This window comes from Nomia melanderi, chromosome 5, assembly GCF_051020985.1.
Source record: "Nomia melanderi isolate GNS246 chromosome 5, iyNomMela1, whole genome shotgun sequence".
NCBI lineage: Eukaryota > Metazoa > Arthropoda > Insecta > Hymenoptera > Halictidae > Nomia > Nomia melanderi.
Window position 1 is genome coordinate 15697183 of NC_135003.1, and position 260989 is coordinate 15958171.

Below are 260989 nucleotides of genomic sequence, written 5' to 3' on the forward strand. Positions count from 1 at the left end.
TGGCCGGTTGTCGCGAGGTAAATGGTGACTGCGTAACGCGTTCGCTGCTGGCAAACGGCTCGACGGGATGCTAATAGGCTATATCTCGCGTGCTAACGCCTGATTCGTTGTTTTGCGGGTAAGTTAGCATTGTTTCTATTCGCAACACTCTGTATATTGTTTTCTGAGGGAACATGGCGTAAAGCGTTGACAATCGACGCTGGAAATAATACGCATAGATTCGCAGTTTCCTTGAAAATACTCACTGAATTTGGAAGTAATCGTGAATTACATGTTCTGGTAATTAGTACTGTTAACAAAATTGGTAGGAAAAGGACTTCTCTGTGATAGAAATATAGTTCTTCCCTTTATTCTTCAGTTCGAGTAGCTCTTCAACGTTTATTTCCTCAAAGTGCCAACGAAATTCGCTCCTTCCTTTGAATATACTGGGCTGAACGCAACTGTTGCGAGGAATTCGCGAAAAAACGTGAATAACGCTGGCGAAAGAGTGCCAGGTGTTACCGAGAGATTATCCACGGGGTTATTTGCGAGGCACTAGCATTCGCGCGCGCTTGGAACGAGTTAACTGACGCCGAGATAAGAATAGTGGAAACGTGAGTGAAAAGGACGATTCTTGCATACCAAGCAGGGAATTATGCGATATTATTGACGGATGATTCCCTGAGCATACGCGGACATAATTGTGCTATTTTGTTGCAACGCGCAAGGCCGTGGTGATTACGTGTTACCCAGCGTGCGTCGGAAGAGTCGCGTTCTCAGTCGGGAACGCCGAAGCTTCTGACAAAGCGATGGAAAAAATGGTGGTATAGCCGCGGAACAGAATGATAGTCGTATCTATGTTCATACGTTTCCTTTGAACATACACGTGTATCGATTTTATCAAAATGACACGCGCGTCATTGTTACCGACCCTCTAATTTCATGTTTTAGAAAACAATAAGGAGCAAAGTGCTCGTATATTCATGAAATTGATTCTGTAACACAATTCTAACACCTTATACATACGTCTTAATTTCATTGCCATTATTCTTTCCAGCATTCTACTTCAAATTTCAAGCCTAACCTAACCCCTTGCCGTACAATGAGTGAGACTCGTGATGAGGATTTCCAAACTAATTTAAAAAGAATCAATGTTGTTCATTACTCACGGATCAAAGCAAACTATTTTGCTATTATCAATGTGTTGTCTTCAAATGAAATTTCCACCTGAAGTAGAATGGAAAATTTTGTCGTATTTCTTACAAATTGTCGATAGTAAAATATTACACGAGCTTAGTAACGAAAGTAAAGGTTAACCCTTTGCACTCGGCAGTTTTCATTAGAAATATTCTAACATTTTCTAATGAGACAAAGGCGATATTTTATGGAACTAACTCGCAGAGAAATTAAACGTACATTCAGGAACTATTTTATTTCCATATTTCTCAAACTGATGCGTTGTATAAGGTATAATATTAACACTAGGTTCACGGAACGCGTCAAATTGACGCATATTGGATTTTAGAAATATTATTTTGTAAATTTTTACGCCGTTTAATTACCTACTATCAAATCCCTAGTTTCCACAGTCTAAATAAACGAGCATCAATTCTTTTAGGAACAATAGAATGAAGTGTACAATAAATGCCCGTAAACCTAGTGTCAAGTATCAAATTTTACAGTGTAAAATCAACTGGTGAGTATCACCTCTCGAGTGCAAAGGGTTAACGATCAAATGAACCTCCACAACCAAGACTTCAAACTTCCATCCAACTCGAACCTGTCCAAGAACTCCCAAGTATCCCTGCACTCCGCATACCACACAAGCAATACCACACACCTCCAATAACAAAAGAATCAACCATCACCTAAACAAATCCAACGCTCACTTCCACTCGACACAATCCCCAATAAAACCGTTCGCGACACACCTCCAGAAAGCTTCCCCGAGCACCGACGAACCCCTTATCCCGAAATTTACCCAACGAGACTAACGGCCACCGATATCTCTGGTTCTTCCAGCGAACGGCTCGTACCAGCCAGGCATGGAGCCGAAGCGGCAGCGGACCGCGTACACGAGGCACCAGATCCTCGAGCTGGAAAAGGAATTCCATTACAATAGGTACCTGACGAGACGGCGACGGATCGAGATCGCTCATACCCTGGTCCTGTCCGAGCGGCAGATCAAGATCTGGTTCCAGAACCGTCGGATGAAGTGGAAGAAGGACAACAAGCTGCCGAACACGAAGAACGTGCGCAGGAAGAACGCGAACGGGCAGACGGCGACCGCGACATCGTCCGGCGCTAAATCATCGAAAGCGTCCGGCGCAGCGTCCAGGACAAAGCTGCCGACCGGGAACAACAACAGCCAGCGCAAGAACAACAACTCGCCGTCGAGCGGGATAGACAGCAGCCTCGACTCGAACGTCGGCCTGGACATGGGGGACGTGCACGCGGTGAACGCGGCCCTTCCGCATACGAACGTGGTGCACCCGAGCTTCCAAGGTCACCCGCATCCCCTGGCCCATCTCCAGGCGCAGCTGAGTCATCACCACGTGAGCGGGATGATGGAGGGCCCGACGGGAGGACCGTTGGGCCACATAGGCTCCGGAAGCATCAGCCCCCTCGCGCCGGCCACCAGCCCGTCAGGACTGGCCCAGGTCGCGGCGGCCATCCCGCCGCCGGCGATAAAGTCTGATTACGGGCTAACAGCGCTGTAACAGTCCCTGGGACCACTGCCGGCGGCGCCGAGTTTCCCCGGGACCCTGGTGACCGTTAGCTCCTAGGAGACCTGGAACCCTCAGATCCCGCGCTGACGAGGACTCGTCGAGTCTGCTGGTTCCCCGAGGAGCAGACTGCCCGGCGAAAGTCACGCCGGACGCTTAAGGGCGGTGATTATGGCACTAAGTCATCCCGGGATCCTTCCCTTAACGCGACTGAATTACTTGATGGATGATACACCGCTGAAAGAGAAATAGAGCACCGGAAGCGGTAATCTATTTTAGAGCTACTGGATGATTGCCGCCATAGGGGTTAGCAATGATGGATCCTCGGCGATCGCCGATGCTCCCTGATTAGGATTATCGTGGCTCCGAGACGGAGTATCGATTACGAACGCCGGTCCCGATCGAAACGGTGACCTGAATGCTGGAGGATCGACGGGCCGGCCGGCTGCGTCTCTATCGCGTGGATGACACGCAAGTCTCGATTATATTGAAACAAATGACTCGCCGCGGTAACCGTCGCCTCCACCGCCAATCGCTGCCAGATATTCCTGCCAGACTTACCAGGCGATGGAATTGCTTCGGTTGTCTCTGGTGCCGGCGACGCCGATCGGGAATTGTTGGGATTGGTTGCCAGCGTGGCTCGCTCGGAGATGCTTCCGGATGTTGTTCGGGCAATTGAAGAGTTAGTGACGAACCGGAGGATTCTCGAGTGCTCGCCAGTGTCAGAAGTTTAGAGGACTCAGAGACGATGGACAATCGAAAGGTGCGGGGTTAGTGAGAGAAAAATGATCGAAGCTTCGTGAAGGACTCGGACAGTGACACGGTGCTCGAGTATGAGTTTGTGAGAGGCTTCCGACCTGGTACGTTCTGATTCTAAGATTTTCCTGTTTCGATCGGATCCTTTGGTCCCTGAGTTTGATATCTGATTAGTGAGCTTCACGATCTTTGTGCATTTCCGGTAAACGGTGTCTTCTGAACGGAGGTTTTAAAAGAAATATTTTCAAACATGTCCGTCATGATACAAACGAAGTTGGAGATAATTCTTGATTTAGCGACAGTATTTACCGAATCTGCATAAAGATCTTCAGTTCACGATTACCTTCGACACTCGCAGATATAGTGAAAAATTGTAGATGTCGCAAAAGCACGCATTACTGAACTTAGACGAGAACATAGAGAATTCTCGAGCACGTTGACTGTCGAACACCCTTAAAATCTCGATTTACTCGAAAGCATTCGTTTCTGCGACAAGACTCTTACGAAAGTTCGAATACAGTTTGATTTTCTGAAACTCTCGTCGAAGAATGATCATGCACGTTTCGTTCTACGGACAGACAACGTGTTAATCTCGTGAAAACACGAACCGCGACCGTTCGTTCGTCGAAAGCTGTGATCCTTTAAATAACCACCCCCGCAGAGAAAAACGAGACGAAGATCGCTGCACCGCGATACCGTGTACTGTAAATAAAGACACTTGATTGTGTATATAGTTGTGTAAAGAAAGTCTTATCGCTATTGTGATTAAAACGCAACGTGTTTCGTATACTATTGCATAAGCGTGCGGTCCTGACGTGGCTGAGTGTTCGATGAAGGGCTATCCGACAGTGAAACTCTCGGCTGTGCTTCGTTCAGCGTATTAAATGTCAAGTCGTTCGAGCCGCGCGGTGTGGATTCGTCGCGAGAATATTGAAATCGTGAGAAATGTGACGTGAGAACGTGTTCCGTGTAAATGAAAACTAGACTCGCGAGCGACGGGATGTTAAACTTAATAAATATTCGGTATTAGCTTAGGGGTAGAGCTCGTACACGGTTTCCTTTCAACGAAGAAAAAAGTTTCTGTTCTGATACTCAGTGTCGGTCGTTTGATGGAAGTTCAGTCATTGAACCAACGCTCAAGTTCAATCGTTGAACAAATGGATTGAAGTTCAATCGTCGGAACAATAGATTGAAGTTCGATCGTTGAAACAATACATCGAAGTTCAATCGTTGAACTGGATAGAAATCGAAACGTTGAACCAACGCGTTCAAGTTCAGTCGTTGAACAAACGGTTTGAAGTTCGATCGTCGGAACAACAGATGAAAGTTCAATCGTCGAAACAATACATCAAAGTTCGATCGTTGAAACAGTACATCAAAGTTCAATCGTTGAACCGGATAGAAATCGAAACGTTGAACCAACGCGTTCAAGTTCAGTCGTTGAACAAACGGTTTGAAGTTCGATCGTCGGAACAACAGACGAAAGTTCAGTCGTTGAGCGAACAGAAGTTAACCGTACAATTTCGACAAAGAAACATCGACGAGGTTCTTTCGTCTACGACGGAGGATCGTTCGGCAAAGTAGACGCTTCCTGTAATCGTCAGACGCGTCGCGACGAACGGACGCCGCCATTTTCCGGGTATTTGACGAGAAACGGAGTAACACGAAGGTTCCGCGGATCGCTCACGTCACGCGCGCGTTGTAAATATCGGGATAATGTCTATTTTTATCGAGAAAGTAAATACGCGGATGAAGGACCAAGTTAGCGTAAAGGGGTTGAACCGGAAGCTGTACTGTCGGAGACGAGTAGCAATCAAACGTTTAAATGCACAGAGCCGCTGTGACGATATACCAAAACGATGTTTATCAGATTATATTATAGGAAACGTAGAGAATCTAAGTATTAAGCGACACGTTCAATACTGAGGAACGAGAGAAAGTGTATGTGTGTATGTATGTGTGTGGAAAGGAACGAATGACGATTCTATATAGTGTAATTAGCGAATTCTAAGCGACGAGGGGCGCACGAGATTTACGAGAACATTCTATTAAGTGTGAACATTATATTCCTTGATATTCTATCGATAATGTATATAGCCTGTACGATAAGAATCGTGTTTGGGCACACTGCGATGCTTATGTTTATATTGATCGTAGACACCGATCAAATTACAATCGTGAAGTAAATAAATCAACAAATAAATGTTTCATAATTTACGATAACGCAGTGTTTCTTCGGCGACGGAACTCCACCCTTCTTCGCGACTTCTCTTCGCGTTCCTTTGTTTTATTTTATCAAGGATTCCCACTAAATAATTTTGTAGAAACATTGTGATAGATTATTTTTGTTTATTCTTTAGAATAGTATAATCGATTCTGGCAATTCTAGATAAACTCAATGAAGAATCGAATGAAAAATAATTGGTAAAGCGATGTTACACTTGTTTTCTTCGAGACTTTTTGTTAAATTTCGAGTTGTTCCGGCTAACAGGGAAACCATTGCTTTTTGAATATATATTAGATTTGCCCGGTCGCGCCATTTTATCAGTTTTTCACGCGACACACCATCCGCGCAGGAAACAAACGATAGCCAGTCGAGGTAAACTTGTTACTTGACAGCGTTGACAGTATCTCATCCTTATTAAGTATGTAAAATTGTGTGCATAAATTTACCGGTTATGGTGTCCTCGCAATAAATCATTTCCCATCGAAAAGGAATACCTGCCCATTGCTGGAAAACGCACCAAACAAAAAGAATAACGAGATAATGCTGTCTGCGGATCGCGAGCCGATACGCGACAGTAGCTCCGATATCGCTGATAAATAACTTCCTACAACTAAACAATTATTCTCACTGTCCCCGCTATCTCGTTCCCTTAACAACATATAAAACCATAAACTAACAAAAGAACTACCACTAAACAAACTCAAAATTCAAACGAAATAATATCTCAAATTGCAACCAAAATCAAAATTTTCTTTAACACGTTGAATGCCATGTGGTCTTCAAAAAGACAAATTACTAAATTCGCTCGATTAACCCCTTGACCTACAATATCATGTCAGACTCGTACGTAAAATTTTCAATTGAATTCGACAAATCCAAGTGTCATTAATTCCTTTAAAATATAAATCAAATATTACTTTTCTATTATCAATTAACCTCTGTAGTACGTAGACATAAATAAGCATTAACATTCGTCTTAATAAATGATTAACAATAAAATAGTTGTATCGATCATCAAGAAATAAATCAGGGTTAAACAACGATTATCTAAAAACATTTCCACATTATAAATTACCCTACCTAACGCAGTGTCATTCAACTAAACCAACATAAAATAACAATAACAATACAATTCAATCGAATGATCTAATATTATATTTCCTATTTTTTCTATTTTTCTCTAAAAATTCGCGCGACGTTCAACGTCTCGAGCACGTGCAGGAAAGGTCAAAATTTCGGCATCAACTGATTTTTCGAACGTTTTAATGAACTGTGAATGCGCGAAGCTGCGCAGTCCAATTATTCCGGTACGAGAATAGTACAGAAGCACCAACGGAGACATTAAATTCGAGCGTCGCCGGGTTAAAGGGGGGTTTCCACGTCCCCTCGCCGCCCACGCGGCCGCATGTATTCGTGTGTATACAGACGCCCATGCGTGCGGCGTTGCCGGGTCGGCGCATGCGTGAGCACGTGCGTGATTGCCGCAGCCCGGGCCGGGGATATGCCGCAGCAGCCTCGAAAAGAAGGGTGGCACCCGGAAAGCGAATGAGGGGCCGTCTGCATGACCCTGCCTCCGCCCATGCAACCAGCAGCCCGGCCAACACACAGTCGGGATAACCTGCTACCACCCAGGATCGAAAGGCCGGCGTGCTGCTTCGCTGCGATCCATGATCGTCGCTGGAACTGGGCTCTCCGTTTCTCGAATAATCGTCAACACTCCCTGGAAATCAAAATGAAATTTTCGTTATTCGATTTCCATGGATTTTCCTTGGTTTTCATTCTTGAATTTCTTTCGAGTAATCCGTGGAGATGATTGAATGGGTTCTGCGTTTCTCGAATAATCGTGAACGCTCGCTGGAAATCAAAATGAAATTTTCGTTACTTGATTTCCATGGATTTCCCTTGGTTTTCATCCTGGAATTTCTTTGGAATAATTCGTGGAAATGATTGAGTGGGCTCTTGGTTTCTCGCTGGAAATCAAAATGAAATTTTCGTTGCTTGATTTCCATGGGTTTTCCTTGGTTTTCGTGCTGGAATTTCTTTGGAGTAATTCTGATTTTAGGAGATTAAGACTAGAATTACTAGATGGGTGAAATGGAGCTGTTCCTTATTTATTCTTTTACAATAATTGAAATATGAATACTTTAAGGAATGAGTAAAATACTTGATTCATTAAGGTACAAATTAAAATATAAGTTGGATATATCAACGCAATTCTAAGCTTCCTATAATAAATGTTTAAGAATTAAGTGGACTGCTCGGTAGTTCTAGTGTTAATGGTGATATTTCAGATAGATTGAGGATAGTATGAATTATTGTTTTATTTGTGAGTTGTTAACGATGAAATGATTACGAGTTACTGTTGAGTAATTATGTTTGCTTTATTTAATACTCGAGTTAATATATCGAAACACTGAGTACACAGTGAAATATCATTGTAGTAATTGCATTGGGAATCAAGGTGAATTTCTTTGCTTCAGTACACGAATGTCATTCCGCTGATGATGGCTACCAAGGAATTATTCAAACGGTTTTTGTTACTCTCGTTCGTTAATGACATAGTATGTTTCCAGTTGAAATTATCGTGATCACCGTGCGGATCCGAGGGCCGCGTTAATTAAAACCGATGACACAAATTGAAATTCAACTACCTATGCACCGACATTTCATTGGAGTGAATTTACAAGCGAGCCGGGCTGCGCTAATGTAAAAACGCAGACTGAACCAGCGAGCGACAAGATTAACAGGGAGGTTCTCGACGGGCAAGGAGGAAGGAACCACACAAGAGCAGCTAATTGCAAGATCTATACACTGCTGCGTTATCCGTACAACCGACCTACGGTGTCTTCCGGTGTTGAATACCCTTACAAGCCACTCTCGGATATAGATTGTGTTAGGCATGAATTAAGGCAAATAGGCTGGCCAGTCGATTGTTCTGGAGCAAAACAGCCTTAACCGAGGACAATGCCCCCGTTATTTCATCAACTTTATCGTCTACAACAATTGATCTTACAGAGATTACAGTTCCTTCGAGATATTTATGAAATTATAATAAATTCTTAGTTGAATATGTATTTAAAGGATTAAAACTGTGGTAGACAACACTGCGAGAAAGCTCGTAGATTTATTTAGCACCTCCGTCTATCCGTTGATAACGCAAGCAGCCCGATAGTCGCATCGTCGATAAACTCGTCAACTTCAATGTCCAGCTGAAGTCACGTCGCATTGAAATATTACTGAGCGTTGCTCCCAGTCGACGCGCGTTGTCTCTCAAAAATATTTATATAATCAGCGGCAATAGTCACGGTGAAAAATGGAGGATAAATGGAAATGCGAGCTACTCGTCACAACTCCACTCCAATTACCTTTAGTATTAACATCGAATATAACATAACTCATGCTTCACATGCGAAAGACACTGAACACAAGAGAATAACTCGAAAAGCTATGATAAAGTTCCCTCATTCAATACCTCTCGTTTTAATCAAACCAATCAAACATTTGACAATTATTTCTTTACATAAAACCACCCCTTTGTTACACCAAATCACGCTTCATTGATGCTTAACACATTGTACTAACATTGTACTAAATTTCAGCTACTAGAAACGCGAGCGTCGCTTTGTATTGACATACCTTTCAATCAAATTTACTCACGAAAAAGAATAAGGAATTCGATTTTGTCATTTTACTTTGAATGTTTGTTGTACGTATCTAAAATGTTACCTTAATGTGCGATTAACGATTAAACGATAGACTAAAAATCGCATTATCTTGAGACCAGAGCGCAATGTGTTAACACCTATTCATCTACAACGTACGTCAGAATGATCAAGTTCACTGTTCATCAAACAAATGAGCATCCTCTTCCACAGATTTTCTGCGAACGCAAAATACTAACGATAAACCAAAAATCGCATTATCTTGAGACCAGAGCGCAATGTGTTAACACCTATTCATCTACAACGTACGTCAGAATGATCAAGTTCACTGTTCATCAAACAAACGAGCATCGCCTCCCAGAGATTTTCTGCGAACGCGAAATACCTTCCGGGAGGCGTTATCAGATGCCACGACACGACTCGTGACCCTATTTTCGGGCTGCGTTGTTCCACCTACACGGCCGCGTTCCACATTCGTTGCACCAAGACAAATGATCCATACGCGCCGGTCATTTCGCCCGCATCCGCCTGGCAATCGCGCGATCTACAAGCTGTACGGTGCAGAGTGTACAGTGGGTGGTCAGTGAATCGCTCGTTTGGCAAACTCCGGGGACAAACAACGTGAAATTCGCGCCTCCCTGCACCTCCACCCCCGCCACCCTCGCCATCACGCCGGCAATCCTCCTCTTTCCGCTGCCGTAGTCAAGATTTAACGGGTTCCTGACCACACACTTCGGTTGCGCAACGCGCCGCGATCCCCTTGATAAATGATTCCCGGGAAACCGTCGGCGTTGCACTACTTAAGGTGATTGCGAGTCCAGGCTCCAGGTCGGATGGATCTGGACCGTTGAGCATTCGATTGATTTTTGTTATAACGCGATTGAAAAATGCTGATGATTTGGAGGCGCTGGTGTTGGCGGTTGAGTCTGAGGTTTGAAGAGTTGTTGGCTCTGGGTAGTGTAAGGGGTGGTTTGTGATTAGTGTTTTGAGAGGTGAAGTATGTTTTCGGATTGGTAGATCGAAGGATTTATGCATTTTTAGGTTTAATTGCTTTTGGGTGTTAGTTGGGCGTTCTGGAGGTGTAGGGTTTGGGACTTTTAGGCTTTTGGGCTTCTAGGATTTGGAGATTTAGAGTTATAGGGTTATAGGGTTATAGGATTGTTTTTGGATGAGGAACTTATGGGATTTTATATTTGTAGAGGTGTAGAATTCTATGTTTTTGAATTTGTAGACTTCTACGTTTCTTGATTTATAGAATTTTGTATTATACTTCTAGACTTCTAGTCTTCTTGACTTCTAGACTTCTATATTTCTAAATCTATAGATTTCTATATTTCTAAATTTATAGACTTCTATATTTCTAAATTTATAGATTTTTATATCTCTAGTCTTATAGAATTCTGTACCAAGCTTCTAGATTTCTAATCTTCTAGACTTCTAGACTTGTAGACTTTTAGACTTCTAGACTTCTACATTTCTAAATTTATAGACTTCTATATTTCTAAATTTATAGATTTCTATATTTCTAGTCTTATAGAATTCTGTACCAACCTTCTAGACTTCTAGTCTTCCAGACTTCTAGAATTCTGCAAACATCAAACATCCAAACATCTAGACTTCTAAATTCAGACTCCTAGCCTCCTACATTCCTCCATTTCCATATTCCCAGACGCCCAACTTCATGCATTTACACAACCACAAATAAAATCCCTATTATTGCCCACATAACATTCAACCACCAAATACCACAGCAACACTCAAACCTAACCCTCAAAGATCATCAACCCCAATCACCACAATTCGACTCAACTCGAAATAAAAAGCATCCGACAAAAAATACAACTCAATGCATCGATTCCCGTGCACAGACGGTTCACCTGATCTTCAATATCCGGTGTTCTTTCCGCTAAAGGCAGCTGCCCGTCGACAGGCACCTGTCCAATCGCTGCGCGATATCAGTCCGCGGTCGGCCGAAAATTGTCGAATAGGAAAAATGAGCGCGCCGCGTAGATTCTCGCGATTCCCATTACTTGTAATTGGAATGGATTAACGAGTCACGACTCCATTTATCAGGCGGCGTAATTACAAAGCATCTCGCTCCCTCTCGCGCCGGCACCTCCTCACCCTTCCGTGTTCGTCGCGTCACTTTACGCTCGCTACGGCGACTGACTGACATCCCCCAGAGGCAGTTTCGCATCTCAAATACACATTAGGCTGTAACTAAAGATAACAGGAGCCCCGTGTCGTCGAGGGGGAGCGCCACGGGCGAAATTAGATTCGAGCCCGCAGACACCGCGGACACCTCATCGCCCCGTGTACCGATCCTGCAGGATGTTAATCGGGGACGATGAGCGTCGCCTGACTTGACGAAGGGAATCGCTGGGAATCCCGTGGATTGATAGGAATCGCGTTAACTATCCGGCATTCTATTAGAATTACAATAAAATTGAAAAGTATCGGTTCATTTCGCCCTAATCTAGAGGAACTCATTAACTGGAACAAGTTCTTCAACCATATTTTTTAAAAATTTCTTTATAAAAATATACGTCTGAATTTATTAGGAAATTGGCTAGTATTTCAGTTAAGTATTACTAAATCTTAGTGTTTGTACCTTTACAGTAATTGTAAAAGAGGTAGTTTTGATCAGCCTGATAGTTCTAGTGTTAAATGATATTTTGAAATTGGTAGGAGTGAACGAAATGAAATCAATGGTACCGAGTCGCGGTAGAATACAGTGCGCTTCGAGCAAACTGACAAATAGATGGTGAATGATTTGGCACATAGATTTTCGCTACTCCACGAATACTAGAATCTCCTCATTTATACTAATCCTCATCCTTTCAATTGCCTAATTATCCACCTTCCAATTCAAACATTAATACATCATCCTCATCAAACCATCATTCAACCACGATATCACCAAACACTCTCAATCTTTCCACAACAAAAATCCTACAAATCTGCAGCAAAATTTCCTTCAAAAACCACACAGAATCACGCCTAACCCTCACCCTTCCAATCGACTAATTATCCACCGTCCCATTCGAACATCTACACATTATCCTCATCCATAAACCATCATTCAACCATGATATCACCAAACACTCTCAATCTTTCCATAAAAATCCTCCAAACCTGCAGCAAAGTTCCCTTCAAAAGCCCCAGAAAACCACCTCTAACCCTGTAAACGACGATTTCTCAAAATATTCCATTTCCTTCGTGCGCTCGACGTATCGGCGCACAGATGTCCGTTCCAGTAACGGAAGTCATGGGGAAACGTTTCGAGCGGCCGGTCGAGCGAGTCCGGCGCGGTTGTGCACAGTAGCGATCGGGGACACGCGCGGCTGATGCAGCGAGGGAGACCCGGAAAGTTAACACGGGCGGTCGCGTCGATCCTCAGAATTAATTAAAACCATCGAGCCGAGGGGGACGTGTATTTTTATCTGGCCCTCCGCTTCGTCCCCGGCCCCGGTGACACGTCTATCTCGAAGTAGCCGGACGCAACGGAAAAAGAAAACGAGTCCCGCTACCGATCGCCGGCTACCGTTGCTTTATCTGCCCTGCCAATCCCAATACGCCGGCTTATAACTTTCGTTCCCGGTGATTATTGACCGGTCGCGGGGAGAGATCGTGGGCCGGGCCGGACCCGGACCGGCGTCGACAAGCGAAATTTTTAAAATATTGCTGTTCGACGTCATTACGATTCTTCTTTGGTTTAAACGCGGCCCGATGATGACCGGCGATACCGACGACAAATGTTGCGGGACTTATCCCGCTGCCGCCGCGGGACGCGAATCGATGCGCCCGGACCGGTGTAATTAATTAACCATCGCGCTCTGTTCGGATAATTGCTGCCTTCGTATTTTTCTCCACGTCGAAATTACCGGCGGATTAATGGAACGCGTTTAGCTGCTGCTACGAACGAATGGGCCGCGATTCCTATCAGATGCGCGGAGGGATCCACTCTGAGGACTGATTCTCAGACTTTGTGTAAATTGTGCGATCGTATGGTTGGATTCATTAATTTTGTGTCATGGTGGCAATTGAAGGTTGTGTTTGTTGAGATCTTAGTTGACTTGTATGTTGATTTGTGTATTTGTGTTACGTTGTTTAGTAGGTTGTATGAGAAGAGTTTGTATCTTCTTAACAATTGCAAAAGAAGTTTTTGATTGTCTTTAATATTCTATTATAATTTTGATTTCCTTAGCTTCAAGTATAGAAGTATCCATCCAATCTCATTATGTTGTTCAGTGATTTCTACAAAAATTTGCATCTTCTCAATAATTGCAAAGAAGTTTTTGATTTTCTTTAATATTCTATTATCATTTTGATTTCCCTAGCTTCACCTCTAGAAGTATCCATCCAACATTACCTTATTCAGTGATTTCTACAAGAAGATCCTACATCTTCCCAACAGCAAAATGAATCAGAAATACCTCACTTCGATTCCCTCAGCTTCAACTCTACAAACCTGCCTCCACTCTCCCTCCGTCACTCCCTCCAACAAGAATCTACATCTTCCAACTGCAAAAGGACTCAGATCATTCCGACAACCCCAACTCTATCAACCTCCATCCAATCAACACCCGGTTACAACCCCCTCCCGCTACAACAAACCATATCAATCCTCAAACAAAACATCAACGCGAGCTCACGTAAGCTCAACATCAACCTGCAACACAGTCCCCACCCTCCAATCCGTATCAACAACCGAGCGAATCCCATCTCCACACCTCGAGCACAATCAGCGTGCAAGTTACATGGCCGCCTCACAAGGCTCGGCTCCCTATTCACCGAACAGAGGCTCTCGGCGAACGGTACACGAGCACCAGCCACCGCGAGCCTCGCTATTACGAGGACACGTCGACGTTACCTGTCGCTAGTCCGCTGCCGTTGCGCCGAATCCCCGTGTCTAGCTCAGAAAAAGAATCAGACTGAAAAAGGGAGCTCGCTCGCCTCGCTTCGCCTCGCGCAACCGAGTGAGACGAACGCGCGCGGCCGGGGGAAGCTGTACGAGGAGAAGGACAGCGGAGAGAGAGGGCGAGCGAGCGGACCCGAAGCGAGAGAGAAGAGGAGCAGCCTGGGCGGCGCAAAGGCTTCGCTTCGACTCGCAAGCCGCACGTTCATTAATCTTGATCGGATCAGTCGAGATAGCGGCGAGCTGTTTCGGAAACCCTCCCCCACCAGCCGTTCTCATCAAGTCCCCTAGTACCATCGCCTCCAACCCCCTCAGCCATCCCCGTTGCCCGCTGTTCGTCTTCTTCTTCGTCTTCTCGTACGGTCCGCCTGGCACCGTCTCGGCTCTCCTTTTTCTCCTGGCTTTCCGAACTCTTTCCTGGACCCCCCTCCCTCCCTCCGCCGCGGGAGGAAGGCACCAGGGCGCAAGAAAACCCCCAAGACGGATCGGCACCGCCGACGACGGCCAGCCGTTTTAATTCCGGCCGGATCGACTGCCAATCCCCCTCGCCCTGCTACCTCTGACCACCTACCCCTACCATCGGCCTTCCCTCGGACCGGGCTAGAGTCTTTATAATTCATTAAATTCCTTTTTCTCCTCTCGGCCCCGGCTGGACCTTTCGACGCGGACCAACTGCGAACGCGGCCCGCCGATTGTTCCAGCGGAGTTCCGCCGGGTGCTACCCTTGAGTAACTCGGTTAATTGGCCCTTCGGTGTTTCGGTGGTCGCGCAGGATTACTGGGAGTTGTTTGGAATTTTTGGATATTTTTGGAGGATTGAAGAGGAATCGATGTGTCGAGGAAGAGGATTGGTTTGTAGAGAATCTAGGTTTGTTGAGAGTTTAACCGGTTAACTGTGTTTGACGAGTATACACGTCATCATACTCTTAATGGGGTTAGCTTTTTCAACGATGGATATTTATTCTTTGAGACAAACGTGTAATTCTTCTTCTTCGTTACTTTTTCATTAGGATATGCTTTAAGTGTATTCGGCGTGCACTTAACAAGTATACTCAAACTAAATTCCATACTTAACTGGTTAACGATAGCTTTGTGGGACACGTCAGTTTGACGCGTATTGAATTTTATAAACATTTGGTACGCTCAGTTTCGATCGATGCAATCGCACGGATACGTACCCTAATTGGTTTTTGATGCTTTGACTTCTGAGATCCAAATAAATAAACGTCGACTTCTCTAGGAATAATAGAATTAATTGCACAATAAACGCTCGTAAACCGAGTGTTCACTGATTCGTGGTTTTGATTGAGTAGATTTGACGAAGTCTAATCTGATGAAGTTTGTTGCACTAGACTCCGAGGGTTCGGCTGTCGAGAGTTTAATTGATTTGTGATTCTGATTGAGTATTGCTAAATTTAACGCAGATAATCTAATGAAGTATGAAGTTCGTTGCGATGAAGATCTTGAGAGTTTGTCTATCGAGGCTTCTGATTTGTGATTCCGCTTGAGTATTGCTAAATTTAATGAAGTATAGTCTAACGAAGTATGAAGTTCGTTGCGATAAAGATCTTGAGAGTTTGTCTATCGATGTTTCATCTCATTTGTGATTTGGCTTGAGTATTGCTAAATTTAACGAAGTATAATCTAACGAAGCATGAAGTTCGTTGCGATAGATCTTGAGAGTTTGTCTATCGAAACTTCTAATTTGTGATTCAGCTTGAGTATTGCTAAATTTGTCCCTTCAGAAATCTCTTACAGAAACATCTGTTACAGTTTTGATAATCGTAAAGGAAGTAGCTCTGGCGTCATTCGAGGAATTTTTGAAAAATGGTTGGCAACGTTTTCGGAGTGACGGTACGAGATTTGACTTGCGTGTCGTTGATAGTCGCCCAAGGGATTCGTTTCCTCGGGAATTGCTTTGTTGTTAATTGCCTTCTATTTCTGGGGTTAATTGGTGCCAGGTCTGAGGACGTTGGGGTTTTTCATGGAGTTACACCGAGTCACGTGTCAGACTCTTTGTTCTTCGCTGGTGACATGCCGTGTGAAATGCTAACGGCAATTCTTCTCTACGATCGGCGCGACGTCGACTATTGTTTAGCGATCAATAGAGACCGTACGATTTCCACTGAAATTGGAAAACATTATCACCGCGGAATATGAAGAAACCATTAACGACTTCCACGGAATCGCGCAATTAACGAAAAGAGATTGATCGTCACGGAAATTGCAATGACGGTTTCACAAAATCGTGTTCCAATCGCGCCGCAACAATTGGCAAACACCTTTCCAGTAATGAGAAACACAGCTGCGCCACTGTCTAACAAGTATCCCAACATGCTACTTCAGTGAGCACCAAGAATGTCACTATACTTAAATCATCAATAATACGTCTTTATTAATCTTCGTCTTTCCTATAAGCGTAGACGTGAAAATCGCGCGGGATGACCATGGCATATAAAAATCAATCATGACCGATGCATTTTTCAATTGCACAATCACCGAGAAACCTCGGGATTTCCTCACTGCCTATTAATACGTTGGGTCTCGATAACTCGAATACTCACCCCGGTAGCTGAAAGTATCAATCGCAACAACTGTCCTCCATACATAATAACAACGAATTAAAATCGTATTCAAATGAATATTCCTCAACGAGGCGCAACGAACGCGAATACAATTTCTCCAGCAAAAATTAGCTCAGCGCCCTCGCAGGGTAAAAAGTCAGCAACGGCACAATGGCGTGCAGCGTCCTCAGTGGGCAGCTCCTTCGATTCCTCCAGGATCGCCTGTCAATCCTCCTTCATACCTGCTCCTTATAATTCATTAAAATTCTTTTTGCTTGCCTGGAAACGTGACGGATCTTGTTTTCAATTTAGTAGAGCCCCGACTGCGACTACCATAATGCCCCGCATGAGTTACACCGCGGAATAGCAATGAGCCTCCGCCACGCACAGCCAGGATTCTCTCGTTGGAACTCGTTTTCGGTTGCCGGGCATCGATTCTGACCAACTGGAACAGTTACGCCCCGCTCGAAGTGTCCCTCTCGGTTCCAGACGTATGCAAATCCATCGTTTCACGCATAAATTTACGGTCGGCGCGTAATAAATTGCTTCGAACCAGCCGGGCGACTTACGCAACGTCCAGTACGAATTTTACAGAAGCGGAGGTTCGATTGGTTTTCCTGTTTTCTGATCGATGAAGGTGTTTAGAATGTAGAGCGAGTTGCGTAACTTCGGAATAATTGCTGTTTTGTGATTTTTCCCGTTGGCTCGGCGAGAGAGAAGCGTGAGATTTACTTGTCGGACATGTTTGCCGAGTCCCGGGTTAGAAAAATGGCTCGAAGTGGCTTGCTTCGCGCCGCTGTGCACACACTCGCGACGTCGTTCGATGACACGCTTTATCGTCGGTTCGAGGCAAAGCCGAGGATTGACCAGTGAACACCCTTAATTCACCAGCATCCCCTTCGCGCTGACCGAATTGGGTATCAACGCCCTTCGTGTAATTAATCCTGTAATTCCGTTGACCCGGTTCTGGGGACAAAGGGGATCAATATTAATCCTGCACGATCACGCGACTTTCAGCGTTTCCACTTTCCTAGCAGCCCTGAACTCCTTTCCTCTTAATGTTTAATCGCTGGATTAAATAGCCTTACATCTTGCATTGGAACTATTATCAACCTAGCATATCTAGGTTTCAGTGCAAATGATTTTTCTGTAATTAATTAATAGAGTGATTTAGACGCTTTTCTGCTTTTCTAGGTACTACTTTAAATCCATTGCAACCTAATATTTAATCACTACATTAATCACTAGATTTTTCATATAAATTTTTATGAAGTGATCTACCAAATCTAGAATAGAATAGAAATTATTTTTCTTTGATTAATTGATCGTTGAAGTGATATGAATATTTACTTAAAACTACAGTTAAATCTTTGAAACTTCTCTATACAGACTCAAGAGTATCGAGACTCCAGATCTACAATTTTGCGTATTGCCAGATCTCTCTAATAATGTCTAGTAGAAACGTCTGTTATCTTCTTAATAATTGCAAAATGAATCAGGAATAGGTCATTTTGAATCGTTCGGTAGTTTTAGTTAACAATGACTAGTTTCCGTTTTCTGTTTCGCAATGCTTAATACCTTAAAAGCGTCGGATATTCGAAATGATTTTGAAAATAAAGTTTCCCTCAAATACTCTAATGAATGTCTGAAGAAATTGAGAAATCTATTGTTGCAAATTTTACAGAGGTTACATATCAGTCGTATTAAATGCTCGGTAGTTCTAGTGTTAACAAGTTAACTGCGTTCAACGAGTACACGCGCCATTTTTTTATTTTATTGCGCGAACGAAAGGTTTTCCAATTAAATTCCACAGTTAACTAGTTAACACAGCTGTACGCGATTTTCACCGAGCAATTAATCGTCCGCCGCAATGGCCGTTCCGATTCTTTGACCGTCCAACAAACCGTGACGTTCGAAACGGTAAAATTGAACCTTCTCCCGAGCACGGACGTACAAAAAGATAATCCACCGGCAATAACGTGAAAATCGTGCGCCGGGAGAGCCGAGCGGGAGGATCATAGCCAGAGCGACTTGTGACGCGCATAGAATCGCCATTTCAAGCTTCTCTTCACAGCTGCTCTCTTTTTTTGATTCCTCCGCTCTCGTCCCATTGTGACAGCCCTCGTCGGGCACAATGCTTCGACACTGTGGACACGAGCTACGATTCTTCACAGTTTGGCGGCAAGTTTGAACGATACGTCTCAATCTTCCTGCGCGTCGACCGTGCCGCGCCTGGGAACCATTTTGGCGCATCCTGACTGCAGACGAAGATGGCAACTGAACCTGCCTGTACCGGTGAACATTTTCTATCATACAAAAGATTAAGCTGTGAATATTTTATTTAGACATTCGAGTAGTTTTCGAAGTGTTCTGCAACAAACTTTCATTAAAAAGTTATTTATTAGATCAAAGATTAGGGGCTGAAACAGAAGTTCTATGAGAATTTCATTCTATTGAGAGTTTGTCTATCGATGTTTCATCTAATTTGTGATTCATCTTGAGTATTGCTAAATTTAACGAAGTATAATCTAATGAAGTATGAAGTAAGTTCGTTGCGATGAAGATCTTGAGAGTTTGTCTAAGTTATAACGAAGTATAATCTAATGAAGCATGAAGTAAGTTCGTCGCGATGAAGATCTTGAGACTTTGTCTAAGTTATCTGTCGAAGGTTTCACACATATCAAAGAATCTTCATCATCAATACGATGTTCAAAACGAACAGTTCGATTCTCGAAACACGAAGACATGAAATCAACCATGTTTCCCATCGCAAAGGATGTTTACATTGTCCATGATAGCAGAATATTAAAGAACCACTCACTGTTTCAGCAATTTGTCCAGGTTTTTCGCAGACGGGCCGGCGCTAAATTAATGATGCCGTTTCCACGGAAAGCCCGAACAGATGAATTGGATTCCGTGCACGCATTCCGTTTCTCACGAGTCTCCGGCCGGGGGTCCACGGATCGACCCTTCGATACAATTAAAAGAAGGGTCCGCCCTGAACTATTTGGTCCGGCCTACAGCAACATCTTGCCGTACACACCAGCCGGGATTGGACGGGGGAAGGTCCTTTGACATTGGTCCACCGTCCGGGACCAAATTCCGGGACCATTATTGTTAACACCCTGCTGCTTTCCGCGGCTCCGGCTCGGCTTTCATGGCTGCCCTCCACAAAGAGGACGCCGTCCTTTTTGGGGAAGGAAATTTCGGGGTTGAAAACTAAGGAACTGTAAAGAATAGGTGAGAAGCAGCCACTTCGTACGCTTTCGGAAATAATAGAGCGGAGATCATTAGAATTTTTCAGTGTATTGTTTCGTTTCGTGGAAAAGAAAGATGTACTCTTTTAATTTGAAGTAATATTATCTTTAAAGAATGTGAAGTATATAAACATTGAATTGTTAATTAATAGAATAGATGAGAAGTATTCACTTTGTATGATTTCGAATAACAGAATGAAGATCATTAAAATTTTTCAGTGTATTGTTTCGTTATGTGGAAAAGAGAGATTTCTGGTGAAAGATATACTCTTTTAATTTGAAGTAATATTATCGTTCAGTAATATGAAGTATGCGAACATTTAAATGTTAATCAGACACGTCCGCAAATCTCGAGGTTGCAATTTGTTTCGAGTAAAATTTCTGAAATGAAGGAAACTGGAATCAAAGAGAAATCATATGAATAATGGAGACGAGTGTTAATCGAACACACGGTGAAATTTAATTAGCTCCAGCTAATTTTACCCAGGTCCCGGACGAATTACGATGAATCGACGGAGGCATTAATTAACCCAGACGGAATTGTCAATCTCATCTTGTTACGTAAATAATGATTCGCCTGTAAACAAGGTTTGATAGATGCTTAAAACAAACCCTTAATTGAATTCACACTTAGTCATTCCGGTTCGTTCAGAAACTGGCGAGTCATCCGCCACTGATTTTTTCCCGCTTCCAGTACCCTCGTGTTTCGACTAATTTACTGTGCTGTCGTTGTCCCCGTCGATGAGCCTATTTTTCGATTTCAAAGGAAAACTTTCGCATTCCTATCGATCAATCGACCTCGATAATCTCTCGATAATTGTTCTCTCACTTCAACAATTCAGTTTTCAGCGACGAACGACACTTCACAACTTCCCTTGATCTAACAACAATTTACTATAAAAAATTCAGTATTGCTTAATTAGAGACAACGTCAAAATTTCGATAATTTACATGATATGAGTATGAATATTCTCATAAAGATACAAACCGCCATTTTCTATTTAGTTGACCTCAATGCGCAGTATATAAACATTGAAATATTAATTAAAAGAATAGAAAAGTATTCACTTCGTACGGTTTCGAAAATAATAGAGTGAAAAATTTCCTCAACTTGATCTAACAACAGTATACCATAAAAAATTGAGAATTTCTGAATCACAGACGTCAAAACTTCAATAATTTACATGAAACGAGTATGAATATTCTCAATAGAATCATAATTTAAAAGAACGTCGTTGTCCTCGGAAGATACGAAACGCCATTTTTTCCTTTAGTTGATCTCCTTTAGGTTTTTACATACTCGACAGATGTTGCGCCGTGATTTTGCGTATGTCGTATCCTAGAAAGCTTTATGGCGGCCGCTGTTCCTCGCCCCAGACCCGTTACATTATTCATGTTTAATATCATCAAGTATTTCATCCCCCGCGCGGAGCCGAGTCGGCCGGCCATCATGGGCGGCGGTGCAAGTGTTACCAACATGGACGTGTGTAAAGTTTACGCGGCTACAAGCTTACAAGGATTCCGTGCCCCTTGTTCCACTTAGAAATTCGCATTCATCTTCTCGAAAATATTAACGACCCAACTGCTTTTCATTCGTTCCTTATATTCTTAACAGTAGACACTTATCGTTCCCTAATTTCTTTTTAATCTACATATAATTGTATTTAACTGTTAGCGATCGACACATTTTTCTAGCGACCAACTCGAAGCAAATATATATTTTTAAAGTTACTTTTCCATAGGTGATTAATCATAAATATATAGATATTAAAAAATATGGATTATTTATATTCTTAACAGCAGACACTTATCGTTCCCTAATTTCTTTTTAATCTATGTAATTGTATTTAACTGTTAGCGATCGACACGTTTTTCTAGCGACCAACTCGAAGCAAATATATATTTTTAAAGATATTTTTCCATAGGTGATTAATAATAAATATATTAGATATTAAAAAGTTCACCATTAAATATCATATTTTATAGTTTCACTGCGTCAAATCAATAGAATAAATAAAGTAGCTAAAATAGCTTTGCTCCTCAATGTACTTGTGATTTCTCTTCGATTTTCAAGAAATCTTCTTCGTCTCGTCAAAAAATCTTGAACATTTCTAATGAGAAACTTCCTGTAAAGGGTTGAAAGCTTACTAGAACTCGAAGAACAACTCTTCTCTTAAATGTATAATTTCATTGCAGGATTGTAACAGAATTAAGCAGCGGAGGAAGTAAGTAAATCTGAAACAAATCACGCATAAAAGACAAAACCGACTGTTATTTAATGATAACTTGTTACGTTTCGTGTGCCCCAGCTTGCAACGAATGATGAATAAGTCATTCCGTAGGTGTAAGGCAGCCACTTTCAATTTTCTAAATTCCCTCGACTGTAATTGCTCATTAGTGCCCTCGCCTCAGCGGCTCGGGCAGCTATAATAATCCACGCAACGTGTTCACCAAACTGTAATTATTGACTTCTTGCGGCAGTCGTTCTGTACTCATTACTCTCAATCTCGCGATTCCCCCGCGCTAAAGATTTTCTCCGACTTAGGCACGCCGCGGTATTATTCCAGAAAACGTACCGGCAATGATGATCTCATCAATCAATTAACTAAACCGTAATTATCAGCTACTTGCCATGGGTATACCGTTCACGTTGCTATTAACCTGCTTTATTTCTCTAGATTCAACCGTCAGTTACTTATTTCCACTTACCATCCATTTTAATGGCACCGAATCTGACGTGTATAACCTTTGTAATCGGCCTCTAAACTGCAGTCTTTAGCTTCTAGGAAATCACTGTCGTAACTGCACTTTATTAGCGGGGTTTCCTTGATGATTTAAGAAATGTAACAATATTATTAACGGCAATTCTACGTTCTAATACAACACACCGCGCTGCAACTTTCCTTCGTTTGATTGAACGGATTTCTTGTAATAACGTGACACATTAATCTTAATAATTAACACGTTCACATCGTTACAGTTTCTATGACAATCATAAACTAGGACTCTCCAATTCTTTATTTAATACTAGAACCACCGAATGACTCAAAATAATGTTCCTGCCTTCTATATTTATCAAACAGACTAAACTTTTCATTAAAAAGATGAAAGACAACTAATTCCTCCGGTAACAGATAAACCTATCAAAATCAATTTTATCCTCTCAATACATTGTATTCTATATAAATTAATCAACAGATCTAGTTTCGATGTTCCATGTGTCGATACATTATATAAAATTTGATATTGAATTCTAAATTTGATTATTCGATTCGAATCAAATGATGAAAGGCGCCACTAGAGTGCAAAGGGTTAATAAAATTTCAGAATTTCTGTATTGTTAACACGTTAAATGCCACATCAGTCTCCGATGCTTCTGAATTACCTAAAAACCATCGTAACAAGAAAATCTATATCGAATCAAAATATAACGTACCTAAATTAATACTGTGATGCAAAGATTATAATGCCAAATAATAATCCTTGCTACGTTTCTTTGCTAATATAACAGTACCCAAAAGTGTTCAAAATTTTCATGGCGTTTATCACTCGCACCTCGACCAAATCCAAATAATCCAAATAATCCAAATGATCTCCGTCGACCGACGGTGATCCCGCGATCAGCGAACTCGAGGATCACTCTGTCCAGTTTCCGCCTTGTGATTCAGTTCGCGATGGCCGCAGAAACAGCCGAAGCTTTTAATCCCGGGTCTGTCAAAGAAAACGCGGAAATAGAGTTCGGTAGGGTGGCAAGGGGGTTGGAGACTGTCAGCGTCGCGGCGTCGCCAGGGACGCGTCGCCATCCCCGTATCCCATCAGGCTCGCCGTTCCCCCGGTTCCCGGCGTCCTCACGCTTCTCCACCTTCACAAAAGGGGTTGATGGTGGCTCCGGATCATCCACGGCCGCCGAACGCCGACAATACGCCGGAAATTTCAGCGAAACGCTCGCACCCCCGTTGATTTCCGCGGGGAGTACTCTCTCCGCTTCGCCTCCGCCCCATCCCCTCGCACCCCTATTTTGGTCCATCTTCCGCGTCGAACCTGGTGGACGGAGGCCACCCTGTCGAAGGGTTTGTCGTTCGATGCTGACGGTGGATTATTTCGGAAACTGGAAGTTTTCGTAGGTTTGTGAAGGAGTTTGGGAATGTTCGGGGTGGTTGTTGAGGAATGAGAATATTGATGAATGAGTTAATTCGTGAATGTTTTATAGGTGGACATTTAGGGGATGGTTATAGTGTAAGTGATAGTAATAGTTGTAGTCATGATTTGGAGTAGTTTAGAATGATTTTGATAAATAAATTATGGAGGATATTAGGGAAATTCGGGGATTGATAAGAGAGACATTAGTGGATTTTGAGAGTTAGTTTGTGAGCGTTTTAGAAATGAGTTCAATGGAATATAGTATGAGTAGTGTAACAATAGTAATAGTTTTATAATCATTTAGTAGCTTATAATGGTTTGAATAAACAAGCTAGAATTTGAGAACCGAGGAGAGTTCTATTAATTCTGTAGATATTAAATAACTGTACTATGATTCCAGTCGATGAAATTATTAGAAATTATATCGATGAAACATTTCTAACAAGTTTGTAGAACAAGTCGACTTGTCCCGGCAGCCATATTCGTCCGCCATGCGCCCCTAAACTCGCGCGAGCCGAATGGCTCCCGAATGTCGGGCTTGAATAATGCGTTCGTTATTATAATCCGAGCGATTCGTTTCTTCCCGGGTTCCAAACGCAAAAATCTGCAGCGGAATCCTTGATGAATTCAGTGAAACGTCCGGGATTATTAAGATCGACGGCATTCGGATATCGAAGGAAACTAGGATTCAAGAAGATATCGATAAGTGATTTAGATAAGCGGCTAACGGCCCGATAAAATCAAAGTCATCGTGCTTGGAACAGGCACTGACTGATTCCTTCCCCGGCCCTCGTGACTTCTTAATTCCCCGCGAGTGCTGCCTCGGACAGATCCGTTTAACGTGCAACCGGAAATTCTACCTGTGCCAATTCTCCGCTCCCACTGAAACTTAAAAAACAGTATTAACCACTTGCGCTAGAAATTAACTCAGAGATTTTCCAATGTCTCGCGCGATGAATTTTGTTTTTACATATTTTGTGATGAAAATTTCTAAACTACTTTAACAAGAATCAATATTGTTTAAACAACTATTTTGTTATTATCAATGTATTATCTTCAAATGAAATTTCCACCTGAAGTAGAATGGAAAATTTTGTTGTATTTCTTATAAATTGTCGATAGTTAAATATTACAAGCTTAGTAACGAAAATAAATAGTACACCAAGGGGTTAATCATTCTGTATAGAGTGATACATTTCGAAACAATCTAATAGGCGTAATGCAACAAGATTGTCAATGTGTGAAACATCATTGAGAACTTTGCAACAGAAACGTCTCGACGTGGCACGTCTTTGCAGCGCGGTTTTAACAATGTTGCACAATATATTACACTCAAAATGCATAGACACATTTCGAACAGCAGAACAAATACAAAATGTCTAAACAAAAGCCTCTTTCATCAAGCACTCGATTAACCCTTTGTACTCTACAAGTATTTCACTAAGAACAATCAACATCTAACTCCAACATTCCGTCAGCCGACTGCACAGAAACCAGCCAGCCCCAAGGAAACTACCTAAAACAGAGCAAAATAATCATCCCGATCCCCCGGCGAGGAAATAGAAAGAAGAAAGTCCGGCGAACAGTCAGATTGCAGGCGGGAATACTAGAGAGCGAAGGACAAGGGAGACAAAGAGTAACACTCGGCTCGAGGAGGACAGGGACGGAGCGGCCGGTGGGGGCCAGTTGCAGCAGCAACGCCGCTGGCGGCAGCGGGAACGTCAGCGGCACCAGCAGGGGTTGCTGAAAGAGAGGACCGACGACGAGGGACGAGAAAACGCGGTGGATGTCCATGGAATAAAGCGAGATCGACTGTGTTCGCGAGCAGGACGGAGAACGGTCGTGGCGGAGGTGTTCAGCGGGGAACGGTGCGCGCGGAGATCGGCGGAGGACGGCCAGAGGAAGGGGTGGACGGGAAAAGAGGAGAGCGGTGTACGGTGCATGGCTCTCCGTCGCGATCATTAATCACATTCTCGTGTCACGGCTAGCACCGCGCCGCCAGGGGTACCACGGTAAGGGTATACGCCAGTGGTATGAGACTACTAAAGGGAGGACCGGGATGCTGCCGCTCTTCCGATCATGAAGACGACCGAGGGCAGAGCCTGCCTCCGCGGCCAGCCGCGCCTGCTGTATACCGTTATCGCCTATGCGATAGAGCACCTATGCAGGCACCTACCCGGAGAGCGCTGCCGATGATACGTTGCCGATCGAAGACGCAGCCGTTCCTTTATCGGTTGGGCTCTCTCCTTTGTCTTGCTGCTGATCGATGATGGCGGAGCTCCCAGAGCTGGGCTAGGTCCGGGTTCGCCGTGCGGATTTAGGTGACCGGTCGGCTCGTTTGGTTTTTGGAATTGTTTCGTGGTTTGGGGATGTTTCGGTGGATATGGTGGTTTTTGGAATTTTTGGTTTGGGGATGTTTTCGGTGGATATGGTGGTTCTTGGAATTGTTCGTGTGGGGATGTCTTGGATGGATGTAGTGGTGTGGTGGTTGTTGGAATTGTTGGTTGGTTTGAGGATGTTTGAGGATGGATATGGTGGTTGTGGTGGTTTTTGGAATTTTTCGTTTCGGAATATTTCGGGTGGACTTGATGGTTGTTGGTGAAGATTGGATAGGATTCGATTGGGAATTTTGTTTGTTTTAACACTTCGGCTACCGGTGGGGTCTAATTATGGCTTTGCTACTAAGAGTCGATGGCAGTTTTATCTACAGATGATTCTTCATTAAGATATTTTCAACATACATTGGTAAGAATCGTTTACAGCGCAATCTACAGAGTAATTATCAATTTTTCATATATATTTCGAATGAAATGTGATAACAGAGTTATCGAAGAAAGGTCAATACTCAAAAGTAAATTACAACTGAAATTTCCATGGCACGGAACGTTAGATTTCGACGATGGTGAGGATTATCTGTTTTAAGGAGTGCGTCAGCTATATCGTTGGCAAGGCTTCTAACAATGCAGGTATAAGGGAATTATGGAAAACGCTACCGTGTAACCTTTCCCGTTAACACGGCGCGACAGAAGTTCTTCCATTAACTTTCTAGTCTCGTCACGGCAATTTGCAAAGTACCTGCACGTGCGAACGAATCCTCCGGTGGCGGGAGCCGCGGCGTCGCATCGTTGACTTATTTATGATCATCCCTCTCTGTGGGCCTAGGGTAAAGGGTTAAAGGCGAAACAATGCCGCGGCGGACATTGTTTTGATGCGGTCAGGGCTCGGGAGATCGGTGAAAGGATCCATCGGAACCCCCGTTCGACGTGTGCCAGTTTCCCGGAGGGAAACGTCCGCCCGGAAAATCTGCAGTGGCACTTTCTCTTCGCAGCAAGCGAATTTTCGCCATTCTGTCCTACTTCGACCGTTCGGAATCGATTGCTCTCTCGCGATTTCTTAGATTCCTTTTATTGTTATTAGATATGGTGGATAGACTTTCTGCACTTTCGGAAACTTTGATAAGTTGATTAACACTAAATCTGCCGAGCACTTCAATTTTTTAAAAATTTTGCTATAGAAGCTCCAAGAGTGCATCTGTTCAGATCAGAATGATAATGATTCGATTTGATTAGCATCCATATTCCATTTCGAAGAATAGATCGACGTGCCTTTAGAAATTTCTTAGGGAAGGATCAAGTCTGCCAGATTTTCGTAAATTAATTACTAGATTCGTTTCAGTTGATCGTAATATGTGAGACATATTTAACGATTCAATTCAAAACATTATTTACTCTGGAATCACATTAAACAACGTCAAATTCTACTTCGACTTTCGATTCGACAACGGAGAAACCGGCAGATCTATACAATAAACCCGAATATCCTTATTCCTCTCGCTTAATTTCCTAAACACACAGAGCGTGCATAAAGCATTCACCAAGTAAAATGGAATACCAAACGAACTCTGACTGAGCTGAAACGAACGCGAGGCACGTCGTCCCATATAAACACGATGCGAAAGCGATTCAAACGTCCCGAGTGACGAATCACTGAACTTTTTCCGAATAATCAGATAAGCGGCTCGGTTCTATAAACGTTAAGTGCCGCGAAAACAATATTTGCCGAGGTTCGCTGCAACATAGAGCGAAAGCGAGAGAGAGAGAGAGATAAGTGGATTGTCGTACTCGGCGGAGCAGCACGCTAACAGCGACAAAAGGTGGAAGTGTATAATTATTATTGGCAACGTTACGGGGTGAAAGTTATCCTGGAAGAACGGGGAAAACGGTATGCGTGATTCCAGCTCGGCTCCTAATTACTTGCAGATAAATATCTGGCCGGGCACCGCAAATGGCGTGCTCCTGCAGCGACGTCTGAGAGCTCGTCAGTCAAACCCGTCAACTGTAGCTCGGATGTTATCGTGCGCCGTAATAACCTTTGTATTACACTTACCGCGAACTATGATGCTCTCGAAACATCAGAACGAAAGAAATATGATCCGGCCTGTCAGTCCGTTCCATGGACAGCGATTTCGACGCGCGCCAGATCGCGGTCTCGATCGGGCCTGTCGAAGTTGCGTGCGACTCCTATGCTGATTGCACGGTTTACTTCAACTGTCTGTCGCTCGGATTAACCGTAGGTGTTTATTGCATTGTGCTCTCTAATATTTTCCAACTGGGAATGGATTGAGCAGAGTTTCTCCCGGTTCCCGGTGTTGGTTTTCAGAGAATTGTTTAACCAGCGATTTGATCGATGGTTAGGTCTTCAATTAATAGATATATTTCGTTCAGTTTTATGGAAACTCATCGATTCTATGTCCCTTTCACATTGCATGATTCATACACCCTTCACGTTCCAATTTCCAAGTCAATCAAGATCGAGGAAATCACTTAACCAGTAACTCAACCAATGATTACAAGATCTGTAACGAACACCTACATTTCGCTCAATTCTTCTAGAAACTCCATTTTCCTATTTCCCTTTAACCTTGCATAATTCATACACCCTTCAAGTTCCAACTTCCAACTCATCCGAGACCGAGGAAGTCACTTATCCAGTACCTCAACCAATAATTACAAAATCTGTAACGAACACCTATATTTCCTTCAATTCTTCTACAAACTCCATTCCCCTATCTCTCATTAACATCGCACAACCCACCCCCAAATTCAAACTCCCAACAAATTCCAAAACCCTCTCAAAGATCCCATCGAACCCACAAAAAACCCTCCACAACTAATTTCCCTCAATCTCCCGATCGCAAGTTAAAAACCCCTTATCAGCAGTCCTCCGCATCTCGGACCTAACCTCCAAACCGGTGAACCAAAAATAAGCGACAGCCCGGTTACGAGTCGCGTTTCCCGTGGCTCGCAGTCAGCCTCGTTCCTCGATACGATCTCTTTTCCGGCTAACCGCGTATTAGATCGTCAGGGGGTTGCGCGGCGCCAGGTACACAAGGGAGCATACGCGCGCGCGAGCGCGAGCGCCCGATACTCCGCCAGCGGCAGCGGGCACGTAAGATATTGTTCTCCCGATGAAATTAATAGTGGGCCCGGTAAGCCCCGCCACGTAACATTAATCCTCGCTGTATTAGTGACACCCTGAAGAGCCCGTGGCCTGGGTACAGACTCGGGGGTGGCGCGGCGGTGGGTGGTGGCTGGCTGGGACGGACTCGTGAGAAGGAGACACGAAGAGATCCGTGTTAGAAGGTTCGAGCCGTCCGGAGAGGCTGGCAGGATATTACGCTCGCGACGCTGCCAGACCGAGCGGAAGAGGGTGGGCTCGGGGGTGGGTTAGGCGGCGGTGGTTCAAGAGACTCTTCAAGTTGTCCACGGAAGGAAGATTTGTGCGGCTCTTCTCTTTCTACCGCCCCCGCGGTCCTCCAGTCGTCTTCCACCCTCGCCCAACCCCTTCGCCACGGTCCTGGATCCGAAATAAATGGTTATCGTGGATTACCCCCGGATGCTGACACGTCATAATGGCGGGGATTCGCCTTAACCCAGTGGCGCGTCATTGGAGAACGATATTTCTTCATCTGTCGGTCATTATCGCGCGATTAATGCCTGCCGATGTTACCGTGTCTCTGGGCCGCGGGAGATTCGGTTCTGGGGGTGGGCGGCTCGCGAATCTGGAAGGAAAAGGTATTTTAGTAGGTGTTCGACGTTTAGGTTGAATTGGAAAGTTCGTTCTTGGAGATTTGTTTGTTGAAGGAGAGAAAAGTTTGGAGTCTGAAGGATTTGGTTTTCTTGGAGCAAATAATTAACCAGTTAACTGTGTTTGACGAGTATACACGTCGTCGTAGAAACGTCTGTTATCTTTTTAATAATTGCAAAATGAATCAGGTCATTTTGAACCGTTCAGTAGTTTTAGTGTTAAATCTGTGTGAGACTTGATCCCTTTAACACTAAATGCTTGCTGGTCCTTGTTAACCAGTTAGAGTTTCAATCTGGTCTTGAGGAAATATTTCAATTTTCCTACCTTACTCCAAAGAACAATAACTTTCAAAATGATGTTTACAAAATTCAATGTGCGTCAAATTGACGCGCTCCGTAAACCTAGTGTTAAGTTTGATCAATTGCTTAACCCTTGGCAGTCCTATGTCTATTTTATTGCAACCTCTACCTGTTTTAACAATTTTTCTATATCTATTTGTAGTATCACAATTGTGCCATTTAAAGGTAACATTTCAATGACTCCCAAATATTCTTGAATAAATAAATGCGTCATATTAAGCTGTAATTGAATGAACCAACGTTGGCGTGAACCTCGAAGTGAGAAACCAAGAGCACTTCGGACCGCAAAGGGTTAAGCAATAGAGGAAAAGGAAATTACGAGCTAATCTCTTGCTTTCGAGCAATTCAATCATCTCGCGACTGTCTTCCACGCAGGAAAATTTCATCTCGTCGACGTTCGTCCGCAAAGGGTTAATCGATGTATATTTTACGTGTAATTGATAAGGAAGGTTATCCAGCAGTTTAACCAAGAGCACTTCGGATCGCGAAGGTCTGAAGGAACGTTGCACGTTGCCGGGAGCAACGCGGCGTAGGCCGAGCGTCGTCCGGCTCGTCGACGAAATAAAAACGCGTTCTCGTAAGGCCGGCCCCGGCCACGGTAGATATGCATCCAGCCTGTAAACGTTTTTTCCCGGCGACAGTACAAAGGTTAACGTGCAACCCGGTAGTACCAGGAGAACGCCAGGGATCACGACAGCTGATGGGGACAGAGCTCGAGGGACGATCAATAATATAATACCTCGTCGCCCCGGGTACCACCATGCTATCGCCACCATCAAACGCTCCGGCTTTCATGCACTCGGATCCGCTTATCGTCCGGCTTTTCGTGAACGTGCCTCGTTGGTTTTTTTGCGGGACGACCGTGAACACGCCTGCCGTCACGTCGGCTCGTGACGTGCCACGGGCGAGAAAGGCCACTGAAAGAAACGTTATCCGGTGAGTCGGTGTGAAAATGTAACGTCGAACTGGGTCAGCCGAGCACAAAGGGTTTTTAACGCCAAGAAAAACAATATGAATATTCAGGATTATTTTTCTTGACGGCTTAACGAGCTCGCGAGAGATCTGCACGGGGTTCACAGCGTTTCGCCGAGGTTTGTTAATTCATTTTGCAGATCGCATTGCATAGGGAAATTAATTATTCCAGGAAACGAGAGCGTGTAACCGTGTAATGAATATGGGAGTGGTTGTAGTAGCGAATAAGGGTTGGACACCGTTCTCGAGGGTTTGCTCTCACTTGTACACGCTGCTGCCATCTAGTGGCTCGTGGGAGGAACTATAAGTATTATCTTCGAAAACTATTGGAAACACTTGTTTCACAGTTTGTACGACGCTATGTAACGTAAAATTGAACACAGTAACGTTCATTCGAAACATCCGATGGGAAATGATGAGATAAATTCGAAAATGTAACTTCGAAGGATCCACTGAGGAACTGAGTAGGTAAAGTCAGCATCTGCATTTCACTAATGAATTACAGGTTCCTTCCATATCGTCGGAGGAAAGTTACGAGGTAGTTGAGCAAACTTCCGGTAGAGCAATGTATACCTCGTTTAAAGCTGATCGTTTAAATTTGAATAATTTGAACTGTAACTTATCTGTCTTACAGTAACTAGTAATTAATATTGAAATTAAAGAAACTGTCGCCGAATCTATTCGTAAAATGCTTCTACATTTATCTATATCCATCTATGATAGAATCTTAGGGGTTAAAATGAATAAATAAAACACTTCTTCGAACACTTCATTGTATTTCTAAGTATCACAGTATACATGTTTTATTACAATCACACTACAAGCTCCATAATTAACACTAGATTCACGAGCGTTTATACACTTTATTCTATTTTTCTTAGAAAACTACGCGTTGATCTATATAAATCGAGAAAATTCTAGCTTCAAGACTAGAGCATCGCAATGCAAACAAACTATTACTAAATATTTAAAAAGTTCAGTATCCGTCGAATTGACGTAAATCTAGTGTCAACATACAATCCTTCCTTACATCATAAAGTACATATTACAATACTCAACGAAACGTCTGCCGGGTACTTTCCTCCAGTACGCCTAGAGTACGACCATGTAGGGGAAACAATGATAAACAACGGATGCGCTCTGTAAATTGTAAAGCTCCCAAACAGCGCAATCTATTCTAAGTTCAAATACGTTTCACGGGGTGACCTATTGCGGCTAGACTATGTGAAACTAAACGCCGGGTGTAAGCGGAGAGACGGGGTTGCTCGTTCCGTCGCGCTATTTATTGCTTGGCGGAACGGAGGACGCAGCCGACGCGATGCTCCTGCTGCTGGCTAAGCTAAACGACTGCTCCCAGCGGGATTGTTTAAAAAGCCCGGCGGTCGACAGGCTGATTTAAACGTAACGCGCGCCGCCATGCATTTGCAATCTAGAGTCGCGTGGCATGTCATCCGTAAGATACCTGTAGAGACGAGCTTCTGATATTTACAATTCTACAAAAGCCCGGATCTACAGGGTAGATCACGAATGTGCCTATTCTTATGCAACCACGCAGGCCTGTCTCTTCGGTAGCGACAATCTGCAACACAGAAGCCCAGGTTTTATTCCAATACAATGCCGCGAGTCGAGTAATCCGAACATCTTCTAAAAAATTCGCTTAGCAATACGCAAACTGAACTGTAAATTGAAGCTTCGATAAAGTTTCTGAAAGAGGTACTTTAACTGCTCGGTAGTTTAAATTTGAAATGAATAGTTTCGCTTGGATACTATGAACATTCGAAGAAACCTAGAATATTGCTGCAATTTTCATTGGGATTCTATTGATCGAATTAGCTTGAATTTCACTATTAATGAGGCTAACTTTAACACGTCGAATGCCGTGGGTCACCGGTGACCCCAAACAATTACTATGGTTCACTAGATTAAACGAATAAAAACATTTCTAGATTCTAAATAATTCTACGTAATGCGACATTCAGACGAACGTGCGATCACAATAATGCAATTCAATCGAATGATTTATTTGATTTCTTCCATGTATTCTGCTCTAAATGTATTCAACGTGTTAAGTGATACGCACAGTAATCGAATTCAGTTTAATATTCATTTCACTGTGATTATAAAATAGACTCGATAGAAGCGAAGAAATGTATAAGAGTGAAATTACACGTAACTTGTGATTTATATATCGTACAAGCGTGTAGCGTGAAAGTAGATGTAACTGATAGTTTGTACAAGCGATTAACACAAAATTGGACATAGTTCGTTCCATTCTACGTGTGTTGTTCCCCGACGTTCCAGCAATAATTACCGTGTCGATCGAACACGTTAGCCGTTTATCCGTCGAACAGGCGAGCGATCCGCGGCGCAACGGCGCGTATGAATAACGAGCATGACTATATAGAGCCGTCGAGGATTAGAAATTTCGTTACGGACGCGCGAGCCGTACGTGACGCCGGGAAAACCTCCGGCGTGCCGGACGTGACCTCGCATGCACATCCGGAATACGGTTAAAGGAAGCCGTGAATTAACACGGTGCGTCCCGCGCACGGTTGCGCTCGTCGAAATCGCACGGCACTGAAACCCTACGGAACATGAACCGACCGATCGCCGAATACAATTGCCGATAATAACGATACACCGTGAGAGGGCCAATGGGTCTTGTCTCCTCTTCAACCGAATCCAGCAACTGGTGTAGAGAAAAAAAGATCAGTGGACTCGTGATTAAACAGAAAACAACCAACTGAAGTGAATGTACTTAGCAACGTGTAATTAATAAGATTCTGCCCGAATGCCACGCGAGGAACATTTGCAAGCGGAACAAAGCAAGATGGCCATTGCTAGCTTACTAACAGTTCCTCCCAATGATTCCGATCGAAAACGAATCGAAGCAACTAATATCGTTCGCTCCACTGTCCAAGCGATCAAGCGTCGTTTAATTACTCGAGCAACAGGCGAGGCAGCTCGCGTGCAACACAACCAGATCCAGGCAAGAAAGTATCTACAGCCGCCAACCGGAAGCGTACTCGATTTCACGAAATTCCACGGCTAGCTGCGACGCGTCTCTCTCTCGCGCGCGCGCGTGCTACGCTCACGGAATCCAGGTCGTAGTATCGACACGCGGAGAATACGATTACACGAGTGAAACGGTATTCTACGGTCTACGAAACAACTGACCAGTCAAGGTCACCTTAGGCTCCGCACATGCGTGATTTATGCCCGCTCGGCGATGCTTCAATGGAACACGCTGAAAGACACTCCGGCCTTTCACCAGTCGAAAGCTGATGTCGACAGGCAATTACTCGCAATCAGGATAGAAGTCGGGTAACCCAGGTGTACGTACGTACTGTCGCGAAGTCGGCGGTTGGCGTCCGGAGAGCGCGGCTCCCATTGGCCGGGATCCCGCCCCTACCACGCAGCTCGCTCGCCAATCGACGAGGGTAGACGTAACACGGACGGATCTGTCAAAACAAGTACTCCCAAAGAGTGTTGCATTAGTACTGTGTTTTTAACCTGCTTGCCTGGCCCAGGTAGAGCTGGCTGACCCGCTGTCCTCGATCCCTCAGACGCCAACCTCGATGCTCCTCGCAGCAGCCGGTCACCTCACTACAAGCGATCTTTGAGCTGTCCGTCGACGACTCGGCAACCCTGAATACACATGTACACGTGCACTATACAATCTTTCCTACTGATCGCAGCTTAAACGATTAAACATACCTCTATCAACCAAGTGCCATCGTCCAAAACAATAGTCCAAGTATCGCTCATCTAAACCAACATGCAAAGACCTAGGTTCACAGACTCATGCGACAAGAAACTCGCACTATCTACCATTAGCGACCTTACTGCCTCCACAGACTCCAGCGGAGATCCGAGCACCGCGGAGCCGCTGGCGGGCGGCCCGCCGGCGGAATCGAAATGATGAGAAATCATGCGTCAACTCACGATCCATAGCGCGATCGGCGTCGGGGGACACCGCGTGGCTGCCCGGTGCGTGTATACATGCGCGAGCTGGCGTCCGCAGCTCCCGTCCGTCACTGGTTGTTGCCACTTGTCGTCGCCGCACGGAATTGAGGTGGAAAACGCCGTGTGCCGTATCCCGCGCGCGGCCCCGCGGAACGGAAACCGGTCACCAGACGCGGAAAGCGCGCGGGCCAACGCCCTTCCGAACGAAACGCGCCGCGGCCGACTGTCCTTTTCGGCCCTGAGCGGAGAAGGCATTCGGCGACAAGCGCGAATCCTCGAGTCGCGGGGCGTCTCTCCCACGGCTGCCCGGCCGAACCCAGGGGCATCCCCCGGATTCTGCGATGATTGGACCGCGCGCACCCCCGTCGCCCCCCACCAGCCAGGCCATGAGGGGATGCCACCGCACAGGGCCGTATCAACCGGGACCGGGGGCCACGGAGCTCGTCAGAGGCGTCCCCCTTCGAAATGAGTATTGATAACACATTATTCCCTGGCCCGGCGACGCACGCGTCCTAATGCGCGCTGCCCGAACCACGGGATTAGACGGTGTCTGGGAACTTGTATCTTTCCGGAGGATTTCTCGGGGACGGGGGCTGATGTTTCTGGGATTCCAGGGAAAGTTGATTGAGATGTGGCCGGCTGTCGGCTGGATTCGATTCTTTTTCAGGTTTCCCAGGGACTGAGGAGTTTCGTATGTTGTTGGGGTAGCTTGGAGCAAGGAATAAGTGGGAATTTTGGTGGATTTTGGGGTTGTTACTTGGTAGTTGGATTTTTTATTGGTTTGAGGAGCAGCTTGTTGGAATTGGTGAACGTTTGTTAGGCTGAGAATAATAAGATAGTTCTTATTAGGGTAGATGTTTCATTGTATCTGTTAAAGATTGAGGATGTAATGAATGTAGGAAGATCTATAGTCTAATTTTGATTGTTTTGAAGAGTAGCTTGTTGGAATTGGAATTGATGAACGTTTGTTAGGGTAGCTGTTTCATTGTATCTATTAAAGATTGAGGATGTAATGAATGTAAGATCTGTAGTCTAATTTTGGATGTATAGGAGTTTTGTATGTTGAAGTTGAGGTAGCTTGCAGTTCGTAGAATATGTGAGAATTTTGATGGGTTTTGGGGTTGTTACTTGGTAATTGGATTTTTGATTGTTTCGAGGAGTAGCTTGTTGGAATTGGAATTGAACGTTTGTTAGACTGGAGGATTCCCGGTAGTTATGAGATAGTTATTAGGGTAGTTGTTTCATTGTATCTATTAAAGATTGAGGATGTAATGAATGTAAGATCTATAATCTAATTTGTAACGAAAACCGATAAGAAGAGAAATTTGAATGCTACGGTTGCGAAAGTTAGCCTGGAAAAATATGTATTTGCATAAGAATTCTCGAGTCACCGATTGCCATCTCCCGGCGCAGTTTAAGCTGACAATGTACCCGCGTTAAGATGGCGGATGCACGGCTGCAGTATACCTAATAGCGGCTTATTTATAATTCGTCGATTGCGATTATCTTTTTTCGGTGTGCAATTAAGAACCGCCTTCCGCTGTTACCTTATGTATTATGTAACGCGATGGGAGCTAGTGATTAGGTATCTGGAATTCTTCTTATGAAATTCTCGCGCGCAAATTCATGCATTATTTACGCCCTCCTCGGCACACGGGGGAGAAACTGGATTCATGTGGGCATGTGTTCAAGAAGTCAACCTCGCGAGCCTTGTCGCTTGCATGTTTAAGCAGAAGGTGGTTAATGCGACTGCGGGGCGGCAGGCAATATTCAAACTCACCCCATACAAGCGATTTCTGCAAAATCTATACAGCCAGGTTCATTTCACCCCTGTAGACATCTCCCTTCTTCACTTATTCCACGATAAAAATACGTATCTATCATCTAGCGATCAGGAAATTAATAAATTAACCTTTTGCACTCCAAAAATTTGTCACTAGAAATATTAAATTAATTTTTATCAGATATAGATGACATTTTTTCATTCCCCAATAATATTGATAAATATCTAATCGCTACATTAACCCTTTGCACTCCAAAAATTTGTCACTAGAAATATTCAATCTATTTTTATGAGACATAGATGACATTTTTTCAACATAACGAGGAATCTATACACAAAATAAGGGGAACAAAGGTATTTCCACATTTCACGTACCAACAGATTATTCAAGACAATGTTAAATACAAAATTTTACAATTCTGATGCACCAATCGAGTGACTGAGAGGCACCTTTGGAATGCAAAGGGTTAATAGAATCTATCTAACTCGAGTCGAACCAATAAATCCTACAAAACGTTACACCATTCCAATCGACTCTCAAACTTTTTCATTTTCGGTCATTTCGGAACGTCAAACCCAAATTCGACATCGAAAAAGCTCGAAGAACCGCGCAACAAGACAAATCCTACGATCCATCGAGGAAAGCCCGACGCAAAGCCACCTCCAGAACTCCCTTAAAGACTTCCCTTTAACGGGGGAAGATCGCCGGGGCAAAAAGAGCCGAAGAAAACAATAAGGTAAGCACGTCTGGCCGGCGGAAAACTCGGCGACAGCTCAGCTGGGACACGATCGCCGGTGGATACAGCCCTGGCATCGTTTCCATTCGGCCAGGCTCGTGCGGCCTCGGCCCGGAATCCCTGTCAACTGGATCACGGGCGAAAGAGAGAGGGTAAAAGCCAGGGGCCACCCGTCGTCTCATCATCTTTTCGCGCTCATAGCCGGGCATATCTGCCGGGAGAGAGCCGGTGCTCTCTCCTCTCCTCGAGGAATCGCCTGGAAAACCTCCGTTTTCCTCCCTCCCGACCCATCCCCTGCGAGCGACCCTCGCGCGAGCGAGCGAGCGGACCCCTCCCTCCGCCCGCCGCGGCCACAGCGAACTCTCCCAATGACGTAGCTTCCGTTCCTTCTCCGTTCTGGAGCGACGTATTGATCGTCTCTCTGCTCCTGAAGCCGCGGAGAGGAGAGCCTGACACACCGCGGAGGGAAAACGAAGAATGGAGAGAAAACGTGTCTACGGGTGAGAGTGATGGGCGGCCGGGGGGTTGCGGGGCGGCCGGAGGGGGTGGGACTGCCGGCGAAACTGGGTGTACCCCGGGTGTCTTTGTTGAAACTGCCCCGACGAGAAAAATAGAGGACCGAACGGAATGGAAACGGTCACGTAGCCCAAGGCAAAAACGCGAACGGCGACACGCGGAGAGGATCGAGAGCCGACCGCTCGCGATTTCGGGGTTGGATTAGAATACCGTTCGCGGCTGCCGCTCTGACGGATTATCGAACGACTTCGGCGGCGATTCAACGAGTCCGGAGATAACTGCTTGGGACTGTTGCGTATTGCGATTGGGTGGAACTGTCGCTGACGAGGGTTTCAACTACTTTGCGCTGTGTCGGGTGTGACGGTTTTATTTGCAGATGCGATTCTTTGTCGAGATATTTTTTAGATATAATATAAGAGAATTGTTTACTGCTTTCTGCAAACTATCATTAGAAAATAATTACTTTCTCAGTTTTCGCCTTCGATAACTCTAATTATTTTCTAATGATAGAGTTGTCGAGGGAGAAAGCTGCGAAAGTCGGAGTACAAAGGGTTGAATTATTTTGGTTTGTATAAGAAGAATTGTTTACTACTTTCTGCAAACTAATTATTTTCTAATGATAGTTAGAGATAGTTTTCTATTCAGAGATAGTTGCAGCGATGCGATAGGGGTTGGGATTTTGTTGCAGTTCTCCATAAGCGTTTCGGAAATTGAGACAAATGACAATTTTCAGCTCTTGGATTTTAAAGATTTTGAATATCTTTCTTTTCAGGGTTTTGGACACTGGGATTGTTTAGAAGAGAATTGAAGGATCTGGAATTGAAAGAGTGGACAGTTGGTATAGTCGATTGATACGTACTGCGTAGATTTTTTAGTGGAAGTTTCATGGGGGAGGGAACGCGGCTGATGCTTCTCGGAGACTTAACCGAGGAAGTATATTCTTCATGCTGTCGTTTTGTCGGAGTGGAATAAATATTTCATATGTATTCAAATTCGGTTTGACGAGTATTGTGCGGAGGCGGCTGCCTGGGAAATCAAGATAGGTGATATATGGGTTGATAGAAAAAACGAGACTGGAGGGACAACTGAGGCGCTTTATAAACATTAACGTGAATATTAAAGACTACCGATGCGATATTTAATCATATCAAATTACTACTCATAAAAGAGAACTTCCTTAGCAGAATATTACTCGAACCATAACCTCAAAATCAAAAGTCTACAATAAAGACTACATAGCATCTAATTACACCAAAACTATTAATCAAACAATTTCCCTATCACAAAGTATCACTAAATCCACAACCAGTTTATCAACCAAAAATTATAAAAACCGATATTGTCTATAGGGTGACTTAATAACTTCTGTACCAATTCTCATATATATATATATACTGATATACTGTACAAAAACTCAGATATCCTATTGTTGTATAATACACTCTAAACACATAATCAATTCGAATGAAACATAATACTTTACTATAGCCACATTTGTACATATAACTAATTGTACTAGCATGCTAAAATAAGTAAGCATTTAATTTATTTAACTATAAGCCTTCGCCCAAAGGCGCTATTGCATACCAACCCTCGTTCGAACATTGTAAGACCGTGACATTTGTTGAAAAATAAATTTCTCTCAACACTACCAATTACCACAATTCCCTCTCCCTACACGAACATTTCTCCTCACCAACCTGTGCCAATATTCCCTAAAAAACTACAAACCCACACCCAAAACCAAACCAAGACTCCTAATCAAACCTCCACACAATCGCGTCCAGAAATTGATTTATCTGCCAGTGTCCGTTGCTGTAATAGAAATGTAATCTCCACGGGGAGCTCGATCCGCGAGCGGGGAAGGGCAGCCCGCGTTAATCGCTACAAATTCTCCCGGCCGCCCCCGGGGGCGGAAAAAAGCTCGTGGCGTCGCGCGAAAAACTGCGGAAAGCCGGAGCGGCGCGCGATTGGCGGCAGCCGCGTCTGATAAGGGCCGAAGTTAACCGGATAAATCGCCGGCCCGTCGTCCCCGTCGGCGTGTAACATCATCCTCGCGTCATACGCCACTCAACCGACATTCTGGCTGTCGCCCACTACTCACGTGCGATGCGTCTTCCCCCGAGTTCGCCCGCGGATCGTCCGTCGACGCCGGCGAACCACACGCTTCCCTTCCATCGGTCGTTCGTGAAAATTCCAAGACGCGTTCGCCGGTTTCACCCCTTCCGCCCCGTGCTCTCCGCGGTGTTCGCCGCTTTTATGACGAGCGTCCCGACCCGGAACAACCCGCCGAATGGACGATAAATTGTGTCGTCGCTCGGCTTCCTGCGTTCACGGCTTCCTGTTGCGTGCACCGCTGCCGAGTCGAGCGGAATTCTTCGCGTCAGGTGCGCGGCACGCCGATGCGCTGTGAAATTTTAGTGGATCAGAGGCGAATGGCTGGTTCTACGGTGTTAGGGCTGTTTCGGGATTTTATTCCTCGACGCCGGGGGGCTTCGCTGTTCGATCTGCTGGCTTTCGGAGAGCAGTTTCCGGTTGCGGGTATTGGGAAATTTGGAGTGTGACGCGAGTTCGGTTGGTTTACTTGTTTTTGGGAATTGGATTTCGGGCTTTGATAAGATGATTGGAAATTTGGGATATGAGGCTGTGATGGGTTTGGTGTCTTTGATTTATTAACCCTTTGCACTCGAGAGGTGACTTACTCACCACTTGATTTCATACAGTGAAACTGTAAAATTTGATATTTAATATTATATTTCCTATGATGCATCATTTTGAGAAATAAAATAGCTTTGTTCAATGTACGCGTGATTTCTCATTGACTTAGTTTCACAAAGTATTGATTTTATCTGGTTAGAGAATGTTAAAATATTTCTAGTGAAAAACTTCCGAGTGCAAAGGGTTAACACTAGAGCAACCGTATTAGTCAAAATGACTGGTTTCGATTTTTTTAGCAATTACTGATATCTTCGAAGCATTGAATATTCGAAATGATTTTGAAAATAGTTTCATTTCAGTACTATAATGAATATCTGAAGAAACTGAAAATCTATTGTTACAATTTTTATAGGAATTGCATATTAATCGTATTAAAAGCTCGGTAGTTCTAGTGTTGAGTTTCGGGGAGGTTCGGAGTTTCGATAATTAGACATTTGGAAATTTGGGATGAACTATTTCGATCAGTATCTCTAATTTTCGAGAACCTTTCAAACCCAACAACTCAAAATTAAACTTACAACAACTGATTTAATATCCAAGAAAACCCTTACAATTCCACTAATTACGAACTTCGAAAAACCCATTTCGTTAAGTTCAATATTTCAACGTCAACATCTTCCGTCATCAGTAAGAATCATTCCCACAGCTCTCTACAAACATACTTCAAATGCACCTCAAATAAAATATCGCAATAACGCAGTTATTAAAAACACGCGAAAGACGCACACAACCGACGAAAGAGGTCGGCAAACAATTTTCCACACGCACGTTTCGATCGAGAAAGAAACGTTAACGACGAACCCGGCGGATGCATTATACATTAACCCGGCTCGCCAGAAATTATGATCAGTTTATGGGGAACGGGAGTACCGGGAACGAACACATACAGGCACACAAGGTATAATATGCCGGGCTCGGCTCGCGCTGGCAGACACCGTTTACGGGCAAGCTCGGCCCCATAGTTAACGGACTGGCCACGTATTTATTGATTAATTCACGGTAGGTCATCACCGTGGAGCGCAATTTGCTCGCGGACTGACAAATAAGAGACCGTGTTTCGTTAAATGAAAAGCCGGGATACGAGCGGGCTGAACGCGAGATCGCCTCCGGGGTCGAGGCGGAATATACCAGTCGCCTTGTGTACTGTTGCCGGCGAATTGTCTGGCTTTCATTGAATACCGGATAAAGAATGCGAAACGCTGCTCGAAGATACCTATAGGAGCTGCTAACTCGTTGCGTCAGAGTGGAGATGGTTCTGTATGGGAAAACGAATAGAATGTTTAGAGAGGCTGGAGAATGTTCGGAGAGAACGCGTGCACTCGGTTGACCCGAGAGTTTTGAGGGTTGTATCGACGTACGGTTCTGGATTTAACGATGGAACTACCGAGAGTTTAATACGATTAATACGCAATTCCTATAAAAATTGGAACGATAGATTATTTTCAGTTTCTTTAGACATTCGTTATAGTACTCAGGTGGAACTATTTTCAAAATCATTTCGAATATTCAATGCTTCGAAGATATCAGTAATTGCTAAAAAAAATCGAAACCAGTCATTTTGACTGGTTAAATGAAAAAATGTTATAAAAATTATACCTTGGTTCAGGTTTTGTTCTCAAAAATCACATCTTTGATGGAAAATTGTGTTCTCAATAATTACGTCTTAACCAGTTAACTGTATTCGAGTATACGCGTCATCTTAAAATCAAAATGATATTGCCTCTTTCAATGCTAAATTATTTATTTTTTCAGATAAACATATAAATAGTTTTTCGTTAGAATATATTATAGATGCATTTGGCCTGCATTATCAGAAATTTTTGAAATTAAATTCCACAGTTAACAGATTAAAAAGCTTTTATTCTTAATAGTGAAGTATTAACTTAAAAATCTTTATTCTCCTTTGCCTCTCTTTTCGCGTAGAACAACCTTCCATCGGCCATACTATTCTTATCACACAGAGTCAGCCGACAGCACGCACTCCCCACAAATTCTTTTAATTCCCCGAGAAACTGGGTCTCCAAGACAACAGTGTTCCATATTTTCGACTTACTTTTCCACGTAGAATCGCACCCTCGGCGGCCGCGCTGCCGCCGAAACTTTCCCAACAAGATTCCCTTCTTGCCGCTTGAAAAGAATACACGAATGAAAATAAAATTTACCTGCGACAGAGCTGCACGCCGGCTCTCGCTCGCCGATGGAACAACTTCCGCGCAACTCTGAAGAAATCCTCCGAAGATCTCGAAGAAACTTCCCTCCGGATGGCACTCTGGACTCCGAAGATTTCTTTTCTCGCCCAGAAACTCTTCTCTTCCTTGCTGGATATGGTCGTTGATTAAATAAAAGCGGGGACAGTGGGAATATTTACTCTTCGTTGGACTAGAGATGATCTCTGAGACAGCACAGCATCAGAGGACACTTCACGTGTTTCGTTTCAAATTTTATTGTATCGAATCTGATAGCAACCGAGAAATTAGTTACTCGAAAATAAATTACCATCGAAACAGACAATAAATGGAAACGAACTGCGAAGGGTTAATATCAAATTCTAAGTTTCAAGTGAAGTCTTTAATGCAAACCTTGCTTTGTCACTTTACAAAATAAAAATAGAAATTAGGCTTACACAATGATGCTCAATACGTCGACTAAAAACAGAAGTATTTTACACCAAAAATGACCATAAAACCCTTATAAACATTAACATTTCTCAAGTATATAGAGTCACTATCAAATGCATCAAAAATTAGTATCAAAAACCAAAATCCAACCAAACTGCACAAGGTTAATAATTCCAAGCTCATGAACCGTTCAATTAACACGTTCAGTGCCACATGTGCCACATACACAATTTCTCTAAGAAAATATTTTCAAACCCATGGTCACATGGTCTACCTTACAAATCATCGAAAATCATCTAAAAGAGAAAACATCTAAAGAAGCAATATCAGAATATACAAAAATGACCAGAATCTTCAATACAACTGACTATTTTATTTAAAAAAAATCAATACAGTCAACATCTCCGTGACACTGAACGTGTTATAAACCGAGCTCGCTTCGAAAATAATTGTCTAAAAGCGGAAAACTGACCAGTCGGAGGTATTTCTTCCAGAGATCGCCTCCTGTCCCACGAAGAGTGGCTCGGGTCTCGCGACTTCCGGCGACTTCCCGCTGCGAAGAGGCGCTGTCTTCGACTGGCCGCATCGAGCAACCGTATCGTGGAATGCCTCTGAAGGAAGGAACGTCCGGGCACCGTGTCTTGAATAATAAAACCGATCGCCAGCCGATTTCCTTTTCCATGGCACGGCACCGATTCGCATTCGTCGCTCGACGGGCTTTCGAATCTTGGATCGGCCACGGCCATAAAAGAATCGGAGCCCCGACTTCCTCCCGGCGACGATTATTCGCGATCGCCGGGCCTGCCGACGGATTATGTCATCGGAGGATTCGCTCGACGTCGACGCGTACGGAGAGGCTAATATCGGGACGGATCATTACGGAATTCTTTCGTGGAATTTTATTTTCGCGCCGCGCGGAGATTGCACACGGTTGCGAGTTGTCGGAGATTTTTCTTATGAATTTCAACCCTTTGCGGACGAATGTCGACGTTTCGGCGAGATGAGATTTTTGTGTTTGGAAGACTGAGTTGTAGACAAATGATTTAGTTACTCGAATAGCAAGAGATCACCAGGTACTTTAATTTTTTTATATTAATTAAGTATTTGATGTATAATTTAGCTTCATCTGCTGAAGGTCTTGTATGTTTCAAAGAATCTTCGTCCGCGAAGGGTTAATAGTTTTTTTACTGAGGATTTTAACCCTTTGCGGACGAATGTCGACGTTTCGGCGAGATGAGATTTTTGTGTTTGGAAGACTGAGTTGTAGACAAATGATTTAATTACACGAACAGCAAGATTAAGCATTTGATGTATAATTCAGCTTCATCTGCTGAAGGTCTTGTACATTTCAGAGAATCTTCATCCGCAAGGGGTTAAGTGGTCATAGAATATTAACCCTTTGCACTCGAGAATATTTTTCTCAACAGATATTCATTATTTTCTGATGAAATATCAATGATTCGTTTTACAACTAACATAAAGAATCATATAAAATTATAGAAAATAACATTTTAGGGTTAAATAGTACATGTTCCCATGAATCCTGGGTAAATTTGGTACGTTAGATCGACAGAGAAGCTTTGCAAAGATTAATCACGCGAATATGTAGACGGGATTTGGAAAATAATGGAGAATTGCGGGTTACAGTAGACGTATAATATGGAGAAATGTTAATTCCGTGAAATGGAGGTAGTTGATGTGTTCCGCGACCCACTTCGCGGAAACAAAGGAAGAGATAAAAATCGTACAGGGAAGATTTGTTAAGGCGAATAGATTATTTAGAGCGAGGACCGGAACGAAACAAATTGCCCTCGGCCAGCTCAGAATAAATACAAGTCTGCGCAATAAAAGCTTAAGCGACTAAGCTAATGTTATTGAGATGAAGCCGAAAGCCAGGTGGGCGTGCTGCAATCCTCGACAAGGAATTGCAATGCCGCCCACTACGGCGAAATTTACCTTTGTTCGTTTCCTTCCCTTTGAAAAATACACCCTCCGAGATTTCAATTGCCGCGCGTCGCGCTCGGATTGTACTAACCGCGTCCTGACAAACTGTCATCCATTCCATTTTTAACCCTTTCGATACCGCGACACTCTACATCTCGTGTAATCCCGAAATATTTCCCTTACCACCGTGACCCTTAACCCTTTGAACTCTGTAGGCTCCAATATTGCACCAGGAATAATATTTTAATGAATCAAAGAAACTATCCTACAATTATTAGATGTTTCACGCATCAAAATTTTGCACTAAGGAAAATAAGAGATCTAAGAAATGTTATAGCATTTTCCATTTTCGCTATGGATACTATAAAAACTAGTTGCAGTTGCTGATAGATTACAAAACCATCTGGAGTGTTGAAGGTTAAACGTCTTACTATCAACCCTTAAATTCTATAGTTCAATGAACAATATGTTAACCCTTCGAACTTCCGAAATTTCTCACTGGAAATGCTCAATATTTTCTAGTGACATCATTTTCTAAAATGATTTTCCAATATCTCACATATTGATCGTACAAAATTCAATAATAAACATCAAACTTTATAACTCTGCTGTGTCCAATTAATTTCTCAACACCTCTGGAAAGGGTTAAATCTACCCGCAATGAAAGTGATCCATATAAATCTTTTTATATCAATGCAGTTGAAAAAAATCTAATACAGAATAACCGATACTCATTCGTTCTAACGTTCCCTTACGCGACTTTCATAATTACAGACACAAATTTCAAACTGCAACATTCCAGCGGGAACGTTAACGTTTAACCTACAGTCGTCCGGGAGACTAAAGTTCCAATCTCAATTTCAATTCTGCGACCGTATTTCGCGGACCAAACCCGGGACGATTTAACGGGGAAGAATTAAATCGGTTGGAAGAGGGGAAATTCGTTCGAATCAAGTTTCATAAATAGCTCGCGGAAGGAGAACGAGTTCCGCGGAGCAGAAACGGCCCCGCCGAAATACCTGAATCCGCGGTTCAACTCGCGCCGCCGCCGCCGCCGCCGCCGCAGCGACTTCCGCGTATCAGAAACACACGCGACGGTGCACCGGGCAATTTATTTACAAGCTGCGCACTCGCGGAAAAAGAATTCGTCTGGGTTTTTCGTTACTTCCGCGTGGCCGCATGGTAATTTATACGCGGCGCGAGCTTTCGCCGCGGGCTTTATTCGTTAAAAGCGAACCGCTCGGCCGCGGGGACGGGACCGGCTAAGCCAAAAAATTTTATGGCCCCTCAAGTAAGCAACTTTTGCACGCGTTCCGTTCCACGCTTGGTTTCCGGCTCGTTACAGCCGGAAATACATTAACACTAGAATTACCGTAATAGTAGGAATGACTGGTATCAGTTCCCTCGTTTCGCAACTATTGATACCTTAACCTTTGCACTCGAGGGGCGCCTTACAGTCGCCACCTGATTCGACGCAGCAAACTTGTAAAATTTTCAATTCAATATTAAACCTTGTGTAATGTATCGACGCATAAAACATTGAAGTAAAATAGTTCTGTCTCTTAATTTATAGAAGATAATCAATTGTGTTAGTTGAGAAAAATGTCGTTAATATTTAGTCAGAAAGTATTTTTTCGTTATTCGTATTCGAATTGAATTTTTCCATTCAAATGTAAGAATGCCAGAGGAATCCTTCAATCTTCGTCGCATAAATTCTACGCGTGAATCGATGCACGAAAAATAACCGAATCAACCGTTTTCCAACTTCGAAGGAGCACCGTGGTGGGTTGGAAAGGGTGGCGATAAGTGGAATCCAGGATCGATCGGTTTTTAAACTATCCCGTTGCCTAGAAGGTTGTGATACTTTGCCGAAAAACGCCATTGCCTTGAACGTTACATATAGCAATTATTATTTATTATGTGTTATTATTGTCAGCATTATTGAGTATGTATTACTGATTATGTATTATTATTGCTATCGTCATTATTGAGTATGTATTATTGATTACGTATTATTATTGTTGTCATCAATATTGAGAATGTATTATTGATTACGTATTATTATTGTTATCATCAATATTGAGTATGTATTATTGATTATGTACTATTATTCTTATTATCATTATTGATTACGTATTATTATGATTATCATCAATATTGAATAAGTATTATTGATTACGTATTACTATTGCTATCATCAATATTGAGTACATATTATTGATTATGAATTATTATTATTATTCTTGTTGTCATCATTAATGCATCTCATTACACATCAAAGCATACATACAATAGTCCAATCAATTCCCTCTCCACTTAAAAACTCGCCATTCACCGACGCAATCACACCTATCCAAAATTCCAAACGAAACACTCGTCTCAACGAGCCCTCATACATCGTCCGCTCGCGAACTCCTCGGGAAACCACGGTACGTGCAACTTATTTACTTACCGCGTAACATCGATTCTTTCGTAACTCGCGAAAGTTGACCGGTTAATCCGCGCGTCCCCGCGCGACGTCCGACTCCGGGATTCTTGCGGTAGGTTGCATTAACGGGACCATAAATCATGGCCCCGGGACCAGAAGAATGGAGGGAAGTTGGAATCTGAGTGACGTCTAGTCAGGGAGCTCCTTGTCGTCGTTCGGCCTGTCCGAGTGTTAGCGACGAGAGGGCACACGGGGGCTGGGGCCAGAGGAGGGTGGAGGAGGTGGAGGAGGTGGAGGGCTCGATGGCGACGGACGGGGGAAGGTTTCTCTCTCTCGCAGGACGTTGACGCGGGTCCCGCGGGGCATTTTTGCGGATGAAAGGTCCGCCCTATCTTAAACTCGACGTAACAGGAGATTCCGTTTTCCTTCCTTCAACCCCGGCCGCCCCTTTCATTTCCCACCCCTATCGTCCGCCCTTTCCCTTTTCCTCTCTGCGCTTACAGTCCGCAACGAAAGTATCCCGAACGACGCACCGCCCGCCAAACGAAACGGAAAATTTGACTGTACAAAGTTGAAGGTTGGAAGTTGGCAATGTGTTGGTAAGTAGTCACTGTACGAAATGATTTTTAGTTGGAAGATATTCTATGTGAATCAGTTGGGTTTTTTATGGAATGTTGGAGTAGGAACAAGAGATGTCTATTGTTATTGGAAAATTTGATGATAATGTAATGCAAGAAAAAGGTAATATGTTGGCAATGTGCTGGTAAGTAGTCACTACGAAATGATTTTTAGTTGGAAGATATTCTATGTGAATCAGTTGGGTTTTTTTTATGGAATGTTGGAGTAGGAACAAGAGATGTCTGCTGTTATTGGAAAATTTGATGATAATGTAAGGCAGGAAAAATGTAATATGTTTGGGTGTGTATTTTGGGACTGATGCATTTGTTTGCCACTAGTACTTTTTAAGTTGAGCTTCGTCCGAAAAACGGGCGTTCGGCAGTACCGTGCGACGCGCGGGACAATGAATTATCCTGAAAAAATGGACTATGTTGGAGTTCGGGGGGACGAGTCGCGTTTCTGGTAAATGTACTGTGCGAAAACGCGATCGCGTTTCCTTCGTTTAACTTAGGAAATTGTGGGTACTTCTTTGTAGTTTCGGGGTGAGTAACAGCGAGCGATTGTTGTTTTCCTGTTTCGAAGGAACGGCGAGAGCTAACGAGTGATCCGTTTATTTTTATGGTTTACCACTTTCAGGTTAGAAATGGGAGAGTTGTTTTATTAATCATTTTATTTGACTCTACGAGATGGGTTACTTTTAGTGAATAGAAACGGTTGATCGGAAAGTTAATAAGATATACTTTATATTAGAATAATAATAAATTACCCACACTACTATTACTTCATAACAGTATAAGCTGATTTCAATTGTTGCAATTATGCGAATTCACAATATAATCTATTGTTGACACTAATTTCTATCTATATGAACAAACACAATCTTTCAGGAATAATAGAATAAAGTGTGAAATAATCACCCATAAATCTAGCGTCGACAAGCATACATAATATTTATAAATTTTTATCATTCTACAACCTAATCTATTAGCTACAATTTTACGTAAGGGACAAAGAATAATAATAAATCATCCCAATACAGTAGCAATATTTCATAACAGTACAAGCCGATTTCAATTGATGCAATTTTTTAGGAACAATAGAATAAAGCGTGAAATAATCACCCATAAATCTATCGTCGACAAGCATACATAATATTTATAAATTTTTATCATTCTACAACCTAATCTATTAGCTACAATTTCACGTAAGGGACGAAGAATAATAAATTACGAGATCCAAGCGCGAACAAGGTCCGTATACTTTCGTCGTTGACTGTCTCTGTTCCTCACCCTCGCCCCCATTTCCACCCACGCCGGCTCTCTCCTTTCCGTCCTCTTCCTTTTTTTCCCTCGACCCCTTATTTCGCGGCCGGTCTCTCGAATCGAGAAACTAATATCGCGCGACAGGCATTCGAGGTTCCCGAGATAGCATCCGTGAAGCGGTGGAAATCTCGACGCTTCTTCTTGCACCCCCTGCGAGAAGAGCGAAAGCTGGCGGAGGGTGGAGGAGATTTGAAAGGAGGACGATTTGCAACGATGTTACGGAATGATACCGAAACCTCGACACCGCCGAGCTGTTCTGAATATTCCTTCTGGCTCCTCTCCGCTCTGCTCCGCGACGCGACGCGAGGTCGGCGCGAGAGATAGCGCCGAGGAATTTAGGGAACTGTATCTGTTAGCCCTCAGTTTCGCCGCGCCATTGAATTTGTCGATGGAAATTTTATTTCGCCCGGATCAGCCCTCGGATTGAACTATTTTCTGTTTGTCTAGGGAGTTCGAGGTCGAAATAAATTGGAGACTGCGGAGGGGTGGAGATGATGCGTTTTACCCTTTGCGGACGAACGTCGACATTTCGAGATAAAAGACTGAGTCGCAGATGAATGATTTAGTTACTCGAACAGCAAGAGATTAACACGTTCCCCTTTTTTCTATTAAGCAATTGATATGTAATTCATCTTTTTCTCTTGAAGGTGTTGTATATAAGAATCTTTGTCCGCAGAGGGTTAAAATGCGTGAGAAAATGGATAATCTAGACTAGAAATATTCAATTTATTTTTATGAGATATAGATGACTTTTTTTCAACTAACGAGGAATCTATTCACAAAATAAAGAACAATGGCATTTTATTTCCACATTAATGTTAAATATGAAATTTTACAATCTTTACATCAATCGAGTGGTGACTGAGAGGCACCTTTCGAGTGCAAAGGGTTAACAATTAAGTTAGAAATCGAATTAAAATATTTTCAACGATTCAAACAAGTCGAAACTACTACTAACAGTTTTTATAAAAATGTATCTTCAAACCTTCGTTGAAATGTTTATATTTACCTTCATAACGGTGTATAAGTAACAATAAATTGATCGTTTATTTTCCAATTTATTTTCCCAGAGATTGCCCACGACAATCGATAATTAATAAAGCAAATAATGTGAAAGGGAATTAGAAGGGGATGATTCACCCCAGTTCGTCGAAAGTCTCCATCCGATTCGTGCCGGCTAAAAATACACCCGTCGTCGGAAAGTTTTGCTTAACAGACACAGAAAGAGCAACAATATTGAGCTTCGATGGAGAGGCGGCGACGGCCGCCGGGGGTGGAACGGAAGAAGGCGATCATTTGTCAGGGCGAAGTGGACGCGAACGCGAACACGTTATCGCGGCTTTCCCGGGGCAATCTATCGCGTGTCCTTTAACAGAAAGAGATTTCTGCCGGAAAGAGACAGCCCGCCATCGCGCTCGCCGCGGAATAAGGTTCTCGATGCCGATGAATTTTTGAGTGGGCGTGTCTCTGCGGATCTTTCGTGATTCGTTACGTTGCCGTCGAAATCAATTTTCGACGATTCACTCGTTAGATGGAATAAACAAAATAATTACTATAATTAAACGAATTAAATGTAAACGAGTTTTCGGCGATGAAAATTTATAGAATTGGGTGAAATTTTAGGGAATGGAAATTTATAGATAAATTAGAAATTTTACATGAAAATTGATGGATGCTTGAAGCTTTAGGTAACCAGAGTTCATAGATGGTTGAAATTTTAGATAATGAAAATTTATAGATAAATTACAGGGAACTTCGGAAGACAAAGTTGAAATTACATTGTATTTTTGAACGGATTATTAAGAATGAATGTAAACGTGCTTTTCGTCCCAGTTTTCCATTCAATTAGGAAGCGGAGGCTTCTTAGAAAATTTCCTGAATATATTTAAGTTCATAGTGTCAGAGCAGCGTTAGAAGTATGAACTTGCTGAAACAAGGGAAAAGTTTGAAGAGTATTTATATATTTCATTATATTCTATCGGATGCTGGAATCATCAGAATTTTCGTATACTAAGATTTATAACCAGAAACAGGATAGAAAACTATCAAAACTTTGATCCTCCTTTTTTATTAGATACCATAAATTTTTTAATATCTAGATAAAACTACAATTTAAATTTTTATCCAATAAAATAAACCCCTAAATTTTATTGAATTTTATAATTTAAATATGTAAAAAAAATCGTTTCTTAATAATTAAATTAGATACCATACATTTTTTAATATCTAGATAAAACTACTTTTACTACGAAATTTTCTATGATTTCACAAGAAAATCTGCAAGCATATTTCTTTGTGGCAGAACGAAGAAGAATAATCGGTTGTTACATTGCAAAATTCGAATCGCGCGAGAAAGTCGTCGAATATGCGCGAAACTTCTATCCTTTCCGTCATCATTGTGCCTGTTTATGACGCGATACGATTTACAGCCGATGCAACCTTACGGCTTGTTTATACGGAGTTCGAAACTAATTTAATAAAGCCTATTCACGCGGAAAGTTTGAAGGGTTCGCGGGGATGGCGCGCGATTTTAATTAAAAAAGTGGACGTTCGGCCGGAACGAGGGGGGAGCGGAGTAAACGAAAGTGGAAATGGCTGTTCCACCGCGCCATTGCTGGATAGCCGAAACCCTCTTAGTTTCTGGTCATTAATAAAGAATATTTTATCGTGAATATAAACGAATGAATAGAATAGTTACGACAATCAGTGGTTTCAAGAACTTTTCATTGATATCATATAATAAAGAATTTCTATCGTCAAATATTTCGATTCTTTTTAACTGGTCAATTTGACTCGTGAACATCATATTCTTTAAAAAACAAAACACTAGAACCATCGTACCGGTCAAAATGACTGGTTTCGATTTTTTTGAGCAATTATTGAGATCTTCGAAGCATTGAATATTCGAAATGATTTTGAAAATAGTTTCATTCGACTACTATAATGAATGTCTGAAGAAATTGAAATTAATCTATTGTTACAATTTTTATAGGAATTGAAGAAGGAATTAAAGAAGAATAAATAAGTAATAAATTTAATTAGAGGCTCGATAATGAGATAATACACCTATTGCACAGTTTTGTTATTGAATACCGCGTTACCGCAAATAATCTAGCTCCTGTCGAGATACATTTCATTTTAGTTAAAGCATCGCATCGCAACGCGCAGGATATCCAATATGGTTGCAGTTGGTGGCTGTATACGTTGCAATATACTATGTAAAAGATTGAAGCACTCCAATATTCCAAGCTGGTCTTTTCTGACGTTTTCCACCGATGTAAAATATACTTCGGAGTGAGACGTTCTCCAGCCACATTCGTTCTACTCCCTTCGTCAATATAGAAATGGTTACACTAGCGATTTATGTAATATAAAATAAAAGGGTTCTCTAATGAAACGATTCTAGCTTGATTAATTAATCAATTGACGCTTCAGTCTACAAAACAGACGATGTACATTTCCAAATTGACACTAATTTATTGTTACTTTGCATAATAATCTGCATAATCTCATAATAGGCATAATTGTATTTGTTAAAATATTACGAATTTTGATTATATAATCATCTAGTCATTCACTGTTTCACCGTTCAACTTAAAAAACAAAACATTCGACACACTAACATAATGAATTGAACAAACTAATTAACCCCGTTGGCGAACGAACAAACAGAACGAAAAATCCGTTAGAAAAGAAGGATATTTAATCGCGGCGCATCCTTCATTCCCAGCAAATCGTCGGCCGATCATCGGTCAATTTATTCATTCCGCCGCGCGGGCCGGCGAAGAGAACAAATAAAAGCCGGGACGTACGCGTCGAACACGCGACCACCGTTAAAAATAACTGCATCACACGGTCCCCAACTAGATTCATCCCACGAACAAAGATACAATCAACCCGTACCAACAAAGAAGCAAATTAACCTCTTACCTTGGAATAAACAGCTGAAGACTTTCTACAGAATTTAACCCTTTGCGCTCGGAAGCTTGTCGCTAGAAATATTCGACACTTTCCAATGAGACATAGGCGACGCTATTTGAAACGAACTAATGAGAAAACATACGTAAATTAAGAAACAAAGCTGTTTTATATAAATATTTCACATATTGATGTGAAACTTAGTATTATATACAACACTTTGTGATTTTGTTGTATCAAATCAAACGGTGCAAAGGGTTAACACTAGATTTATGGAATCTGTCAAACTAACGGACGTTGAATATTTTAAACATCTCGTAACAGTTCTGACTTCGATTGATGCAATTATTGGAATTAGTAATTCTACTACATCTATGTGAACAAACATGTCTTCTAGGAACGATAGAGTAAACTATAAAATAAATATCCATTGTTAACAAGCATAAATATTACTCGATTCTTCATTCAAATGAAACATTATCACCAATTACTATACTTTATAGCAAACAAATGCTCAGAATCTATTCTCAATAAATTCCCAACAGCAACCTAGTTACCAACCATAATTGCTAAATAAATCACAGCGATCAATCCAAAGAACGAAAACCCAAGAAACCAAAAGACAAACCCCCGAAAATCCCAAAATTCACACATCATCCCCCGAATCCTCAAAATCCCGAAGGAACCAACAAAGGAAGGCCCCGCTGGAGCGAAACAGAGGTGAAAAAGCATAGATCGGTTCGACCGCGACACGCAGGCATCGCGCAGGTAGGCAGGCAGGCAGGCAGGCAGGCAGGCAGCAGCAGGATCGCGCGCGCCACTACTCTCTGTCACCGACAAATTCATTTATCGCCGGGCCCGTTGAAAAAGATAAGTAAAAACCGCGATATATCTCGTACATACCTAACCACTCCCTGTTATTTACATATTCTTTACATATCCGGGCACACGTATATGCGATCCACGTAGCGCGACCGGCGCGTGTACACAGTGAACACGCTTGCGCGTCCTGTCTCTCTCTCTCTCTCTGTCCTCATCCCTCCGTCACCGTTTTTCACCAATACACGTGTACACGCTGGCTCCGTGCGAACGTCGCACACAGGCGCGCGCGTTATCACGTAGAGAGACGCGGTTGCCTCTCGCGGTGGGTACAGGAGAGAGGTCTGTAAGTAGCCGAGCAGAAAGTGTACATAGGTATAGGCGGAGACGAGGGGTTGGCAGGCAGTCCGAGCCATTGAAGGGGGTTGGAACGCGGTGGCAGTTGGTGGAAAAAGGGGGGAAGGGGAAGTTGCGATTCCATCTGCCAGCCTGTCATTCTGATACTACGTAGAATGTCGGCTGTTGGCGGAGACGATCAATACATTGCAATCTATATAAAATGGCTGCAGTATCTGGAGCGTCGTGAATAAAACGCGCGTCTCTCTCTCTCTCGCTCTCTGTCTCTCTCGTTCTCTCACCCTCTCGACGTTCACCGAGCTTCTATCCCGACGTTCGTCGACGTCGCGAACGAAAACCGATGCCAGACGGGTTACGCAGACCTTTCGCCTTTTTCCTCTCTCTCTCTCTCTCTTTCTCTCTTGCACCCCTAACTCCTCAGGGAACGACCGGGCGCGGGTTTCTTTTATTTAAACCGTTTAGAGGCGGAATTGGGGTGTCCCGATATTCGATTTTGGAAATTGTATTCGACTGCGATCGGGAATGTCCAGGATTTGTCGGTCGGAATTTGGGGATTCTTTGGGAATATTTTGGGATTAGGGTGTGTTTGAGGTTTTGAGTGAATTGGGAATTTCAGCAGGTTTTAATTGCGGGATTGTTTGGTGTAGATGTTTGTGAATGAGGTTTTGGGATGAATTTTTAATGTTTTGGATTGTTTCGTGCTTGGGAAAATTGAAGCGTAACGTTGGGATTAATAGTCGAGAGGAGACGCTGCACGACGGGAAATAATGGCGGTGGGAAGCGCAGTTTGCACGTTAACGCTTGTTACGAAACGATGTAAGAAAAAAGAAATACACGGCCGAGTCGACACTGCGGGGCCATCTTGGAGGCGCCCGGCGAACTAGCGTCGTTCCGAGGTTAACCGGCAGGTGGTGTCAGCCATGTTGCCCGTTTGTCCCACTCGGCAACTTTGAGTAAATAATAAACGACGACGCATTCGTTTAAGCGGAGTTTAATCGCGCCCATTATTTTTGCTGTCGTGAAGAAGAGCGCGGGACGCTTCGTCGCGCAGGAATTCCGTCTTCATCGTGTTTCATCGATCTTACGTTTCTTCGATAGTTTACACTACGTTAATCAACGTTCAAGTCTTTAAACAACTTCGAAACTAATATGCGAGGAATAGATTTCGGAGAATGAAGAACACGAATGAGAAGTATAAAAATCATAGTAATTCTTAAGTTTGCTTACCAATAGCTGCAACGCGCTGACGAATCATCGATACCGAATTCAGATTGCCAACCGAAGGACCCCAGGGAATTGTACGAACACCAGCAACTGTTTGGATCGTCTTTATGCAGACACGTCGAGCGAGAGGAGACGTTACGAGAGGGTGAATCGGGAATGGCCGCGGCATTCGAAGGATACGGTAGCAATTAAGCGAATGTTTCTAGTATCATTAACGCCACAAGCAGTTTCACTGTCCGTAGAAAAGAAGGGAAATCCATGGTCATGAAAGAAACGAGGACCAAGTCTTATGGGCCGACTGCACCGTGGCCGGGTCGAGGCGCAACTAACCCGAGTTTCGTGCAATAAAGGGAATCATTTTGAATCGGTGTGCTGAAATTTATGGTCCCCCACCAGCACGGCCATTACTATAGGGCCGCGCAGTAAAGGACTGCTATTAATTTTACGTTTGCTGAGGATTTCGGAGTCGATCCGACCTCGATGTTGTGGATCAATACATCATCGTACTAACTATTGTTGGTCTATTGTGTTATCTATTGTTGTTCGCCTTTTGCGTATACTATTAGCCTACATGATACACCTATTGTTCATTGCAATTCTATATCAATAGTACAGTGATTTCAATTACTTCACAATAGATAAAAATCCAAACATTTGATCAGATCAATGATACAAAAATCCCAACGATCAATATTCAAAGAAAATTACCTAACATAAAGTCAATATGCAATCGATTCTAAATCAAGGCCATAATGCCTTCCTCCGATCTCAAGATCGATGAACCAACGTACACCGCAGCTCCAAGTCCCTCAAATGATCCACTGGAATTACAATACTCATCCAATAATGATCTTCAAACAAGGTACACACCTTTTAAAACCTCTGGAAATCAATTCAGAGATTCGGTAGTCTTGTGCGAAGAATATTTTGACCTACTCCACGCGGATATGTACGCTAATTGTGTTTATTAACACGGAAATTTCGGTTGTATTCTGCACTCTATTGATTTTTTAAGTAAAATATTAAGGTATATTCAAGTTTGTTCACCATTCGTGACCATCCAGTGAATTATCGTTAAATCAGTTTCAAACAATGTCGTCTATATCTCATCAGACAATGTTCAAATATTTCTACTAAAAGACTTCTTAGTGCAAAGGGTTAATACATTCGAAAACAGTCGAATACCATCGATGTACGCAAGGCACATACAATTCCGGAGGAAAACCATCTCGCCATGCGCGGCACGTGTTCCCAGCGCAAGAGGTTAATCAAAACTAGCTCCGGCGTTCCCGACGTTTCCAACTTCCGAGCAACAAACCGCCTTCCCGCGAAGAATCCCAGAAAGATCCCCATTACGGCGGGCTGTCCTCTTGCAGTCTCCAGCCACAACGTTCGCCGACAACAAATCACCACTAAACTATCTTCTACAACATACTGCCGTCCCGAAGTTTCAACCAAGTAGCACGCGCACGCGTGCGACCCGACTCGCCCGCCAGATCGGAATCGTGTTTCTGCGAGGCGAGGAGGAAACCGGGTCTCCTCGCAGCAGCAGCTTCCAGGTGATGCTGGCCAGTCGCCGATCACCAGGGTTGTGCTGCAGGGACACGCCGAGGGGTAGCACCACGGGGAAATGATTTATGACCCCGGGGTCCAGGTAGGGCGCTATTCACCACCAGATTCGTCCTCTTCTTCCGCTGACTCTCTCGCCTGCTCCCCCCATTTCTCGGCATCCGACGACTTCTACCGTTGTCAATGCGTTTTCAGTTGGCCTATTTGCGCGATACGCGCAAGATCCGTTGTTCCCGTTCCTCACGGATTAACCCTTGGAATTCCAGATGGTTCTGTAATCTATAGGCAACTGCTACTGATTTTTATAGTATTAGCGAAAATGAGAAATGCTAGAACATTCCTTCGATCGTTTTCCTTCTCAGTAGAAAATTTGGATGTGTGAATCGAGTAATTTTAGGGTAGTTTCTTTAAGATTCATTGAAATATTTAATATTCTAACTGGTGCAATGGAGTTACTGGGATTTTCGAGTGAAACGTATTGTGGAAAGTGGTCTAATCGAATTTAACCCTTAGCACTTCAGATGGTTTTGTAATCTATAGGCAACTGCAACTAATTTTTATAGTATTAGCGAAAATGAGAAATGCTAGAATATTCCTTCGATCATTTTCCTTCTCAGTAGAAAATTTGGATGTGTGAAAAATCGAATACGTTTAGGGTAGTTTCATTGATTCGATAAAATATTTGATATTAGAACTGGTGCAGTATTGGAGCCTACAGAGTTCAAAGGGTTAAACGTGTCCGCCAACGCGAGGTCCGACAGGATGTCCGCTCTGCTTCGCGGTTCGTACGCGACTTCCCGCGGAGGATTTCGGTGCAACTGGGGCACGGATGTCAGATGGATACTGGAGTGTCGAGGTTGTATGGTCTTGGGGTATGTTCTTCCTTTCATTTGCGCTTGCGAGTTGATGTGATGTTGAGATGTTGAGAGTTGAGGTCTTTAAGCGTCAGTTCTAAGCGTTATTTCAATATATTAACCCTTTGCACTCGGAAGCGTTTCATTAGAAATATTTTAAGATTTCCTGATGAGATAGAGAGGATACTTTGTAAAACTAACTAGACGAGAAATCATACTTATATTAAAGGACAAAGCTAGTTTGAATATTTATCAAATTGATGTATTATACAAAGTTTATTAAATATCAAATTTTATAGTTTTACTGTATGAAGTCAAATGCTGACTGACCTCTCGAGTGCAAAGGGTTAACTCTTAATAGAGCAATTAAGCCATATAAGCAGCATGAGACTTACTGGCGAAAGTTGTTTCATTATTTTTATCACTGTTGTAATATTTACAATCAACGCATGAAGTATTGTACTCGATCCCTCTATAAATCTTTTCCACTATATTAAAGTATTTTCCGTGTCCAAAACACTTCCAGCTCGTTAAGTGTTAACCGGAAGTAGCTAAGATCGAAAAACGCATTGCTCAGATACAGTAACACATATCTAGAATAATTCTATTACCGTACAGTTACGCTCTCTTTTAATCCACCCATCATTAGATCGCATCAGTATACGCACCCCGAACTCATCAAACTAAACCGGACGTGCCAAAAAACACACATTCATTACACATTCACCACATATTGCCACGCCGAAGATTAAAGGACGTTGGAAATACACGAAAGCAAGACGAGCAAAAGCCACGCGCGCTTCCGAGGCATCAGGTTCGCCAAGGTCTTCGGGTTCTCTTCGCCGGTTCGTTCGAATCAGCAAAAAATCCGATTCCTCCGGCATGAATTATACCCAGTCCTCATCGAATCCGGGCCCGAGCGTGCGGCGAAAGACAAAACGAAGCCTTCGGAGTGGCCGGCCGCTCGGCGCGAGGGAATTAGCCCGCGAGGAATCAGCTGCGGTCGCGATGCCGCGATGCATAATGCAAGGGGCAGGGGCGTGAATTTATGTAACTTAATTTGTAACGCGCGGCGCCCGCCTATCCGCGGTGTCTGAGAACGTCCCGGAGAGGGCCGGGGCCAGCCATCACCGGGAGTTACGGGACAAGGCATAATAATGGTCAACCCGATGAGCAACTTTTTCACTTTGCATGTAATAACCGCGGAGCGGCGCCCTCGGAGCGAGGCGCGCGAGCGGTTTAATAAAATCTCGTTGGCCTAATAACGCGTGTGCCCGGCCGCGGCGATAGGGAAACCGCCGCTGAAAAGGAAGAAGAGAAATTGACGGGTAAAATGAGCGGGAACGGTGACAGGGGCGAGGCCGCGCCGCTTGATGGCGGGGAATAAAAACGCGAGACGGTGCGCTTTGGGAATGTCGCTTTGGACGGAGGTGTGAAAGATGTTTTCGTTTGTTTAGAATATTTTGGATGGTGTGTTTTATGTAAGTGGGATTGGATGTTTGGGAATTGAGTGATGGTTGGTAATTGAAGGGGGAAGGAAGTGGAGTACAGTGAAGTGAGGGAGTGAGAGGAGTGAGACTGTTGAGTAGAGGTAGCAAGGTAGCGAAGTAGCAAAGCGAAGTGGGAAAGCAAAGTGGGAAAACAGCAGAATAGCAAGGTATCAAAGTATCGAAGTATCAAAGTATCAAAGTATCGAGGTATCAAAGTATCGAAGTATCAAAGTATCAAAGTATCGAAGTATCGAAGTATCAAAGTATCGAAGAATCGAAGTATCGAAGCATCGAAGTATCGAAGCATCGAAGTATCAAAGCATCAAAGTATCAAAGTATCAAAGCATCAAAGTATCAAGGCATCAAATTATCAAGGCATCAAAGTATCAAAATAGCAAAGTATCAAAGCAAAGTGGCAAAGCAGCAGAACAGCAAGGCATCAAAGTATCAAAGTATCAAAGTATCAAAGTATCAAAGTATCGAAGTATCAAAGTATCGAAGTATCGAAGTATCGAAGCATCAAAGTATCAAGGCATCAAAGTATCAAAGTAGCAAAGTATCAAGGCATCAAAGTATCAAAGTAGCAAAGTATCAAAGCAAAGTGGCAAAGCAGCAGAACAGCAAGGCATCAAAGTATCAAAATATGAAAGTATCAAAGCAGCAAAACAAGTATTAAAATAGTAAAGCAGTAAAATAGAGAACTGAAAAAGTAGCAAACAAGAAAAACACCAAAATACTAGACTAACAAAAATACCAAAAAATTCCGAAAACCCTAAAACACAAAACTACCAAACCTCAACAATAACTCCCAAACTTCAGCTCCGAATTCCCAACAGGAAAAATTCGAAATAACGTTCTATCCTCTACCAGTTCCATTTTCCGAATCACACATCCACAGTAGCCAGGTATACACGCACATACACGATGACTTAAACATTCTTACGGTGCGATTACGGTAACCAGCGAACGTTCCGCCCGCCGCCCCGCGTTTCCGGCCCACGTTGTAAAATCGTGCCGAGCGAAATTCCGAAGGAAGCTCGGAATTCCGAAGGAAGCTCGGTATTCCGGACTCGTATATCGACCAGGCCGCGTTGCACTGGAATCGCCGAGGAAACGAAAAAAAGCCGGCGGGAAATGAGGGAAAAGACAGACGCGGTGTCAAGGCGGCGGCAACGGCAGCGGCGGCAGCGGCAGCGGCAGTGGCAGCAGCAGCAGCAGCAGCTACCCCGAACGATCATCAATCATCAAGAGCGAGACAATCGAATAGCGCAGCCAACCGGTGAACAGCTGTCGCTTCGTTCGGCTCTAACCGTACACGTTACACGTTGCTACCGTGTTTTCAGAAAACTCCTCCCAAATCGACGAAAAAAAAAACGGATACACCACATGTGTATGTGTGGTTTTCTTCGTCCACGCCGGTGAAATAAATTAATCGCGATCGGGGGCTTCGCGTTCGATCGATCTGACCGTTGTCGAAGATGAATTTCAGATTAATAGGGGACTACTCGATGCTCCGTGTCATTGTTGTACAGGGAAATTCATTTTACGGTGGGAAAATAACGGAAATTCTGGAATCTTGCGATTGGAAGCTTGAGTAGATTGTGTCTAATTGAGTTTGGAATATTTAGGTCGGTTTTTGAGTTCTTGAGAGGTAATTCGAATTATCGAGGATTTAGGATTGCTTTTCTTAGTGAATGTTTGTAATTATTCCAATATATTTGGGCATCTAGAGTGTTCCTTGAATTTTATAAATTTCAATGCATCTTGTTATTGGAAACTTGTAATTTTTAGGAAACTGGAACAATATCGTTCAGCATTTATTGTAGACACTGAATGTTTGTAATTATTCTAATATATTTGGATATCTACACTGTTCCTTGAATTTTCCAAATTTCAATAGATCTTATTACTGGAAACCAGTGATCTCCAAGGAACCGGAACAATATCGTTCAAATTATATTACAAAATCTCGTTACGCTCGTGCAATATAGCTGAGAACACAATTCCATTATATTCGGTATTTCCAAAACGAAAGTGTATTAAGTCGGTCGGTCGAAAATTGCAGGAATATTTCGGCGACGTATGGAGGCTGACACGCGCTGTCTGCATCTCAAGGAGGCTCGATCCTCTTCACATCACATCGTATCATATCGCGACGCCGCCGTCAGATTTCGCCGTCATCCCCCGTCGTCCCACTATATTGCCTGCTACGTTTCATAAATAACTCTCATATTACGAAAGAATACAATTTCAATATTACGTCCGATGGATACGCCAATATCGTACGGACGAGTGATAGATAGAGGAGCGTTATTGTCTTTAGAAAAACATAACCATTTATTTTAGAAATCCGCAATAAGAAGGAGAGGAATTACGGGCTGAAATAAATCACACCGGTCGAATAAAACGCTGCGAATATTCGAATCGTGTAATTGTTCTTTCTTTTCTTTTCCTTCCTGTCTTTCCGCGTGATATTCCTCGGTTGTCCGAAGATCTGAAATTCTCGGCAGATGTAAGACGTACGAAAATCTCTCTTGAAATACGCCGACGGGGCGGGGAGCTCGAATGGGACGAGAAATTTTTATCCCGGGGGACAAATGCGGCGAATATTCGCGGAAATTTCGACGAATAAAAAAGGAAAACTGAAATGAAACGTGAGATGTGTCCTTTGGACAGGACGAAAATATGAACGCGGGAACCGGAATTATATTAATAACGTCGTGCTTCTCACCCTCGAACAGACGAGAGACGACACCCTCGCGGCACTTTAATTAAATTTTCGTGCATTTTAAACCGTTCGTCCCTGTCATTCCTCGTTGGCTTTTAAAAAGAGGTTCGGCCGACTTAAGCGCAAATCCTCGGGAAGTGTTGATATTTTTCGAGGTGATAGGGTTCGATCGGAGAATCGAAGGGAATGAAAGTTCGTTAATGATTAAGTTCATTTTGCGAGCTCATCTAGGGAGGATATGGAAAACTAGAGGAGAACTTGGGTTTTTCTTCGAATCTGATCTGTCGTTGGTAACGTAGGTTCCTTGAGAAGATACTCTTCGCGTGGGGAGGTTTAGTGAAGAGCTGTCACTGGCAGATGGCACCTTAGAAATGTCTGTCGTATTTCGAATGGAACGATTCAATTGTGTTATGTGTGGTAAATGTTTGTAGTGTCAGTATAAACTACACTAGAATTATAGAATATTTATAAATATTCTTAGGTCATAGTTTATTTCTGTATAAAATGCATTAACAATGCAAAGATTAAACGATTCAGTTGCAGTGTTATGTGTGGTAAATGTCAGTGTCAGTGAAAACTACACTAGAATTGTGGCGAAAGAGGCGTCGCTCCACGATTAATACCTTCATAACACGATTATTAAATAGAATAATCGATCAGAATTATCAAATGAAATTAAGAACAAGAATGAAGTTGCTGAATGAAATTCCATTGGTATACACATTCTTAGCGTTAATGCGGTTTACAACGTGGCGAAAGAGGCGTCGCTCCAAGATTAATACCTTCATAACACGATTATCAAATGGAATAATCGATCAGAATTATCAAATGAAATTAACACGTTGCGAACTCGTAACTCGAAATCTCGTTTTTCTATAAAATACACTTAGCTATGCAACTTCTCTAATTACCACAGTATCGAAAATATATAAAATTTAATTCGAACTGATTATCTATTTAAAATATATTACATAACACGATTGTTCCAAAATTGATACCTCCGTAACGCGATTATCAAATATAACAATCGATCAGAATGATCAAACGAAATTAAGAAAAGAAATGATGTTACTGAATGAAATTCCATTGGTATAGACATTCTTAGCGTTAATGCAGTTTACAACGTGCCGAGAGAGAGGCGTCGCTCCAAGATTGATATCTCCGTAACACGATTATCAGCGAAGGCGTAGACGTAGCCAGTCAAAAGTAGCAAGCAGAGACGGGAGGGTTGTCACCCTTGTCTCTCCCCGAGCCGCGTGAGAAGCCAGCCATCTTGAATGATGTATGGCGCCGGTTACGAGGTCGACTGAGCGGCCATCACTCAACGCTGAGCTCCACGGCTTTTGGGGACACACGTCCTCGGGACTCTGGTTCTGTCCGCTCGTCTCTGGCCTTCTGTCTGTCGGCGTTCACGCACGCTGACTGTTACTCCGCGATTCGCTTCACCGTTCCCCATTCGAACTTCACTGCTTCCTCTTCCGAGAGTCAACCTTAACAATTTCCGAATGAATTTCCGAATGAATCGTTTACCGAACAGCTGTTTCGTTGCCTTCGGAAGGCAAGTATTCTTTGACACGCTGAGCGCCACGAAAATCTTAAGCGTTTTCCCATAGAGTTTGTCTTTTGCAAGGAAAAGCAGGAACAATTATGAATTATTTGGAACGTTTGCGTTACACTGTTATCAACTTAGTTGCGTTGTTAACATTTTTATTTCACATCGGTTGTCTTGTATACGATTGGTTTTTAGTCAGTCAGCAGTGACTGACATGGCGCTTAACGTGTTAACCCTTTGATAAGATGAAATATTCACTGTTATTCAATATTCATGAAATATTCTTCATCACGAGTCTCACTCGTCATTGTACGGCGAAGGGTTAATTAAGCAATTGATATGTAATTTAGCTTTATATGTTGAAGTTTCGCATGTTTCGAAGAATCTTCGTCTGCAAAGGCTTACATTCTTACCATTTTTGCTCGATTTTCAATATCTAAATGAAAGTTTAACATTTAATCACACATAGATTATCTAAATACTTAGTACAAATTATTTCTAATCGCTTGTACAGTAATAGAATATTTTACATAGACTTGTTAATTTCTCAATATCGAATAACCGTAATCAAATTCGCAATATCGAATGAAACACACTTCGCTACTTTTTTACTTAACCTCTCGACCTACAATATCGTGTCAGACTAAACGAAAGTTTTCAAACGAAAGTGTTATCCATTTTCTAAAATTAAAATCAAATACTAGTTTTCTAAACGTAGACATAGAATAATCATCAGAACTTTTTCCTAACTAATCATCAACGATAAACTAGCTGAATCTATCACACTTAAGAAATCAATCATAAGTCAAGGGGTTAAGTGCACATGCATCATAAAACCTAGAAAGACTGAAACCTATCGCCATACTTAGCGACGTCTGCGATCGTGCGCCTCGAAGAGTCAGACACTGAGGAAGGCAATTACCAGTGCACAGTATTACTCATAGACACTCGCTTCCAAAAGCGCAGTCCGTTGCCCGCGATTCCCGGAAACCGGAGTCGCGTCGACGCGTCGCCTTTGCGAACGACAAACCGAACGGCCGTACAATAGCCCCTCGTTTGCAAGTAATCGTCATAAACGTCCCCGCATAGATTATTACCCCGTTTAAAAGCATGGGTCGCGATTACCTGATTAGCCCGCGAAACCGATTCTCCGTTTATCGCTCGGCATCGTGGTACCTGACTCGCCCGGAAGCATTGGAATCGCGATGCCGTACTAATCCCCGTCGAGACGCCACTAATAATCCCCTAATATTCTTAGCATTCTGACTTCTTACGTACTTAGACTATTTATCGGTATCCGATCTCGGAATTCAACAAGAGACACTTTCCCGTGTCCGACTGAACTTTTCTGACTTATTCGACGTTTCGAAAGATTCGAGCGAGACGAAAGATATTATGAGGGAGAAATAGATCTCGGAGAAATAAATAATAATCGATGGTGTATCGGTATTTGATCTCGGAATTCTCGAAGAGACACTTTCCCGTGTTCCGTGAACTTGTCTGACTTATTCGACATTCCGAAAGATTCGAGCGAACGGAGACGAAAGATATTAACCCTTTTAGTGCCAGACGACGATATATCGTGCATCCAATAGCGTCTTACTATTCGCATTGCGGAAGAACTCCATTTCAAAATAAATTTATAAAACCTTATAAATGCTCCAATTTCATTGCAAGAATTTTTTTTGAATTATGTAAATATTATTTTTAGGTTTTTATGAGCTTTATCCCAAACCTTAGTAAATTCCGATTATCTTCGCACAGGCACCCGTTTTTCCCCGGCACTAAAAGGGTTAAGAGAGGGAGAAATAGATCTCGGCGAAATAAATAATAACCCACGGTGTATCGGTATCCGATACGAATTTCATGAAATTTCGAGCCAATTTATTTACATATTCGTCGCGGAGTGGCCGCGGCAAAAAAGAGGAGACTATTTACAGGGAAGGCCGTTCGAAAAGAAAAAAGGTGAAAGAAAGTGGCGAATCGAACACGGCCGGGAGTAGAAATTGATGGCTATTCGGTGACTGAATACGGTGGCCGCGTAGCAGCACCATATTCCTGTGTGCGTAACGAAAAACGGTCACCGTTTCCATATGACGGGCCGTCAATGACAGTGGCCTGTAATCAATAACCGCATCAAGCTTACACACATCGCTCCGCGCCGTTCCTCCCGGATCGCAGAGCCATTCTGTCTGCCGCTCCCGCCGCTCCTCGCTCGACGTTCACCCCTTTCTTCTTTCGTTTCAACCCCCTATCAGCGTATTTAATATGCAATACCCCATTTACCCCATTGAATACTCCGCTGAATCCACTCGAGGGAGCCGGCCGACCCACATTTCTCCGGTCTTGCATCCCCCACACGCTACCCCGTCGCTATCTCTCTTCTTATGCAGGAACTTTCGCCGAAGATTCCTAATCCGCGGAGAAATTGCCGCGGCAGCGCGATTGAAACAACCTGTAATGGCCGAGCCATGAATCTTGCTGTCAAATGAAGGTTCGATTCGGTTCATATGGGAGGCGGCGCCTTTGCATCGTTGGAGTTTGCTTTGATCTTGTATTTGGTTGTTTCGTGGTGGTAGGTGATGTGGAGTGGTAACGATTGGATAATAGAAATTAGGAGGTGGAGATTGTTTGGTAGAATTTTTTAAGATTTAATTAGGTAAGATTTTTTTCGAACACAAAAACTCAATTTTCTTATTGTTGGTGAGTATATTTATTTTGTTTTTCTATACTTTAGAGATGCTATTAATTCGAAAAAGTCTTATCTCGACGACTACTTTACTCGGAATAACTGAGAAATGCTCATTATTATTATTGCATTATTATTGGTTAACTAGAATTGACATTGGAACTGATGCTTTCGATCTGAAATTACCTCTTATGAGGGTAGGAGCTCTGTATTATTGTATAAATTCCTAAAATTTGATTCTTTGTTATAGTTAGATAGTTCGTATTGTGATTAATCCCCAGAATCTGGTATTTTTGCAATTATATTTTAATATAATCGAGTTCCTTGAAGATCAAACGGTAGAATGAGAATTTTACGAGACATATCTTTATGCTACGTCGAAACAATGGAAAATCCGTTTCACGGAATCACAGAATTCCAAGCAACCCCGCCGTCCGAAATCGTCTAGATCCACCCCCGCGAAATCCGGCTCGAGGGAAAAGAAACCAACCCGAGGAAACACTCGCCGAACTGAATTATACAAGCCATTGCAATTAATTAGCCTTAATAAAAATTATACGAAGAATCGCAATTATAAGCGGCCGCCGGGGGTGGTAGCAGGTGGTTAGAAAGGGTGCGAAGATAAAAGGAAGAAGCGTCGGGCGGAGATAGGAGGAAGAAGGCGGTTGTGGGAAGCGTTGGCAGGCAGTTTGTGGGTAACCCAGAGAACGCGGAAAACTGCGAGGGGGTGAGTGGCGGTGGTCGGGGGTTGCCGCGAGAAAGGAGTAGGATGAGTCCGGCTGCCGTTGGCGCGGAAGAAAAGAGAGTCACGAGATGCTGGCGCTTCGGACCTATGGAACAGAAAAGGGGATGAGAAATGGAGAACAGACAGAGAGAGAGCTAAAGGAGCAAGGGGTGAGGCACAGCTACGGAAAAGGAAAAGGAGAGCTAACGGAAACTCGACTGAAATACAGAAGGATAGACAGCTAAGACGTTTAAGGGATGAGAAATACAAAAAGAGAGTTAGCATTAGGTTTACGGAAGGCGTCAAATTGAGGCATATTGGATTTTAGAAATATTATTTTAAATGTTCACGCCGATTTTGATTGACGCGATCACACTGACTTGTACTCCAATTACTATCAAATCTCCAGTTTCTACAATATAAATACACGAGCACTCTTTTAGGAATAATAGAATGAAGTGTACAATAAATGCCGTAGATCTAGTGTTAAACCAATCCCGAAATCGTCATCGCGAGTCTCACTCGTCATTGTACGGCAAGGGGTTAATAAAGAAATCGCAATCAGTGGGTGCACGACGGACCAGTTCATTAAGGAACGGGGATGACGCCCAGACGGCAGAACAAGAGGGAAATTTTCCCAATTTACTGCTGATACCCCGAAACGGCGGACAGCCTCCTCCAGGGTCGTTCACAGAATTTACCTCTCCGTCGACAGTACGACGCCTCCTTAATACGTCGAAATCTAAGCAAGCCAACAACACCGTGGCGCGGTTCAACGTCTAGACAGCGAGCTGCCAGCCGTTAGATCTCGGAAGGATCGGACGGCCGTCAGTCGCCGTTATTAACGTCCCGTTTCCAATTCTACCTTTACAATCATCCCGTGATCGGTCGAGATTACAGGATCCCGTCGACGCCATTTTGTCGGCGAATCGGGACGGCGACTTCCGTCTCTCGAACTTCTCGGTCAAAAGGCCAACAGGCTCGACGGAGCAAGAAATGCTCGCTCGCGCAGTAAAACTGCGACAGTCAAGGGGTTAATCCGAGGCTTACAGAGGGTAGTTAATGGTATAACGTCGGGATTATGGGTCTTGGACAAAACATTGCCGGGAAATGATTGAAAAAACGCTGACACTTTCGGGCAGATGGGGAAGTGGATATTTGTATGTTTAATAGAACCTCCGAAGAATACAGTTGAATAATCGTATCATTGCCGTACAATGACGAGCGACGCGATGAAGTTTTCTAGACTAATTTAACAGCAATCAATGTTGTTCATTACCCATGGGTCAAAGCAAACTGTTTCGCTATTATCAATGTATCTCCAAATGAAATTTCCGCTTAAAGTAGAAGGGACAACTTTGCCGCTTTCCTTCTAAATTGTCGATAGTCGAATATTAAAAATTACTATAAAAAATTATTTCACAGACCCATCAGTTGTTATATACATTTCGAAATGATTTTGAAAATAAATAGCTTCATTCGAGTACTAAAATGAATGCCCGAAGAACCTGAAAATAATCTATTGCTACAATTTTTATGGGAATTGCATATTAATCGTATTAAATGCTCGGTAGTTCCAGTGTTAATCTCGTCTCATCAACTTCAGCCTCTTCATCTATTATCGCGTCGACCATTCACTAACGCTGTTCCATCCCTGTATCACGGTCACCTGGGGGATGAGCACGAAGGCCAGTGTGGAAATCCCTTATCAAGCTTTATTACAGGTTACGCTGTACAAACGCCGTCCGTCGCAGGACACGCGGATCTCTCTGTCCCCCGGCGAGGGCAGTGTCGAAACGCGACTGTTCACCGTCCCGTGGAGCCGAAAGACCGCGGCCGGGGGATGGCGGCGGTTGCTTGCGCAACGGATGATATATTATCGGCCGCTGTTTGCACTTTGACAACATCGCGGGGCATAAAAACGCTGACTCATTTAAAGCGGCCCCCGGGATTGCGCCGCGCTGCGAGAGGATCCGCGCGCGGCCGCTGCGCCCCTCTCGCGGTCCCTCCTTGGCACTCCGCTCGGCCACCCCTTTGGCTCTTCGCACGATCGCAACCTCTGCCTAACGTTCTCCTCTTTTTTCTTTGGCTTTGTCTGTTTTCCGTTACCTTTCTCTCCCTCGTATTTCTTGAATTTTTCGTATTTGTAGAATAAGCCGAGATCAATTCAGATTCAACAGCGAGAGCAATAGTTAAGTTAGAATCAATATGGAGGATCGATACTCTCTTGCCTCCCTTAGTTTTCCCTTTGTTTGTTCCTCACTTTCAGCTATTTTTTTCTTTAACACTTTAACTGCCAAGTATACTCTACTATCTTTCTAGTATCTCATATCTAACAGAATCCAGATCGTTTGTTTCATCACCGAGAAAAGTAATGTTCAAGTTTATGTGAATCATGGTGTCACCCGAATTCCGGTGACGGCAGCCAAAGTGTTAATCCTGCACTGTCTATTTCCTCCCTTAGCACTTTACCCCTTTTCTTGCTTATTTCTGATACTCGTGCTCCCTTTGCACTGTTTATTCGCCTACCTCTAATATAGAAAAATAATATAACATTCAATAATGGTACTTTTATTATTTTTCTTTTAACGTTTAAGTATTGAAATTATTAAAAGAAATAAGGTTCTTTTTATAATCTTTTTTTATTATTGACTGAATTACAAGTTGAAGAAAGTGACGTTTTTTAAGGATATAAGTTATTCCCGAGGAAATTAATGAATAGAACTGAAACGAATAATTTGAATAAAAGCAGAAAGTACTTCTAGCGTTCGTTATTTATCATTACGGTCTCGAATCCTCTCGATGCCGGTCCAAAGCGGTTCAGCGAAGAATTTACGCGGAAGAACCGTGGCCGGTGTCTCGTTGACGTCGGGGGACGCGTCGGCACCGAGTCAGTTCCATTAAAATACGATACAAGTTGGCCGTGAAGAGCGACAGCCGACTGATTTTGTATTCAGCCAACTTCCGTTATAAAATTGCGAAGTTTTTTGCGCGGCTCGCTGAGACACGGGACAAGAAGGAGACGAGAGGCGGGAAAGAAAAATGGTATCCGCGAACGCGGACGGACGGCGAAATGCCACGGGCGCAAAAAGGGAAACGTCGCGGGACGCGAAATGCACCAGATACGCGTAACAAATTCCTTAGAATACGTTGAAACTTAAAAGAAAAAAGAGGCGAGTTGACTCGAAACAAAAACGAATCAACGTGTCGGCCATCTTGGTAATCGTTCACGGTGTACGGCAGAAATTTCCTATTAAATGATTTCATGTACTTTCGAGCGAGTTATTTTAAGGAACTGTCTCTAATTTCTTAAACATTCAGATCGTGTAATTTAAAGATTCGAACTATTATGAAAGATTGCGAATTTTTGTAGATATTAGTTTGTTATTGAATATGTCGGACTACTGTAGCGCTTGTCTAATAATGAGCAACGAAATCAGTACATTAGGGAAGGACATTTCTCCGATGGATATCGTTGCTAGGAATATCCTATCTACAGTCGAAGCCACTAATGAAATTCTCTTCGGTGCACTTTGTTTAAGTACTTATGTTACTTACTTTTGGATCCTCGTGAAACTTCGTATACTTTTAGTATTGGTTACTGTCGAAACAGGATACGATATTTTACTCCGATTATTTTGAATGCTGATTAATACTAGAACTACCGTACCAGTCAAAATGACTGGTTTTGATTTGTTTGTTTCGTAGTTACCTTAAAAGCATTGAATATTTGAAATGATTTTGGAAATAAATAGTTTCTTTGTCAGTAACTTAACGATAATTCACAGATAAATTAATCAACACAGTTTCGTTAAATATTTCGCATAGTAACACAAAGTTTAATTTCGAATACTAAATATTCTACTTCACAGTTTCGCTGTATCAAATCTGAGACTGAGAGTCACCTCTCGAAAGGGTTAACGCATAAAATGTCCTCCGCGACAGAACTCGCAGAAAAGACAAGTCGATCGAGCGAACGACAAGAATCTAAGGGCAAAGGGAGGTGGGCAGGGCAGATAGCCGATAGAAAGGGGGGAAGATCGACGGGGGTGAGGGTGACTATGACGCGAGACGTCAACCGAGCTGACGGGGTCGCTTTTCCCGCGCAAAAGGTCCGGGTTCGACGGGTCCCACCCCTGGAAAGTCAAAATAACTTCCTAAACTTTAACCTCCAGAGTATAAAAGTGGGATGCCTTTTCTATCTGCTCGCGGGGATCTCCCGTATCCGGCACGAAGTTGACGGCGGCCGTGGCTCCGATCCTTCGCCTTGGTTCCGCCGATAAAAACACGTCATATCCGCGGCTGCTTCTTGCCTCCCCGAACTGTAAGTCCTTCGCTCGCGAAACGATCGCCGGCGAGGGAGCCGGATAGAGCCGGTTTCTCCTCTCGATCTCTCCTCGAGACTTCTGTTCGAGCTTGAACACGTGAAAAGGATCGATGAATCGGAACTGACTCACTTCTGGATCTTTCTTCTGTCGAGGATGCTGGGACAGGAGGAATTTTCTTTAAGGGATGAGATTTTGAAAGAAGTGATTATTAGTGATTATTAAAATCTATGATTTCTTTCTCAACTCTGATCGATACGGATACTTTGACATTAATAATTTATTGGAAAAATGAGAATGAATCGGAACTGACTCCCTTCTGGATCTCAGTATAGTTCCGTTTTTACTATTGTTTAAGCATTCAATGTGTAATTTAGCTTCGTATACTGCAAGCTTCGTGTACTTCAACACTTTCACGTCCGCACGGTTCACAAAAATTGTCTTCTCTGTCGCCGGAACTTTTTGCAAAGTTGTTCATTAAAATGTACAAATATAAAATTTATTACAACATAATAAACTTAGCTACTTTTTATTAAATGATACGTGTAATTGACAACAACACCACGTTGAGGTCACCGCAAATAATAAACGCGATGCAAATGGCACCACGTTGTTATAACCGGACGTCAAAGTGTAAAGAGTCTTCGTCCGCAAAGGGTTAAGAAAGAAACCATAGACCATAGGGTATCCCCAGCAATTTCGCTTGTCCAAGACACCCATAACTCCATAAAACCCCGAAGTCCATTCATCAGCATTGTTCCGGCAACGCCGTACGCACGACTCCGAGAAATTACAACCCCAATTGCTAACGGTTCCCGGCTCCGCGCGGCCAGATCAAGAGGAAAGCGTCGGTGTGGGGGACGAAGGGATCGGTCGGGATACGGGTAGATAGCGCGGGAAGGCGAGCGTAGGTATAGAGAGACGGTGGGCGTAAGGCAGCGAAGCTTGCAGGCCGAAGGAGGACAGGAAGGAGAGGGTGGCACGATGACAGCGAGCGAAACAGAGGACGAGGGGTGGCACAGCAGCAAAAGAGAGAGAGAGAGAGAGGGAGATAGGTGGAACGGTTGGTCGGTCGGCGAAGGGAGGGTAAACCTTTCCCGACCCTTAGCAACGCTCTCGCGACGCGCTATCCTGCGGATAACATCAGCGGCTTCAGGCCAGGAAATGAAAATCGCGCCGACACTGTTTAATTTAGATAAAAGCATATGTTACACGGCGACTAGCGGTGACTGGGGCGGCTGGCCTGAAGGTGCTCCCCGCTTTGGAGGCGACCGTCGCCGCGCGGCCCTCCCTCGCCGCGCGGGGGATTCCCTTCACGCGACGCTGAGGGACGGTTGATTCGCGGTTTTCTATTACCGCCGCGAACGTTTTACGGCTGCTTTATGGCGCGGCATTTAGATAAAATATGTCTGATGGTTCCTCTTGACGCTTTATGCTTGTGGGATTACTTTCGGTGTGACTCGGCGACGTATGCTTTGGGATTTTTGGTCGGATTTGGTTTGCTGGGGTTTGTGGGGTTGGATGTTTGATCTGTGTATTCGCGATTTGATGCTAGCTTTGTTGGGAAAGGTCTTGGTTAGGAACCTCTTGGTGCTTTATTTTGTAGGATTTCTGCGTGATTCGGTGACGTGTGGTTTGGGATTTTAAATAAATAGTACGTCAAGGGGTTAATGTTAGCTTTGAGAAAGAATTGTTCGTTTGTGAGAAGTATGTAATATTATATGAATATTATCCTCATATTATCCATTGACAAATAATGCAATCTATTGCCCATTTCGCAAATAGATATCCAGCTTATGTAACTGAAAATTAAAGTTAGTTAAAATTAATGTTAGTTTCATTACTTCTCAAAACACAATATATTTCTCAGCAGCGCGCATTGATATCACGTACGAAAAGTGCCACATTACTATAATCTATCTCATAAAAAGTCAACGACTTAAAACCAACTTGCGGCTACCAATTCAATACACCGTTAACAAAACGCGTCGCCGCTTTTTGCCTTTGAATCAACAAAAAGAACGAAGTTGGTACCTGCATAATCTCGTTGTAATTACTATCCCGTACTCAAAATAATCCTCAGCCCATGTGTCGCCCTCGAAGGTTCTCCGGAACTCATTGTGCGCCGTTCCTAACTTTTCCCTCGCGTCTCTCCCTCGCCGCCGTGACCATCGGACCTTCTCCGCCGACTCGACGTCGCCGGAGGCAATTCACCGTCAGACCCTGTCAAACCTCTAGATTATATTAAACAAAAGTGAAGGTGCGGCTCGTCAATTTCCAAATCCGACCTCCTGGAATACTCGCCGATACACTGTGTAGCCGTTTTCTGGACAAAACTCGATCCCTCAATAAGCATGAGTGATAGAAACGAATGCTTCGGACAAAAGTTGCAGGGTATAGATCTAAATATATGATGATTGTGTTTCTACTTACATTATGGGGTATTATGAAGGTTTCTCGTTGATAATGGAGAATTCTGGTTACATGAATAGTCGAATTTCTCAGTTCTGTTCATAAGCTGCGCACTGTGCGCCATTGAGGAACACGGGACACGCGCGACCGCCGTAGAGAACCCTTCTGAATGGTCGACGAGAACGCGAGCACGAAATTAATTCTGTATTTCTCCGATCGGGTCGACCGATGAAAGTTTTCGGAGTTCGTGGACGCTGACGAACGGATGAATCGTTATGGAAATTATTTGAAAATGTAATCTTGTGTGATATAATGAATTGAATAAGAGATTTTGGTGTTATTTCGATTATTTCTTCGAAGTATAATCGTTGCAGGTATTTTAACTACAATAATATATAATTTTTATATATTATTTATTTTATATATTATTAATATAATATAATTAGTATATAATTGTATATAGAAATTAGGAAAGCAGTTTCCTTGAGATTTGAAGGGCTTATTGCTGCACTTGCACAAATGCAGAATTTATTTTCTTATTTTTCACGAAAGCATTTTTATCGTCTATATTAACGAAATAAGAATCTTGAAATCGATCATTTTTATTCGTCTGGTAGTTCCAGTGTTAAACTTGAAATTTTGAATGTTTTCGATAAGCATGTAATTTTTGATCCTTTGAAAATGGACATTTGTATGAAGATTTGTGGTGCAGAGTTTGGATGATTATTATAACAATATAATGTAATAATTATTCAGGCGAGAGAGCATTATCTAGCGAACAACCTTGCCAACTCATCCATCTTAGAAATATTTCTACGCAATCATCCAATGGAAACGAAGTCCGATAAGTTTCGAGCTGATAATTTCCTCGTTCGAACAGCTTTTCCTCTTGCTTATCGATAAACATTAAGGAAATGGAACATGCAGGTATCTGGTACGATATGCTATTGCCAACACGTTCCTCGTATTCCTCCGAAAATCCTTCGAATCTCTCAACCATTAAGATATAATTCAATAGAAATGATTAATTTCCATTTTGATGAAGCTCTCAATATTACATGTTTTTTATCATATGCATTCTACGTTCTTCTAAATTTCCCATAAGTGTAGAAAAATCCGCAATCTAATAATCAGAGAATTTATCCTAAAGGATTCTAGAAACTACACGTGTCCTATACGTTCAACGCAATAAATTCATTTCCCACTTGATCCTCATCGATAAATGAACATTTCAGTACACGAATGAATGTATCAGGTACGTCGTCGAACGGTCACGTAGCAAAAGGAGATTGATCGTTTCGCTGGAGGTGCGCGGGGGAAGTAGAACGAATTAACCCTTTACCCTATGATTTCTTGTTCAATTATAATCGATGTAACTACCTTGTCATTAATAATTTATTTGATGACAGGAGAGTATCTGTGTTTGCTCTGAAGTGTAATAACTGATAACTGAAGAAGGAATATTTAATAATTATAATGTGACGGAAGAATTAATATTTAATCATATTATAACAGAAGAAAAAATCATAATTATAATATGACAGAATAGAAAACCAAATTTAATTCAACCACAAATTAATCGAATTAACATTTCTCTTAAATTTCTTTTGAACCCTTCACAATGACTATAACACAATCCTACAAGAGAAAGGATGAACCGAAAGGGGTTAACGTCCTAGTTGAAACTCACGCAATTTCGGTTAATTCGTGGCAAGTGTTCCCTCCGATTACATCGACTCGTGAGGATCATCTACGGAAAAGAGTCAAAAGGCTTTTCACGAGAACGTAAACCTCGCTCCGCGTAAGACCCCACCGGGACGCAAACGCCGTATCATCCGCTAGCCTAATCCTTCGAGAGGATCACGTTTGCCTGCTCGCAGACGACGTGGAATGTCTTAGTACTTTATGGCGATTTAACTTCCTTCCTATCCGCGGATTAGTATGGGAAACCCTTCGTTGCTGATTGTAACACCGCCGACTTTCGAACCCTGGATATTTACCAATCACCTGACTTCGGTCGACGGTGATCAATATCATTAATGAACACAATACGTAATCCTTGTACCTCCATATAAATTATATTCCTGTAATCATAGTTCAAACACTGTTCCAGTTAAGGTAGAATTAAAATTAGGCCCGTATTCTACTTTGATTTTTGAAATTATATAATTGATTATTATATCCTCAATGATCAACTACCAACTTCAACAGAGTTATTAAAATAGGTAGAGGTTGCAATAAAATAGAATGTTGAATCGACATAGGACTGCTAAGGGTTAATTCATAAACCTTCGCGCGCGTGCGCACAACTCAAACTTTCATCGGAATCGGATGAAACAATCAAAAAAACATTCATGTTTATTTATAAAAATAATTAGCAACGAGCCTCTAATCATTTCAATATCCATGTACAACCGAAATCCTCCATGAAAACCGTCAATTCCGAGAATCCTCCATGAAAATTGTCAATTCCCAAAATCCTCCATGAAAACCGTCAATTCCCAAAATCCTCCATGAAAACCAATTCCCAAAATCCTCAATGAAAACCGTCAATTCCCAAAATCCTCCATGAAAACCAATTCCCAAAATCCCCCAAGAAAACCGTCGATTCCCAAAAGCGATCGCCCAACAGTCGCGACGTCCAGTGAAAATCGTTCCAACTCCTCCGAACCACTGGAAACCCTCGAAACCAGCGCGGAGAGCGCAAAACGCAGCGCGCGTTCTCGCGCGAGGAAAAACCGATCCGTAAGAAGGGAATTAGCGAAAGAAGCAACGGGGGGATAGCTTTTTCCCAGCCACCCCCGCTGTTCGCGCGGCGTTCCTTTCTCCGCCGAACGATCTTTGTCTACGGCACGATCCACCGTTGAAAAAGGGGAACGCTCGAGAAGCAAGGGGGAAATCGACGGCGCGGACCTGCAGACAGCTCTCGGGGCGCGGACGGAGAATGGCTGATTCCGTGAGAAGGGAAAACCACGGAGGAACGAGAAAATAGAGCAACCGGGCGGGGGTGGAGTCGAGAAAAAGGGAATATAGGGATCGAACCGTGACGCGGGGGTGAGAAACAGGGGGCGGGAGGGAGATTCAGGAATGGTAGGACAGAATGACGCTGATCAATTTCTCGGTTCCGCGTCCGCCGATGGCCAGGACCTTCGGAAACCGAACCGATTTGCTACAGATTCTTTTGGGATTTATTTGTTTCGCGGGACACGTATCGAACTTCGATCGAAATCTATTTCTGGGCTTCCCAGAGTGCAGCTTTCGGGATGGATGATATTTTTTGATTCTTTTGGTCGTTTTGATGGGGTTGATATGATTTCGAGGGTGTTTAGTGATTTAGGTGGGAGTGTAGAATTAGGAGGCGATGAAATGAGATATTTGAATGTACGATTGAAGTTGTAATATGAGAATGTTGTAGTACAATGGAATTTTTTGTTTTTATTGCTTAATAATAGCATCTATGAATAGGAATGATTACTGTACCTTTCAGCTAATTGCAATACTGGTCAAGGCTGAACCTTTTAGGCACGGCTGAATTTTGCGCAAAATAATACTCGAATATACAGTGACTTTGAAAACTCTTGCAATGATTTGCTTGTTTGGATTTAAGGAGAAATATTTTAGGTGGGGCTTCTATGTCAACAGAGACTATTGTAAGAGTAGATTGTCAACAGTTAGAAAGTGACCTTAGTACGTAACAACATCTGTAACAAGCGATAATATTTCAGTCACAGTTTATTCGTCGATTGCAACAGTCTCGCTATGGGCTATTCTTCCCATTGTATTTTGAAATTGTCTATCAGATAAGTGTACGTTATATCAAATCAATGTCGCTTGCGTGTGTTATCACTGGAAATAAAGTGTTTTCGCATAGGAAAAAAATTGAGGAAGACCACGATGCCTTCTCGTAATAAAATACACAGTGTCATTCATCTATTTCAACGAAGTATGTATTTTTCAAAAGCGTTTATGCGATATCTTAAAAACTTTTAATCGATAATTCTAATAACATTACTTTAACTTGTCACGGAACATGTTAAGAACACAAGATAAATTATCATTTCATATATTGTTCAAAGTCTAATAACATTACTTTAACTTAGAACGAAGTATCTTTCAAAAGCGTTTATGCAATATCTTAAAAACTTTTAATCAATAATCCTAATCACTGCAACAGCTTCGAGAGTCACTTACAATACAACAAGCTATCTGCGTATTGTCGCAATAAACAAGAAAAGAGATTATTATCGAAGGGTAGCTATGGCGGTCTCGGTTTCACCGATCAGGTGCGCGCGCCACGAGGCCCACAGATTAGGAACGGCACTGGTGGGGGTTTGGGCCAGGAAAAACCGATGTCGCCCGTGGTATCGGTCGCGCATCGCAAATGAAGGCGGCTACTTTGGGCAAATCCGGATGAGAGTAGGGTTTATTCTCCTTCGGCGGAATAACGGCCGCTGATTGGTCGAGACGACTGTCCAGAAACACTACAAATTCGGAAGCAACCGTTGTAAGTTATCATTCGCAACGGAAACTTCGAGAAGTCATCAGTGCTTCCAAAGTCAACGTCAACGTCAACGTTTTTGAAGATCACGACAATGTCTTTCTTCCGCTTCGAAGACAACCAGAACATGGTTAACAGTGGTGTCCTGCCGTTGACACCCGAAAGCAACAAATCGCCGATATCCTCGTGCAGCTGGAACGATTATGGCTACCATCAGCCGATCGGTACCACGCTGACCAATTCATGGAGCAGCGATACGACTCGATGGATCGGAGAACCGATGCCCGGTCAGATGGAGAACAATCTGAAGACCGAGGAGTCGAGCCCGAGTTCCAGTGACAACTGTCAAGTATCCAGGCAAGGTAATGTCTATTACCTTTGATTCATAGATAATTCATAGATAAATTAAGCAACGAAGGATCATTTCAATATTTCACGTAGCAGCGCAGAGAATCATTTGTTCATAGACTACTGCATAACCCTTTGCACTAGAAAGTTTTTTAATAGGAATATTCAACATTTTCTGACGAGACATAGACGATAGTTTGAAACTAATTTAACGATAATTCATAGAGAAATTAAGCAACGAAGAATCATTTCAATATTTCACGTAACAGTGCAAAGTTCCATTTGTTCATAGACTACTACTTTAACCCTTTACACTAGAAAGTTTTCCAATGAAAATACTCAACATTTTCTGACGAGATATAGACGATAGTTTAATTCATAGATAATTCATAGATAAATTAAGCAACGAAGGATCATTTCAATATTTCACGTAGCATTGCAAAATTCCATTTGAATTATTAACCCTTTGCACTCGAGAGGTGACTCTCACCACTTGATTTCCTACAGTGAAGTTTGATATTTAATATTATACTTCATACAATGCATCAATCAGAGAAATATTGACGTAAACTAGCTTTCTCCATCAATCCACGTAAATTTCTCGTCGACTTAGTTCCACAAAATATCGTCTTCATCTCATCAGAAAATGAAATATTTCTAGTGAAAAACTTCGGAGTGCAAAGGGTTAAATATTCAACTTGATAGTTTCACTGTATCGAATCAAGTGACTGAGACCTCTCGAGTGCAAAGGGTTAATATTTCATTTATAATATCATTAGATATTATTGTAACATATTATGCTGTTTAAACAACATTTCCACTCGGAAGAACGCACGCCGGTTTCTTCGGGAATAAAGATTCCGAGCAGTTTATAAACAGCCCGATCGATAAAAAATGCGCCGGGGGACGGATGATAAATGTAAATCACTGCGGGGAAAAACGGGCGCGAGATTTTTAGCCGGCGGGGGTGGCCGGAATTACGCGACAATGTTAAACAAGAACGGCACCGCTGACGTCGTCACGGATTCTAGGTAAATAGACGGGCTCCCGTAGACATCATTGAATCAAGTTTGATTAACGAGCTGCCCATTTAGGAGACTTTAGTCTCGAGGGATTATAAAACGGCGCTCGGCCCGCTTGCTCGTCGATGCTCTACATAGGTTTACATAAAACAGAGTCACCGGATATGATGGACCGCTATCCTCGGGTCACCGTTGACGTGTTTATTGGTTCGCGAAATACGCGCCGATTCCCGTTGCATCGTTCGCGTTTTCGATATCCCGCTTCACCCTCGATAGTCAATTGTTCGCGAATTCTGAACTCTTCGAGATAGTAAATATAAATTTTCGATTCTCTGAATAACGGTTCATTTCAATTGAAATTTTAAACGAACACTTTAACACTGGAACTACCGAGCATTTGGAAAAATTCTAACAAATTATTTTCGGCTTCTTCATACTAGTATAGTATTTCATAGTATGCTATAATATTCAAGTGGAACTATTTATTTTCAAAATCATTTCGAATATTCAATGCTTCGAAGATATCAATAATTGCGAAACAGAAAAAAAAACAATTGTCGAAATATTCGATGGAAGATTAAACATAGTGATTGATAAGATTTAAGTTTTAACACTAGAACTATCGAAACAGTCATTTTGGTGGTTCTAAAACCTAAATCTTATCAATCACAATATACAATCTTTTCCATCGAATATTTCGACAATGGTTTTCGTTTCTTTGTCAACGAGATTTATTCAGAGTTACCCAGAATAGATTGCAATTTATTTCGTTTGTTAGGATTAGAATGGAATATTTCAATGAAACGTGCATTGAATCCAAGAAGAAATTCCTGCCACTTCGGTTCTAGGCTACAGTGTTTAGTCCTTCCGTTCAGATCGCTTAGAGCGTGAAAATCGAGGCTGACTGGTTCTATTTCCAAAGATAAGACGCGCATTGGAGCGGTTCCCTTGCCCTCGGGGCGTCGATACGTCCCGGAATACCACGGGAATCGCGCGGTTCGATCCGCGTGTCACAATATACGCCTTATCGCGCTCGAAATGGAGAAAAAATTGGAAAAGCGGACACGTGTCTGGTTACGTAGCCGAATTCCGATCCGTTGAATCGAGGATTCCTCAGTCGTTACGCTGAGTTTCACCCTCTCCTCCTTTTGTTACCCTGAGAAATTCTCTCCTTATTCTCAGCTTCGAAAGACGGGAGAATCCTTGAACGATTAACCATCAAAATATCGGAATCATCGTTTACCTAAACCTTCTGCAATAATCAATCCTCATTGACACTAGGTTTACGGGCATTTATTGTACACTTCAATTGATGCTCGTTTATTTAGATTGTGGAAACTGGAGGTTTGATAGTAGGTAATTGGGGTACGTGTCAGTGTGATCGCATCAATCAAAATCGGCGCGAACATTTAAAATAATATTTCTAAAATCCAATATGCGTCAATTTGACGCGTTCGGTAAACCTACTGTTAATAGACGCGATGAAACATCTACCCTAATAAGAAATATCTTATTATTCTTAGTCTTCGTTTTCTCCATTTACCTGCAAGTTTGACCTTGAATGACCTTGAGTCATAGGTGCTTGAATTCGTCATCAAACGCACTATTCGACGGTGGATAAGAAAACGTGTCATTGCATTTAGAAAAAGAAAGTTGATCTTCACCTCACCTTGGGGTGTCACCAGAAATAAAAGTTCCACCACGCGATGTCCCTCTTGGTATCGAACAAATTTCGTCTAAATCATTTTCGCGTATAATCAATATTTTCGGAGATATTCGACTGTAACGCTTCACAATTTCCACCCTGTATTTACGGGAACGCGTGAATTTCATTTAGACCTCTTTACCGAACCGTCCTCCGCTTTCGATAAGTGTGAAATGAGAACGTTCGAATCGGTCGTTTTGACATGTATACTTAGTAGTTCAGCCGTTAAAGGACGCGTTCCGCAGATTATTCGATTTCCACGGTTTCCCCTCGTAAAAGTGTCGGCGCGTCGCAACAACATCATCGTAAACCCATTGAAAAGGAAATTTCCGCGCGCGACACCTCCCGGCCCGGCTCCTTAGCGGCCCTCTTTGTCCGATCCACGGCGCCGACGAATCATATTTCGTTGGAAATTCACGCCAAGACCATTTAATCCAATAACACGGCTCCAGTGGCCGGCCTTTGAGCCGCGCAGCGGGAACACAGGCCTCCTCGTGGGCCGACAAGTTTCCCACTGCGCGACCCTTGACACCTCCCTTCGACGCACCGGCGATTCCTCTTTCCAGGTGAAATTCCTCGTGGAAATTGCGATTTCACGTGCCGGATATTAGCTGATCGACGATTCGTCGAATCGGGAATCTTTCTTTTTTCTACTTTTGATTCGTGGAAATCGCTGTTGGAATTCTACGCGTAACCATCTGATCGTTCTCTTGGTGAAAAATAGCAAGAGAAGCGTCTGGTAGAATTATATTGTTGAATTAGGAATCATTTCTCTTTTCGGATCGAATGACTCATCGCAATGACTGCGACAAGGGAATTGAGAATATTTATGTGGATTGGAGTTAATAAATTTGGAACTTTGGTGGAAGCTCAATTAGAGAAGATCTGTTGTTTATTAACAGTTACTGAGAATTTAATACGATTCACATGTAATCTATAAAAATTGTAACAAAGGTTATGTCCAGTTTCTTCAGACATTCATTATAGTATTTAAGGGAAATTATTTATTTTCAAGATCGTTTCGAGTATTCAATACTTCGAAGATATCGCTAATTGACCAAACAGAGACCAGCCATTTTGACACCAGTCACAATAGCTCTAGTGTCAAAGGTTTCATTGGGATTTAACGAAATCGAACTACTAAAATTACAAGTGCTTTAGATGTAACCAATTTCTACATTCTCAAACGCTTCGAAACCAGTTTGTAGCTGTCTGGGTTTATAGACAGAACTCGGAAGTCCCCGTCACCTTCTATCATACAATCGCAGTGTTTACCAGTCGATAACCATTCACATCCATTCGCAGAACCGCAGAGGAAGCAGAACAACAAGAAACGCTGCCGTACTGCGTACACCAGTGCTCAGCTCGCGCAACTGGAAAAGGAATTCCAGAGCGCGCGCTACTTGTGCCGGCCTCGGAGGATCGAGATGGCGTTGACGCTCGGGCTGACCGAGCGCCAAATAAAAATCTGGTTCCAAAATCGTCGCATGAAGTACAAGAAGGAGCAGAATGCGACGAACGGGAATCCATCGAAAAACGGAGCCCGAAGAACGCCAACGAAAACGAACGTAAGAATTGAGCACCATTGTCTTATCATTCACCATAGCTTCACACTTTCACGTCCGGTCACAACGTGGTGCCATTTGCTTCCCGTTTATTATTTGCGGTGACCTCAACATGGTGCAATTGAAAATTACACGTATTACACGTATCATTTAATAAAGCAGCTAAGTTTATTATGTTGTAATGAATTTTATATTTGTATATTTTAATGAACAACTTTGCAAAAAGTTCCGGCGACAGAGAAGAAAATTTCTGTGAACCGTGCGGACGTGAAAGTGTTAATGTTAACACTTTCATTAATTTGACACAGCAAAATTAAAGAATTTGACATTTAATATTAAACTTTGCACAACGCACTGACATACGAAATATTAAAATAAAACAGCCTCTTTAATTTATGTACGATTTCTCGTTAAGTCAGTTTGAAAGAATGTTGGTACTTCATTAAAAAATCTTGAGTATTTCTAATGAGAAACTTCTGGAGTGCAAAGGGTTAATTTTTCAATATTTATCACCCACAGCCGACTCCACCGACTGCAAAGCTCCAGAACGAGGCCTGCCTGGAGCCCGTCATTGGTTCGAGCAACGTGCCAACGGTCCCATCGCTGCAGCACCAGGAACACGAGCAATATGGCGGCCAGGAGTACTCGCAAGCTGCAACGGTGACCAACAACACCGTGCAGCAGCAGAGCTTCGCGCCATGGGCCAACGAAACGTTCTTCGATCACCGAAGCAACGTTTGCCAGGGACCGCTGCAGCAAATTGCAAACCAGTTCCCCCAGCAACAGCAACAGGTTTGCAATTATCTGGGACATTGGGACGAACTGAACCAATATCCGCATCAGACGGACGGGTATGGGCTCCATTCGTACGATGCAGATATGAGCAATTGCGTGACCCTTAACCCAGAGACCTTCGCTGCGAATCTGGACAATAATCTGCTGGAAAATTTCAACGATTTATCCGGCTGCGCCAACTTCAATGCTTGGGCTTTTCAAAATTCCGACACGCAACACACGGTCAACAGGAGTTTCGATGAAATCGTTCGTAGTAGCATCTCGTTAGATTATTTCTGAAGTTGATTTCTTTTGTAAATCTTATGTAGATTCTTGTAATTTATTTTTTCTCGTAATATAGTTTCCCAAGTATCGAGGTTTGTGCATTCCGAGGAAAGCTCTTTTTCACGTGTACGTTTTTTATGGTACTTTTAGCTTTTTGGTTCATCGATATTGACATTCGCTTTTCAAACATTAAGTTTTGATATTGCAATAGATTGTTAGTGGGTCTAGCAGATTGTTGTGTCAGGAATGTTAATGGGTTATGTTCGCGTATCGCTCGGTCGCACAGTGGGAACCGTTAGGGGGTTAGTAATAATTGCACCGCGACGGTCGGTGAGCGCTTACGTCACCGAGGACTCCGTAATAGGTAATTTACAGCGAAACCACCGTAAGTTTGTCGGTTTTATCCTCGACGCGTATCGACGGCGTTGAGTCTTAAGTGACCGAGTCTTAATTGTCGCGTATCTGCATCTACGAATATCGTTAACGTCGCAGGAAATCACTCTGCAATTGCGTTTGCGAGTAATTCGAACCGGAAATGGAATTTTTCGATGTTAGTAGACAGAGTAGGATACTGTTGCGCTAATTATTTACACAATGTTCTTTATACAGTTCTGTTTACAATTATATACAAATGTTGCACAATGTAGTCTATGGTTCGATACGATTACTCGCTTGTCTTCGTTTACTCTGGCCAACTCCTTAGCGACCAGTTTATTTCAACCGCCTTCGGATCCTAAGGGTTGGTTCGGCCGTGCGTGCTGGAGGGACGAGTTCGATACATCGCGACAATACATTGGATTTGTAGTGGAATGCTAGCACATTAACACTTTGACTGCACGTCACCTGAATTCGGGTGACATTTTTTACAGAAACGTGGACATTAATTTTTTTCATGACGTATCGAACGAACCGAATTTTGATGAATATATAAGATATAAGAAAGAGAATGGAGCAATTATTAAGAAGAATCTTGATTTCTCAGTTTCTGGTTAATGGAGAAAACTGTTTCGAGTATATGGGAGTTTTAATAAGTGTTTACGTGGCAATCAAAGTGTTAAATTGATAGTAGAAGAACTGGACGATACAACTGTAATGTTTGCTAATTGCACTTGTCAGAAGAATCGATGAAGAAACATGCGACTAACTTCTATTTTTATAAATTTGAAAGATGTCTATCTCTAACAAGAGACGAAAATATTGTATTTGTGTATGTAATGTATATAGGTAAAATTGTATTATATTTGTATTATATATATTGTATGATATTCTAGTCATTTTCTATTTATATTTCTTATAATAAATACTATTATTATTGTACGTCTGTTTATATTTTACTCGACCAACTGTCCCAAAAACCTTTCACTCTCAGATTACATGGCAAGGCTAAAAAAGATTGATTAACCAACTTTGCAACGCTAATGGTCTATGTTTCACTGAAACTTAGCAAAAGAACAAAATTTTGGAATCTCCTCAACGTTAACGATCGAGGTCTTCCTAAAATTTAAAAAAAACAAAACTCTCCCAACCAGCATTCTCCATGTTACCAGTCTCAATAAAATCCAAATAATAATTCCAAATCCAACTTTCGCGACGCTAACGATCAAGGTCTCCGAAAAACCAAAAAAAAAAGAATCGTCCACGCCAGCTTTCGCGTTAACGGACGAGGTCGAAGGTCTCTCCGCTCCGGTCAGAAAGGAGAAGCAATTTCTTGCTCGCTAATGTCGTCGAAAATGAATTTTTCACGGCGGATACGGAAGTTGGTGCCGGGGCGTTGCGTTGGTACGGCCGCAAACTGTGACTACACTTGCCCCACGCGCTCGTTCGTGCTACGTACACCTACACAGACGTACATAATACTGTACATACACACGCGGCGGGCCAGCATAGTCGTGCAAGACTTGCTACGTCACCGGCACTCGGATCCGCGTCTATCTGTCAGTTTCCAGTCTCAAACAAGATGGATGGCTGGCGAATGGAAATCATGGTTGAAACCCGACCCCACACCCCTGGAACCTTCCGTTCGGTGTGCACGTGTACGCGCGAGGGAGAAAGAGAGACGTATACGATGGGGGAAAAGAGAAAGGGAGGAAGAGAGAGAGAGAGAAGGGGAGAGAGAGCCCCTCCATTCTGTTTGCGACCACCCTTATACCGAGAGACCCACCGCCCCCGCGTTATTCCGCGCTTCGATCTCGTATCATCCCCTTTCGCGTCTTTTGTGCTTTAAAATACAAATACGCCGGGGAAAGTAGATCGCTTCGTCCTCGCTCGAGCGGTTTTTTCTTTAACAGTCGAACGGAACGGTGTTCGCCAATATCCTTTCGCGGTTTCTGGAAGGAACGGTTTTGTTGTGTTCCATTGTTTGTTTTCGTGTGCGATTGTAGTTTAGTTATTTTGGGAATGTAGATTGGTTTTTGTTGGTTTTGAGATTGTTTGATAGGCAGAGTAGTGATTAAGGTTCAGTTGTGTACTTGCTTGAGATTCTTGGTTCTTGGGAGTTGGATGGTCTTTGGAGAAATTGGAAATTTATGGTTGTTCAATATTGTGTAGTTAATAGTACAATATAGTCTCCATTTTACTCGAGGAAAGATGAAACAATAGAACTTTCTTTTAACCATTAGCACCTCAGGTTATTTTGTAATCTATCAGCAGCTGCTAATTTTTATAGTATTCCTAGCGAAAATGAGAAATGCAACATTTCTTCGATCTATTTTCCTTAGCACAAAATTTGGACATGTGGAAAATCGAATAATTTCATGGTAGTTTCCTTAAGATTCATTAAAATATTTAATATCACAACTGTTGCAATATTGGAGCCTACAGAGTTCAAAGGATTCAACCATTCCGAACTATATAACTGAAATATAGCTATAACAAATGAATAGCTAATTCGAAACTCCTTCGTACAGTTTCATCAAGCTTCGACGTTTCAAGGAATAAGGAAATATAGTAAATGACAGAAAGATGTTTCTCCGAGTTCCAAACAAAGAGTAAGTCGTGCCAACCGACAGACACTCGAACAGGAAGCTCTCGAGGAATATCGTTCGCGATTCCATCGGAACAGTCGGGTACAAGCGGCCACGATGTTGGGTAAACTTCCGCAAGACAGCGTTTGATCCTGGGTAGCCTGTCTCTGCCAATAAATACAATGGACTCCGGTATGGCCGCAGGATCTACAGCGGGATCTATGGGCATTTGAATCTGAATCAGACACTTCTCGCCATTCGCGTCTACCGCGAATACGATTCCGAAAGATTCCGGCCCGTGATCCCGGATGAATAATGGATGGATAATATTAAGAGAGGGCCGGCTGTTACTTGTATAAATGGTATATAATACAAGGTTTCCTTCCCGTTAGAGTTTCCTAAGGGGATCGAAAGGTTTCAGTCGATGGATCGAACGAAAGTTGTCTGAATTATTGCAGTCAGCTAACGGTATTTAAAATTGCAACGAATTATCGAAATTAATATTTATAAGCAATAGGAAATTGTAAACGTCTCAATGTTCTAAATATTCTGATAGTAATATCGTTAATGTATTTTTGATGCAATAATTGAATGTCACATTAACTTGATAATAATACTATCATATTTCAATATTAATCATATTAATAACATCCTAATATTTCCCTGAATAATTTAGAAACGGCAAATAAACATTACTCACCTAGAAATTGGGTCGAATCACTTCCTAATTTTTTCCTTATAAAACGAACATTCAGTATTTCAAGAATTTCCTTTGGTAATATCGAAGTTGAGTGTCTATTAATAAGAAATTTATGAGAAACTATGTTATTTCTAAGCTCTACTAATTTTCCACTGTTAACAGAGGAAAATATGCCGAATGGAAAAAATATAATATTAAATCATTTGATCGAATTGCATTATTACTATTCCACGTTCATCCAGCTGAATGTCACTGTATTATGTAGCATTATTTATAATATAGAAATGTCTTCATATAATCGTCGTTTCATTGAGTGAACTATAGTAATTCGATTTGGTTTGGGGTCACCGGTGACCCCCATGGCAGTCAACGTGTTAAAATTATACTTCTCATTCTCAACAAATCTACCTTTCGTAATATACATTCACCAACAATTCTCAAGCAAAAACACCGAAAAATTCCGTTCAGCGTACAATCGAATCCGGCGAAGCCACGCCAGAGAAACGCAAATCGCTGGGAAACCCTCAGCCGCGAGACTCGGTGATAAACCCCGCAGCCCGGGGCGAGCGGAGAGTTTTAAATCGGTGCGCTCACGGCTGCCAGGCCATAAAAGCTAAACATTAGGAGCCGCGAAATTTATCGAGCACGCGCACCTTGCGCAGGCCCTTCCGCAGGCGAGAGGGCCCGACTTTTCTCCGGGCTAAACTGTAGAAAAATTGAAATGGGCGAGGTGAGAGAATGAATAAAGATCAGGAGGAAAGCACGGGGAAGCGGCGGCGGCGGCGGTGCACGCGGCACGTGAACCCGGCCTCGCCATGGGAGAGCGGCGAGGGCCGAGGGCCGTTGTGCACGCGAATGATATTAGGTAGAAACGCATGAACTTTGATATATTCGAAGGGGAACGCGAGGTCGGGGCGGAATTCTGAAGGAGGACGGGCTACGCCATTCCGCGGCAAGTATCCGAACTATACGTGACCCGCAATCCTTCTTCGGCTGCACCTTTTGCTGTGAAATCGATCGAGGAAATCGATGGTGTTCTATTTTCGCGGCCGCCCGGCGATCGGCTGCAATTTTTTCTCGATTTCGGATGCTCCGAGTTGCTACTGTCGTTAAAGATATTCGGGAATTCTTGGGATTCGAACGTTAGCTCCGGATAGATTTAATTTTGTGGAGTTTCGGGGATCAACCCTTTGAACTCGAGAGGTGACTGTCAGTTGCCACTTGATTTGATGCAACGAAACTATGAAGTTGAATATTTAGTATTTTAAATTAACTTTTATAGGCTCGTGTGAGTTTGAAGTCAAATATTCTAACGAATCAAAGAAACTACCCTAAAATTACTCGATTCTCCACACATCCAAATTTTCCACTGAATAAGGAAAATAAAACATCGAAGTAATGCTACAGCATTCTTCATTTTCCCTAGAGACACCATAATTAGCCGCAGTCTCTGATAAATAACAAAACCATCCGCCAAGGGTTAATCGCAGCCCAACGTCGAAATCAAACCCGGCGAACTCCGGAAACAAGAAATCCCGCGGTGACCGAGTTCCCGAGCGAGGCGAACGAAAGAGAGCGAACGTCGCCTCGGCGAGATCTCGCCCGGAATATGAATAAATTTATCGAAAGCCCGAAGACAGTGCAGGGAGAGGGCGGTCGCGTGGGGTGGTCTCTCGATGGTGGGCCAAATGGCGGGCGGAGGGGGGGCCAAAAAGAGTTTGAAACTGCTCGGGCACCCCTATATTATAAATATCACCCATGAAAGATGGCGCAGACAGCAGCAGGGAGGCAATGGGTCTGGGGGACGGCTGGGTAAAGGAGTGGAACAGAACCGGAATTAGCATAATCAGAATAATTTCCACCAGCTGACAGCGCCCTCATTCTTTTTCCAGCGACGCGATTCTTCCGCTGCTTTATTTTCCGTTGTTTTCCGCCTTCCGCTGTTCCTCTCTCTCTCCAGCGCCCCCTCTCTAGTTTTCCTCGCTCTTCCCAGCATCGGGGCGACCATTCCTTTCTTTCTCGTTGGTAACCGCCGAATTCTCGCGGCGTTTCCGCGGCCACTCTTCGATGCATCCCACTTCGACCGGAAGAACTAACGGCCACATTTTCCCTCGGCCGTCCCGCCGCGCCGCTGCGCCGAGTTGGGAACTTCCTCGGGATATTCCAGCCAACCACCGTCGTCGATTCTTCTGCCTCGCCACTTCTGCTTCTAACCGTGTTTAAAGATCATCAGGCTGATTCACTGTCCTCGGGGAACCGCGCCGGCCCGATGAGAAGTTTTCGTGTCGATTCGGCTGGGGCTGGGGGTCGAATGGTTTTCGGGATGATTGGATTGATTGATCGGTGGATTGTTTTTGGTATGATGGTTATTGTTGTTGGTACAGTGAATAGATTATTTTCAGTTTCATCAAACACTCATTATAGTACTCGAATGAAACTATTTTCAAAATCATTTCGAATATTCAATGCTTCGAAGATATGAATAATTGCTGAACAAAAAAATTGAAACTAGTCATTACATAGTTCTAGTGTTAAAACTACTTCTGATCAATCTAATAATGCGTGAATTTTGTTCTCCATCCATGCATTGTTTAAATTTGTGTGAAAGAGCGACGCTTTCCACGATTTCTTCCAGCAGCACTACGAAGCGATATTTTCTTTCGATCGGAAGGAAATGTAAACTAAGGGAGACCGCGAGACGCACCGAGTAATCTTCCTCAAGGTCGTAAGTTTTCCTTTTTAATTAAAGGTGCTTTCTATTCATGCCGGAGTGGTGGCACGCCCACGCCGGGAGTTACGGTACGTTATTTCGTGCTTTACGAAAAACGTTATTCGCATGAAACAGCAGCCTATGCAATAATACTCGGCATTACTCGACCGATCTCGGTTAATTATCCTGCAACCATAAAACGTGACGTTTCCCATAAACACGGTAGACCGAGGCGAATCCGATCAATTCAGATTTGACAGTGAAACAATGGTTCAAACAAGGAAACGAACAATTTTCATAAAAGACATCATTGACCATTTGGGAACAGAAACGTTACGACGTGGCACGTCTTTCCAGCGCAAGTGGTTAATAATAGCTACAAGTAATTGTAAGTAATTAGAAACCTTCTAGGTTCTTTAGAATTCGATTGCGATTATAAAATCGGATAATTGTGGACAGCTCGGCGAGATGATCGTCAAACAGTCCGCTCGGCAAACGTGAATATGCAAATACGGTACAGTAATGCTCAAACAGCGGCGTGTTTGCCATGGGGAGTACGAAAGGATCGCCTTACCCCATGCCACGGTGTTAACTTTTGAATAAAAAATAATGGAGACGAGCAGTGTGGGATTTAACCCCTTGTTATCGTCTCGTGATCGGGATCGGATGTAGCGAGAGCAGATTGTTTAGTCGAGGGTTAACTTGAATAATGATATTGGATACTGTGGATCTGTGTCAAGTTCGATCGACTGTTATCGAGATCGTTATCGATTACTTAATATTGGAAATAAAAGTATTTATATTACAATTGTGTAATATTGAATATAAATATTCACATTTATATTTCTTGATGTTCTGTATTAAATATAAATATTCACATTTATATTTCTCAATGTCCTATATTAAATACAAATATTCACATTTATATTTCTTAGTGTTTTATATTAAATATAGATATTCACATTTATATTTCTTAATGTTTTATATTGCTAAAAATACTATTAGAAATATTGATCTACTATTAACCAGTTAACTGTGTTTGACGAGTATACACGTCATCTTAAAACTCTTAATGGTGCTAACTTTTTCAACGATGGATTATTTATTTTTCTTTTTTTTGAAAGATTTCTCAAACTAAATTCCACAGTTAACTGGTTAAACAGAAAGTCCACTTCCTGAAGAATAAATAAACTTCTATAATTATTACCAACAATTTCTCTCTCATTCTCATCGATCTCTTCCCCATTTCGAAATTTCGAGAAAATAAAATAACACCGTACCCACGCCGAACATCCTATCCACCTATCGTTCAACACTACACTTCAAATTCGCATAATCCACACCGAACATTCCACCGAGTTCCCCAACAACCACCAAGATCGCTCCTCGTCGATCCGAAAGTTCTCCCAGCGGCGCTCTCAGCCCCCGGGAAACTTAATCCCCCAGCAGACCGCTCCGGTTCAATTCACGTAGCCGGAATATCGAAGATCCTCCCGGAATCAGCATAATCCGCGTCTCCTAAACTCCGCAAACGCGGCGGAGGGACTCTCGCGAGCATATGCTGCGAACGCGCGCACAGTCACGCGTTTCCCAACACTAAAAGATTATTAATCGCGTTGTCCCGCGAGCGGACGTTAAATTCGAGGAATCAAAGCTCGGTTATTACTCAAGCCGAGATGGCACAGTACAGGCGAGTCCTCTGTGCCAGTGACTCTCAAACATTTGTGTTTCAAAAATTCGTTGAGTAAATTTGCCTCGAGTACAATAATATTATAGAGGTTTCGAATCTCAAAAGAATTCTCTAATTTTCATAAGACGTTATATGCAATAAGAATGACGATCAATCGTGTAGAAACATAGTAAATCAAACTTTGAATATTAGAACTATCAGATGATTAGAATAACTTACATATAACGTCATTCTAATCATTTGATAGTTCTAATATTCAAAGTTTAATTCACTATGTTTCTATACAATTGATCATTCTGCTATAAAAACTCAATCAATCGCTCTATCCTCAAGCTTCAAAATAATCTAGCACTTTTGACATAAAAAAATTATAAAATAATTTCTTTTAATAACCATATTTAACCCTTAGTACTCCACAAGTGTTCCACTGGAAGTACTCAACATCCTCTATCGAGATAAGGCGACACTTTCTAAATCTAATTTGGATATCGTACATAAATTGAGAAACAAATCTATTTTAATTCACATATGGATGCATTATGCAATATTTGATATTAACCCTTTGCCGACGCACGTTGACATTTCGGCGAGATCAGTTTATATTTGGAACAGTACGTGGCAAACGAATGATCTAATTACTAACAGCAAGAGGCCGGTAGTTGCCTTATTTTTATTATTTATCGATATAGAATTTAGCTTCATCTGTTAACACGTTGAATGCCACAGGGGTCACCGATGACCACGACAGTGAACGTGGATGATCCCTTCGGATTGAGAAACGCTGGCTCATGGTGTATGATATGTAGGTTACCCAAGAAACTAACCAAAGACTCTCCAGAAGACGGACAATGGCGACGAGATCCGTCGCGAGCGTCGTAGGTGGGCGAGTCGTTCGGCGTCGCCTTTAATTAATCACGCGACTGTATTATTTCCCGTTTAAGCTTCCCTTTTCCCGAGGCGGGCCACGGAACGGTTTCACGATCGGGATGGTAGGCGGGCAACAAAAGAGGAACGGGAAAGCAAAGCCGCGGCCACCGCCGCGGACAGCCGTCGTATAAACACGTCAGCTTCGTCCCGAAGAGGAACGGGTCTAGCGTTCATCCATCACTCGCGCCGGTTCCCCCCTCTAACCCTGTGATCGTAGGGCTCGTCGTGACCCCGCGACCCCTCTTACTCTAGCTTGATTCGCGGATGGCGAGGCAGCCTCGCGGCTCGATGGAAATTCTTCGGAGATCGCCTGATCGCTCGCGAAAGTAACGGGAGTGTTCGAGAGTAGTTCCCGTTTGGTGAATTTGTGAGTATGGAAATGCGAGGTATGGAGAAGAAATGGATATGAGAATGAGATATGGGAACGAAATGAATGTATGGATGTGTGGAATTGAGAATTAAAGAAGATAATAAGAACATTCGAGAGTAGTTCCCATTTGGTCAATTCAAGAATATGAAAATGGAAGATCTGGAAATGAAATGAATGGACGAACGAATGGAATTAAGGAGGATCAAAGAAGTTAATGGGAATGTTCGAGAGGAGAAGTTCCCATTTGGTCAATTCGAGGATATGAAAATGGCGGATATGGAAAAGAAATAGATATGAAAATGAAAGATGTGGAAATGAAATGAATGTACGAACGCGTGGAATTAAGGAGTATAAAAAAGTTTGGATTATTTCAGTTTCAACTCCTTGAAAACGAAGATTGTTTTAGAGTATACGAAACCTACAGATTCTGATACATTAGATATTGAATATATAAATAGTACAGAATAAAGAAATTACCGATTTCTTAGTTAAATCATTTGATTGCAACTTGGTATTCTAAACATGAAAGTTTGAGCTCGGCAAAGTGTCCAGGTCCGTCCGCAAGGTGTTAAGAAGTAAAAGGAACAATAAATGTAATAAAATATTTAATACCTTTTGCAATGTTATATCTATTAGTCTCTTCGAGTCACGTAGCCAAAATATTAGCAGGAGATCAGGTAACAATTGGTTCAGCCATATTATAGTATCTACGTTTCTTACCTGAGGATTAAGGCAGTCCACATAATACCGAGGTAAACAGAATATCGTCATTGTCTTATAAGTAAGTACTTATAAGTACAAACGATACAATCGTCTCAAGCTCCTTCTAAGAAATGCTCCTATAATCCTGTTTACTAATCAACACAAAGGTTTACAAATGGCATGAAACTTATAACTCATTCTCTATAAGTGAGAGGGTAATACAATTTCAAGGCTGACATAAAATTCTACCGATTATCAAAATGTCAACGTTTCCAAGTATACCGTCTGTACACATACCTCACTGAAAATTGCCATCACAATTCAATTTTCCGAAAATTACCCGTCACGCAATTAATCCATTTCCAAACTGAAACGAAAACACAGAACATTCTTCAAACCTTTCAACCGGCGTTTCCGAATTTATCAAAGTAAACCTAAATTTCGACCGGTTCAACGTTCAGAGCGAAGGTAACAGAAGGAATAGAAAAAACTGCGAACGCGGGGGTTGGAAGGGGTAAGTAAACGCGACGGACGGGAAAGGGGGTGGTTGGCGGTTCCAGGATGCCGTGAGCCAGGGAGATCCGCGGCCGTGACGTATGGCGCGTCGTCAGAGAGCGTCACTTAGAGTGGCGGATGAGAAAACGTCGCGGCCGCGGGGGAAAGAGGGCGCGGGGCGGCCTCTAAGAACGCCGGGGACCTGTCTGCGCCGGTGACGGCGCATTGTTGGCAGGGAAATCAGACGAAAAGGCGCGATAACTAACCGCATAATAAATGAACTGTTCACGGGAGTGTGCGCGCGTTCACCGATGATGCGCGCCCGGCCCATCCCTTTTCGTCTTCTTTCAGATTATCTCGCCGCCCCGAATTCTATGGAGACCTGACAGCGGAGACGTGTGACGGTGCACCGACGCCGGGGAAAGAGAATTCCGCGGACGGACGCGATATGACCTGATTTTTCTCTCGCCGACTAGCTACGCGGAACGGTGACTGACGACCGACCAACCCCTTGGATGCCCGTTGGAAAGGGTTGGTCGATAATGGAGGTCTTGGCCGAGGAAACGTCGCCTTTAGAATCCTCCCAGGTAGTTTAGGGGTTTCTGCTTGATTTCGCGATGGGAGCTTATGGATTGACCATGAACCCTTTTAACCAGTTAACTGTGTTTCTTAATGTTCTATATTAAATATAAATATTCACATATATATTCCTTAATGTTTTATATTGCTAAGAATACTATTTAAATATTGATCTACTATTAACCAGTTAACATTAAAAAATTCTCAGTTCAAAAATTCCAAGCAAGTGGTGTCATAGAATCACTGCGCTTTCCCACCCTTCGGGGCATACCTAATCTACTAATATCGATATTGATAATTGCAACCCCTAAGCACGGCTCCAAACCTAAATCCCAATGCTTTTAAGATATCAATAATTCCAAATCAAAACAATCGAAACCAGTCACTTTGACTGGTACGGTAGTTCTAGTGTTAATTGGGCGACATCTATCTAGTCTAGGATAGTATTAACTTTGAGTAGATTTCTACATATTAGATATTGCAATTTCTCTCGCATTAAATTAACAAGATCCCGTTTATGCACTTACCCTACTCCACCATATAAACCAATCTTCCTCCTAACGATTTTAAAAACACCATAATATAATGAATTTTAAAAACTCCGACGTTCCCCATATCTGCAGAACCCCAAGAAAATGTCGAACAAAAGCGAAGATAATACAGTACAGTTTCGTTAAAAGTCGGAGGCATCAGGAGCGACGCTCGCGCGAAATTACGTCGCGGTTATCAGTGTAGAAGGCAGATCTCGTTTTCTATCAGAAACTCATCCGCAACATCGGCGTAGATGGCCGGTGATTGATACCTGTCACTTCCTGGGCATTCTCCCTCATCAGCATCAGCGTGCAGGCGGTTGGCAGCCTGGATTCCAGACGACCAGCCACCTCAGACTGCTAATTTACTGATAAGAAAACATTCAGCGGGCGCCTCTCGTTCGGCTTCTCTCCCCGGCTCAATACTTATTGGTTCGGTATCTCGGACGGCGGAGCTCGATAGCGGGGAAACCGGGAATTACCCGGCCTCGCTCGCACAGGTTGTAAACCGAACGACAATGATCCGTCCTCCTCGCTACCTGCGACTTTATATTGTTTCGGGCTCGGATCGTTAACTCTTAAAACGCCCGACAATGCGTCACTGTTGCCGACAGCGAGTTTACTCGAGTCAAAGAGGAGCTAATTTCGGAATAACGAGCAAATAGATTGTTAACCCTTTGCGCTCTAAGGGCGCCTCGAAGATTCGTGTTTGACACTAAAACTACCGAGCAGTTAACACGAATGCCACGGAAATGTCGGTCATTTTTGCTTATGAACTGCATTGAATTTTTAAATAGAATATTAACCCTTTGCATTCCACAAATTTTCACTGGATGTACTCAATATTTCCTAATAAGCTGCAGATGAGATTTTCCAAAATTGATATATATTCATGTGCAATTTCTCGTTCAATTAGTTTCAAACATGCGACTGTCTCATTGGAAATTGTTGAGTACGTTTATTCTACGTTTTCTTCTATTGTTCCTAGAGAAGTACGCGATCGTCTACATAAATCGCGAAAATTGTAAGTTTAGAGTATTGCAACTGTTTGCAATTTGTAGAGGATTAAACTGTTACTAAATAATGTTTAAAAAATTCAATTTCCGTTAGATTGATGGGTTCCGCAAATCTAGCGTTATGGTGCAGAATTTGCGAAATGAAAAAGATACAATGTTAAACTGTTTAATTGAGTTGCGTTGTCGAATGTCATCGCATTAGCGTTATTTACGATATAGTAATGTTTCCAAATATTGCAGTGATGGAATTTAGGTCATCGATGACCCCATGGCATTCTTGTGTTAAGTGTTTTTCAATGGTACTGTTTAACACTGTTCGGCAGTACTGGGATTAACCTTTTGTACTCCATAGCTCACGCTCAATCGCGAGTTGATTTTATATGGCGAAATTAGAAAGTTCGGTGGTTAACGCTGAGTTTTGCGTAATGAATATGCGAACCGTTGACATAAATAAATGACTACGTGTTGAACGTGTTGGTAACTGTCTTTGCGGAGTGTTGGATACCTTTTCTGGGGATTTTCGTGTAGAAGATATTGACAAATAGAAGAAGATTCGAATAAATCGTATGACTATGGAATATTAGGTAGAATCTCATTAATAGGATGTTGATTTTATAAATATGGAATGTGGAAGTATTTTTTATTAGATCAACCAAGTATTCTCCTCATTAGAAAATAATGTTGAATGGAAGAAACTTGGAATAATAAATTGGAATATACGATATTAATTAAGATTAATGCAACGTAGACGTGTAAGAGGAGTGTCAAATTGATAAAGTATATAGTTATAGAAGCACAGCAGATGCTTCTCTGGGAGTTACTAAAGAAATTGATTTGGCAATAAGCAAATTGTATATTGATTCAATTAAAGTCTCAATAGATGCACTCTTGAAGTTTCTATAAAGCAGTTTCAAAAAGTCAATTTCAGTGCTCGGTAGTTCTAGTGTTAAAAGGAAATATAGACACAACATATGCTTAGAATTTTTCTCTTTTTCCAATAAATTATTAACGACAAAGTAGTCGTGTCGATCAGAGTATAGAAAGAAAACACAGGCCAAGGGGTTAACGAGGTAAATAAATAAAAGTCTACCGAATGGAACATGTTCAGCCGTTTCCCAGCGATCCGAGGGAATAAAACGGTGCGTGAAGGAGGTGTAAAGAATTTGTCGTCATTCGACAGAGCAGATAATCACGCGGAGCGTGGCGGCTCCGTTTTCCTATCAAGACCGCCGTAAATTTAATGCGATGCGCCGCGATAGGGATGAAAGCGGGCGAGAGAACGAGCCCGTCGATGCTGGGGTGGCGTGTCGATGCTTCGGTAATGCCCGACTAACATTGTCAATTGATCTATCGACCAAACGGTGGATGAAAGTGGAGAGAAAGAGAGAGAGGGAGAGAGAGAGGATGGGATTCAACCTTAACGAAATCTGGTAATGGCTGAGATAGAAGGTGGTATACGGTTCGGAGACAGGGGGAGGGCGCGTGGCCGTGGGAAGGGGATGAAAACCGAGGCGATGTAAAATCAACGATTGCGAGCAGTTATCTCGGGACTCGTAGGAAACGAGAAAGATTACAGTCGTGCCGCGTTCTTTGTTTGCTAAAAATACATATGGCGTCTTATTGTATTTCCATTGAGCATTCAGTGTAGTTTGTTTTATTGTAATGCGGATCAAATGCATTTAATAAGAACCTGATGGAATGATTATATTGTAACTTTTCATATAGTATTTTCATTTCATTGTTTACTACACATTTTCGTAAGAGTCTGTAGATTATCCAACAGAGGCAAGCTAACGTACAATATAAATATCTACATCCTTTCTAATTAACTTGGAATCTACAGATGACTCTTACCATTTGATTTGATATAAAATTACAAAGTGTTATATGCAGTTTTGTATAACACACCAAAATATGAAATATATATACATATATATAAAGGTCACACATTTCTCCATTTCATTGCAAGTTTGACCTTGAATGACCTTGTCCCTCTGGGTATTGAACAACTTTCGTTTGAAAGATTTTTGCGTATAGTCAGTATTTTCGGATATATATATCAAAGGAAGTAATTTTATATATAATATAAATTTTTACAATTTTTTATAATTTTATTATATATAATTTTATGTACAATATAATTACTTCCTTTGTTAGTTTACGTACGTTTCACTTCGTTCCAAATAACATCACGTATGTCTCATTAGAAAGTACCAAGTGTTACCAATTAAAGTCTTCTAAATGCAAAGGGTTAATACCACCACACAATACAAACATCCGCAACATCCTCTCCACTCACTATCCCAACCACACTTTCCACCACTCAACTCCCAGCAATAAACAAAACAATCCCCAACGCCGACGTATCCAAATTAATTACCCCCCGACAAATCAAAGAAAAAAACCGCATTCGCGGTCCGCTTTTATTCCCATTACGGAGGAACGAAAAATTAAAGATCCTCTCGGTCGAGTAGATACCCAAATAGGATTTTCTACACGGCGGAAAGACGGGTAGAGCGGCGAAGGGGGTTGAAGCTGGTAGGTGAGAGGCAAGGGTGTACCGAAAGCCGGCGCAACGTTGCCTCGATGGGGGGTAAGGACGATAAGACGGCGTGAGTAATGAGCAATGCCGCGAGTGATATCAGCGACCGAGAATGAGACACTTCTCGACGCCTTTAAGGGGCTCGGCGGAAAGTTCCCCGGGACCGGGGGCCGAGGGGGTGGGCGGGAAGGGGGTGGGGAGCGAGAGAGGCCGTTACAAATCAAGTTTTATACCGAGGAAAAAAAAGTTCATTATTGGTTCCCCGTAAAAAGCTGCGGCCGAGGATCCGCTCTAGGAGCAAGGGACTCTTCTCTCCGCCCTTACCGGGGGCGGAGGGGTGGTTTCCGCTGCGAATATGAAGCGCAAGAGAGAGGGAGCATTCTCGTCAATTCTTCTCATCACCGCTGATAGCGGCTACCTCGACCGCTTCGACGAAGGAATTTTTCTCGACTCGAAAGCATCCCTTGGAAGACACCCTGTATGCAACCGGCTGGAAATCCTTGCGACTTTTAATTTGGAGAAGTCTTGCAGTGTAGGGATTAGGTTTTGGCGTTCAGTTTTGTGGGGTATTATACGACTCCAGGATGCTTTCGTTGAAGAGGCGATCGGCTTTTGGTTTCTTTCGGTAACGAGTTTGGAATTGGTTGATGAGGTGATTTTGGTTTGGAGTGGTTGTTAGAGAGAGTAATGGGGTTTATTGGAATAGGCTGGGAGACGTGAATGTGTGAAGCTACCTTCGATAGGGACCAGATAAAAATGATCTGAATTCCTTATACATAATTCAAAATTACAACTAGTACACGATTCAAATATAGAAATAAGAATTTCCCAGTTTATCTGCCTTTCAAAACCAGAGCACTAGCTTCGATATGAACCAGATGAAAATGATCTGAATTTCTTATACACAATTCAAAATTGCAACTAGTATAATAATAACACTAGAACTACTGTACCAGTCGAAATGACCAGCCTTCTATTCAAAGTTGGAAAATTTCATTTCTCAACGAGTTCTACAATCACTCTTAAAATATTCGAATATTGACACGTTGAACTCAAGGCTCCAATATTAGGAATAATATTAGATATTTTAATGAATTAAAGAAACTACCTTATAACTATTAAATTCGTCACACGTCCAAATTTTGCCTAGTGTTAATCATCCCCAGATCCTCAAAGCAACTTTCCAAGCAAAAATCGAGCAAAGTAAATCACGCGTGAACAAATGAAAAAGAAGAAGTCGCTGGTTCTCGGAAACTATTTCTTGCAGGCTGGGAATGACGCATGTCCCGGTAGGACACTGCATCATCCCCAGGAACTAAGATCAGAATTAGCGGGAGGGACGGCTCTATCGTAGGATTCTAATTGCGGGAGGAGAGTTCGCGTTTAAAAATGTGTTCCCGTCGTCCAACCGGCGAGCCCCCCGCCGCGGCGCGTGCACCAGCCCCTGTAAATCTACGCGGTGTCGTTTCCACATCCTGTTTCACTGTTTTCCACCAAATAATTTCAGCTTCATTCTTCATTTAGCTTGGCACAAACTGCCGCAAACAACCGGCCCCTCCCGCGCGCGAGGCCAAGTCGGCCGCCGCAGCCGCATTTATATTAAAATACTAAGAAAAACTTCCAACCGTGCCCCACCCAAGCCCACCCCCGCCGCCGACCGTTCAACTCTCACCACTCCCGCCCCCGGGCGAATCGTTAATTTTCTGCTTCCATTCGCTTCTCGTAAATCCCCGCGCCCCCGTGCCACGGAAAATAATACGAGCAGGAAACGTTGACCATTATTTTCGCGGCTCGTAGCGCTTTCATTAAAATTATGATTTCGATCCGGTGCCCTGCGAGGATCGCGAGGAATTGTTGACGGAACGAGACTCGGTGGGAATGAGAGACGTGTTGAGGTTCTGTGATTTTGTGACTGTTTTGTTTCCACTGTTCAGTGGAGATTGTGTGGATGTTTGATATTATTGAGTGTTTTTGGGTTATTTATTGAAGATATGGTTGTTGAGGGAGTTGGAGGATGGAAATTTTAATTTGTTAGATGTTGGAAGGTGGAAATGTTATTGTAGCATATTGGGGATGAGAATATTATTGTAGTTGATTAGAGTTTGATAAGAGGGGTGGTTGTGACTATGATAGAAAAGAATTGATGGAAATAATTTAGGATTATTGAAATTGTATAATATTACAAGTAGATGATGCTTTACAATTTCTTAACCACTTCGTAATTTTCCAAATTTCCAAGGACTTCTAAAGAACTTTCGACGCGAAGAGAAAGCCAACACATCTCTGATTGTGCAACCCTTATTCCAAGATTCTTCGAGTGTTTCAATCCTATGAATAACTGTTACACACAGACTCTATTATAGAACACATGAAAGCTATTTATAGTAACTTGAATTGAATTCACTGGAGAATATTCCCAGCGTCCTCCATTCACAGAGCGAGGATCGGTCGAAAGAGAGATTGAAATACACGGTCGCAGAAGACGTGTATCGACCTCCCTCCTCCTTTGTGGTCCCTTCTTTCGCCTGGTGCCACGCAAGAAACGTCGGTCAATGTCTGGTCACCATGCACGATGAGAGCGGACTTTTCGTGAGATCCGACCGGGTGCATCATTAAGGTACCCCACACGTGAAACTCTCCTACCGGGTGGACGCCGAAGAAACCCCCCGGATTTTTTGTAATTACCCGGTAAAAGAACCATCCCTGTGGTACACGATGGGATTAAAGCTGACAAGAACGAATTTGACTACATTACTATCTGGGAATAGGAACATCCGACTCGAACGATGTATTTTAACCCTTTGTAGGCTCGTGTAACTCATGTGGCTCATTTAATATAATTATTAAATTCGTCACACACCCAAATTATGCACTAAGAAGGAAAATCAAAGATATAAGAAATGTTATATTTTTCATTTTCGCTAGATTATAAAACCATCTGGAAGTGCTAAGGGTTAACACGTTGAATGCGGGGTCACCAGTGTCAAACCGAATCGAATTGTAGTTCACTCAATTAAATGTTAATTATTTGAAAACATTGCTATATTACAGTAGCATTCAGTTAGACGAGTACGCAATAATAATAATTCAATTCAATGAAATGATTTAATATTACATTTCTTCCATTTTGTGCAGTTTGCTCTAAATCGTTCAACGTGGCGCCTCTGTCACCAAATGATTTGACACAGCAAAACTAAACTTTGATATTTAATATTAAACTTTGTATAATGCATCAATGTACGAAATATCGAAAGTAAATATTTCTCTTCCTCAATGCATGTGAGATTTCTTAATTCAATCTAAGAAAATGGCGTCTGTGTCAAAGGGTTAATATATAGTTCAATTACACAATGAAACACAGGTCTCTTCTACAACGCATTTCACTCTCAACTAGACAATATCCTTTCTTCCTCGATTACTTCTAAAGATCCTACTAACTCTCGATAGTTCCCATGTTTCGATGTAATCGACGATTCGGTAATAAAACCATAACCGAGTCAACTTCATGGACACCCAGTGTAGCCACCCACGAGGTACCTAGAAGTCGAAGCGTGGTAGCTGGACCGACTGCTCACGCTACATTACGTTCCATTATCTCACATTCGCTTTTTCAAAAAGAAAGCCAACGGTCCGGGCTGTGCGTGAACCCGTGACGCTGGTCCCGCCGCGAAATTAACACATTCACGCCGGGACACGTTCTTATGTCTTTCACCGTGTACCCTAATAACAACGAAGCAGCGTTCGCAAGTGTAAATAGCGTACGACAACGACAACGACAAAAATTTAGAAAAATTGAAAAATCATTTTATAAGCACAAAAATAAAAAATGAGCAATTTACTTCACATTCTCGGGCTGAAACTGATAATTAAAATTGAGAATGGAAATTTGTATCATATATTTCTTATTAACGGATATTCAGCTTCAACATCAGTACAAAGAATGATTAAAAATCTGAAAAACCTTCGTGTTATAAGTGAAAATCTGAAAAGTAAGAAATTCTGGGCGAATCGGATACAACACGAAGGTTTTTCAGTATTTTAATTATTTTCTTTATTTATATCGAAGTAGAATATCTGTTAATAAAAAATCTACGAAGAAAAATGTTGATTCTAAGTTTTAACAATTAATTCTTCATTGTTAAACCTGAAGTAATCGGATTTACCACGGTTTACCCTAATGCAACATAAAATTGGCTGTGTACCACCGGTGGTACACGCCGGTATGAACCTGACAAATCTCGTCCCCGTCACACGTGTCCACTGGGACGATTCTTGGAGGTTAAAAGCTTTAGTGGTCGAGCTACGTCAGTCGGGACCTACAGCGATGTTTATTCGGAAGAATAAATACGGTTTGGTTGACAAAAGAGCAGCGTCTTCGACGAGACAACGGCGGATGATTAATGGCGCGGGGACGCTCTCTATTCCACGACGGCTCGGCGAGAAAGAAATCGACGCGGATGGCGCGGATGGCGCGGACTTCCGGCTACGGCGCGGCCATCATGGAATCTTTCAGCGAGGCGAAAGTATTTTAATACTGTCATGAATAGAATTTTAGTTCAATGGAACAACGTCTCCGACGTTGATTCTGCTACAAAAACTGAGTATAACGTCGTAGCTTAATAAATATATTACATATTTATGAATAACTTTAACCGTTAGCACTCCTTGTATATTTCAGAGAATCTTCGTCCGCAAAGAATCGCAAGAGATTAGCAGGTAGTTTCCTATTCTTTCATTGTTCAAGTAATTGTTATATAATTTAGCTTCATCTGTCGAGGGTTTCGTATATTTCAGAGAATCTTCGTCCACAAACAGTAAAAACCTAGTCCCAAACATACTCAAGACCCAATTACAACTATCTCCAACTTCCAACAACCCCTAACAACAAAATCCATTCGCAACCCCCTGCCGCCCCTAAAATCCCAGAAACCTCATAATCCTCCTCACAATCAAGACTACCTTTCGCAAGATCCCACCGCATCAATCTCCAGGTCGATTACAACCTTCAGAAACCGAGAGCGCAAAGAAACTCTCTCGAAATCAATTTCGAAGATAGCCCGTACCGCTATCCGTTTACATCCTCGAGCGGATTGGTCACTGGGAGCGGAGCAGCTCACGGGTTCAAAGACGCGAAAGTCGCGGCCTGCGGGACCCGCAGAGGCCGTCGGGAACCAGTATCAACGGAGAGAGCCTCCCCTCTCTCCTCTTCTTCGGCCGGAGGTATTACTATACCTACAGAGCATCCACTCGAGGAACAGCGGAGGGAGAGAAGGTGAACAAGAGCAAAAGGAGCAAAGGTAGCCCGAAAGGGCAGCCGTGGCAGAGAGCCGCTTTCGCCTCGGCGAATGAAATTGCCCGGGCAATCGGTGGTTGCTTATTAGCGTTTGACGTTCGATTAGTCAAGTGCGCCGGGACTAAGATCCGCCGTTTGAAGGCTCCGTGGCTCCTCCCATTACCGGTTCCAACGCCGTTGGTACCCCGGGCCCTGTGGCTCCTCTCTCTCGCCGGGAGAACCACCACGCGTCCGTCGTCCACGGATCCCCGGAGCAACAGGCGCACCGAGCATCATCATTCTTCTGCCGCCGAGAGAGTCCTCCGCGTTCACCGAAGCCCCAGCGCATACCTTGTAATTACGTTAACCGTACTACTGCCAGCCGGTAATAGCACGAATTAGTTGCACTTCAATGTCCCTCCCCCCCCCCCGAGCCTCTCTTCCACGGTGCACGCCGATCCGTTCTTCGCGCCCCGCAGCCCCTATCGCTTCCCAGCAGCTGCATTCCTCGTGCCGCATCCTCGATGATGTTCGAGCATCGAGACCTTCGGTCAGGTTGGGAAACTTCTGTTCACTTTGAGATGTGCAGTTGGGACTGTGGGTGGAGGTTGAGGTTGTGGGGTGGTTTTCGGGTGTTTCTGCGGATAGGGGTTTGAAGTGTTTCGAGTGGGATAGGAAGGGTTTCGCAGTGTTTTCTGATGTTGTAGATGATTGCTGGAGGTAATTGGAATCTGAGTTTATGGGGATGTGAGGGAACTATGCTTGGTTTTGGATATTGTGTTTGGAAGGAAATGTTGCGACGATGAATGCTCTAGTTTCTGATTCATTGATTATATTATAACATTTGTATCTATAGCCTATTGATTAGGTTTGTTTAATGGATTTTAAAAAGACAATAAAATACATCTGTGACTTTTTTTCTACGCACGTGTCATTTATATGCGAATGTGTTTCTATTGAAGACATCGAGCGGAGAGTTAAAATACACCGTTATCACCGTTCAGAAAAGTGTACTCTTTAAGTTGCCGAGGAATAACGCGTGTTTCGCGCAGCAAAGATCCTCGAAGATCAAAGAAGCGGGGGAAGTTTCTGGCGGCAAGAAATCTGCCGTAACGCAATCCCGGTTTATTAATTCCCGGTCGAAGTTTTCGCGAGCAAACGGCCCCGGGGGAGGAACGAGAGCCCGGCCGCCGAATCACGTATGGAGACATTAATTTCTTACTTGAAAACTTGAGACATGAATTAATAGTGGTACGACGGTGTTCTCTCCCCGCTAGGCGTGCCGGCGACAGGATTCCCTGTTATTACACCGAACATTCTACAAAATAATTTTTTTCCCTCCCCGCCGCCCGGATAAGATTAATGAGGCCGCGGGCAAGAACTTCAATAGCGACTCGTTTCGCAAATTAATCTTGGACATTTCTTTAAAACGTATTAATAACGCGTTCCTCTCGCCGGCTAGGTTTTTCCTCCTGGCTCCTCCTGGCTCCTCCGGGCTCCACCGGCTCTATAAATTATGTTCAACCCTGGTCGATCAGGATTCTCTTGATTTTCTTGATTTTCTTGATTCTCTTGATTCCAGCGAGTGGAGAAAAAGAATGTAAGTAGAGGAATATATTCTATTGTGAAAAATTCGTACATTGTTCTTTAAAATAGAACATATTTACGATGTGATATTGTTGGGAAATATGGATACTAATATTTTACTGTGTCAAATCAATTAGCGACTGAGGCGTCTGTGGAGTGCAATATTATATTATATTATATTATATTATATTATATTATATTATACTATATTATATTGTACTATATTATATTGTACTATATTATATTGTACTATATTCTATTGTACTATATAATATTGTACTATATAATATTGTACTATATAATATTGTACTATATAATATTGTACTATATTTTATTTTACTATATTATATTGTACTATATAATATTGTATTATATAATACTGTACTATATTATATTGTACTATATTATATTTATTTATTATTATTATATTTTTTAATATTTAATATTAAACCTTGTACAATACACCGATAGGTGAAATATTGTAAAAAATATTAGAAAATACTAGGAAGTATTAGAATTAGGAAATATTGAGTGTTTCCAGTGAACTTCTGTAGCACAGAAGGTTCGTTTCATTTGTTTCTATTTTACACTATAACCTTTGAAATTGAATATTTTGGGAATGTTATACGTCAGAATGGTTATTTCGGTATTGCATTTGGTATGTACGCGGTAAGAAACGTTTCTCGTTGATCTTCAGGTCGCAGAGAACGTTACGTACGCGATGTTTCGAGGGAATTTCGATCAGATAGTGGCCCAGCCGGTTCACTCGTTCGGAAACCGAAGAGAAAAAGAAGATTGCGCGGCGGAAAATAGGCGACCAGAACGATGCCGCGGTACGCACCGCGTAATTAGTACCCTAATTGTATCCTTCATGTATGAACAGCGGCCGTTCCACTCCGGGATGCGCGTTAACAAAGCTAATTTCCGTCTAAATCCACTTAATGGAACGAAACCGTGTCGTTATCTGCTAACACGGTGCTGAACATGGGCTCGCGTTCGCCCCGAACGTCGCCGCCATCGTGGAACAGACTAATTTCTCTTTCGCGGGAACCCGTCACGCTCCACGAATAACTTAAATTGGTTTTCTGTGTGGTATCTTTCTCGTTTTCTGTACGTTCCAGCCGTATTTCTTGATTCAACGGAATTTGACCGTCTCGATCCGAGGATTCCCCTTTTATTCCGCTTCCCTTGCGATTCGCTACTTCAACGGCGAATACGCATCCAGCAACAACAATACAAATGCTACTTACTATCATCTAACAAATTCTATCGTGAAATTCGCAAAATTTTCGTGAAACTTACAAATTCATGTGCAAGCTACTGCACTATAATTACTTCGATGTGAATTCAAAATAAATATCTAAATCCCCACTGAAAACTATCGAACCAACAATACAAACACACTCACAAACTTCCAAAATAATAATTCCCCACTCGAAGGTACATTAAATAATCCAAAACCTCAGCAACAAATCCAATGAATCCAACATCCACTCTTCCAAACATTCCGATCTACATTAAGAAGAAGAAGTATAAAGAAGTATAAAGAAGAATTACATGTTTGTCTCAAAAAATAAACAATCCATCGTTGAAAAAGTTAGCACCATTAAGAATTTTAAGATGACGTGTATACTCGTCAAACACAGTTAACTGGTTAAAATATTTAATATTATAGCCGGCGCAACACTGGAGCCTACAGAGTTCAAAGGGTTGATATCTCACACGATTATACGAAATATAACATTTTCTCTTCACAGGAAGACGAACATTCCTCCGAGCATCGCGGCAAGGACAGGATCATTTCACACTAGCGAAGAGGATCTTCCGGTTCTCCGTCGGAGGGAAAAGGAGATCGGTTCGGCTCGCGCGACGACGGGTCGTACAGGTTGTAGCAAGGTACCGATACAACCGGCTGTAACATGGGCAGACGGTCCGCTAAGAAAGACAGAGAGAAAGAGAGAAGAAAAAGAGAGAGAGAGACAGAGAGAAAGAGAGAGGAGCTGGGACTTGACTAATGAGGCGGCGCGTCCTCGACGTTATTAGATCGCCGAAAGAGTTTTTGAGGATGGCCCGGCCCCGGCCAGGGACGAATCCACCGCGAAGGATGGGTAATGATACGGCTGGACCCCGTTTCTTATTTGTCAAACGTCAGCGGCAAAGACGTTGCCCGGTTGTTTTCGGGGCAGAAGGAAGTCTCGGCTCTTCTCGGAATGATAATCTACTTGCAAATGCGACTCTACCCTCCCTCCGGAACCTATAACGCCCCCACTCTTTGTTCCTTCGGCTGGAAAGCGTCCGTTTGACGGAAAGCTTCGGTGAAACTTTTGATGGGAACTTGTTGGCTCGGTGATCCATCTGATTCGTTGATGCGGACGGTGTATATCTATGTTTATGGCTGGCTATGTATAGATCCCTGTGTTCTTCACGCGCTTTTGAGATTTGTATTCGGCTGTGACTTTGCAGTTTATGGAATTTTTGGTTTTTATAGATCTGGGTGTTTGGCAATTCTATTGGATTTTTAGTGTTTATGTTTTTGTATGTTTGTTTATTTTTGTGCTTCTTGGATTTTTCTGTAGTTGTTTCTTTAACCCCTTAACTTGCACGCTCGAGTTAATTCGAGATATATATATATATATATATATATATATATATTTGTATAGTTTTATATAATTTGATGCAGTTTTATATAGTTTTATGTAGTTGTATATAGTATTATATAGTAGTACACCTTTTTATATAGTATTACACATTTTTATATAGTTTTATATAATGTTATGTAGTTTTATATAGTATTATATAGTAGTACACCTTTTTATATAGTAGTACCCCTTGTTATATAGTTTTATATAGTATTACACCTTTTTATATAGTTTTATATAGTTTTATATAGCAGTACACCTTGTTATATAGTTTTATATAGTATTACACCTTTTTATAGTTTTCTTTCTATTCTCTACATTTTTATTTCCTATTCCTACACCCGACCGCATCTGCACTCCTGTCCAAGCGTCTACGTCTGTATCCGCGAGAGAAAAAAATAGAGGAACCGGTAATGCGCTTTTTTCTGGAGCCAGCGAAATGGCTACCTTTCTCACGCGGGGCTCTTAACGCAGCAACGAGCTCGCTGAAACCGTAATTGCGCGCGGACAGGAAGCGGCCGATCTTGCGCGAGTTTCCTCGGGTTTCCCTTGATATGGTACAGTTGCCGCGATAATTGGAAAATTCCGATTGCAACTTTACTTGCACCGGTACCGCGGACGTTCGGGTAATTGGGAAATCTCGATGTGAACGTCCAATTTAGACGCGCGCGATAACCGCGCGCTGGTAAGTTAATAATCGAGGTTGCCGAGCCATTGAGCAACGCGGACAGGAAACAACTTCTGGAGAGCAACGCACAATTAAGTCAGAAACATTAATTTGCACGTTGGTTTTCAATTTTACGTGCTTCCAATGAATAATGCGTACAAGATTAGAAATTAATTTTAACCTACATTTAATTATACAGATCCTACTTCTTTCCATTACCTATCAGCTGTACAAATTGCGCGCAATTAATATCCGAACGAGGTAATAAACGTTTCAAGCATTAATTTCACTTCTGATATTTGATCTTAAGTTCTAGTTTCAAAATCGAGTAAGCTATCTGAAATTAGAAATTCACTTTAACATACGTTTAATTATAGACATCCTCGTTTCTATAAATTGCATTAGTATCCCATTATTAACATCCAAGCTACATAAATATTTACAACTTAACATAAAACTATCGCTCAAACGAAGGCTTTTAAGTTTCTCAACATTTATACCGATGCTGCTAAATGTCTATTTATAAGAAATCCATGAAAAAAATTCTTCATTCTCAGTTTTAACTCAGTTTTAAATTCCTTAAACATTATTTAGTAACAGTTCGAGTCGATTTTGACTTTGCAATACTTTAGTTTTGAATAATTTTCGCAACTTATATAAACGAACATACTTAGCACTACATATACAGACGTTTATTCTATACTTTATTCTATTATTCCTAGATAACAACGTGCTAAATACCATTACAAACAATTCACCGAACGACAAATGCTAAACGCTAAACGCTCGAATCCCCAATGAGCCTCGCATCAGCGAGAAAACGACGAAACAATTAATTCCAAGCGTTTCCTTCTCGAGCGCCGTTAAATTCCGTTGCGGAGGCAATCGCGCCGAAATATCGAGGACGCTTCGGATCCGCATATCGGGGTTGCGCCGAAGGTGGCGCGGAAAGTATACGTCGACGGGCGCGGGGCGCGAGAGGCGAGTGGGGCGAGAGAAAAAGGGAGGAAAAGCGCGGGGTTTGGTACGTAGGGCACGTCCGTGGGACCACCGCCAATGTATGCTACCCGCATAAACTAACAGCCGCATCGGATTTTACATAAAATTCTGGCGAGAGCCGTGATTTCAGGAGATGGACGGGGAGACGTGACGGACCAGCCGGCAGTCATCGGTTACTGCGAAACCGGTAGCACGGAGCTGGCTTGAATTATGATTACGGATTACACGTCGTTACATACCGAGCTGCCCACTGACGCCAACGGTTTCTCTATTTTCCCTGCAATTCTCGTGTTACGTGGACATTCCTTCGTCGCGTCGAGACATCGGATCTGGTTGATTCGATCCGGTTAATATTTTTGCTGCGGTTGGACTGGGAAGGAACTAATAGTAGAATCTGACGAGATTTGATTGCGGATATTCCTTCGTCGCGTCGAGACATCGAATCTGGTTGATTCGATCCGGTTAACATTTTTGTGGTTGGATCAGGAAGGAATTAATTGTGGAATCTGGTTGATTCGGTTTGGTTAATATTTTTGCTGTGGATCGGGAAGGAATTAATTGTGCAATTTGATGAGATTTGATTGTGGACATTGCTAAGTTGCGTCGAGGCTTTGAATCTGGTAGATTCGGTTCAGTTAGTATTTTTGTGGTTGGATCAGGAAGGAATTAATTGTGGAATCTGACGAGATTTGATTGTGTATTGAGTGGGGAATTGCATATTGGATAATATTGGATTATTATTATTGTAGCTGCGTCATGTTGTTTGTAGTTTCGATAATGTAGTTTTGGTATTGAGTTGGTTTATGGATGTAATGTATTATACTTGTAATTGGAGAACAGAAAGAGGATTGTTCAGATAAAATTGACGTTCTCTTTAGGGTTGACAGTCTTGCTAAACCTGTCAGAATATTTCTACTATTCATCTTCAACCCTCACTCCCATCCTCCTCCAATTTCCTTCACCATATCTGACCAATTCCGATCCTTCCTCTACTTGGAATATTTTTTCGACCATTTTTCTCACGTCCCCGTTATTTCTTTATTCCCGATCATTTCTGTCCATTCATCTTACCATGATCCATTGTCCGCTCAGCCAATAGATAATCAGATAATCCAGGAAGTTAAATAAAATCTACTCTCTATCATCTACCAAAGCCAACGCCCATCTCATCAACAGAAACTCACAAACTCCCAAATCAGCCAATAATTAACAATTATCAACCCATAAATTTAAATAAAAAAATCTACTCTCTATCATCTACCAAAGCCAACGCCCATCTCATCAACAGAAACTCACAAACTCCCCGCTCGACGGATAATTAATAATTATCAATCCCTAAACAACCATTAAAATCCCTCAACAGCCATCCACCCTCCACCCTCCAGCAACCGCCGCGCCGACAATTCAAAATTCCCAGCGCCGTTTGACCGAGATTCCTCCCCTCGCAAATATCCTCGGCGATCCGCTCGGAAATTGCCGGAAGAGGGAAAATTTGCATGAGATTGGCCGCGTCCAAAGTAGAAATTACTCCGATCAGTTCCGATCGCGGCCGCGTCACGTAGCCGCCGTATTGTACCCGCGGCGCGCGGGCAATTTCATTTGTAAACGTGGATCCTCCAGTCGGACAGTTGCCGCCGCGGAAGATGGCGGCCGAAGGAGAGGGAGGAACACGGGAAGGGGCTGAAAAAAGACGACAGAGAAAGGGTGAGAGGGTCCCGTTGCCACGGTCTCACGGAACGGCACGGCACGGACCGACCGACCGACGGATGGACGGATGGATGGATGGATGTGAATGCAATTGTTTAATTGGGGAAAACGGTACGTGGCGCGTATAGACGAAACTGTTCGAGCAGAAGCCCATCCATCACCTACGCCGGGCATCTCGGAGGCTGCCGCGACCGGCGCTGCTCTCCATTCGACACGGCTTCTTGCGAGCTCCCCTCCGAGCGAATTGAAAATTACGGGGCGAGGGGCGTACACGCGGGACACACCGGTTTTCGAGGTACATAAGTCGCGACGAGGAATTTCGTGGCGGCGACAATTCTCTGGGACTTGTTTTTTAAATATAACACCGTAACATCTGAATGTACCAGATCACGAGTGACTACAGCAACAACCAACTTAACCCTCTATGGGCCGAATTTTTGTTCGTGATTATAACAAAATCTATGCGTATAAGTAAGCGGTAAGCGCCTGATAGTCACTGATGACCGGCGCTTTTGAGTTACTTGACGAATGAAAGTGTTCTATAACGTAACTGATAATAGCGTAAGGATTGTAACAAATAAATAATCTACGAATATTGTAGGTTCACCCTATTGTAGGTTAACCCTTTGCACGTCGAAAGAGATTGAAAAAGATTGAAATTAATTGTCTTGACTGGTACTAGTTGTGTCAATCGTAGAGCTTCATGTATTTTTAGTTATACCATCAATGTTGGAACGAGTGATATAATTAAAAATTTAGATTATGAAAATCATAAGGCTCGAAGAAGTTGAAGTATTTCTAGTTTTATCTAATAATCAGTAACCTAAAGATCAGTGAAGGTAAAGACCAAAATTGTAAGATCACTGAATTGTAAATTATTCAATAGAAATGAAGCTTATTGCAAGTTCAGTAAATGTATCTAAAGAGTGTAACCTCGTTACAAAATATTCTTTAATTTATACCTCTGCCACGAAGGACGGCCAGAAATTGAATAAGGAATAACGAAAAGGTGAAAAAAAATGCACACGAGGAGGGGTTCGGGGTCGCGTTGACGTTCGACGTCGCCGCCGGCCACTGACAGTGTTCCGCTCGTCCCGATCCTCTGACAGGGCGCCGTTGAAAAATGATGCGGCGTCCGCGGCGCGGCTAAAAGCACAAAATAGTTTTTCACTCGCGGAAAAACACGGCTTTTTGTCGGGATCGACGGCCCTGAATCTGCCGGTGAGATCGTCTCCCTCCATTTTTCTTCGGGCGTTCTCGAACCGTGGCGAAATTTCGTCACCAACCCCTACCGCAGCTCTTCGACTTCTTACATAATTCGAGACAATAAAACACAAAAGATTTTTATCAGAGAATAACAATCGAACGATAACTGGTATCTTCTCATAATTTAATTTGCTCAGGTATTTTCGAGTTAATGCCCATTTTGTCAAGGATAATTAAGATCTGAATATATTATGAGATATCGAACCTTTTCAATCCTATTACTTTTTCACCCTTCTAATTTCATTTGCTCAGGTATTTTTGAGTTAATCCCCATTTTGTCTAGGATAATCTAAAATTGAATACATTATGAAAAATCGAGAGTATTCCAGGAGTTTCTATTTTTGAAAATGATATTTCAAATGTAAGGGATAAGTAGAGTAGTCCTGCGGGATTAAATTGGCTGATTCTGGAACTGTCCCGGTTAGAAGGTAGAAACAAAGAAGAAGAGGGTGGTTTCTCACAGTTAGACTGCCGGTTCGGCCGCAAATGGCACTCGGGACTACGACGAACCCTTCCGCGCAGACATTTAACTCATTCCCGTTAAATACACGGAATTAATGCGGCGCCCCGACACGGTTTGCCTCGGAAGAAAAGAGATCCCGGTGGCACGCACTCCGTCCTAGCGTTCATGGACAGAGGGTGCATGAATCATCTTGCTTGGCCAGTGGACTGCCATTTTGTCCAGTGAATTAATTCCGGAAGGTGATCTTCAAACTTCTACTCGCAGAAGTCACTCGATGCAAGACATTCGACGAAAGTCGAACGTGAAATGTGTAAACACACCCTAACTTCCAAGAAGATTCGTGCTTCTACAAAAGCATATCTTAAAATTAAAGACAAACATATGCAAAACAATATATAAACTAAATAAATTCACTTGACCTTTTGCACTCGAGAGGTGACTGTCACCACTTGATTTGACACAGTGAAACTATAGAATGTGATATTTAACCCTTTGCACTCGAGAGGTGACTATCACCACTTGATTTGACACAGTGAAACTATAGAAGGTGATATTTAACCCTTTGCACTCGAGTCTCGAGTACTCGACTTAATATTATACTTCACTTAATGCACTAATATAAGAAATATTGACGTAAAATAGCTTTGTCCATCAATTCATCTGAATTTCTCGTCGAGTTGGTTTTACGAAATATCGTATCCATCTCATCAAAAAATATTGAAATATTTCTAGTGAAAAAGTTCGGAGTGCAAAGGGTTAAAAACTACCCTCAACTTCTACAAGCTCCCTGCATTCCTACGAAACAATCACCTGGAACAAAACCTAGCCATCAACGCAATCCAACTCAATGAAGTAAAACCAAAACTAAGAAACAAAGTGGTAAAACCAATCAGCCAAGCAATCACAAAGCTGATGAAGACTCGCAGCTCGGTTTTTCCATAGCAGAAAACGAATCCAATTTAAAATCCATCAATACTAGCTCGCGAGACAAGGCAGCCAATCGAAGGGTCGCGAAAAAGCAAATTGAAAGTACCACGAGGAGAATCTCACGGGTTAAACGATTCACTGGGGTGGCCGACAGAGGACGAGAGGGGCGGAAGGGGCGGGGGACGGAAACGCGGACACGACGGAGGCCCGAAAGGGTGAAAGGACCCTCGGACGCAGTATTTCTTGCACCCTAGGTCCACGGTGTACGCGGCCTGGTCAAACACTGTGTCGCCTTTGGTATTTATCGGGCAAGTTCTCACCTCAGGCTCATTTGTCTTTTCGCCGCGGGGAGTTGTCCGTTCGCCGGGGGTTAAACCGAGAGGCGAGGCGAGCCCGGCCGGAAAAGAGAGCGGAGACTCTCTCTCTGTGGAGAGCTAAACCGAAACCTCGCTAAACTGACCTCCGTGGACCATCGTTCCGGCCGCTCGACTCGGTAACCGCTTGTCCGTTGCTCGCCTGCGAGTGCTCGCAGAGTTGCAGGTCAGCTTCGCTGTTCTCTGTTTTGGAAAGCTGATTCACGTCGGTGGAGGCGGTGGGAGGATGAAGGGGTGGGCGAGCGATGTTGGAGATTTTTCGGGTGGTGAGGGAACAAGTGGGGATTTAATCGTCTAATTGAGATTTAGTTGATTATGCAGCTATGAGGAAGGTTTTGTACTGCAGTTAGGCTGGCTTGAGATTGTTTTTGTGGGGAATACTGTTTTGGAATGATTGGAGATGAAGGTTTTTCGGTGTGAAGAGAATTTTTGAGGCTGAGAACGGTGTGTTAAGGGAGTTGCTTGAAAATTGAAGTGTGAGGTTTGAGATTGGAAGTTTGAGGTGTGTGGTTTGAAATTCGGGTGTGAAATGTGAGGTTTGAGATATGAGATTTGAAATTTTGAAATATGAGATTTGAGATATAAGATTTAAAATTTTGAAATGTGAGATATGAGATTTGAGATATAAGATATGAAATTTTGAGATATGAGATTTGAGATATAAGATATGAAATTTTGAGATATGAGATTTGAGATATAAGATTTGAAATTTTGAGATATGAGATAAAGAGTTGAAGAGTTGAAATTTGAAATCTGAGAGTAAAAGTTTGAAACATGAGATTGAAGTTTCGGCATTTAAGATTCGAAATTTGAATATTTGAAATTCGAAACTCAAATATTTGAAATTCCAAACATCCTTTCTCCTTCGCTACAAAGCATTCTCCCAACCACTAATGTATGAAAAAAACACCGAAGAACCGAGGACCGAAGCGTGGCAACACAGATTTCACTTAGCTCGTTATCAAAAGGGTACAACATTCCCCCGCATGCATGCTAAGCGTTTCATCGTCAAGTTTCGGCGATAGACAATGCCCGCGTGCGCAACGCTTGTTCAGAGAGCGTCGCCGGTGAAAAAACAACAGATTACTCGGTACGGCCGGGCCGTTATTAATGACGCGGGGCCAGGGCCGCATAATATTCATTACCACAAATAGTTGATTATGTACGTTGGCTCATATTTTACCAGCGGCCGACAAAGGACGCTGCTACGCGGCGGAGGCCATGACGAATTAATCTACTGATTAAAGCAATCCCCCTGACACCACTCGCTGCTACTACACATTTAATACGTCACCGGGAATCAAATCTCGTCCGCCCCGCGCCGATTTTTTGCCGCGTGGACCGCGCGCCATCGTTCACGCTCGCCGAACGCCGCGAATTCCGCCGCGAGGATTCCGCCCGATCGCGCGGCTCGTGATCTCGTTAGGCCGCGCCTCGATTAACAACACCGTTACGCTGGTGACGCTGATTAAGTATATTAGCTGTACGAATTAATTTAATCATTTCTTTCGGCACGTTCAATCTTTATTTCCGTAGATATGAAATATATTTGAATTTCCTTTAAATATCTCGTTTCTTTGTTAACGTTGCATCCTCGTTTGCATCGAAGTGAATAGTGCATGTGAATTTTTGAAATATTCAACCCTTTTTTGACGACGTTACATCTTTGCATCAAAATGAAAAGTGCACTTGAATTTTTGAGGTAATCGACGCTTTTTTTAAGGACGTTGCATCTCTGTTTGCATCAAAATGAAAAGTGAACTTGAGTTTATGAAATATTCAACCCCTTTTTTCAAGGACGTTGTATCTTTGTTTGCATCAAAATGAAAAGTGCATTTGAATTTTTAAAATATGCAATCGTTTCTTTAAGGACGTTGCGTCTCTATTTACAAAAATACGAAAAGTGCATTTGGATATTTGAAGTAGGTAATCTGTTACTGCACATGATAATTTGTATTCTTTGCTATTCGATTTTGAACTGTTCTCTCATAAACTTCAGTCTAGAAGCGTTGAAGTTGCAGCGTCTCAATGGCGATGTGAATTCCAGCCTAGCCTAGGGTAATAATACGTGAACAGTGATGATTAATGATAATGAAGAATCGTGACAAAACGGCCGTATAGTATCGATGGCTATCTACCTTTCAAACTAAAAATCCTGAATAATCGCTCTTTTAATTAAGAGTGTCATGGTTTTAGACACCACAGGCTGAGATTAACTTCTCAGCTGTTGCATTGTTCTTTTCTAAAACAGACGGGTTCCCTTGAAACGAATGTCTCAAGATAATTAACCTTACTATTCTCCACTTTGAGATTTCACTACCAAAACAACTGTAAACTTACTCTATTCTAAGTTTCAACCACAACTTTTCGCTATTAAATATATTCGCCTCGATCTACCCTATATAAAAATATATTTGAATACAACTGTGTGACGTCACAAGCATGCAACACGTAGCTTCAAGTATACAATTCCCACTTCTAATACGTCATTAACCCTTTGCACTTGACAAATTTGTCACTAGAAATATTCAATTTATTTTTATGAGATATAGATGACATTTCTTCATTCCCCAATAATATTGATAAATATCGAATCGCTACATTAACCCTTCGCAGTCGGAAATTTTTCACTAGAAATATTTGAATATGTTTCTAGAGAAAAACTTTCGAGTACAAAGGATTAACAGCTAACGACGTATCTGTCGCCGAAGCATTTCCTAATCTAACCAACCACGAGAACGACAATATTCCAAAGAATCCAGCGAATTACCTTCCAGAATGTAACAAGTTCACAATTTTCCTCGTATCCGCTTCAGAATCTAAATATGCTAAACTTCGTTCCACTAAGAATGTCGGCCACGTAACAGCTAATTCTTCATTTTCCCCTGCCCCCTGCCACGGCGAGGGTTTTATAACGTCGTTAACCTTTGAAACGTATAACGCGCGAATTATTCTAATCGGGACGGATTTGCATCCGCGATGGGAACGTTTACAAATTAGTTTTAAATGAATCGTCCCGCGGAACGCGCCGCGCGAACGTTCCCCGTCCCGCCCCGTGCCCGTGCCCGTGCCCGTGCCGTACGCGCCGATACGTTTGCGAAACGTCCGTTTTATTAAGACGCGCAGCGGGATAACTTATTACAATTCACGTAACAGATTCCGTCAATGTTTATAGCCGGCGAGATTTCATCCATCACCATTTTTCAGCATATCTCCGATCATCCATCACGAACGCCCCGGAATCCTGGGGTGGGCCTGACGCGGGGCTGCCCTACCGAGCTAACAACTTGTTCCTGTTGACACTATCGAAAGCGTAACCACTTACGGATGATCATGCACGATTTATCTCGCGGCCGATCGCGATTGTCCGCTGGGGATCGCCGGCGCGGGGATCGGACGAACGATTCCGCGATCGATTCCACCGCGAATCAAACGTTCAGGAATTTTCTTGTGTCTTTTTTTAAGGGGAAGGTTTGTGGGGGTGAGTGGAATTAAATTAGGAATTGAATTAGAGATTTTTGTATTTTGTTTATTTCGAAAGTGGGAGTTGGGATATGTATTGTAGCCTTCCGGAATTTTCTTGTGTCTTTTTTAAAAGGGGAAGGTTTTAGGGGTGAGTGGAATTTTAATCGTAGATAACTGATAACAGAATCAGTGACAGTTTGTGAATAAACATTTGACTTGTAGATTAGGAATTAAATTAGAGATTTTTGTATTTTGTTTATTACGAAAGTGGGAGTTGAGATATGTATTGTTATGTAATTAGAGAGGGTTAGAGAGTGACTTTTGCGGTGGTATATGGGAAAATGTGCTTATAATTAGAATTTATTGAAATGGGAAAGATTGATTATTTAGATGAGTGTTTAATTATGTAAATTCCTCTGTAGAATTGGACCATGGTATTTTTATTGTTATGTTAAGTGTTTGGATGGTATTCTTAATTAATTTGTTATTATAAATTGCTGCAGTCTTTCTAGTTTTACTTGGCTAGAGAGGTTAACACTTTGAAATTTAGGGAATTTTAGTGTTTCTGTATTCTATTTTATTTTCTTCGATTTGTTTTGTTTGTTTCACGGTTACCTTGCTCTTAGTGAATTATTGACTGATCATTTTTGTAGATATACATTATGTACTCTATTGTTAATGCACTGCGCTCGGTAAACCTACCCCCAATGAACTCGATCCTACACTCGAGTTTCCCAGAAACTCATGATTTATTCGATAATCGCGCACGAGGCACGCTAAATTAATTTCATTCTTCAACATCAAACCTTGGCTCTCCCCTCTCGCGGCCTACTCACGCGACCAGCCTTTAAATAAAACCACCCTTAAATATTCCAGGTAAATAAAGCTACTTCGACGTCCTCACGACATCAATTATCAATTCATGCATTCACGTGAGAAACTACCACCAATTCTCATTTAGAAATCCACCCCCTTAGAACCGGCCCCTATTCTCAAATCAACCTTCCACCTTTTATAACGCAGAATATTCGAAATTCTGTGCCACGCTGCCATACATCAGAGGAAAAAAACCACTGATAAAGTGTCGACGGTAATATCCATTTTTAGAGTTTCTGTAGCATGAAACATCGGATTTCTTATCAGTCAAAAGTTGATCGTTCAAGTGATTAGTCATACGTATTACATTTTACGTTAACACTGAACTATATACTATACTAATATTACATAATTAATTTATAAACACAATACCTTCGATGTTCCTTCATATGTTAGATGAAGTATATACAAGCAAATGGCGAATGTTACTACCAACGAAATCTCCGTTAATTAACACTAGAACTATCGTACCAGTCAGAATGATTAATTTATTTAATTATTGATATAAAAGCATTGAATATTCCAACTGATTTTGAAAATAGATAATTTCCCTTAAATATTATAATGAATGTTTGAAGAAACTGGAAACAATCTGTTACAATTTTTACAAAGATGGCATATTAATCGTATTAGATACTCGGTTTGTTTTAAAAAATCAATTTTTCGTTCCCTTTGACTGATCTACCATTTCCTGTCAGCCGAGGTAATAGTATCTATCCGAAATCAACCGAAATATTCGCGTGGACGATTACACGGGCTCGTTAATATCCGTAGCGCGACATTTTTCGGCAGGATGGTGGGTCGAAGTTGGAAACGGTGTCCTTAGAACCGCGCCGCCGTGAGAACGGGGCTGCACGCGAACGCGTACTTAGCGTCGTGAATTGATATCGGGTCCCGTGACTGGAAACATCAAAGCGGAGCCTCTATGCAGAACGGTTGTTGTATACACGTGCAGACCGCGAAGTTCACCCTCGAAGCCGATTGGTCGAAGTGGCGATACCGCGTAGCGTTTCACGCGGCACGCCTTCTGGTCACGCGAATCGTCGTCTCCGTTTCGGCCTTCGGGAAGGGGTAGGATTTTCCTTGGCTCGCTGAAATCCCGGTTGCGAGGCATGTTCGTTGGATTATTCTTTTGTTTCGTCATTCAGATTTCTGCGAGGGGATTAGCGGCGACGGTTGTTTATAGGAAATCTTGACAACTCGAAGATGTTGATCGTGTGGAGATTGATATTGGTTACTGTTGTATTAATTGTTTCGAATTTAATGTGCAAAGCGAAGTGTCGTAGATTGAGACTTATCTAAAATTGAATATCAAGTTCGCTCAGAGAAACATAGATTAATGTATCAGAGGTAGAATAGAATTATAATTGACAATCATTATAACTTTACAATTTTAGAACTCTCCACTCTGAATTCACTTAGTCAAGGGAACCAGAAAGGGCAAACTTCCATTGATTCAAGGGTGGCAATCCGCAAGAACAAATATATCAAAAGCAAAGCACATATAACAATTCACAAACATTCTCAAATATACTAAAACACTCAAACCACCTAAAAAAACAAAACCGCCTACTAAACAGAAGCAGAGACCAAAAATAAACGCCTATCAATTCGGGGATAGCAATTCACAGGAACAAATATTTCAAAAACGTAACAATCCCCAAACATTCTCAAACATTCTCAAACATTCCATCCACCAAAAAAGGGAATCCACCTACGAAACAGAAGCAGAGACCAAAAATAAACAACCTGTCTATTCTGAGGTGGCAATTCACAACAACAAATATTTCAAAAACGCAACAACTCCAAACATTCTCAAACATTCCAATCACCCAAAAAAGGGAATCCACCTACCAAACAGAAGCATAGACCAAAAATACACGCCTATCGATTCGGGGGTGGCAATTCACAAGGGCGAACGTTTGAAAAATATCCCGCCGGTGGTAGATGGATCGTCCAACGAGTGCAATATGTTCGGCGAACCTAGTTATTAGGCGGTATCGCTATCTGGTGATCGAGCGTGCGCTGGTTGGTTCTCCCGGTCGGTCTGGAATTACACGAATAATAAGCAGCGCTCATTTCCGCGGCCGGCAACGATGGCCCAATGGCCTCGTACCCAACGAAACCACCCCAACGGACGATACCGCGCGTAATTATATAGGGAGCTCTCAACCGTGTTCCCACCCTACGGGCGCGCACGTATGTATTACGCGCGCACGATGCCGAAAAAGAGATATTAGGAACGCGACTCCGCCAGGCCGATCCGAGATAACGCGCGCCGCGCTGGAGATAGACGGCGGCGCGGCTCTAACGAGCTGACACCGCTGACAGCTTGACTTTGTCTGGACGATCTAACTATCCATTGTTGCGGCCGGCTTTATCGGGACCGCGGTTTCTTTAAATAACTGGGAAGAGCTCGTACTCGCTGATCCTTTTGTTCCTACGGTGTCTCGTTCCTTTTTTTCTCTCAATCTCTGGAACCCTCATTGTTCCGCTGCGAACGGGGCGCGAGGAACGAAGGCGCGGAAGGTTTGACGACCGTGGTTGATTGTTTGATGACCGTGGATTTTGCTGAATTTCGAGGGGAAATGAGTACGTGATTCTTGTGGTTGATAGTTGAGAGGTTAGAGCTTAGATTGCAGTTGCTTTGTGTAGCTTTGGGTGTTAAGGCGACTTGGTAAACTTAATCGGAAATTTTAGAATCAGGTGAAACATCTCTTCAGTTTTTCGAAAATTTGTTGATATTGAAGATGGACTGTTAACGAGTTTTTCTAAGTTTCAACTACTCTATTCTAAGCTACTGAAATTTATGTTCTAGAACTTAGTTCTTAGTGATATTCGGTATGGGTTCTTGCAATTTTGTCAAAGGTGATCAATCTGAAATAACTGCAGCGAAGTGGGTAGATATTATAGCTGACAGTAATTGTGAAGTTCCTTCTTCCAAAAAACACTTTAAAACCCGAGTAATTTGGTAAATCGAAATAATCATGAGGCATCAGAGACACTTTGAGTTTGGACACTTTCAGGTGCAGTAAATGCATCTGCCGCGTTTTTCTCGCGAGTTTCGCACAGCAACGAGTTAACAGTTCGCTGCTTTCAACGGGTCCGTTCGCAATGATCACCGTCGGCGCAGATGTCTTCATTTTTGCGTAGCCGAAGGCTGCATTTATGTATATCGACGTTATAAGTACGGATTCCCTCGTTAATCGACTATGCACTCTTAATGCCCGCATCTGCCCTCTTGATCGTATAATCGCGCGATTATAATCGACCCTGAGCACGTATCATCGCAATTTAAGTCTGCGCGTCGTTAGAAATTCCAGGTATCCGAAGTTTCGCGTGATTTTCCCGCATATTAACGTCAGCCTGATAGATGATAGATAATCTTCCGTGGATGTTAACAGATACCGCCGGTTTTTGCGGGATTTCTTTCGGGGAACAACTTAATTCCCCCGCGGAGGGAGTTCTGCAAAAAAGAATTCGAAGGAAAGAATGTTCGTGGCGTGTATTCAATCAAGGATACAATCGTTTATATTCCACTTAAATTCAGTAAAAATATTCTTCTATGTTACACTGTTCCTCAAACATTAATTCAACGTGGAATATTTCCAATCAAATCGTTTGCAACACTTTCTAATCAAATACTGCAACATTTTATTAATGATTTGCACTTGAAAAATTTGTCATTAGAAATATTCAATTTATTTTTATAAGATATAGATGACATTTTTTTAAACTATCTCAACGAAGAATCTATTCAGAAAATAAGGGGAACAATGGTATTTTATTTCCACATTTCACGTATCGACAGATTACTCGAGACTTAATGATAAATACGAAATTTTACTATTTTGATGCACCAATCGAGTGGTGACTGAGAGGCACCTTTCAAGTGCAAAGGGTTAATAATTAATTTTTAAATTCTAAACACAATCTAAGATATGCACGCATCACAAGCCCAACATAGCTCCACGAATCCTACAAAAACACCATTCAACCTATAATAATAAATAAACCAAACATCCTACCCCTTCAAACACCACATTCCAAACTCAACATCCAATCAACTCCTTCGCAGACTACCAAATTCCATAGCAACCCAGCAAAAAATTGTTCCAAGACTCCCTACCAAAAACACCATTCACCTTAAACCAAAAACAAACCAAACAACTCACCCCTCGCCAAACTCAACGTCCCCACAAAACGCAAGCCCGTTCAAATCACGAAAATCCAAAACCGCGATACGTTTCATCGACGCATCTCGCCGCGGGCTAATAGAATAGCGAGGCTCGCGTCGCGCCGCCTTCGGGGGTGAACCGAAAGGAACGCTGTAAAAGAGAGAGACCCGGCTACGTCGGTTTCTACGCGGCTTCCCGTCCCCGTTGCGCGGCATTCGAATTGCAAATACCAGAATGTCTGCATGTTGTTGTCACCGCATCGGTACCTACCCGCGGGGGACACGGACAGGGAAAGAAGAGACGCCAGGAGAAAGAAGAAGAAGAAGAAGAAGAAGAAGAAGAAGTAGAAGTAGAAGCGACGGTGGTTTGAGGAGGGGGTGGAAGAGGATGAGTAGGACGGGCCGCGGGAGGAAGAACTCCTCAAGAGGAAATGGAGAGGAACCGACTCAAGTCTCAGATAAAGACGAATAAAAATAGGCGAGCGAGCGGAGAGATAGAGGGTGCAGGATGGAGACGGCGTTTCCTGCCCGAGGAACATTAGCGCCCTCGATACTCGGCCCCAACCCCCGCCACCACCGCCACCCCGCCGTTGGGAAAGGGGCCACCGTTCGTTCCTCTTGCCCAACCGTTCACCTCTCTTCCCCGTGACAGACGTGGGGCAACAGTCTTCGCCACCCCCTCGATTCCGATGAAACTACGACCGGTTTTCGTTTGTTTATTTCGCGTAACTGCATAGGGTAAATCGATTAATTACGTTTATGGAGGTTTTTTAGCGCTCGGAAGTCTTTCGCTGGAAATATTTCTGCATTTTCTGATGAGATAACATTTTGTGAAATCAACTCGAAAAATCACGTATATCGAGGAATAAAGTTATTTAATTTCAATATTCCTCGAATGGATGATGGATCAAATGATTATACGAGGTATATTATTATAGTGGTTACTATATTATAGATAGTGAAAGAGTGGATCTTGAGTAATCGAGAACTAGGAATAAATATATGTATTCAATAAAATAAAGCTAAAACTATTACATTCTCTCCCAAAAATCATTCTCTTCACGACAAGCATTCTTCTCACTCGCAATCATCACAAACATTAATCTGTGATGCGTTTTAATTATTTGGTATGCGTGAGATAAGAGTGGTATGTTTATAACATGGCGATTTTGGAGAAGTTAACTTTCCATAGGTAACTAGTTAATTATAAGTAGTTAAATTTATTTGGAGAACAATGTAGGTATTAAGGATAAAATCGATGTGATTTCAAGGTTTAAAAGTTGATTGATCGAACCTCGATGTCATGAATACCCATAGTCTGTTCATTGCCATCTTCATTGACCAACTGCTCAAGTATTCGTCAAGCGCAGACCTCGCGCGAGCTCCGAAGAACCTTCGCTTATCAGCCTCGCAGTGGAATCGAGCGTCGTTACCGTGGAATCGATAGGGAGGACGCGAGTTTTTACCGAAGATATTGCTAAGTAGAAAGGGAAGGTCTTTCGGGCATTGTGGAGGACCGTGTAATGCGCTCCGTGGCCCAGATCTTACCTCCTCCGCCCCCGATTCAACGAAAATCAGACCTCCGCGAGAGCATTCCGAGAAATATCATTTTTTTGGTCATTTAACTGATGAAACTTCAGCAGGGAGTACGATTCTGGAGATCGATAAAAGAGGAAAGGTGAAGGATAAGCTCCGTGGAGAATGTATCGCGTGTCTTGGGAGCGAGAGAAGTCTTTTAGAAGCTATTTTGTTTAGATTTTTCGTTACTTTTATATTGGGTTATATATTAAGTATTGCTTATATTGCGAAATATTATTCAATTGAATTATTGCAAACTGGAGAAATCAGAAATATATCATTTTGAACCATCTGGTAGTTTCAATGTTAACAATGATTAGTTTCCATTTTCGTTTCGCAATTATTAATACCTTAAAAGCATTTGAGTACTATAATGAATGTCTGAAGAAACTGAAAATAATCTATTGTTACAGTTTTTAATGGAATTGCATCTTAATCGTATTAAATGCTCGGTAGTTCTAGCGTTAAATAAAATATTAAGTTATATTTCTTTTTAATTTTATATATTTTGATATCGTTCCTTGACGTTTTCGGTGCTTTGTAACGTATACAGCTATTATTCACCATGTGTCCCTTAATAAATATTTTGTTACAAAACTTAACGTACACCACATGTGGTTTCGATACAACAAAATTATCAAGTTGAATATTTAATGTTTCAAACGGAACATTACACTGCTACGTGAAATATCGAAATAAAACTCCTTCGTTGCTTAATTTATCTACGAATTATCGTTAAATTAGTTTCAAACTATAGTCTATACCTCGTCAGAAAATGTTGAGTATTTCCATTGAAAAACTTTCGAGTGCAAAGGATTAATAAATGCCAGCGGATTCCAGTTTGACGAATTCCGGCGAGAACGGTGGGAGCCGAGGGTGTTTCTCGCGAGGAGGCCGGATGTCTCGCGAGATCCAGTCCCGCGATTTGTCCCGCTGTTGCTTCTCCGGCGAAGTTATAAAGTTCCCCTCTATCTACCTACTCGAAGAGATACGTCTCTCGCGTTTGCCTGGGGAGCGTTTATCGCTCGATCCATATTGAAAACCATGGATAACCGAGGAAGAACGGTCCGTTCGCCCTTTGTTGCCGTTTATTGGGAGTTTCGGATATACCGGGGCTGCGAGTCCAATAAAAATCGATTTCTACCTGCAGTATTGTTCAGAAGTCCTTGAGATTTACTTATTATACTTCTATCCTTCGAGAATTACATTACCAAGGTCTATTACAGTCTATTACAAAGCGAGTTCGTTTAGCTCCTTATTCTTCACAGTGATTGCTCGTCAACTGGACATTCACTGAGCAATAAACTCGAGTAATAATAAATTATTGTCAGGTAATGAATATAGCAATAACGTTTCTTGCAGAACTATTGTCCGATAGCTTAGATATACAATATCTAGACAATGCAAGTACTTTGAATAACTTACAATCTTATTCAATAGAAAATTATCAATACAAGAGCAAAGACTTTCATGATGTGACATTATTCAATAGAAAATTATCCATACAAGAGCAAAGACTTTCGTGATGTGACCTTATTCAATAGAAAATTATCAATATTTAAATAAAAATCATGAGAACTAAGTAAACCCTTTCACCTGAATCTAGCTATCAATCTCCCAACGTTGAAAACAAAATAAGAAAACATTCAAACCAACCAATAAACCCATCGTCCCTCAACTCAGCAATCCAATAATCTCTCAACACTTCTAATCAATCACATGCAACCATCAAACAAAAAATTCATCGAAAGTGAAAAGATGATTCGTCGAACCACGAAAGCATGGAAACCACGCAATACTCCTCCCTCAACCCAGCAATCAACTGTCGAACAGCCTACGTAAACCCATGGTACCAGCGAGGATTCATAAAATTTCCAAAGCACCGTGGTCACGCATCATCCACGGTTCACATGGCCGCCGTCCCACGATGATCGCGGTTCGTGAACGCGGCGAGGTAAAACGCCGGATATTCTGGCGTCTGTCCCTATTATGGAAGCCATTTCGCTGGGCCCCGACAAGCGGACATGCTGGACGCCGCATTACGATAATACACCCTAATAATAGAGTGGCTGGCTGCCACGAGAGTGAAAGAGGGAGAGAGGGAGGGAGGCAGGAACCGGAGGAGAACGAAGGAAGAGAGAGACCGAGCGACGCCGTCGTACAGAGAGAGAGGAAGAGAAGGCCCGGATTGGACGCCCGAGGCCCATAATTGCGGCCGTACGATGATTATTGGCGGCGGAGGGGACCGATCACGATCGAGACCCTGGATCCCCGATCGTTCCACCATTCCTTCGTTCCTTTCCATCGAGCAACGCCGGCTTCCACGGGCTAAACATACCCATTACACTGAAAATGCGAGTTTGATGATTGGGTGCACGCCGGGCTTACGAACCTTTGACTCCCTTCGCCTCCCGCTCGACCACTTCCTACGCTGCCCTTTCGGCCGTGATGCGCCATCTTCTTAGACGGTTTATCGCCGATTCGACCGCGATCGCTGTCCCGCGGACTTAATTTCAGGTGATCTCCATGCCGCTTCGGGGGCTTCTCGAGTCACGGTAACACTACGAACGAGAAGCTGCTCGCTTCGGGAGAGAAACTTGATTGTTAACCCCTTGAACTCCGAGAGTTTTCTAACGAATTACCCGACACTTTCCGATGGAATATAGTTAACTTCTCTTGAAACTGGCTTTGAGAGAAATTGTACGTAAATTGAAGAGGCTGGATTGTTTTAATATTTCATATATTAATGCATCATGTGGAACTTAACATTAAATATTGTATTCCATCATTTTTCTGTGGCAAATCGAATGGGGAATGGGAGGAGCCTACGGAGTTGAGTTGAAATATCAATATTTTTGCAACCAATCTAAAGAAATAGCAAAAATTAACACGTTCGACAGTGGAAACTTTAATGAGCTGTTAACGTGCATAATAATTTCGAAAAGTTAAGGCTATATAGAATTAAATTCGTCAACATTCGTTCAAGGTAGCTTATAAACTTCAAATTTGTAGCGTTCATGTCATTTTGCATCACATTGAAAATTAATGCTATAGCATACACGTCTAATTAAAATTTAATATTCAATTTTCAATATTAAAATTTTCTTGAGTAAAATCCAGCGAATGAAAAGCGCCTCTCGAGTACAAAGCGTAAAAATTATTCGAAATTCCGTCACCGTATCAATGATCACACTATTTTAGAATTCCACGGCCGCGTTGGATCTTTCGTCTCAAGAACGGTGAAACGTGGCCGCGGGAAGGCCACCATTTTCAGAATTAATCTCGGCAACGGGGCAGCCCCTAGGAATCCCGGGCGCACTTACGTGGAACTTACGCGAAACCCCGTGAACGCTGCCCGGCAAAAAGCTGACCCCTGACCGCGAAAGCACCTGCGCGAGCGCCATAAAGGGCAATGATATTTTTATAATTGAAATTAATTGCAAGTTGACCGCCCGGTCCCGCGCGACCCGCAATAAAACCGGGATACCCCGTGCAACGCCGCTACCCCCACCCCCAACGGAAGACTAGCTGGCCAAAATTAAAATACAAAAATCGACGTAACCCGCGATACTCGGAACAATTAGGGGGATCGCCGCCGCGAACGGTTCTGCGCGCGGCAATCAAGCGGAAGAAACGGATCGACGGAAAGAGAGAAACAAATGGAACGGTAATCTGCATTTCTCGCGGATTTTTCGTCACGTATTCTGTAAATAAAAGGTCCCCGAATAAATTTCCTGTTGCGTTTGCTTCTTTCGTTTCGTTATTGCCAACGGAGATTTCAGTTTAAATTAATACGTATCGGTGGAAGCAGTGTAATAAAGTTAATAATTACGAGCTCTAAATAAATAGTAAATTCAATCGTAAAATGAAGGATTCTATATAATTATGTATTCATTTCGTAAAACTCATTTCGAGATAATCTTTCCTAAAGACATACGATCATAGAACTTATGAATCCTTTTCTGATTAACCTTTCGATTAACCCTTTGAACTCTGTAGGCTCCAATATTGCACCAGTTAGAATGTTAAATATTTTAATGAATCTTTAAATATTTTAATGAATCTCAAACGGTTAAATATTTTAATGAATCTCAAACGGTTAACATACTAGAGTCAATCAACGCTCAATCTAATCAACCATTTCTCATTGCCTCGCTTCCCAGTGTTCCCCTATATTTTATTTCATTTCTGCCAAGGAACAATTTCCAAAGGAATTCCTCAGAAAGACGAATCACGCTTCCGAATAAATAGATGAACGATCCGCGAACCTTCGACGTCCGAAACGAGTCGAAGTTGCTTGTTCGGCAACAATCAGCCGCGGAACATCGGATCGCGAGATTTCCAGCGATCCGCGGCGTAACATCGATCCCATTGTCGTCGGAAGACGGGGCGCGCGCAAGAAAAAGGCTCTATTGTTCCGACGCTAATAGTCCGTTAATTCACCGGGCGTACATTGTGCGATATTCCGCGGTCTCCTCCGGTTGGGGGCCGGGGATCGGTTAAATCGAATCATAAAAGAATCATAATTAACCGCTCTTTTGTGCCCGCGAGATGGAGGCGAGGAGCCGCCGCCGCGGAGTTTCCTCACTTCAGCAGCCGGCCAAATTGGCATTTCCGACTTTCGGCTGGCCCCCGCTAATTTTGAATAATACCTTTGAACCGGTCACAATTATGATTTATAATCATAAGGGGGCGGCTCGTTCCGAAAGAATCGCGCGTCGATTTTACTGATTTCGGTATGGCGGAGGGAGCCAATTGGAATTTGGATAAGGAATCTTTGTTAACATGTTCCGTGTCACGTGTACCATTTATAGTCGATGTGTCTATTAAGATTTTAATTGATTTATAATTCAGCTTGGAATTGTTTCACTTATAGCACGATGGTTTACAAGGTTTTAAAACTTTCTTTTTACTATTGTTAAAACTGAATGTTTATTAATAAGAAATTTAAGAAAAACCTCGGTTCTAAGTTTACTTATTCGCTGTTTACTCTGAATTGATCGCTTCGATCTACCCTAACCATATTAATTATTGCCAAAAAACTAAATTTCTCGTATACAATGCAAAATCCTAACTAGTACAAGATGCAAATAGAAAAATAAGAATTTTCCAATTTCTGATCTGCCTTTCAAAACCAGAACACTAATTTCGATATGAACCAGATCAAAATGATCTGAAATCCTCTTACACAATTTGAAATTGCAACTAGTACAATATTAAAATATAGAAACAAGAATTTCCCAGTTTCTCTGCCTTTCAAAACCAAAATCCTATCTTCGACATGATCTACATCAAAACGACCTATCGATGAAACCAGAATATAAACAGTCGCGAAACTATCTCGCGAAAAGTAACCGAGGAAGAAGGAAGCGCCGATCGAAATAAATCCGGGCCGCGTATCGTTGAACCCGCAGACTCTGTATTTTAAAACAACTAAAAGAAGCGGTCGCTGGGCTGGGGCCCCCATTTAAATCTGTTGAATGGCTCGAAGGAGCAGAGCAACCTTCTCTTTCAGCGCGGGGATTCGGCAACAAAGGCGGAGGTTTTACTTTTAAATTTAGTACACGGCTCGCCTCTCCTCCTCGCTCCCGGCCGCGGCGCGCGTAGCCGCGTCTCTCTCGGTTCTACGCGCCCCGTTCGAACCCACCCTCGCGGCCGGTCGGTAAGTAAAATAGGGATTTAGACGTAGCTCGAGTTTATTGCGAGCCGGTCCTTCGGTTGGATACGATAAATCAGCGTTCGGTAAATCGCCTCCAATGATCCGGACGTGAATCAGGATTAGAATCCTGCGTGTTCCTCGGACGGGGATTAACGAATTAAGAGTTTCGAAATAGGCATTGTTGCGATCGGAGATTGGGTGTGCTTGTGATTATTAGGGTTCGGTATACTTGTCATTATTCGGATTAGGCGTAGTTGTGATTATTACGGTTGGGTTTACTTGCAATTATTAGGATTGTGAGAACACTGGAAATGCTGAATAGACAGAATAATCGGTTTCTATTTGTTTTTTGCGTCATTATTGAGGTCTTAAGTGCATTCAATGTTTGAAATGACCTTGGAAATAAATAGTTTCGTTTGAGTATAATGAATGAAGAAACTGAGAATGTTACTATTTTTATAGATTACATATTAATCGTATTGAATGCTCGATGGTTCTAGTGGCAATAGAGTAATAAGTAGAATGTTATCTATAATTAAAGAGAGAACAAATAGATCACTTTGATTGAATGCATTATATTGTGTAATAGAAAAAATAATTTCTATGTCTATTAAACGCTTCTATTATTTATATCAATGTGTCTTGATTGTACAATTCAGTCGGCAGAATTGTTAGTAAAATCCAGGAGTTGCAATTAATCCAATCCAAAGTTATCAAAATGTTTTTCTGGCTCGCCGCTAAGCACATTACCCTAATGAATTGGAAATCGGGCTGGTATCCGAGACACAGCCGAAGTTCAATTAACTTTAAGAATCAGATGACATATTTAATTTCCTCGGAATAATGAGAGTGGGTTTGGGGAAGGGTGAGCGGCCGAGATATAACCGGTAGGAGTGCCGGAAGGAGGCGCCCGGTCCTTCATGGTTGCCGTTGGCCCGAGAGAGAAAGCGGCGTCAAACTTATCGCCCTGGAGGAAACTGCCTAGAGAGACTTATTTAGAAAATGGAGAACGTTTCTGGTAATCGTGCTCCTATTTAACGTTAAATGGTATTACGTTAAATAATCTTCAATCGAGCTCCTACGCATAATAATTAATTATCGCCTTCTATGAATGCGAAGCCATTTAGTTAATAAGATTATCAGAAGTTTCTTAAACGTTCCTAATGTCCAATCGTTAAAAATTAAGTACTGCTTTAGCTTTCCTATTGTTAAAATCAATATCAGTTATCACTGAATCCACCGTCAATCTTTGACAAAATTCTACATCATGGAGGCCTCCTCTAAACCCCATCAAATCTACAAAAATTCTAACAAACTCACAACTTCATCGCTTTTGGCAACAGCAACCTCCCCAAAACAAACCTCGAGATTTCTCAAAAATTCATGATGGACGCCATGGTTCCATAGACACGGCAAGCTAAAACCACCTTTGATCACTCAAAAAATTCTGCACCATGAAGACCTCCTCTATACCCCATAAAATCCACAAATATACCAACAAACTCACAACCTCATCGCTTTCAGCATCAGCAACTTCTCCAAACCAAACCTCGAGACTTCGAAAAAATTCGCGATGGACACCATGATTTCATAGACACGGCAGGTCGATCGGCAAAAACTGTCTCGAAGAGTAAAATCGCGTCGGTCGTTCGAGATCCCAGCGGTCCGACCTCCGGGTGGAAACGTCGGCCGGGTTTTTAGCCAGGCGAAAGATCGTGTCGCAGTCTCTTTTTTTTCGCCTGGGACGATTAGTCGCGGGAGAAGCAACACGGTCAGAATGCCAAGATCCGCTGTCACAGCAGGATTTTGTCAGGAAGCTTTTATCCCTTCGCGAGGAGTAAATCGTGCGGTCGCCGCGTACATCTATTTGTCACTTGGTCCGCCTCGTCGGACGTCTTGGGGAAGAGACGGACGTATAAGGGCGTCCTGACGCCCGTCCGACCCGTACACCTTCTCCTCGAGGCGTCCCTCAGCCCCTGGGACCGTTCCATCTTTCCTCCTGAGCTCGATCCTCCGAGAGGAATAGGTTACCTATCGTTAAAGAGGTAATTTGCGCTGGGAACGATCGAGCGGGCCGGCGAAACTTCTGTACACCTTTCTGTCTGGATTGTTTCTCCTTGGATACACCGTTCGCGTAATGTTTCGGATTTCAGAAGATTGTACATTGAAATTTTAAGGTGGACAGAGTTTGAATTCTTTCGTAGACGTGGAACTCAGTCATCAGTTTGATGTAGATTTTTATGATGTATCGATACGTGAAATGTTGATGTAGGTACGATAGTGTTTCTTGATTTATGTTGGTAGATTGATCGAATGTCTATATCTAATTAGAAAATTTTTCTAGTGAAAATCCTTCGAACAAACAGTGGAATATATTTGTAAGGAATTAGTATAGAAGAAATAGAAATATTACTAGTGTAGAAGAAATAGAAATAGTACTAGTATAGAAAAAATAGAAATATTACTACTATAGAAGAAATAGAAATATTACGATTCTACTTTGTAAAAATTTGATTGTCTTCCTGATTCACTCATTAATTTCAAAAGATATCTATATCTGATTGAAAAACGGATGCTCCTACTAAAGAACGTTCAAATACAAAAAGTTGAATATATTTCTAATTAATATAAAAATAGAAATATTGCAAAGTTTCCTGAAAACTTGATTAGCAACTGAAAGGACACGTGGCAGACGTTCCACGTTGTCAGTCTAGCAAGTATCTACTCAGCTCTAGAGGGAACACGGATGCAATAAAGCAATGCGTTCCCGATCGATCGGCAGATACACGCGATCGTCAGCCGCATTCACGCGCCTAGGTGTATCAAGTTATCCGCCATCCGGACAGTGTTCCAACTTTAGTCGTCTCATCATCCCTTCATGGAGGCTGGTGACTTGCACGTCCGTGACTCGGCATCTAGGGCAACGTCGATATATCGCACCCCCTGCGGTAGACGCGTGTAGCGTCGCCGCTGGTGCGCTTCATCCCCGACTTCGCAGCCAGCTCGGATCACGGGTCCATTTATCCATGGTTTACAACGTCAAATCATCAATCGAAGGGGCTATTATCTTCCGCCTGCTCAACTAAGTACAAAGCTGTTGCTTGTCACACGAGAAGACACGAGAAGACAAACATTCCAGGATAAAAATATTCTCTTTGAAACATTGATTCGTTCGATGAAAAATTCGCATCTTGGAAAATAATTAAATTATTTTATATTGAACATATATGATAGGCTCTCTGGTTAAAGTTACAGAATTTAATATTTCAACGTGTGCACTTCTAGATTTACGTGATCTCAGCTGAAGATCAAATTCTGTTTGAATTTGGAAAATATTGATTGATATGTAATTCCTATAAAAATTGTGGTGATGGTAGTTCCTTCTATCAGTAGTTTCTTGATCACTTGTAGTTTCTTTTGGTATTCATTATAATATTCCAGTAATACTATTTTCAAAATTATTTGCAATATTCAATGCTTTTAAAGTATCAATAATTGCGAAACAAGAAAACTGAGATCAGTCATTTTGACTGTCACGGTAGTTCTAATAAAGTAATATCGAAATGTCTCACGGAGTCAACAATGACAGTGGACATTTTAGATTTAGCAGGTAAGAATCTGTGAACGTTGTTCCTGTATCGATGCATAGCGTGCCAGTTGCAGCATAAAAGATTCATCGGGCACGAGGAACGTGTGATCGAGGCCGCGACGACTCGCCCGGTCTGAATATACAAATTTCCGCAATTATTCGTCGACTTACGACGTCATTATATTGCAATCTGGGCACACCGGCGTGGAATAGACCGGGCAGTGATTTCGACTAATATCAAGCCCTGACCGCACTTCGCGATACTCCGGGCGGCAGAGTTTCGAATTCACTCGCGACGTCGCAATTGATGGAGATCGTGGCCACGTCTTGCACCGCGATACCATGAATTCTATAGGTTTCACCGTTGATTTCGTCCTCGATTAACTGTTGAGATTTTCAATTATTGAAGAACTAGAATATTCGATCCAGATACCTTGAACATCTTCCAAGCAGATCTAACTTTAAAACATCCCCTATCATAGAACAAAAGTCTAAAGATTCTTCTATAAACGTTAAAAAGTTGAACTCTTAATTACTTTTAACTTTGCAGTCGAAAGTTTTTCAATAGATATATTCACTTTCTAATGAGACATAGATGACACTCTTTGAAACTAAGTAATGAGACATACATAAATTAGTAAGAAAAGTATTTCCGTTCAATATTTTACATATTGATGAATCATAAAAAATTTAATATTATATAAGATTTAATAATTTCGTTGCACCAAATCAATTGGTGCATAAGTTTGTATAATTCTGTTGATCGACGAGTTGTATCAACCCTTTCCACTCAAGAGGTGATTCATTTTACGACAGTCCTCCATTAACGAACCTTTCACTATCCTAAGTGAACCTTTCCTTATTCTACCTCTTTACGACATACACAAGTTGAAAATTGACAGGTAGCCAGATTAGTACTCGAATATCCTCTAAAAATAATCCTACGCAACGTATTCATAACTTCTGCGCGTTTCCTCGAACTAAGGCATCCAAAATTTTCGTAGAAACTCCATATTATCTCCTCGTTCTAATTACAAGACGAGGAAGACCGCGGCGATCGTACTCGGAGGAGGGCGAGGGAGAAAAAATCCGAGGAAGAAAAGGAAAAGACGAGACACAATCCTTGAGACTAAACAGGAAACTGGCGCGCATCGGCACCATTAATTACCCCCGGCACATCACCGGCTATCGGGTTCCATTAGCCGGAGGCTCGTCGACGTAATCGCTACCAATTTATTTAATCGAATAAAGAAGGGTTTCCACGGGACCCCGAGTTCCCGGAATGCGACATGGTATTCGCATTACGCAAGACCACCGACGGTCTTTGGTCCAGCCCGCGAACGTCACGGTTAAGGTGACCGGCTCAGGACAAAAGGGTTGCGAGGGATTCGGTGGCAAGTGGAGAACAGTGTGGAACTTGGAAAATGGTGGATCGAGGGGGTGGGAAGGCACAGTGATTCTGTGACACCACTTGTTTGGGAATTTTTGGACTGAGAATTTTTTGGTATTGAAGTTGGGGGTTTAAGGTTGAAGCAGTTGTTACTTAGGGGTTGGAATTATTAATTTTGGTATTAGATGGTTAGGTATGGGTGGCTCGAAGGGTAGGAAGGAACAGTGATTCCTATGACAGCACTTGCTAAGGAATTTTTGAGCTGAGAATTTTTTAGTGTTGAAGTTGGAGGTTTAAGTTTGGAGCTGTAGTTATTTAAGGGTTGGAATTATTAAATTTGGTATTAGAAGGTTAGGTATAATATGTCTATTAATAATAATGTTAATACTACCAACTTTCGAGTGACCATAGCTTCAAATTTCAATTCATCACTACTAACATCACTATCAACCCCTGGCATTCTAGAAGCATCTCAGTCGCCAATGGACGACACAGCAAAATTGTGAACATTAATATAAAATATCCAATCTCAAAAATATAATTCACATTATAAATCATACTAGTAGACAACATTCCTAACTTAGTAACAACTGTTGACATCAATACTATCTCAATAATTCCTCTATTCCAGTGCAGTCAGCCCAAAAAACTTGAAACCCTTATTCCAACCCCCTACGTAACGTCCGTACAATTTTCCCAAGAAAATTACTGTAAAAATACCGCAGAGCTGTAAGAGGAAGCCAGAGATGTCTCATCAGATCCCGCGTTGCCGGTGAAACGAACTCGGCCGGGCTAAGCGAGGCACAGGTCCGGGGATAGCGGAATACCCAAAAAGGTTTCGGGATGTGCGGCGTGTCGAGGGTTTACGAGAAACGCGGCCACCGCAACACACGCGGTGGCCGAGAGCAAACCAAACCAAAGATTAATGCACTACACTTACTGGGGCAATTTGCGCCAAGTGTCGGCCCCTAGACCTGCCTGTATACCTCCGGTCCTCGGGGTAGATTTGTTCCAGAGGAGCGTTCTCGCAGGGAGATCCCTCTCTTTTGTAACAGTCACCCCCGAAAAGGATCCCGAAGAGAGTTTGTACTCGGTGCAGCATGGAACAACCTCTGGCCTGGTCTGTTTCCACGTTTGACACTGGGAAACTTGTGTGCTCCGCGCGCTGCGTACTTTCTATTGTTACTAGTGCGATTTAACCCTTTGAACTCCGTGTATCTTATAAAAATTGCAACAATTAACTGGTTAAATAAAAATAAAAATGAAAATCAAATAAAAAGTGAAAAGTGATTGAATAAAATCACTGTTATTCGAACGTGTGAATTGCTATATCACTGAAGTGACTATGAAGTTTGCTTGTATCTTTCGGAAGGATCTTTCAGGAGACTTCGTTAAACGAATACTTTGATAAAGGGTTGCACTTTGAAGTTGCAGGAACGATTAAACGCAATGAATGATGATGGAGTCGAAGGAATCTTTGATTTTGACATCCCTTTTTGCAAGTGATTAATGTTCCACGCAGCTCTGACCGTGTTCAGTCTATCTATTTAGGTAATTATATCCTCTGCTCACAAGAGACTAATTAAAACAGGCAACGAGGCACGTACCCCCACTACCTTGCTTTTGTAACTTCCGTCTTCACGACCTATCATTCGATCAGCGGCAGTATCACATACCAATTACTAGATTGCAGATCTTCATGCGCTCGTGAAATATAGAAATTTTTGAAAGTTAAACAATAGTAACATCATTCTCTCACTGAGTCCCCAAAATCTCTGATATATAAATTTTCTGTACTCGAGAGGTGCCTCTCACCAATAGACTTCATACAGTAAAACTATAAAATTTGATACTTAATATTAAACTTCGTACAATGCATCAATTTGAGAAATATTCAAACAATAATCTATCCGCAACTGCAATTAATTTTTATAATATTAGCGAAAATGAGAAATATAACATTTCTTCGAACTATATTTTCCTTCTCTGTAGAAAATTTGGATGTGTGGAAAATCTAATAATTTTAGGGTAGTTTCTCTATAACTGGTGCAATATTGGAGCCTACAGAGTTCAAAGGGTTAACATTAAACTTCGTACAATGTAAGTATGATTTCTCGTCGAGTTAGTTTCACAAAATATCCTCTCTCATCGGAAGACTAATATTTCTAATGAAAAACACCCGAGCGCAAAGGGTTAAATTGATCGAAAAGCAATAGTAATACAACTACAAATTATTTAACAAACAGACCACAAGATAAAACCACTCCGCCGAATATTCCACAACCTCGACAGCTCAGCTCCGCAATTTTTAATTTCCCTATTAAATTCCAAAGTAATTAATCCAGGCTTCGACAGGACGCTCGCTACTCCCAGAACGGAGAACCGGATTACCAAACACAGCGAGGAAACGATTGCCCCGGCCGGAGGACTGTCTGCCCGCGCGCGGCGCGCGTATCAGCGCGGGGGCCAGGATATAAGCAAATTAAACATGCATAATTAAAACGAAATAGCGACGTTCCTTCCGTCGCGCTGGTGCGGTTCGGAGGACCTAAGGCGAGGAAGGACCTCGTAGCAACATCTGGCTGCTATGAAGTATAAAGAGGCATGCGATATCATCCGCAGTGAATGCTTAATTAAAACCTCAGACTCCGGGAGCGGAGAGCTTCCCCTAGTCGCTCGCTAATCGCAAGAACTGCCACTCCCGTTCAACGGCCGCTTCTCCGTCTTTCTGTCTGCGTCTCCGTCCTCCCGTCACGCTCCCCGAACCGCCGTTCTCCTACCTTGTTCTCCGTTGATCTGGGATCTTTGAGCCGGAACGTATTGCGGAAAACCCGAGCGACGTGCCAGTACCAGATTTTTTAACGGTCGGGTTCGTTAAAGAGAAATAAGGGGATGTATTCCTTGAAAATTGTAGTTTAGAGGATGTGCTGTGTAGGGAAGCTGATAATGTATCAGTGATAAATTCTGTAGCGACTTCGTCGCCACGTTTTTAATTGATTTGATATAACCCCGGTAAAACAGAGGAACGCGGCGGACGGCGTTTAAGCATTTTCGGAGCATTTTCGGCGCGCGGCGTACAACGGTAGACGAGCGACATCCGATTTTCAATTGGAACAGTAGAGAAACGGCATCTAGAGATACCATTATTAACTGGAGCGTCGTACTGGTCAATCGAGGGTTAATAATTGGCTCCGAAAGGGTGAAATCAATGCCCAGAGATTTTGAAGTATTTTGAATACTTCAACAACCGACAACCGTTCTCAAACAACCACGGAAACTTCAACCCTTAATAGCTAGAATAACAACAGACTCTGCATCTACTAGGAAACAAAAAGCCTAATTCCCAATAAAATCGGTGAAATAATTCACAGTATATTCCTCTAACCTCAAGGAGCCATCTTCCAGAATCCGAATCACGACAAATTCAAAGCAGCCCTTCGAGAAGCAATTAAAACGCACCGAAGAGCCATCGCGACCCGACGAAGAGGGAAGATTTCCCCTTCACCGCTCGAAGGAAGAAAGCGACACGAGCGTTTCCTGCGAGCGGGGGGCGGTGCAAGGGGAAGGGCGATTTTATTTGGCGTCTTTAACGAGTTCGCCTCTACCTCAGACGTCGAGGAAGAAAAAGTTCGTGGAAGGGTCGGCGCGGGGTGTCGTGTTTCGAGGCGAACGAAGGGCGAAAGCCTCCCTTGTGGAAAGCGAGCGCCGCGAGGACTCGTTTCGGTGATCCGGTGATTGACAGATCGGAGCCCCGCACACTGCGACCGGTGCCATGCTAAAATGGCGACGAAAGATGGTTTATTTTTAATGGCGGATGTTGCCCTGGACCTGGCACAGAGTTTTTTTCTTTGTTGTTTCTCCACCCTTTTTTTTGTGCTCGAGAGACCAGCGGGCTCGGTCAAACTCGATGACTCTCGTTTCCGGTTTCGGTGGATCACCGTAGAAGTGAACAGTTGAAACCTCGTTTTTAAAGGTTCTATGGAAATTGCTTCGTTGGTGAATTGGAAGGTTGCTGATTCAACTTTTTTGTGATTTTATAGACATTGAGAATTTTGATAAGGAGGACGGGGTGAAGATTATTTGAGGCAGTATAATGAAACTCGGATGATCGACTTCCGAGACATGGAAAATTGAAGATTGCGTCAGTTTTTACTTCGATGTGGAATGTTTCAGATATTAACCCTTTGCACTCGGGAGGTGACTCTCTCACCACTTGATTTGACGCAGTAAAACTATAAAATATATTTAATGTTGAACTTTATATAACGCCTCAATACGTGAAATATTTGTTCCTTAATCTACTTGTGTTTCCCTCGAGTTAATTTAGAAAAATATCGTCTTCGCCTTGTCAAGGAATGTTAAATATTAGTGAGAAATTTCCGAGTGCAAGTTAAGAAATTACAAACGATAAATTTATCCTTAGAATTCGACACGTTATCGATACAATCTCATTCAATCTCATAAAGCGTGTTTCACTGCAACTGCACATCGCAGAAAATACAATCGCATGGTAAGAACAACAAGAAAACAGTGCACATAAACCCAGAATAAAATCCAACGACAGAAAACACAGCACGAGCGTATTGAAGAGGTGTTCGGTCGGTGTACACGAGTTTCTTCGTGCCACTCGATAGCCTATATATTAGGCATCTTCGCGGACGAGGGGTGGCGATGTCAATATATATGCAAACGCCGACATAACGATCTATCGGTACGTAAATATATAAGGGGGTGGGTGTGCGAGCGAGCGAGCGAGCGAGCGCGAGCGCAGGAGGGCTCGGAGGAAGGCGTCGACAAAAAACCGGGGGTGATAGCTGGCGGCGAGGAGGAGCGGCGAGGAGCGGGAGGAAACTGGAAGCTTAATATAAAACTTCATTTCGCAATCGGTGGCAGCCGGAGAGGAAAAGGAGAGAACTGACAGACAGAAATTCCAGTTTCGTCGCGGGAAAACGGTACGCGCCGGCGGAATCCCATTTTTCTAGTATTAAGCTTAACCGAGATAAGATAAGACGCCGCGTCGAGTCCTCGCTGATTTCGAGCACGCCGACCTGAAATTTTTGAGTGCGAACGTCGAGCGTTACTCGGAGAATGGCAATGGACGTCTTGTGAATGTTCCGGGAATTGTTAGGGGTGTATTATACACTTTTTAGTGATGTGTTTATTTTTGTGGTTATTGAATTTTGGGGAATTTCTGGGATTAGAGAATTTTTGAATGTTTGAGAATTAATGGAACGGGTTTTTGCACTCGAAAGTTTTTCACTGGAAACATTTCACATTTTTCGACTTTGACTTCGAGTTACAAGCGAGAAACAGAACTGAAAAACATCAGTTCCGAACACCCGAGGGATGCTATAGTTTCATATCTCAAAAATAAATTTCAAACATTCCATTCGCACAATAGTAACATTGAAACCCACACAACTATCCAAACATTCTATATTTCCAACGAACCGAAACAAACAAAATACGCAATCGAAATTCCTCGAGGATCCCCGCAACGCCACCCAGTCGCCCACTATTCAATCATAAATAACGAACATTAAGGACACAGACAAACTGGCGAGAAATTTGACGGAAAGTTCGAGTGGTGGTTGAAATCTGGATCGGAAGAGGAGAAAGCTCGACGTCCCCGGAGACGCGGGAAACGCGTCGATCCGGACGCGACACCTCCGCCGCCTTCCTCGGCGACCGACCGCCACCGATATATTCTTCCTTGGAAGTTTTCGTTCGTATATTTCGAGCATCCTTCCTATATTCTTTCACGGTGCGCCGGGAAGAAGGGGGAGCCGGCGGCGTGCGCGCGCGATGAAACTTTTAATAAATGGCGGAGTCGATATGAAGTATAGGACTTTGACATATCGTGTGTCTGTAATGTATAGTTAAATCTGGCGGCAGATGTGGCGGCGGCCTCTCCTCCCTTCGACCGATCTCTCGCTCTCTTGCCTCTGCTTTCCGCTCCGAGCCATCCGCGCCGCCGTTCGCGTTTGCGAGCCGGTCGCCGCCCTTCCAACCTACACACCGAAATTTTCGCTCGAGCCCTGCGCCTCGCGATTCAATCTCGTCGGATGGATCATCGGTTCAGGTTACTTGGAACACTTTTTCCGATGGGTCAGTATAGACGTTTGAAAATGTTTGATCAGTTGTTAGGTGGAAGATTGAAATGATATTGATCTTCCGATCGTTTGTCTTTTATTATGGATTATGATTGTTGATTAGATGTTGAGTAGGGTAGTTTTGAGACGTGTGGAGTATGGGGCGAAGGGAAATTTGTTAATTGGTTTCATGCTTTAATTTGTGAAGTTTTGTTTGAAGGATGAACGATGATTTGAGACGGTAACGTAATAGAATAATATTGCAACGAATAGATGCAAGGTTCTATGTAGCAAAAAGTTTCATATTTCTCCGTCGTCAGTTCTGCACAAAGAATTGAACCTTTCTTGTTCAGTGACAACTCGGAACCTTTCAATCACACGGCGAGGAACGAGGAAAAGGAGAAAGGTTCATTTCCATTTTCGGGGCGTATCGCAGAAGGAGGGTAGCGCAGTGCGAACCTATTTTTTGCTCGGTTTCGTTAAACGGCCGGCGAACTTTTCAATCAAACCGGCTGTCTAAATGAGAGCTTCTCCACAAAGCGGATCAGGGTAATCTGTCATCAAAACTGCCCCATGGCAAGTCGTCGTAGCACCAGCCGGCGCCCCCAGCGGCCGAAACCGTTGCGACGACGTCACATCGATGCATTCGATGCACATCCCGCCGCACTGAATTGCCTATCGAACTTACTGCATCGTTCCGTCATTCTCTCGGCAAATTTCCAACCACTCCCACGACCTCTGCCGCTCCAAACAATACTTCAACCACGTTCTACGTAAATACACCTACGTACTCATCATTCTTCACAACCCACCCTCCAATGAAGCTACGAACATAAACCCACAACAGACACAAATTTCTACATCCAGAACAAACCCTCACAAACTTCAACTTCAACCTCCAAGGCACCTACCAAACAACCATAAACTACATTCATCAAACCAACACAAGAACCAACCCATAAGATCCCCAACAAGCCCACCACAGGATTCAATCACCCAATCCTCAAATTTCTACATTCAGAACAAACCCACACAAACTTCAACTTCAACCTCCAAAGCACCTACCCAACAACCATAAACTACATTCATCAAACCACCACAAGAACCAACCCCCGAGATCCCCAAACAAGCCCACCACAGGTTTTAAACAATCACCCAATCCCAACGCCGGAACTCTCCCGTAAAACAGGTCAATAAAACCAATAGGCGATCCCGAACCCATCGTCCCGATCACGGAGTTCTTGAACCGCGCGACCACACTCATCCACCCGCAGCAGTAAACACACCTATCCAAAAGAAAGAAGAGAATCGCGCAGGGCGAGCGCGGAGAGCGCGACGGGAAGCGGTGCAAAGGAACGAGACGGAGAGATCTCTCCGGAATAGAATTTTACCTCTTACTCGGCCGTTCCCCCGGTGCGTGTTCCGCCAGTGGCGTCCTGTCGTTGTATATAACGCGCCGCGTGGCCGAGCACGTGAGAAACGTTCCCCACCACGTGGCCCGGCCTCGGTAGCGGCGCGCCAGCGCGTCCCGCCCACAGTTGCGCCGGGATCCATGACCGCCCAAGTCGGCCTCGTGCTCGTCCCCGGCCGGTAGAGTCGGCTGGCCGCGCTGCCGCGGCGAGGAACCGGCGGTAAAGCGTTCCCGTTCCTACGCGGCTATACGTCGCGCCGCGCCGCGTCCGTGCCCTGCTGGTTCCGTGCCCTCCGCGAGTCTCGGCGCGATCCAGCCCGCCTACGCCGTCGGAGGGCCGTGCCTCCGACACGGCGATACCGCCGCCCGATTGGCTCGCCGCTCTCGGCTAGAGGCGGTCACGTGACGGCCGCCCGCGCCTCTGAACCTGCACGACCGGTGACGGCGACGCGCGAGCCCCGCTGCGGTGGGGCCCCCTACCTCACCCGAGGAGAGAGACAGCAGTAACAACAGAGACACGCCGCGGGGAACACCGGAGAAGCGAAAAAGAGCGGCGCGACTCGAGGAACTCTCGGAACACCGCCGACGCCGAGTGGTACACCGAGTGCGTCTCCTTCTCTTTTCGACCCGTCCTCCGTGCCTCCAGCCGGCCCACCCCTTCCATCTTGGGCGACCCTGTTCGCCGGGTTCCACCATCTAGCTTCGTCCGTTGCCCTCCTTTGCACTGGCGTCTCCTCCGTCTTTCTCCGTACCCGTATACTTCCGTCTTGCTCCTTTTTTAGCGTGGTCTCGCTTCGGCTTCCTGTGCACCGATCGCCGTTGTCCTCCTTCCGCTCGCCGAAAGGGGCGTTGCTGTCTCTCTCTGGCCTTCGACGCGTCGATCTCCTCGTCTTTCGCTGCACGTACACGGCTCTTTCTCCGGGCTTCATTGTAACTACCTTCTTCTCCCTCCACCGCTCACCGTAGGCATCTTCCTCTAGCGTTGCCCTTCTCGGACAACTACCCCCACCAGCCGTCCTCGGCGACTCCTTCCACCGTCTCCTCCTCCTTTCTGCCGATCGTCGGAGTGGGTTCGCCGGAATCGCCAGCCTGCCTCGCCAGCCTGGGTTCCGGCCGATCGGGAACGTTCCTGGTAGCCGCGCTCTACCACTCGGTCCGGGCGATCTCGCGCGATTTCATCGATCCGCCGATCGTGTGACAGTGCGCTCTTCCTCGTTTGTGATCGTGCACGGTATACTACCCGGTTTCCGCGTTTCGGGAAGGATATAAGTGGTTTCTGTGCGAGGCGAAGTACTGTAGAGGTGACGCGCGGTGAATGTGGTGAGACAGCTCTCGGTACCCAGCCGCTGCCGGATTCCACAGATTTCACGCACCGGCGCGGCAGGATCGGATGAGGATCGGTGCCGAGTGAGACGCGGCCGCCGTGGTGTGGACGTACACTGGAGTGGACGGGATAGGTGCAGGCATGTTTCAGTGTTGGCTACGGTAAGATTGTTGTGTGCGTCGGGATCTCCATGGTGGAGCTGCTTGGAGGTTGTTACATTCTCTGAGGCTCTAGTGCGATCGTACAGAGAGCTCCCGAGGAGGGAGAATGCTGGCAGAGTGCGACTGACGTCTGTCCTCTAAACTACCCCATAAGAGGAAACACCCTCAGCAATAGATGACTTACCAGAATTCTTCATGGTACACAGAGTATTATATCAAGGATCCAGTGATGCAAGCCACCAGTCAGTGAGGTAACAGAACAGTTACTCCCAACAGAAATCCAATGACATGAACCACCCCACGAGATAAACCAGTCTACGTCAGACCTTCACAGTCCTCGACGTCCCCCGCGCGATCTTCGTTTCTAAAATCCTTCCGTCAACCCCGTTATCATAGATCCGACCATCCACGAAGAAACCGCTGGCGACGAGTGTGTGCTCCGTTCCATGCGCGGCAAACAACAGCACATCCAGCACCAGGAAGAGGACCCCGAAGAATCGGCGCAGCTGGACAGCTCCGGGAACGTGCAGCAGCCTGGTGGCCACCTCGAGGCGTTGGTCCACGCAGGCAAGGAGCTCGCGAGCCTGAAGACGAGGCCGACGACACCCGTCCTGGCGAACGACGGAGGGGGCGGCTTCTGGCTGGCCACAGTGGCCGCGGGGGCAGGTGCCCCGGCCGGGCTGCCCCCGCACGGGACCCATCATCCAGCCATGGACCCGACATGCGGCACCGCGGAGACCGGATTCATCAACAGCCAGCCGTCCATGGCCGAGTTCATGACCGCGTTGCCGCAGCTGGCCGGCGACGGCAGCCTACAACACTCGCCGGGCACCGGAGGATCCATCAGCCCCGGCTCCCATCATCCGGGCTACCATACGATCATGGACCCGCACGGAGTCACCGATCCTTCCGTCAACGTCCCCGAGTACCCATGGATGAAGGAGAAGAAGACCACGCGGAAGAGTAACCAACAAGGTAAGAGTGAAGATCGGCCTCTTCGTTCAGCAGGGATGATTCCGGACGCTAGGTTTCTAGGTTATGTCCGTGGTTTTAGATCGTTGAAGCAGAAGAAATATTGGGGAATACATTTGAAAGTGAGGGGTTCGATTTTAGCTGGCAGCGGTACGTTAGCTGTTGAGAGGAAAGTTTGAAGTAGTCAGATTTATAGTTTTGATAGGAGCGGAAAATGAGAATAGATGTTGGTAAGCTTGGAGGATAGATGAAAGTGTGAGACACTTGATTTAGTTGTAATATTTAGTATCTTTTAGAATGAGAGGCTCGAGAATGAGACTTCGAAACGAGTCGTTTTAAAATCCCATTCGATCACGATAACAGGAGTCAAACTCCTCGTCAGTTTCATTGAAACAGAAACAATCCTCAAATCTATCCCCACCTGCAACACACCCGCAATTAACATATCAGTCTTCGAATCATAAATCATCGTATTAATCAGAAAAAAGCATGGAAGCCACAAGGGTGCTTGTCATTATCAATTAAGACGTCCTCCACATGTCGACCGCGGAGGCTCGACGTCCCTCGTCACCGCGGGGGTAAAGCGACACTAAAAATCCCCATACACGTCGAGGCTTCTGACGATACAGACATCGCTGCAACTGATTGGTTAGAGGTTTCAAGGTTTTACGACGCGTGTTCCGCTCGACCGAAACAGTTTTATGGACGACTTAAGAGTCGACGGTAGAGTCAATTAACGGCTCGGCGAGGATTCGACGTGTCTGTTTATTGGATTAGCCGGCCCTGTAACGTCGGTGGCGCATCGTCTGACCAGGGGACACATTGTGGCTCGCCGCGGGGCGCCCATTGTCCGTCGGGCTAATGACAGGCCGCCGCCACTCCTTTCCCTCGCAGGAAGACCAAGGAGCATCTGGGGTTCATCACACACGAAAACCGCACGGTTTCCCGCGGAACAGGCAAACAACTTCCCTTTGACCCGTGGAACGACCGAATTACGGTGTGTATCCGCGGCGGCTCGGTCGTAAAGTAGACAACGCGGACAATCGATAGACCGATGGCCGACACATGCGGGCCCTGCCGCAACCCTTTCAATGAGGATGAATTATTGTCTTCCGGGGAACTCGGTGTCTTCGCCCGTGACCCGAGAACCTTCGCCCCGATTCGTTCTGGTTTGAGGTTCCGTCCTCGATGCCGATTAGGCCATTCGGCCCGGACACGGGGCTGGCCGCCATTTGTCGCGACCATGTGTCGATCTGGACGCTCGAATGATTTCGTTGGGGGTTGAAGATCGATGTGTCTTTGGTTGGTTCGAAGTTTGTCGTTTTCGGTGTATCATTGTTGCATTTATATTGTTCGATAGAGAATGTGTTAGTTGAAGGATAGGTGATCGGTCGTTGTTCTTTCAATAAGGAAGACGAATCAATGAATGATGAATGGACACACCGTTGAAGATCCGAGGAGTTAATGTATTTCCTTGATGCTTTGTGTTGCGAAATGCTCGCGGAGGCTACCGAATTAAGAGAACGATGAATGAAAGCGCGTAACGATCATCGAATGTACGGCCTAATTGATACTGACGCGGAACGCCGCCAAATTGTACGTAACCCGGTAGCTAATCAAATAACGTTAATGACTGAACGCGTGACGCACGGTTTATTTTGATTTATTCGCTCGAGAGGATCGTTCGTCGGGCTTACTGCAAAAAGCGATCGTCGGGGATCATCGGAAACCGCTGGTTAGATTGCTCGATCGTTCCTGCGATTTTCAATGGTCAATATAACATGTGACAAAGGAAATCGTGATTGATGACTCACCGAGTCCTTATTAACTAACCTCCATTGATGCTTCGGACCTCTCCGTCTTCCTTTAAATTCTCCAAACACACCGTTCACAAGTGTAATCTCCATTTTCCCCAGAAAATCGCTACGAAATCAATTCCTCGATCAAGTACAAAACACCAGATCGTTATCCTTCGTCTCTAACCGATACCCAAAAGTTCTTAAATCAGCCAAGCACCGGCAACCCCTTCGACTCCACGCAATCTCGTCAATCAAGGCCGAAGAGGACCGAACGCGATCGTTTTCCAGCAACTTGTTGGCTATTGTCGGCCCATCGAGGGCCGATAAATCTGCGGAGAACGCCGCGGCACGCTCCGCCGACAGAAGGTCGCGTGTACAGGCTGCCTAGCCCTGCAATAGGATCACAGAAGGGTGGCCGAAGTTTATGGGCCACTGGGGCCGACGGTCGCGGTCCTCCGATGTCCTGCGCCTCGCTCCATTTATCCAGGCTCTCGTTCCAGCCCGGGACGGTCTGTTATCTGGAAAGTCGCGGGATCCCGAAACGACGGTGTCGCGGGCCGCGTCGGAAGATTAAGCGTTTGGCACGAAGGTTAACCAGCCGTTGGCCAGGCGGTAACACGCGGAATCATCTGTAAATTGAGCCGAGAGGGCCAATGGGGAGAGACCGCGTCGGGGACGGCTATAATTCACGCGGCCTGCTGGCACCGATGCCCTCGGACCACCCCTGTCCGCGTTTTGCCTTCGACCCTCGGCGCGGTGTCCCTTATCGCGGCCTCTCAACCCTTTCGCGATGACCAACGCTGACGGCCGAAAGTGAACATTTTCAAGATTCCCCGGCTGGAGGGTGTTCTTTTTCAAGGGAGTCTTTTTCTTGAGGTTTCTGTGTGTTGTTGGCTCGACATGGTAATTCGATGGTTACACAGTGTATTGATAGGATTTTTCAATCCCTAGCAAATAGAAATATTAGATTGACGTGTAAAGTATTATCGTGTCTCAATACTGAGTGCGAGGACATCAAGGTTCAATAATTAGAGTAGATATTGATAGAACTTTTCAACAAGCAATTACAAGTTAGATCTATAAACTGTTATCCTATTACGTATCTTTGCAATGCCAAAAATTCTACTTTGAATTAACCTTCGCTGAATCTTGCTCACAATGTTCCTGTCCATCTATTCTCACATCACAGTATAAACACTGTATTCATAAATAAACTACACTGCCACCAGCGCAAACGTGCTAAAATTTAACGGACGCCCCATCCCTTACAGCAGAGAAACAGCACGCATCACCTCCGGTAACAACTCCCTCCCCAAAACTCTCCATCGTAATATTTCAATTAGCAGCGTTCCAACCCCAAATATTCCTCGAAGACGTCATCTTTGTCTCCGCGAAGACGACCCTCCTCTCAGTAACGTCTGATCGTGCGTCACGGTGGCTCGCATTAAATTCCAATCTGTAACATCGACGTGTCCTCTCGCCGCGGCGTGTTTCAGCCTTCCGTTCGAGGGGGCGTGGAACCACGTCCGATTAGTTATTTGCGGGAACCGAGGGCTGCCGAGGGAAGTGACGGTTTGCTTGGTAATTCTTGCTGGATACCGCAAGAGAAACGGGGCGGGAGGGGGGGAGAGGTCCGGGGCGACAGAGAAAAAACAGCGAACGAATCCATGAGTGTTTTTCACGACGGCTTGTTCGAGGCGTCTCATCAGTCACGTCGCCCCGGATAGCGAACCGGAGGCGCCAGCACAGAAGACTCGCCTCCGAAACGCCGATGTGTCAATTAATCCCTGCATCCCCCGGGACAGGACTAGGCTAGAGGCTCGGATTATCATTATCCTCGGAGCTATCACCCTCCGAACGCGCCACGACCCTCCTACGAGGAGCTTGTCTTCCGTCCGGCGACACTTCTTCCGACTTACGTCGACTGCGATCAGTTTGCTAACGTTGTTCATTGTTTCGTTCGGTTGTACGATATAGGACACCCTATAGCGAGATGGGGAAATCGTTAGAAAACGATGAAAGTGAGATTTAAAAGAAACTGATAGAAAGGGATCAATTTAACCTCTTGGAAATTAACCCTTTGCACTCGAGAGGTGACTCTTAGTCAATAGTTGATTTGATACAGCAAACCTATGAAGTTGAATGTTAAATATTTTAACACTAGGTTTACGGGCATTTATTGTACAGTTTATTCTATTGTTCCTGGGGAAGGTGATATTCGTTCATTTAGATTTTGGATTCCGTAAGAGAGTTTCCGGGTTTCGTAAGAGAGAATGGAGTGATAGTGGTCGTCACTGATCAGACAAGTGTCGAGACAGTATTGCTCTAAAGGAAGCTGTCTTCGATAGTTTCAGATAAACGAAGTTCCACGTACTGTCACAGCGAACGATACACTGAAAATCGCGGGTATCGAATAGCACTTAAACATTGCTCCCGAAAACAGTCGCCGCGGCACAACAAACGAACCATCAATCAGCCGAAATTAAAATCAACGTAAATGAACACCGTTCCATTTTACTAATTACCAACATCGTCAAGCAATTACGACTTCCGTTCAGTTGACCATACATTCATTACTTCCCGTACACGAGTCATTAAAAAAACATGATCCTCTATAATTAATAGCACTCGCGATCCACAAACAATCAGATTAACGCGCGCAGTGCGCGTTATCCATTAAACCCGATATCCTCTAAATCGAATCCGGCGCACGAGAGTTTCTCTAAAAATTCCGACCTCGATCGGAAGATAAACTAATTAACAAGTCGTTCGAAACAAACGAACACTCAGATTCATCGAATTCAACTGAATATTACAGTAACAGTTAACCCTTTGCACTCGAAACTTAACCCATTGAACTCTGTAGGCTCCAATATTGCACCAGTTATAATAATAAGTATTTTAATGAATCTTAAAGAAACTACCCTAAAATTATTAGATTCTCCACACATCAAAAGCAAAGCAGTTGCTGATAGATTACAAAACAACCTAGAGTTCTAAGGGTTAATACTATATATATAACACTTTGTGATTTTGTTATATCCAATTAAAACGGTGGCTGATAGTCACCTATAGTGCAAAGGGTTAACCCCGTGCAACCCCCTGGGAAAGACGGAGGGAATATTCCCGGAAACGGAAATGCCGGCGCGTTTGGAAAATGTAAAAATACGAACTATTTCCTAGACACTTTTATCCGGTCGAGCGTCGCGGAGGGACGGCGAGGGATCGGGAAAGAGGGGCGAGCGATGCGAGTCACCCCACACTTTTATAGCGGCCCATTTGGCGCAACAACGAGCGTGGAAAGTTCTTTTAGTGTCGGGCCACAGATTCCGGGGCCGAAATATGCGTACGATTATGGGGTTCCGGATTATCAATTTGTTATACCGTGTTTATTATTTGAACGCCACCCGCTCTCTCGCCGAGGCGGCCTCGTGCAGCTGTAAACCGCGTGTTCCGCCTCGGGGGATAATGCGGAATGCGTAATGCCGATTCCTCCAGATGCTTGCCAACGGCTGAGACAAAGAGGAAACACGCGATTCTGTTTTATATCTCGTGCTCCTCGCGTCGCTGCTCGATAAAAGAGAATTGGGAATGTTGCAGTGGTTCTGAGTTTGGATGGGACGTAGAGTTTCTGTATTGTTCATCTTAGTGAATTGTTTGTGTTGAAATTACCTTGAGGTTTTTGCTATTGTACGGGAATTTAGTTTCGTGTGTATTCTTTTTGAACGATATGAGACTATAGGCAGAATTCTGTCATCGATGGTTGTGCACGTCAGAGTGTGTTCTAAAGTAATTGCACAGTGATAATTGCAAAGGGTTAAACCTTGATTAACATTTGGCTGCAAGGTTAAGAAGTGAATGTATTGATAGAGATGAATGGAGAAATGATTTTATAGTGGGAATGTTTGTTACGTTGTTAACGAGGTAGATTATTATGTTTTGGTTGTAATGTGATTAGTGGAATGTTCGTGTGAGATTTGATGTTTTTGCAATGAATGTTTTGACAAATTTTGAGATATTGGTAATAAGAGAGTGGTAATAAGGGGTAGATTATGTTTTGGGGTAAAGTGATTAGTGGAATGTTGAAATTCATTTCACTTGGATTAGATTCGTTGTTTTCGCAATGAATGTTTGGCGAATTTTGAGATATTGATAATAAGAGAGTGGTAATAAGGTTAATATTCGAGTTATGGCGAGTTTATGAAGTTTCCGCGGAGAACTACGAGGAACCATTAAATTTCACTGATTCCGGGGTAACAGAAACTTTTCGTTTCGACTTCGCGCAGCGTTACAACGGCACGATAAGAGGGCTCACGAGGATTTACGTCGGAGAATTGAACTATCCTTCGATTTTATGACCGAACGAGTCCCCAGGACTCTGGCTTTTCGGCGACTCAGCCACCCACACAGTCTAGAAGTTAAAAAAAAGTTTGCCGCTGCAAAGAGAGGCCTCCATTCCATCGATAAAAGAAGTCCTACGTTGAACGTCTACCCGAGCCAACAATTACATGAATCTACAGTACGTTCGCTTCCAAACTGAACAAAAATACCGTCAATATTTAAAATGTCAATATTTATTCAATAAATAAGAATCTATGGTATCTGTAATTAATCGAATTAGATCCTTTACAATCAATTTCCAATATAATTTAGAATCCTCGTTCTATTACAACACAACAACGAAACCACGAATATTTATACAAACTTCAAAATCCAACAAAAAAAACTCCACAGTACCCACAACCAATCAAATTAGACCCTCAACAATCAATTTTCGACGCAACTTAAAGTCTTCTAAGCGCGGAGCACAAAAGAACGAAGCCACATTATTTTGGCCGAAATAAACCAAGAGTACTCGCGTTTACTCGATCGAACTCGCACCCTTTATCTCGCTCAGCCAGAAATTCGAGGAGCAGTTCTTTCCTCGAGCGTGTACTTTATCCTCGGTTAAATACGTTCCCGGTGATATCATAGCCTTAAGAGCGCCCCTCCGTTCTTTCCGTTTTTTTCTCCTTCCCCTCCGTGCCGGCTCCCGAAGGACTCCTCGCTCGCCGGGATTTCCTACGAGAGTTATCTCTAATTCGCCGCGGATTTACTTGCCAATGAATCTTTAAATTAGATGCTCCTCCTCCCCGCGAGCGGGCTCTCCTGCCCGCCGCGACCCCGGTCCTAATCGTTCAATCACGTTTATCATGAAATCGACGGGAGCACTCGGCCTTTTACTGCCAGTCTGTTTCACTTTATTCCGCGGCACGCTGATGAGTTTGTTCCTAATGGCTCGGCTGGATGAAGATATTTTTACGTTGCCGGTTCAACTGCCGATCGGCCGTTATGATTCCATTTTCGAGCTGGGAAATCCTGACCGCTTCCGCCCTGTGTTCCGGCGAATTATAAATTTTTAATCCTTTGTAGTAGATTTACGAATGTTTAGTGTATCGTTTATTGTACTGTTTATCAATGTTTATTCGATGAATCTATTCTTGGTTCTAGAAATGTATTATAATAACGTGTTGTGTATATAGCTCGGGATGGTAGCATCTACGTTAGAGTATTACGATAATGTTTAAAATATTTAGTAGTCAAATTGACGAGTTCTGTGAATCTAGTGTTAAATAGATATCTAGCGTCGCAGGTACTTAATGTTCTTTAACCCTTTGCAGTCCAGAGGCGCCTCTGTCACCAAATGATTTGACACAGAAAAACTGTAAACTTTGATATTTAATATTAAACTTTGTATAACGCATCAACCTACGAAATATTAAAAGAAAATAGTCTTCCTCAATGCATGTGAGACTTCTTAATTCAATCTAAGAGAATGTCTGTCATTAGAAAATATTGAATATTTCCGGTGAAAAGCTTCTGGAGTAAAGGGTTAATTAGGAAGCTGCTGGTAGATATTTTAAGAAATCTGTGTTATAGATATTATTAGGAACTTATAGTTCCTTTGAGAAATTATGGGATATTGAAGAATTTAATCAAGAACTTAATGAGTTTGATATTGTAATCACTAATGGAACATCGTGACATCTACTGGTTAATCAAATATCTGAAAACTAGAATACAACTTCCAAATCTGCTAAAATACAAGAACTATTATACAATGGAGATATTATTACGAATATACATTTTCTTGTAATTTACTTTATTATTTACTTTATAAAAACACCATCGATATTCCAGCATCTCCCGTGCACAACGTCTAGAAAACGGGACAAGAGAATTATTTAGGCCCGCGGTACTTTTTCCCGAGACGCATGCAAATCGGCCGCAAAGTGAGACAAACCGCGATCGCCAGCTTTAATAATAATTTCATGGAAATGTTCCAAGGCACCGTCGCGGAACGACGACATCATCCACGTCGTCGCTGGGAGTCGCGCGGCCATATTTTCGCTCGGCGAAGCCGAGGCCGGTGAATAATTCCGCGAGTTTTTGCACCGGTTACTCCAGTCACTCGTAAAAAGAATATATACCTACGTGTAAAAGAATTTTTCTGCCGGGTAGAAAATACAGATGTAACTCGTTCCCGTTTTTCCCACCGAGTATATACCGAGAATACGATTTCTTTTTAACGGTGTCGCATTAATTGCGAGAAAATACGTGAATAAGTACGCTGCATATTCTGCTGGCCAAGGAACAAAGGATTATTGGGCCAGGTATACTAAAAACGAACGAATTAGTCGCAGATTATACGGCACTTCGTTTTAATCGCTGGATCTCGAATGATTCCGTGCTGGTTTTCAGTCCGACTCGGTCTAATCCGCGCGACACTCGCACTTTCACTTAATTTCACGCGTTTCTACGATCATTGTGACTCATAGCTCCGTCGCTGAGTATATCGCCGGAAATTTCTTCTTTCAGCAGATGGAGAAACGTTTCTTTTTAGTCGATGTTCGGAACAACTAACTGATCAACTAACACTCTATTTAAATTAATACTAAAAAATGTATACCTAACACACAAATCTCCTCATCTTCGATATCTAAAACACCAGAATCTTATAATATCGTACATGGTATTATATCGAATGTACTTCCTTGCTCAATAAAAGCCAACTAACCCTCTATTTAACTCAATGCTAAAAAATTTATATTTAACACACAAATCTCCTCATATTCGGTACTTAAAGGACCACAACTTTATAATATACACTCCTCCTGCTAGCCAACTAACTCTCTATTTAACTCATTACTAAAAAATTTATACTTAACACAAACCTCATCTTCGATATCTACAACACTAGAATTTTATATCGTACACGATATTATATCGAATGTTCTTCCTCCCTCAATAAAAAGGTTCCATTACACTGAAAACAAGGAGAACAAGCTCGAAGGAAATCCGTGGACCACTCGCAAAGTGGCTGTAACGCGGTTTCGGGGGTTGGCCCGGGCAACCCTCCGCGGCGGCTAATAAATTGCTGGACTGGGACTGTTTATAAACCGTTTAACCGTTGGCAGGTATCGCGAGGAGAGAAAACGCGAACGAAAAACCGGGAGTAGAACGGCCGGGCCGCGTGGCGGGAAAAGCAAAGGGAACGAGCGCTATGATGGATGAGCGCGGACGAGTCGGTGGAACTCGCCGCGACAATAGAAACAAATTATTAACTGTCTACTTAGTAACATTGTCGCCGTGCAAACGTCAATTACGCGGCGGAACCTCAATCATTCGAGTTTGTTAACTTTTATATTAGAACTCCGTCGCACTGTCTCCCTTCCTCTATCTCCGTTGTCATCTTCGAAAGTGACGGCCGGTAATTTTCTGCAAAACCGATTATTTATTGCTCCGTCTCGGACGCGTCTCGCCTCGGCTATTCTTATATTAACAGTGTGTCCACCAGTGTTTCATTTTAGCTTCTGTCCCTGGCAAGCGTTCAATAACTGACTGCGAGACCGAAAATGCGAAGTATTCGAAATTATTACGTGAGCTGGCTCGAAACGAGTCTTTATGGAAAAACGAGATTTCTCGTTACCGGTCCACAACGTGTTAAGTAATCGATTCTTGAGAACTTCAATACAGATTCCATACTTCGGAATCAATTACACTTCCTTATTTACAATACTAACAACACAAAATGGCCACTGCCATTTACCTACATTCACGAGCATTAAACAGCCATAGACGTCATGAAATTGACTTTTTTAATTGCTTTATAGAAACTTCAAGATGCATCTATTGATATTTGAATCGATTCATTATTCAACTTGCATACTGCCAAATCAATTTCTTTAATAACTCCCAGAGAAGCATCTATTTTTTGATAATCGCGAAAAGGAGAAATCTGGAATAGCTCATTTTGACCCGTTCGGTAGTTCTAGTGTTAAGTGTAATAGTCGATTACAGAGGAATAATATTTACCTTGAATTCGAATGAACGATAATATATATATTTGAAATGGATAATATATATATTTGCTGAATCATGTTGAAAATCTTCATCACGAGTCTCACTCGTTGTTGTAGGGCGAACGGTTAAGGAGCCCTAAATATCAATCGGCGACGAGGAACGTAACCTCAAAATCTTCCGAAATAATCACCGGCGGTCTCCAACCCATCGGGCGGATGCCAGAAAAACCTCGGATTCCTCCGCCCTAAAAATCGACGACGCGAAAGGCGGCTGCACCGTGGAAAAACAATTCCGTGCATCGGTATCGCGCAAATGGCCGCCGAGGCCGAGGAATTGCAATCTCTGTCGAGGATCAGGCTTTTTCAGCGCGCGTTTCCGCGGCATCCTCGCAAACATCAGCAACGATATCAGCCCCGTTCTTTTTGTCGTTACGCCCCGGGAACTTCTTTCTTCCCTTTCCCTCTCCCCTCGGCCGTCTTCCTCTTCCTACGCCCCTTCCACCCCCCTCCGCCGCCTCCTGAACCCGACGGTTCCATTTCAGAACGTCGTCGCAGGACTCTCGTTTTATATTAAAAATGAACTGTCGCTTCCACCGACGACACGGACGGGTATTTGACTGTACTACCGCTTTTATTTGATAAATCGCGACCTTCTCTTTCGGTCATCTGAATTTCTAATGCATTATTTCCTCCCTCGCGTCGCGAGGGTGAGTCCGCGAACGACGGACGAGCGAGGGACAGCCGGAGAAGGGACGAAAACGGGATTCACCGTGGATCCAGCCAAGGCGGCCATATTTACGTCGGTGATCCGGGGGTGGTTTCGAATTCGGGGCGCTGGTTGATCGTAGCTTGCTGTTATCGTTACTTGGTAATCGTTGATTCAGGTCTGGTGAATCGGCAGTTGTGCTTGGTAGCGTTACGAGGTGATTTTCGAAGTTAACCAGTTAACTGTGGAATTCAGTTGGGAAAACCTCTCGTTCTGCGCGCAATAAAATCGAAAAATGGAACGTGTACTCGTCGAAACGAAGAAGAATTACATGTTTATGTGAAAAAAAAGAATTCGTCGCTGAAAGAATTAATATCATGTCAATTACGACGTGTATACTCGTCAAACACAGTTAACTGGTTAAGGATGAAAATTTTGGGAAATAGGTTGCACGTTGAAATTGTTGAGTGGGGTAGTGAATTAGAATTTTAGGGAGGGTAGTGAGCTATAGATTGAAATTTAAGGGTAGAAAGTGGTGAATTATACAGCGAACTTTTAGGATGAGTTAATGATTAAACTCAAGGAGTAGAAAATTTGAATGTTTCGAAGATTTAGAGTTTTGATACTAACATGGTAGCATTGTTGAGTACACTAGAGTGCTAATAATGATGCATCATCTTGATGCATATGATTTTGCGTCAACCGGACGTAAAGTCGAGCGACTCTGAAGAGTATTTGGCAGGCAGCACCCTTATTCGGACTCTGGAGCCCTGCCAGCGCAACATGCTGCATCAAGTGCAGTACAATAAGAGAGTAGCGAGCGAAGAATCTCAGACGGTAAACAGTCTGATTCCCGGATGCGCACCAAATACCTATGAAACGCTGAGATCACTTGCGCATCGTATCCGAGAAGCTTCACAAATAACATTCTGATCCATTGAAAACTCCTGCACAATTTACAAGATACATTACCTACGAACTGATTCGTGAAATATTTATATTCTAGCCAAACGATATTGAGTCACACCCAAAGGAAATTTTTGAAGCAATAAATTCGTCTAGATTAACACTGAGTTTCATGAAATTACAGAAACCGTTTACATTCTGTTTCTTTCACTGACATTTATCACTACATCTCAGTTTCATCTACCAGATTATTGAGTATAATTGTCATTCCTTAAGTTGTCCTTTAACTCATTCGAGACGGCGATTTTTTTCGATGCAAATGCACTTAAAATATATCCCAACGAAAATCTAAAGGAAAACGAAGAAGAATTACACGTTTCTCTCAAAAAATAAATAATCCATCGCTGAAAACGTTAGCACCGTTAAGAGTTTTAAGATGTCGTGTATACTCGTCAAACTTCGACGATCCCCTAAGACCTCGATCGTCGAGAATCCCAATAGATAGGAGAAACCCGTCGGAAATTGCGAGCGAAGCAACGAATCGTTGTACACCGTCCACGAAGCGTTCGTTTAGGGTGCACTTAAACGGGGTAATTGAGAAACAGGCTTGTCCCAGGGGGTGGCGCGGCGGATCAGCCAAAACCTGTTGCCGGTGACGGGCCTCACAGCGCGATAAAAAGTCTCCTACCCGCAGAAGCGGCCTGGCCCGTGTTTTCTCCGGCGGCGCACAGTTTAGCTTCATAATGCAAAGTCGCCAGTCATTCGGTGATCAAAGTCCTGAACGCCACTCGTGCCCCCGTACGTCCGTCCGTCCGTCCGTTCCCCCGGCTGGTCGACGTTCCAGGGGCACGCTTTCAAAGGAGGCTGTGTGTCCTGATGGCTGTTTGATTCGCCACCGGAGTCGCAGGCCGAGGACGTTGACACGAGGAAACACGGTCCACACGAGGCGACAGCTCCGTGGGCGATAGCACCACTTCCTTTTGTCCGATCTCGGCGAGGATAAAAGGTCCTCGGAGGTTGGAGCTGGAGGGAATCGCCGCGGAATGAATGGCGCGATGACCTTTCGCCTTTCGGCTTTGAGCAACTTGATTTTTGCATTGTCCGTTCCGCTGGAAAGCCGATTCGCGGATAACAGCTCGTGGAGGCGAACGCTGAGTCCCTCGCGGGGAAGAATTAATACTGGCTTGCGGGGAGATGGTAAATGCTTAGAGATTGCACGTTGTGAATTGCAGACGGTGTTTCTGAACTGTTGGACAGTGAGGGAATTGATTGAGAGTGTGGAAGCGTGAGGATTTTATCTTTGATGTTTTTTGAATGAGAATCTATGGATTCGTGGTTTTAGGAGGTTTGGAAGTCTTGGATTTCAAATTCTAGTTGAGTACATGCAGTTTCTGTAGCTTCAGAAGGCCCAAAGTCCCAAGTCTGAAATTTCAATCGAAATTATGCAATTCCTATAACTTTGCAAGGTCCCAAAGTCTCAAGTCCCAAATTCTAATCCAAAACACGCAATTCCTAACTTCACAACACCCAAATCTCAAACTCCAATGAACAACCAGTTCCAAGTTCCACTACAAAGCCTCACCTCCCAATACATCAGCAACATATCAACTCGGCAGCCGTCAATCATAAAACCACCTCAAAAGAGCAACAATTCCCACGAACCGCTCGACGGCAACTCCCCGGGAAACGCTCGAACAACGGAACGATTCTGCGAGAAACAAAGGGGAAGACGATCTCGGCGCGCGCCCCTTCTAACGACTAAAAAATACGGAAGCCACCGCTCGAACTCGCGGCGTCCCGAACGGATGCTCGGGGCGCACTCGCGCGTGCAGTCGTCGTCCCGTTTCGAAAGTATCCGGCTGGGAAAAACAATCGGGCAGGAATTCCTCGGTTTAAAATCAACTTAGCAACAATCGGCGGAGAGGTTACAAGCGCCGCCGCGGACTAAGCACTTTACTTTTAAGGGACATTAGCCGCGCGAGCTACGACCGGTCCCTTCTTACGCGTCTTTTCTTTCGCGGAAACCGCGCCACGCTGGAACCCGCCGGTTCCGTCGACGTCGGCGGGGCGCGGGGAGGTTGCGGAAGGTGCGGCGGGACCGTCTGGGGTAATTAGCCGACGGACGCGGCGGCGGCGCGCTGAAAGATCCCCGGCTCCTCGGGCTGTCGCGACAGGGAGCTGCCCGCTGGCGAGATGTTCCGTTTCGAAAATGTCAGCCGGCCAATAAAAAGTCACGCGACATCGGGCATCGGTTGTCCCGGGGATAAAAGAGGGGAGAAAGTTTCGTAATTTCATTAGCTGGCCGAAGGCGCGATTACATTATTCCCCGCGCGAGTGTTCTTAGGTGCGCGAGCTGCGCTGCGTCTGTTGGATCTTCTTCGAGGGTCTGGCCAAGTTTGGGCGAGACCCTCGACCTTAGCTGGGAATGCTGGCAAAGGTCAGCCTCTTCCCGGAGGACACATGCTTCACCGTCTTGCAAAGAATGATGGGGGTGGGAGGAGCTTGATCAAGGAAGGTGTTGGAACGTGCTTGTTCTAGGGGTGGTCTTGCAGATCTTAGAATTAGGTTATGGGGTCGGAGAGTTCGATTGGAAATTGTAATTGAGCGTTTGGTATTTTATTGTGTGAATATGCGTGAATGTTTGGGGTTTGTTGGGAGTTGAGATGAAGTAGGTACCTGTCTGACTATTGTTTGGTTATTCTACTGATCGATAAGTGATTCTTGAGATCGAATAGGATACAATCTTATCTCAGTTCGATTTGGACAGAATCAAAGATCTACGTGGCTGACTATTACTGACTGTTCCTACTTACTCCAAGCTTCATAAAGATTCACACATCTACCATGAAAACCCAGCAAAAGAAAATCCACCTGAGATTCAACTTAACCACTCTCAATCATACAATCCAACACAGAATTCTGAACCATAAACTCAGCATCACATTTCACATAAGCTACCAACACAAGAAATCCAGCTCTCGATTCTAAACCTTTCTTCACACTCCAAGGCCATATCTCATTAGCAAATTATAACAAACAATCAAGTTTACCGAATCTACACTCCAACTTCAAGTCCAAACCACTAAACACAAACCAAAGCAAACCGATCCGCTTGAACCCATGAACCCCAGGACACACGCAAAACAGGTCTTCCGCCGTTCTCCCATAGTTTCGATTCCTATCGAAAACGAGACGAGAGGATCTAACCGATTAGACTCGCATTCCTCGCAGAGCTCATCTCTCGGCCGACGCAGTGCGCATTGTTCCGGCAGCTACGATAGGATACAATCGCGGAATTGTTCTTTCCGCAAGAATCTGCGGAGTGCAGGTTAGCAGTCGGAGCCGGATCGATTGTCAGGCTCCGGTAGCCGAGGCATGACTCGCCGATTCGTAGGTAGATGCCTTCCTCGCGCGAAACTCCGCGCGCGTTTGGATGTGGCTGACCAGCCGACCAACCGACGGACGGCTGACTGCCTTTCTGATTGATGACCGCTACCGGACTCTCCGCCGCCATGCATACCCTCTATCCTCGACCTCCACCTACGTCCACCGTACCGACGGCTAAACCGGCAACCCTTCGAGCGAGCGGCTTTCGTTCCCCGAATCTCTTCGCGCCGGCTCCTGCGCGAACGGCCGACCCGCTAAACGCGCGATCTCGTGTCTGTAATCGACATCGTGTTCCCGGAACCGAGTCGCTGCGAGCTGCACCACCTGTCTCGATCGAACGTTACCGGGAAACGATTCCGAACTCGGGAATTACCGGTTTTCTGGAATAATTTCCGCCGAGTTCGCAATATTTCACGCACACCGACGCTCACGTGCGGGGAATTTGACGTTGGAATTATCGAGTAATTAAATTGGATATAATTTTTCTTTGGGAACTCCAACATAGCGTCCATTCGTAATATTTCACGATCACCGAAGCTTACGAACGGGGAATTTGACGTTAGGACTGCCGCGTAATTAAATTAGATCTAATTTTTCTATAGGGACTCCAATATGGCGTCTATTGGGGTTTCAATCGATTTTTAATTCAGCTCACGTATTTCTAAACCGATTTCGTAACTCATTTTCTGAAGATGCAGCTGTCCCTTTTCAATAATTGCGAAAGAAGACTATAGGAATGGGTCATGTTTGTTTTGTTTTTGATTTCAAGGGGGATTGTGGATGTTAAATTTTACTGTGGCTATGGTAGTGCTGGTTATGTTTATGTAATGTGGTCATGGTTGTGCAATAAGTTATGAAACGTGTTGTGTATAGCAGAGATTAGAAGCAGGTTTTGAATGTAGTCATTCTGATGCTGGAAATATAAAGCTGGGTGTTGGTTGGGAAGACGTTTGTTTGTGTTTTTTTGTTAGATCGATTTCAAGTGAAACGAAGGGAATTGTGTTTCGTCGAATTTTAACTCTTTGCTATATTATATTATAATTGTTTTTAATCGTTGAATGCCACGGGAATCGATGACTCCCAACTAAATCGAATTACTGTAGTTCACTCGATTAAGCGATGGTTATTTGAAAAAATTTCTATATTATAAATAATGCTAGCTAAAGGGTTAATTAGTACATTGGAGTAAATGTAATCGCGTAGATTCGGAGGACGAAGGGTTGGTTTCTTAAGGGATGCCGGATAAGCGAGAGTCCATTATCGATTATCAGTGGGAATGCCGCGATATCATCGGGCCGATGTTAAAATAATGAATTGGAATAAGCAGAAGACGGGTCACGGTATGAAAGTGATGAAACGTGACTGGACGAAAACCGAACTTCCATCGTGTTTTCCTGGCTAACACCCCTCGCGTAAAAACCGGGGAGTAACGATTTCCACTCTGGTAAACACACACCCCTCGGTATTCTGATTTTTCGAACAATATTTTCTGTTGTTCGATCCATTCTTCTCTGTTCGACCAGTATAACTAGCTCATCTTATGAAATTCATTTCGATGACATCATTTACACACCCTCTTCTTAACGCTAGAACTACCAGGCACTAGAATGACCCAATTCCGATTTATTTTGCAATTATTAAAAAGCTAACAGATGTTTCTCCGGGAAACAAAGTCTCAATAGACGCACTCTTCAAGTTTCTATAGAGAGATTTCAAAAAGTCATTTTGACTAACATCAACAATTTTGTCAACACTCTTCCTTAACACTAGTTAAACTATATTATATTCGAAATCATAAATAGCTACAGCAGCTATTTCGATAAAATATAAATAAATAAATAAAATAAACTACAATTAAATCTTCATCAACATCACCCTTATTTCCAACCCTAAACTCTTTTATCCTCATTCATCTACGAAAACCAGAAAAATTCCAAAGAACCCAGTGCTACAATAAACACAGCTGAAAAGATGCAAAATCGAATGGCCAAAGACAGGCCGGTATTTAACTCCTAATCGAGCAGAATACGCGGACGGATGACCTGGCACGACCTATCCGAAGGAGCAGTTACAAGCAAAAGGGGGATCCCGTTTCCTACCCCCGTCCGGCCAGCGGCAACGTTCCCGATCCACCCCCCGTGCTTCCTTTCATTCGTGGCAATATTTCTTTTCGCGAGTCCCCTCGCGCTGTCCTTTATCTAACAAGGAGCAAATCATTTCCCTATTATTTGCTCGCTATCGCGCTCTCGCTCGCCCGGGCTTCCTCTCCTCGCGGCTCGTTTTCCTCGTTCGAGTGCTCGGCCTGTCTCGTCCCTCCGCTCCACGCTCGAACCCACCCTCTCCTCTACGACTATATTTTTTGGAGGCCGTCCAAAGACTATTCATCGTGTTCCCTACTCTCTCACGCCACTTCGTTCATCTTTGTTTTTTGGATTCATATCTGGGTACGCTACCAGCCGAAATGTTTATTAGGGAAAAGAGTTCGGCTGAAACATCGTTTAACCTGATTCTTATTCATACCCTTGTTGTGGATTATCTAGGAGTTTAAGCGACTCGCTAAACACTTCCTCCTGAACTTTCAAATTCGATTCTTTTAACACTTTTGTCGTTTTGTTGTTTTAGAAATTTCAATGACTTAACCTCTTGGCCTGTGGTCTCTTTCTCAACTCTGATCGATACGACTTTGTCATTAATATATAATGAGAATAATTCTGTAGCGAAATTTTCAAAAGTCAACTGAACTGTAGTTTTAGTGTTAAGTATAATAGTTGATTACAGAGTAATAATATTCACTTCGAACTCGAATGAACTGAGTAATATATATATTTGTTGAGTCAAGTTAAAAATGTTAACGATGTCCTCTTAATACTCTACAATACTAACAAATTAACCTGCATATATCTTCACTCACTAAAACTACTTGACACACTCCAATTTCCATTGCCAAACTCATCAACCTCATTTATGAACACATCATCAAAAACCATTCCACAAGCATATAACATTCAGAATTATCATACTCGAGAATTTCAAGCTTAAATTCCATCCTGAAATCACCCGATCATCGCTCGATCGAATAAACCCGTAAACGCGCGAACGTCTCGCGGATCGTTCGACGGCTGGTTCCCCGAGGTGCGGAACGTCCTCTCCTAAGTCGTATCAGAAACCAGTGAGCGCCACTTGTTCGCCGAAATTACGGCCCCCGATCGTAAGTCTTAAAACGTGACCGGATTCCCGAAGGAGGAGGGAAACGCCGCGCCTGGTCCAGTTGGAGAAGATCCGCGGGCAGAAAAAAAAAACCGTTGCCTCGGGGCGGCGACGAGAGGGAAAAGGGTTCCGAGGCTCGCAGTTGAATAAAACCGGCAAAAATTCTTCCCCGGAGGGCGCGAAGGGTCGTTCCCGCTGCGACGGCTCGAAGACGCGCGCCGGAAACCGCTCACGGACGGGCGCCATGTGTATAATAATGTTAAAGAATGTTAAATGCGCGGGGGCGAGCCCGGCCCGCATACATTAGTTGTTAACAATGCTATAAAGGACACTCGGCCCCGGTGTCCCACCCAGCCCCGCGCCGCTACGCCAGATTTACGAGCGCTCCTTTCCGCGCGATTCTTATGTAATACTCCGCCGCGACATCGGGGGAGTAAACAGGTCGAGGTGGGGGTCGGCTACGAGCGCGAATGAAAATATTATTTCGGCTGACGATACGCTTTCCCTGGGAAATTGTCGGACCAGCGAGAAGCGAAGGGGTTTGTTCGCTGTGTCGGGGGTTGTGCAGCTGAATTTTGGAAGTTTGGGGGTTTGGGGGTGGTGGGGCTGAATTTTGGAAGTTTGAGGGTTTGGGGGTTGTAGAGCTGAATTTTGTAAGTTCGGGGGTTTGGGGGTTTGAGGATTTGGAAACTTGAAAATTTGGAACTGTGGAACTTTGGAACTTGGACATTTTTTAACTTTGAAACTTTGGAACATTGAAGCTTTGAAACTTTGAAACTTTGAAACTTTAAAACTTTGAAACTTTAAAACTTTGGAACTTTGGAACTTTGGAACTTTGGAACTTTGGAATTTTGGAACTATGGAACTATGGAACTATGGAACTATGGAACTTTGGAACATTGGAACTTGGACATTTTCAAACTTTGGAACTTCGAAACATTAAAGCTTTGGAACTTTGGAACTTAGAAACTTTGAAACTTTGAAACTTTGGAACTTCGGAACTTCGGAACTTTGGAATTTTGGAACGTTGAAACTTTGGTGTTTCACAAATTTAAAATTCTAATCAAACCACACTAGCAATTACCTTCAAAAAACCGGAAGAAAGCTCAAACAAATGAAATCACCTAATGAAACATTAAAAAATTCCACCCCAACAGCATTTATTAATGCCCACCAACGTTTCCTTACAAAAACTACTTTTAATTCCACTAATTCCCCAGTAAAATAGGATATCCTGCGCATTCGTTGCCGATCCCCGAGCTCATAACACCGGGGCCTAATTATATCTGCTCTTTTTCGTTGGAAAGCGGTCGGTTGAATTAAATGAAAAGGTTATTAGGAGGAAAAGCTGCATTAGAGTAATAGATGTAATTCATCGCGGTCGAAGCGCGGGCATTTCCTAAGCAACCTCGCGCCCGCTATAACTTATCACCCTCTGGCAACTCGTGCAAGCTGCAACCCTTGTGATAATTGTTTAAACCGACCGCTGGCCAGCCCCTTTTAGTCCAGCACGACCGCCGACGTGTCCCGAGTGGCCCCGGCTCGCTCGTGTAAACTTTATGTACTTGGACGCGAACGTGCGGACACTTAATTACGATTAAATTACTCCCCTTAATCCCGCGGAGAACTTTGAAGGCGGAGGCTGGTCGAGGATAAATCGCCCGTTAGGTGGACAGCGGCTTTCGACCGCGGAAGAACAGGAAAATATTTTTCCTTTCCTGGATTCTTTCGGGGTTCCTCTTGAAATACTGTTGTCGGAATGTAGTGTGTTATTTAATATTCGCGACAAATATGCTTACAAGTTATTTATTTGCGTAGATGAGCGTTCGGAGGCAGAACGGGTAATGTGTCGTAATGTAAAGTAACGTAATGTAAAAAGGTACTTCCTCGCGCCTTTCCGCTTTATTTATACTAGCCTTCGGAAAGGCGTTACCCCTTAGAAACTTCGAGGGTGGAGCTAGTTCCCTTCTCCAACGTCGCCTCGATTTTTGGTAGGGGAAAAATTATGCATTTCTAATTTGCAATGTTTTTTCCGAGCCGCGCTGACCGTGCGGCCGAAGAAGCCTTAACGGGACATGGCTGGCAGCGTTTATGGTAGGGTAGCCTATTCAGCTACGCACGTGTAAAAAGTGTAAAATATTTTCGCCGACTTACAGACTTTAGGGTAGGTTTAATTGCCTATACCTAAACGTCTGTAAGCGGTCAATGCTATTTTCTACCAACGCTGCGAGCCACGTACCGCTACATCACCCCCTTGCCAGTGATAACGCTATACAATATGTAAAAAATATATATACAGTATTTACATGTATTCTTACAAACTATTATGCCTTATACCTATCAGTAAACCTAATGACTCGCCCATAACGAGTTTTAATCGGCGCAGACTGTTTTAAAATACCTTTCGTTTTTTTATTTGTATTTGTTTGATTGGCTGCGCTTGATGGTAGACTCGGAAGTGTAGTTTCGGTTTCTGATTCGGAATGTTCTATGTCTATATGCGCCGGTTTGAGTCGATCGATTGATACGGTTCTTTCCTGTGATCCTATTATAATAGTAAAATGTTTATCACTTCGCCTAATAACTTTGTATGGTCCGTCATACAACGGTTGTAATGATCGTTTTGTTGCATCCTGTCTTAAAAATACATGTGAAGTTGTTTTCAGGTCTTTGTGTACAAAGGTTGGATGTGTACCATGTCGTGACGCTTTACATGGCTGTATATTTTTCATGCTCTGCTTGAAACGCGAAACAAAATCGGATGTTACTGGATTATCTTGGTTGTTTTTAAAAAATTCTCCGGGCAATTTAAGATTGCATCCATAAACTAATTCGGCTGGGGTTGCATGTAAATCTTCTTTGTAGGTAGATCTTATGCCTAATAAAACTAACGGCAGTACTTCGGACCACCTGTCTGTTTCGTGACAACGGATTCCTGCTTTCAATTGTCGGTGTAATCTTTCTACCATACCGTTTGCTGCGGGATGAAAAGCGGTGGTTCTAATGTGCCGGGAACCCAAACATTGTGTTAATTCTTTGAAAAGTTGAGATTCAAACTGTCTACCCTGATCCGTAGTAATAACCGCTGGAACACCGAAGCGTGATATCCAGCCTTTTAACAGGGTATTTGCTATTGTTTCTGCAGTTATGTCTTCGATCGGCCAGGCTTCTGGCCAGCGGGTGAAACGGTCGACACAGGTAAGGCAATACCTGTGTCCTTGTGAAATGGGTAATGGTCCTACTATGTCAATATGGATATGATGGAATCGGGCAGCCGGTACTGGAAAATTTCCTAACGGAGATGTGGTGTGTCTTGTAATTTTGTTTTTTTGGCACGGTATGCATTCTTTAGACCATTTATTGCAATCTTTGTTGGCAGAAGGCCAAATAAAGCGATCGGTGATGAGTTTACGCGTTGCTTTAATTCCCGGGTGAGACAATCCGTGTAGAGTATTGAAGACTCGTTTACGCAGATTTTTTGGTATGTACGGGCGGATAGTAGAGGTGGAGATATCGCAAAAGATTTCTACATCGCCTTCACTGGTTGGAAAACGTATTTTCTTTAATTTAAGGGCTGTCTCAGACAGTAAGAGGCTTTGAAGCTCTTCATCTGCCTGTTGAGACAGAGCCATTTCTGTATGGTTGACCACTTTGCTAATTTGGTCAACTCGTGATAGTGTATCAGCGACTATATTATCTTTCCCGCTTACGTGCTGTATGTCAGTTGAAAATTGTCCAATGAAATCAAGATAACGGAATTGTCTAGGCGAAGCTTTTTCCGGGCGTTGTTTAAAAGCAAAGATTAATGGTTTATGGTCAGTGAAAATAGTAAAAACGTGACCCTCTAATTGGTATCTGAATCTTTTAACCGCGGAGTAAACTGCTAAAAGTTCTCTATCGTATGCACTATACTTGCGTTGTGCAGATGACAGAGTTTTTGTAAAAAATGCCAACGGTTGCCAGGTATCATCTACCCATTGCTGAAGCGCCGCTCCCATTGCATAATCTGATGCATCGACACTGATGCAGAGTTTCGCACCAGGTAGTGGATGCGTTAGGAGGGTAGCTTCCGCCAGGGCTTCTTTTACCTGCTTGAAAGCTATTGTTGCTTCGGTGGACCATATAATTTCGGGATTACTGCGAGGAGGTGCACCTTTGAGTAAATCTGTTAACGGAACCAGTAATCTAGCTGCATTTGGAATAAAACGGCGATAAAAATTGATCATTCCCAAAAACCTTCTCAATTCCTTTACGTTTTTGGGCTGTGGAAACTTTACGATTGAATCTACTTTTTCAGAGTTGGGACTTGTTCCTTTTGCGTTAATAGTATAGCCTAAAAATTCTATGGTATCTTGACCAAATATACATTTTGCAGGATTAATAACAATACCGTAATCTTGAAGTCGTGCAAAAAGTTGACGGATGTGAGAAAAATGTTCTTCTTCGCTAGAGGAAGCTATAAAAATATCATCTAAATACGCGTAACAGAAATCTAAACCATGTAAAACCTCGTTTATAAATCTTTGGAATGTCTGAGCGGCGTTCATTAAACCAAACGGCATTTTCGTATATTCGAACAGACCAAAGGGTGTGGTAATTGCTGTCTTCTCTATATCTGACGGTTCGATCGGGATTTGGTGATAAGCTTTGACAAGGTCTACCTTTGAAAAAATGCGTTTTCCAAACAGTGAGTGGGAAAAATCTTCTATGTGGGGTAATGGATACCGATCGGGAACTGTACGTGCGTTTAAAGCTCTATAATCACCACACGGTCTCCAGCCTTGATCCTTTTTAGGGACTAGGTGGAGAGGTGAGGCCCACGGGCTCTTCGACGGTCGGATTATGCCTTCTGACAACAAATACTCGAATTCCTGTTTGACTATCTTTAACTTATCGGGGGTTAATCTGCGCGGTTTTGCGAAAGCTGTGGGACCCGGTGTTACTTTAATGTGATGGGTGATTCTATGTTTCGCGACTACACCTGCGCGCGTTGGAATAGTGATATCTTTATATTCGGCAAGGATCTTATGGTACGGAGAGTCGCCGGCAATTGTTTTGATACAATTTAAATCCGCGACACCCAATTGTCCTTGGATCGATAAATTTGTCGTGTTGTCGATCAATCGCTTATTTCTAATATCTACCAACAAGCCGTAATATTTTAATAAATCTGCGCCAATTATGGGTTTTGAAATATCCGCGATAATAAAAGTCCATTTTATAACGCGCCGCAATCCAAAATTTAGATTTAAAACAATATCGCCATACGTCGAGATGGTCGAATCGTTCGCGGCATATAAAACAAATGTCGACTTTGGGGGTTGTCCCCTTACTAAATTACGCGGGTATACACTTATGTCGGCGCCGGTATCAATAAGGTACTGTACCTTACTTTGCTTGTCGGTTAAAAATAAGCGGCTCGTAGAGGGATCGACAGGCTCTGCCGCATCTAGCGTCGATCGGCTTCGTTTCCCTGTTGTTGTTGGACGTATGTGCAGGGCGTCGTACATCTCGTCGACTTGTCTCCGAACCTCCGGTGATACCAGCACACACCTGGTTGCGACGGGCTAGGGCTGCGGCTGCGGCTGCGGCTGCGGTGATGCCATCTTCTTCGTCCGCGAAAAGTGGATGACCTTTTATGATGCTGCGTCGTGGAATTGTTTTTTGTCAGCTCCGCGACTTGCTGCGTTAGCCTCGCCATTTGTTCACAGAGCATCTCGAACCGTGTGTCCGTGGCAATAGTGGCACATCTACCGATAGGAGTAAATTCATTTACTTTATCGGCCAATTCCGCCATCTTGTCGAGCGATGCGTCCATTTGTGTTACGAGGATAGTTCGCATAGATGCAATTTCCTCGTGCTCCAGGAGTTGTTGAATTTGCTGCTCCTGCGATCTCGACAGCCTCCGAATTGATTCTTCCTTAATTTTCTATGCACTTATCACTTGTGTCTGTACTATTACTGTCACTAAATGTTTTTTTCACAAAATCACGTCGGGGTCACCAGTTGTCGGAATGTAGTGTGTTATTTAATATTCGCGACAAATATGCTTACAAGTTATTTATTTGCGTAGATGAGCGTTCGGAGGCAGAACGGGTAATGTGTCGTAATGTAAAGTAACGTAATGTAAAAAGGTACTTCCTCGCGCCTTTCCGCTTTATTTATACTAGCCTTCGGAAAGGCGTTACCCCTTAGAAACTTCGAGGGTGGAGCTAGTTCCCTTCTCCAACGTCGCCTCGATTTTTGGTAGGGGAAAAATTATGCATTTCTAATTTGCAATGTTTTTTCCGAGCCGCGCTGACCGTGCGGCCGAAGAAGCCTTAACGGGACATGGCTGGCAGCGTTTATGGTAGGGTAGCCTATTCAGCTACGCACGTGTAAAAAGTGTAAAATATTTTCGCCGACTTACAGACTTTAGGGTAGGTTTAATTGCCTATACCTAAACGTCTGTAAGCGGTCAATGCTATTTTCTACCAACGCTGCGAGCCACGTACCGCTACACTGTTATGCTGATGGGAAATAAACGAGCAGAGGCTTCTGCGAATATTGAGTTGGGAATTTTCAGAATTTTTCCCTTGAAACTCACGTAATTGTAATGAAATTATGAATGGGACTGTTCATAAAATGAAAACCCATTTCTGATTAATATTTTACTAAAATATAGTAGTTAAGTAATTCATTAAATGTTACTGGTAACTAGAAGATTTATTCTTAAGGGATGTTTTCCTAAATGTTACTGATAACTAGATTTACTACTGATTAATTATTTATATCTACGCAGTAGGCCTCAAAGTATAAGTTTCGGTAGATTCAACCAATTGAAACTGATAGTTGAATTCTTTGGAAATATAGTAGACACAAGACTTTCGCAAAATTTGGTCCAAAATACGAGCAACGTGATAAATTTCAGGCAATGGATAAGAACTTCGGTTCAAGAATAAGAAAAAGAAAATGCTGTTGGACCAGTGGCGCGTGTGAACCCTGTTCTAACTAAAGATAACTCGAGATATTAGTTAATTTATCGTAGCGGCACATAAACGTCATTTCTCGTTCGGTTGATTCATATTTAAAGTCAACATCGTTGTGGTTTGCAGGCACGGTTTTCTTCGATGCTCGCGGCCGCCCGGAATAATCGGAAGGATTCCTGTCGATTTATTACTCCGGCCGCAATAACTCAGCGTAACGCGATTAATGAACCATGCCCCGAACCTTGTTTTGCGGTTCCGCGTGCGGAACGCTTCGGTGCCTACCGTTTTAGCGAATGCGAGATTGTCGCGACGCGGAAGTCTGGATCTTCCTTCGAAACATCTATAAGCAACATCTAAGTTTAAAAATATAATCTCTTAACATTCTCAAATGATTACTTTGTATCTTAACGATCAAAATAAAACCATTTGTGACAAAGCTTATCAACGCTAAAACTTAGAAATTATTCCGTACTTCAACAATTAACCCTTTGCACTCGAAAGTTTTTCACTAGACATATTCAATATTCTGCGATGAGATACAGACGACGTTCTTTGAAACTAATTAACGAGAAAACATATACAAATTAAGAAGGAAAGTTATTTTATTTCAATATTCCACATATTGATGCATCATGCAAAATTAAATTTTGCAAATCAAATCAAGTGGTGACACAGTCACCTCTCGAGTGCAGAGTTAAGATAGATCATTAGTGAAAGCTACGAAACTAGTTGAAGACGGATCCAAGACATCTCCGAAATTCAATTCTATAAAACCCAAGAACCTAATTCCGTATCATATCGAATTTCACAGTTCCCCGGGCGCCTTGCGTCACGTCTATCAGCAAGAAAACAGCAAAGTTCCGTGAACTTTACACTAACGTGCGCTTTAATCAATAAATCAAAGGACTTTTTCCCGGCGTACACTCGGTTTCTAAGATTGAAGCACAACATTACGGTTCCCAAGGGGTTATTAGTTAGAAACGAAGTAAAAATACGGCGGAACGTTTCAGATTTCTCTCCCGCGAGCGTCACGACTATATCCAGCTGACAAACGCCTAATTACAGCGATATCGATCGATCGTGGCCGTGTACCGTCCCGTTCGTCTCGTCCCGTGCGCGCGAGACTTCACTTTCTCGCTGGGACGACGACACGTGAGAATCTCTCAGGTAATAACTCGCGGCCGCCCGTAATTTCCTCGACGAGTCGCAGTCATCCAGGGGGAGAATGGAACGGCCGGAACCGTATCCGTGAACGATGATTACGCGAGTTCGACGATCGACCATCGACACGACGGGAAACGTGCCGGCGATTAGTACCGATTACTCGAACAATAATACTGTTAGTCGTTACTTCGGTTTTCGGTTTTGCGCTTCACCCTCGGAACCTACGACCTTTTACAGTGATAGGGTAATAAGGTTGTTGAACTGGTTTTAGTTTCACCAAGAAAAATATAATTTCACACTTAACCCTTTGCACTCGAGAGGTGACTCTCACCACTTGATTTCCTACAGTGAAGCTATATTTAATTGATATTTAACCCTCTATGGGCCGAATTTTGTTTCGTGATTATAACAAAATTTATGCAGTATGAAATTAATAAATATCAACATATGAACACAAATTAAAAGAGCATTCAATAGTTTTAATAGTTTTATTAAAACGAGTATATTTTGTAACTTTGAACGTCAGTTTCAAAAGGTAAATTTCAGTGCTCGGTAGTTCTAGTGTTAAAAGGAAATATAGACATAACATATGCTTAGAATTTTTCTCTTTTTCCAATAAATTATTACTGAGAAAGTAGCCGTATCGTCAGAGTTGAGAAAGAAATCATAGGCGAAGGGGTTAACAATCACAGTTCCTCGTTATACGATTAACACTCCGACATTTTCGAATTCCACTCGATTCATCCGTAATAAAAGTTGTCAGTGACAGTTTCTAAAACGATCTTCGAGATCGTTCGAATGTTTCCTCGCCGCGAAACCGCTGGAGAAAGTTCCCGAGGATACCGGACGACACGCGGGTCTCGGAAGAACAAAGTAGTAACCGAGTTCGGCACGGCGAGAGGGTGAAAACGGCCGAGGGGTGGCGAATCTTATTTTCCGTCGCGACAGTTTACACCGTCGGGGGTGGGGCGGACCGCGAAGGATTTAAAATTTGTATAGATTAAAATAAACTTTTTTATCCGCCCACCGGCGGGGCGCGGCGAGGGGGGCGCCGAGGGTGGAAGGAGCAGCGTCACCAGACGAGAACAGAGGGAGGTTTCGGGGGATGATTGTGGAATCAGAATGCAACGGAAAATGTACGGTGGAGTGCTTCGATAAATTCTGGTATAATCAGTGAAGTTTATTGCTGAAGAAATCGAATAAAACATTAACAGTACATGTAAATTATTATGCAATATGTACATAATAATTTATACGTACTGTCAATATTTTACATATATCGTCATTGTACATACATCAGAAAAGATTGCACACGATAAATAATAAAGAAAACGAAAGTTATCTTAATTACGAAGCCTACTCACTCGCATTAAGCTTAACAGCAAACCGTTGAAAAATATTACCATGAAAATTGAACGACCATCATTAACCATAAATCACAAGAAACTCCTCAACTTTCTAATACTAAAACGACCGTGTAGAACCACGAAACCATACCCTGCGAGGCTCTAACCATTAAAAATCACCGATTTCCGCAGGAAAATCCGAATGACAGATAAAGGAACGTATCAAAGAAACCTCATTAACTCGGATCGAACTGGTTTCAACGTCGAGGAAAAATCTTCATGTTAACGTGTCTCGCATCGAGATCCTTTTATCCTTGCAAGAAAGCGACAAAGAAAAGGAAGACGGAAAATTGAACAGCAACGGCCGCAAGGTCGATTAATAATCGCTTCGCGACGCGCGATTATCCGCTCGTGAAGGAAACCCTTATTTCTCTTTTTACGCCGTGGCGTGTCTTAATGGTATTACGTGGGGGGCGGGGCGGGGGAAGAGCGGTCCGGGCCGAAATTGGTCGGCCCTTTGTATTTTGATTATCGCCGGATTATTTTAATCACATTAGCGCTCTCGAGCATCGAGGTACACACCGTTGGCCCTGTTGCGGGAACGGGAACGCTCTCGCAAAATCAATCTCGCGTCTAATGGGAAGATGGCGCTTTTCATCCCCCCGGAGACCACTCCCGTTTTGCGTACCGGCCACCCTCCGCCGGCGAGCACCGTCTCCAACCCCCGAGCGCGTCGATCTTCCCGGTTCTTCTTTCCGATACACCGGGACTTTTCCCGTGACTTTGAAGGGGACACGCTAAGCGTCGCCAATTAAACGGGGGAAACGACTCCTCGTAATGGAACGAGCTCGACCGAACTCCGAGCGATGCAGCTTCCTTTGATCGAGTCGAAATTTAGCTTCGACTCGTTCGTTTGAGGCGTTTGGACGGATTTTGAGTGGTGAGGCAGTTGGGAATTTTTATTCTTTGTGTTGCGAGAGTATTGTAGTGGAAATGTTTAATAGTTTGTGGGATGATGTAGACATGGTTTGAAAGGAGGTTAATGAGAGATTATAGGTGGATGAGGAGAAGCTTTTTGCTTTTGACATTTCACGTGTGGATTTATTATAAATAATATTAACCTTTAGCACTCCAGCTTGTTTTGTAATTTATCAGTAACTGAAACTAATTTTTATGGTATCTCTAATTTCTCAAGAAATTAGTAAAGAAGCTGATTGATATTCAGTTGAAATTTAAACTAACGCGAATCCCATAAAAAGTTGAAGGCATTACGCTCGTCCTTGCCAACTACCTCGCCAACGCAGACTCAATAAGGGTAGCGCAGTTCACACGCGAATAAACCTTGCGAAGTGCGAGTGAAGTCTCAGGACATAAAATCAACAGGTTCCATTCAAAATTGTCCTGAGAAGGGGAACCACGAGGTAACATCCCTGATTGCACACCTTACATCGCCCAAACATAATTAATACCAACTAATTCCATTCGAATTTTCTCAAACTCTCTTATCCTTCCCATTAAAATCCATTTGATTTGACCGAAGAAAATGATCGAATTTAGAATTCACTACCAAATTTTATATAAAGTACCGACACATGGAACATCGAAATAAACTAACTCTGTCACTTAATTTATACAAGGTATTTCTTTATGTTAGTTGTAAAACATATTATTGATATTTCATTAGAAAATAATGAATATTTGTTGAGAAAAATATTCTCGAGTGCAAAGAGTTAAAATATACTCTACATTCGTCCTGCGTTCGACGAGTCCATTTTATCTTACTGCGCGCAGAACAACAGGTTTTCCCAACTAAATTCCACAGTTAACCGATTAAAAATACTTTCTTAGAAAAATCGGCGTGTACCGTACGCGGTACATGTGGCACTGAACGTGTTAAATAACCAAAGAGCCAGCGAATCATCAGGAAACCGCGCGTATGAATGATAGCCGCGATTCATCAGGATTTTTATTATCACTCGGGACAGAGACAGAGGCGCCGGCGGTGGCTCGCTCGCGGATCCACCGGCCACGGACTTCACTTGCTCGCGATCCACTCGATTTGTACCAGTCGCGCGCGTACCGGTGTCTAATTACAGGTACACGGGCTTCTAATTGTGCCTGTTAGCGCACACATCGAAACCGCGGCGGACGGAATGCGCCGCGATCAATCTCGCGGCCCGCTCCGCGCCTGAAACGCTCGTTCGGCAAGCTGCGAGCGCGGACAGCCGCTCGGCGATGCTTGAAATATTGTCAACGCTTCCGCGTTTCGGATTTATGTCGCGCGGGGAAATTCAAGCAGGTGGAACTTCTGCGTTAGGCACTGGGATCTCGATATTGGAGATGCGAGATGGTTTTGGGCTAAGTTTTGCCAATGGGGAGATTTTGAAAGGGAATTTTGAACGTTTTGATCGTTGAGAAGCTTTAATTTGCGAATTCGATGCGTTGGAAACTAATTTGATGAAGTTTGAGTGTTGGGAGTATTGAATTAACGAATTTGGAACTTCGTAGATGAATTTTTATAATTTTGGTCATTGAGAAGTTTTAGATCGTGAATTCGAAGCGTTAGAAAAGAATCTGATGAAGTTTGAGTGTTGAGAGTATTGAATTAATGAATTTGGAACTTCATAAATGAATTTTTCCAATTTTGGTCATTGAGAAGTTCTATATCGCGAATTCGAAGCTTGAGAAAAGAATTTGATGAATTCTGATTATTCAGAGTACTGAATTAATAAATTTAGAACTTCCTAAATGAATTTTTCCAATTTTGGTCATTGAGAAGTTCTAGATTGCGAATTCGAAGCGTCAGAAATTAATTTGACGAATTTTGATTGTTAGGAACACTAAATTAACGAATCTGAGACTCCACAAATGAATTCCCCTAACTCCAATCACTCAGAATCCTAAATTCACGAACTCATAACTTCACAAATGAATCTTCGAATTCCAGTCGCTTCATCCTAACACTACATCCAGTAGCAATTCCCACAAAAGCAACAAACAAAACCATCATCCCCAAACCTCACTCCAAACAACAGCCAAGGCTACTCCATTGAAACAATTGATTTTCATACGCCGCATCGTCGACGAAGCCGAACTAAATTTAGACAAGGGACCGCATTGAGCAGATCCTCTAGCCGCGGATCCAGCCGTCTATCGAGTAATCAGAAAAAGAACCCGGTGAATTATTAACCCGCGGTCGCGTCGTGACGTTTATCTCAGCTCCCGGCGTATATAATAATTTCCAGGGGCCGTCCAGAAAGCCGACGTGCACGCACACAACGGCAACAGCTGTCCCGGCCGACCGAGTTCATGCGGTTTCGTATAACGCGCGCCGCGGAGTCGCGTGATTGCCGGGATCCCCGATGCATATAACGTAAGCGGCCACGCGGACCCGCACGGATTTGTTATCGTGACCGGCGCAGATAGAAATCGAAAAATGGAGTCGGCGTTGTACGCGCGCGCAACCGGTAATTTTCGTAGCCGGCCAGGCAATGAATCAAAACGGACGTCGTACAGGTTGTACATTCTTGACGCGTGCATTTTTTCGCTGCCGCCGCCGCCGCCGCCGACGCCGACGCCGTTGCTCGGAACCTGGCCGATTCCCGCCGATAAATCCCTTAGCTGTAATTAAGCGGCAGCGAACACCGGCGGGAGGAGCGGAGGGGGCAGCATACATTTTTATAAGAGCGCCGGCTCCGTGTCGTTTCCGTTTATTATCAACGCGGAAGAGTTATGGCGAGGCTGTTGCTCGAAGTGTGTTTTTCGCGTAGTCGCTCGTAATGCACGCCACTATTTTTCATGGCGCTGCATTCTTTCTTCTCGATCTTCGGCGGGTTTCAAGGTATTTTTTAGTGCGGGCCGCCGGAACCGGTGCGGGATTGTTTGTAGGAGGTATTTAGGTAGATACGGGGCTTGCGGTGGGAGTGACACGTTTTTCTGGAAGCCGGGTTCCTTGATGATGGTGCTGTGGTCGTGGGTTTTGTCTTAATTTCTGGATTTTTTGACCTTGCGACTTCTGAGTTTGTGGATGTTTTTATTTATTAGTTAGTCCATCTCGCAATTTCGCAGTTCTTTGGTTTCTTAATCTTTAAATTTCTTCATTATGAATCTGTCAGTTTCTCGATTTCTCAACTTATCAATTTGCAATTCCTCTATTCTCTGTTCTTAATTTTTCAACTTCCAATTCCTGTATTCTCTATTCTCTGTTCTCAATTTCTCAATTTCTCTATTCTCTATTCTCTATTCTCTATTCTCAATTTCTCAATTTGCAATTCCTCTATTCTCTATTCTCTGTTCTCAATTTCTCAATTTCTCAACTACTCAATTCCTCAATTTCCAACTACTCAATCCCCCAATTCCCAACATTCCAACCCCCTCCAAAAACAAACAATCCATAGACCAACCAACCCCGCTCCACCTCCTATATCCATCAAAACCGCAAAAATCCTGCACACGCCGGATCCACAAAACTACAATTTCCCTCTCCAAATGGCCGAGAACCTTCGGCCTCGTCCGAAACCGAAAAAAGAAGGAAACCAAAGAAAGGAACGAAGACGTGAGAAAAATTCCCATTAAATCCTTCGGCATTGAGCGTATACCCACAACTCCGCAGCGCCGCGAGAAGTAATCGATCCCACGAGCATCCCCAAAACGAATCAACGATACGCAACCCTCCGGCGAGAGCGGTGCACGCAACAGAGCAAAAGAAACTCGCGAAGAAGGCGTTCGTTCGCGAGGAGGTTCGAGGCACGTGAGGTAGAGAAAGAAGGGAACCACGAAAGGCGAGCTACGAGGATGGAACCGTCGCGGCGGGTCGAAGGTGCTCGCTCCACCCCGATGATTGCAGGTTGCATCGGCACGCCTTCGGACTCGGCCGGGCCAGCAGCGTTGGCTGGCGCGTCGGCTGGCGCACTCGCTCGCTCGCTCGCCGGAGCGTGCGCGCGAGCGCGAGCGCAACACACCACACGTCCCCCGGTTCTCTCTTTCTTCGGTGCATCCAATTTTCTTGCACGAAGGGCCTCTCTCCTCCGGTTCGCGGCCACCATAATCATGTTGCATGTGGCCAACATGGCCGCCGCCGGCGTCGCGGCAGCTGCAGCGCCCACCGTTGCCGTGTTGCCTGCGGTACGCTGTTGCCGCCGCGGTTTTTTCGACGTTTCCTCTACCCTTTCATTAATTTTTCGTCGCGGTTTTCCTGCTTCTCCGGCCCTCCCTCCCACCCTCTTGTCCCTTCCTCTTTTTCTTCCTCCTCGAGGTAGCTCGCTTTAGCATGGCCGTCTCTGGCCCTCTATCTATCGCTCCTCTAGCTACCTTCATTCTTCGTTTCGTTCTTATTCTTTTTCGACTTTGCTTCTTGTTTCTCTGGCTCTGTTGGCTCTTTTTCCTACTTCGCTGGTTCATGTGTCTCGCTTCTCTGAGTATCTTGTATCTTCTTTTCTGAGTTGCTTCGTCGTTTCTTTTCTTGCGTTCCCTGTCTCTTCTATGTTGTACTTGGTTTTATTGTGGATTTCTATGTTTTTTGCTTATTCCCTTCTTCCTCTTCTAATTTCTTTCGTCGTAGATCTTCTACATCTATACTTCTCTTCCACCAAACCGCTTCATCACGAATTTCCATGTCTCTTGCACCTTCTCTTATTCTAATTCGTCCCATCATTGATTTTTCTCCTACATCTATACTTCCCTTGTCTTCCACCAAACCGCTTCATCAAAAATTTCCACGTTTCTTGCACCTTCTCTTATTCTCCTGTTTCGTTTCACCGAGGATTTCTCTCTTATCTCCTCTTCTACCAAATCGCTTCACCACGAATTTCCATGTCTCTTGCACCTTCTCTTACTCTCCTGCTTTGTTTCACCGTAGACTCCTCTCTTGCTTCTCTAGCTCCCTTCTACCACTTTGTTCCTCTTCCCAACTTCTCTTCTTCCTCGTCTCTTCTCCAACTCTCGTCTCCCGTCCTTCCACCGCTCCGCCGCTCACCCCTTTTTTACCATTTTGCTCGCCGCCCCTCGCGATTCTTCTTACGACTCTCCGCTCCGTCTTTTTGCACGCGAGCCGCTCGAACGAAACACGGAGCCATGGGAAGTTATGCTAATGCGGCCAGCTCGGGTTCTCGGAAGAAACCGCTCGCGAAAAATGCGAGGGTAGACACGTGAAGCGCGGGGTGGCTGCGCTGCCGGCCGGTCCGCGCCGCGCCGAGCGGGGAGGATGGGCGAGGCGCGCAGGAAGCCGGTAATAACAAGGTGCGCCCTGTCGTTACGCGGTTCTTGCATACAATTTATAGGGGATTATGGCTCCGGGGACATCACGCGTGTGGTATGCTGGACCTCGCTCTAACGAACCAAGGGAGGACCTTAATGAAACCGCTTGACGGTGGTTGGTTCGAGAGCAGATCGCGACCCTCCCCTTTCGGTACCGGTTCCCCTCGCGATTCTTGCTGATTTCGATGTTCCCGGCTCGCGGACTCTTCGAACGATGGAAACAACGATTTGCGAGAATTATCTACAGCAATCGAATATTTAAGTGGATTTTTGTGTTAACTGTAACTTTCTAGATGAAATACGTGGTATCCAATGGTAAATGGAATCTGTGTTGGGCTAATATAATTGTAATATATAGCAGAGATGATCTATCGAATAGAATACCTTATGGGATTTTCTATTTTATTCGATTGTATCTTCTGAAGCTACAAACATTCGCAATTCACCTTCTATCGAAACTAATTTTCTAATTAGCAATTCCTATTTACTAAAATAAGGATATCTAACTTCCGAGACTTTAAATTGAGACTTTTCGATTTACCAAAATTTCGTAAGTATCTTCCTAAGATTCTTTGAAATGTACCAAAGCTTCAACAGATGAAGCTAAATTATACATCAATTGTATAATTGATAGAACAAAAGAAAGCGTGTTGTTCTCTTGCTATTCGAGTAATTGAATCACTTTTTTGACTTAGTCTTCGAAATATGAAAATTTCATCTCGCCGGAATGTCGATGTTCTTCAAAGGGTTAATATACGATCATCCGTAATGTATAAAAAAACTTCATAGGAAAATCGGATATTCAAAGTGATCGTTCAACAGCTCCATAGCCATTCCAGAAACTGTATCCCCGCCGTTATCCCTCGTTTCAATCCGTGGCAACGTTTCTGCTCGATAAAAGCGTCGAACGAGGGGGTAGTTTCTCATTGAGCACGGTATCACGGAGGGGCCAATCGAGCGAAACAATTGTGCTCCCGTGAAACTGGAGCAGGAAGGTGGGAAATATTTCGCGGCTGCGGTGGTCCGCCGCGGTTCTCGTTTTCGCCCCGGCGTTAATTGATTATAGCTCATACGGGACGCAACCCCCGAAACTCGGCACTGTTCCGGCCTGGCGAGCCCTTCTTGGTTTAGATCTCCGTTTCGTTTCCCTTTCCCGTTTCCATTCTCCCTGTAAATCTGTAATCAGCTATGCTGTACGATAATTCGTCCATTTAACAGAAAATTTAGGAGTTCTTTTGCACGTTTTCTTCTATTGACGCTGGATTTATTCAACTCCATACTGAGTGATGGAGAATTTTATAAACATTATCTGATAGAAGTTATTTTGTGAAAATCGTAATTAGTAAGTTCCTAATTCTCTGTATTCAAGCTGTTTCTCTTGAGAAAATATAATGAAGCGTATAAATGTCCATAAATCTAGTATCAAATCAAATCAATAGTTTACTCTTAATGATTTATTGCTCACTTAAGAATCAATAACGAAGAATTTAAAATTTCTCAATTTATCCTGTAACAGTCATAACAAAATTGCAAATTGACAACTGATGTCAAGGAATAGTTCAATTTTTTCTGCCATTATCTCAAAGGAAATTTGTCAATTCTTATTTCCAAACACTATGCTTATAAAATTATATTATTTATAAATCCAAAACACACTATAAGTAAATAAAGGAATGAAAGGTTCCTGGCAATTCTATTTTTTTCTCAAACTTCAGGCGAATTTGCGAGGAACTGCAAGACAGCCAGCTCCCTGTGAATGAATAATTTTTCGATCGTCAGCCCGGACGGTTTTGCATTCTCCCCGACAGTTCCCGTCATCGAGGATCGTCTATTAGATCAGCCTTGTTACCGGATTATGTGTTCCACGGAGTTTCGTGATGTTACCGCGTAACTGTACGATACAAAGTGGATCGTCGATTAGATGGACTCCCGCGGAGTAATATTGCTGCAGGTGTTACGGACATTGAACTCTCTGATTGGTTTTATGGGACCAGTTTCGCCGTGATTTTTTCTCGCCGAGGGTTGGGTGCAACGGGACTTGTTTTTCGACTCTTTATGTAGAATAGGAGTGTCTTTAAATTATAGTGGAAAATACTAGATAGTCCGTACGTACGATCGAGAATACGGGAAAAAGTAGGAAATACCAGGTGAGTTCGAACTGTTACAAATATAATAAAATTTAAGAACTGTAATAAATCAAATACTTCTAAGCAACAAGGAATTATTTCTCATTCGCCTTGAATATTCAATTAAATGATTTATTCTATCTAATCTATACAACTGTTTATCAGTTCACTAATATGGTAAGTAATGTAATTTAAAATATAGTTCACTAAGTAATATAATTTACTGAAATGTAATGTACTAAATGATACTAATCTCCGTACAAACGAGTTAAAAGAGAACATTCGAACGAAATTAAGTGCCTCCCAATACGAAACGATCGAATTGCTCTATAAGGAGTTCAATACGAGGCCATTGCCATTTTCGCCCCGTCTCCGTCTAGGTTCAAGCGTGCCGGTTCCCTATAGACAGGTGGGAAGGGTCACATGATGGCCGTCTTTGTAATTTGTCTTTTGTTTCCCCCGCGCGTCCGGGCCAGCGCGGGAAGAAAACTTGCAGGGTAGAACAAAGGACGGAAAGAGCCGCTTCCATCGACTGACGGCGAACAAGAGAGCCCACGGTCCTTCTCCGGCGTTGCCCGTAGCTTTGCTATCCTCTTCGCCGACGCTCAGACCCGTAAACGTATGAAAAATGAGTGACGAGAGTTCGAAACAAACGAGGGGACAGCCGGTTCCGTGTTTCGGAACAGGTAGAAGGAGAACGGTCGCGCCGCGGCCCGTCTGCGGGTTATCGATAGTCTTCCGATCGCCTCGAGCTAGTTTCGGGATTCTGGAGTAGTACTGGTCCTTTTGCAATTTTTAGAGAGCCTAATTTTGTTGGAAATGGAGAGTGAATGTTGTTTTTTGGAGAGAATAGCTGAAATTTGATGGATGATGCGATGAAGATGAAGAACTTTCGATTATAGTAATAGGGAAATTAAAGGTATTTCGATTAGTTTGAGGGTGTTTCGATTAGTTTGAGCTAGTTTCGGGATTCTGGAGTAGCACTGGTCTTTTTGCAATTTTTAGAGAGCCTAATTTTGTTGGAAATGATCAGTGAATGTTGTTTTTTGCGTGAGAATAGCTGAAGTTTGATGAATGTTGCGATGGAAATAAAGAACTTTCGATTATAGTAATAGGGAAATTGAGGGTGTTTCGATTAGTTTGAGGTAGTTTTGGGATTCTGGAGTAGTACTGGACATTTTCCAATTTTTGAAGTGCCTCATACTGTTGGAAATGGAGAGTAACTGTTGTTTTTTCCATGCCAACGCTTTGAATTGAATAAATATCCTAACGAAACTAAAGAATTCTGTCACACTAATATAAAAATCTAGTCCAATTCTACAAAACAAAAGCTCGAACGACCATCTGAAAAGGAATCAACAATTCCTCAATCGCTTAAACCCATCTCCAACAGTCCAGAACACCTCCGGCCATTGCAAAACCGTCGGATTGTCCAATTTCCTTGAAACCAAGATAGAGAGCATATTTTTCTAACGCGTGCACCAGGAACAAGCGACGATCAGATTGTAACCACTTTAAACCGAATAATCAATCTCTCCGCTACAGTGAATAATGATTCCGGGTAAAATATATGATTCGCCGTTACATTCAATGGAAAAGGACAAGGGAAACCGTTCGATCTCGCGGGACACGACCGAGGGCGACATTTCGGGCGCGTTATTACGCGAGAGTGTTGCGCAATGAACCGTTCGATTAAGAGAACACGGAAGGAGAAAATGGAGGATAATCCTCGAGTACACCATTCCCGCGGCTTCGATAAGCTGCGATTACAGTCCGACGACTAGACCATTACCATTACGAGTAATAACACTGTGGCAGATTCGCCCACGGCAGTTTAATTTTAATTTAATCCTATTTAGTCCCCGGCGGAGCCGGTGTCCGCGCGCGCGATTTCTATTACGCCGCGAAATTCGTGCGCCAGGTAGGCCGCCGGTTGTACAGGTACGCATTAGAGAAACTGTTTTAGTATTGATAGCGGTATGCTAATCGATGATTAATGCCTGACCGCCTTTAGGAACGTTCTTCTCCTTCGACCGTTCAATCTGAACTCTAAACTGCAAAAAACGATGCTCGGATATTCTCGTTTCGACCTTCGGTGTTCGAAGTGTTCAAAAATCTCTTCAATCTCATTGTCCCTTTTCGAACCTTGTATTGATTTAATTACTAGGTATTCTAGAATAATTACGGATAACGATGTTTTAACGATTTAAGTAGGATAATTCTACTGACGATATCAAGGTTCAATTTTATAATTTTCAAGGAATTAGGGTGGGTTGATAGTTAAACCTTTCAAGCTTCTTTTCGCATAAGCGATCGAATAATAATTGCCCGACGCCTCCGCGGTTTATTTTCAGGTGTACCTCGAATTGTTGTCTCGTCGGGCGTGTTTTCGACGCGTTTCGAGCACAAAGCGAGGAGTCAACGACTCGAAAATATTCGGACACGCTGATATTATTCGGCGTTATGCTCTTTTTCTCCTGGCGCAACGTTACGAGGCTTGCCCGGTTTTAAAATAGAGCAAGGGGGAGGATCGCGGTAAAAATTACTGCCTCGGCGACATTATTAAAATAACAGCGGACTTGTTAGTCGAACGCCAGCGGTTCGTCAGTCATCGGCTTGGTAAAAGTCCATCCTGCGTGGAAGCCGACGGCCGTCGCTTCGCACGTCCGCTTCGGAATAACAGGATCCGTTTCTCTGACGAACAGTCGACCGTGTTACCGTTCGCTGGATCGTTACTTCAATCGTGCTTGTAGGGATCAAGCTCACGATCCAATCAAATGAATCATTGTTGTTTGGTATATGTGAAAAACAGGGAAGATCCGAATCGGATCAACTCAGATTCGACAGTGAAACACTAATAGTTCAAACTGAGAATAATTCCTTCCATAAATTTCTTATAGACATTCAGCTTTAACATCAGTGAAAAGAATATTAAAGAATTTGAAAATCTTTTCATAAACGAAAAAATAAGTGGACATATCTGGTTCGTAAATCCAGGGGTTTTCTATAGGAAATATGTAAGTAGCTCCATGGGAATACACGCAAGATAAATTTCTTATAAATATACATTCAGCTTCAATATGAATGAAAAGAATATTAAAGAATTGGAAAATCTTTTCATAAACGAAAAAATAAGTGGAAATATCTGGTTCATGAATCTAGGGGTTTTTTATAGGAAATATATAAGTAGCTCTATGGGAATGAACGTAAGACCTATAGGGAATGATTATTTGCACCCTATTCTTAGGTTTCTGCTAATCCATACAGCAGTCTAGACTTAGCTACTTTATGTAGCTAGTATACTCAGATACTATTAGTCAGCTTCTAATACTTAGCTGCTATTATTTAGTTACTTAGCTACTTTACCTAGCTACTGTTAATTGTCTATATTGCTAGACCTTGTTAAAGTAGAATTCTTCTAATAGTCTCATTACACTAAGACACAAACTTAACCCTTAGCGGACGAGGATCCTTCGAAATATACAAAAGCTTCAACATATGAAGCTAAATTATATATCAGTCGCTTAATTAATAGAAAAAGAGAAAACCATTCTGATCTCTTGTTGTTCAACTAATTAGATCATTTGTCCACGACTTAGTCTTCCAAATCTAGACTTTTCATCTTACCGAAATGCCGACATCCGTCCGCAAAGGGTTACAACTCATTTTCTTCGAAAACGGAGGACCACTCTCAACAAATCTACAAGAGCTTTTCATTTATAAATATACACTACACGCATAGAGTTTCATCCGAAGACAGATTTTTCTATCTAGCCGTCTCCTTGTTAGCCTAGCAACGAACGCTTCGCTAAGCTCGAGAGTATCGAGTCTCGCACGCGACTCTCCATTATCGAGCATACTACACCACTTAGCTACTATTACTCAGCTGCTGGTACTTGATTACTTTACTCAGCCGTTATTATTCAACTACTATCATTTAAAAACGTTTTACTCGACTACCTTAGCCACCCTTTGACACTAGAATTACCGTACCAGTCGAAATGACTGGTTGCGATTTTTTTGTTCAGCAATTATTGATATCTTCGAAATCATTTTGAAAATAGTTTCCTTTCAGTACTATAATGAATGTCTGAAGAAACTGAAAATCTATTGTTACAATTTTCATGGGAATTCCATATTAATCGTATTAAATGCTCGGTAGTTCTAGTGTTAACCCTTTGCGGAAGATTGTTGAAAGTATACAAAACCTTTTGCAAGTTCTGCTAAGTTAAACATTCAATTCTTAAATCATAGAGAACAATGGAACTGCGTACTGATTTTTCGAATAACTAAATCATTTGTAATTTGCTATCCCAAACATGGAAGTTTGATCTCAGCAGAATGCCGACGTTCGTCTACAAAGGGTTAACCCATTGCCTTTGACCCTCAGTCACCGCCAAATTTGATATTTAATATTATATTTCTTATAACGCATCGTTTTGAGAAATATTCAAATAAAATAGCTTTGCTCCTCAAAATTTCGATTGTATCTCATCAGAATATGTTAAAATATTTCCAGCGAAAAACTTCCGAGTGCAAAGGGTTAATTCCTCGAGTTATCCGACGCGCGAGAAGCCAGCAGCCACCCCGTAAGGTGTTCCCGTTGACCAATTCAACGATAACGGTGTCAAAGCGGCGTGCCACGACATTCGGGGCCAGGAGTTCTATTTCTGTGCCGCGTGTTGCTCGACACACGCACCATCACCGTCACTCCGCGCTCTTCATTCTGACTCGAGGCTGACAGTTCGTCATCCCCTGGCCACTCGCCGCAAGAATGAGAAGCTCGCGGCTATCGTGGATATTTCTGTTCCGAATGAAAGAACCGGCAGCTACAAAGCAGCGATTCCTGTCGCTATTTCGGTGCGTTCGCGGACGCTGCGAGTTTACTCGATTGAGACTGCGACTCTTCCCTTCCTTTGAGGATCTCGGTGATTGTTACTGGTAGGATTGTGTATAATCGTGTAACTCTTTCCCATTTGGCGGCTGAATTATCAAAATTGATAGAAATATTGAAACGATCAGTGAGTGAATTAATTCTCAACTATACGGGAATGTTTTCTAATTAAACCATTTGGCGAGCCAGATATTTGACACACCGTCTAATGAGCCATCGATGATACACACTGTCTAATGTGATTTCTTACTGTGAGTAGTAACGTGTTAATAATAATATAATCGTTGCATTTTGTCGATAATTGATGAGGACCGATTTTGATCGTGTCTTTCTACTTTCGTTATACTCTGATTTCTCACGTTTTTCAAATAATTATATTAGATTTGTATTGACTTGAATATGACTAGGATTACGATTGGAGATTAGTCTTTCGATGACGACCTTTCAAATTCTTATTTCTCCGTTGCAAATATTCATATGTGATTTATAGGAGTTGTTGCGTCTGATAGTTAACTTTATGTTTAGAGAGCAAAGGAGAATAGTGATATAATTGCAAAATGGAAGTATTAAATTATTTAATAATAGATGACTTCGAAGAGTCGGAGGTTGGGATTGATCACACCAGTGTTTAAACACCTTTCAATAAGCGTGTACAGGTAATAAATTTTTTGGCAAACCGAGTAATTATTTGAATGGAAGTGTAGGATTCACGGATTGTTATTCCATTAATTGTATAATCCTTTCTATGTAGGTCTACTCTTCGGCTGTTTCCTTCAGAAGTACTCCTAATTGCACAGTCAATGGCGCAACTTACACGCCTGAATCGCGCGAGAGTTACAAAAGAAGGAAAACAATTAAACGACGTCTAAAGATAATGCGTTGTTTGCCTTCACAATTTAAAATTGCCTTCGTATTCCCCCGTGTGTGTACAAAACGTGTTACACACGCTTAGCATAGATCGTCATTCATTTCTGGTGCCTGAAAAAGGCGCTCCGAGTGCAAAAGGTTAATGGCTTTCGCCTCGGTAGTTTAAATCGGGAATTACTTGTCTATCGTTTCATCATTATCCTTCTTTCTCGCCTTTCAGCGGCAACGTTCTCCCGACTTTTTATAAACCGCCGCGTACAGCGACAGCGGAATTCAAAAAGTTCCTTTTATCGAAACGCTCACCTCCTGTATCGTCCGCCGAATCTCGAAACGCAAACGAAATACAACGGACTCGAACTCGACACGTTTAAGCAATCTTATATAATCGACTTAGTCGTATTCTCATTCAACACTAGATTTACGGATATTTATTCTATATTTTAATCTATCGTAGAAGACTGTATGTTCGTTCGTAGGTCGCAGAAATTAGTTTCAAGAACAGAATTATGTGTATTTGTATGATTGCAATCAAAATCGAATTAAATTCTTACGAAATAACGATTAACCCTTAGCAGTCCTATGTCGAGTCTACCTTTACCTGTTTTAACAATTTTTTCTATATTTATTTGTAGCATCACAATTGTACCATTTAAAGGTAACATTTCAATGACTCCCAAATATTCTTGAATAAATAAATAGAGAGTCAGATTAGTAATTGAATGAACTAACGTCGACGCAAACCTCAAAGTGAGAAACCAGGAGCACTTCGGACCGCAAAGGGTTAAACATCCGTCATGTTCAATTCAATATTCGTCAAGTCGACGAGTACTGTAAATCTAGTGCTAATCGAAGCTACCTCTTCAATCACAAACAAATTATTATTAGATAATCCTGCATTCTATAACAATATTCCACATCTACAAACACGACACACTAAAATTAACAGAAATTATTCCTTAAATAATAAACAAAATAACTATACATAATACAATAAAGGTATGAAGTACAATTATTTTGTTTAACGTTTGAGAAATAATACGACTAAAATTTGTTTAATATTTGAGGAATAATACGACTAAAATAACTCTATACCATAATAAAGGTATGATACAGTTATTTTAGTCCCATCATTATTCTTTAAACATTTATTCCGATGTAATTATACATAAACCTATATACTTCCCTCAACAAAATCATCCAGCACTCGACAAGCGAAAAATTATAAAATTCCAAAGCTCACCCTCGGCCACCCCTCGAGGGCGACAGACCGCGCCAGGACGCACGGCCAATAGGCGTGGAATATCGGCTGATTGACAGGTCCGTCCAGCCAATCGCGAGACCGAAATGCTGATGAGGCCCGCGTCAATCACGCGATACTTCCATCTCGCGGCCCCTCCGCACCCCCGAGCCACCCTTATCCTCTGAAAAGCCCACGCGCCGGATTTGCCGGGTTCCGAGCACGCCACCCTCTCTTTTCCGCCCTCGAGCCCCTCGCCCCTTATTTCCCGCGCCCGCCGTATCAATAATTATCCGACCGTTTCTTCCGACCGAACTTCCCGCGGATTCCCTTAGAACCACCGGCGGAACGTAAAAAAGTCAACGAAATGGCCACGCGAGAAACGCCGCCGCCGCCGCCGTTGCCGCCGCCGTTGCTAATTCCATAGGAGACCGATGATTTATGGCCGGCCGCGGCGGCGTTCCGTTATTGCAACGACGAACGGGGATACAGAAAACGTAAATGCCGAGTTACGACACGTTAATAGGTGGCGGGACCTTGACTTTTAAATGGGGGTAATTGACGGGACGCCGCGTGGCGCGCGGATTTTTCGAATACTCTCGGGATTCCGCGATCGCCGCGCGAGGGACGCGCTGCTGGCGCTTCGTTCCTCGTTGATTGGAAGATTGAAGGTCTTTACATGGGAAATTGGGGTAGCTTCGTGGACGTTCGTTTTGGTAATAGTGACGTATTCGATGGTTAACATTGTGATCGTTTCCTATGGGATCATTAAGCTGTGGCGTCGGGGATGAGGATCTTTCTATTAACCCTTTGCACTCCGAAGTTTTCCAGTAGAAATATTTGAACATTGTCCGACGAGATAAAGACATTGTTTGAAACTGATTTAACGATAATTCACGGATAAATTAAGCAACAAAGGTATTTTATTTAAATATTTCACACTGGAATACAAAGTTTAATTTAAAATAGTAAATATGAAACTTCATAGTTTTGCTGTATCGAATCAAGTGGTGACCGAGAGTCACCTCTCGAGTGCAAAGGGTTAAGTTTCTTCTGTAAATTAAATCGTGTGTTAGAAAATGTAGAGAAGCAGAAATGAAAGTTTGATCTCTTTCAAATCTCTCTCAAATTTCAAGATATCTAATCCTGCACTTCTTAACGTCACACATTCACGTCTCCCAGCCTATTCCAATAAACACGATTAATTTCTCTAAGCTTTTCATTATGATCGTTTCCTATTGGGATCATAGAGTTTCGGGCGTTAGGGATGAGGATCATTCTATTAAGTTTCTTCTGTAAATTAAATTGTGTTAGAAAATGAAGAGAAACATTTACCTCAAAGCAAGAATAGAAGATCTCTTTCAAATCTCTCTCAAATTTCAAGATATCTAATCCTGCACTTCTCAACGTCACACATCCACGTCCCAACCTATTCCAATAAACACGATTAATTTCTACAAACAACCATTCCAAACGAAAACCAACTCATCAACCAATTCCAAACTCGTTCACCGAACGAAACCAAAGCCGATCACGAGCCTCTCCAACCGAAGCATCCTCGAGTCGTCCCAGCTAGTTTTACGTAAATAACCCGGCAAGATCGCGCGCGATAGCTCGCGCAGCTATGATAGAAGGTATTGACGGATTCCCTCAGCAAATCCCCAGATAGAAATATCGATAAGGGCCGTGTCACTCACGCGATACCGCCGCCGCCGCCCTCTTCGTCCACTTTTACTCTATGAAAACTCCACGCGCAGACTTAGCCCCGCTTGCACCCTCTATCTGTCGTCTTCCTCCATCGCCTCCCCGTCCGCCCTCTTCACCCTCCGCGGCACTCGCCCTTCTTTTTTATCCAGTTTCCCTCTGTTCTCGTCTTCCCCGCGTCGCTCTCGCCCGGAACCCCCGTACAACTCATCCCAGCCGCGAACCACCCCTAGGATCCACTCGCACGCCATGGGGTAGTTTAGCATCTCAGCCCTCCGAAACGAACAAGCCCCGCTCGCCCTCCCGGCGAGCCGCGTCACGCCGTACAGCGGTTCTTTTTTTCGCTTCCGATATGACGACGCGACGGGGGAGAGGCGACGAAAAAATAGAACCATCCCCCCGCGACCGGAGAACAGCGCGACGACACCTCGTCCAGGTGGCGGACGATCGGTCACGCCGAATGAATCGACGAATCGCCTGGAAAATTCGAGGCTCGATTGAATTGTTGCCAAACGAAGGATGCAGGCTCGAAGGAAGACCGATGACTGGTGGCCACTTCGATGGGAATTATGATTGCGATGATCGCGTGATGGACGAGACGCGTTGAAGGATTTGGGAGTTTAGAATGATTTCAGTTTTTGTGAAAAGTGGAAAGTTGTTTGATTTTCTTTTGAATTGGAGACGTTTCAGTGGCGATTGTAGGGTTATGGGAAATTGAGAATATGTTGTTTTTTGAGGATCGGTGTGTTTGAAGGGATATTTTGTTGCGTTCGTTGGTACAATTTTTCATCGATTAAGCATTCCAAGCAGAATTCTTGGGTATATCCGTTTTAACAGTCCGCTGCAATTTCCTCGCACAACGGGTGTATATAATTCCCATTGCTCGCGACCAAGAAATTCGCATTAACATACTGCGGGTCCGGTCTCATTAATTACTGTCAAGAAAACGGAGAAAAATAACTTACATAACCGTTCGGAACGTCCCGTCCCTTCTAATACTCTCGATAAACGGAGAAAAAGAATCGAAGCGCGCGCCGCTGAAACAAACGATTCAATTATCTCCATCGCCGAACAATCGCGAACCGCGGGAACAGGACGAAGTGTTCAAGGCGAGCGGGTCTCGATTCAATTTTCACACGAAGCGCATTCCGTCATCGTCCTCCGCTGTTACACGCTTTTTGTCGTCAGCGTTCAGCGAAAAATGAAAGGAAAATAGAAATAACACCGCCAAGGAAACGTCGGGTTACGTGAATCCAATCGAGGAGAAAAATCGTGGTTAATTAACCCCTTTGATCCGCCGCGAACGGTTTTCCGGTTGAGTTTCGCGTTACGCTAAGCGTCGAGTCGGGGAATTATCCGAGAACGGAGTTCTGGGAATTGGAATTGAAATATTGCCTGCACTGTCAGTGTAGTCATTTCAAAGTTCAAATGTGGAAATTGAACAATTTCGAATCTCGAGTCTTAAACTTAGAAATATCAGATTCAACGGTTTCAGATTTAGAAATTTGGCAAATTCGAATCTAGAAATCTAGCTATTTCAAAGTTAGAAACTTAGCTATTTCAAATTTATAAATGTAGAAAGTTAGCTATTTCAAATCTAGAAATGTAGAAATTTAGTTATTTCGAATTTAGAAATATAGAAATTTAGCTATTTCGAATTTAGAAATGTAGAAATTCGGCTATTTCAGATTTAGAAATATAGAAATTCAGCTATTTCAAATTTAGGAATTCTGCCATTTCAAAATTAGAAATAAATATACTTCAAATTTCGAAATGTAGAAATTCAGCTATTTCAAACTCAGGAATCCAACCACTTCAAAGTTAGAGATTTATCCACTTCAAATTTAGAACCGCAGAAAATTAGCAATCACAATTTTTCGAATTTCCCTCAATAGCAAGAATAACGAATTACGTGTTATTAATTAACCTGTGAGCAATGTGTTAAACGCTCCTCACGTTCCTGGCGTTCGCTCGTAGGTATCGGGACTTTGATTGAAATGCTGCCTGAAGCGAAGCCTCTATACCAGAGAGATCCTAGTAATTACTATGGACTATTAATGATTGTTTACACCGTTCCAGAGTAAGATTACCACAGAACCTGAGATATCCTAGTGTTTCTTACTTTCAACCCCGCCGCGGTCCCTTCCTCTTTCGACGGATCCCTCGTTATCGCGCGACAAGTTTCTTACCAGATAATAATTACGAGATGTTTCGCATCGACACGGAATACCGGCTGGGAACTTGGCCAAAAGTTTCTAAGGAGCCAACCAGCACGCCGGAATACAACGTCGACGGAACACGGCCCCCCGTTCCCGTCGCGGGGGGTCCCTCTCGCCTAGTCGTATTGTTACGACGGCTCCCCTCGCGCTGTTTTCGCCGCGAATACCGCCTAAATGATCATTAATTAAACGACTGTTCGGCTGGCGTAATCGGGCAAAAACCGGAATACGCGTTTAGCCTCGCGAAATGTGTTCCTGTCTGGAGGAATCTCGAAATCAGCTGACAGCGTCGTTGCCTGTTTGCAATTTGAACAGTATTTTAACCCGTTCTTTATTTATTATGCGACGATAATTGGAAATGTTTCATTGGCTACTGTATATACTGTTGAAACACCGATTTGCAATTGTTTCGTTACTTCCTTTTATCTATTACTTGTCCATATTTTTATATTTTGACGTATTTTTATATTTCCAGAGAACAATAGATGCGTTGCCAACGAAAGATAGGAAAGAATAACTTCTCATTTTTCAGAGAATGGTTTGCCGAGGAGGCTTCGCACGGCGTACACGAACACCCAGCTCCTGGAACTGGAGAAGGAGTTCCATTTCAACAAATACCTCTGCCGGCCACGGAGAATAGAGATCGCGGCGTCGCTGGATCTCACGGAAAGGCAGGTGAGAACAATGAAGGATACAGTAACATCCAATTTCCTCAGTCCCATTCTACTAGATTCGCGACGAATCCAATCAAAATTCATCATACAGAATTCTTACAAATATCAATCAAAAATTCTAACTGCAAATTACGTAATAACAAATTCTCAGAGCCCAAAACTATAAAGACGACTAGAGAAATTTCAAGTACGACCAGAAGCAAGAAAGAGGTTGTTTGACGTTGCAGGTGAAGGTGTGGTTTCAAAACCGGCGTATGAAGCATAAACGGCAAACGTTGAGCAAAGAGGACGGCGACGAGAAGGACGGCTCGACTTCCGACGGCATGGAGAAGTCCAAAGGCGACAAGATGCTGTCGCTGGACAGCGACGAGAAGAAGAGCTGTCACAACTGTGATATCTCGGGCGTGAGCGACGTGGGCAGCACCTTATCGGGCGACGTGACGGAGCTGACCTCCACGGGTCGCAGGAACAGCAACAACAACAACAACACGCCCAGCGCGACAAACAACAACAACAACAACAACAACAGCAACCCAGGGTTCAACGCGAACAGCAACGGAGCCAGCAGCGTGGGCAGCACGAACAGCGTGTCCAGTTCATTCGAGAAGATGATCGCGGACGAGGATTCGAGGTCTCAAGATGGCAGCGAGGTGACGTCGCCCAGCGTAGCCTCCAAGAAGCTAGCCAGCGACGTGAGAGTGAAAGTGGAAAGCGGCCACAAGAGTCCTAACTCCGGGAAACAGATCTCAGTGAGCAAAAAATCGCCTTCGGCTAGCACCAAGGAGCTTTGCTCGGTAAACAGCAACGGCGTCTTATTAGCTATGCCTGATTCCACCGTGAGCACACCTGTCCTACCCGGCCAGAACTCCACCAGAAGCTTAACGCCGTCGTCTACCCCCGGGACGCCAGTTTCCGTGCAACTGCAACAAGGCAGCCCCCTAGGGATCCAAGCGGGCCACTCGGCCTACATGCAGAGACCAAGAAGCTCTCCGTCCTCCACCAGCTCCGTGGCGCCAGCCATGATGCACGGGTCAACAAACGCCGGCACCATGTCCCCCCATGCCAGCAGAAGCATCGCCGCCAACAACCAGCCGACCCACTTCCAGCAGCAAGGTGTCTATCAATCAACCTCCGCTGTCGATTACAGGAACGGCGTGCCTAACAGGCAAACAGTCCCGCCGGCCACCCAACAGCCGCAGTCCCAGAGCAACTACTGCACCCGGGACACTTATCAGCAATCCAGAATCTCTTACCCGGGCGAGGTTCACCCACTGTACGCTAGACAGAACCAGGTGCTCGGCTCCAGAGTAGGACACCACGTGCGCGGGACAACCACCGGGACATCCAGGACAATATACAACGCTAGCTCCATGCAGTACCATCAGCAGCAAAACCAGTACGGCAACGCCGCCGGAGACTACAACGGCTACCCCCAAGCTGGACCACCGTACCACGCGTCCTATCATCGCATGCAGGGTAGCAACGCCTACGGACCTAGCCAAGCTTACTCCCAGCACGATCAGACCGCGGAGAGCTACATGACTCCCGGCAACTACGGCTACCCGGTCAGCGGGAACTACCACGCGACAGGCGAGAACCTCACGTCCCACGGACACGCCGCGGTGTCAGTCCAAACCGGACAGCACTACTACAACGACGTGCAGCAGCAACAGCAACACCAACAGCAGCACACGGCGGAAGGCTACGTGGCCCATCAGCCGCCCATGCACCCCAGCTCAGGCGACTACAGGCCCGGTAACAAGTGTCACCCGAACGCCTACTACGAGCAGACCAGTCAGCTGCACGTCCATCAAGGTGGCGAGGCGTCAAACATTCCGAACAGCTACGTGTCGTCGCCTGACCCATTCCCCGCGCCCGGCATGACGACCACCGCGACGGCGATAGCCGCCGCCACCGCGGCGGTGATCACTCCTCCGGGCAGCACCGGCCAGGCCGAAGGCAACACCGACTCCTACGGGAACTACGGGAACTTCTACGGGGACCCGGTCCACGGGACCGCTCCGCCGCCGTCGGCGGACAACAGCAACAGCTCCTCGGACTTCAACTTCCTGACGAACCTGGCGAACGACTTCGCGCCGGAGTACTATCAGCTCAGCTGAGTTCACGAGACCGAGAACCCGTGCCAGCTGGACTGGAGCGACGAGCAGTGCCTGCTGAACGCGCTCTACTGATCCCCCATTGTGATGTGTACATAGCCTGTGATCGGATTGCGGCCGTTGTGCGTTGTGTTTCGCGTTGAAGAGCTCGGCCTCGACAGTGACCGTTGGCTCGTGATCGAGGCAGTTGCGTATCGGTACCAGTGCAGTTGGAACAATGGTGAACCGTGGGAATGATGTTAGTTCCGCCGATGGAACTCCCGGAGTATGAAACGTCCTCGATAGAGGATGTTCTTTTAGGATGTTCGGGCCCGGGAAGTTTGACGAAGACTGATGTGCTTGGAACAGTCGGTCAGGGTGTTTATACAGGCCCCGAGTTACATTCGCGGCTGGAATTCGAGAGTCGAGCTGCCAGGGTTCGATTCGAACGCGTTACGCACTGGATCAGTGCGAACTGACAGGAATCGTTTATCACGGTCCGGCGAGTGTTACGAGGCTTGGATTAGTGCAAGGAATTTTTAGCAGGTGTCTAGAGTATTTCCCAGAACTGTTTTAGTTACTCGTGCAATTAATTCGTTTCTCAATCGCTTGGTTCAGTGGTGCTCAATGCTGTCCGTTCGGTTGCGCTGATTCGAACCTCGTCTCGGTGAACCCGCTGGGCGTGACGCCGATTCTTTTCCTGGAAGTTCGGCGCGAGCAGTTTTCGCTGACGATCATCTCCGTCCGTAAACAATAATCACTGCGACCGATTGGTAGTTTCGAGTACGCGGAACGAGTTGAATCCGATCTAAGGGAAGACTGACGAACCTCGATCGAGACGATGCGAGCACAGTGTAAATAGTTTAAATGCCGAACGGAGGACGTGGGATTCGGTTCCCGTTGCCGGGAACGCGAGGTGCAAGTGCAATCTTTGTAACGTGGACGATTTCTTAACCTAGTTAGACCGTGTGCAGCGTCCACGCGCGATCGAGCGAGCCCCGAGAGCGCGAGCGGCCGCCATCTCGCGCATCTCGGGGCGCCATTTTGTCGGGACGCCGACGCGGCGCGCGGTATCGACGGGATTCGGCGTTCTCGTCGCGATGGGAACGCGCCGGACTGATTCGCGCGGCGATTAATTATATTCGAAAGAGTCTGTGAAGCCTGATAGATTCACCAGCAATAAATGATAGTGAGAAGACGAGTGTACTATGTAGGGCTTGGGGAGAAAGTGAGTTTAACGCGTCCGTTGCCGGTCTCTCGAAATTATCGCAATTTACAGCTGCTTGCTGGATTCGTATTGATAGAAATTATTCTATGTTTGAAATTCAATTGAAGAATTATAGACGAGTTTCGATGACGACAGATACATTTTAAAGAGGAAAATCACTAGCATCAAATAAAATAGAAATGTTAAACTTTACTTCTGCGATCAACTGGGTTTTACAAGTTTCCGTGTTTGTTTTCATTTTAAGGGGCAAGTAGCTAGGAACTTGATGTTAGAAAGGAAATCTGACGATTCTTATTTTCAACGTTATATTCAATTTTCGCGTCATCCAGCTACGGATCGAAGTTAATCGAATTCATGAAGGAATTGTAGGGAAACGGAGATAAGACCGGCGACGAGCGCGTTAACGAGACAATTTCCGCGACGTGTCGTCACTGTCAGCGGAACACAGAGTATACAATCCGAGCGGATCGACCGTAGGTGCAATGCGTTAGTTTTAATTAAGAACAGAGCATAATCGTGTAACTGCCTACTGTAAGGATCCAGTAAGAGATTCGGCCTGCTCAAAAATTAGGGCCGAACGAGGGGATGCACTCGCGAGGACGAGTGGACGTTTCGTGAAAAAATGACGAAACTTTTCCGGGGTTCGTTTTCCGAAACTTCGGCGTCGACTTTTCGTTCGGTGCATTCTGGGGGTTGTTCGTTTCGACGATGCTTATTTTTTACACGTGGGACTATTTCCTTTTCTCTTCCTTTCTCTCTGTTTTTTATTTCTATTAGGGTTAACGTGACAAACGAGACTACACTTTCACTCGAAGGGGAGCCATTCGATCATTTTTTCACAGACCGCTCGTTTCCGATTGGAGTTTCTGCTGCTGTCGGAATGAAATTCGTTCGTTCGTGGTCGTCGCTCTGAATTGTACCGTAAAACATTTAGTGTTAGCATTATCATCGTTTATCGCGCAATTCTCCTTATCTAATCATTTTTCAATTCTTCGTTCGAAGGATCACTGAGGTTTCGAGTGGAAAAATTCGTGTGGCGCTAGGTTCAAGTGTGAAGTGTATTTGAAAAGGAGCCCGGTTATAATCAAATTTATTGAATCATTTGTACGCAATGCTCGATAATTCCTTTCTACAGAAAAGAACTCTCGAAGGATTGATGAACCTCGAACCACACGAACTACTGATTTGAAGGCTTAGCTGGAGCTAAGCAGCTGCAAAATGAAAACTACAAAACACGCCACATCTTGACTGTCTCATTGAATACCCAGAATCATACTGTATGTAATAAAACAACGACAATGATAGGAACTTCAAGCAACCTCAAACAATTCTAATCACTCTTCCATTGAATATTTTAACATCGCGAGAAATATAATAGAATACCAAAAGTAATAGGAGCTTCAAACAACAACGAGCAATTCTAATTACTCTTTCGCGTATTCATTCGCTCTATCATTCAACGTTTTGAAATCACGATAAACTACAATAAAACAGCAGAACCGATAGAATCTTCGAGCGACCACGAACGGACGATTCCGATCGTTCCGACGGCGCGCCGTATTTTAAGCGAACCAAATAAAAGATCATCGTCATGAGCCCGATAGTTAAAATACTGATGATAAGCGTACTTAGCTAGCGGACGTGTAACATCGATTCTCATCACGAACAGCGGGGAATAATATTTAATACGCCGTCGTCTGGTTTGTATAAAGCAATTTAGGAGCCGTGGCTGTTTACACGAGGACTTCTTTGTACATAGCGCGCTTACGGTAATCGTACACACATAACAGGAAACACACGAACACTGGTGCATCATAACACGCGTATAAGACACACATCGTTTATTCCATTCTCAATGTATAATTCCCGAGCGACCGAGGCGGAGGATCCTCGGTACGAGCAGAGCAACAAAAAAAAAAACAATTAACAGAAATACGAAGTGATCATCGCACACGTGTATATACATTACGTTCACCGACGCAAAATACAGGTCGTACCAAACTTAACATGCGCGTTGTTTCTTCCTCCTTCCGTTCTACATAAGCTTCCCCGTTAGCGAACTGAAACTGTTGAGCTGTTATTTTGAATTTAATGCAACTCGAAAATTTAGAATTCAATTAACATTAAACATTCGTGTGAATTTTGGGGGAAATTGTATTAGAAAAGAGTAGAGTTATATATATTTCAAAATGAACGGCTCAATTGTTCACTGATCATTTTCAAAGTGAATGTTCTTATTGTTGTAAGTATTTTACAGATGCTGGACCAAGGAGAATATCGTTTTATGAACGACGATAGGGATAATGATAGGATAGTTAAGTTAGTAATTAACCAAGTCGAAGCTACGGTCGAAAATAAATGAACTCCTGTTCGAAAGATATTTTTCTCCGCGTTTAGCATGTTGAAACGTAGCTTAACCGCATAAACCACTGGAGTTTACAGGTAATGAACAGTAACCGGAGGTAATGAAAGGTATCGCCGAAGAATTAATCACGTTCTTCGATTCTCAGCCTCTCCTCGTTCGTTTCACGTTCATTGAGTTGATCAGAGCGCCGAGGGTCCTTGAATAAATTGAAAAATGGCACTGAATGGAATCGTTCATTCTCATTGGCATGTGTTTCGGTATTCTACAGGGTGTTCAACGTGAAAACTGACGATTAATAAAGAATCTCTTCCAAATAACAGAACAACCACTTTTCCTAACTGTTGACATCTAAATCGACCAAAATTATCATCGTTCGATCCAACAACTCAATCGCAATCAAATCAAACATAAACCATAACAAAGTTAACAGAAAATAAATAAAGTTAGCGAATTTTCGATGAGAAGAATTTTCACGGAAAACTCGGTCGTCGCGAATGCTAGATGGTTTTTCCATTGAGAAAGGACACGGTTCCTCGAAGGGCACGGTCGCAGTTGCGTCAGGGCGCAATTTGCGCGCGCAAATCAATTTTAATGGGGTGATAAATGCGGCGCATCGCGGCAGTAAAATATGGATCGAGCGCGCGGCGCGAGAGGGCCGCGCTAAAAATAATATTTCAGTTCGATTGCTCTGATATTTCGAGTCATCCATCATCGTCTCGCTTCCTTCGCCGACACCGGGCTCGCAGGAAACGGCGGTCCAAATACATACATTTCGGTCGCCTATTTTCTGAGGGCGCCGCTGCGATTTTCCCTGCGAAAATTCAGATATTCCCTCGACGATCCTCTTTAGTCGTACCGTCGAACCGTGCATTAGCGAACAGTTCAAAATCAAATACTGCAATTAGTCTCCGATCAGCCAAAAATATTTTATTTTAATACGATTTTTTAGCACTGATACCTTAAACGATAACCTGAATTCCTAGCTCAGTTATAAATTTATATCATACCAGTTTCTTTATTTTTCTCCTGCTTGTTACCTTTTAAAGGTACTTTTTTTATCTTGGATAACCTGCATCAGGCAGCCCTCGCCCATTGAACAAGGGATAGTCTGATTTTCTTACTCACTAAAGCTCCAGGGGTGTTCCATCCTCGACCATAACGGAGGGTGTCCCACAACCAAACATTTACCCTTAGCAACAACCCTCCTTTTTAAGGTACTACATTTTTAACATCTATAATTAATTATGATTAATATTGAAAACAACTTCTATTTTCATGGAAGCAAAGATTAGAACGAACCTTGCTCCATGTCTTCCAACGAATATTCACTCTTTGCGGGAGGAGACTCTCAGTCACGTGATTTGACACAGTAAAACTATAAAATCTGATATTTAATACTGAACTTGAATTCCTACAAACTTCCAGCAAACAAGACCATCGTCCAAATAAAACAACATCCCCTACACTCTCAATCCAATCATCCACATCCCACTCGAGAATCAAGCTCGACAATATTCATCAACTTCTAATCCTCTAAAATCATCAGAACTATCCTCCAGTCACTCAACGAACTGAAACCCAACCTGCATCGAACAAGACATCCAAATCGTCGAAATAATTCGATCAACATCCCCGACACATCCTCGATTCTACCATCCACTCTAAGCACCATGAATCTGAACTCCGTTCAAGAGGCATCGACGGCGCCGATAACCATGTAAACTTCTAGCTTCAGGAAATCAGAACACGAGGCAGAGAGGAGAGCCGCGGAGAAAGAGGAACGCGAAGGGTGAAGGTAAAAGGGTGGGCGAGGGGAGCGGGGCGAGGAGAGGGTCACGAATCGAGAGAGTCCCGTATGCGCGCCCGTAGACCGGACGAACGGCTGTGTCAGTGAAGAGACTGACAATGATGGATGACTGCGCGTGATGCGTGTGAGTCAAGCCCATACGATGCCCCGGCTACGGGAGAGCTCATATGCGGCCTCCTGTCCGAACGAGCCGACACCGAACTGTTGCTATCGTTGCATCTGTGCAGAACACCCCAACCGATATATATATGTGTATATATATATGTATGTATATATATATATACCACGCAGCGCTGAGCGGCGAGGCAACCCCTGATCGGCTAATTTCACGACGCTATTAACTTTTTCTCGGATGGAAACGCCGCCCTTCCGGCTATACCGCCGGGAAAAAACCGGGGAAACCGGGAATCGCGCTTTCCACCGATTCCTTGCGGCCTCGCCCTTCTTGCGGCACCCTTCCGGTTCGCCGAGACCTTTCGTCTTTGCTGTGATCTTCGTCTGTTACGCGATCTTGCGCTCGTTTTTAGGCGTTTCGTTTTTGGACTGATCGGTTCGATCGTTTTGGGAGATTGTTCGTTCTGTTAGTGTTCAGTCTTATCGATGGGATTTTCGGGTGAATCTCGTTTGTTTGTTCCGTATTGATTTTATGGGGTTTTGAGTTTCTATCGGGATTAGTTCTTGGTTTTATGTTTGATTTGTTGCGATTTGATTCGTGTTTCTAGAGATTGTGAATTGTGATATACAATAGCAATTATGTGACAGTGAGGAAAGTGAAATACGAGGTCAGTTTGGATATGTCTGACAAACTAGACTAACTTAAATAACGAATTACCGAATAGGAAATCAATGCATCGATAAACCAGAGTTAACGCCCAATCATCAGTATCATCTAAATCCTGAAACCGTGAAAAGGTTAACGGTAGAAGTACTAGATGAGTCAAAATAATTCATCCCTAATGTCTTCTTTGTGCGATTATTAACCCTTTGCACTCGAAACTTCAATATTTACCATTAAATTGTGTTTAAGGTTTCAACTCACGAAACATTCAAATAACATACTTCTGATTTATCAATTTCAGTATCTATGTCTGATTGCTGGTTGCGTCAGTTGTAAGAATATTGAGACAATTATTTATACTGAAAAATCTTCCGAGTGCAGAGGGTTAAAAAAATACCGTTTCTCTGAGAAATTATTAGAGAAATCGGTTTAGCAATACGCAAACTCAACTGTAAATCAATTAATGTCCTAATAGACGCACACTTGCTGATTCTACAGAGAAATTTCAAAAGGCCGGTTTAACTGCCTGGTAGTTCCAGTGTTAAAGGTCGATCGAAGAACACTCGGGATCCTCGATGCAGCTTTGATCAAGCTGAAAGTCGCCGGAATTCAGGAGTTTCCCGCCGCTCGGATATCGGTCGGAAAGCAAAGTGGCATGAATGAGTCGTCCCTTGACGATCGTAAGATTTATGGTCGTCGCGACGGTCGGCCGGGGGAGGCCAAACATTGCACGACTCGGGGTAGTAACCCTTGACTTCCCGTGGTCCACCCCTGGCACGGTTGTCGCGGTGGCCGCGCACCGCGATAAAACTATGACTACCACCTCCATAAAATATCGAGCAATTTTTTTCATCCCCCATCTTCGCGCAGTAACATCTGAAGATGTCTACGATTTCTTCATCCTGAGTTTCTTCGAACATATTCTCTGTTTGTTTTTTACATTCTTGGCCACTTGCAGCGAGGATACAGGAGACAACGCGATTAATCAACGATTCGTTACGGCGAAATGATAGAAGGGTGGTCACCCTTTCGAAGATGCACCCTATTTGATCGCGTCCCTCAAAGTGTTTAGGAATACCCCTGTATTATGCGGAATATAGAGATTTTCTAATCGTTAAAGAATATTTTTATTAACAAAGTTCTACTGAGTGGAAGAATTCCTCTTTTACAAGGGTTGAGAATGAGGCTGAAATACTATTATAAACTCTATAGTTGAATGATAATTTTTCTAAAAGATTACTGAAAATATTGATAAATGGTTTGATAAATCTTTTCTAAAAGGTTACTAAAAATATTGATAAAAGATTTGATGAATCTTTTCTAAAGAATTACTGAGAATATCGATACCAATTTGATAGAAGGTTTGATAAATCTCCCAGAAAATTACTGAAAAATATCGATACCAATTTGATAATTATTTCTCCTAAATTATACCTACTTCCATCTCACCCTGTACTACAAGAAACAACTCTTAACTAAATAATCAAGCGATTATCCCAAGGAAATCTTGGACATCACGGATAATCAGAAATAATCAGAGACACGACTGTCCCACGGACCTTTTTACAGATTTCTAAGCGACTCAGGCGAGCGAATTACGCGGAAAATAAGGGAAAGCGTCGACTCGACGAAAAGCAAATGTCGGCCGGGAGAAAACGCGCTTCGCCGGTTCGATGTTTAGTGTCGCGTAATCGCGGTCCCGCGCGCAAAAACGTAAATAACGAGAAACTCATTTTCGAGGTGAAATCTGGCGGTGCACCGGGGCCCGGTGATGAAACGCCCGGGATTTCATGTAATGTAGAAAGTCGAACTGTAAAAGGCATAACGCGCGCGGCCCGCGCACGGAAAAAAAACTCGGCCGACGCAAAAAGATCGTGGCGAATTCTGCGGCTCGCGCTGCGGTCTCGATAGTTCCACCGAACGGGGTAACGTTGCCTCGCTTCTGCAACGGGGAAAGAAAAATCTAAACTTAACTACGTAACTGATTGAAGACGTTCCTGCGGGACCGCAAAAAATTTTTGTTCCACCGTTCGGTCGTTTGCAGCATTATTAACTGGTGTATAATAAATATTCAGTAATGTGCAAGTAAGTACGTTTGCGAGTATGTACGTGTTTGAATGATGCACGTAGAAAAGCGATACTTTAATTTCGACAATAAATTCTGATTTGTCTTTTGATTAATCCACCATGGTCAATGGAGAATTTCAATAATTGTCTTATTATAATATGATTCTATGTAAACGTCAATGTTACAATATATCGACAATCTACAGTAATCAAAAATTCTAAATTTGAATTTTATATAACCAATATAACAGTTAACCCTTAGCACTCCAGATGGTTTTGTAATTTATTAGCAACTGCAACTAATTTTCGTATCTCTAGTGAAAATGAAAAATGCTGTAACATTCCTTCGATCTTTTATGCTCCTTCTCAGTACGAAATTTTGATGCGTGGAAAATCTAATAATTTTGGGGTAGTTTCTGTGATTCGTTAAAATATTTGATACAACTGGTGCAATATTGAAGCCTACGGAGTTCAAAGGATTAAACATGCACAGTGAGAATGAACTCCAAATTATTTCTACATTAAACAAACCTATTAAATTATCTTTATATCTCAAAAAACACGAAACACCCCTTTCCCTCAACCCCAAGGACCAAGCCTAATTTCGAGGCTGATCCCGAGCCTAATTCGAAGCCTCGAAATCCATTGTCTCCGGAGGATAAAGAAAATATGTAAATCGTCCGAAATGAAAACTAAACCGTGAACGTCCTCTAAACAATCTCGAATCCCGAGCGAGAGGATTCCGAGGCAGAAGAGCCGTAGGGTTGGGAAGGTAGCAAAGATGGTTCCGGTTTCTCCCGATGTGTCCCGTGAACGGCAGAGAAATGTCGTTAACGCTTAAATGTTAATAAATGTGGTGGGAGACGGCGGAGCGGATCCCACGTAGACGGACAGGTAGAGGCTCGCTCACCTGAGAGGCCGAGGCGAGCAGGAGGCAAGAAGTCGAGCGGCGCGCCGGCGGCTGCTTTTGAGCCCCGGTTTGTCATGGTTCGCATGATAGATGAAGGAAGCGGCAGCAGCTCTACACGCGTCTACAACGTATATATACGGTGTTAAGTTTTCACCGCGGGGACACCTTGCTGCCTGCCAGCGAGTCGCGTTCCCTAAGCGAGTCGCGAATAGAATCTTGCGCGACACGCGCTACCTGGGACGCGAGCTTATGAAGTCCTCCCTTTGTTCTTTTTGACAATGAAACAGTGATCGAGATTAATTGAGTGCGTCCTATTTGCGATGTATAACTTTTGATTTTTATACTGACCGATGCTTTTGTTCTTGCTTCTTCGAACGATTTTATTTATGATATATAATTTCACGTTTTTTGAATAGAATCTTGTGTGACATATTTTTAATAATGAAACAATTTTATACTTTAGAAATTTTTGGGGTGGCCTAGGTTTAGTCAGATTCTCTCTGTAGATGATTTTGTTGGTACTAACTGTCTTAGTGATTGAATCCTTCAATATAGATATTTTAGGTAAGTACTCTATTTTCTTGCACTGTTCAATTCAGTTGGTATTCACTTCGTAATAAAATTTAAAACCTAACAGTAGATACTTAAATAAACTACCTAAACTTCAACATATAAAACCTTTCGTCTACTTTACATTTATATACAAACATGTTTCAATCCAAACCTCCCAACCATCCATATCACTCCACTCTCCAAACCTCCCCATTGAAATACCACACCTCGCAACCAAACTTTCACTCTACCAACGAATAATCTGAAAAACAACAAAATCCCAATCCCCCTAACGAATTATACCATTCATCTCCATAGAAGAAAAGAATCGAATCGTAAAGAAGGCCAGATCGGAACAGGTAAGAAATCAAATCCTCAACAGCGAGCGAGCGAGCGAGCGAGCCGAAAGGAGCGGCCGGAAGAGAGCTCGAAAAGAAAAATCCTTGAGAAATGGATCGCAATCTGCCAGGCTTTTACCGAGAACCAGATGCAGAACAATTAATAAAGTGTATCGGGGTGTGTCTAGGCGTAGGAGATGCGGCCCCGGGACTAATATTCGAATTCTGTCGTGACACGGGCTAACTAATCATTATAACGATCCACGCTCTATGCACGTACACGCGTGAGGGCCGCGTGTGTGCGTGCACCGGGGCTTCCCTCCGCTCGGAACGGAGGAACATCGAATGGTTTTGCACGCTTACCACTCGATTTTCGGATCCACCACCCTCCGGCGATCCCCAACCGACCGGTCGAGTGCTCTCCTCCTACCCTATAAAGATTTATGGTACGTGTCAAATCGAACGGATAACCCTTGAGTTCTTAGTTAAGTCCCCAGAACTGGCCTATTCAAATTTTGCTCCTACGATTCTACTTCGCCCACTGGACACCTTTCTGCACGCCATCGAGTGCATCTATGTTCGTCTATGACAGTGTTTTTACTTTCGTATAACGGTGTTCAAACATTGGCAGATCGTTCTTCGAACTTTCGATGGTTTTCAGGACTTTTTGTTGTTATGGCGAATGAAGGATATTGCGTAAGAAAATACTATAAGGGAATCGAGACTATTTATATTTTTTGGAAATAGATAATTCTGTTCCAAGAATAATTGTTTTCTGTTATGTTTTCATTTCATAAGTTCCTAAGCGAGACACATTTCTTTCTATAAATATAAATATCCACAATCAGTATCGTGAATGCAACGTGCCAACAGAATTTGAAAATCAACATCCTCTAATGACGTCTTTCAGAAGCCAACGCAGTCAAGTCTATCGATATTTTCTTATGTCCCTAAATCTCAGTAGAACAAATAATATCCCTTCTTTATTCAAATATTTCCTCGTTTTTTTCTAGATTAGAAAGCCCTTCTTTCTATAGCTTCCGAACACGTACAATAATTTCAGAAGCGAAAACACGAATTTCCTCGATTCTTCGGCGCTGAATCGCATTGGCTTCCGAGCGACTGGTACGACAGAAAAAGAGACTTCGCCGGTACGCCGAGAGAAAAACGGGGGTGCAAAGCGTGAACCGAAAAGCCCCGACTTTTCCTGAGCAAAGAATAATGAGGGCGCGTGGGGTGTTCCACGTGCGCGTAAAGAGGATGCACTGTATAACGTCCCTATAAAATGACTAATGATGTAAGGTGGGTGTAAAGTGAAGCGGCTATTGATTCGTAGACGCGTAAATGACACGTCTATCGGCTACCGAGGCCACCAGTCATGCTGAGGTTTTAACTCTTAGCACGGTGAACCCCCGAACCACACTCAACGACCTATACAGATGATGATAAACGGTCCACGCCACCGGGAGCCTGCGGTTTACAATTACCCAGCAATATTTTTCGAACGAACCGCATTAAGAACGCCTGGTGGTCCGGCGATCCAAGTGTCACGCGGTGCTCGTCGTGTTTCGCTCGCGTTACCTCTGGACTAAATGTAAATTGCCCGCGTTCAAATTCAATTTGGTCTGTCCGCATAGAAAACTCGATCATAGGTGCTCGTGCAACGAACCGTAAATTAGCCTCCGTTGCAATTGGAACGATTAACGAATCGCTGATCTATTTAACCCTTTGCGAACGAATGTCGACATTTCGAGATGAAATGTTCGTATTTGGAAGACTAAGGCGCAGGCAAATGATTTAATTACGCAGCGAGAGATTAGTAGTTTCTGTTTTTGCTATTATTTAAGCAATTGATACTTAATTCAGCTTCAGCTGTTGAAGGTTTTGTATATTTCAGAGTCTTCGTCCGCAAAGGGTTCATTTATTCGTTACTACCTCGCGTTGAGTAATTATTGAGTTGATTCTTGGATTATCTCTTAACGTTTAAGATATTTGTTTGTTCTATTGTTCTCGGGAAAATTGATGTTCGATTATTTCGATCTTGGATGTTAGAGGTTTGAAAACGTGCATTTAGGACAATACTGTAAAGCATCATCTAACGCAATAGAAGTCTGTATTAAAAGAAAGAATTCCTCCTTACGTACAGCGTGTTATTGTTTACACCAGAAGACGTTCTTCGACTTTAGTTTTACTCGAAATTTCTGAAAATTTCGAAGCTACATCGGAATACCTCTTAGTAGATGCGACAAGTCTAAGGCAATTGCGTTTTGTGTGAAAAAGATAACGCGAGTTTATTTTTATTGCTTGTTAATAATGTGTGGTGCTACCTTTATTCTTGATAACTTCTGTAACGATTTATGCAACTGTTTATTATACGTTGTAATCTGAACACTTACTTTTGTAACTTCTACTGCCATTTTCCGCGTTCTTAATGCAGAATTTGAATTTTTCAATATTGTTCATTTCTCTCGGGAAGTTGCTTTCAGATGACCACCTGGACGGTTTTTTAAATTTATAGGATCCTTTAAATAATTATACCTTACGCAACGACTATAACCTAACGTTTTCGAAATTTCCGTTATCGAATAGTTTTTGTCTCGTGAATTACTTTACTTTCACTTTCGTTCAAATTTTTTACACGCGGCATTTTATGAAACAACTTAATATTATCGTTAACGTTGCAAGTTTAAAATTAACAATTTGAAAGAAAATTCTATTCGCGCACCGTTCCTGCCTGAATGCTCAACGAAAACTGTCTTAGAATTTTGTCACGGCTAGTGAACACTCTGAAGAACGTCTCCCGATGTAAACAATAATAGACTGTAAGAAGGGGAAATTCCTTCTTTTAATACAAAATTACATAGTTTTATACATCTTATAATGCTGTCGCGAAGCGTACGTTCGAGTAGGAATAAATCAACGAGTTAAATCAAACTCGATCTAAACGTTTGCTGAGTAATGTTTATAAAATTCCACGCGCGAGAAATCGACGCATGAACTTAACGTTAAACCGAGAATCGATCGACGACTCAGGTTTGATCGATTTACTTCTGAACGAGGTTTCGAAATGAATCGACGATCAGCGAGAGTAGTCGCTGAAATCGGTGAAATCGTATTTCCAATCACGCGAGTATCCCGTTTCGAGGGACCGTCGAAAAAAAAAAGTGAACGTTAGATAATCCCGGCTGACGTAAGCCCATTCGTTATATTTTGCATGATGAATGACGGAAAACGAAGAGAAGGACAAACATCCACGGCGAGGTTTAATTCTCCAGAAAAACGTGATTAATCCGATGGAAAGAGAAAAAAGGAATACAGATCGAGGTACAGCATGAAAAGATAGAAAAGGTGTTTACTCCCGGCCTGACGTGGAATCCAATCAACGTCTCCATTGCGACTTGACCTTACGAAAATTGGGTCGAGGATCCACGGGGAAGATTAATGCTCGCGCTGATTAGTCTCGGGGTCTTCGAGACGAGCGGCTCTTCAACCATTAGCCGTCCTATGATCTTTGTCCATCGGTCGGGTAACATTAGATTGTTCATAAGACAGGCATAAAATCATTTTAGCTCGTACCTCTCCACCGACACCTCCGAATCCACGGAACTGATTGACATTTATTAATTATTCCCGGCTGCCTGTTCAATTTTTCTTCCGTTGGAGCTTCGATCCTCGATGCAATTTATATTTCGGATTCTCGGTGTTCGATTTTTATGGCGACTCTTCGCTTCGATCTCTTTCGACGAATCAACGTTCGGTTATTCAAATACGATACGACGTTTCGTTTAAATCGTGAAGTTTTGTGTTTTTATTTTTTTTCAATATTTTTTCTGCTTTTTGGAAGAGATTTCGGTTCTTCTGTTTCGCAGATGCAATCGCTTGTTGCGCGGAGCTTTCGCCGTTTATCAGTTAGGGCGCGCAAGGTTTGTTTATGTATGTTAACATGGCGTCGGCCTGTCTCCCCCATGAGCTCGGTTGATTTATAGGCGGAGCATCTGACAGTAGATACCACCCCCAAAACTCGTCGCAACAGCTGTTTCAATTCCGTGGTGGAGGGTGAAAGTAACCTTGCCGAGTAACGTCCAACTATATCCATCTACACAATGTATCTTACGAGCTTGGGATTTGAATCTTCGAAGAGCACTCACTGTTTTATCATCGTTGAGGGACGACGAGAGGAAATTGTACTTATCGACGAGAGGAAATTGTACTTATCGACGAGAGGAAATTGTACTTATTGACGAGAGGAATTTGGACTTATCGACTGAGGAAATTGTACTTATCGACTGGAGGAATGTGCAGTTTAACTGGAGGAATGTGCAGTTTAACTGCAGTCGGTAAGTAGTGGTAAAACATTGGTACCGACGATCGACAAAGTATGAACTACCTATTTAAATTTCTGAAATGTAATAATTCTGTGATACGTTGAGCCATTGAAGCTTACTTCAACTTTTGATTTCTATTTGGTATATATCTGATAATTTGTATATAAAAATACTTGAAAACGTATCCAATATCCCATAATGTATTTACATATGTAATATGTGTGTTTTTCAAAGACTAGATAAAGTTAAGGGCTTGAAGTTTTAACGACTCGAAAGTTTAACGACATTAACTTCATTCTAATAAAATAAACTCTTTAAATTCACTGCCCTAATCTGTAGAGAACAGACGAACGACCATCTTTTTCTATACAATCGGTATTTCTATTGTAACATTTTTCTACTAGGGTCCACGAACTGTAATCTTATCTCTGAAACAGAAACTACAGGAAAAATTAACATCGAGTACAAAACATTCAATTTTTCGCAGCTATTCGCACGGGCATAATCCTTGGTATAGAATATCAATTTTGAAAAGAACAATATCCTATTCCAAGGAATATTCCGACCCAGGTCTCACCACGAGGAGGTTGCTGCGACGAGACCCGCCCACCCTCATGTTCTGCAATCGGCCCACCCCAGCGGAATATAAATAAAAATTTGGACTGAACCCCAAATTAACAAATTTTGAAAATTAAGCATCTCCGTCTGGAACACATTTGCTAATCAAATGCATTACAGAAGGAGCTGCTTTACGCGAACCTACCCGGCCCAATATTAACCTACCTATAATAGTACCTAATATAACACTAAATAATAGTATCCTAAATATAAATACCTGTTACTAGCAATTCCCCAAGGTTCGTGAACCTTTGAGCTTCTAAAGCTTAATAAATTCCCTACCTAACCATGGTATTTTAACACGTGTTTACATATGTATTGCGTTGTGTTTATGCTGTCCCACGAAGTTACCTAGCTGGAAAGGGAACAAAATTCGTTAGGCACAAAATAATATAATTAGTAACAAGTACAACTGTGAAAGAAAGAAACAATGCATTGTACAAGAAGCAGAACAATATAAAATATACAATATTATATTAATTCCTAAACTTTGTTCATGAACCTTTGAGCTTCTAAAGCCCAATAAACCCCCTACCTAACCATGCATGGCATTCTAATGTGTGTAATCTATGTATACATGTATATATACATGTATAGGCTGAATATTCATGTTAACTGTTGATATCCCACGATGATACCTAGCTGAAAAGGGAATTGAATTGGTTATACACAAATTAATGCAATAATAATCATATAATGTATATCATGAAATAATATAGACACCTGAAAATAACACACAATTAAACAAATATACAATTAAAACAAATACACAATTAAAACAAATGTAGAATTAAATAAAATATATCAATTGACATTCAGTGTATGGTCAATAATATACCCATTTAGTATGTTTCGTCCATTCTTTTCAATATATGTTTTCATATGAATAAATACCTAGCCTGAAACAAAAAAGTATTTATTCGATTAGTAGTGGCAAAAAAACGGTGTAGTAATACATAAATATATAAAACATTAGCAATCAAATTTGAATGCTGAATTCATGATAGTGACAAATAGAACTCTAAACTTGAATATTTCAGAACGATATTAAAATTAAATTTCAAATGTGTATTTCAAAACTAAATATAATTATGTAATGTTCTCAATACTTTGTAATTGTATGTATAATTACTATCCCTTCAAATACTTGATTCCGGTAAATTTCTTAAAGAAAGGAAGTAACAGTTAAAAGAAAAAGAATTGTGAGCTATAGATGCGAGTGACAAAGGAATTGTGTGAAAGAGTGAGAGAAAGAGTAACCGAAAAAACGAGAAAGCGGATGAGAATGGATGTAAAGCGTCAAAGATGAAGATAAAGCAAGAGAAGCAGAAAGCGTTAGAAGAAAGCGTTGGTATAAAGCGTGAAAGGTAAAGCAAGCGAATAAGAATGCGTAGACATAAAGCAGGAAAGGTAAAGCAAGTGAATGAATTAACACATTGCGTACTGATTAATTCTTAGAAAATTAGCTGATTTTTCAATGAGATCAACTTATAAGTTCGTAATATACTACTATATGCAAAATATTCAAAGATCTTATTATTATTTCATAAATATTAAACGAGTAATCACTTCTAATAAAGTTTAATAATTTTGTAAATAGTATGGTAGTTAGCAAAGTTACAAAAATAGGTTTAAATAAAAGCGAGACATCCCGTTTCTGGTACGCAATGTGTTAAGGGCCCCACACGCTGAACATGCGGCTATGCAAACAACGGCCCCTAGGTCCCATAAAACCTGCCACCGGAGTCAAGCCCACTGCACACATTGAAACAAACAACAACTCCTACAGTTTCACGGTCCTACTTTAACATTAAGCCTTCGATTGGTCAGTTCTCTTCTATAGCCCTATTTTGCCCCCAAAGTACCATTTTGACACTTCAGCTTAAGAGGTCAGTAAATCAACCCTCCGGATTCTTTTCAGTTTGCTGTGTGACACCAACGTTTAAACAAAGAACACAAAATGTCCCATAAGCATCCATTACCCATATCGTTAGACTTACCCAAGAGAGTATCTAATTTAAAAAAGTTTCAGTATCAAAGTTTCATACAATACATTATTCGCATAATCAGAGAAGACGATCAACAAGTAACAAACAGCAAACGCAAAATTAATTGGCCACGCAGTATCAAAATAGACACCCCATAAATTAATTGGAACCTTCATTATAAATGGATATCAAACATACGAAGAAAACCATAAACCTTTCGTTATAAAGGCGTTGACTCCGCCGAAATAAAATATCTACCAATTGAATAACATTGCTCATTATCTAATCGACATTTCCAACACAATGGTTTCTCTAAACTAATGTTATTCATCTTTTGATAAATATTTTATTATCAATAAAAACCTTATTTACAATTTAGAAAATAGCATTTATACCATTGAATAATTATAATTTTAGGAAGATAATGAATAATTTTCGGGCATTACTAAAGATAAACAATCCAACGTCCACACCTATTCTTATAGCTCTCACGCCATCGCCGAGGTAAACAAATCGACACGATTGATGCAATAAAGCATGCAGAATATTATACATGTAACAAATGAAAGTATCCAGATTCTAAACCGTACAATTTTTAACATTAACGATTGAAGTTGAAAAAACGGAATTACGTTCAACGTACCGTACCATTATCATGAAACGGAAAATATTTTTGACGATTATTTACAACACTGATTCCGCAAGAATTTGAATAATCTCGAAATACATATTGTGAGAGACTTAATTCTAAGCTTTCCCCTACAACTATTACTGCAACTCGGACTTAGTTTTCCAGATATTCGTCCAAGAATGGCCGGGAATAAGGAATGTCTATACTTATTCCAAAAAAATAGTAACCATCGTACAACCTTGATTTCCATATATATTATTAACGTCAAAGCTCTGCACACCCTGGACTTCAAATTTTTTAGCAGTGACAATCGACACAAATTTTATGACGTATGAAAGCTTCACACGCAGCTGAAATTACCGTCATCATTTTCATTGATTGATATTATGTTTCATATAATATATATAAATGAAGTTTTCATCGGATAACAAAGATTTGCATTAGAGAGGCTTTTACAGACTAACTAACAGTAATCATTATTATCCAACTAACTTTCAAGTATACATATTATAAGGAACACAACTTCAACAAATGAGAATAAAGACTAAAATTTATTCCGCAATGCGAAACTTTAATCCTTCATAACATTTGAATCAACACACACCACTAAAACCTTTAACGTTCTGAATGAACAAAACACAGACAATAACAACATATATCAAGATCAGGATCATAACGGCGTTTACCATTTTTGCAAACGAGTACAAAAACCCCCAATTACCGAATATTCCTGCGATTATTTGTAAAATTAAGGTCGGGCGGCAATAATGCGTATCGAGCTCGTAACCAAGGCCCCCGCAGTATATATCCGGTCCATCCAAACCGATGATGAAGCAGCGTCAACAACAATGGCCAAGAATGTGTTCTCCGTCGCAGGATAATGACACAGCATTTGCAACGTGCGCTCGTCTTTTCACCTGCAAAGATTAATGATAGAAATTAGCCGATTTCTAATCTTGGTTACCAATCAAATCTGTTACTCGATAGTAGCCTGATGTTTTATAGTATACGACGCGGATATTATTTAACTTGAAAATGGTGATCAAGGTACAAAAACATGGCTTAAACGTAGGAAAGGTTGTCCTCGGCAAAACTCGAGAATTAAATACCTTGATAAACTCATAATCATTAAATGGGATAAATAAAATTTCCCAAAACTATAAATAATTTTAATATTAGTAATAGAATATTTACCGAAAAATTAGAAACAATAATTTATCAAAAACATCGCATTAAATCTGCCTTTCAAACAACAAACAATATCAAACAATGGGAAGGTGACTCTATTTCTACAGACTAAAACTCCTCATAACATAAAACTTTATGGTACCTTAGGTACACTCAATATCAGTCTATAAGGAATCTTCCAACTAACGACTGGAATGAATATTTTAATATTGAATGACAAATTAGTTTTACATCTACATTTCGCAACTTGTCCACCACCTCCGCTGACAACGAGAATAATGCACCGTACAGACCCTTATGATTCTAAAAATTTCCGAAACTAAACGCAACCCCTGTTAAAGTTAACAACACGAATAACAAAAGTTCATCGAACATTCACAATCCCTAGTTTACCCGATTATATCATACAACAAACTGAGCAGAGACCAACGAATTGAGCGACTAAACCTTCAAACTGAAGACCCAAAATGACACTACTAGGACAAAATAGTGCTGTGAAAGGGGACTGGACAATATCAGGTTTAACGCTGAAGCAGAATTCGCGAAACCTAGAATCATAGTTTCCTTCAACACGTGTAGAGAGTCCAATTCTGACGACAGGCTGCATGACACTTAGGAAACGCCACTTACATCGCTACATGTTTCAGTGTGTTAGGAACCCTTTCTAACTACACTACCGCGGCCGCGACGACACCAGCACTATGACTACTCCCAGTTAGTTTGTTAATATTGTTAGTTCTACTCATGATACGACGATATTTTGTTAGCAGTCTATTATGAGGTTAGTTGCGCCCAGCGATACTACGATTTCTAATAAGCCCCGTGTTAGTTGGTTAGTGATTGCGATGTTGCGAGTTTGTGTTAGCTTTCTATTGTGGAGGAGTTAGTAAAAGCAGCGGTGAAGCAGTTAATTTAACATCTCAACTAATATGGGAATGTTGGTTTCTAACTACAGTGACCGCGCCCTACCCAATTGAGATTTACGTTCAACCAATTGGGCAGATCTGACTACTAGGGCATGCAAGTTCTCCGCCAAGTGAGATTATGCGCTCGACCAATCGGCGATCATTCAAACCAATTGAGATTTTTGCGCTCGACCAAGTGGCGGATCTAACTACACAAGTCTGGGATTCCAGCCAAGTGGGCAATTATGCGCATTGCTGCGCTCAACCACATGGAGGTTCTAACTACATAGACATGCAAGATTAGGGTGGTTCCCTCCAAGTGGGCAATTATGCGCATTGCTGCGCTCAACCAAATGGAGGATCTAACTACTAGGCATGCGTTGGGATTCCAGCCAACTGGGATTCTACGCATTGCTGCGTTCGACCAAATGGCGGATTTAACTACGTAGGCATGCATGGATGGGGTTATGCAGATCTAACTACTACACACTCAGGCATGCAAGGTTGGGGTTCCAGCCAACTGGGATTCTACGCATTTCTGCGTTCGACCAAACGGTGGGTCTAACTACTTAGGCATGCTAGGTTGGGATCCCATAAGTTGAGATGTGTTGCGGTTACGCGTTTGGCGGGTTATGGGTTGGAAGTCTACATGGTACCGTGATGAATCCCATGATGAATATACTACGAACTATGTAAGCGTCTCGGGACTTCCGATTATCCTTTCACTACATTCTCTGTGAACTTCCCTGTTTTTATATTTTATCCTATAATAAAAACGAATTTAATCATGTGAGATTTTCAATGCTACATAATTGAAAGGCTAGTAATTATATGAATTCAAATACCTGATTCTAGTAAGAGTATAAATAAACAGCACTCAAATACGTTCATTATGAACTGTTACCAGGCTCCTTTGAAATTGCGATGGACGTTGTGAAGGGCGTTATTACAGAACGGGGTGAGATTATTCTCCACGAACTTCAGTCCGATCTCTGAAACAGAAACTACAACAAAAGTTAACATCGATTGCAGAACATTAAATTTTTCGCAGCTATTCGCACGGGCATAATCCTTGGTATAGAATATCAATTTTGAAAAGAACAATATCCTATTCCAAGGAATATCCCGACCCAGGTCTCACCACGAGGAGGTTGCTGCGACGAGACCCGCCCACCCTCATGTTCTGCAATCGGCCCACCCTAGCGGAATGTAAATAAAAATTTGGACTGAACCCCAAATTAACAAATTTTGAAAATTAAGCATCTCTGTCTGGAACACATTTGCTAATCAAATGCATTACAGAAGGAGCTGCTTTGCACGAACCTACCCGGCCCAATATTAACCTACCTATAATAGTACCTAATATAACACTAAATAATAGTATCCTAAATATAAATACCTGTTACTAGCAATTCCCCAAGGTTCATGAACCTTTGAGCTTCTAAAGCTCAATAAATTCCCTACCTAACCATGGTATTTTAACACGTGTTTACATATGTATTGCGTTGTGTTGATGCTGTCCCACGAAGTTACCTAGCTGGAAAGGGAACAAAATTCGTTACGCACAAAATAATATAATTAGTAACAAGTACAACTGTGAAAGAAAGAAACAATGCATTGTACAAGAAGCAGAACAATATAAAATATACAATATTATATTAATTCCTAAACTTTGTTCATGAACCTTTGAGCTTCTAAAGCCCAATAAACCCCCTACCTAACCATGCATGGCATTCTAATGTGTGTAATCTATGTATACATGTATATATACATGTATAGGCTGAATATTCATGTTAACTGTTAATATCCCACGATGATACCTAGCTGAAAAGGGAATTGAATTGGTTATACACCTGAAAATAATACAGAAACAATATAAACACCTGAAATAAATACACAAAGAATATAAACACCTGAAAAAAGACACAAACAATATAGACACCTGAAAATAATACACAAACGATATAATCACCTGAAAATAATACACAATTAAATAATATACCTCTCCTCTTTTTGATTTATACCATAATTGATTCCCTCCTACGATTTTATTGTAACTGCCTCCTCCTTACGTTGTACTTCAATTTCCTTCTTCTATTTCCATCAGAACTTCTTTTCTAATTGGAACGCCTATCCTGAAACAAAAACGCAAAGAATTAAATAATATTGTATATATGTATATTTTTAGATTCAATTCAAAATGTGTTTCTGGCTTCTTACCATTGACAGATTCTCCATCACATTATTACATTTATTTACACTTTCATCTTAGCACAGGCTCATTTTCCTTGGCACCAGAAATAAATACCTAACAAGCAGAAAACTTTCTATTCGATTAATAGCTGAAAAGAAACTAATTAGTATCACATAAATATACTAGATATGGACAATCAAATTTAAACAATGAGTTTATTCAATTTCAATGCAAAATTCAAGAGGAATAGATCCTTGAAGTTAGAAACACAACAACTCGTTATGAATCTGAATATTGAGAAATCATTGAACTTTTCATTCTGAACTTGTACTTGTAACTATTTCTCACATTTACGTTCAATTATTAATACTAACAATTTATTATACGTTATATATTTTATTTCAAAATCAAATAATGAACGTCAAAGGAATTTCAGATATTCAAATTAAAGTATTTGCATTTTACTGTATTGAGAACTAAATGTTTTAATCGTGAAAAATAGAAACGGATTTGTAACGATTTCAGGAATTTAACTATCAATATGAACAATCGAATTACAGTTATATATTACAGTAAATATCATCAAATATTTTTTATTATTTATTTTACTTTCGAGCAATATCTCAGGGGTATGTAATGATACTGTGTTGAACCGATAGGGAGCAATAACAAAAAAAAAACACGAACGGTGCATCATTGATCGCGACACTAATTTATTAATATATAAAATTATTAATTTGTGAAATATTATTAATATATGATATAATAATTAATACAGGAAAACAAGAAAATACCGGGCACCTGTATCTTTTTATACGCAACACTGGGGAGAAGGATTAGGAGGATTATGGATGGAAGGTACCCTAACATCGTCAGCCAATTTGGCTATGATGAATCTCCATATTTAGCCATTGGCTGTTATGGTTTAGACATACTTTCAACAATAAGTTGGGCATTGACATTTCGCAACACTACAGAAAACAAGGCACTTCAAAGTCACAACAATAATGAAAAATATACAATTTGCAATCAGTCGTATTTAATACACAGTGCAACACGCTTCATAATAACACGTTTAGCAAAACGAACAGTGTAAAGGTATGTATCAACAATCAACAAACTCGTATAAAAAATATATATCAGAAATCCAGAATTTGGTGCTTCAAACGTAGGGTCTCTCACACTAAAACTTTGAACTCAAAAAGTAATCGAAACTTAGCACTTGGAGCTACAGAAAATTTATTCCAGTAACTAATTCTCTCATGATTATTATATGTATTATACATTAGAGTAACCTCGTCATGAACTGTATGCAGAATTCTTAAAAAATCAATTCCAAAAAAATCATGCTTTACTAGACTCTACTACAGACTGTTCCATTTAAAAGTACAATTTTCATTTAAGAAAAAATTGTGGTCGTTGCTAATACCATTTGCTTCAACTTTCATAGCAAAATTGCAAAGAAAATTTCACATACAACTTGTATGAACGTCAAGCGTCCACTATGTCCAACAGCAAAATGCGTTTCGCAAAACCCAATCCACATTAAACTCATCGAGCAATTAATTGACAACGTGGCAACACCATTGTCTTTTTTTTTTAGGGCGACAAGGTACCACCACGTGTTTCATCTTCCACTATAAGTGGTACTGACTCTACTTTAATGTCGACGCGAGGGAACCAATACCTTCGAAAAACACTATACATGCCCTGAAACGCATTAGCAGGTTCTCGTGCATTTAACGCTCACACACCATCAAATGGCTAAGGTTGCACGCCGCTACGTTCCAGACTTTACTGTGTAGACTCCGCGGATAGCACGACACGTCGATGCCCATCTAATTGCGATGGACAAACTCGGTGCCGGTACCGTCGCAGGTGACGTAACTTAATACGTCTTCTTTTTGCAAACGGTACCGTTTTCATGCGATCCGCGGTACACAAGTTCCAGGACGGAACTGCAAATCGCGACATGTGGGAGCGGGGTAATTGAACGTAGCAACGTACACCGTGGTATTGCGCTAACTGCTTTAACATGCGCCTGTGAGAACGAGCCAATACGTTTTCTCCACTATATTAAACTGAATGTACTGGTTCCACAGTGGTTTCAATAATACGTCACGCGATACAATACCAAAATTGCTCGAGAATCGAATGCTTCTTGACTGTTGCATTCCTCATTCTGCAGTATATTTTACGATATATAATTTTATTGTGTATTTGATGAAGTTTGAGATTTAACAACCACCACAACATTACTAAATCACTACAGTCTAAAATCAGCATTTGTTTTCTGCATTGGCAACTATAATGCGTTTGAATATTCAAAACTAGAATTACTCGAGAACCGAATGTTTCCTGATTCTCGTTTTAATCGACGTACAGTCGATACTATCGTATATGAAATATATTTCATGTTTAATAAAGTTAGGGATTAAGTCTTAATCCAGTCTTTTCGATATTGAACGATAATTTGGTATAGACAATTGTCCAATAGGTCGTTTCACCGTTACGAGACCTCTACACACTGTTCCGTCACGAAGGACAATATTCATTTACGAAAACATTGAGGTCACTGTTAATAACATTCACTTCATCTTAGACTGCAAAATAGCAATCAGAACTTCACAACTTGTATGAACGTCAAGCGTTCACCATGTCCAACAGCAAAATGCGTTTCGCAAAACCCAATCCACATTAAACTCACCGAGCAATTAATTGACAACGTGGCAACACCATTGTCTTTTTTTTTTAGGGCGACATGGTACCACCACGTGTTTCATCTTCCACTATAAGTGGTACTGACTCTACCTTAATATCGTCGCGAGGGAACCAATACCTTCGAAAAACACTATACATGCCCTGAAACGCATTAGCAGGTTCTCGTGCATTTAACGCTCACACACCATCAAATGGCTAAGGTTGCACGCCGCTACGTTCCAGACTTTACTGTGTAGACTCCGCGGATAGCACGACACGTCGATGCCCATCTAATTGCGATGGACAATCTCGGTGCCGGTACCGTCGCAGGTGACGTAACTTAATACGTCTTCTTTTTGCAAACGGTACCGTTTTCATGCGATCCACGGTACACATGTTCCAGGATGGAACTGCAAATCGCGACATGTGGGAGCGGGGTAATTGAACGTAGCAACGTACACCGTGGTATTGCGCTAACTGCTTTAACATGCGCCTGTGAGAACGAGCCAATACGTTTTCTCCACTATATTAAATTGAACGTACTGGTTCCACAGTGGTTTCAATAATACGTCACGCGGTACAAGATCAAAATTGCTCGAGAATCGAATGCTTCTTGACTGTTGCATTCCTCATTCTGCAGTATATTTTACGATATATAATTTTATTGTGTATTTGATGAAGTTTGAGATTTAACAACCACCACAACATTACTAAATCACTACAGTCTAAAATCAGCATTTGTTTTCTGCATTGGCAACTATAATGCGTTTGAATATTCAAAACTAGAACTACTCGAGAACCGAATGTTTCCTGATTCTCGTTTTAATCGACGTACAGTCGATACTATCGTATATGAAATATATTTCATGTTTAATATAATTAGGGATTAAGTTTTAATCCAGCCTGTTCAATATTGAACGATAATTTGGTATAAACAATTGTTCAAGGGATCGTTTCACGGTTACGAGAGATCTCTACACACTGTTCCATCACGAAGGACAACATTCTTTTACGAAAACATTGAGGTCACTGTTAATAACATTCACTTCATCTTAAACTGCAAAATAGCAATTAAAATTTCACAACTTGTATGAACGTCAAGCGTTCACCATGTCCAACAGCAAAATGCGTTTCGCAAAACCCAATCCACATTAAACTCACCGAGCAATTAATTGACAACGTGGCAACACCATTGTCTTTTTTTTTTAGGGCGACAAGGTACCACCACGTGTTTCATCTTCCACTATAAGTGGTACTGACTCTACTTTAATGTCGACACGAGGAAACCAGTACCTTCGAAAAACATTGTGCATGCCCTGAAACGCATTAGCAGGTTCCCGTGCATTTAACGCTCACACACCATCAAATGGCTAAGGTTGCACGCCGCTACGTTCCAGACTCTACTGTGTAGACTCCGCGGATAGCACGACACGTCGATGACCATCTAATTGCGATGGACAATCTCGGTGCCGGTACCGTCGCAGGTGACGTAACTTAATACGTCTTCTTTTTGCAAACGGTACCGTTTTCATGCGATCCGCGGTACACAAGTTCCAGGACGGAACTGCAAATCGCGACATGTGGGAGCGGGGTAATTGAACGTAGCAACGTACACCGTGGTATTGCGCTAACTGCTTTAACATGCGCCTGTGAGAACGAGCCAATACGTTTTCTCCGCTATATTAAATTGAATGTACTGGTTCCGAATTGGTTTCAATCATACGTCACGCGGTACAAGATCAAAATTGCTCGAGAGTCGAATGCTTCTTGACTGCTGCATTTCCCATTCTGCAGTCGGTTCTATCATACGTTAATTTTATTTTATGTTTGATTAAGTTTCACATTGAGATTTAATGTATCTCTTGTGATTTTGTAGAATTTGATAGTGAACATTGAATAACAGACCACCTCAAATTATAGAAGAATTGGAATATTCTAAATCTGGTTAATTAAGCTGTAACATGGATTAAAAAGAATTTTGTGAGTACTTAAATGATTGAAGATTAATTATTTCATTACAATATTCAGTTAAGAGTTTAAACTATTGTATATAGATATGTATATGAAATATACGTTTTAGTTACTGGATAAATTATTCTGTATCACTTCAACTAATCTAAAATATGAATTAAAAGCAATTGAGACTTGGCTTAAATCTTGAGACATTGGTTACTTCATTGAAATATTAAATTTAGAATTTAATTATTTGACAAAAATTTGTGAACTAAGTACAAGCTTCTATCATGAAATGATATGAACATATGATGTGAACATATACTTCTTACTGTTCATTTTGTTCAATGGCGTCATATTTATATCTTTATTCAGAAAATCAGTAAATCATGTAATAACTGGTAGTTCCAAATTTTATATACATTGAACGTTAACTCTATTTCACTTACAAGACCAAAATTCAAACTGTAATTGTATAATTACTTAAACCGTAATCATTTTGTTCGCAACACTAATTAAAAACCGCGATCTGCCCTCATAAGAAATAAGGTGGCAGAAGGCCAACCTAGGAAACAAAAAAAAAAGAATTAGGAATAAACAAAAAGAAATGAAAATAAGAAATACATAAAAATAAACCTAAAATAAAAAGTAAACAACAATTGATAAGTAATAAATAAATGAAAAATATTAAGACGATAATACAATAGTGAGCACAATGACAATGTAGTAACAAGAATGACGCCCAATCGCATACACGATGGAGCGTCATTAATAGTTGCCCTCTTGAAAGACATATGTCTGGGCCTCTTCAGCATATAGCCTCTTCTTTTCTTCTGCGGTCCGCCACATATCTGAAACCCTACACGTGCTCGTTAGTCAACAGACAATGACTCCTGCCGTCGTCGTTCACTATTCGTGCAATGAGCAAGTTGCGCAACGTTTCGAGGCCCTAACCGAAATCGCGAACGCGAACGCGACCGCGACCGCGGAAGCTAGCCCACAGAAACCCTAAAACTTGAAGAGTTTAAATCGGTGCTAACAGCAAACGGCATTCTCCGTTTGGGCCAGCCTCGAATTAACTCCACAAGTTTTTCCAGTAGCTGACCACCACCGCGAAAGGGGGGCCTACCCGAAGAGAAAGGTGGTAGCCAGCCCCGGCCCCTGCCTACTTATAATTAAAGCACACACACCAGAAGGTAAGCTACCTGTCCTACCTAGCCCTATATTTAAAAAAAACGCAAAGACATTCTCGCCAACACACATCACTCCACGGTTCTCATTCATACACCCAGGCGCAATATTAGCCTAACACCTAGAGAGACGTCCCGGGACGCCTCCGACACCTGAGCGTCAAACAACAAACACACTCTAAGGGTACGTACCGTTTTCTGGAACCGACTGATAACGCTAGCGACCATTGCGAACTGATTTAATTAAAATATACTGTGGTTGACTATTACTGATATTATTTAAGTATGAAGTTAATATTATATTATATTATATTATATTATATTATATTATGTATATTATACATTGTATTCTGAATTATTGTTATATGGTACTTATGAAATCAAGTTGTTAATTATTCCAAGTGAATAATATTGTATTCTGAAATTATTGTTATATGGTATTTGTGAAATCAAGTTGTTAATTATTCCAAGTGAATAAAATTCTTCTTTGAACTTTATTTTAATGTTATTGTCAAAATTCCGACGCAATGCCACTGCCTAACCACACATACAAAGTGGAAATTACGTCGTGCACGATACACTAAACGTCATCAGTCGCCAAACATTTTTAATTATAATATATTTCATCGTACCCATTGCTCTCACCCTCCCAAGTAGCACCTGGGCACGTGAGAGGACTTGAGCAATGAACACGGAATAAGAAACCTGAAAAAGCCTAACTAAAAACCAAGTATTTGTTAGTGTTTTAACGGACTGGAATTCGCTCAACCCTTTGCACTCGACAGGTGACTCTTAGTCAGCATTTAATTTGATACAGCAAAATCATAAAAGTCAATATTTAACATTATATTCTGTAAAAAGCATCAGTATATGAAATATTGAAATAAAATATCTTTGTTTCTCAGTTTATGCGTGATTCTTAATAAATTAGTTTAAAAAATTGTATATATCTCATCAGAAATTGAAATAAAATATCTTTGATTCTCAGTTTATGCGTGATTCTTAATAAATTAGTTTAAAAAATTGTCTATATCTCATCAGAAATTGAAATAAAATATCTTTGTTTCTCAGTTTATACGTGATTTCTCAATAAATTAGTTTAAAAAATATGGTATATGTTCCATCAGAAAGTGTTGAAGAATTATAGTGAAAAACATTCGAGTGCAATTGATTAATAATGGAATTCATTAGAAACCCTCGGGCGATCCTCTTATCGAAGCACATTTTCTAAATCATACTACAATGAGGCAAACCTGTTGCTTTGACTCAAGGATCTACCCGTCGCGAATTATCTTCTTGCACTTTGTCTCTAATATATTCATATCATTTAACAAACTTTAATTGAAAAAATATTATTCAGTTATTATCATTAAAAATAGGGAAAAAGATAAATTTAATTTATTGATACCATTAATGTATCAAAATATATACTCAAATATTTCATTTGACATTTAAATTTAACAATTATTTAAAGTTATTTTAATGCTATTCAACTTTTATTTAATCATTAACTGAAGACTTCAGCTTCCTTTAATTTAAAAACAATCGATACTTAAAAACCACGATATACAAGAAGATTCCTGCCTATCTAAGAGTTAAACGTTACTACTCACAGGTACGCTTGGCGTACCTGCGTTCATTGTGCTCACAGAATAAAATGACAGAACAACCAGTTACCTGTGTCGCAATAGGACCTTTCGTCCTACGACATAAGTGACCAGAAGTATTAAACAAAACAAAAAAAAAGAAATAATTTGAACATGAGGTTTTGTTCCTCTTTTTGTGTACTCACGGAACCGATGGACGTCGAAGGGGATCAATAGCAGCAAACTAAAAACAGAAAAAGCACAGAAAAATAAGAAACTGTTTATGGCTTAATCCAAAATAAATAATAATTTTGCAAAAACTGGAATTATTTATTGGTAATGTAAGATAACACTTACACTGATCCACCAACAACGGCGCCAGATGCCCATCCTACGAGCTGCGGCAGTCAACTGCTTCAGTAAAATAAGCTGTCACCTGGAATAAAAAGAAAAACAATGCGTTAAAATTAATTGAAAAGAGTAGCAATAAATTTTCATTAAAAAAATTTTAAACAAATAATAAATAATAACTAATAAACAATAAATAGTAAATATTAAATAATAAGTAATAAGCAATAAATAATAAACAGTAAATAATTAATAATAAGTAATAAATAATAAACAAATAATTGAACAGTAAACAATAAACAATGGTAATAAATAAATAATTGGACAGTAAGCAATGAACAATATTAATAAATAAATAACTGATAACTAATAGTTTAATACGAATAGTTATTTAATAATTAATATTAAATACTAATTAACTATAATTATAGAAACAAAATCAAAAGGAACCTACCCAAATAAAACGGGAACAGCACCCAAAAGTTGTTCTCTTCCTCGATACACTGACTCTAATTCCGCGTCAACGGTCAATTCCATTTGTCAAAACAAAAAGATTAAAAAAAAAACTATATTCATCGCGACCGAGAATAATTTCCGGCGAACAAAAGGGACTTTAATCCGCAGGTATAAAAGCTTAGAGCCACGATGCTCTGGAAACAACTTGACATTCATCGCGAGAAAACACTGACTCTACCTCCGAATGCCCTACACCAGTTAAATAAACGGAAAATTTCTGAGAGCTACTTTACTCTGTATACATTTGAAACATAATATATCTATCGATACGTAGCAACACTGACTCTACTGACTTCGTGAAGTCTCAAATGCCTGCAAGAAAAGGTTAGTTGGGTGGGGGTTGAGGGGGAGGGGTGAACCGTTACCCGGAAATATTGCTCAATATTTTAAAAATTTGCAATTATCAATTTTACTTTATTTATATATGCTTCGACGAGCATGTCAAATTCAGAAAAATTTAAATAATGAAGCTTGCAGCCGAAAATGTTGATACATTTAATTGTTTATAAAAAATTGTAAGTTGAAATTATTTAATTAGAGATAATGTCGCGACTGAAATACAATGAAGTGCAAATATGTTTAATTTCAATATCTGAAGAAAATGAAGCTAATATAAGAAACGAATGAATAAATAAATAAATAACCAAATGTCACCCAAATGTGATACGTGTCAATCAGGTTTCCTTCAGGTGTTCAATGGCGTCGTTACGCAACGGCTTTGCATCCGCAATGAATGTCGATCAGATCTCTGAAACAGAAAATACAACAGAAATTATATTAATTTTGTTAAAATAATTATAACACTCACGTTAAAATCACTATCAAGTTAAATTCGATTCAAAAATTTAGTCCTTAACACCGAAATCGAATTATTTAACTGAACTGTAAATTGAAGCAAATCTGGAAATTTGAACCGATGGACGCCATAATGGCCGTTCTTCTTCTACGCACTTACTAACTCCCGAATTTCGCGAACTGAAATCGGCAAAAAGAGAACGATAGACGCCAAGGGAAAAATCAAATAAATTTGTTGAAAATAATAATGGCACCCGAATTAAAATCATTTCCGAGTGAAATTCGGTTCAAAAAGTTACTTATTATCACTGAAATCGAATTATTTGACTTAAATTTTAAATTGAAGCAAATCTGGAAATTTGAACCGATGGACGCCATAATGGCCGTTACTCTTCTACGCAGTTACAAAATCTCAAATTTCGCGAAAAATACATGATATAATCGAATATATGTAAGAAAAGTGTTAACACAGAAAGAAAATACTGTAAATGTTAATAAATAACGATTGAAAAATTGAAATAAACCGGCAGAAAGAGAATAACCGATAGACGCCAAAGGAAAAATCAAATTTATTGAAAATAATAAAAGCACTCGAATTAAAATCATTATCAAGTAAAATTCTATTCAAAAATTCACTTATTAACACCAAAACCGAATTATTTAGCTGAATAGTATTGAAGGAAATCGGAAAATTTCAACTGATGCACGCCATATGGCCGTTGCCCTTTCACGCAATCACTAAATCTCGAATTTCGCGAAAAATATATGACAAAATCAAAAACGTGTAATAAAAAGTGTTAAAACAAAAAGAAAGCAACGTAAATGTTAAAAAGAACGATTGAAAAACTGGAATGAACCGGCAAACAGAGAATAACCGATAGACGCCAAAGGATAAATCAAATTTATCGAAAATTATAACAGCACCCGAATTAAAATGATTATCAATTAAAATTCTATTCACAAAATTCACTTATTAACACCAAAACCGAATTATTTAGCTGAATAGTATTGAAGCAAATCGGAAAATTTCAACTGATGCACGCCATGTGGCCGTTACCATTTCACTCAATCACTAAATCTCGAATTTCGCGAAAAATATATGACAAAATCAAAAACGTGTAATAAAAAGTGTAAAAACAAAAAGAAAGTAGTAGAAATATTACCAAACGATGGTTGAGAAGCTTGAGATGGGACAGCAACAGTAGGATGCCCGATAGACGCCACAAAAAATTTTAAGTATGGAGAATAATTAATTCGCGAAAAGTCAAAACACGTCCAACCCCTTCAGTCGTCCAGAAAAGAATGACGCCGGTCGCGTCTTCACCCGGTAACGAACCGCTGGAGTGGGGGAAGGCCCAAGCTTCTGAGCATGCGTGAAAATCGCGATATGTGACGTCACATCGCAATAAATTAACAATTTTTAATTTTCTGAAGATAATACTTTGTTTTTAAATGATTTGTTAATTGCACACATATAGAATTATTTTATAGCAAATTACTGAAATTAGCTTTTCATTACATTTGATGCGGTTCTAAATAATTAAAGTGGCGGGATTAAACATCCCAGAACATTCTAGAACAATTCATGTATCGATTGTCACCACGCGATCGACACGATAAGTGCACTGAAGTAGCACCTTCTCTCTTTCAAGATATTATCCTTGTTACACTCATCTTCCCTAGAGATAATCATGGGTACCACTAAAGAAAATTGCAACTACTGACGTGACCTCTAAGATCAGAAATTAAAACAGCGATGTCCACCCTAGAATTGTTTTCTACACTTAGCTGCAGGTTGAAGGACTTCGATCATCTAACATGGGATACATGGATTTATTTACAGTTCAGTTGACAGATAATGACATGGATCATCGAGGGATGGTCTCATTTATTTAGGCTGCAATCTCAAACAAGACATGTAGGGAAATCAGTACACATTACGATCGTTAGCATTCCGATCACTAATAGGTTAGGAAAAGCGGGTAAGTGGATTCAATTTAGTTAGGCCCGGTTTCCTTTAACGTAATTTCTCTTAAACTGATTATTGCACCCATAAAACCGTGTTCCATTCACCTGTTTGGTTCTACAATAGCAGGTACTTCAAGTGCTTTGATCCGGCTAATCCCTATTGTCGTTGACAGTACCCTTTGTGAAGGATCATGCTGAGCTAACGACTGTGGATTCAGAATCTATTGTCATCACATTGCACACTTTGAAATGAAGTTCTAGCTATCACAGGTGAATTGTATTCCTTTGTAAAGTAGAAAGCCTAGCGTCAGTCTTCTGACACTTGACATACACTTTTAACTTTGCAGGCTAGTGTAGTTCAGCAGCTGACTGTTTTGTGGTTAGTGCACTGATACATCGATATTTCGAAGTATCAGATAGAAAACTACATTTTATCATCAAGGAAGGATAGGATGATCAAGGATTTAAATCTGGATCTACAGAAAATCTTAGTGGAAAAATGTTTATATGGATTTCGTGTCTATCGCGATGTTGTTAAATTGTTAGCGCCTTCAGCAATTTTACAGAGATGGCGCCACTGTTTTACTGCTTCAACTTCGTAAGTTCAATGAATTATTCCTATGCAAATATTTTTTCATTTTATTGTGGAATTACATCTTGTTTTTGATTCATTGATTACATGGTTAACGATTTTCAGGGAACTCTGGAGAATTAATCTTGTGATGGCACATTCCTGATTACTTGAAGTTATTCATAATTACAATATACATTGAGATGAATCTTCAATTGCTCAACTAAAACATCTGCCAACAGTTCTGTTGAAACAGTGTCTCATCTGAGAAGCATTTGCTTGGACTTTTTCGGAAAGTTTACTCTCTTTTGTTTGCAATGCTAACTGCGAATTGACCTGCTGAAGCATAGGAAGGAATTTGACGAAATTCAATTCTTTGTTGACCAGCTTGAGAACGTCTTGCGATCAAATTCCTTTTCGACAGTTAAACGGTTGCTTCCATTGCTTCGGCGGTCTCAATTCTCATGCGCAAACCTGTATTTAATATTATGTTAATTAACTCCGCCCCTTGCGGTAGCTCCAACGGCGTTTGCTTTCAAGGTGCACATAGGAAAGGGGGACTCTTCCACTCACAAGGCTCGGGACTCGGCGCGCGCCAATGACCATGCGCTGAAAGCCGGGGCGGTTCGAGCGACGTGAATGGAAGAGTTCCCTTTGCTTCTGAGCACTTCCTTTCAAACCTAAGGCCAATGGAACTAACGCGAGGGGCGTATAGTAAATACCTGTTTGCTAACCTGTCGCCCACTTTTTTAAGAGCCTCGTCAAAGGGTTCCTAAAGGCGAATTCATGTCTTATAAATAATCTTTTCAATTACGGTTTCTTGGAATTTGAAACTTTCTGGGTAAAAGTGTTTTATACATATGAAATACAAATGAACCAAATATTTTTAACTTCTATAATATCTTTCTTAGCGTTCAATATTCAATAATGACATTCATAACTGAATCTTACTTTTTTACAGGCTTTGTTAAGCATCCAGGCGGCTACTCTGAGAAGTTTTCAACAATTTGGTGAACAAAAAAACGTCCCTGGCTATTCCTTGGTACCGTGGATCAAGGAGTCTCTGATTCTCCAACCGTTGTTGCATTCTTAGGTAAGTAGCAATTCGACAAATGCAAAGACCAAGCTATGACTTTTTGGCATTTGGTCCAAACAACTCTTTCCTCAAAGTCAGTTTCATTTCAACGGTTTTCTCTTTCAGACTGGACTTCTCTTTGATGGATGTCTTTTAGAAAGGAGAAAGCTTCACCTTCGTTTTTTCCCTGGATTTAAGTAGCAAAGAGTTACTTACATTGTCCTGTGAAGGTATATGTTTATTAGAAAAATTCTTCTTTATTTATTAGAAGAACATTTGGAGTAAGATTAACTAATCCATAAATATCTTTGCAGATGTTCCATGTAACGTATTTTATTTAACAAGATAACATTCTGAATTGATCGAACTTTGATTTACAATATTGAATTTCTCAATTGCAATCTACTATAATGTCTTCATTACAGGTATGCCATTGTTCACTGACAAAAACTCCAAGCTGTGGAGCTAGAATGGAGATTCGAATGCTTCGAAGAAAAGAGATTGCAAGATAATAAGCGATTGAATTGAACAGCAGCTGTCGGCGATATGGTAGATATGTACTACTGGAACATCTTCATGCAGTAGTGTGGAGTGTGTTACTCAACTTGGTAACAATAAATGGATGCGACGGGGATGTTTCAACGATGAGAATAATTTTTAACGAATATAATATTATAAAACATAATTTCTATTGTTTCGCGGACATGAATCGTATTATAGATGTATTTATCCTGTAAATTATCATACAACGTAATAATTTATATATTTCTATCTGAAACTAATTTTGTTAATTATGTATTTATCTAAATGACCAAAAAGATTGTACTTCAATAATATAATACATTACATATTGATGTAGATTATAATGTTTTTAGTTAAATGATATAATATCGAGACATTTAATCACACACACACACATTAATGTGCGCTATTTTTACTTGAAATACAATCTTTCTTTATTAATTATGAAAACCAAATCAATTGGAACCTCACTGAAAATGTATACAACTTTCATACATATAATAAAATATAATGATTTATGGAAAACTTGCTTTTTGTATAATTTATTTTTTCCCCTGGTACGACCGAAATACTACTCCATAAAATTTGATCCGGTAAGCGTGTTTTTTACGCTGTCGGTTGTTAATTTACCGTCACAAGTAAAGAGTTCTTATAATATCATCAAACTCAAACGGTTAAACAAAAAAGTGTTTGCAAAGACGATGTCAAGAACATCCCCACTATAGTAGGGGACCTTCGACCTTATAAGGACGGATCCGACAGCTCAGACCTCAGTTCGCCGCGAACTCCTGAACTGGGAGGATCGGGGAGGACTAGCAGTCCCTCCTGGACTACCCTGGCCTACCCTGGCCTACCCTGGCCTACCCTGGCCTACCCTGGCCTACCCTGGCCTACCCTGGCCTACCCTGGCCTACCCTGGCCTACCCTCGGCTACCCTGGCCTACCTTCGACTACCTTCGACTACCTTCGACTACCTTCGACTACCTTCGACTACCTTCGACTACCTTCGACTACCTTCGACTACCTTCGACTACCTTCGACTACCTTCGACTACCTTCGACTACCTTCGACTACCTTCGCCTACCCTGGCCTACCCTGGCCTACCTTCGGCTACCCTGGCCTACCTTCGGCTACCCTGGCCTACCTTCGGCTACCCTGGCCTACCTTCGGCTACCCTGGCCTACCTTCGGCTACCCTGGCCTACCTTCGGCTACCCTGGCCTACCTTCGGCTACCCTGGCCTACCCTGGCCTACCCTAGGCTACCTTCGGCTACCCTGGACCTCTCTGGGCATCAGTGGTCTACTCCTACCTTCACTCTGGGGCACTGGTGACCAGGACTGACTACCACCGATCAGTACAGAGGAATGCAGATCCATGGTGGCCAGTACTGATGAATGCCAATGGTCCTCGGCTCCTCCTAAGCTATGTACCGATTGCGAACAGCGATCGGTGAGTCGCATGCTCTTTCTTTTTAACTCCAGTCATCGATCATGTCGTAGGACGAAAGGTCCGTAACGGCACCGGTGACTGGTGGTACCATTTTAGTAGTTTTTGATTTTGTGAGTGCAGTGACCTCGGATATGCCTCCCGAGGCATACCCGAGAGTAGTAACATTTTTTGATTTATTTGTTAGATAGGATAGGGTTTTCTTGTACGCCGCGTTTAACGTTAAGTGCAAATACTAGCAACAATGCTTTGACTTTTTACTGAATTACGAGTAACCTAACTTTATCTTGTAGTTTCATATATAAGATATAATACAACTATAAGACTGGGAACTTAGTGGTACATTAATTGTATCAATAGGTTCAGTCTGCTTTTTAATTTTTAAAGTCTGACTAAGATACAATCGATTTAAATGACTGATTATTCGCGATAAAGTTGATTCAATCGCTGGAATATCACAGTAAATACCGTACAAGAAAACATTTCGCGGAGGGTAGATCTCTGAATCGAAGCAGCTACTTTGTAATATATTCTTCTAATATTAGAAACAGCTGCTTCGACAAAGGGATCACCCGAGGATTTTTGAAAATATGATAAAATCTTAAAATAGATTCATTCTTATTGTAATTTTACTTAGAGTCTCTTTTTCTATTAAATTTCAATTTCTCTTATTCTTTTTTTGAACATTACAATATTTATATACTAGTACACTTCTAATTTTTAAAGTTAGAGTATTAAATTCTTAATTTCGAGTCAATTGTAGTGTATATAGAAAACCAAAGAACATTAGTACGTTAGAAAAATCAGAAACTAACATGATTTTATAGCTAGGATTTTCAGGATATTGTTTCCATGTTCGTTGCTCGATCTCTCTCACGTGCCCAGGTGCTACTTGGGAGAGTGAGAGCAATGGGCATGATGAAATTGTTATTATTTGAACATGTGAGCGATTGGCAATGGTTAACGTATCATACCCGACGTATTATCCACTTGTGTGTGTGTGGTTAGGAAGTGGAAATGCGTCGGACTTTATATTACGATAAATACTCTTTACACGTATATATTCCAGTTACTGTAAATGAAATAAATAAATTATTTGTGGAATATATACACACTTTTCCTTATTTCCTCACTCAGTAGAGTGCGAATATTAACATATTAGAATACTTTGATCGTCCATACGTTTCCCAGTGACATAAAGAACAGCAGAATTATATTAATTTCAATGAACTGTTCGTGCCAAGTAAAATATCTTCTCAAAGATCGTTAGCCATTGCCAGTCGATTTCAGGAATTGATATACTAGAGTATGAATGTGGTTGTTAGCGAACGTCCCGGGACGTTCTCTCTAGTCGTTAGGTTCTTTCGCACCCGGGTGCATCAGAGACAATCGTGGAATGATGTGTGTTTGTGAGAATGAGTCTTTTGCCCTTTTTTAAATATAGCTATAGGTAGGCAGGTAGCATACTCTCTGGAATGAATGTTAGATTTAAGTAGGTAGGGGCCGGTGCTGGCCTTCGTTTCTGCACGATGGTCAGTTACCGGGGGAACTTGAAAAATCGGTTCAAAGTTGACAGCAAAATGGAGCATGCCTTTTGCTGGCCAACTTTGATCTCGACTTTTCAAGTTCCACGTAGATACGCGATCGCGATCGGTGTCAGGCGCGATTAGGCGAAACGTTCGAACTTGCTCGATTGCACTGTCGAATGGTCGATGGCTGTTCTCGAGCCATTGGTCATTCGCTATCGAGCAAGCACAGGGTTTCAGAAATGGCGGCCGGCCGAAGAAAAGAAGAGGCGTAAGCCGAAGAGGCCCCGACAAAATGTCGCTCAAGAGGGCAACTATTAATGGCGCTCCATCTTAGCATGGAGATGGAGCGTCATTTTATGTTACTACTTTGTCACTGCACTCACTTTAGCTTCAGTAGAAATAGTAGTAGTAGTAGAAAAGTAGTTGTAGTTGCATCGGGCTGCCTATAGCTGCCCCAACGTCCAGCTATGAGCATTTCGCGATTTTTATTTAGCGTTGCGAGACAAACATTACGGTTTGCATTAGAGTTCCGAATGATATAATCGCGATTTCGATCAGAATTGATTTTTAAACTTGTTTTTTGAAAATACTTTAAAGATAGCTTTGCGTATGACAATCATTGATCGCGTTTGATTTTAATACTATTAAATACAAAGCTCAATTATGTTAACTAACACGCAGTTCTATTGATTTTGATGTAGCGTTGCGATTAATTGAATAAACACGTTTGATTGAAAGTAATTCATTAGATACAATGTTCATTTATTAAGTAGCGTTGCGAAATCGATAGATCGCGTTCTTCTTAGTGTCGCGACAATGATTTTTCGCGTTGTCTTAGAGTTGCGTTGTATTAAATGCTCAAAAATATGCTGGAACCATAAGAACCACAAACCAGTTTGCAATGATTACTGCAAACAGTGGTTCTTCGCAGCTAAAATAGCTGCGCACTACTGCCCGCAGCCAAAATGGCTGCCCCCGTTCTTGAATGTAGTGTTGCGTACAATGAAACTGGTGCACGCGAGTTATTCATTTCATATTAAATAAATTAGAGTTGCGATCGATATGGAAACCCTCGCGTTTTTATTTTATTGCGAGATTTGTAAAGTAGCGTTGCGATTAATCATACTTTTCGCGTTTCTTATTGAGATCTTTGCATATTTTATTAATTAGCGTGGCGAACAGTAACGCACCCCTCGCGTTTATTATTGAAATATTTGTATAATCAGTAAATTAGTGTTGCGAAAGAAATAGTCCACTCTCGGGATTTTAACAGCACATATAATATACAGAGTGGACAGTCCCATTTTTTAAACATCCCTCCTTACATTCAGCTTCACGTAATTGAACAAAATTTACTGTCTAATGAAGTGAGTTTCTGTTTCAGAACAATTTGAGAGGGATACAAGATGGAAAACCACGATGAAAATGGTATATATTTTTATTTTAATTCTAATTTAATTTATTTAATCCTTTGTGTTTCTGTTGCAGAGAATATTATGAAGCTAATTGTAAGTAAAAATTGTTCCCTTCGTTTTAAGTTACATATCTTAAATTATATTCATCTACTAATCATATAAGACAGTTTCTGTTGCAGACGGGACTGAGGGGATTAGAAAATGGCATTCTCTGGACGTAGAAGATAGAAGCAACCATTTATCATGCAACTCTGCTGTTCGAAGAATACACTCGGTCGAAAGTATGGTAAAAATCCCTCCTTATTTAATTGAATAAAACTTACTATTTAATGAAGTGAGTTTCTGTTTCAGAGGTATTTGGAATGGATAGGAGGTTACATTCTATGGGAAAAGTGGTATAAATTTTAATTTTTATTATCATTTAATTTATTTAACCATTTATGCTTCTGTTTCAGAGAACATTATACATTTAATGATAAGGAAAAATTGTTCTCTATGTTTCAGACTACATTTCTCAAATTGTATTCATTTACTAATCGAATAGCTTCCTGTTTCAGTTTCTTAAGCTTACCATATTTATTTGTTTCAGCTTTAATTCTAATTTACATTTAATTTAATTTTAAACTAATATCATTCTATCATTGACACATTATTTATCTATGCTTAATACAATTTTTATTTGTTTCAGCTCTAATTCTAATCTAGATTTAATTTAATTTTAAACTAATATCATTCTATCATTGACACATTATTTATCTATGCTTAATACAATTTTTATTTGTTTCAGCTCTAATTCTAATCTACATTTAATTTAATTTTAAACTAATGTCATTCTATAATTGACACATTATTTATCTATGCTTAATATAATTTTTATTTGTTTCAGCTCAAATTCTAATCTACTTTTACTCTGATTTCAGATTCATTCTAATAAAATCTTAATCTAATTTTACTGTAACATTGATATACTTTTAATTTATTTTAAGTATAATTTTTATTCGATATTATCCCAACTAATTTACAATTACCTTATAACCATTTTACAAATGTATCAGTCTTGTGTTTCAGTATAGGCTCAAGAATCAGTATAATATTAAATGTGATAGTTCTAAGTGCGTTAATATTAAGATTTAGAATAAGGAGGGAGGTGGATGGAATTGAATGTCCATCCACCTCCCAGGGTCTCCTCGCAGCAACCTCCACGTGGTAGACCTGGAAACTAGCAGCATCGCCGATAGAGTATTTCCTATCGAGGATGCTACTAGGCCAATGGCTGCGAAATTGCAAATTACATGTTACAGTATAACAAGTGATTCTTCTTTAGTTTCATTTATCTCATTTTTAATGAGAATTTTCTTTTCTGATTTCTTTCATTTTCGAAACAAGTACTCCTTTCTTGATTCACTCCTTTTCCATTCTTAATCTGACAATTCTTCAACATATGCGCCTCTATACATTGTTTAAGATAGAAGTGTCTCTTTTAAGTTCGCCTTTAGCTCAAAAGAGAAAACATCGATCATCTGCTATGATCTTTTCTTCTTCATTTTAGTTCAGTATATTATCTTTCCTCTGCGGAAAATAATTCTTGCCGTTCCATGCATAAGATACAGTGCACCCAGCGGCAAGAATTATTTGCTTCCAAAAATCTGCGCTTTTGACTGCTGTCGCCATCCGTGGCAAAACGCTCAAACTGGTAGACAATTGTTACCGACGTGGGAGTACACGCGGATCGACGGTAGCGCCATCTATAGCAGAATGCTCAAACTATTAGACAACAAGGTTCACGCATTTTACAAGAGATGGCGCCACCTTATCTTTCCACGTGTCTACCGCATTTGAATTAATTGTTAATTTTATAAATTAAATGCTCGTTGTCATCGACAGTTTGTCACTTGAATAAAGTCCATCACTGAAGTGAGTCATGATTTTAAACAGTTCTTTTAATTTAAATTATAATTTGCATAATAGCTACTTTAGTAATGCAATAATGATTGATGCAATTATCTTTAGATATATTATAGTGTAAAGAAAAATATATATTGTACGTCAATTTTATCTATCAAAATTGCAATTATTAAAATTAAAACTATTGACATATAATTTATCAAAGAATTCTCTACATCTATCTAATTAATCAGAATAATTACATACGGGGGTCTTGAAACCCCCTATTAATAATTCCCATAATCTGCGACGATTATAATCCAAAAATTTACATTGTCTGTCCAATTTATCGACGGCTGATACAAATCCACATTTCCTTCTATAACCATAATTGGTATAGTATCAATTACTATCAAGCAATAAGAATGAATCTGATACCTTCACTCGATAAATGAAACTATACATAAATCTCTAATAATAGTATCAAATTAATTCACTTTTTACCAGGATTCATACAAAAATTTATTTATGAAGCGTCAGACAAGTTACATTCATTACAAAAATAAGATTACGGATTACTCTATTAACTTCTAATCAGGTACACACAAACATACACAAACCAATGAAACAATCAAATTCATTCTCAATATATTTTATTATTCTTCTACATTAGCATTTTACATAAAATTCACTGAATCCCATTCAATCTTCCACCTTTCAATTCAATCTTTCTCATTCGAGCGTCCCTCCATTTCCAATTCCGTTCATCGAATGAAGACACCATGCCCTCTTTTCAACGGACGAAACTCGGACGCGTTTTCATTAAACGGAGTTTCTTAATAGAAACTTTACTCCGGATTGGCAGCATCTGCGAGAGAGTGACGGCCAGACCCGGCCTTAGTGGGGCTGAACGGGGGAGCCAACGATCCTCTGTGTTGACGCCCGAAATGCTGTCCGATCGATCTTCGTCAGACTTGATTTCGCAGCGGTACAATCATCCAACAAATAGAATTGTACGCTACCCTAGGCGGTGCCCACGTTCCCCGTAAAACTTCACAACTGCCGTTCGTTGTCAACATCCCCTTTCCCAAGTTACACCTAAATCCTCCGACTTCCGCGCCATTCTCGACTTGACGCTCGATGTTTCTTGATCGAAACGCACCCAGACACACCTGCAACTTAGATCTCAATTCGTCGATCTAATGTGAACTCCAACTTATATGTAACACTTATAAATAAATACTTTCTCAACAATTCAAGTTGTCCAATGACTAGCGCAACCCTTCGAATCCATGTAGTGAACCTAAGTAGTCGAATTATTCCGGAATCTAAGTTCAATAAACACGCTAATTAGAGTAACTAATCAAAACAGTTCATCGATTCGTTCATATTCACGCAATTACTGGAACTACTAGCGTCTGATAAAATTTCGAATTCCTTCTTTTAGAATTATTACAGACACTTCTTTAACACTAGAACTACCAAGCATTTAATACGATTAATATGCGATTCCCATAAAAATTGTAACAATAGATTATTCTCAGTTTCTTCGGACATTCGTTATAGTACTCAAATGAAACTATTTATCTTCAAAATCATTTCGAATATTCAATGCTTCGAAGATATCAATTAACATTAACACGTTAAGCGCCATGTCAGTCACTGGTGACCGACGCTTCTGAATGACTAAAAAACAATCGTAACATACAAGACAACCAACGCGAAACAAAAACGTTTAACAACGCAACTAAGCTGATAGTGTAACGCAAACGTTGCAACGCCAAACGATTCCTAATTATTCCTACTTTCCTTACAAAAGACAAACTCTACGGGAAAACGCTTAAGATTTTCGTGGCGCTTAACGCGTTAACCGATACGTTCGATGAAAGTCGGCGCAACCACGTATTTACCATGACTTAATTCGCGGGATTCAGGATTAATGACTGAAACGCTCGCCGCGAACGTCCAAGAGCCTACGAACATTTCATTCACAATGGAAGATCGTGTTCTCCCGGCTTCGATACCGATCGCCGGCAAACGGTGTTTCGCGACATGCGAGACGATAAGCCGCGGAAACGGGACGAGGTGTATAAATCATAACACGACCGGCGAAATCTACACCGCGGAATCGTTAAACGGACGAACGGGGATCCCGCCGGCACGTAACGGGCGGGTTTTCGTTGAACCGAGCCACGCGCGTCGCGTTTTATCGCCTGGCGATCGGCCGACACGCGTAAGTGGCATGATTGATTCTCATTCACGGACAGCAGTCGTTACCATATTTACTAACGGCCGCGTTTGTCTTAATTAAAACATTACCGTTCTTGCCCTCGCCGCTGTCGTGCCGGCTTCCCTCCTTTTTTCCCTCCTCGCCTCTTCCTCTTCACTCGCGCGCGTTTCCTCTCTCCGACTGATTGCCCGGCCGCGAGGCAAAATGGACGACTGCGTCGTTCCGTTCGGTTTTCGAGGGAAACGAGGGAATGAAACTACGTCGTGAATTATCAAAGCGATTAACACTTTGAGCATGAATGTCGATATTTCGAGATGAAGTTTCTATGCTTGGAAGAGTAAGTCGCAAAGGAATGATTCAATTACGCAAACGGCAAGAGATGTATGTGTCATTTCTTTTCTTTCTATTGTTTAAGCAATCGATGTATAATTTAACTTCATCTGCTGAGGGTTTCGTATGTTTCAAAGAATCTTCGGCTGCTTTGCGAAAGTGCTCATCTGAACTCCTTATATTCTTCGACGAAGATTTGACGAAGATTCTTTAAAATGAATTTATCAAATCACACATGAATTAGGGAACAAAGCTATTTTATTTCAATATTTATCATATCAAGGCATTACACGAAGATCAACATTAACCCTTCGCACTCCAAAAAAACGAATGTCGACATTTCGAGATGAAACGTTCATATTTCGAAGACTCAGTCGCAGGCGAATGATTTAATAACTCGGACAGCAAGAGATCAGCATGTAGTTTCTATTTTTCCTATTACTTAATCAATATATAATTTCGCTTCATCCGAAGGTTTTCTACATTTCAACGAATCTCCGTCCGCAAAGGGTTAACACTAGGTTTACGTCAATTCGACGCATACTGAATTTTACAAACATTACTTGGCAAACGTTGTCGGTTTTGGTCGATGCAGTTACAAGAATACGTATCGTAATCACCCAATTTCCAAGATCTAAATGGTCGAACATCAATTTTTCTAGGAACAATAGAATAAACCGGACAATAAACGTCCGTAAACCCAACGTTAAACGACAGATTTTATTTTCTCATGAAACGAAGCACCGAGAGTCGCGTTCCAAGTTCAAAGGGTTAATTATCATAACAATCTCCGTTCGCCGACGTGAAAATTAAAACGCGCCGAAGCCGCTCGCGAGTCTCCAGAGCGCAGCGCTGTCTCCGCTCCTCCCGGAAAAGAGGAAAAGCTGCGGAGGAAGGATATCGAGCGGGGAAAAACGAACGGCTAGACGGACGTACAGAATGGTAAAGGCAAAAGGAAGCAGTGGCAGCGCGAAGAATGTCATAGCTAGTTGTTCCTGGCCGAGGAGGGAGGCTGACACCTCCGTGATGGATGATCGCCGGCCGTCCGCTAAAGCTGCCGTTGCTGCCGCCCGCCGGCGGAATGGCTGTTGCTGCTATTGCTTCTGTTGCTGGGAATACGGAACAAACCGCGCCGCCGATCTGCCATTCAGCCTTTGTTTCTGCTCGCAGTGGGTCGATGAGGGAAATTGATCAAACTGGAATCATCTATAGCTAGGCCATTGCATAGGCGATTGTTCGAGGACTGCACAATGAACAGGAAGACGTGGATATCTCGATGATGGAATCGTTTGTTCGAGAGAAGTTTTTCGGTGAATATTTTCTGTGATTGGGGAGAAGTGTAATGACAGCAGGATTTTCGAGTTGAATAATTCTAGGACTCTTTGAGTAATTAGTGTGTTTCGTTTCGAGTTCTGATGAATTCTAAGCTGAAGCGATTGCGTTATAGATGCAACTGGTTAAGTGAAAGTAATCATTTTTGTTCGATGCTCTGTAAACCCAATCTCTGATCTACATGTTTCATTCTCGCGTTCTCTTACCTATTGAATTTTTAATTACGAATTTTACCTTACTCCTGAATGTTTCACCACTATTCCTAACGAAACTGAATTCTACAAGCTTCCAAGGTTTCCATGCCAAGAAGCAACAAATTACTCTATTCATCCAACTCTTCGAAACTACTTCGCTAAGTTCTCGCGTGTTCCTAGTCTAATCCATCTCAGCTCCATCTCCGAATTCCAATTTCTTCAAGCATCGAAACTCCACGGACGCGTCAAAGACAAATCGAAGAAACCGAGGAATCAAGGTACGCCTAAATGATCTCCAGCCTCTGAACGTAACCTCTAACCCTTTGCGTCTTCCAAACGTCTTCCAAACGTTCGTATTTGGAAGACTAAGTCGCGGGCGAATGATTTAATTACTGGCGCTAAATGAATTTCTTCAATAGTTTATTAGAGAAACATTCGTCTTTTTAGTAACTGCAAGAAGATCTCAGAAATGATTCATCTCGAGCCGTCCAGTAGCTTTAATGTTAATTTATAATTTAGAATATAATTATAAAATATAATTTAGCTTCGTACAATTTCAAAGAATCTTCGTCTGCGAAGGGCTAAGCCTGAAACTCGCGAAACAATGGCGGATGGCGACGAGACGAGCCGAAAGAAGACAAGCGGCGGACTCCGGCGTCGGAACGGATTTCTCCGCGAGCAAGTAGGTGCAAAGTACGCTATGGCCGCTAAGCCCGGGAGCATTCAGCGAGATCCAGGGGGTTGTGTATAGGCGACGGCACTCGATGCTGCGCCGCTGGGAGCGTGCTAATGGCTACTGACACGCAGTTTTGATGGATCGAGCAACGCTCTTCCTCCTCCGTTCCGCGCCGCGGCTGCGGAATATGCGAGGCCGCCGCGAGGAAATGCGCGGGCAAACAGGAAGACGGCTGGGAAACGTTATTACGTTTCCCTGACGATTCCGTGGAAGAAGATTTTGCGGGGGAGTGGGTTTAGAGCCATCTCTCATGCAGTTTTCATCTCTTTTACACCGCGGTACGCTCTCGGTGAAACGTATTTTCATGGGAGAACTTCTCTCTCTGCTCGTCCGCGTCATGGAATTATCTTTGTTCTCTGTATTTCAAGCTTGGGAGAGTGTATGGGTCAACCCTTTGAACTCTGTAGGCTCCAATATTGCACCAGTTATAATATTAAATATCTCAATGAATCTAGAAGAATTCAAAAGAAGAGTCATTTTCATACACAGAGTATGCTTAGAATCTTCTTTATTTCCAACGAATTATGCGGACGAATGTCGGCATTTCGAGATGAAATGTTCATGTTTCGAAGAGTAAATCGCAAACAGATGATTTAATTACTCAAACAGCAAGAGATTAGCGCGTAGTTTCTGTTTTTTCTGTTACGTAAGCGGTTGATATATAATTTAGCTCTATCTGATAAAGTATCCCTAGTGAAAATGAAAAATGCTATAACATCCCTTCGATCTTTTATTTTCCTTTTTAGTACAAAATTTGGATGTGTGGAGAATTTAATAATTTTAGGGTAGTTTCTTTATGATTCATTAAAATATTTAACATTATTCCTGGTACAATATTGGAGCCTACAAAATTCAAAGTGTTAACCCTTAGCACTCCGGGTTGTTTTCTAATCTATCAGCAGCTGCAACTAATTTTCATAGTATTCCCAGCGAAAATGAGAAATGCTACATTCCTTCGATCTTTTATTTTCCTTAGTACAAAATTTGGATATGCGAAGAATCTAATAATTTTAGGGTAGTTTCTTTAAGGTCTATTGAAGTATTTAATATTCTAACTGGTGCGATATTGGAGCCTGCAGAGTTCAAAGTGTCAACGTTCCCATCGTCGAGAACTTCTCGTTTTCAGGTTTCAATGACACGCGGGTTAGGAGAGCGATCCTCGCCGGGCTGCGCATGGAAATAATAAAACTTGGCAGCTCGGTGGTTCCGATGGCCGGCGGAGAAAAAGAGAACAGCCGGGGCCCGCGCGAGGGGCCGTGATAGGTATATAGATATACGCGAGGAAACGGATAGATACTAATTGGGCAAAGGAAAAGAAACGACGGCCGCCGGTTGGAGAAGGACACGGTTCGCAGGAGCGAGCAACGGCAGACGCGACGGCGACGACCGACAACGACGACAACGACGATCGCGACACAACGGTGTAGTTGCACACATGTATCCCTGCGTTCGCGTATGTTCGCGGTGACGCATCTGTCCCCAAGGATACACCCCAGATCCCGAGGCCTACAGGACCAGACGTCCGCGCAGCATCGGCCAGAAATTCTCATTGACAACCTGTTCACCTCCGCACGCTCGACGTGTTCACCGCCACAAAGTATTCGGTGTAACCGCCGCCCCGACACCGATACCCTAACCCGAGGACTTCCTGGGACCACGCCTGGAACACCAGTTACGACGAAATACTGGAAACTTTCCTGACACTTCGGGGTTCAATGATTTTAAGAGTTCGCTGTGTTAGAATAGTGCACGCTTTGATTTACGCGAAAATTCACGTGGGTTTTAACACATCGCGGAAGATTCGGAGAATCATAGAAAACCTTCGGCACATGAAGCTAAATAAGCGTCATTCCTTAATTTGCAAGCTGGTAATAATGAAAATGGAGTAAATTGTTAAAAGAGTAGATAAGCGTCATTTTGTAATTTGCAAGCTGGTAATAATAGAAATGGAATGAATTGTTAAAAGAGTAGATAAGCGTCATTCCTGAATTCGCAAGCTGGTAATAATAAAAATGGAGAAAAATTGTTAAGAGTAGATAAGCATCATTCTTTAATTTGCAAGCTAGTAATAATGAAAATGGAGATAAATTGTTAAAAGAGTAGATAAGCGTCATTCCTCAATTTGCAAGCTGCTAATAATAGAAATGGAATAAATTGTTAAAAGAGTAGATAAGCGTCATTCCTTAATTCGCAAGCTGCTAATAATAGAAATAGAGATAAATTGTTAAAAGAGTAGATAAGCGTCATTCTTTAATTCGCAAGCCAGTAATAACAAAAACGAAGATAAATCGTCAGAAGGCAGATAAATAAATTAAATTTACAATAGCTTTCAAAATGTTTGACGATATTCAACGGTGGCATGGTTTTAGAATGGAAGGTTCTTTTTTTGAAAAGCGTTCAACCAACGAACTTTGGCCCCAGGGATGAAAGGACAGCGAGTCGGTTGCATGTTTCGAGGGATTAAACGCGTGACTAGGAATACGAATCCTCGGGGACGTGACAAGAGGTCGCACAAAGTGTAGGATCATGTAGGTACCGCCGGTTGGCCGTCTCCAGAGAGTTCCCGTCGTACCTGGCCTAACATGCCCACAGAACTGAAGAATTTCGGACAAGACTACAGCATTAAGAATCCATATTTCAACCGCAGAAGCTACGGCCACGTCGGTCCAGGCGCAAGCAAGTTTTATCTTGGAACGCGGGCCGAGGGAACCGACCAGCGGAAATCCTGCGACTCCGACTTCGAAATTTCAATATTGTTGGAATGGATGTACAGGGTGGACATTATAAAGCGTCACGAATATCTCAGAAAATATTGATTATACGCGAAAATACATACATAATACTAAGTTTGGAGTAATGCATCAATATATAAAATATTTATGTAATATAGCTTTGTTTCTTAATTGACGTATATTTTCTCATTAGTTCGTTTCAAATAATGTCTACGTCTCATGGGAAAGTGTCGAATATTTCTAGTGAAAAGCTTCCGAGTGCTTAATAGGGATATTACCAAAGCATCAACTAAATTCTATTGCAAATTAAATATAAATAATAATAAATACATTTCAAATAGCGTTTCCTTAATTATAATTTCTGTTAATTCCCTCAGAAAATCTAAGTATATATATACAGAAAACATAACATCGAACAAAAAGAATGTTTCAAAATTATCTTAGAGATCTTAGAATGGTATTAACAAGAAACGAAATATCACAAAGCTTAATTGCAGAATAGGATAGTATATTCGAGCCAGATAGACATCGAGAATCCGGTACACTTATAATTAACGCAGAATAGCTGATCGAATTTGGACGCTGATAGGATTCGAAGAACGCCAGGCACGCGAGACGTCGAGCGCTACGATGACTCTCGAAAATGACGAACTTAAAGGTCCAAAACCGGATCATTATCTGCCTGTTGGCATGGGCGGTTTCTCGTGCAGCTTCAAATGGGATTAATTAACATCTTAGATAATCATCTCGGGAAACGAAACCGAGGTCAGTTCGTCGATCCCGATCGGTTTCTGGACTCTCCGGCCGGATATCTCGTTCCCGTACGCTCGGCGCTGCTTTTTCCATCCTCTCGTCATCCGAAACCGTTGTCTTCAGGAATTATCGTCTTCCGCGAACACGTGCACCCGCGGAACAACAAATCCCGCCGCGATATCGCGCGCGGTATCGTCACGATCGGCCACGCTGGCGTCCAAAGTTGTTCACTATCTGAAAACAACAGGCCGCGGCAGACGCCTGAATAACGCGCCGCGTTTATATTTATCGACGGTTCCCTTTGTACCGAGTATACAAAGACACGATGGTAATCTCGCTTCGATCGGTGCATTTTATTTTTTCCGCTTACATCACGCAGATTTTTGTCTCGCGTCTGACGAAAAGCGACGCCGACATTGCGAAATGTACGAAAAACAGAAGTACGGTTTGATGAGTGGACCATTGAATAGGGAGAGTAGTGAATACTATTTGGATAATGTTTGTTGTTTTATGTGATATTGGGATTATGTAATTGTAATTCGTGGACTATGAAATTTAATTTGGAGACTACAAAGTTGGTCCTAAAGTTCCAAAGTTCCAAAGTTCCAAAGTTCAAATGGTCCAATGTTCCAATGTTCCAATGTTCCAAAGTTTCAAAGTTCTATAATTCTAGAGTTCTAAAGTTCTAAAGTCTTAACGTAGCAAAGTCTCAAAGTTCCAGAGTTACAAAGTTCTATAATTCTAGAGTTCTAAAGTTCTAAAGTCTTAAAGTAGCAAAGTCTCAAAGTTCCAGAGTTACAAAGTTCCAAAGTTCTAAAATTCTAGAGTTTTAAAGTTCTAAAGTCTTAAAGTAGTAAAGTCTCGAAGTTCCAAAGTTCCAAAGTTCCAAAGTTCCAAAGTTCCAAAGTTCCAAAGTTCCAAAGTTCCAAAGTTCCAAAGTCCCACAGTTCCAAAGTTCCAAAGTTCCAAAGTTCCAAAGTTCCAAAGTCCCAAAGTTCCAAAGTTCCAAAGTTCCAAAGTACCAAAGTACCAAAGTACCGAAGTACCAAAGTACCAAAGTACCAAAGTACCAAAGTACCAAAGTACCATGTACCAAAGTCCCAAAGTCCCAAAGTTCCAAACTTCCGAACTCTCAAACTCTCAAACTCTCAAACTCTCAAACTCTCAAACTCTCAAACTCTCAAACTCTCAAACTCTCAAACTCTCAAACTCTCAAACTCTCAAACTCTCAAACTCTCAAACTCTCAAACTCTCAAACTCTCAAACTCTCAAACTCTCAAACTCTCAAACTCTCAAACTCTCAAACTCTCAAACTCTCAAACTCTCAAACTCTCAAACTCTCAAACTCTCAAACTCTCAAACTCTCAAACTCTCAAACTCTCAAACTCTCAAACTCTCAAACTCTCAAACTCTCAAACTCTCAAACTCTCAAACTCTCAAACTCTCAAACTCTCAAACTCTCAAACTCTCAAACTCTCAAACTCCCAAACTCCCAAACTCCAAAACTCTGAACCCCTCAACCCCTCAAACTCCAAAGCCCCAAATTCCCCTCACCACTCCCAACCCGCCCAAACACCTCAATCCCACAGACCCCAACGAAACGCACTCTTACGATCCAATTTGCAAGCAACCAGGTCTGCGGAAAAAATGCTTTTCCCTTCTCCGCTGGCATCCGCGCCGGGTGGTGAAAAAAGAACTTTAAACGGCAATAAAATACTTTATTTTATCGTGTCCGATACATTCGCGGATACGCGGTGAACGCATAAAATCCTCGAGTATACTAGTCACGCCTCGCGAGCGATCAACGGGGGACGCTAGTGCCGTCGACAATTTCCTATCTATCCGAGGCGAAGCTGTTCCCGCGGTCTGTTTTCTCTTTTAATTTAAGAGTAAACGAACCACAGAAAAAGAGCAACGCTAACAGAAAGAGAGCGAGAGCGAGAGAGAGAGCGAGAGAGATCTTCAGTCCAGGTATCCCGGCCGTTATCTCGGACGCCGGTCGTCCGAGTCTAGTCCTGGCCGGATGCGTCCCGGTATCGGCAGATCCCGTTCGCCGGGCCCCGCAGTTCGCTAGTTAGAAGAAAGGGATCCGTGGATGAAAAGGAAGGGGCTGAATGACACGGTCACCGAAAATGACAGGTACACGGCTTCGAAGAGCCGTGGACGTGGGGGCCGATATCGCAACCGCATCTGACACAAACCTTGGTCAAGCCAGCCCCGTCGTCTCCGGTCCCAGGATCCTCTATCTTTCTTTCTTTCTCTTTCTTGGCTTTGATGCGTCGCTTTTTTTCGTCTTTCGATCTTTCTCTTACTCTTTCTCTCTTGCTTATTCCTTCTTTTACTCTCTTTCTCTCTTTACCGTCTGGAGCTCGCCTGCCAATATGCCTACCTGTCAACACACGCTGCATTCAATTAACTCGGGGACCAGCGCCACGCCTGTGTAATGACGCGGAAATCTAACTTTACCCACCCCCAAACCCCGCCAAGCGACCCGCCGGATGGATCGCGGGAACGACGACCTCTTCCTGCTAGACGCTTCGACAGCCTGCCGGGAAATTTCTCCGAGAATCGATGGAAAGTTTTCAGAGATGATTCCTGAGGGTTCGCTGTTTAGGGGTGTTCTCGGCGATTGAGATTTTGGGCTCTTTTGGGTTTTTGGATCTTCGGATGTGGCGTTTGAAGTTGAGTCGCTCTGCGTTTGGACGTTTCGGGTGTATTGAGGGTTCAGGAAGATTTTAGTGAGTTAACACCTTGGTGTTTTATTCACTTTCGCTGCTAAGCGAGTGTATTTAATTATAATTAATATTTGACTATCAGGAGACTTAGGAACTTTGAACTTTGAACTTTGAACTTTGAAAAATTGATACATGAACACAAGAAACATTGCAACTTTGAAACTTTGAAACATTGGCACTTGGCGACTTAGAAACTTAGAAACTTTGAAACTTTGGAACATTGGGACTTGGCGACTTAGTAACTTTGGAACATTGGGACTTTGGACTTTGCACTTTGAAAAATTGATACATAGAAACATTGAAACATTGAAACTTTGAAACTTTGAAACTTTGAAACTTTGGAACATTGGAACTTGAAGACTTAGGAACTTCGAAACTTCGGAACATTGGGACTTAGCGACTTAGGAACTTTAGAACATTAGAACCTTGAAACATTGGAACTTTACTAATAATTTCGTAATTTTTTATAATTTCTCACACTTCATGTATTTCCTCTTTTTCCATCAAGTATTGTGGATGAAAAAAGAAAATACATAAAATATACGAAATTACAAAAAATTACAAAATTACTCAAGAAAAATACTTTCTAATCTCCCCATGGCACCCCACTCAGCATTTCAAGGGTTAAACCGCTTTCAAGATAAGCAGTTCATTAACTCGACGATATTCAATAACATTCCGATTTCCATTAACACAGAAAATACAAAACCTCGATCGAAAAACCGAGCGACGAAAGGGATACGGTATCTCCGGAATAGGTGCATCCTCAATTCTTCTAAAATAATCGCGGTATTATAATCTTATAGCTGTTGAACAGGTTGTTCGTTCCCCGTAGTCTATTAACCTGATGATAATTGATTACAAAAACGGTCGCGCTGAGGCCGACTGAAAATTAATGACTAGTTTTCATACGCTAGGCAGGATCAAACTTCATTAATCTCTATCGAAGACATAAAACCAGTCATTAAGTTAATCCGGATTTTTTAACCCTCTTGTTAATCCTCCGTTGGCTAACATAGATAAGCGTGCCGGCGAAATTGAAAATCAACAGCGGCGAAGTCATTGTAGAGATCCCGGTTCGATTACTCGATCGAGTTAGAGAAAAGGGTGAATCTGCGCGATCTTAAGCGGGTCAATTAGCGTCAAGGCTCGTCGTTGAAATGACGAAAAGTATCGGCCCACGCGATAATAATAATAATAATAATAATTGACTGACGCGGCTCGTGTGTAGCTCGAGTTCAGCTCGATACGCGTCGCTCGCGCGTCTGTGACCATCTATATGTTCTCCCATAATGAATATATTAATGAAGTTTTTGCGTCACGCCACGATTAGAATGTTTCTTTTTATCCTTGACAAAAGTGGATCTATGAATAAATTTCATACGCGACGCCGCACGATGTCTATCGAAAAGTAACCATTCAAATAAATGTCGCGTTACAAATCGATAGTGTTGCGTTGCTGTTACTTCGTGTTACAAAACGAGCCACAAGCATTTCTATCTGTATTTTTATGCTAATTGTGTAGGAAATTAACTCGGGAATATTTCTTTGGCACTGGTACTCTAATTCTTATGGAGAATTGTAACTGTTCTTTTATTTATCCAAATGAATTTATTTACTGAAATTTATTTCGAAGTATCAATCATTGTGAAATGGGAATATTGAGAGCAGTTTCTATGATTGTCCATTTTTATGCCAACGAACATGTAAGAAATTAACTCACGGATAGGTTCATTATCGTATCCAAGTGAGTTTATTTATTGAAATTCATTTCGAGATATCAATCATTGTGAAATGAGAATATTGAAGCCAGTTTCTGTGATTGTCCATTTTTATGCTAACGAATGTCTAAGAAATTAACTCAGATATATTTCTTTAACACTAGTCCTCTAATTCTTATAGAAAACTGTGACAGTTTTTTCATTTGCCAGATTTTGTAGAAAGATTCATTATCGTATCCAAGTGAATTTATTTACTGAAATTCATTTCGAGATATCTAAATTTGTGAAATGAGAATATTGAGAGCAGTTTCTATGATCGTTACTGATCCAGAAAGTGTAGGACTTTGTTTCTTAGTAAAAGCTAATTTAATGATTTTTAAAATTTTCCCTAGAATATTATACAATGCGAACGTCGTATTGCATAATGGTTACCGATGAATAATCATGTTATCTTACGCAACGATCGCTAATAAAAAAACGATCATGCATTACGTAGTAATCGGTGAGAATTGCGAATGGACAATAATCGCGTGCGTCGCGCGTTGACAAAAGAACGGAGAAAACAAACGCACCCGGAACACGTAATCGTACGACCTATGCACCGATCCCGAGGAACACGAAATCAACAGATCACCGACGATTACGTGTGAACGGAGATAACGTTTTATCTGTTAACCGCAAACAGTCCGGGATCTCTGCACCTACTATCGGCCGCGGGAATCAAGAAAGCTTAGCCCGCGTAGATTAAATTGAAATCGGTCTTTATCGGGGGCACTGCGCACTTTCCCGTTATCTCGACGCTGACCGATAATGCGTGCACGTTTCACCGAGGAATTCGCGAACATCTTACACCGTGACTCGTCGGATTGTTCATCGGCTTCGATACGCTACGGTCTTCGCTTTGAATTTTTTGAAATATATTCAACTCCAATTTTTTTCAGATATATTCAATTAAACTCGAATTTTTGGAAATATATTCACCTAGAATTTTTTGAGATACATTCAACTCAACTCAAATTCTTTGAGATATATTCAACTCAACTTGAATTTTTTGAAATACATTAGAATCGAATTCGATAAAACATATATAAATTAAAAAGGTGTTTTATCCCGATATTTCACGTATTGGTACAACATAGAAAACATTGGGTAGACCAAGGCGAATTAGAACAAATCTAAATTTTAATTTGTAATTGTTTCCTGAGTTAAATCATTTTTCCTCGATCGAATTTTTGACATTTTCTGTAGTTAATTTTACAAACAGTTGAAACTCATCAACAGTTTTTCATAGATTCCTTAGTAACAAACCCTCAGTTCCAATATCAATAAGAAAAATGATTAAAAACCTGAAAAACCTTCCTAATCTTCTACATAACCACGAACAATTAACAAAATTATATACTTAATATATAGTCAATAAATAAAACAGTAAACAATTAACGTTAAATTCCACACCAAAAACTTCAACATTAAAAAAACATCAACATTATACCTCAGAATTTCCTCCCAACATCTCAAGACACCCGTTACATAGAAGAAAATGCTCATTCATACAAGTTACGTGTTGTGCCCTACTTTAACGTCCATATTAGCGTAAGTATTAACTATCGAGCTTTAATAGCCTCCGTACAATAAATGATCGATGCTATCGATGACTTGGTAACGACTCTTCAAAGTTAGATTAATCGAAAGATAAATATCTTAATAATCACGTGAAGTACATAACACGTACGTTGCTCAAAGGGAATGAATTTTTCAAACATTCGGGTCACGTATTTCAGTGACACTTGACACACAGAAAAAAAACAACGAAAGAAAGAGTTGGCATTTTATTCGCGTGAGTCAGCGCGAATCGAGGAGGAGTGGATTAAGAGGATTAGTAAATATTATTAGCCGGATAGGTAACTGTAGCGAGGCGGCTTATATTCGGCGGTTGTTTACGGCCGAACGAAAATTACACGGCGGTACCAGCCACCCCTTGGTTCGACGCGTCCATTCATTAACACTTCATATCCCGTTGCGACGTGCTGGTAACGAGCCTGTCATAATTACCGCGCTAACTTTATTACTGCGGATACACGCTCTCCTTGCCCGGGCTATGATACTCGTGCGTCATAGGGCAAATCGAGCGCGCACCCCACCGTTCGATGGGAAACACACCCTCGACGAGGTGTTCGAGTTTAAAACATCGGCTAACAACTCCTACTGTTACTGTGTTATATTTATACGCGTTGAGGAGGAATTGCTAGTCTTTAGAATTGTTTCAATGACATTTTAGGGGAATTGAAATTGTGAAATTTGTTGTGTTCTGAAGTTTTGATGTTTCACGGTTTCAACGTTTCCGTGTTTTCAGGTTTTCGTGTTATGAAGTCCAAAGTCCAAAGTTTCAATGTTCCAAAGTTCCTAAGTGGCCAAGTCCCAATGTTCCAAAGTTCCTAGGTCGCCAAGTCCCAATGTTCCAAAGTTTCAAAATTCTAAAGTTATAATGTTGCAAAGTATCAAAGTTTCAAAGTTCCAGCGTTTCAATGTTTCCATCTATCAATTTTTCAAAGTCCAAAGCCCAAAGTTCCAATGTTCCAATATACCAAAATTCCTAAGTCGTCAAGTCGCCAAGTCCCAATGTTCCAAAGTTTCAAAGTTCTGAAGTTATAATGTTTCAAAGTCTCAATGTTCCCACGTATCAATTTTTCAAAGTCCAAAGCCCAAAGTTCAAATGTTCTAATGTTCCAATGTTCCTAAGTCGCCAAGTCCCAATGTTCCAAAGTTTCAAAGTTATAATGTTTCCATGTTTCCATGTATCAATTTTACAAAGTCCAAAGCTCAAAGTGCCAATGTTCCAAAGTTCCTAAACCGCCAAGTCCCAATGTTCCAATGTTCCAAAGTTCTAATATCACAATCTTTCAAAGTTCCAACATTTCAATGCTTCAATATTCCAATGCCTCATTTTTCAAACCTCAAAATTCCAAAGTCCCAAAGCCAAAACTCCCAAAGCCCTCAGTCCCAAAACTACATCCAAAATTCCCAAAATTCCAAACTCTCCCATTTCCAAACTCCCAAATCCCCCAATCCCAGATTCCTAATACCCAAAAACTCCAAAATTTCCATTCCCACAAGAAGTAAAACCCAAGTCAACCCATACTCTACCAAAAACCGCAGCACGCAGAGCATCACGCGATCCATCCTGCGCATTCCAGTTTCCCGAAAGGCAGAGTAACACATTGCACTTTGCAGTTGAAGAACCGGCGCGGTCAACTCGCCGTTTCAGCCGATATCAGCGATCTGTAGAAAGCAACTATGTGTGTGCGCGCGCGCGATCCCCACGGAACAAAGAAACCGTAATCGGATTGCAGCGGCGCAGCATGGCGCGAGCCGAACATTGGCTACCGTTCGCGGCCCTTTTGCAGCCGTGCCGATGGCTAATTACATTTATTCAATATTTACGGCGATAGGGATCAAACGCAGCGCGCGGATAGAGCGTAGCCGGCCCGTGAGTCAGGTTGAATGAAACTGCATATCGAGCATTGCAGCGTCATTCCCCCGGCGATCGAACGGTTTTGTGTTCCGTTCGCCCCGCGATTCCAGCCGAGCAACACCTTTCCTTGCGCCGCGACACCGTTTTATTGCGCGGCCCGGTTTTTACGGGACTTTCGCGCCGCCCCGGCAAAAAGGAAGCCAATTTCCTGTCGTCGTTACCCGCGGATATTCTTAATCGCGTCGAAAATAATAAACGGCGGATTATTGCCGCGGGAAATGCAAATCGGCCGATCGTTCGATGCCGGTCGTTGCTGCTGCCCGAACGACCGGCCGCTATAATTTCTGAGTAACCGCGGTCTTAACGTCGGCATAATTATTTCGCAGGCCTGCCTGCCATTTTATATTCCGCGCGCCGTGCTCGGTGTAATGCGAAAGCAGATTGATCTTCGTGCCTGGAATTCGGATAACTTTCAGTTACCGTTCAAATTGGGATTAAATTAATTGGCTATCGCGATCTTTATTGGGGAATGGAATTGGAGTAATGGCGTTTGATTGAAATAGAGTGCTGTGGTTTAGATGTGGCGAATGGACGGATTTAAGGATAGTGGAGAGGTTTTTGGAGAAATCCTGTTGGTACGAGGTTTCGAAAGGGGAATTTTTAGAGAGGATGTGGATTGGGTTTCTGGGAAATTGGAGGTATGTTGGAGATATTATATCGATTGGTTTCAATATTGTTTTTTAATACAATATTGATAATATAGTAATGTTGTAATAGAATAGGGGAAACTAAATGTTCGATCTCTCCTTCGATTCTCTCAAAGACAAACGCCAATTCTACTAAAGAAATATACACAGTAAAATACAATAAATTACACGATAAAATACACGATAAAATACAATAACTTACACAATAAAATACACAATAAGATACACAATAAAATACATTAAATACAATAAAATACACAACAAACTTCACAATAAAGTACACAATGAAACACACAACAAACTGCACAATAAAATACACAATGAAGCACACAACAAACTCCACAATAAAATACACAATAAAACACACAACAAACTCCACAATAAAATACACAACAAACTTCACAATAAAATACACAATGAAGCACACAACAAACTGAACAATAAAATACACAATAAAACGCACAACAAACTCCACAACAACATACTTAACCACTCATTCCACCGCGAAGAAGCGGCTCGAAAAGCGATCAGCCGATTTCCACGGGTGAATCGATTTCCCTCGAGCAGCGGGGAAGACAATGGAAAGATACAGAAAGCATTTGCAACGGGATCCCCGGTACGTATTCGTAAATACACTCGATTAAGGGCCGCGTTTCGGCGCTCGAGGCGGGCAAGAACCGGCGCAGTTAGAGCGGCAATCGAGGAACTCTCATGCGGGATGATCGATGACTCCATTGTGCGGGGTTTCCCATGTCCCCGGGTGCGATTCCGTGCGAGCCGCATACAAAAAGCGGCGCCGCCATTTCGAAAATGGGCGGAATTATGGAAAAATTCGGGTCGGAAGATCGATCGGGCCGCGTCCGACCCCCGAATGCCCAATCCGCGCGGAGATTCCCGCTCCCGTGCAATCCGATAGTTGTTTGAATTCAGATCCGCCGGCTCGATGACAGCCCGTCGACGACGGGAACATCTGGATCGCAATGGAACTGAGACAATTCAGGCAGGAAAAAAAAATACACGTGACCGATTCGGGAAATGGGCTCGCGAACGACGCGAAAGTTCGCTACGGGGGTTGAAACATCGTTGCGCGCGACAACCCTGTACGCGATCGGAAACTTCTCCGTTACAACGATTTCGCGTTTACCAATCTCCCGGTAAATTCTGTTTGTTAACCCTTTGCACTCCAGGCGCCTCTCAGTCGCCGATTGATTAGGTACGGCAAAATTGTGAGGATGTTTAACCCTTTGCACTCGGGAGGTGACTCTCAGTCAGTTGGTTTCCTACAGTGAAGCTATAATGTTTGATGTTTACTTTTTTAGAAAGTAGATAATTTTAGTGTTGAACTTAGTAAAACTCAATGACGTTTATGTTTGTTAAACCATATTAGACATCTTTGCCTCGTGACGGTATTGTCAAGGAATATATGAAAATTATGTTAATAAGGAATAAGGAATCTATGAGAAATGTTGATTCTACGATTTAACTGTTAGTTCTTCGCTGTTGAACTGATTCGCATCAGTCTACTCTACTTTGTTGATTAGGCGGTTGAATTTCTTTGTCTCGTGTTTATTGGTATGCTTGGAAATTCGATTTCTTCAATCAAAATCGAGCGATTTGAGTTGATTGCGTTAGAATAAAAACTGTGAACGTTTGTTTCAGTTTTTGCAAGGTTTCTATGGTGAAACAGAGGATAGGAATTTTGAGAATTACGAGATCTCTCGCGTTGCTTTCTCCATGCATGATTTTCAAATGATTTGAAACCTGACGTGGATATATAAATGATCGATGCTTCGATAGTCGAAAGTAACTCGAAACTCAACGAGGCTAACTCGTAAATACAGAAGTCCCTATTATTCAAAAGTTAATCTACTTTCACACTCTGAGACTAAACACTCACTTCCTTAAATCCAAATCAATCTCCAATAGCTCAAAATCACCGAAAATCGAAATTCGAACGTCCAACATTCCACAGTACCCAGTCGCTAACGCGTCCGTCGGCCAAGACGTTTCATTTCAACGTCGAACAATAATTGCGGCCGACAGTGTCTCGTTTTAAGCGTGGTCCTCAGTGTCTGCCCTCTTGTCACTCAAGTGACCAGTCACAACAATCCGGCGGGAGGCTGCTGACGGACGGACAGCTGTCTATTGAGAGTCGAAACGCTGCCATTCCGCCGGGGACTCGTCTTTATGGCGAGATAGCGGTGTCGCCGTGGAAGAATCGTCTCTATTCTGCCGGGGAAACGCAGGGAAGTCGAAAGTCGCGTGAAATAAAGGGAGGAGAGGTTCGCCGGAGGGGCGGAATTTTCACCGGCGGGTGGAGGTCCCTCGGGAACGGAGACCTCGCGGTGCTCCGCCCGAAATTTTCGGGAAGTAACAGTTCCTTCACGTTTCTCGCGTCCGCCGAGGCCGTCGACGTGCCCCATGAAAGTGGACCACGGATTTGTGGCTCCTTTTTGTCTCTGCTCGCGAGTCAATTGATCGTTAACCCTGAATTCGTGATCCCGTGGATCACTCTGGGACCCTGTGACGCTTTTCGACACGTTGACTCGTGGATCTCGAACGTTTCGTACATCAGTCGTTTAAAGTCAATGTTCAGTCGATTTTTCAATGTTTTTTGATCTTTCTACGTTTTAACACGTCGAATGCCGCACGATTTCATGGTGCAAAGTACTTGAAATGGGAAAAGTATGATATTAAATCATTTGATTTTGTTTGATTTGAGTTTTCAAATAATCACGGTTTAATCGAGTGAACTGTAGTAATTCGATTTGTTTCGTAGTTACTGTAAGAAGCATGATTTATTGAACTAGATCCCGGAATAATTCGACTACTTAGGTTCACTCCATGGATTCGAAGGGTTGCACTAGACATTGGTCAACTTGGATTATTGAAAATGTATTTATTTATAAATGTTATCTATAAATCGTAGTTCACTTTAGACCAAGAAATTGAGATCTAAGTTTCAGGCGTCTCTAGGTGCGTGTTAAAACTCTCGTATTACAAATAAACAAACTAAAAAGTGAGAAATCGATTCGTCCAGAGTCACGTGGTGAACGCCGCCCGAAACACTCGTGTGAAACTGGCGAAACTGAACGCGAAGACGACCAGTCTTCGTCGAAGTAAGAAAAATTCGATGCCGAGAGGCGAAGAGCCAGACGAAGAAGCATCAGAAGAAGAAGAAGAAGAAGAAGAAGAAGAAGAAGAAGTTCACGAAGGACAGGACAGTTCGGGAGTAAGGCGACTGGATGTTGTTGGTCGCAGATAAAAGGGAACTGCAGCGGGGCGACTGGCGGCTTAGCATGACAATGCAGGTGCCTCATCCCACGTCAAAACCCAGCGTGGCGCCACGACAAGATAGGGTACCAGACCGATCGACTGGTTTGTAATTGTTTAAGAGGATTAGCCCACGGAACGAAAGTTTACGCGTGTCCGGCGCTCGGGGGTGGCGCGGCACGGCGCGGCGAGGCGCGGGGCCGCTGATATTTATCCCGGCATTAGACTCGGCTAAACTCGAATTTACCACCGATGATCCCGGGAAATTCCATTAAAACTCCGCTCGGAGTGTTTGGACGAGAAATCACACGGCTCATCGGCCGACAATCGCGCGACCCGGCTTTAAACCCGTAATCTCTGGCTTTTAAAGGGCTCCCGGATCTCCGAGGAAATCCGTATCGATCCGATGTCGCGCTGGATCCGTGGCTTGCCGAACGGAAGATGGATTCCGTGTGAAATTCGGCGGTTGCTCTATTTTCAGAGAGCAACGCCGTTTCGATGGACATCTTTCGAGGAAGGTGTTAGAAAGATGAAGAAAGGGGAACGAATGTGAAATTGATTTAGTGAATTTTCAGATTTTATAGCGATCAATGATTGTCCATCTAATGGAGTGGAGAGGTAAGATGATAAAGGTGAAATGATAAATGCGTCGGTTTTGTGGAAACTTGGAAACCGTCTGGTTATAAATGCTTTTATTATACCGATCAGTTTCAGTTTTTACGCTGGTACGTTGGAACTGGTTAACCAAAGGACGGTGTTTTATACGCCGTTTTTCCGCCAGTAAAATTTTTCAACGCAGAAGCAACAAGAAACGTAACCGTGAATTTTATTGCGGGAACGCCGATCGTAAATATTCAAGTTGAACTTCATCGCGGCCGGAGCGGTTTGCATTTAGTATCCTTCCACTGTGTCGCGTTCGCGCGGATCAAATTAATTAAAAGATCGAGGCGTAAAGCAGCTCTAAAACAAACGAGACCGCTGCGTTCCATTTAAATCAATAAGAGTTACATATCAATAAAATCCGCGGAAGATCGGCCGCGCGTTTAAAGTGGAACGCTCTGTACAAAACGATCTACTAATCAAGCCTCGAACAATCTTCAACGGAATGAAAGCGACGAACGTATCCAAGTATACTTCGATACCAACCAATTGGTTCACAATTAACACTAGAACTACCGTACCAGTCAAAATGACTGGTTTCGATTTGTTTGCTTCGCAGCTAATACCTTAAAAGCATCGAATACTAGAAATGATTTTGGAAATAGTTTCACTTGAGTACTATGATGAATATCCAAAGAAACTGAAAATAATCTATCGTTACAATTTTTATAGAGATTACATATCAATCGTATTAAATGCTCGGTAGTTCTAGTGTTAACCATCATTTCCCTGGCAACGAAACGAAGTTCGAAGTTAATGCCAAAAGTCTCGAGCGACGGTCAACAGCGTGGAAACACATCGGTGAAACCGGAGCAACACGGTGGAAAGGTATCTTGCAATTAGTACCCATTGGCTCGGCGCCAATTAGCAACTTTATCGTGCGGCGCAGAAGGGACGTAACGAATATCGACGAATCAAAGGAGCGAAAGGGACGGACGCAGGCCGGTGCCCGGTCCCGCGGCGATGCACGGGCGCGTTCAGGTGAAAAAGATCGGCCGACAGTGAGAATCAGAACTATGAGAACGTCATGGAAGTTCGATCAAGATGAAGATTTCCTGATCTGATGCCCGGCCCGGCGCGGAACGGATGTCGCGGGTGGCCGCAGGTGGCGCCCTCGATATAAGCTCATCTGACTGAACCGCTGATACGGGACCGCTCTCCTAAAACTTTCACGGCGGAATGTGTCATCCTGTCACTGAACCCACATGGGGTACCAGACGTCCCATGGGCCCGTCACGCGTCCTTCGCCGAGGAACTCTTCCTCCCCGTCCGTTCCCTGGGATCCTGGTCCTCCGCTAGACCGGTCGCTACCACGCGCGCCGCCCTTACGTAACGCTCGACCAATTTCTTGCAACTTTGCCACGATGACAGTTGCTCGATACCTGGCAAATTGCTGCGTTACAGCAGCGAACGACTGAAGATTGCGTTTCAACAGCGGATACCTCATTGTTCTGTGAATGCCGATCGCTTAGACTTTTACCAATTTCTGTATGAAAACCATAAGCATGCGTTTAAGACTTCAGTTGTACTAAGTTTCGTTAATTTTTAGTATAAATATCCGTAGCTTCTCAGTAACTATAAAAGACATCAGAAATAAGTCACTCTGACCCACCTGGTAGTTCCAGTGTTAAGTACACGTTGAACACCTAGCAGGCTTAGAAATCTTTTACGTGTGACGCAATCCACTAGACTGTTCTATCCCCAGTTTCATTCTACGAGCCATCGAATCATTCGCTTCCCTATTCCACCGTCAGCCTCGAATTCCCAAACGGAGAAAACTCCAGCCCCCACCTTACGCCGGCCACTCCCAATTCCCGGTGCTCAAAACTTCACGAATCTCCGAGCAGCCGT

The 260989-nt window shown here is 42.4% G+C and overlaps 3 protein-coding genes and 1 long non-coding RNA gene across 4 annotated transcripts in view; 3 read left to right on the top strand and 1 right to left on the bottom strand.

Moving 5' to 3' along the window:
* Dfd (homeotic protein deformed) overlaps window positions 1–5635 on the top strand; it is an 11037-nt gene extending 5402 nt beyond the window's left edge. The window contains exon 2 of the mRNA XM_031990488.2: window positions 2002–5635. Within this exon, the coding sequence (XP_031846348.1) occupies window positions 2002–2699 (698 nt within the window). The 3' untranslated portion in view covers window positions 2700–5635. The remainder of the gene's footprint in view (window positions 1–2001) is intronic.
* A 66360-nt stretch (window positions 5636–71995) lies between these two features.
* LOC143174522 (uncharacterized) lies at window positions 71996–209657 on the bottom strand. Its single transcript, XR_012998605.1, has 3 exons — window positions 209312–209657; window positions 74580–74779; window positions 71996–72635 (listed from the first exon to the last, which is right to left on the bottom strand). It is a non-coding gene; the product is annotated as an uncharacterized LOC143174522 (long non-coding RNA).
* LOC116432957 (uncharacterized) lies at window positions 79550–85169 on the top strand. The gene is made up of 3 exons (XM_031990490.2): window positions 79550–79817; window positions 83836–84098; window positions 84615–85169. Exons 1-3 carry the CDS (start codon window positions 79550–79552, stop codon window positions 85167–85169), a joined length of 1086 nt encoding a protein of 361 aa, XP_031846350.2.
* LOC116432954 (uncharacterized) lies at window positions 145593–200104 on the top strand. Its single transcript, XM_031990487.2, has 4 exons — window positions 145593–146252; window positions 146398–146976; window positions 194633–194775; window positions 195002–200104. The coding sequence occupies exons 2-4, from the start codon at window positions 146448–146450 to the stop codon at window positions 196892–196894; spliced, it is 2565 nt and encodes an 854-aa protein (XP_031846347.2). The 5' UTR covers window positions 145593–146252; window positions 146398–146447; the 3' UTR covers window positions 196895–200104.
* Window positions 209658–260989: the final 51332 nt, after the last annotated feature.

Coding starts and splice junctions, on each gene's coding strand:
- LOC116432957 (XM_031990490.2), top strand. CDS start 79,550: ATGTCTTTCTTCCGCTTCGAAGACAACCAGAACATGGTTAACAGTGGT. Junction 79,818..83,835: donor CTGTCAAGTATCCAGGCAAG/GTAATGTCTATT, acceptor ATCCATTCGCAG/AACCGCAGAGGAAGCAGAAC. Junction 84,099..84,614: donor GAACGCCAACGAAAACGAAC/GTAAGAATTGAG, acceptor TATCACCCACAG/CCGACTCCACCGACTGCAAA.
- LOC116432954 (XM_031990487.2), top strand. CDS start 146,448: ATGCGCGGCAAACAACAGCACATCCAGCACCAGGAAGAGGACCCCGAA. Junction 146,977..194,632: donor GCGGAAGAGTAACCAACAAG/GTAAGAGTGAAG, acceptor CTCATTTTTCAG/AGAATGGTTTGCCGAGGAGG. Junction 194,776..195,001: donor TGGATCTCACGGAAAGGCAG/GTGAGAACAATG, acceptor TTGACGTTGCAG/GTGAAGGTGTGGTTTCAAAA.